The 235,702-nt window shown below is 38.5% G+C and overlaps 5 protein-coding genes and 1 long non-coding RNA gene across 10 annotated transcripts; 3 read left to right on the top strand and 3 right to left on the bottom strand.

The window, feature by feature from the left end:
- Positions 1–1,855: 1,855 nt before the first annotated feature.
- On the top strand, positions 1,856–91,634 carry CTDSPL2 (CTD small phosphatase like 2). The gene is made up of 13 exons (XM_069460689.1): positions 1,856–1,978; positions 27,930–28,139; positions 56,532–56,670; positions 59,806–59,955; positions 65,401–65,616; positions 68,997–69,075; positions 69,377–69,488; positions 71,899–71,985; positions 84,133–84,195; positions 84,300–84,379; positions 87,784–87,910; positions 89,178–89,273; positions 90,103–91,634. Exons 2-13 carry the CDS (start codon positions 27,954–27,956, stop codon positions 90,166–90,168), a joined length of 1,401 nt encoding a protein of 466 aa, XP_069316790.1. The 5' UTR covers positions 1,856–1,978; positions 27,930–27,953; the 3' UTR covers positions 90,169–91,634.
- A 1,726-nt stretch (positions 91,635–93,360) lies between these two features.
- LOC138376404 (uncharacterized) lies at positions 93,361–102,960 on the bottom strand. The gene is made up of 3 exons (XR_011231663.1): positions 102,616–102,960; positions 98,831–99,006; positions 93,361–93,538 (listed from the first exon to the last, which is right to left on the bottom strand). It is a non-coding gene; the product is annotated as an uncharacterized lncRNA (long non-coding RNA).
- Positions 102,961–103,641: 681 nt separating this feature from the next.
- Positions 103,642–127,149, top strand: EIF3J (eukaryotic translation initiation factor 3 subunit J). Of its 3 annotated transcripts, XM_069484007.1 has the most exons (8): positions 103,642–103,761; positions 103,848–103,951; positions 114,142–114,196; positions 114,785–114,876; positions 120,380–120,494; positions 123,546–123,707; positions 125,495–125,568; positions 126,229–127,149. In XM_069484007.1, exons 1-8 carry the CDS (start codon positions 103,719–103,721, stop codon positions 126,358–126,360), a joined length of 777 nt encoding a protein of 258 aa, XP_069340108.1. In that variant the 5' UTR covers positions 103,642–103,718; the 3' UTR covers positions 126,361–127,149. The 3 variants fall into 3 exon arrangements, with proteins under 3 accessions (XP_069340108.1, XP_069340122.1, XP_069340113.1); XM_069484021.1 differs by lacking the exon at positions 123,546–123,707; XM_069484012.1 differs by lacking the exons at positions 114,142–114,196; positions 114,785–114,876.
- Positions 127,150–127,224: 75 nt separating this feature from the next.
- SPG11 (SPG11 vesicle trafficking associated, spatacsin) lies at positions 127,225–204,163 on the bottom strand. Of its 3 annotated transcripts, none has more exons than XM_069483942.1 (40): positions 203,893–204,163; positions 202,166–202,350; positions 200,814–201,038; positions 199,280–199,481; positions 193,343–193,480; positions 192,718–193,166; positions 191,326–191,471; positions 182,258–182,390; positions 179,405–179,560; positions 178,821–178,996; positions 176,892–177,068; positions 174,615–174,686; positions 174,209–174,336; positions 173,751–173,926; positions 172,459–172,672; positions 168,892–169,095; positions 167,109–167,215; positions 165,154–165,299; positions 163,540–163,701; positions 161,482–161,548; positions 155,951–156,116; positions 154,753–154,958; positions 154,380–154,488; positions 153,071–153,230; positions 152,206–152,478; positions 151,370–151,570; positions 150,589–150,696; positions 147,791–147,953; positions 145,692–145,906; positions 144,506–145,253; positions 136,699–136,838; positions 135,625–135,823; positions 135,089–135,226; positions 133,207–133,340; positions 132,424–132,531; positions 130,781–130,949; positions 130,345–130,433; positions 129,973–130,128; positions 129,152–129,303; positions 127,225–128,505 (listed from the first exon to the last, which is right to left on the bottom strand). In XM_069483942.1, the coding sequence occupies exons 1-40, from the start codon at positions 204,147–204,149 to the stop codon at positions 128,325–128,327; spliced, it is 7,335 nt and encodes a 2,444-aa protein (XP_069340043.1). In that variant the 5' UTR covers positions 204,150–204,163; the 3' UTR covers positions 127,225–128,324. The 3 variants fall into 3 exon arrangements, with proteins under 3 accessions (XP_069340043.1, XP_069340053.1, XP_069340063.1); XM_069483952.1 differs by having other exon boundaries at positions 144,506–145,109; XM_069483962.1 differs by lacking the exons at positions 135,625–135,823; positions 136,699–136,838.
- A 1,203-nt stretch (positions 204,164–205,366) lies between these two features.
- PATL2 (PAT1 homolog 2) lies at positions 205,367–214,342 on the bottom strand. Its single transcript, XM_069460674.1, has 15 exons — positions 214,327–214,342; positions 213,553–213,743; positions 212,357–212,437; positions 211,458–211,600; positions 210,913–210,981; positions 210,543–210,684; positions 209,111–209,231; positions 208,918–209,015; positions 208,645–208,698; positions 208,419–208,552; positions 208,119–208,278; positions 207,477–207,617; positions 206,546–206,643; positions 205,863–206,012; positions 205,367–205,404 (listed from the first exon to the last, which is right to left on the bottom strand). The coding sequence occupies exons 1-15, from the start codon at positions 214,340–214,342 to the stop codon at positions 205,386–205,388; spliced, it is 1,617 nt and encodes a 538-aa protein (XP_069316775.1). The 3' UTR covers positions 205,367–205,385.
- A 12,393-nt stretch (positions 214,343–226,735) lies between these two features.
- B2M (beta-2-microglobulin) lies at positions 226,736–233,636 on the top strand. Its single transcript, XM_069483929.1, has 4 exons — positions 226,736–226,878; positions 230,549–230,827; positions 231,401–231,428; positions 233,112–233,636. Exons 1-3 carry the CDS (start codon positions 226,809–226,811, stop codon positions 231,412–231,414), a joined length of 363 nt encoding a protein of 120 aa, XP_069340030.1. The 5' UTR covers positions 226,736–226,808; the 3' UTR covers positions 231,415–231,428; positions 233,112–233,636.
- The last annotated feature ends 2,066 nt before the right edge of the window (positions 233,637–235,702 follow it).

The raw sequence follows: 235,702 nt of genomic DNA, 5'->3' as shown, positions 1-235,702 counted from the left end.
GTGAACAAATACTACCTATTCTACCTACCTGACAAGGTTGTTGGGAGAATCAAAATGCATATAAAAGTATTTTGTAAATGGCATATTTTAGTTAAGTTTTAGAAGCATGAAGGTTTGTAATAACTACTTCTTGAAACTTTTTCCTAGAAATATTTTTAATTTTATCTCATTTAAAATAACTTTAGTAATAATGGGGGTAATTATTTAGCTTACTGCTTTCCCTGATACACATTGGATAATCAGTAATTATCTTTTGATTTCCATTTAGCTTTTCAGGAATGTATTATTTTGTGGACCATAACTAGTTATGTGCTGTGTATACCACCATCTCTCAATAAATGTCACATTCAAAGCATTTTTGTACCATGAAGATTTAGGGTGCAAATGAACTCTGAGCTCCGACAGGATCTGTTGTATATAAGGTTTTCAGAAGACAACCCACTTAGGTGCTCCATGCTTTGAAACAATCAGATTCACAAGGGTATGTTATTTGTGCTTACCTCTCAGCCTCATATCTTGCCATCTTCCCCCTTTATCCCCCAAATCCTCTTTCCCTGGTGCACAGAACTACTTCTCCAACGGCTCAACACAATCTCATCTTTGGACTTTTTCGTTTGTTGTTTCCTTTATCAAGACACTCTTGCCTTATGTTTGACTTTGATGTCATCCATCTTATGAAAGCCATCCTAGACACCCTCACCAGCACCCTCGTGTCCTCCAATGCCTATCATTCCACCCCTTGTAGTCACTTTATCACATCGTATTTAAATTGTTTACTTGTGTGAGCACTTCAATAGACTGCGAAGTTTGGGAGACAGTGTCCAAATCTGCCTCGTTCACCGTTGTATCCCTCGCACCTAATATTTTTTCAATGAGTATGTCTTGATTTAATAGTGAAAGTTGTTTAGAATTTTAGTTAAAAGATAATGCTCTGCCAACCACTAGGCTTGGTTTTCTGATATTCCACTAGGACTGGCTACTCTGGATTGATACATTTTCATTTTGTGGAGCTGACTGTCTTTTGAACTAAGCTTGCAAGTGGGAGCCCATTTGTCTGAAAGATCCGAGTTCTCAACCTGCAGAACTACCTCCGACCCTGCGTGGAATCGAAGGGTGTGAATTTGTATGACTGATCCAAGAGCGACAGCTATGCCCTCTGGGCAGTGAGCTGGAAAGACGACTTTCAGGAGCCACTGAAATCCCAGGAAAGGCTTGCATGATGCCCCTGGCCTCGGCCAGCCTTCTCCACAAACTACCTCCTCCAGCGCGCCAAGCCGTTAGTCCCACCCCGTCCCCTCGGCTCCACCCATCTGGCTCGCCCACATTACTAAACCCTGGCAGCCAGGAAGTGCGATGCGTTCCTAAGCCCCGCCTCCGGGGCGAGGGCGCGCTCCCCCTCCCAGCTCGGCCTAAGCAGTTCCGTTAGCAGCGGGAGGAAAAACCGTCCTTCGGGTCCCCGCCTCTCCACTCCTAACGCTTTACTCCCTACTCCCCCTGCGACCACTACACAGCCGGCTACGGAGGCCCCTAAAGTACAAATATCCCCCCCAGGCCCTTGCGTATCCTGTTAGGTTTTGTCCTTTCTTACTTCATGTGGTCCTACGGCCCTGTGTTCTATTTCTGTCAGGAATTCAAACTCGGGAGTTTCTTCCGGCGTAAGGAACTTCAACGCTGTTCACGGAAGTAAAAGTGTTTTTTTTGTTGTTGTTGTTGCCTCTGTGACTGCCCGCATTCCTTCCCTCCCACCTCGCGGAATTGTGGTGGGAGGGGGAGGAGAAAGGCAGGGCGCCTGCGCGGAGAGGCCGCTTTCCATCCGGGTCCCTGCCCGTGCGGTGCAGCAGGTCGGTAGGCGGGAAATGGCGACTGGCTGAAGGAGCTGGTTCTGTTGCTGCTGCGGGCAAAGCGGGAAAGACACCACACATTACGCAGTCGGGACCATCGCCGGAGCCTGAGGACACTTCTCTGTCGTCACAGTTAGGTAATCCTCTTCGTCCAGACGTTGCTGCTGCTCCCAATTTTAGTCCTCCTCCTCTTCCAGGGCCGTCTGCCGGGATCTCCTCCCCTTCTCAACCCGGTCCTCCAGCGGCTCCAGCGCCTTGGTAGGCATGTACTATTGGCGCCTCGTACGTCCACTGTGTGGAGCCACTCTTCTCTGGACTTTCTCCTAGGAACCAAAGGGGAGCTCACTTCCCGCCAGCTTCAGCTCTTAGGCTGCGGCCTGCGTTGTGATTTCTGGGGTTAGATTTCACTTTGCTGCCCACCCCCACTCTGATCTCACGTTCCTAGTCCCCAACCCTCTGGTCCCTCTGGGTACTTAAGTTAGAAGATCAGCTTTTCTAACCTTCTTGGCTCACTTGATGTGTTTGGTATTTCATTCTTTCTAGTAGGGTGCTTTCAGGGGGGCGTTGCTCTATCTCAGTTCTTATAAACACCTTTTGGGAATCTGGGAGAAGGGATTTCAGTAAGTTCTGCTTATCTTTTGTACCGTTAAAATGTCGAGTTGACATTTTTACTTTTTCAAATCAAGAGTGGCAGTGAAGAACAACCCATGTGGAAGGCCTCTGGTTTCCATAGTGGTTAATGAAGAGTGAATCTTACTATCCTTAATATTCTCTGCTTTCTTTGGATATTAAGTGCCTGTACAGGTGTTTACTTTTTCATTCTTGACCAGAATTATGTGATAAATAATTGGATAAGTAAGTTGTATTTATTTACTTCTCACCCTAGTGGTGGCTGGATGTGTGAATGATGTTAAGTATTTTAGAGTACCTCAGGGAAGCCTAAAGAGATACTGCTCGTAAAATTCCCTGAGATCCTGAAATGAAAAGTACTTGGTAGATGTTCCTCGGAGGCAGGGATTTATCTTTCTAATGCTGGTAAAGCAGTACCAAGATTACTGTCTAACGTGGATATACAAATTAGTGACTTGAAATGATAGATTTATCTGTGTAATTTTCAGATTGTAGATTGCTTTATATTTCGTCTCCCCAATCTTTGCCAAGTTGTAAATTTTCGTTGGTGATACAGCTGTTACCCTTATAAAAGCAGGATTATGGCAAGTTAAAGCTAGTTCTGTTCTTTTCTTTTCTTTCTTTCTTTCTTTTTTTTTTTTTTTTTTTTAACATGAAGAGCAATTGTCCATAAAGAGAATTAATAAGGTTGTTGGTATATTTCAAATTTGTTTTTCAATTGTGTTGAACTTGGGGCCTTTGTAGTTGTCTTTTTTTCACTAACCAAATTAAAATGTTAAAAAGTGGTGCATATCGGTTGATATTTATAACTCAAAAGCTTTCAGCTTCGTAGGTCCAACTTAGAAAATTTCACTGCTGTTAGTACGATATTAGGATTAAATTTCAGAAGTAAACAGGAACAAACAAGCATCACTCTAATAGTCCTCATTTGGTAGACTTTGCCCAAGGTCATAAAGAAAGTCAAGGCAAAATGTAGCTCTTATGTGAAGCAGTCTTTTAGGATTGAGTTGAACTTCATATTTCTTTTCTAGGACCAATAGAGGTGGGAAGTATAGGTACAGGTATGTTAACTAGTTGCTTAGTCAATTTGTTTAAAAAATGGGGCCAAATATATGGCTTAAAGGGATCTAAAATGTTGATCTGGTGTAGGCTTTGTATTTTAATGACATTTTCAGATATTTTATAGCATTAATTTGGTTTGCAGTTAGCTGAATGAGCATTGTAGACTATGTTTTCAAGCGTTCTCCCAAATTTTCTGATACTACATTCATTCAGTACCTGCACTTTTTTAAATTTTTATTTTTTTCTCAGATCTTGCAGGGAAGACTCAAAACTTGAAAGCTTTTGGTGGTATAGCCTTTAACCCTTGTAGATGTGTAGCTATATAGAAAATCTAAATAGGGTTGCATAGGAATACCAAATAGGATTGGTATGTTTTACAATATTCCGTTCTACATAGTGTCTCTTCGGCATTTCATTTGAGCTAGTAAAGTTATTCTTTTTCCATTGTTAAGACGTTAAAAATTGGGGAGGTTTTATTTTTCCCAAACACATTTAGCTGATTTCAAGTTTGTGATTTCTGGTCAAGTGGTTTCTTCATGAGATTATTATGTAACAGAATCCATCTAATGCTGGTTAAACTTGGTCCTGTTGTTCAGAAAGAAAGTACTAGATTCGTAACTATAGAATTAATTGTCAATTGAGTAAAATGGTATTAATTTATCTCAGTCATAGGAGACTATGTTTTGGATTAAGGAGATAAATAAAGTGGGTTGGCAGAATTTGAAAAAAGCAATATCTAATTATATTTGTAATTTATCAAGTTGTTGTGAAAGCATAAAGTAGAAAAAACACTTTAAGTCACAAATATCAAGTGTGCTGAGAGGACTTCACGTATGGTGTGCTCTAAGTAATTTTTCTTGGTAGGTTAAGAAGTACGTGACCATTTAAACTGGATTGGCTACAGGGAGTTATTTGCTCTACTTCGAGGATGAGGAGATTTAACAGACATGAAACTGTACAATTAGAGCTTTAGTTTCCACTTACTTGACATTTGCCATGAGGCATGTATCTAAGCCAGCCATATATTCACTAGTGGTTATATGAGTACATTAATTTTTAATTTAAACTGTACTAAATTGTAATTGGCCCTACATTACAAATATGTAGACTAGGTAGTTGACTGTATGGTATAATTTGAGAATTGCCAATGCCTAACTTTACTTGTATCTCTCCAGTGTTTTATGCAATTCTTTCTAAAATATCCTGTTTTAAATCATAAATTCTCTGGAAGAGAAACTTTAAACTGTTGTCTTTTATTGGCAATATTAGCACAGATTAGCTATCAAATAGACTTACTGATACCATACAGAGGTAAGTGTTTAGAGAAAAGGGAATATAGAGTTAAATTTCTCTGTACTGACTATCATCAGGAGAGGTGTGGAATATAAGATCGTTGTCTAGGGAAGACTGGCATGGTGAGAGTAGAATAATAGTGAGAAGCTTGGGCCTTTTGGGGTCCTTTGGGAACCTGGCAGTAAGGAATGATGAGATTAAGTGTGGCCCCAAGAAGAACTGTAAGACCTTAAGGACAATTATTTTAACATAAGGTCATAATAGGCCATTTGACTATATTAGGGACCCCATATTTTATTGTATCCATGGCCTCCTGCATTAGATTGAAGAAAAGGGACTATGTCGGCTGGGCGTGGTGGCTCACGCCTGTAATCCTACCAGTCTGGAAGGCCGAGGCAGGTGGATCGCTCGAGGTCAGGAGTTTGAGACCATCCTGAGCAAGAGCGAGACCCCGTCTCTACTAAAAATAGAAAGAAATTATCTGGCCAACTAAAAATGTATATAGAAAAAATTAGCCGGGCATGGTGGTGCATGCCTGTAGTCCCAGCTACTCGGGAGGCTGAGACAGTAGGATTGCTTAAACCCAGGAGTTTGAGGTTGCTGTGAGCTAGGCTGATGCCATGGCACTCACTCTAGTCTGGGCAACAAAGCGAGACTCTGTCTCAAAAAAAAAAAAAAAAAGAAAAGAGAATATGTCTAGGTTTTCTTTTCTTTTTGAGACAGTCTTGTTCTGTCATTCTGGCTAGAGTGCAGTGGTGTCATCATAGCTCATTGCAACCTCAAACCCCTGGGCCCAAGCAATCCTCCTGCCTCAGCCTCTTGAGGTAGTGGGGACTACAGGCATGCACCACGACACCTGGCTAATTTTTCTATTTTTTGTGGAGTCGGGGACTCACTCTTGCTCAGGCTGGTCTCAAACTCCTGACCTCAAGAAATCCTCCTGTCCCAGCCTCCCAGAGTGCTAGATTTACAGGTGTGAGCCACTGCACCCAGCCTTTTTTGGGGGGGATGGGAGGAGTCTCTGTCTCTTGGGCTAGAGTGTAGCGGTGTCATCATAGCTCACTGCAACTTCAAACTCCTTGGCTCAAGTGATCCTCCTGCTTCAGCCTCCTGAGTAGTTGGGATTACAGGCTCACTCCACCACACCCATATAATTTTTCTAGTTTTTTCTAGACACTGGGGTCTCACTGTGTAGCTCTGGCTGGTCCTGAATTCCTGGCCTCAAGTGATCCTTCCTCATTGGCTTCCCAGAGTGCTAGGATTTCAGGTGTGAGCCACAGTGCCCGGCCTAGATTAAACACAAATCATGAATTGGCAGCATCCTGGGGGTTCTAGCAATCAGGCTTTCTTATCTTCCTTTCTTCCTTTCCTTTCTTTCTTTGAGGCAGGTTCTTGTCTGTTGCCTGGGCTAGAGTGCAGTGGCATTATTATAGCTCACTGCAACCTCAAACTCCCAGGCTCAAGCCATCCTCCTGCCTCAGTCTCTCCAGTAGCTGAGACTACAGGTATATGCCACCACACCTGGCTGATTTTTCTATTTTTATACAAAACGGGGTCTTGGCTATGTTGCTCAGGCTGGTCTTGAACTCCTGGCCTCAAGCAATCCTCGCGCCTTGGCCTCCTCACAAACTGCTGGGATTATAGGGGTGAGCCACCATGCCTGGCTGCAGACAGGCTTTCATAATAGATACATTAATTTTTTGGACAAGGAAATGTGTTTACTGCTTTGGTTAAAGAAACCTAAAACTACTAGTAGAAGGCACTTGAATACTTCAGAAACAATTTCGATTAAGATTTAGTAATAGCAATTTGTATAGTTTAGGAAGACTATTGTCTTCCTTTGGATGAAAACTTATATATTGAGAAATTGGGAACAAAAAAAGCAGAGAAGTTGCTAAAAATAAATAAGAGCATAAATAACTTGCTATTTTAAGTTTCTCATGTTGACCAGTTAAAGTAATCTCTAACTAGGAATTTTCAAAGTATGCTTTATTAAAAGAAGTGTATATTTGTTAAGGAAAAATATCCAGAACACATAAAGATCTTTTTAGTTGAGAGAAAACTAATTATTTGCTTTAGTTTCATCTTGGTATTCCCCAAATATGTATGAGTTGGAAATGATTAACCTCTTACTGATCTTGCAAGTACCTGCTTTAGTGTATTTTGTTAAATTAATTACATAATCCTTTAATTTTCTAATGTACAGATAAAAATTATTTGAAAAATATTCACAATCACATTGCAAACCATCATGCATTCCCCCTATTGGGAATATGCCTTTTAATTAATTTTTTTTAGTAGTGGCAAACGAGGACATTTCTGTTAGAGAATTATGATTATACCTGATCTTTGTCCAGCAGTTTAAGTAAAAATTCACTCTTCGTAAACTTTGTCTTCTATGTCCCATATTTATCTCAATCATAATGATTAGTTTTTCCTTGGTAGGTAGTGGTAAGAATGGTGGAAAATTATGTGAGACACTTAATGTGAATTTATTTTGGACAAAGGCCATGGTGTTTTACTTTATTATTTTAAAGATTTTTAGTTACTATTTTTCTTCATTGTCAACATCTCATTGATTCTTTTCTTACTATCCAATTAATGTGTTCTGAGGGTTTTAGATTTCTTCAGGCCTGAGAGTAAGTTTAATGTAAAACTAATTTACTTTAAATAGAAGTTTGGTTTTTTTTTTTTAAATCAAAAGGGTATAAATAAGTATAGTAATTGCATCTCTCCCCTTGCCCATTTTTGGGGGGAGCTATTTAATCTTTACAATTTCTTTGTTGATGCATCCAGTAGGTACACTGAAACTTGTATGTATGTAGGTGAGCCCCACAAATTAAAACAAAATATGTTGGCACATTCCACAGATAGGATAGTAATATGGTGAGAAATGGTAGCCTGGAAGTGTCAGGTTTCCCATGAGCTTGTTGAGAAAAAGGATGAACTATGGTACTCACTTCTTATGAATTCATAACCTATATTCTTGCTAAAATAACATTTTGTTTTTAAAGTTTTATTGGTATGAATTTTCTTACATGTAATAGAATTCTCTTTTTATAAGATGAACAATCTGCAAATTGTTCTATTAAAGCTTGGGTTAAAGAAATACAAATATCTTATCCTGTCTATAACAAGTATGAGTTTTGCCCTAATATTTGTGCTAAGGACATATAAGGTTTTAAATTGGGGTGCTAGTAGTAACATTTAAAAGCATATATCTGGACTGGATGTGGTAGCTCATGCCTGTAATCCTAGCACTCTGGGAGGCCGAGGTGGGAGGATCCCTTGAGCTGAGGAGTTGGAGACCAGCCTGAGCAAGAGCGAGACCACATTTCTACTAAAAATAGAAAAATTAGCTGGGCGTCATGGTGCGCCCCTGTAGTCCCAGCTATTCTAAAAAAAAAAAAAAAAAATAGAAAGAAATTAGCTGGGGAAAAAAAAAAAAAAATATATATATATATATATATATGGAATTAGCCGGGCATGGTGGCTCGCGCCTATAGTCCCAGCTGTTTGGGAGGCTGAGGCAGGAGGATCGCTTGAGTCCAAGAGTTTGAGGTTGCTGTGAGCTAGGCTAACGACATGGCACTCTACTCAGGGCAACAGAGTGAGACCATGTCTCAAAAAATAAAAATAAATATAAAAACATATATCTGAATGATCTCCCTGTCTTAGAGTTGATGCTTCATATAATGCTCCTCTACTTACTCCTTCTGCCCTAGTTGACTTTTGTTTTTTGTTTTTTTTTTTTTTAGGTGACAGAAATCTCTTCCTGAAGTAATTCATTGAAGGTTTAGGAAAGTAGTGGAGAGTAAAAGTGGACAGTTGAAATACCTGAAGGTGTTGATTTGAGATTAGGTGGGCTAGAAATATAGGCTAAGTAGAAGTAGATGCTGCCTTTTTTTTTTTTTTTTGAAACATAGAGTCTCATTCTGTTGCCCGGGCTAGAGTGCCATGGTGTCAGCCTAGCGCACAGCAACCTCAAACTCCTGAGCTCAAGCGATCCTACTGTGTCAGCCTCCTGAGCAGCTGGGATTACAGGCATGTGCCACCATGCCTGGCTAATTTTATATGTATATATTTTTTTAGTTGTCCATATAATTTCTTTCTATTTTTAGTAGAGATGGGGTCTTGCTCTTGCTCAGGCTGGTCTGGAACTCCTGAGCTCAAATGATCCGCCCACCTCGGCCTCCAAGAGTGCTAGGATTACAGGCGTGAGCCACCGCGCCCAGCCTAGATGCTGCCATTTTTGATAATGTCATTTGGTGTCAACTGAGGCAATGACTTTTAGCTTTTTCTTTCATGGATATAAGTTAATATAAATTTAGTAATCACACCATTTGTAAGGTAGAGTATAAATTAACAGACGAGTAGAATTTTAGAGCTAGAGGAGACTAATGAGGTCACTAGTCCAATAACATTTGTGTTTTATTAATGATGAATCATTCTGAAGACTTTTTAACATGTAGTAAATGTCTTAATTAGGGTGCTACAGAATGAGTTGTATATAATAGAAACATGAAATAGCTGTGATTAATGACTCATTTCCCATTTTTGACAGCATATTTTAATTTTTTAAGGTAAAATTTACATGTAGTGAAATGCACAGATCTGATGTTCAATAACTTGCTTTTGAGTAAATGAAATGCTAGAATGATTGCATGACTTTACTTACTAATGATCGATTCAGGACTGGAATCTGGCTTCCTTCTCCTGGTCTGGAGGTAATTCCTCTAGTAACTCCTTTAGGAGCCTAGTCCAGAACCTTGCATGCATGTATTATTCTTTATATAGCCAATATAATTAATACATACCTAAAATTTTATGGCAAACCTTGACTTGACTTTGTTGCCTTTAAAGTTTGATTTGTGATCTTTTTACAGTTTTCATTATTTATGTTCATTATCCACTCTTTTTTCCTCTTAATGTGTGATACATCAGTACAGGTTGACTATCTCTTATCTGAAATGCTTGGGACCAGAAGTGTTTCAGATTTCAGATTTTTTAACATTTTGGAATATTTACATATATATAATGAGCTATCTTGGAGATAGGACCCAAGTCTGAACACGAAATTGATTTATATTTCGTATGTAACTTATATACATAGTTTTATACAATATTTTAAATAATTGTGTTCTTGAAACTTTATTTTTTTGTTTGTTTCTTTTAACTTGTTTTTATTTTTTAATTGATACATAATAGTTGTACATATTTATCGGGTACATATGATGTTTTGATACAAGCATATAGTGTATAATGATCAGATCAGTAATGGGGATATTCATTACCTGAAACATTTATCATTTCCTTGTGTTGGAACCATTTCACATCTTCTCTTCTAGCTATTTTGAAATATATTATAAATTATTGTTTAATATAGTCACCCTATTCTGCTGCCAAACACTAGAACTTATTCCTTTTATCTAAGTGTATTTTTGTACCCATTAACCAACCTTCTTCATCCCCTTCCCCCCCACCTCTCCACTACCCTTCTCAGCCTCTTCTTGAAACTGTTTTGACTGACCTGTCAAATGGAGTCAGATATGGAATTTTCCACTTGTGATTTCATGTTAGTGGTCAGAAAGTTTTGGATTTTGGGACATTTCGGATTTCAGATTTTCAGATTAGGGATGCCCAACCTATATGCCACTTCTCTCTTTCAGCAGACATACTTGTTTGCAAGAGGACACACTAGTTAGTTCTGGGTACTATAATTTCTTAAGGATTCTTCAAATATGCTATTTTTCTTCATGTGTTTAGGTAGAGATTTGTGCACTCAAGACCTCAATAGCAAATTTATTTTATTTATTTTCGATTTATATTTTGTAGAAATGGGGTCTCGCCATGTTGCTTAGGTTGATCTCAAACTCTTGGCCTCAAATGATCCTCTTTCCTCAGCCTCCTGTAGTGCTGGGATCACAGGGGTGAGCCACCATGCCCAACCGCTCAATAGCAAATTATCAGTCAAGTTTGTGCTTGTATTATTATTGTAATCTTACTGTTAACACAAGATAATTTGTAACCATAATTGTCTGTTTCAAAGATTGCTTGGTATTAGAGATTTTGTGAAGAGGAAGGAAATCTTTTATGAGGAAGGAACATTTTTAGTTTTATTTATAGGCCCCTTTTTTGTGAACAAGAATTGATTACTGTGGTGAGGATTGTTTATGTTTCAGTGATACAGTTTTTCCCTATGTAATCTGGTCTTTTTGAGAGAAATTGCAGTTCAGTTCAACAAAGATAGAGTTAACTTGTGTCCCAGGTTACTGGAGTTACAGATCAGGTTTCTCCCTTCAAGTCTCTTACAGTCAAGTGCGATTAAAGAGAAAGGTTATTTTACTATGATTTGTTAAGAGCTAAGGTAGAGATAATCACAAGGTTTACACAGATTTGGGTATGGAGTTGGTTACTTATTGGAGTACATGATACTTGGACTGAGTTTTAAACAATGAAAATACGAATTAGTTGAAAGAATGTTGGAGATAAAGGGAAGAGCAGAAGCATGTATAGAGCACAGAGTGGGCAGGAGACTATTACTACTGCAGTGCAAAGAATGAGGCAGCGAATAACAATGAAAAAAGACGGAGAGATCTTGTGAGTTTTATATATAATGCTGGAGAGTTTAGTCTTTATTTGAAGGCAGTTCATGGGAAACCTGGTGAGAATAGGCAGATTTGTGCAGTGTGGAGGATGGATTTAAAGAGGACAAGACCAAGAAATATTGTAGAGGTAAAAATTATTAGGATTTGGTGATTGGCTATAGGGGGTAAGGGAGAGGAATAATGACTAGGGTGTTTAGGATGGCTTCTAAGTTTTTGGCTTGGTTGATTAGGTGGTAGCATTGCCTGTGATGAAGAATGTAGTAGGAGAAATATAGTAGGAAGGGCAGGTTTTTGTATGGGGGTGGTATGGGAAAAATGAATTCAGTTTTGGGTAAGTTGAATTTGAGGTGCCAAGTAAAAGTGTTGGGATGGTGGTTGGATGTGAGTCTGAAATTTAGAGGTGGTGGTCTAGAGAAATTAGCAGAATTAATGTTGTAGTTTATAATGAACGTTGGAAGAGGCTCTTTCTCCATCTCCAAACATTCCCTTCCCCTAATTTTACCTGGGCTGCAGGTAAGTAGAAAGGAAACTTTGCCTAGTTTTGGATTGCTTGACAATCAGCTTTTTAAATTCCTGAAATGATACCTCATTCAAATGTTGAAAAAGTCATGAATTCTTACTCTTAAAATGTTTTTGCTGCCTTTGCTGTGTTTGTTTTGTGACATAATCTACTTCAATTGTATCATTTTCTTTTTTTTTAAATTTATTTTTATTTATTATTATTTCAGCCTGTTGTAGGGGTACAAAAGTTTGGGTCAATTGTATCATTTTCATTCATTAGTAGATTTAGTTCCTAAGTGTGCTTATTTCCCAATCTTTGTTTATTCTATTTTTTAGTGATACAAGTTGAGTGTCCCTTATCTGAAATGCTTGGGATGAGAGGTGGATTTGGGATTTTTTTAGATTTGGGAATATTTGCATTATGCTGGTTGAGCATTTCCTTTGAATGTCATGTCCTTGCTCAAAAAATTTCTGGATTATTGCATTTCCAATTTCAAATTTTCAGATGAGGGATACTCAACCTGTAATAGAAAGGAATTTCTCTAGTAGCGGAGTTCTAAAGAACTGAGAGGATGGGTTAAGTTTTATAATAACATAAATAGTAGGATTAACTAAGGTGAGGTTGTATAAGTATGTTTAAACTCTTTGCTTTGTATTTTAAATTTAGGTAATAAAATCAGGTTGTTGCTGATGTTATGTAGGCAACCTCTAACCTGTACTAGGCCCAATTAATGTGTTTTGTCTGTTTGGTTTTATTTTCAGAGTAATGTTGGCCTTATAAAATGAATTGGGAAGTATTTCCCTCTCTGCTCTTTACTGGAAGAGTTTATATAGATTTGGTATTGTGTCTTTTTAGATGTTTGATAGGATTCTCCAGCGAAGCCATCTGGGCCTAGAGTTTTCTGTGTTAGAGATTTTTACTACAGTTTAAATTTTTAAAATAGATACGGGCTAATCAGGTTATCTATTATTGTGTGAGCTTTGGTGGTTCATATTTTTTGAGAAATTTGACCATTTTGTCAGAATTGTTTAGTGTATGGGTACAAAGTTGTTTGTAATATTCCATAATCTATAGAATGTGTAGTGATATCCACTTTTCTTTGCCAATACTGGTAATTTGTGTCTTTCTTTGTTCTCAGTTCTGCTAGAGGTTTACCAATTTACTGATCTTTGTGAAAAATTCAACTTGTGGTTTCATTGATGTTTTTGTTTTTAACTTCATTGATTTCTGTTTCTATTGAATGTTTTATCTTTTCACAGTGATTTGTAACTTCTTTTTTTTGTGTGTGTCTTGCAATATTTTATTGAATGCTGGATATTGTGAATAGTATGGTAAAGACTGAGTCAATAGTATTTATACCTGGCAAATTGCATCCCTGGACTTTTTAGTATAAGGGATTGAGTCAGTCTATCAGGAGGTAAGCTGAATTTCTGTTTTGCTGTTGCAAAGGGTACTTTAAATGCACTATTGGCTTTAAATTTCTTTTGTGTTACTTTGTGCTTAGGCTGGGAGTTAGGAAGATGTTTCTCAATTTTCCTGATCAGCTCTTAGCTTCTGGCTTTCCCTGTGCTCTTCTCCCTCTCCAAGAGGTAGACTATTTTTATGTTAATTGGTACTTGTTAGCCTGGTGGTGGAGTCGGGAATGTTTTGTCTTGGTCCAGTCTCAATCTTGGATAGGCCCTGTGTGCCTGGGCATCACAAGTAGGACTCTCAGTGATCTTGCTCCTCTAGCGCAAACTGCATCTTGTATCTTTGCAGGTCTTGTTTGGAAAAAGAGTTTCTCTGCTCCTGCCTCAGTGGTAGATCTCTAATGTACAACGTCCTGGTCCAAGACTGTTTCCTACCCCTCCCCTCTTGGTGGAGGGTTATTTCTTTCACCCTTCCCCCATCCTTAATTACATCTTCACTTGTGCCCTGACTGGGTACTGGCCTTGCTGTTCCTCCCCTAGTGCCTTCAAACTTTTGTTCCTCAGGGGAAAAGGATCTGGTTGGGGCTTTGTATTTTTCCCATTGCAGAGGCTACTTCCTTCCTCCAGCCCTGCAGTACCGAGGAAAGCTCTCTCTAGTTTGATGTTCCCATATTGTGTGAACCTGGTGGAGATCTGGCAAAAATCTTGCAAATAGGTTTGAATTTCAGTTGAGTTTGTGACTCCCAGGGATAATACAGGCTCATGCTGATCCACACACTTTGCCTTTAGCTATTTATTAACAATTTTAGATAAATTCTTTTTACCTGCTTTTATGGAATCATTGTTTTTCCCTTGTTCTACCACAGGTGAGCCAGTGCTTGCAGCCCCTTTCTCCTAGGAAGGGCTTATCTTTTCTTGAATTTGAGACTTGTTGCCTTGAGTCTTCAGCTCTCTGATGGTTCAAGAAAGGTTTAATTTCGTAGTTTATCCAGTTTTTTTCTTGTTGTTAGGCTGGTGGTGGCATTCTTCCCAGCTCTTTAGCCTGGACAGACCCCAATTAACTTATGAGAATGGATCTCTAGGCAAAACTCCAGTGTGCCATGGAAGTGCTCTTCTCTTTTCTGGGACTGTAGTTTGTAATTCCTTGACTTCCTTGCCCTCAGGTTGCCTTTTCCTTGGTTTAGACCAAAAGAGAGGGTTCAAATTGGCTAGATTGATAGTGGAGAGAGAATAATTCTCCAACTGGCCCTAGGTTGCCTTTCTTCCCTAAACACTGTGGTTCCTCCAAAACTGTCTTGTGGTCACCTCCTCCACTACAATTTTTGTCATCTTTATTCCAGTCTCTTTCTCCCAACCCTGCTTATCCTCCCATTCTATTTCCTGTTATGAAGTGCCCAGAAAAACTAGATATATTGTGGATTTTTAAATGCAGAATTAAGACTGAATATTTCAGTATTGTGTGTACCTGACATTTGCTTTTTTTTTTTTTTTTTTGGCCTACAGATATTTTATCATTTTTTAAAAAGAAGTAATTATTAAAAGGGTGGGGTAGAAGGGCAAATTTTACGTGCCTCCTTTTCCTGTCCTTTTATTTTGTTCCCATTATATTCTACCCCTTGTTCACAGTAGTTTGTTAGAAAAAAATAGAAGAGATTTTGTTTTCCCATTCCAGACTCGTCCTCTTTTACTGTATTAGAAACCTTTGGGGCCGGGCGCGGTGGCTCACGCCTGTAATCCTAGCTCTCTGGGAGGCCGAGGTGGGCGGATTGTTTGAGCTCAGGAGTTCGAGACCAGCCTGAGCAAGAGCGAGACCCCATCTCTACTAAAAATAGAAAGAAATTATATGGACAGCTAAAAATATATATAGAAAAAATTAGCCGGGCATGGTGGTACATGCCTGTAGTCCCAGCTACTCGGGAGGCTGAGACAGGAGGATTGCTTGAGCCCAGGAGTTTGAGGTTGCTGTGAGCTAGGCTGACGCCACGGCACTCACTCTAGCCTGGGCAACAGAGTGAGACTCTGTCTCAAAAAAAAAAAAAAAAAAAAAAAAAAAAAAAAAAAGAGCACTGAAAATAGAAACCTTTGGGTTAAATGAAGATCTTTAGTTTTTTTTAATGTGGTAAAATACACATAACATAAAATTTGACATTTTAACCATCTTTAAGTATACAGTTCCGGGGCATTAAGTACATTCACCTTGTTTTGTAACTATCACTGCCATCCATTTTCAGAACTTTTTTCGTCTTCTCAGACTGAAACTCCATATTCGTTAGTCTTCAAGGTTCATCCATATTATATGTCAGAATTTCCTCCCTTTTTAAGGCTGAATACTATTTAATTGTATGTGTGTACCAAATTATTTTATTCATTCATCCACTGATAGATACTTAGGTTGCTTCCATCTTTTAGCTATTGTGAATAATGCTGCTGTGAATGTAGGTGTACTGTTTGAGTTTCTGCTTTCTTTCTTTTGGGTGTTTACCTAGAAGTAGAATTACTGGATCGTATGGTAATTCTGCATTAATTTTTTAGGAACTGTCATACCATTTTCCACAATAGCTATACTATTATACATTCTCACCAGCAGTGCCCAAGGATTCTAATTTCTCCACATTCTCGCCAGCACTTCTTTATTTTGTTCTTCCTTTTTTTGTTTTTATAATAGTCATCCTAATGAGTATGAAGTTGTATCTCATTGTGGTTTTAATTTGCATTTCCCTAATGATTAGTGATGTGTCAAGTGTGTTTTCATGTGATTATTGTCTATTTGTATATCCTCTTTGGAGAAATGCTGTTCAAGTCCTTTGTCCATGTATGAATCGGGTTTTTTATTTCTGATTGTAGAAGTTCTTTATATATTCTGGATATCAACTCCTTATGAAATGTATGATTTGCAAATACTTTCTCCCATTCCGTGGGTCCCCTTATTCCTCTGTTGATAGAGTCCTTTGATATATAAAAATTTTTAATTTTGATGTCCTTTTTATCCATTTTTTCTTTTGTCTTGTTGTCTGTGCTTTTGGTGTCATATCCAAGAATCTATTGCCAAATTTCATGAGCTTTTCCTCTATATTTTCTTCTAAGAGTTTTATAGTTTTTAGCTCTTGCATTTAGGTCTTTGTTCCATTTTGAGTTAATTTTGTATATAATATAAGGTAAGTGTCCCACTTCATTTTGTTTTTGCGTTTAGATATCCATTTTTCCCAGCACCAAATATCTATAGCTTTAATAGGAGTACAGATAGGCCTGGTGTTGAGATATGGAATGTAGTTTTTTATATTATTTGTATAATGGGTTCAGTTGTAGATTTTTAAATTCAGTTATATTATGGGTTAGCTGTCATAGAAACCGCCCTGGAACGCCTGCCCTTATTTGTAACATTGTTTCTATAAGTAGTTTAATTTTGAGTTCCTAGAAGCCAATTAGTAAACACAGCTTTTACAATTTAATCTTGTTTTGAGGTTTTTGCACAACTTGAGATTCTGCAGAAAAATCATCCATTCCAATGGACTATTTAGGCAAAAAGCAGAAGTAAAAAACGTTAGAGAGTAATGGGAAATTGGAATTTTTGCTAACTTTTTAATTAGTTAAAGTGTTTTGTTGGTGATAAATATACTATTTTCACATTGTAGCTTATTTTTGAAATTATCCAGAAATTGTTACTTAAAACACTTCTGCCATCTTCTCTACCTCCATTTTCTCTTTTGTAAAATGGAAATAATAGTCTACTTTTTGTGGTTCAACTACTTTATATAGTTTAAAAGATTTTGGCACTTAAAACAGTGCTTTGGGGCCCGGCGAGGTGGCTCATGCCTGTAATCCTGGCACTCTGGGAGGCCAAGGCGGAAGGATCACTCGAGGTCAGGAGTTTGAGACCAGCCTGAGCAAGAGTGAGACCCTGTCTCTACTAAAAATAGAAAGAAATGATTTGGACAGCTGAAAATATATATAGAAAAAAAAAATTATCTGGGCGTGGTGGCACATGCTTGTAGTGCCAGCTACTTGGGAGGCTGAGGCAGAAGGATTGCTTAAGCCCAGGAGTTTGAGGTTGCTGTGAGCTAGGCTGATGCTACAGCACTTTAGCCTGGGCAACAGAGTGAGACTCTGTCTCAAAAGAAAAAACAATAACAACAAAAAAACAGTGCTTTGCACATAACAATAAATGACATCTGGTTGTTAAAATGACTTTAACCTATAAATGACATCTGGTTGTTAAAATGAGTTTAACCTTTTTTGTGTTTGGATAAATGTAATTAAAATAGATACTTGATTTTAGAGGGGTTTTTTTGTTTGTTTTTTTTAAAGAATAAGTTGAGGGTTGGTTTTCTGAAGTCAGGTGTGATGGCCTTCGCCTGTAGTGCAGCTGCTCAGGAGGCTGAGGTGGAAGGATTGCTTGAACCCAGGAATTTGCGGCTGCAGTGAGCTGTGATTGTAGTACTTCATTCTGGGCAACAGAACGAGACTCTATCACCCCACCCCCAAAAAAGAAAACCAACATAATACTTTTAATACAATGCTTTTGTGGTTGGGTTATGTTTCTGTATTCAGGTAAGCATAGACATTTAAGCCTTTATTTTTTATGATTTCTTTTTAGTAATTTGCAAGAAATATCAAAAGATTAAATTTAGCAAATATTTATTGAGATGTTTCTGTCACATCAGTATAGTATGCTAGGCTCTCTGGAAATACAAATGATTTTTGAAATATTAAATATAGTCCCATTATTTTGGGGAGTTAAGGCAGAAGGTAATGCAAACATTTAAACTCTTACATTGAGCCATAATTAGCAAACTAAAAAAGTTGTGTAAATATCTGTTTTTAAAGTATTAAAGTTAAATAAAAAAAAAAATCCCAAAACTTTGAATTGCTTAACCAAGTTGCCAGTGTTAAATTTCTTCTTAAAAACTCTTCCTTATTAAGGGAATTGACAGTACATGTTTGCAGATTTTTTTTTTTTTTTTTTTTTTTGAGACAGTATCTCACTCTGCTGCTCGGATAGAGTGCAGTGGCATGATCATAGCTCACTGCAAGTCCAGAGTCTAGGCTCAAGTAATCCTCTTGCCTTAGCCTCCTGAGTAGCTGGAACTACAGGTGTGCACCTCCGTGCCAGGTTAATTTTTTTTTTTTTTTTTTTTTTTATTGTAGAGATGGGGGTCTCATGTTTCCCAGGCTGGTCTCTAACTCTTGGCGTGAAGTGATCTTCTTGCTTTGACCTCCCAAAGTGCTAGGATTACACTGTGAGCTGTGCTGTGAGCCACCTGCCCAGCCTATTTGCAGATTTTTTTATTTTTTTTTGGAGTCAGAGTCTCACTGTTGCCCGGGCTAGAGTGCCGTGGCGTCAGCCTAGCTCACAGCAACCTCAAACTCCTGGGCTTAAGCGATCCTTCTGCCTCAGCCTCCCAAGTAGCTGGGACTACAGGCATGTGCCACCATGGCCGGCTAATTTTTTCTGTATATATTTTTAGTTGTCCAAATAATTTCCTTCTATTTTTAATAGAGACGGGTCTCGCTCTTGCTCAGGCTAGTCTCAAAACTCCTGAGCTCAAACGATCCACCGGCCTCAGCCTCCCAGAGTGCTAGGATTACAGGCGTGAGCCACGGTGCCCGGCCATATTTGTAGATTTTATTCAGTTCAGTTTAAGAAAATTTTTTAGTTAGAACTCATTTAATATTTTTTAATGTTTGCATTATGAAGTAATGAGCTTCATGTCTCACTAAATAATCAGACATTCTCAGTTATCTTTCCTTGGGATTGCTATATGAGGTGTTTCTGCTTTAGTTGGGGAAATTGAATTCAGACCATTTTTCACCATTAAAATGGAAACTGGAGATGGCCTTTAAATATAATTAAATTGTGTAGTTTTACTGTTTTTTTTAATCTTACAATTAGCAAGCATTTTAGAAATTAAAAATACAGATGTGGAAAACTCAGTCATATAAGCACTCTTTATATACTGCTGTTTGAAACCACTTCTCCAGAAACCATACTACCAAATGTCAGCCATTTTTGACCTAATAAATTCACTTCTAAGAAACTATCTTAAAGGAAAGAATCAGAAATATAAACTGAAATTTATGTAGTTATTCCATTTGAGGTAATGTTAGTGAGTAATTATGAAAAATTTAATTTTCCAACAAGTCAGTGATCACATAAATTATGGAACATTTATCTGTGGGTGGAAATATCATATGGCCATTAAAAATTCTTAAATTTTTAAAAGAATATTGGTAAAGTGTTTATAGTATGAAAGAGGAAAAAGCAGGTAATATACGTAGTATAATTCTAAACATTGATTAAAATATTTATACATATTAAAATAAGCAGAATAATGTACCCAGTTTCATTCATCTCTGAGTTAAGGAATTATGGGAGTTTTTTTCATGTTTTTCTGTCCTTTTAAAGCTTTAAAACAACATATGTTTTGTAATCAGAGAAAAGGCTCAGTATGTTCACCTGAAATAAGAATTTTTCCAACTCTTAAGGGATCAAGAGTGAATTTTGTCTTATGTAGACTAAATATTAATAATTACATATACCCCTCACTGGATTGTTGGAAGCCTGGCACATAATTAATATGTATTCACTGCATTTTCCCCCCTCTGAGTTTGGGTCATACTTTCCTGTTTCTGTCATGTCTCTTAATTTTTTGTTTGAAAACTGGTCATTTTACATAACTCCCCCCTCAAAGGTTGTTGTTTGTTTAGTAACTTCCATAGGCAAAGTTTATGAAATCTATCTTTCTGCAGTATGTGACCACTAATTTCTCTGCTTAGTTATTTTTATTTGTTTTTAAAATTTCTTGCTTGCATTTTTAAGCCTAGCTTACTGGGGCATACCCACTGTATCTGCATAGCCTAGTGGTCAGCTAATAATTCAACAGATGTTGAGCTTAAACATCTTGAGCACAGATCTCAGCTGTAAAATTTTGGCAAATAGGTCCAATACTCCTATCAGATTAGAGGACATTTCCTTTCCCCAAGGCAACTTCTTTTCTGATTTTTTTCTCCTTAGATTATTTTTGTCTCTAATAAAATTTCTTGTTAATGGTATCATCAAACATGTATTCTTTTGTGTGTGCAGTTGTTCAGCATGTCTGTGGGATTCTTTCCGTTGATGGTATCAGTAATTAACAGTTACTTTCTGATGCTGATTAGCATTCTGTTGTATGAAAATACCACAGTAGTCAACTTTCTGTTGTTGGGCATTTTTGTTGTTTCCACTTGGGAACTAGAAACAGCCTTATTGTGAATAAGGCCGCCAGAAACATTTTTGTAAAACTATATTGTGAACGTGTTTTACATTTCTCTTGGATAAGAACTTAGAAGTGAAATTACTGGGTCAAAGAGTTAGGTGTACATTGGAAATTGCACAACTTTACCAAAAAACTTACATTTGTACCAGTAGAGTATGAAAATTAAGTCTTTTTGCCATTTTAGTAGATGTAAATTGGTATGCCTTTGTGATTTTAATTTATGCTTTTGAGATGGGGTCTGGCTCTTGCCTGGGCTAGAGAACAGTGACATCATTATAGCTCACTGCAACCTTAAACTCCTGGGCTCAAGGGATCTTCCTGCCTCAGCCTCCCAAGTAGTTGGGACTACAGACATGTGCCACCATGCCTCTAATTTTTCTATTTTTTCTAGAGGCAGAGTCTTGCTATGTTGCTCAGCTGGTCTCCAACTCCTGGCTTCAAGTGATCCTCCCTCCTCACCTTGGCCTCCCAAAGTGCTAGGATTTATAGGTATGAGCCCCACTGGGTGTAGCCCATAAAGGATATTGACACTGACTTGTGGTTTTCTTTTCTTGTAGTGTCTTTATCTGACTTTGGTATCATGGTAAGGCTGGCTTCATAAAATGAGTTGGGAGATGTTCTTCAATTTTTTTTTGAGGAACTGGAGAAGGATTGCTGTTAATTCTTTTAAAATGAGTTGGGAGATGTTCTTCAATTTTTTTTTGAGGAACTGGAGAAGGATTGCTGTTAATTCTTTAAATATTTAGTACAGACTGGGTAAAGTGGCTCATGCCTGTAATCCTAGCACTCTGGGAGGCAAGGCGGGAGGATTGTTTGAGAGCAGCCTGAGCAAGAGCAAGATCCTGTTTTTACTAAAAATTGGAAAAATTAGCCGGGCATTGTGGCAGGTGCCTGTAGTTCCCAGCTACTTGGGAGGCTAATGCAAGAGAATCATTTGAGCCCAAGAGTTTGAGGTTGCAATGAGCTACCATGACACCACTGCACTCTACACAGGGCGACAGAAACTCTGTCTCAAGAAGAAAACAAAACAAAATAAATAATTAGTATAATTCACTAGTGAAGTCATCTGGTCCTGGCCTTTTCTTTGTGGGATTTTTGATTACTAATTCAGTCTGTTATCTGTTTATCAGTGTTCAGATTTTATGTTTTTTTAGTCCATTTTGGTTATGTCTTTCTAGAAATTTGTCCATTTTATCTAGGTTATCTAATTTATTGGCATAAAGCTGTTCATAGTATCCCCTCAGAATCATTTTTATTTCTGTAAGGTTGGTATTAATGTCCTCTTTTTTTCTGACTTTAGTAAGTTGAATGTCTTTTTTCTTGGCTAGCCGAGTCAAAACTTCATCAATTTGGTTGCCCTTTTCAAAGAACCAACTTTGGTTTCATTGATTCTCACTGTTTTTCTGTTACCTATTTCATTTATTTCTCCTCTTTTCTTATATTTCCAACTCAATCCCATTGTGGTTCGAGACCATATATAGGCGTACCTCAGAGATACTGTGTGTTTGGTTCCACTGCACTAAAATGAATATTGCAATAAAGTGAGTCACATGAATGTTTTGGTTTCTCAGTGCATATAAAAGCTGTTTCTACTATACTGTGTTGAAGTGTGCAACAACAACAAAAAAAAGCATTATGTCTGAAAGAACAATGTACACATCTTAATTTAAAAAATACGTTATTGTGGCCAGGCACAGTGGCTCACCACTATCCCAGTGCTCTGGCAGACCAAGATGGGAGGATTGTTTGAGGCTATGAGTTTGAAACCAGCCTGGGAAACATAGCAAGACCCTGTCTCTACAAAAAAAATTAAAAATTAGCCAGGCACGTACTTGTAGTCATAGTTACTCGGGAGGCTGAGGTGAGAGAGGATCACTTGAGCCCAGGAATTGGAGGTTATAGTGTGCCACTACACTCTTGCCTGGGTGACAGAGAGAGACCCTGTTTCTAAATAAATAAATACTTTATTGCTAAAATTGCTAAAAATCATCTGAGCTTTCAACAAGTCAAAATTTTTTTATTTGCTGGTGGAGGGTCTTGCCTTGATACTGATAGCTGCTGACTGATCAGGGTGGTGGTTGCTAAAGATTGGGGATGGCTGTTGCAGTTTCTTTAAATAAGACAAGTTTGCCACATCAATTGACTCTTCCTTTCATGAAAAATTTCTCTGTAGCATGTGATGCTGTTTGATAGCATTTACCCACAGTAGAACTTCTTTCAGAATTGGAGTCATTTCTCTCCAACACTTCTACTGCTTTATCAACTAAATTTATGTAATATTCTAAATCTTTTGTTGTCATTTCAACAGTGTTCACAGCATCTTCACCAGGAAATGAAGAAACCATGCTCTTTGCTCATCCATAAGAAGCAACTCTTCATTTGTTCAAGTTTTATGAGATTGCAGCAATTTAGTCTTATCTTCAGCCTCCACTTCTAATTTTAGTTCTCTTGTTGATTGTACCACATCTGCAGTGACTTCCTCTGCTGAAGTCTTTCTTGAACCCCTCAAAATCATCCATGAGAGTTGGAATCAACTTCTTCCAAACTCCTGTTAATGTTGATATTTTGATGTCCTCCCATGAATCATGAATGTTCTTAATGGCATCTGGAATGGTGAATCCTTTCCAGAAGGTTTTCAATTTATTTTGCCCAGATCCATCAGAGAAATCACTGTCTGTGGCAGCTATAGCCTTACTAAATATGTTTCCTAAATATTAATAATAAGACTTGAAAGTTAAAATGACTCCTTGATCAGGCATGAAAACAACATTAATCTCTTGTACATCTCAATCAGAGCTCTTGGGTGACAAGGTGCATTGATAACGAACAGTAATATTTTGAAAGCAATCTTTTTTTCTGTACAATAGGTCTCAGTAGTGGACTTAAAATGTCAGTAAACCATGCTGTCAACAGACGTGCTGTCATTCAGACTTTGTTGTTCCATTTATAGAGCAAAGGCAAATTTAGCATTACTGTTAAGGGCCCTAGGATGTTAGGAATGGTAAATGAACGTTGGCTTCAACTTAAAGTTAACAGCTGCATTAGCCCTTAACAAGAGAGTCAGCCTGTTCTTTGAAGCTTTGAAGCTGGGCATTGACTTTTCCTCTCTAACTATGAAAGTCCCCCGTGATATCTTCTTCCAATAGGAGGCTGTTTTGTCTACGTTGAAAATCTGTTGTTTAGTGTAGCCACCTTCATCAATGGTCTTAGCTGGATCATCTGGATAACTTGCTGCAGCTTCTCCATTAGCACTTGCTGCTTAAAGCACTTTTATGTTAATGGAGATGGCTTCTTTTCTTAAACCTGATGAACCAACCTGTGCTAGCTTCAGACTTTTCTTCTGCAGCTTCTTCAACTCTCTTAGCCTTCATTAGGCTTTGGCTTAAGGGAATGCTGTGACTGGTTTGATCTTCTCTTCAGCCCACTAAAACTTTTCCGTATCAAAAAGAATGCTATTTTGCTTCCTTATCTTGTGTTTACTGGACTAACACTTTGAATTTCATTCAAGAACTTTTCCTTTGCATTCACATCTTGGCTGTTTGGCCCAAGAGGCCTAACTTTTGACCTGTGTTGGCTTTTGATATGCCTCCCTACTAAGCTTAATCATTTCTAGTTTTTGATTTATTAATAAAGTGAGAGATGTTTGACTCTTCCTTGAACACTTAGGGGCTATTGTAGGGTTATGAATTGGCCTCATTTCAATATCCTTGTGTTTCAGGGAATAGGGAAGCCCAAGGAGAGGGAGAGAGATGAGGAATGGATGGTCAGTGAAGCAGTCAAGAACACACTTGGCATTTATTGTTTGCTATCTTATATGGATGTGGTTCGTATAGCCCCAAAACAATTTAAACAGTATCATCAAAGATCACAGATCACAAATCATTATTATAGATAATAATGCAAAAGCTTGAAATATTGTAAGAATCACCAAAATGTGATGCAGAGACATAAATGAGCATATGCTGTTTTAAAAATAGTGGTGAAAGACTTGCTTAACACAGAGTTGCTTCAATTTATAAAAAACAACCCCTCTTAAAAGAAAAAAACCAACATGGTATATGCAAAGCACAACAAGATGAGGTATGCCTATACTTACTTGTTTTCAATCCTTTTAAATTTATTAAGGCTTGTTTTGTGTCTTAACAGGTGTACCATCCTGGAGAATGTTTCATGTATAAGTTAAGGAGAGTTTTCTGTTGCTGTTGTAGTGTTTTATATATGTTAGGTCTAAAGAGTTGTTCACGTCTTCTATTTCCTTGTTAATCTTTTGTCTAGTTGTTTTATCCATTACTGAAAGTGGGGTATTGAAGTCTCTAACTATTAATTGTCTTTTTCACTCAGTTGTGACAGTTTTTCCTTTATATATTTTGGGGTTCTGTTTTTGGGTGCATATATATTTATAATTTTCCACTAAGCGCTGCTTAGTACATCTCAGAAATTTTTATGTATTCTATTTTTGTTATCTTTCAGTTCAAAATATTTTTAATTTCCCTTGTGATTTCTTTTGTGGCTCCTGATTTATTTATAAATATATTTTAAAATTTCCAAGTATTTGGTACTTTTAACGTTTTCGGTTATTGATGTATAATTTGATTTATAATTCGGGTCAGAGTACATACTTCATGCAGGTTTAGTCTTAAAATTTATTGAGACTTGTTTTATGGCTCAGCATATGGTCTATCTTGGTGAGCACTGCATGCGTGATTGAAAAGTATGTGTTTTCTTCATCCATTGTGTGAGTGGTCAAAAGTTCATTAGGGCTTGACTGCTTCAGTCCTTTTGGACCTATTAAGTACATCTTTTACAACCTACTTATAAAAAGGGCAAAATCTCTATACATCAGCTTCCTTCTTCAGATGTTCATCTTTCTTTCCAGTGAAATACCCCCTCGTTATTTTTGAGTTCAAAGGGCCTTCTTCTAAGCTTTCCCAAAGCCCTCTTCACTTTCTCCATGCAGAGTGATTTAGCATTTTATATATATAATATGATAATTAAATATGCCTACCTGCTAGGTTTTTTGCTTTTCATGGGCAGAGATTATCATTTTCAATGTTTTATTTCCATTCTGGCAGCAGGTCACCAATGAGCGTTTTATTTGAATGAGCTTAACTTCTTAAGACTGGGCTACTTTATATGTATCTTTAAGTCTTTTAAGACCTACTTTACAGCAATATATTTTTTCACAATTTTTTTTGACTTCCATTTGATGATTGTGGGTTTAAGGTAGGTTCATGCATAGGTATTTTTGAAAAGGCTCTTATAAAAATTTTTACAGAATTTGATTAAAAACAACTTTTAGAAAAAATTTCCCCATGCTTTGCTATATAGAAATATTCCTATTCTAAGGGAGTTCTGTTTTGAAGAACAAAGGAATTCAGAGAAAATTTATGGATTGTAAATAGGATTATTAAATAAGTAATACATGCCTTGAATGATAAATCCCTTTGTACTTTAACATTAACTCTTTAGGAGAAAAAGCAGTATTTGTTTTACTTGGAGATGGCAACTTAAAACCGAACACCATTTGGTTGTGGAAAAAAGTAGTCTATTGGAAAAATACTTTCGGACTCCTCTGGTGAATTCTTTGAGTTTGTAGGGGGTGTCTTAGGTCAGTTCAAGTTGCTATAACAAGAATGTCATAAATTGGGTGAGTGGCTTACAGGCAACAGAAATTTCTTTCTCATACTACTGGATGTCAAGGCGCAGACAGATTTGATATGTGATAAAGGCCTGCTTTCTCATACACCACCAGGCTCTTTATATAACCTTATTGGGACACTAATCCAATTCATGCCCTCATGGCTTAATCACCTCACAAAGGGCCCACCTCTAGATACCATCACATTGGGGATTAAGTTTCAACATGTGAATTGAGGTGAGGGGTGCAAACATTCAGTCTATAACAGGGTTTTTGTTTTTTTAAGTAGGCACTATAAATGTGTGTAGTTTCTACATTTCAAAAAAAGTTTCTTTATTTTCTGTAACTGTTGTGTTTAATTAATAAGAACACAATTTCTGAGACTTCCTAATTGGTCATTGAAGACTTTAATCTTTGCCAGGAATTTCTATACCTTTGGGAGTTTAGTATGCTTAACTGGAGTTAGACTTTTCTGTGAAAGCATTCACTGTTGTGAACAGCTTTATCATCCTCTGCACATTATAGCCTTTTCTTTCTTTCTTTCTTTTTTTTTTTTTGGAGACAGAGTCTCGCTCTTTTGCCCTGGCTGGAGTACCATGGTGTCAGCCTGGCTCACAGCAACCTCAAAGTCCTGGGCTCAAGCAATCCTTCTGCCTCAGTCTCCCAAGTCACTGGGACTACGGGCATGCGCCACTATGCCCGGCTAATTTTTTCTATATATTTTTAGTTGTCCAGGTAATTTCTTCCTATTTCTTAGTAGAGACGGGATCTCGCTCTTGCTCCTGACCTCGAGCCATCCTCCTGCCTCAGCCTCCCAGAGTGCTAGGATTACAGGCGTGAGCCACCACACCTGGCCTGTAGCCTTTTCTAATACATTTTTCATTTTGAGCCTCAAGATGGCAAGGTGAATATATTTTTTTAGACAAGTGAAAAAACACAGGTAAGTGACTATAGTTTAGCTATGACTGAAGTAGGATTGGAATTCACATCTCTTAATTCTTAGTTTAGTAGTCTTTGTATTCTGTCTCACAAATTCTAACTCAGGGTGTGTCCTTAACTCCATAGAAGTGTTGGGAGAATTTTGCCATCCATTAATTTTCCTATCTATAAAATGAGAGAGTTTAATTAGATAGCCTCATAGTTTCTTTCTGATGTGAATTCAGTTTTAAAAGTATCTTCTGTGGTAAGATTGGAATTTCTCAAAATGATTGAACCATTGCTGTTACACTAATAGGATTGTTGATTATTGCAGTTATGCTCATGGAATTCATGCATTGACTGACAGTTTTTTTCCACTACATTGTGACTTCCAGAAGGGTAAAACCCTGTCATATCTTGTTGACTATTTATGCTCAGTGCTTACCTATCCCAGTAGTTAAATGATCAATAAATAATTGTTGAATGATTAAACACATGATAATGTGGGCATGGGTGGAGGCAGCATAGTATTGTGGAAAGAGCAGGCACAACACACTCTTTGATGTTACCTTTACTTTTTTTTCAGAGGTTGTTGGAAAGGTTACAATATTAAGTATAAAATACAGTACCTTTTACTTAAAATGTTAGTTTTCTTATTTCAGTCTCCTAGAGATTTAGGCTTCTTTTTAAACCAAGAGATTTTTATTATATAAGCTGGGCACATTTGGGTACGCTAGGTTGAATTTTAATAACCTTTGTTATTTTTCTCCTGTAGTTTTACATGTGGCACCCATAAAAGATGAGGCTGAGAACACGGAAAGCTTCTCAGCAATCAAATCAAATCCAGACACAACGCACTGCCAGAGCAAAGAGGAAATACTCAGAGGTTGATGATAGCCTGCCTTCAGGAGGAGAAAAACCACCGAAGAATGAAACCGGCTTATTGTCTTCAATTAAAAAATTCATTAAAGGAAGCACACCCAAGGTAATGGTTTTACCTTATACTTATGTGTCATTTAAAGTGAAACTTAGGATGTTTTCTCTACGCAAGTACAGATGAGAAAGCTGACATTTCTAGAGTCCATTTTCAGGAGATGTCTATATTTTAGTGTTATTATACTTTAAGCATTTTACATGCAAGATGCTTAATGGCAATTCAAGAAGAACATTATTTATCCCATAGAACTAATCCACTTAGCCTCTGCTTTTTCAGCATAGTAATAATTATAGGTGGCAACATCAATTTTTCCTTATTCTTTTACTTGAGTTTCTTTTACTTCCATTTTCTTTCATTTCAAAGAGAGTTAAAGTTTCTTGTTAATATCATTCACTATCTAGGATAGTGATTTCTTTTATGTGAATTCCAACATTTGTACAAATGAAAACGTATTACTTCAATAAAGAGGAAACAAGATTGCTAAAAAAAGAATTGTCGCTGACCAGGAGTCATATGCACCAGATTCATACTCTGGACCCACTCGAGTGACCTAAGGAGAGTCATTTACCCCTTTAAGCTGTAGGAAGATAGTAAAATGGGACTAATACTAACTGCTATGTTTGTCTCAAGAGTTGTTTTCACATTAGGTGGCACAACAGGTAGAAAAGCAGTTTGAGAAATGTTAAGGCATTGTATAAATGTATAGTGTTTTTCATTGTAGATTTTGTTATGACTGTTTACTACTTTTGTGTTCTTTCTTGGATAATTATTTATATGATAATTTTTTTCATTATAATGTAAGGTTATTACTTTGACAAGGAGAAAAATAAATCACTGTGTTGACTTGTTCATGGGGGTGGATTTTCTTGTAATAGTATTCACAAAGTTTAATTACTGTGAATCACTGGGCAAGATTTATAAGTTTTTTTTTGTGTGTGTGTGTATAGGGTTTTTATTTTTGCTTTGGTGGCTTTATTTTTTTATGTTGCTAATACTGTAGCTATAATTTCTTTGTTAATTTTAAGTAATTAGAATTTTTTAAAAGTTTGAGTTATATAAACCTACAAGTATCCTAGTATTATCACATAACAAAGATCAAATTTTTTCTAGATACATGAATACCCATTTCTATAAATTCCTAATGGGTTGTCATCAGCCTGTGTTGATGGGAAGCTTACTATATGTCAGTTCATTCTCGTAAACAGCTGTAATTGTTGCAAAGTGCTTTCTCATCTTGTAGAAAATATATCTACTCTTTACTTTCTCACATGTTCCTTTTTTGCAGTCTTTCACTTGAAAACAGATACTATGTTCCCTTACATGTGTAAGGGCAAACATTCAGTCATTATCTATTTTTAGTATTTCTAGTTTTCATTGCATGGCATTATATGATATATATCACCATCTTGGTCACCTTTTCCTATTATTCATAACAACCAGAAGTGAGGATAGGTTTTTGTTATATTTTTTAACTTTTGTTCATATTCACAGTTGACCCATGAACAATGTGAGGGTAGGAGTTCGAGACCAGCCTGAGAAAGAGCGAGACCCCGTCTCTACTAAAAATAGAAAGAAATGATCTGGACAGCTAAAAATATATAGAAAAAATTAGCCGGGCATGGTGGCACATGCCTGTAGTCCCAGCTACTTGGGAGGCTGAGACAGAAGGATTTCTTGAGCCCAGGAGTTTGAGGTTGCTGTGAGCTAGGCTAACGCCACGGCACTCTAGCCTGGGCAAGAGAGTGAGACTCTGTCTCAAAAAAAAAAAAAAAATTTTACATATAACTTTTTTTAATTTCAAAATATTAAGGGGGTACAAATGTTTTTGTTACATGGATACCTCGTATAATGCTTAAGTTGGGGGTTTTGGTGTGCCTGTCAACAGAATAGTGTTCATTTTATTCAATAGGTAAATTTTTATCCCTCCCTTTCCCCTCTCACCCCACTCCCTTCTTGGTTTTCAGTGTCCTTTGTATCTCTTTGTGCCTGTGTGTACCCATTGTTTAGCTCCTGCTTATTAGTGAGAACATACGGTGTTTGGTTTTCCATTCATGATATACTTCATTTAGGATAATGGTCTCCAGTTCCATCCAAGGTGCTGTAAGTGACATTGTTTCATTCCTTTTTATGGCTGAGTAGTAGTATTCCATGGGGGGGAATACACACACACACACACATGCATTTTCTTTATCCACTCATCAGTTGATGGTCACTTAGATTGAGTCCACATCTTTACAATTGTGAATTGTGCTGCAGTCAACATTTGAGTGCAGTTGTCTTTTTGATAAAATAACTTCTTTTCCTTTGGTAGATACCCAGCAGTGGGATTGCTGGATCGAATGGTAGGTCTACATTTATTTCTTTGAGGAATCTCCATACTGTTTTCCATAGATATTGTACTAATTTGCAGTCCCACCAACAGTTTATAAGCATTCCTTTCTCTCTGCATCCATGCCAGCATGTATTGATTTTTTTTTTTTTTTTTTTTTTTTTTTTTTTGTTGAGACAGAGTCTCACTTTGTTGCCCAGGCTAGAGTGAGTGCCGTGGCGTCAGCTTAGCTCACAGCAACCTCAAACTCCTGGGCTTAAGCGATCCTACTGCCTCAGCCTCCCGAGTAGCTGGGACTACAGGCATGCGCCACTATGCCCGGCTAATTTTTTCTATATAGATTTTTAGGTGTCCATATAATGTCTTTCTATTTTTAGTAGAGACGGGGTCTCGCTCAGGCTGGTCTCGAACTCTTGACCTTGAGCAATCCACCCGCCTCGGCCTCCCAGAGTGCTAGGATTACAGGCGTGAGCCACCGCGCCCGGCCATGTATTGATTTTTGACTTTTTAATAATGGCCATTCTGATAAGGGTAAAATGGTATTTCCTTGTTGTTTTAATTTGCATTTCCCTGATTAGTGATGTTGAGCATTTTTCCCATATGTTTGTTGGCCATGTGTCTATCTTCTTTTGAAAAACTTCTGTTCATATCTTTTGCCCACTCTTTGATGGAGTTGGTTTTTTCTTGCTGATTTATTTGAGTACTTTGTAGATTCTGGATGTATAGTTTGTGAATACTTTATCCCATTTTATAGGTTGTCTGTTCACTCTGTTGAGTATTTGCTTTGTTGTGCAGAAGCTTTTAAATTTAATTAAGTCCCATTTATTTATTTATTTCTACTGTTGCTGTGTTTGCCTTTGGGGTCTTAGTCATGAATTCTTTGCCTAGGCCAATGTCTGGAAGAGTTTTTCCCATGTTTCCTTCTAGAATTTTTATGGTTTCATGCCATATGCTTAAGTCTTTTATCCATGTTGAATTAATTTTTGTATATTACAAGAGATAGGGATCTTGTTTCATTCTTTTGCATGTGGCTATCCAATTTTCTGAGCACTGTTTATTGAATAGAGCTTCCTTTCCCCAGTGTATGTTGTCTGCTTTGTTGAAGGTCAGTTGGTCATGGCTATATGGTTTTATTTCTGGGTTCTCTGTTCTATTCCATTTGTCTGTGTCTCTGTGTTTGTACCGGTACCATTGCTTGTGTAATTTGAAGTCAGGTAATGTGATGCCTCCAGATTTGTTCTTTTTGCTTAAGATTGCTTTGGCTATTCAGGCTCTTTTTTGGTTCCAAATGAAGCTTACGATTATGTTTTGTAGGTCTGTGAAATACAATGTTGGTATCTCGATGGGAATTGCATTGAATCTGTAAATCACTTTGGACAGCATGGACATTTTAATGATGTTGATTCTGCCAATCCATGAGCAAGGGATGTTTTTTCCTTTTTGTCCTCTGCGATTTCTTTCATCAGTGTTTTGTAGTTCTCCTTGTAGAGATCTTTCACCTCCTTGGTTAATTATATTCCTAGGTATTTTATTTTCTTTGTAGCTATTGTGAATGGTATTGAGTCCTTGATTGCACTTTCAGCTTGACTGTTACTAATATATAGAAATGCTACTGATTTGTGTACATTGATTTTCTAACCTGAGACTTTGCTGGATTTATTTATCAATTCTAGGAGTCTTTTGGTTGAGTCTTTAGGGTTTTCTAGATTCAAGATCATATCTTGAGCAAACAGGGATAGTTTGACCTTCTCTTTCCTGATTGGGATGTTCTTTATTTCTTTCTCTTGCCTGATTGCTCTGGCTAGGACTTCCAACACTATGTTGAATAGAAGTGATGACAGTGGGCACCTTTGTCTTGTTCCAGTTCTTAGAGGGAATGCTTTCAACTCTTCCCCATTCAGTATGATGTTGGCTGTGAGTTTGGCATATATGGCTTTTACAATTTTGAGGTATGTTCCTCCTATGCCTAGTTTGTTGAGGGTTTTTATTATGAAAGGGAGGGTGCTGGTTTTTATCAAATGCTTTTTCTGTGTTTGTTGTGATGATCTTTGTTTTTAATTCTGTTTATGTGGTGAATCACGTTTATTGATTTGTGTGTGTTGAAACAGCCCTGTATCCCTGGGATGAAACTTACTTGATCATGGTGAATTTTCTTTTTCTTTCTTTCTTTTCTTTTTCTTCTTTTTTTTTGAGATAGAGTCTTGCTCTGTTGCCTGGGGTAGAGTGCCACGGCATCAGCCTAACTCATAGCAACCTCAAACTCCTGGACTCAAGCAATCCTTCTGCCTTCAGCCTCCTGAGTAGTTGGGACTACAGGCGTGGGCCCTCATGCCCAGCTAATTTTTTTCTGTTTTTATTAGAGACCAGGGTCTTGCTCTTGCTTAGGGCTCCGGCTGGTCTTGAACTCCTGAGCTCAAGCAATTCTCCTGCCTTGGCCTCCCAGAGTGCTAGAATTACAGGCGTGAGCCACCATACCTAGTGTGAATTATCTTTTTGATGATAATTGAATTTGAATTCAGTTTCCTAGTATATTGTTGATGATTTTTGCATCTATATTCATAAGGGATATTAGTCTGTAGTTTGCTTTTTTTGTTGTGTCTTTTTCTGGCTTTGGTATCAAGGTGATTCTGGCTTTACAGAATGAGCTAGAGAGGATTTCTTCCTTCTCAGTGTTAGGAATAATTTCTGTAGGATGGGTACCAGTTCTTCTTTACAGGTCTCGTAGAATTCGACTGTGAATCTCTCTGGTCTGGGGCTTTTTTTTTTCTTGGGACGTTTTTTATTACTGCTTCAATCTTGCTGCTTGTTATTGGTCTGTTCAGGATTTCTATTTCTTCTTGATACAGGCTTGGGAGGTTGTGTGTTTCCAGGAATTTATCCATTTCCCCTAGGTTTTCTAGTTTCTTTTTATAGAGGTTTTCATAGTATTCATGAATGATACTTTATATTTCTGTGTACATCAGTTGTAATGTCTCCTTTTTCATTTCTGATCGAATTTATTTGAGTCCTTTCTCTTCTACTTCTGGTTAATCTGGCTATCTGTTGATTTTGTGTATATTTTCAAAGAACCAACTTTTTGGTTCATTGATCATTTGTAATTTTTTTTTCCATTTCATTTAACTATGCTCTAAGCTTTGTTATTTCTTTTCTTCAGCTGGCTATGGGTTTGCTTTGTTTTTCTTTTGCGAGTTCCTTGAGATGTGACATTAGGTTGTTAATTTGTGATCTTTCTGTCTTTTTGATGTAAGCATTTAAGGCTGTGAACTTTCCTCTTAGGACTGCTTTTGCTGTATGTATCCCATAGATTTTGAAAGCTTGTGTCACCTTTTTTATTCATTTTGAGGAATCTTTTGATGTCCATCTCAATTTCATTATTGACCTAAGGATTGTTCAGCAGCAGGTTGTTTAATTCCCATGACTTTGTGTAGATTTGAGAGTTTCTCTTGGAATTGATTTCTAGTTTTATTCCACTGAGATCTGAGAAAAGATATATGGTATGATTTTGATTTTTTTGAATTTGCTAAGACTTGTTTTGTGGCCTAAGATAGTGATCAATTTTGGAAAATGTCCCATGTGCTGATGAGAAGAATGTATATTCAGTAGTTTTGGGGTAGAATATTCTATAAATACCTGTTAGGTCCATTTGTTCTAGAGTCCCATTCAAGTCTAGTGTAGTGTTCTTTTATTCATTTTTTGCTTCCATGAGCTGTCCAGTTCTGTCAGTGGGATTTTGAAGGCAATTAAGATGCTAATGTTATTTCTTTGCTTAGATCTAGTATAATTTGCTTTATGAATCTGGGAGTATCTCTGTTAGGTGCATATATATAATATATTTAGGATTGTTGTGTCTTGTTTAATTGGCCCTTTTACATATAACAACCATCTTTGTCTTTTTTTTTTTTTTTAATCTATTGTTGATTTCAAGTCTGTTTTATCTGTTAAGAGAATGGCTACACTTGCTCACTTTTGGTTTCCATTTGTGTGGAATATTTTTTTCCATCTCTTTACCTTGAGTCTGTGTCAGTCCTTGTGGTTTAGATTTGTTTCTTGGAGATAGCAAATAGCTGGGTTGTGATTCTTCATCCAGTCAGTCTGTGTCTTTTAAGTGGGCCATTCAGACTGTTCACATTGAGTTTTCATATTGATATGTGGGCTCATGTTCTGTTTATCATTTTGGATGATACCTTATTTTGTTTTGCCTCTTGTGCTATTATTATTTATAAGAGCTGTGAGCTTTAACTTGTGGGTATTTTTAGACTGGTAGATATCTATCATGCTGTTCCATGTGTAATGCACTTTTCAGTATTTCCTGTAGGGCAGATCTAGTACTGACAAATTCCCTTAGTATTTGCTTGTCTGGAAAAGTCTTTATTTCTCCATCATTTATGAAACTTAGTTTTTTTGGAGGATACAGAAATCCTGGCTGATATTTCTGTTTAAGAAGACTAAATATCGGTCCCTAATCCCTTGTACCTTGTAGGATTTCCGCTGAGAATTCTGCTGTTAGCCCAGATGGGTTTTCCTTTACAGGTTAGTTGTTGCTTTTGTCTTGCAGTTTGTAGAATTTTCTCCTTCATTTTGACTTTGGTTAGGTTGATGGCTATGTGTCTTGGGGATGTCCTGTTTGCTATGAATCTCCCTGGAGTTTGAAGACCATCTTGTATCTGGGTATCTAAATCTCTGGTGATACCAGGGAAGTTTTCCTCAATAATTCCCTTGAATAGGTTGTCCATGCTTTCTGTTTTTTCTTCTTCTCCCTCTGGGATACCTATAATTTGTATATTGGCTCGTTTCGCATAGTCCCATATTTTCTGAGTGATGATTCATTCTTTATTTTTTCTGCATGTTTTACTGACTGGGTTAGCTCAAAAGCCTTGTTTTCAAGCTCTGAGATTTTTTTTCTTTTAGGCAGGGGTGGGAAACCTGTGGCCATCTGATTTCAAGATTGTTCTTTTTTAGCCGCCAAAGGAGACAAGAAAAGCTTCACCTTTCTCTGCTGCACTCCTTTTACTAGGTCATTATATGAAATGTCCGATTTCGAATCAGAAGTGTAGTCTATTATATCTCAAACAAGAAGCAGTACAGTTAGTTAATCAAAGTATGTGCCTAACTTATTGACACAGTTTTGCCATCTTCAAGATAGCTTGTTTATGCCAGCAGTGAAGAAGCCTAGAGGGCAAGTGGCGATGAAATCGCGAAAGGCGTTTTCCACGGCTTGTTGAGAATTGATTATTTTTCCTTGTGAGAGGTGGTCCAAAGCCTGGAATAAGTGGTAGTCAGTTATTGCAAGGTCTGGTGAATACGGTGGATGACAGAGAATTTCCAAGCCCAGCCTCTTTAATTGGAGCAGCGTTGTTTGTGTGACATGTGGGTCCAACATTGTCTTGCAAGAGGATTGCCCTGTCTCTGTTGACCAGTCTCGGCCGCTTAATCTCAAGCATCCTCATTATTTTATCCAATTGGTTGCAGTAGACACCCATTGTAATCGACTTACCAGGTTTCATGAAGCTGTAGTGGATAATACCAGTGCTAGACCACCAAACAGACACCATTAGCTTTTTTTGATGAATATTCGGTTTTGGACTGTGTTTCTGCACTTCATCTTTATCCAACCATTGTGCCGAACGCTTGCAATTGTCAAAAAGAATCCCTTTTTCATCACATGGAACAATATGGTGTAGAAATGGTTTGCCTTTATGTTGTGACAGCAAAGAAAGGCAAGCTTTGAGACGATTTCTCTTGTGGTGCTCGTTTAATACATGCACTCGTTTAACACATGCGGAACCCATCTATCTAGCTCCTTTACCTTGCTAATTTGTTTCAAATGGTCCACTATTGTTGGAATAGTAATGTCAAACCTTGCTGCTAGGCCGGGCGTAGTGGCTGATACCTGTAATCCTAGCACTCTGGGAGGCCGAGGTGGGCGGATCGTTTGAGCTCAGGAGTTCAAGACGAGCCTGAGCAAGAGTGAGACCCCGTCTCTACTAAAAATAGAAAGAAATTATATGGACAACTAAAAAACAAGTATATATATATAAGATTAGCTAGGCATGGTGGCGCATGCCTATAGTCCCAGCCACTCGGGAGGCTGAGGCAGTAGGATCGCTTGAACTCAGGAGTTTGAGGTTGTTGTGAGCTAGACTGACGCCACAGCACTCTAGCATGGGCAACAGAGTAAGACTGTGTCTCAAAAAGAAAAAATAATTAAAAAAAAAGAAGTATAGTTTGAAAAAAAACAAAAACAATTAAAAAACAAACAAACAAATAAACGTGTAGGTTGAGATGGATTTACTTCCACTACAGCTTTCAGCTCATCATTATCCACCTTGGTCTCAGATCACCTATGGGACTCATTTTCAAGATTAAAATCACCAGAACAGAACTTCTCAAACCATCAACATACTGTGCGTTCATTAGCCATACTCTTCCCAAGCACTTCGTTATTTCCAGCTGTCTGTGCAGCATTGGTTGCATGATGGAACTTGTATTTGAAAATAACTCAAATTTTTGACTTATCCATTGTTTCACAAAAAATGCTCTAAAAAAAATTTATTTATTTATTTATTTATTGAGACAGAGTCTCGCTCTGTAGTCTGGGCTAGAGTGCCATGGCGTCAGCCTAGCTCACAGCAACCTCAAATTCCTGGGCTCAAGCAATCTTTCTGCCTCAGCCTCCCAAGTAGCTGGGACTACAGACATGTGCCACCATGCTCAGCTAATTTTTTTTCTATATATATTTTTAGCTGTCCAGATCATTTCTTTCTATATTTTAGTAGAGACAGGGTCTCACTCTTGCTCAGGCTGGTCTTGAACTCCTGACCTCAAGCAGTCCTCCCGCCTCGGCCTCCTAGAGTGCTAGGATTACAGGCGTGAACCATCACACCTGGCCTAAAAATATTTTTGAAAGATAATGACAAGGTGAACTGTACATTTGAAAGACTGAGGATGTACCTTCACAATAAAAATAAAAGAAGGAATGTCAATATGAAATGTTAGAGATACCAACTGTCAATCTTAGTACTTTAGGACATTGGACTTTCATACTTAATAACCTAATACTAAAAGGATTTGTTCTGTAAAATTTAAATTTAGTCAAAAGGCCGCACTTAAGGACCTAGAGAGCCACATGTGGCCTTAAGCCTACAGGTTCTCCACCTGCTGTACTTTGTAATTTCCTAAATGACTCTTTAACTAGCCTGTTGTTTTGTTTTTATGTCATCAGAATTCTTTTGCTGGTTTCTTCTTGTATGAAACCTCTCCTCTCAGTGCTGGGCTGATAGGTTTGTGGTGTACCGTTCTCCTGGAAACTCACCTACCTAGTGAGAAGGATCAGAGGTCCCTACATAGTGCTTTTGTGTCCTACTCCAGAGAATTGACTCAGTTGGAGAGGGATGCACTGAGAGCCTGTGTCGCAGCTCTTGAACGCCATTTTCCCATTCCCCTGTGGTTGTCAAAGTCCAACCTACTGCTGAGGCATACTCATTTGGATTGATGGGTTGGTCCCCAGGCTGCTTTTGGAAGCTCTTCCTGCAGGCTGGACAAGTCCCTCTCCATGGAGATGGGTATGGGTAGTGTGACTGTGTCAGGAGCCTAGATACATCATCGGAGTGCAGCCAATGACAGAGTGGGTCTCAGGACCTTGGTTGGGTGCCTGGGCATGTCACAGCAGTACAGCCAGCAGCAGGACGAGTTGTAGGATCTTGGCAGATGTCTGGGTGGATCACAGGACCATGGTTGGTGGTGGGGTTGCATGTCAGGCTACAGCAGTTGGGCCACCTGCAATTTGTGGGGCTGGAGAGATGTGTGGTGCCATGCCAGAGAGGTATGGTCTCTCCCTCTGCACACGGTCTGACTGGTAGCTGCTATGGTGCTACTCAGGTGGTAGTGGCGGCACTGTTGAGATGGTGCTGGCAGATGATGAGAGCTAGTGGGTGTCTTCTTTGCTTGAATGCCTGGGAGCCAGCTTGTGGAGGGGGTTAAGAGGGTGCACAGCACCCAGTCACAGTGTGCCTAAGAGCATCCATCCTCCCCACTCTGTCTCTGGACTGGCAGGGGTAATAGGGAGGTGGCTGCAGTGGGGCCAGTGTCTCTGTACACTGGGTGCTCTGGGCTGAGACTACAGTTATGTCTGTTGAAGCGACCTGAGATCAGAAGCTGTCGGGACCCTACTGTGCCTGCTCTCCAGGGCAGTGCTGCTGCACAGTCTCCAGGCAGCTAGCTCCCTGATCAGTTTGGAGGCCTGCTGTGGTGGGGGAGCCCCTTCACTGCTTGGGTTGCAGTGTCTACTGGGGCAGTGTGGAGCTCTGGGGATCTCTCCCCTACCCCTTCCCCATGTGTAGATGCTTCCCCCAAGTACCTTTCGATCTTGCCCAGTGAATCACCCTACCTGTCCCTCCCTTGGTTTGTGTGTCCCTAGTTGCTTCTTTGATGCTTCACAATGCTGTCTTTGAGATGAGTCATTTGTGATTGAACCCTCTACCTGCATCCTTTGATCCTCTCCTTGAGAGTGGCAAGTGCAGGCTGAGTCTACTCTACCACCTTGGTCCTCTTCCCACATATAACTTTTCACTCCCCAGCAACTTTATTAATAACCTACTGTTGACTGGAGCCTTACTGATAACATAATCAGTCAATTAATGCATATTTTGCATACTGTGTGTATTACATACTATATTCTTACAATAAAGTAAGCTAGTAAAAAGAATATGTTCTTAAGAAAATCATAAGGAAGAGAAAATATATTTACAATTTATTAAGTGAAGGTGGATCATTATAAAGGTGTTCATTCTCATTATCTTCACATTGAGTAGGATAAGGAGGAGAAAGAGTAGGCGGAAGGGTTGGTCTTGTCTGGGGTGGCAGAGGGTGAAAGACAATTTGTGTATATGTGGACCTTTACAACTCAAACCCGTGTTTAAGGGTCACCTGTACTTTCTTTCACCGGAACTTTTTTCTGTCAGTGTGATTATATATTATACTTTTTTTCCCCTCTTTTGGTAATTGGCTCAGTCTTTGCTGGTCAGGAAATTTTTACTCCTCTTAACTAAAACATTCAAGATTTTTCTGTGGAAATTTGTCAGGTTTCTTTTTTTTTCCTAACCAAAATCTGAGAGTTTTCATTAAAGCCTGTTGATGCAAAAATGTTGCATAGGAAAGGGCCATGAAAAACCTGTTTGTAAACTAATGTCTTATTCATTAATCAATATTTTAGAATAAGATTTTTCCTACAGTTACAAATTCACTTAATTATACTGTTACTCAACTGAGATTTTTAAAATCATATTCTATAAGATTGTTAAAGAAATTAGTATTTGAATGCTTTGCTGAATGAAGGTACACTGTGTCTTTTCCCCAACTAATGACCCAAAGTAAAATGATTACTTTGTCATGTATTAATTTTAATGAGCTCATACTGGCTTTTAATTATTGTTGGTTTCTTATCTCCATTGTCCCAAAGTATCATTTTGATGATGTATTCTAAAGTTGTGTTGAGCATCTAGATAGTGCTTGCTTATGTATCTATCTTAAATACAACGTCATTTGTCTTTTTCAAAATTTGGGTGGAGATTCACATCTACAATATGTTGAATGTCCATTAAGTGCTTTATATCCAGCATGTCCTCTTAATCCTTATCTTTTGATATTTTATAGAAGAGAAAAACTGAGGCTTACTAAACTTAGGTAACTTGCACAGTGTCGGTAATAATAATAACAACAATAATTATAATAGTAACTTTCCCAAGATAAAAATGTCATAAAAAATAACATGCTGGGCATGGTGGCATGCACCTGTAGTTCCCACCTCCTCAGGAGGCTGAGGCAGGAGGATCGCTTGAGCCCAGGGATTTGAGGTTACCATTAACTATGATTGGGCCATTACATTGCAGCCTGTGCGAGACCGTCTCTAAAAAAATATTTAAAAAAGCACAACAGCACTTACTAACTGTTATTGAGCAGTTACTATTTGCCAACCAGTGTTCTCAGTGTTTTAGGTGTACTTATTTAAGCCTCACAAACTGTGTGAGGTAGGCATTATCATCTCTTTATTACAGATGAGGAAACTGATATACAAGGAGGTTAAATAACTTGTTCAAGTTTACTTAGTTTTTTTTTTTTTTTTTTTTTTTTTGAGACAGAGTCTCACTCTGTTGCCCAGGCTAGAGTGAGTGCCGTGGCGTCAGTCTAGCTCACAGCAACCTCAAACTCCTGAGCTCAAGCGATCCTCCTGTCTCAGCCTCCCGAGTAGCTGGGACTACAGGCATGCACCACCAAGCCCGGCTAATTTTTTCTATATATATATTTTTAGCTGTCCATATAATTTCTTTCTATTTTTAGTAGAGATGGGGTCTCGCTCTTGCTCAGGCTGGTCTCGAACTCCTGAGCTCAAACGATCCGCCCACCTCGGCCTCCCAGAGTGCTAGGATTACAGGCGTGAGCCACCGCGCCCGGCCAAGTTTACTTAGTTTTAAGAGGCAACACTGGAAACCAATTATCCTGGTTCCAGAGTGACTCTTACCTCCTGTATACTACTGCATCTCCAAGAAATGACAGTGCTGGAATTTAAACCCAGGTCAGTATCTGACTGATACTTATGCTCTTTCTCTTTTACCATTCTGTCTTAAAGTAGCTAGAAACTGTCTAGAAGTTCAAGATCAAGGTGTTGGCAGATTTGGTATCTTCTGAGACCTCCCTCCTTGACTTGCAGATGGCTGCCTTCTCACTGTGTCCTTAAATGGTCACCCTTTGGTCTGTGTATTGAATATATCCTAATCTTCTCTTCTTGTAAGGATACCAGTGATATTGGCATTAGGGGTTCACCCTAATAAACCTCTTTTAACTTTATTACCCTTTTTTTTTTTTTTTTGGGAGATAGACTCTTGCTCTGTTGGCCTGGTTAGAGTGCATTGGCGTCATCATAGCTCACTGCAACCTCAAACTCCTGGGCTCAAGCAATCCTCCTGCCTTAGGTACCTGAGTAGCTGGGACTACAGGTGTGTGCCATTATGCCTGGTTAATTCTTCTATTTTTAGTAGAGACAGGGTCTCACTCTTGCTCAGGTTGGTCTCGAAATCCTAAGCTCGAGCAATCCTCCTGCCTCAGCCTCCCAGAGTACTAGGATTATAGGCATGAGCCACTGCACTGGCTTAATTCCCTTTTTAAAGGTCCATCTTCAAATGTAGTCACATTGTCTGGTACTCAGGGTTACAGCTTGAACATATGAATTTGAGGAGGCTACAGTTCAGCCTATAACAGTTGAATGAAACCTTCAGTCTCGTTTTTAGAGACAGGCTCTCCATCTGTCACCCAGGCTGGAGTGCAGTGGTATGATCATAGCTCACTGCAGCCTTGAACTCCTGGGCTCGAGAGATCCTCCTGCCTCATCCTCCAGTGTAGCTGGGAGTACAGGCGTGTGCTACCATACCCTGCTAATTTTTCTTATTTATTTATTTTTTTTGGTATGGCTGGGGTTTCATATGTTGCCCAGCATTTTCTCAAACTCCCCAGTTCAAGCAGTCCTCCCACATCTGCCTCCCAAAGTGCCAGGATTATAGGTGTGAGTCACCACGACCAGCCTTTTGTCTCTTTTAAATCCAGATTTTATGATTTAGTGACTTACACTTCTCTGACTTCAGAATTCGGAAATAGTAAGATTGTTCACACGGAGGCTTTCTGCTTTTAGCACCGTAAAGTTTCTAATATATATTTGAAATGAAGGGCTCAAACTAAATATATTTGCTTTGTACCAGGAATCTCTCTACATCTTTCTAAATAGGTGGTTTGTAGAATTTTCCCTATAACAAAACAGCCTTTTCCTCTGTTCTTACCTAAATACTGTTCTATGATAGTTGCAGATCATCAATTTCCATATGGATATCATTTTAATGAAATACTAATATATTCTTATCACTTGTATTAAGTCAGTGGTTTTAAATCTTTTTTTTTTTTTTTTTTTTTTTTTTGAGACAGAGTCTCACTTTGTTGCCCAGGCTAGAGTGAGTGCCGTGGCGTCAGCCTAGCTCACAGCAACCTCAAACTCCTGAGCTCAAGGGATCCTCCTGTCTCAGCCTCCCGAGTAGTTGGGACTACAGGCATGCACCACCATGCCCGGCTAATTTTTTCTATATATATTTTTAGCTGTCTATATAATTTCTTTCTATTTTTTTTTTTTAATAGAGATGGGGTCTCGCTCTTGCTCAGGCTGGTCTTGAACTCCTGAGCTCAAACGATCCGCCCACCTCGGCCTCCCAGAGTGCTAGGATTACAGGCGTGAGCCACCGCGCCCGGCCGGTTTTAAATCTTTTAACTGTGATCCACAGAAAGGAACACATCTTATACTATGTTTATACTCACCTTAACATATGTGATATACTTGAATTTTCTTTTCTGTCCTACTGTTTCTTCTTTTAAAGATGATCGTAATACTTTAAATTGATTTTATGATTTCCTTGATAGGTTGCATGCATCCCTTAGCTTGAAAAACATGATTAGATGAAAAATTTCTTTGAAACTCTTTAATGCCATATTTCGTATTTTTATTTGGGAATTTTATTTCTCCCTACCAAAGTTAAATCCCACTTGTCATGTAAGCAAGTCTCTCTAGATGTGTTCTTTAATAATTGGATAAGTGGCCGACCGCGGTGGCTCACGCCTGTAATCCTAGCACTCTGGGAGGCCGAGGCGGGCGGATTGTTTGAGCTCAGGAGTTCGAGACCAGCCTGAGCAAGAGCGAGACCCCGTCTCTACTAAAAATAGAAATTAGCTGGGCATGGTGGCACATGCCTGCAGTCCCAGCTACTCGGGAGACTGAGGGATGAGGATTGCTCGAGCCCAGGAGTTTGAAGTTGCTGTGAGCTAAGCTGATGCTACGGCACTCTAGCCCAGGCAACAGGGTGAGACTCTGTCTCAAAAAAAAAAAAAAATAAATAATAATAATAATTGGATAAGTGTAGTAATTTATCATTTATTGTAGAATGAAAAAAAATAAGAAGGTGAGTTACACTGGTTGAATTTATGGAGGAAATGACAGTTTATTTTAAGAGTCATTCATATTGATTAATTTTTTCTCTCTGTCTTTCTCTATACACCCCCCCCTTACATGCATATATTTATATAAAGTCATGTGTTTAATAATGGGGGTATGTTCTGAGAAATGTATGTTCTGAGAAGTATTTTGTTTGACAATGTCATCATCGTGTGAACATTGTAGATTGTACTTACACAAATGTAGATGATATAGTCTACTACACACCTAGGCTATGTGGTGTAGCCTGTTGCTCCTAGGCTACAAACATATAGTGTACTACTGTACTGAATACTGTAGGCAGTTGTGACAGAATGGTAAGTATCTATATATCTAAACACATTTAAACGTAGAAAAGATATGGCAGACAGGAGGATTGCTTGAGGCCAGGAGTTTGAAACCAGCCTAAGTAAGAGTGAGGTCTTGTCTTTAGAAAAAAATAGAAGCAGTTAGCCAGGCGTAGTGGCACAGGCCTATAGTCCCAGCTACTCAGGAGGCTGAGGCAGAATCACTTGAGCCTAGGAGTTTGAGGTTGCACTGACCTGTGATGATGCCATTATACTCTAGCTGGGGTGACAGAGCGCGTCCCATAATCTTATGGGACCACTGTCGTATATGTAGTCTGTCATTTAGAGAAACTTCATGTAGCATATGTGGTACGTGAATGTATTTCCTTGCTCTCTCTGCTGAACTATGTGCACCTAGCACCCAGATCTTGGTTTCTCAGTACTATTCTCCAGTAAAAGGAGCTAGGGTTCTGTTTTAGTTCATTTTATGTTGTAACAGAATAACTGAGATGGAGTAACTTATCAAGAAGGAGGTTTATTTCGTTCATAGTTTTGGATGTTGGAAATTTCAAAATCATGCAGCTGTATCTGGTGAGGGCCTTATTCTGCATCATAACATTGTAGATGGCATTACGTGGTGGGAACACATGCAAAAGAGGCAAAACATGAGGTGTGACTTTGCTTCATAATAACCCATGCTTGTGGTAACTAATCCAGTTCTATAAGAGTGAGAACTCACTCCTGTGAGATGACATTAATCCCTTCAAGAGGGTGCATCTCTCATGACCCAAATGCCTCTTAAAGATCCCACCATCTCTCAACACTGTTATTTGCATTGGGGACATGCCTCAATGTGAGTTTTGGTGAAGGTAAACCATATTCAAAACTTAGCAGGTTCCTTGAAGAAATGTCTCATTCTATGGCTCGTGTAGTAACAGATTATAACTTCTAGAATGAAATAACCCATGAGACTATGATAAATACATAGATAAATTAATAAGTGGAGAAGAAGGAAAACTTTTTGCCTCTCTTCCTCCTAACTTCCATGAAGATACCAGTTTAGCAAGCAACATTTCTTGGTGCTGGTGGAGATCAAGAAACCCCCTGGGAGTTAGAGGTCCCTCCTAAAGCTTGGGATATGCAAGTACTCTACCTGGGAATCAGAGTCTACCAGGGACCCAAAAGAACATCTCGGCAGCTGGCTCTATCACAAAAACACCAACAAATGACAAAGAGAACAGCGATATAGCACATTATAGCTTCTTCCAACTCAAGCAAACAGGGTGTGGCTGATACACACTCACAGGTACTACCCACCATCACTAAAAGTAGGTTGGAGGACCTAACTCACTACACATTGTTGGGAAGAGGTGAAGACAGCAGGTCAGAAGTATCCCAAGAGGTATACCAAACCTGCTAGAACACCCCGTAATCAACTTATGACCAGCACTCCTCTCCCTGGCACACTCAGGACTCGATCCTTGGGGACCTAGAGACAGGCCCATAGGCCAGGCTTACCACCCCCAGGTCTCGACTGAGAGGCCAGATGAGAAGGAATTAGCAAAAGAATTCTGGAAATGTGAAAAGTCAGAGCAAAAGGACACCCCCAAAAGAAAACAGTAACTCCCTACCAGTGGATACCAACCAAAAAGGAAAAATTGAAATGACAGGTGAAGAATTTTGAATATGGATTGTAAGGAAGCTCAATGAAAGACAAGAGACTATAGAAACCCAACACAAAGAAACCACAAAAATAATGCAGGAAATGAATGAAAAATTTACTAAGGAAATCGAATTATGTTAAAGAAAAAAAGTCTAACCAAAACATCTAGAAATGAAAATTTCATTTAAGGAAATACAAAACACAGGGGAAGGCCTTAAGTATAAACTAGATCAGGCAGAAGAAGGACTCTCAGAGCTTGAAAACAACATCTTCGAGTTAAGTCAGTCAAAGAGAAAGACCTGAGAAGCAAGAGGAACTAACGAAACTACAAGAAATATGAGCCTGTGTAAAGAGACCCAGCATAAGAATCATAGGCATCCCAGAGGGCAAAGAAGAAAATACACAAGGTTTGGAAAACCTATTTGAGGGAATAACAGAGGAAAATGTCCCTAGCCTTGCTAGAAATATTAGAGTGGCCAAAGTAAACATGAAAGAGGCACTCCTACTTAACGAGCCCAGCTGTAAGGAGAAAGCAGCAGGTAACTTATGAAGGAAAATCTATCACAGTAACTGCACACTTCTCAACTGAGACCTTATAAGCCAGAAGGGATTCAGGCCCCATTCTCAGTCTTCTCAAACAGAATACTGCCCAGCCTAGAATTTTATATCTTGTAAAACTAAGGTTCTCATATGAGGGAGAAATAAAGCCTTTCTCAGACAAGCAAACACTGAGGGAATTTGTCAAGACCAGACCTGCCCTGCAGAAAGTACTCAGAACTGTATTGTACATGGATTAGGAGAATAGATACCCACCAGTGTAAAAGCACCCAAAAGCTATAGGTCAAAGCCTGGATACCAAAATGGCTCAAGAGGTAAAACAAAGGAATAAAGTTCTACTCAACAGGATTGAACAGAAATACACCCCATGGATCAATTCTTTCAATAAATGTGAATGGCGTGAACTCCCCACTCAAGAGACATAGGCTGGCTGAATGGACAAAAAAATATAAGCCAAGTATCTGTTGTCTCCAGGAAACACATCTAATCCACAAGGATTCATTCAGACTCAAGGTCAAGTGATGGAAAACACTATTCCATTCAAGTGGAAACCGAAAGAAAGCTGGTATAGCCATTCTCATGTTAGATAACATAGACTTCAAATCAACAACAGTAAAGAAAGACAAAAATGGTCATTATATAATGGTGAAGGGAACCATTCAACAAAAAGACATAACAATCCTAAATATTTATGTACCTAACACAGGTTTACCCAGATTCATAAAGCAAACCCTACTTGATCTAAACAAAATGATAAACGGTAGCACTGTAATAGCTGGGGACTTCCAACACCCTACTGACAAAGCGGGACAGATCCTCCAGGTGGAAAATAAGCAAAGAAATGATGGACTTAAACAGAATTCTAGAACAAATGGGCCTAACAGACATTTACAGAACATTCTGCCCCAAAACCACTGAATATATGTTCTTTTCATCAGCTCATGGATCATTCTTTAAGATCGATCACATCCTAGGCCACAAAACATGCCTCAACGAATTTACAAAAATAGAAATTATACTATGTATCTTTTCAGACCACAGTGCAATAAAATTAGAAATTAGTCCCAATAGAAACACTGAACTGTACACAAAGTCATGGAAATTAAACAACCTACTACTGGATAGGTATTGGTTCAAGGAGGAAATTAAGATGGAAATCAAAAGATTCTTCAAACTAAATGACAATGGGGATACAAGTTACCAAAAAATCTGTGGGTTTCAGCAAAAATAGTCATAAGAGGAAAATTCACAGCCATAAATGTCTGCATCTAAAAACCAGAAAAATCACAAATTATTAATCTAATGAATGATCTCAAGGAATTGGAGAAGTAAGAGCAAACCAATCCCAAACCGAGCAGAAGAAAAATAACTAAGGTCCGAGTAGAGTTAAATGAAATTGATAGCAAAGGAATTATACAGAAGATTAATGAAACAAAAAGTTGACTCTTTGAAAAGATGAACAAAATTGACAGGCTTCTCACTATATTAAACAGAAACAGAAAAGAAAGTTCCCTGATCTCAATCAGAAATGAAAAAGGAGATATTACCACTGATACTATAGAAATACAAAATATTATCTGTGAATACTATAAAAATCTCTATGCACATAAACTTGAAAACATGGAGGAAATGATCAAATTCTTGGCAACACACAACCTTCTTAGGCTTAATCAGGAAGAAATAGAACTCATGACCAAATCAATATCAAGTAACAAAATTGAAGCAGCAATAAAAAATCTCCCAAGAAAAAAAAGTCATGTTCCAGATGATTTCACAGCTGAATTTTACCAGACTTTCAAAGAAGAACTGGTACCTAGACTGTGGAAATTATTTCATAACATAGAGAAGAAGGGAATCCTGCCTAGCCCATTCTACAGGAAGCTGGTGTCACCCTGATACCAATGCCAGGAAAGGACACAATAAAAAAAGAAAACAAACCAATATCCCTTATGAATATAGATGTAAAAGTTCTCAATAAAATCCTAGGAAACTGAATTCAGCTGCACATCAAAAAAATAATCCACTACAATCAAGTGGGCTTCATCCCAGAGATGCAAGGATAGTTCAATATACGCAAATCTATAAATGTGATTCACCACTTAAATAGAAGCAAAAACAAAGACCATCTGATCCTCTCAGTAGATGCAGAAAAAGCATTTGACAAAATTCAGCACCCTTTTATGGTAAGAAACTCTTAAGCGAATAGGCATACCTCAATATTATAAAAGCCATATACAGCAAACCCATAGCCAACATCATACTGAGCGGGGAAAAACTGAAAGCATTCTTGCTTAGAACTGGAACTAAACAAGGTTGCCCACTATTACCATTTCTGTTTAACATAATGCTAGAAGTTCTAGCCAGAGCAAGCAGGCAAGAGAAGGAAATTAAGACTATCAAAATGGGGAAAGAAGAGGTCAAACTATCGCTCTTTGCTGACAATATGATCTTGTATCTAGAAAACCCCAAAGATTCTGCCATGAGACTCCTGGAATTGATAAACAAGTTCAGCAAAGTCTCAGGCTACAAAATCAATGTACACAAATCAGCATTCTTATTCCAGCAACAACAGTCAAGCTGAGAATGAAATCAAAGATTCAGTACCTTTCACAATAGCAACAAAGAGAATAAAATCCCTAGGAATCTTTTTAACCAAGGAGGTAAAAGAACTCTACAGGGAGAACTGTGAAACACTGAGGAAGGAAATCGCAGAGGATGTAAACAAATGGAAAATCATATCATGCTCATGCTTCGGCAGAATCAACATTGTTACGATGTCTATAGTATCCAAAGTGATTTACAGATCGAATGCAATCCCCATTAAAGTATCAATGTCATTTTTTTTTTTTTTTTTTTTTGCATATCTGGGAAAAATACTTCTTCGCTTTGTATGGAACTAGAAAAGACCTGAAATAGCCAAAGCAACTTTAAGCAGTAAGAACAAATCAGGAGACATCACCTTACCAGACTTTAAGCTATACTACAAGGCTATAGTTAACCAAAACAGCATGGTACTGGCACAAAAACAGACCTAGACCAATGCCTCAGAAGAGAGAACCCAGATATAAAACCATCCTCATATTGCCATCTGATCTTTCACAAAGCAGATTTAAACATACACTAGGGGCCGGGCGTGGTGGCTCATGCCTGTAATCCTAGCACTCTGGGAGGCCGAGGTGGGCGGATCGTTTGAGCTCAGGAGTTCGAGACCAGCCTGAGCAACAGCGAGACCCCATCTCTACTAAAAATAGAAAGAAATTATATGGACAGCTAAAAATATATATAGAAAAAATTAGCCGGGCATGGTGGTGCATGCCTGTAGTCCCAGCTACTCGGGAGGCTGAGACAGGAGGATCTCTTGAGCTCAGGAGTTTGAGGTTGCTGTGAGCTAGGCTGACGCCACGGCACTCACTCTAGCCTGGGCAACAAAGTGAGACTCTGTCTCAAAAAAAAAAAAAAAAAAAAAAACCAAAAACATACACTAGGGAAGAGAATCCCTACTCAATAAATAGTGCTGGGAAAATTGGATAGCTACATGTAGAAGACTGAAACAGGACCCGCACCTCTCACCACTCACAAAAATTAATTCATCATGGATAACAGACTTAAGCCTAAGGCATGAAACTATAAGAATTCTACAAGAAGAGTTCGGAAAAACTCTTACAGATATTGGCCTAGGCAAAGAATTTATGAGGAAGACCCCAAAGGCAGTCACAGCAACAACAAAAATAAATAAATGGGACCTGCTAAATTAAAAAGCTTCGGTACAGCCAAGGAAACAACCCACAGAGCGAATAGACAGCCTACAGAATGGGAGAAAATATTTGCATGTTGTACATGTGATAAAGGGCTAATAACCAGAATCTATGAAGAACTCAGGTGAATCAGCAAGAAAACATAAAAAAAAACCCATTAAAAATTAGGCAAAAGGCATGAACAGAAGCTTTTCAAAAGAACGTAGACTAATGGCCAATAAACAGATGAAAGAATGCTCAATGTCTCTAATCATCAGGGATCAAAACCACAATGAGATATCACCTAACTCCAGTGAGACTGGCTTTTATCAAAAAGTCCCAAAAGAACAGATGCTGGCCTGGATGCAGAGAGAAAGGGACACTTATACACTTGTTTTAGTACAGCCTCTATGGAAAGTAGTATGGAGGTACCTCAAAGAATTAAGAGTAGACCTACCACTTGATCCAGGAATCCCACTACTGGGTATTTACCCAAAGGAAAAAAAGACATTTTATAAAAAAGACACCTGTACCCGAATGTTTAATGCAGCACAATTCACAATCGGAAGGATGTGGAATCAACCTAAGTGCCCATCAACACATGAATGGATCAATAAAATATGGTGTTACGTATACCATGGAGTATTACTCAGTCATAAAAAAATGGTGAACTAATACCTTTTGTAACAACCTAGATGGAACTGGAGACCATGCTTTTAAGTGCACTATCACAAGAGTGGAAGAACAAAAACCATATGTACTCACTACTAAATTGAAACTTACAGATCCGTACACGTGCATGTATGGTAGTAAAATTCAGTGGAAATCAAGCAGGTGCAAGGGGGGAGGAGGGGACGGGTAAATTCACACGTAACAGGTACAGTGCGCACTATATGGGTGAGGGACACACTTACAACTTTGACTCAAACTGCACAAAACCAATTCATGTAACTAAAATGTTTGTATCCCTGTAACATTCTGAAATTATTAAAAAAAGCAACATTTGTTAAAGAGACTTTTATGTCCACATTAGATTTATACCTTCCTTGAAAGTCAAACGGCCACACATGTGTGGATGTCTTTCTCATATGTGTTTTGTTCCATTGAACTGTATATCTATCTTTATACCAGTACTACACTGTCTTTATTAATGTGGTTTTATAGTGAGTCTTAAAATGAAATAGTATAAGTCCTCCAACTTTGTTCTTTTTCAAGTTTGTTTTATTGTTTTAGATTCTTTATATATTCATATAAATTTTAGAATTAGCTTGTCTAGGCTGGATGCGGTGGTCTCACGTGTAATCCTAGCACTCTGGGAGTTCCAGGCAGGATGATTGCTTTTCACTCAGGAGTTCAAGACCAGCCTGAGCAAGAGTGAGACCCCATCTCTACAATTAATAGAAAAATTAGCCAGGCATGGTGGCGCATGTCTGTAGTCCCAGCTACTTGGGAGGCTGAGGCAGGAGGATTGCTTGAGCCCAGGAGTTTGAGGTTACAGTGAGCTACCATGACGCCAGTGCACTATTTAGCTGGGGTAACAGAGTGAGACTCTAGTCTTGGGGGAGGGGGGGAAGAGAAAGAATTAGCTTATCTATTTCTTCTATTAAAGCCACTGGAATTACAATAGAAATTATATTGAATGTGTAGATCGTTTAGTGAGAATGGGCATCTTAACAGTATTGATTCTGAGTCTGCGAATTCATGATCATGATATACCCCTTCTTTAATAGATATTCTTAATTTTTCTGAGTAATGTAGAGGTCTTGTACAACTTTCAGTAGTTTTATTCTTACATATTTGATGTTTTGTGATAGTGTTTTAAATGGTATACACTTAACATTTTTATTTTCTATTTGTTGCTAATATATAGAAATATTTTTCTGTATTGACCAGGTACTGTATGAAATTGCTAAATCACTAAATAGTTCTAGTCTTTGGAAGAGTTCATAGATTTCATACATCTATAATCATGTCATATGCCAAAGAATGAGAGTTTTACTTACTCTTTTTTGATCACTGAGCCTTTTATTTCTTTTTCTTCACTTAATACACTGTTTAGGACCGGTAGTATGATGTTTTATAGGAGTGGTAAATGCAAACACCCTTGCCTTGTTCTCAGGGAAAAAGAGTTTGTTTCACCATTAGGTGCGATGTTAGCTAGATGTTTTTCATAGTTATCTTTTATCAGTTTGGGGAAGTTCCCTTTTATTAATACTTCTAGTTTGTGAAGAGTTTTTATCATGTTGTTGAGTTTTGTCAGGCTTTTCTGCTTTTGAGATGTTCTTCAGATTTCCTGTTTTATTCTTTTAACGTGGAATAGTACATAAATTATTTTTGAATGGAAAACCATAACTTGTATGTTGAAGTTGATTTGGTGGAGGGTTCTGTTTGTTTTTTAAGGATTTTTTTTGTTTGTTTGTTTTTGTGTTGATGAGGGATTTTGGTCTATAGTTTTGTATTTTTTTTTTTTTTTTAAGACAGAGTCTCAACTCTGTTGCCCGGGCTAGAGTGCTGTGGCATCAGCCTAGCTCACAGCAACCTCAAACTCCTGGGCTCAAGCAATCCTTCTGCCTCAGCCTCCCTAGTAGCTGGGACTACAGGCATGCACCACCATGCCCAGCTAATTTTTTCTATGTATATTTTTAGTTGTCCAGCCAGTTTCTTTTTATTTTTAATAGAGACGGGGTCTTGCTCTTGCTCGGGCTGGTCTCGAACTCCTGAGCTCAAACGATCCACCTGCCTTGGCCTCCCAGAGTGCTAGGATCACAGGCATGAGCCACCGCGCCCGGCCATGTAGTTTTGTACTGATGTGAAATGCTTTTAGATTTGGGATCAAGAGTATGTTGGTGAGGGAAAGGGGAGGGGAGGGGGGAAAAAAAAAAAAAAAAGAATATGTTGGTGTTACTGTTCCTCCTGCTTCTCTTTTCTGAAAGAACTGTGTTGGATTGGTATTATTTTATCCTTAAATTTTTGACAGAATCCCCTCACTGGTGAATTCTGGAGTAGGATTTCGGAAATGTGACTGGAATTTTCTTTGTGTGATCCTTTTATTATAATTTAACTTTTCTAATATATATGGGATTACTTAGCTTTGCTGTTTCTTGTTTCAGTTTTAATCATATATATCTTCACAGAATTTGTCCATTCATCTAAGTTATTGATTTATTTGGTGTAAAGTTTTCATAGTATTTCTTTATTAACATAATGATGTCTGTGGGATCTGTAATGATGTCTCTCCATTCCTGATGTAGATAATTCTTGATTTATCTTTATTTTGATCTGTCTTGTTAAGGCTTATCAGAGTCATTATTTTTTTAAAAAGATTTTTTCTATTTTCTGTCACTTTCTATTTAACTGATTTCTGCCCTTTGTTTTTAATAATTTTCTGTTTCCAGTTTGATTTACTTTTAGTTTTCTAGCTTCTAGAAGTGGTAGCTTAGGTTAGGGATCAGTGAACTTTTTCTTAAATATTTCAGATAACAAATATTTTAGGTTTTGCAGGCTATATTGTCTCTGTTGCAACTACTACTCAACTCTACCATTGTAGACAATATATAAATGAATCAGCATGACTTTGGACATTGGTACAGTACTTCGCCCTTATCTGTGGTTTTACCTGCCATGATTTCAGTTACCTGCAGTCAACCATAGTCTGAAAATATTATGTGAAAAATTCCAGAAATAAACAATTCATGAGTTTTAAATTGTCTCCTGTTTTGAGTAGTGTGATTAAAATCTCACTCTGTTCTACTTCACCCACACTGGATACCCTACCTACCTGCTAGTCAGTTAGCCTTCTCGGTTATCATATTGTAGTGCTTGTATTCACATAATACTTATTTTACTTAATAATGGCCCCAAACTGTAAGAGTAATAATGCTGATAATTATTCTATTTTATTGTTCTTATTAATCTCATACTGTATTTAATTTATAAATTAAGCTTTATCATAGCAATGTATGTATAGGAGAAAACGTAGTGTATATAGGGTTCTATACTATCTAGTTTCAGGCATCTGCTGGGGGGTCTTGAAATGTATCCCCTTTGCAGAAGGAGGAAGTACTGTATTTCAATTTCATATAGTTTTCATTTGCTATGAAATATTATTCTTTTGATTTTGTTTTTTTTCCTCTAACCATTTAAAAATATAAAAACCGTTCTTAGTTTCCTGGCCATACTATGCCTATGACTGTAGTTTGCAATGTAAGTATTTAATGGTAAGAATTTCAACATCCTGCTTTTCTTATATCCCACACATCTTGATAAGTTATGTTAATATTTTGGTTTCCTTATTTTCTTTGTGATTTATTCCTTGACCCATGGATTACTTAGAAATGTGTTACTTAACTTCCAGATATTTGGACACTTCTTAGATATCTTATAATTATTGATTTCTAACTTAATATCATTGTGATCCAAGAATATGCTCTGTATGATTTGATATCTTTGGTATTTTTTGGTACTTTCTAACATGTAGTTTGTTTTGTAAAAGAAGCGTTCAGGCCTGGCATGGTGGCTTATGCTTTGGGAGTGCTGAGACAAGAAGAGTGCTTGAGGACAGAATTTTAAGACCAGCCTGGGCAGAATAGTGAGACCCCATCTCTACAAAAATTTAAAAATTAACCAGGTGTTGTGGCATGTGCCTGTAGCCCCAGCTACTTGGGAGGGATTGCTCGAGCCCAGGAATTTGAGCTATGATGGGGCCACTGTATTCTAACCAGGTAACAGTAAAACCCTGTCTTTTAAAAATGAAGTAAAATAAATAAATTAGCCAGGCATGGTGGCATGCACCTGCAATCCCAACTACTCTGGAGGCTGAGGCAGGAGGATTGATTGAGCCCAGGAACTGGAGGCTGCAGGGAGCTATGATTGCACCACGGTACTCCAGCCTGGGTGACAGAATGACCCTATCTCTTAAAAAAAAGAAAGGAAGGAAGGAGGGAGGGAGGGAAGGAAGGAAGGAAAATAAAGAAAGCAAGGAAAGAAAATAAATAAAGCTTTAAGTTCAACTGCTTGGGCAAAAGCCCTTTCACCTGTTTGTTTGTTTGTTTGTTTTGTTTTTTGCTCTTTGTTTTTGTTTTTGCTTTTTCATTAAAGTTGATAACCTACAACAGAGGCTCACTCCCCAGAAAGGTCCACCCTGGTCTAGCAGAGAGTCTTTCCATGTGGTAATTCGCATTTGCTTTTGTGCTCATCTTAAGGCACAGCAGCTCCACTGGCTCGAGGCTCCACTTCTCAGGTCCCATAGGCTTGTTTCTACTTCTTGTTTTTAGTAACTTTTATGTTCTGAGGTTGCATTCCAGCTACTCTTTGCCTGACTGGGGTGTCCAAGTTAGCTCTGGAGGTCCGGATGTGTTTTTGTTTGTGCCTTGGTTACAAAGTTACAGTCACATTGTGCTATGGTTACAAAGTTACAGTTGCATGAAGTAATCTGTCCCAACATACCCCTCTCCCTTCTCCCGGACACATTTTTCCTTAAGCATTGTTACTTCAGTGTTGCAGAATGCAGGGTTTTCTGGAATGTATGTATTTATGTTATGGCAGCTGTACTAAGAAATTTCTAAAGGGGAGGCTAGAGCTTAGTGTATGTAGTTGACGCTTTGCTGTATTATTTCTGTTCTAGATGGATTTTATAAAGAGCACTTATATTTTCTGATAATGGAGATCCCATGTTAGAGATAAGAGACTTCCTCTTCATCATTTTAAAATATAGAGGAATAATAGTGAAAATTTGAAGAATTTTGTTGTGGATCACTGAGGCATTATTGTGTGCTATAATGCTGTATTGGTTTTATAGAGCTACCTAAAATTATGAGTAAAAGTAAAATTCTGTATTACAGTAATATCTTTTTTCTATTTTGATCCAAATGGGAAATTGTAGTTTTCACCATTTACAATACCAAGGTTTTTTCCAGAAATAATAGAATAGTCAGCTTTTTAAAAAGGCATATTAGTATACTTTATTACTTTCTGTGGGATAAAGGCATTGAATACAACAAAGGATAGATAAGCATGTCAAATTTATGTATAAATTAAATGTAGTGTGTAGATTTGAAAATCTAATCTTTATCAAAAGATTTCAGGTACTAATTAAAACAGCAAGGAACTATAGGGCAATATTATAATGTAAGAAAATTGTTCATGGTAGATTACTCAGAAAATTTTTACAAACGAGAAGAAAACATATATATAAAAGGAGAAAAATCAGGCTAATGTTGGAATTATATACTATTTTAGTCAGTAATTCTGTAAGAATAGTCTAAAGTGGTCATGTGGACTTGTCCCACGTAAGGCAGTAAATGAAGAGGTTTTTAAGGGGTAGACTCTATGATGTCAGTTTGGGCATTTAAATAATTGAGGTTGGCAGTGAGGGGTATGGCAAAGGCAGGCCTTTTCCTTTTTTGCTGGGGGTGGTGGGGAGGATATGTGACTTGCCAGCAAGTTCATTGAGGCTTTCTCTCCTACTGTGAGTTGCTTAAGGAAATGATCTTTGGTTCTTTAGGACATTTCTAAAAATAAGGAAGAATTGTGGAAAATTCAGGGTGCACTGTACAATTCAATGCTTTGATAGCCTGGAAAATTTAATGAACTGTGGGAAAAGGATCTGAATTGTGGGGATGTTGTAGTTATATTTGTATATTACAATTGTATTAATATCCTTACAACACTATCAAATTTTTCTTGTGTTCCCTAACACTCTTTGATATAACCTGTAATTGCATTTTGTTTTTCCTGGATATGAAAAACAGGGGAAAGTATATTATACCATATTTTATCATTTTAAAAGTATAACCCATAAGGCAGAATGACTGTGCTCAGTGCATGTTTTTTTCCTCTTATATCTTAAGGAAGAGAGAGAAAATCCTTCAAAACGGAGTAGAATTGAACGTGATATAGATAATAATTTGATCACATCAACACCAAGAGCAGGAGAAAAGCCTAACAAACAGATCTCTCGAGTAAGACGGAAAAGTCAAGTAAATGGAGGTTTGTTAATATTTAGATATTGTTTTATTTAGGTGTAAGCACAGATTGCACTTGACTCATTTCCTATCTCTTTTTAAAAATCTACTTTGAGCAATTTCTACCTGATTTTATAGTCTTTGTATCAAATATGAGTAGCATGAAGTGAAATAAAAATTTACCTTCCTAAAAAAATTTTACTGTGATGAGTTAAAATAAGTAAAGGCAGAATAACTAGCTTTATGCTGTTTACCATAAAAATATATATGGATCAACATTTTTGGCCTCTGATTTCTTAAAGCAGTAATACTTATGACATAATTCATTTGAAATATGTACAAAAGCTTTTTCCTGGATTACACTCTTTAAGAGCTCAGAGAGGACTTGGATCACTTAGGCCAGTAGTTTTCAACTGGGGGTAGTTTTGTCCCCCAAGAGACATTTGTCAGTACCTGGAGAACTTTTTGGTTGTCATAACCTGTGGAGAAGCTGCTACTGGCATCTATCAGGTATATGTCAGAGATGCTGCTAAACATCCTACAATACACAGGACAGCCCCCTGCAATAAAGAATTGTCAGGCCCAAATGTCAGTTGTGTAGCTGTTGATAAACTTTGTCAATACCTTATCATATAGCTGAGAAGCTCCTCAAAGTCAAAAGGGAGAAAAACAGAGGACATGAAGAGAAAGCTATAAAGAACAACACTTTAGAGCATGGAGTGTTCTTTTAACCAATGCTGTCTTAGCAACAGCAATAACAATTTCTCTCCTCTTTCTGGCCAGTGCAATAATATATCTTTATTGTTAGAAGTAACTAATGAGGAGATAAAGGAGACTTAAAAAGGGGACTGAGACTGGACAAAGGGAAAGAGGAGAGAGAGAGAGATAGAAACAAGTTAAAAGAGCCATAGCAAAGAAGGAAAGAATTGCGGTTGATACCAAGTAAAGTGGAGGGTCAGAGGATAATTATTCAAAACTTTTGATTGATTTTATTTGTATTTTCTATTTTCTAAAATTTGTGGAAAATTTTTATTTACAAGAAACTTTAAAACAAACTGATTATTCTTCCTAACCATTGCCTAAATATCCATAGGTAATTTTTGACACTACTGTATATATATAGTCTTGTGCTTCAGTAGAGCTGTATTGCCCCTATTCATTTAGCTGTTATTCACGAAGTAAATATGAGGGAAGGTTTTATGAAGTTAACAACATCTCAGAATGCAAACAAAAACAAAATCTTACATTTATGTTTTAGATACTGGTAACTTGTTTCCTTATTTATAAAGTATGTCCTTCATTTTCTGTTATACTGTGTTGATTTGAAGCCTTTCAATCTATATAATTCTTGATGTAAATCTACTTTGAAAAAACTCAGTATGTTACCATTTGAATAACGTCAATATTAGGTCATTAAATATGAAATGTCTGATTTCGAATCAAAAGTGTAGTCTATTATATCTCAAACAAGAAGCAGTATAGTTAATTAAAGTATGCGCCTAAACTGTTGACACAGTTTTGCCATCTTCAAGGTTGCTTGTTTATGCCAGCAGCAAAGAAGCCTAGAGGGCAAGTGGCGATGAAATCGCGAAAGGCGTTTTCCACGGCTTGTTGAAAATTGATTATTTTTCCTTGTTAGAGGTGGTCCAAAGCCTGGAATAAGTGGTAGTCAGTTATTGCAAGGTCTGGTGAATACGGTGGATGACAGAGAATTTCCAAGCCCAGCCTCTTTAGTTTGAGCAGCGTTATTTGTGTGACATGTGAGTCCAACATTGTCTTGCAAGAGGATTGGCCTGTCTCTGTTGACCAGTCTCGGCTGCTTAATCTCAAGCATCCTCATCATTTTATCCAGTTGGTTGCAGTAGACACCCACTTACAGACTTACCAGGTTTCTGAAGCTATAGTGGATAAAACCAGTGCTAGACCACCAAACAGACACCATTAGCTTTTTTTGATGAATATTCGGTTTTGGACTGTGTTTCTGCACTTCATCTTTATCCAACCATTGTGCCGAATGCTTGCAATTTGTCAAAAAGAATCCCTTTTTCATCACATGGAACAATATGGTGTAGAAATGGTTTGCCTTTATGTTGTGACAGCAAAGAAAGGCAAGCTTTGAGACGATTTCTCTTGTGGTGCTCGTTTAATACATGCACTCGTTTAACACATGCGGAACCCATCTATCTAGCTCCTTTACCTTGCCAGTTTGTTTCAAATGGTCCATTATTGTTGGAATAGTAACGTCAAACCTTGCTGCTAATTCATGTATAGGTTGAGATGAATTTACCTCCACTATAGCTTTCAGCTCATCATTATCCATTTTGGTCTCAGGTGGCCCACGTGGCTCATTTTCAGGATTAACACGTTGACTGTCCCCCTAGGAAACAAAAATTTTTCGTTGGGGCCATGGTGTTTTATTATGAAAATAAAATAAAAACTTCGAAAACAAAATGATCCTTTCTAATGAAAAATTTGTTTATTTTTATTGTTTTCTGTGCATGAGTTTTATGCAACTTGAAAAATAGTTCTCATAGTTCCCAAGGTGAATAGATGTGTGAGTTACATATGCTTCATAAGGCCCCAGGCTCAAAACTAGTGTGAGTTAAATACAACTCACATGTCAGTTAATGTGTTAAAATCACCAGAATGAAACTTCTCAAATCATCAGTGTAGTGTGCATTCATTAGCCACACCGTTCCCAAACACTTGGTTGATATTTCAGGTTGTCATTGCTACACTGGTTCCATGACAGAACTCATATTTGAAAATAACACTAATTTTTGACTTATTCATGGTTTCACAGCAATTACTGTAAAAAAAATTTGAAAGATAATCACAAGCCAAACCGTGGATTTGAAAGACTGAGGATGTACCTTCATAATAAAAATAAAACAAGAAGTATCGAAGTGAAAAGTCAGAGACATCAACTGTCAAACCCAGTACTTAAGGAAATTGGACATTTCATACTTAATAAGCTAATATATTTATGCATAAAGAGCATTTGATTTTTCTCAGGATTTCTTTAATAAGTTCTCCTGCTATTCAGTTTTCATGAAATATTTTCAGGGAGGAGGAAGTTATTTTGTAATGAGGGATTTAAAACACATTTCTGAAAGTCAGTGTTTTCTAGATCATGACTTTTTTCTTGTTTTTTTGTTAGAAGCTGGTAGTTATGAAATGACAAATCAGCATGTAAAACAAAATGGAAAATTAGAAGATAATCCTTCCACTGGCAGTCCTCCAAGAACTACATTGTTGGGGACCATATTTTCACCTGTCTTCAACTTTTTTTCACCAGCAAATAAAAATGGTAAGTATTAATCATAATTTGGGTTAAAAAATTCATAGTTTTTTTAAAGATCTTTTTAACTTTACTGGCCTATTTTGTCAATGTCTTGTGTTTGTTTTGGCCTCATTAAAAATATACAGTTTCTTAAAAGCTTTTTCTTTTAAAGTGACTGAAATAAAATTTAGTGCTGTTGTAGTGAACTCTGCTTTCATTATCTGCAAAGCTAGATAAACTTTGGGCTGGAGGGAAAGTTTTTTGTTTTTACTGTGTTAAGATGACTTTTTTTTTTTTGAGACAGAGTCTCAGTCTGTTGCCCGGGCTAGAGTGCCGTGGCGTCAGCCTAGTTCACAGCAACCTCAAACTCCTGGGCTAAACCAATCCTCCTGCCTCAGCCTCCCGAGTAGCTGGGACTACAGGCTTGCGCCACCATGCCCGCCTAATTTTTTCTATATATATTTTTAGCTGTCCATATAATTTCTTTCTATTTTTAGTAGAAACAGGGTCTTGCTCTTGCTCAGGCTGGTCTCGAATTCCTGAACTCAAACAATCTGCCTGCCTTGGCCTCCCAGAGTGCTGGGATTACAGGCGTGAGCCACCATGCCCAGCCAAAATGACTTCTTTAATCTTTAGAGAATGTACAGGAAAGAATGCAGAAACATTTTCAAGATCATTAAAATGGAATTTATTGAATATTTTTTTAAGTGAGCTGAAACCAGCTTTTTTTGGTAACACCGTTTATTTTTATTATCATTTGCTTGATTTTTATCCCCCAGGGATTTTCAATCTAGATAAATGGTAATTCAATTTATTTGAATTAGGGTAGTTTCAGATAATTTGTAAAACTTATCTGTGTTTTCCAAAAGAATAAACATTGGTTTCTTTCACTTTGTATTTTTTTAATGGCCTAGTTTCTGTCCTGTCTTTTCTTACAATTAATACCTTATTTCACGCATGATAATTTAGTCTGTAAGTTATTTCAGGGCAAGAGACCATGTCTTTATTTTTGCATCTGTCATGCTGTTTGATACAGTGTTAGGTCCATGGAAGATAATCATTAAATGCTTGTTGCCTGATGATTTAAATTCTAATATTATATTTCTGGATGATAGTACAATTTCTAAAAGGCAGATTGGTGTAATATAAAATCAAGATGTTCTCAGGGAGAAAATAATGCATATTAGCACATTAAAGGATTGTAAAGTCCTATAAGAGAAACAAAAGAAAACCAAAAACTTCCTTCAACTTCGTTTAACCTGGTATTTCATAGACATATGTGACCACAGAACCTTTTTCTGTGTAATATCTATTAACATCTTATCGAACTAGATGCTGATATAATGGAAAAGCTGGTATGGTAGAAAGAGAATAGGCTTTGGAGTTAGACACGCTTGTTTTAAAAGTTTATCTTTGCCACTCTTTAGCTGCATTATCTTGGAACAATTCTTTAAATTCTTGTGCCTGTTAATCCACGTATTGGGATAATTAATTTATACTTAACTGTTAGGGGTGTTTTAAAGATTTCAATTCATTCAGTAAATATTTATTGAGCATCTACAGTGTTCCAGTCATTGTGTAAGTCATTGGATATTTAAAGATGTTTAACAAATGATCATTGCCCTCAAGGAGCTTACTTTTTTTATTTTAAGAGACAGGGTCTCACTCTGTTATCTGGGCCAGAATGCAGTGGCATTATAATAGCTCACTGCAAGCTCAAACTGCTGGGTTCAAGTGATCCTTCTGCCTCAGTTTCCCAAGTTGCTGGGACTCTAGTCATGTGCCACCATGCCTGGCTAATTTTTTTAATTTTTTGTAGAGATGGGGTCTTGCTATGTGGTGTTCAACCCCTGGCCTCAAGTGATGCTCCCACCTTGGCCTCCGAAAGTACTAGGATTAGAGGTGTAAGCCACTGTGCCTGACCAGGAACTTACTTTTTACCAGAGGAAAAAGTGTAGGTAAATAGGTATAATAAATTTTATAGGTGCATTGATTAGAGGTATGGGATAGTGGGGTATTCACAGAATAGAGTGGTCCTGTCTTCTGGGCAGTGGCGGTGGTGGCTCACAAAAGGCTTGATAGAAAAGCTGAATCCAGGTAGAAGCAGCAGCATGAGCAAAGGCCCTACAATAGGAAGCAACCTAGCATATTTGAGAAACTAGTTTGTAACTGATGGAGCATTGAATTTGAGAAGGGATAAGGTAGAAGAGTTATGAAGAAGTCAGATTATAGAGCTAGCATGGTAAGATGTTTAAGCTTTAATTAGTGGGGAATGATTGAAAGGTTTAAACTGGTGAATAATATGATCAGATTTGTGTTTTATAAAGAACACTTTGGCAATAGTTTATTGGCTCGATTCTCAAGAGGCTGCAATCACGGAGAACAATTAGTAGACTTGTAGTCTATGTGAGACTCGATGAGATATTAATTGTGGTATTAGAGAAGAGAGGAAGGATCAAAGGATATAAAATATGCAAATTTTGGGTATAGACTGGAGGTGAAAGAAAAGAGAATTAAGATGACACAAGGTAGAGGTTTCAAGAAGGAGAAGAAAGTTCTTGGGAGATAGATAATTGAGGTTAATATGTGCCATCCTGATTTTCAGATGCCATGAAACAACCAAATATGTCTAGTAGCAATTTGTTACTCTGGTGTAGACCTCAGAATTCTCAGTTTAAGCAGTAGATCATGGTATCATCAGTTTGTAGGTATTAGTTGAAACCAGTGGAATAAATGGTTTACTTGGTTCAGCAGACCAAGACCAGAATTTGGGGGGAAAACATCGAAGGACTGGACAGAGTAGGAGGAGCCATAAAAGAAGACATGGAGGAAGCCAGGAAAGACATTGTGTTATAGAGGCCAAAGGAAGAGAAACTATCAAAACCCAGGGTCAAATAGTTGTAAAGACAGAAGAAAAGGAAATGATCATTCAAAAGACACACCTAAACGTGACAATTAGAAAGTCATTGGTGTCTTTTGTCAGAACAGTTTCAGAGGAGCAGTTAAATTTGGAAGTCTAATATTTTTGAGTTAGAAGAGTAAAGTGAAGAGTAAGAAGGGAGCAGCAAGTGTAGATTACTGTTATGAGCTTGAATTTAAAGAAAGAAATTAGGGAGGTTACATAGTCTCAGGGAATAGTTTGTATTTGCAAGAGGCAAGCATGAAAATTGAGAGGAGAAAATAATGGAGAAAGTTTCTGGAAACTGTTGACAGGGATGGAATCAAAAGAACAGGTAAAATAATTAAAATTGAAAGTGGGAAGAGACATTTTCCCTTTATGATGGAGGAAAGAAGCAGTGAAGGTATGTACAGAAATAGATGTTTGAGGAAAAAGTTGATGTTTGAGAGTTACTTTTTTTTTGCGGGGGAGACAGGGTCTCATTCTGTTGGCCAGGTTGGAGTGCAGTGGCACAGTTCTAGCTCACTCCATCCTCAAACTCCTGAGCTTGAGTGATCCTCCTGGCTAGTTAAAATTTTTTTTTTTTTTTTTTTTGTAGAGACAAGATCTTGCTATGTTATGTAGGCAGGTCTTAAACTCTAGGCCTGAAGAGATCCTTCTGCCTCAGCCCCCAAAGTGCTAGAATTACAGGTGTGAGCCATCATGCCTGGGCAGTTACAATTTTTTTCTTTGAAAGAGGAGATGATGTCATTTACTGAGATACTCCTGGTAGCAGGGACTTGAAGAAAGAGAATGGTGAAAGTTTAGAATGTTAACCAGTGGCAGGGGTGGGAAACCTGCAGCCTCAAGGCCACATGTGGCCCTCCAGACCCCCAAGTGCAGCCCCTCAACCAAATCCAAACTTCACAGAACAAATCCCTTTATTAAAAGGAATTTGTTCTGTAAAATTTGGATTCAGTCAAAAGGTCACATGTGGCCCTGAGGCTACAGGTTCCCCATCCCTGCCTGGGAAATAAGAAAAAGGAACCGAGAGAGGGACACACACAGAAGTACCGAATAGCATGCTATGGACCTGGCTAAGATTAGAGGGTTTTATTTGTAGTATAGCCAGTCTTTATATTGTTTCCTTCAGTACCCTGGGACTGGGGCCTACGAATCCTGTTTGTTAGATTGATTCAAGAGGGATTTCTTGACAGATGACAATGAAGGACAAGGGATCAAGGACACTGAGTTTGCCATCTTGAGAGTGAGTTGAGTCATATACCATGAAGTCTTAACTAGATTAGAAGGGAAGAAGAAGCCATTGAGGGATATGTTTGGAGTAAATGATACTGGCCTTTATCAAGCTTGGAGATCACATATAATGGGAATATGAGATAGATTATTGGAAGGTTAGAAGGCTGTACTAACGGATTAATATATAGGATTAGAATTTTAGATTTCAGAGGTGAATAGTTTCTTAGTGTTAATTTCCAGGTTATGGCCATGGTAATAACTACTAAAGAGCAGTGTGAGTGAAGATAGTTGGAGCCGAAGAGGGCAGGAACTTTGAGGATTAGTCGTTGAATGAATCATTGACATCACCTGTAATAACTGGACAAAATACCACATTAAATAAAGCAGTAAAGTAGTAGCTAGGTGTTAAAGTCCTCCGTGATCGAGAGGATTCAGGCAGTAAGTGGTAAGTGACAACAGTGAGGATAAGTGAAGAATTATATAGCCATGCAACATCAGTCTCAAAAGAGCAGACATTTTTTTGCACACACAGTGGAAACCAATGATTTGGTGACAGCAATGGAGATAAATGACCTGATTCAATTAGAACATGGGGTGTGGAAGAAAAAAGAGTGTTGAGGGAAAAGGTATCAGGAAAAGTGATATTTTTAGGAAAGAGGTTAAATTTAAAGCAGTGAGGGAGAAAGTATTTGCAAGGAAGTTGATAGTGTTGGACTTTGATTTTGTTATTTTTGTTGTTTAAAATGACATTTGGAGGATTTTGAAAATAAATGGAAAGAGTTGGGATCATGTCATAGCAGAAGAATCGGGCAGGTACAGCTTCAATCTTTATTTGGTAATGAGATGGAATTTTGTTGAGAAATTATTCTGTCTTAAAAAGGTTCTCATGGTTAGAGGAACAGTCAGCTCTTTCTTGGATACCTATGGTTGAAAAATTACAGTTGCCTACATGGAGGGGATGCTTAGTATTCAAATTGGAAAGATTGGTAGCTGTTTAAGGATAATGAACATACATAAAATGCCCAGCACATAGTACATACTTAATAAATGATATTTGCCTTAATGAAAAATTCCATTGTGGCTTTCGTTTGACTGTAAATGGATGTTTGCAAACTTTTTGAAAACTTAAGAAAAACTCACAAATATTACTCTAGCCTGTAATAATCTTTATTCCTCATTGTTTGAATTGTCTAGAAAAGATTAACAAATGATGTTCTCAGCTTTGTTCCCGTATGAATTACCAGTTTAAATAAATTGTAGAGTGATACTGCATTTAGTTTTTCTAAATACTTGCATTTTTAAGTGATGATAGTGAGTGTACTGAATTATGATTTCAGGAACATCAGGATCAGATTCTCCAGGGCAGGCTGTGGAAGCTGAAGAAATAGTAAAACAACTTGATATGGAACAGGTAGATGAGATCACTACCAGTACTACCACATCAACTAATGGAGCAGCTTACTCAAATCAAGCAGTTCAAGTGAGGCCGTCAATAAATAATAGTTTAGAAGAAGCAGAAGAAACAGTTAATCGTGATATCCCACCCCTTACAGGTGAAGAAAATTCCTTTTCTTATTCATTGTCATGAGTAGTTTATAAAAATATAGTATTTCATATTTTTCTTAAGTGGGCAGATTAAATACATAAGTTTTTCTTCCTTAAAGTTAAAAAAAAATTAAAGTTGGAAACAAAACTTTGTCCCAAAAATCCACAGTCATTTTGAAACTGAAATTTTTTGAAAGGTTGTTTTGACTAAGTATTAGTCATTTCACAGTTGAATTATTTCCACCAATCTTACTGCTTGGAGAAATTTAATATAGCTAGCAAAATATATGCTTATGTTTATGAACATATTTGTTATTGTTGCACCAGTCTTTGGACCCTTAGGTCTGAGGTCCCTAACTAGAGACAGTCTCATACATTCAGATTTGTTTCATACATAGATCACATCCCCCAAAAGGGCCTTCTGTTTCCAGATCTCTCTCTATACCCAAACTTTGCAGCCTAGCTCTTGATCCTTACAAAGTCCTAACATAATTGTGGGGTTCCTCAGCTAGTTGTCATTGAAATGTGGAAACACATGAGATCAGGGATTTATTACCTCTGAGGACTGTGGTAGATAGACATATAAGGTACAAGATGAAATTGAGTTTCACCATTCTTAAAGCAGAAATAAAACTGAGGATGGCCATTTTCTCATTTGGGGACAGAGATCTTAGATTTGCTTTTTTATTTTGGGGGTAACAGGTATTTAAGAGAGCCCAGTAAATATGTATTGTTTAGGAAACATACCTTGGCATAAGGAAGTGGAATAATGTACAGATGTTCTCTGACTTACAATTTTTTGACCTTATGATGGGTTTATACAGGTATTAAATGCATTTTGACTTACAATATTTTTGGCTTATGATAGGTTTATCAGGGTGTAGCCTAGTCGTAGATCATCAGGAGCATCTGTACTCCTCTTGAATAGAAAGAAGAAATTTTAAATCACTGAAACAGGAGGAAACATTTAAAGAAAATATGGACACAATTATGAAACTTCTATATAGTTCATCCCAGTAGTACCAATATGGAGGGAAAACAGCAAAATAGGAAAGATTTATTTTAAATTCCTCAAGTAACAGACTTATATCTATGATGTTAAACCCAGAATTTAAGAATAATACTGAATCTAACAAGCAAATTGACACCATTATGAACAGTTAGTTTATTCTTTAGTGCATAAGAATTGCATGTTAACCTATCTTTGACCTCCTATTTTATGCTGATTACTTTTCCCGGTGAGATAAGACTAATGAATAGTAAAATATAAAGTCCAGGGCTTTGGTTTCCTGTTTGATGCTTATTCTGTATTTTTATGCTGCTGTATAAGCCTTTGTATTTATTTTTTTTGACAACTGTGAAGATGGAAGACAGATTTCTGTAACTTTAGGGTTTCTAGAGGGGAAAAGTAAGATTTACTACAGTTGTCACATTCATTCATTTATTACCCTAACATTTGCGAGCACCTATTTTTGTGAGGAGGAATTGTTGATAACAATGATTAAGATATGCTCCCTGACCCTGAGGAGTTCATGATCTAATTGAAGAGCCTAGTACACAGAAAAATTACAGTGGGGTGAGTGTTATTACAGTTAAATGAGCAAAATGAGGTGGTGACACACTGCAGTTACTCTGGGATGCTCATGGGAAGACTTTAGAGGTAACATTTATGCTGATCTTAAAAGATGAATATGAGTGACAAAAGTACTACTTTTCCTTAACTTTGAGAATGTAGCCAAAGAGAACGAGGTAGGAGGTTGGCTCTACTGTTTACTTAATTGTGTGACTTTGGACAACTTATGTAAGCTCTTGAGAGGACTGTGGTAGATAGACATAAGAAACTCCATTTTCTTAGCTTTAACATGGTAATGATTAAAGGTTTTGAAGGTTAAATGAGATGAAATATGAAAATACTTAGCACATAGGAACTCCATAATTTCAGATGCTAAATAATTTTATATGTGCTGAAGTATAGATGTTCATTTCTCTGAGGATAATAGGAATTTGAAACAGTAAAGTGATTGGCAGATACATTTTCCATTATTCTCTGTGGTAATGAATCATGATAAGCATAAAGTTGTTACAGCGGAACAAAAATTCTGCTTTACATCTGATGTCATTCATTGAACATAGATACCATGATGACATTTTTCAGAAGATGTTAATACGTGATTAATTGCAAAAAAGGTTAGTTTTTGTCCCGGAAGACTATTATTCACCAACATTCCATTTCTATAGGAAGATTGATCTTTTAAATTTTTTTTTTTTTTTTTTTTTTTAAAGAAACAAGGTCTCACTGTCTCGCCAAGGCTGGAGTGCAGTGGTGTGATCATAGCTCACTGTAGCCTTGAACTCCTGGGCTCAAGTGATCCTCTCACCTCAGCCTCCCAAGTAGCTGGGACTGCAGGAACACACCACCATACCAGGCTAATTTTTTCTATTTTTTGTAGAGACTGAGGTCTTGCTGTGTTGCCCAGGCTGGTCTCAAGTGAGCCTCCCGCCTTGGCCTCCAAAAGTGCTGGGATAATAGGCGTGAGCCAATGCACCCGGCCAGATTACAGCAATTTTTTTATTGGTTTCTACCTTAAACTTTTGTGTCTGAGATATTACCTGTTTGGCTTTTAAGTTACCTTTGTCTTCTCCTTCAATTTAAGTTGTAATGATTGTCTTATAAAATTCCTAGCATAATTTCTAAAGCTCCATCAATTGATATAATCATTGCTCAGAGAGTGAACTATGTGGTATGGAATATAGAAATTAAGTTGGTTATAAATTAGAAGTAAAATAATAGATCTCTAAAGCAATGATTTCCACATAGAGCAGCATTTCTTAACTTTTTAAGATCATATATAGCCCTGAGATTCCTGGAAAAATGTACATATAATACTTTTTTGTAATTCTTCAAGAGGTTCACAGATCTCTTAAAGACTATTCGTGGATCTCAGATTTAAAAACTACATTTGGGTCTACTGTCAGCATATATTTATTGACTGCCTTTATGTACAAGTCACTTTATGAAGTATTACTTCTACAAGAGCATCATGAAATTTTTATGGTTATTGCATATAAACACCATCCAGCTAGAAATTAAATTTTTATGGAGTGTATTTTTCTAGTAATAATAGTAAATTTTCTCTAAGCTGATAAGGATCTTAATTCTACTAGCCATGATCTAGTTTGCCATTTTGTCTTGTAGCGATTATTTTTCCCTTTGATCTAGAGTTAGAACTATGTTAATAAATTTATTTCTCATGTTGTTTATAAATTATTTCTATCTTTAACCTAAAATACACAGGGCTTCAGGAAGATCTTATGTAGAAGCAATAAAATGTGTATTTCATGAATCATTAAGTAATAATAACATTTTGTTTTTCTCTTTATTAAATAGCACCAGTAACTCCAGATAGTGGTTATTCATCAGCCCACGCAGAGGCCACCTATGAAGAAGACTGGGAAGTATTTGACCCGTGAGTTGGGGTGTTTTTTTTTCCCCTTTCTTTCCTTTTTGGAGCATGATGAAAGTGTGTTATCTGTGTGGAGGGGTGGCTAAATGCTACATTACCAAGAACATGTGACCTGTAGGTATTAAAACCTTTACTCTGAGTTACAGCAATACTAATTTGTATATTTTCACTTTTATTTACATGTTTTATAAATTTGACTTACTGGGTTAATTATGCTTTATTTACTTAAATGGGCTGAATTTAGTAATATCTTTTATATTTATAAAGTGGGAATGTTGAAATTTTCTTAAAATTTGGTTTACAGCTATTATTTCATCAAACATGTTCCACCACTGACAGAAGAACAATTAAATAGGAAACCTGCTCTTCCATTGAAAACAAGAAGCACACCAGAATTCTCCCTAGTTTTAGACCTGGTAAGTATATTATCTGCAGGTAGAGAGAATAAAGGGGTTAAATTCTTTTTAAAAATAATAGCCCAAAATACCTAAAAGAATACAAATGAATGAGTAGCCATCACACTTACTATAAATATATCCTAGGTGTTCTGAAATGATTTTATTTAAACAGTCTAATGTTAAACAGTTTGGTTAGTATCAGGTACTCTTTAAAAATAAATTAGACTTTTTAAAGTTTTTTCCTTCATATTCCTGAAACCCCTGTGATTTGTTTTTTAATCTCTTAAAAAATTCTAATTTCATTTTATTAGAATCATGCCTGTTTTAGATTTTCCCCCTTTTTGTTGGGATCATGTGTCCCTGAAGGACCAAATATAATTTGGGTCTCAGTGAGTGAACCATATGCAAGACCATAATCCCTTTCTTATTCTTACTTTGACATACTGTCTAACACAATAAACATTTACTTGATAATCTATACAGCATAATCTCTTAATGCTGACTAATAAAGCCTTTAATATGCTCTCTTGATGTGATTTAAAATTGATATTTTAGGGTACCAGAGGACCTTTGAAACCTGAATATCTCGTATCTTTTGCTAACCAAATTTAATATATAGTCAACACATTTACCATCTACCTCCAATTTCTTGATACTAGCAAAAATAGTATCATATCATATTGGAAAATATTTCATTATTTAGCATTTTTTACTGGTACCCTATGATTAGAGATATGGTTTAGTTCTTATAGAAAATTTATTTTGATGAAAAAGCCTATTCTTAGCCTGGCGTGGTGGCATGTACCTGTAGTCCCAACTACTTGGGAGGCTGAGGCAGATCGATTGCTTGAGCCCAGGAGTTTCAGGTTGCTGTGAGCTAGGTCGATGCCATGGCACTCTAACCCGGGTGACAGAGTGAGACTCTATCTCCAAAAAAATGAAAAGAAAAGAGTTGATGTAGTCATGATATCAAGTTTGGCCATATTATTTTGAATCCAAAGATCAATAGAGAAGGAAAGATAAGAATTGGCTGAGCATAATTTTATAGAAGTAGATTAAGAATGATCAGAATTAAATAGGCTGTAGATGAAGTAGTAGGATTAGTTATGATTCAGTTGTAAGAAAGAGGGCACCTTGAAATGTTTAGTGTGATGTGCTATTAGAAGAAAGTGAGGCACATCTAGAGTATTTTTTGCTGTTTGTCTCAGCAGAGTTTAACATTAGGTTAAAAGAAACACGCCAGCTAGTAAAATGTGGAATCACAAGGTATGAACATTTCTGTTTTATTTTAATTGATCTTAAATGTATTAAAAATTTTGGGGGGAATTATTAGCAGCTTTATTTTAAAAAATGCTGTCACTTATACTAATGGAAACGAAGGTTTTTTCAACCATTCAGGATTTGGGAAATATACTAAATATTTGTACCTATCTTAGACTGAACTTTCTTTACTTTCTTATCCTTTTAATGAGAAAACAGGATGTGGTAATTAAAGATGACAAGTTTTCACTGACTGCTATTTAGTCAAATGATGTATATGAAATGTATTTGTGAGATACTAAAATAATCTTTTCCTAAACTACAATGCTTTATAAAAAGTTGGAGGGTAAGGAGTTATACAAGGCTAGGTACAGTAGCTCACGCCTGTAATTCTAGAACTCGGGGCAGCTGAGGTGGGAGTAGGAGACTTGCCTGAGCAAGAGCAAGACCTTGTCTCTACTAAAAATAGAAAAATTAGCCGGGCATGGTGGCGCATGCCTGTAGTCCCAGCTACTCAGGGAGGCTGAGGCAGGAGGATTGCTTTAGCCCAGGAATTTGAGGTTGATGTGAACTACGATGACGCCACTATACTCTACCTAGGGCAATAGAATGAGACTCTGTCTCAAAGAAAAAAAAGGAATTATACAAATAAATATATATACATATATTTTAATAGATTCTAAACTTGCATTTGCTAATTGTAAAAAAAAAAATCTAGTATGCATGTGGTTTTAACTGAAAGTAGGCAACTACAGAATTCAGAGCAATGGTTCTTGAACTTAAGCATGCATCAGCATCACCTGAAGGAGCTTATACAAACATAGATTGCTGAGGTCACCCTCTACTACTTCCTCAGTGACCCCCCCCTACATTGCTCCTCCCCCCTAGTTTCTCAGTCATCAGAAGTGGAGCTAGAGAATTTACATTTGCATTTCTAACTAGTTCTGAGATGATGCTGATGATGCTTGCTGTTCCAGGAGCTATACTCAAGAACCAATGACTTTAGAAAATTCTGTACCATATTGCTAGGACGCATATAGTAATGTGTTATGAGTGTATAATTCCACATATGAATGGGTGTTTTAATAAGTGTTTTTGGTGATCATGAATACATTATTTGAAATTTCTTTTAATATCTTGTTTCATTCAATGTGTTTTTTATTTTAAGGATGAAACACTAGTGCACTGTAGTCTAAATGAGCTAGAAGATGCAGCACTTACTTTTCCAGTCCTTTTCCAAGATGTCATTTATCAGGTAATTTAAAAATTTTTTAAAAATAATTTTTGGCCTGTTAGGTAACAATCTGAACTGAGAAATGTTTTGTAATTTGTGTGTGTGTGTGAAATTAAATGTGTTTTTCTGTAGAACTCTTAATGGATTTCATCAATATTTTAATGATTTATTAACAAAAATAGCGTCATACTAGATACTGCATAAAATGCCATTAATTTATTACCCCCCAAATGCTAATTTTTCTTACCTAGTGATCTCTGTTAGTATCATAATCTGTTTGCCAGCAGGTGGAGGCAGGAGCACTGACATCATACATAGATCCCAAAGAGGAACTTGCCAGGTTAACACCTGGTGTTTTTTTCAAAAATCCAATTAATATATAAAGAAACGTCATTCCTTGTTGGTCATATATTTTCTGTGGTAGTAATGTGGTCTGTAAAATTGCAGTTTGGTAGATCTATTTTATATTAATACAGAATTCCAGAACACTCTTCTAGTTATTGCTTTACTTAAAGAATTTGAGTATGTGCATTTCTCCCTCTTCTGTGCCAATGGACAGGTAACAGTACAAAATACACATATCGTTAACATTTCACTGTGGATTATGTGTGTTGGCCATAGTTTTTACTTTGTTTCAGATTTTCCTGTCATAAGATTGAATTAATGTGAGTGAACACACTTTGAAAACTGCAAAGTGCCTTTCTGTGTTGGCGGTTTGTTATTTAATTAGCAATTCCTTCATACCTAACAGTTGTTGAAAATTTTTGGAAAGGTCAAAAAGTTTGTTGTCTGTCAAGAGGACGCCAATCCAAGGATTAACTAAATAAAGCCACAGATCATTTACCATGTGGATTATGAAAAGGTGTTTCAGTTGTTTATGTGCTCTTAATAGGCAGTTAGAATGTGGTTATAGTTTTCTTGGCAGATAATAGTTGCTATTTCACAGGAATCATAAAATTTCAGAGTTAAATAGAAGTTTGTGGTTCACGGCTACTTTATCTAGTAATGAGTCATAAGGGGATTTATTTTAGTAGTTATTGTCAGTTCTGTTTTAACCTAGGTAGGTATTATAGCTGTGGTAATATCTGAATACTATATTCATCTCCCTTTTATATAAACTGATTTTAGTCATGATATATAATCAGAGATTGAGCAAAATACATAAAAACAGGATTTTTATGATTTTTCTTTTCCTTTTTAACTGGTTATTATTTGGTTTAAAGCAAATCTTTTTCTTAAGACATTTTCTGCCAAATAGGTTGTTCTTGTTTAGTGTATTTCAAGAACAGGAGTCTTATTGCCAATATAAGTAGTGTAGCAATATCTTAGTTTTTCTCTTTTTAGCTTGATAAGCTTGTTGAGTTTTTCTTTTCTTTTTTTTTCTTTTTTTTTTTTTTTTTGGTATTTTCGCAAGATTACATTTGAAAACAATAGCTTTAGGGCTTTGAATTTGGAAAGGAAAGTTGTTATTTGAAAAATACAGATAAATAATGATTTTGAGATGACTTCTTAAGCTTCCAGGTTTGAAATTTATTTCTTACATGTGGTTTTTGCTCTGTTTATATAATTTTTAATAGTGAAATAAGAAACTTGGAAAGTAGATAAAATTTGATTCTTCCCCTTCATGAGTGTTTCTTTTCAGTATGACCATAAAATTGAATTTTTTTCTTATTGCTTCTACCATTTCTACTTTAACTCACTTTTAAAAGTTCTTATTATTTCATGTGGATCTGGTTGTGTTATTTTGAATAAAATCTTCTAGCAGTGCATATGACTAATTTTAAAAACTATGTACTGCATCTACCTCTGGAATTCAAGGAACTCTTTTGTCTTAGATATTCTGAGTTATACTTTCTGAAACTGAAAATAAATGATCTAGCCTAAACAGGAGCAATGAGCAGGCAGTTTGAATCTTACAAGCTATAGAGATGACTGCATTTTAATATGATTTAGTTACTATATCATAGAGTGTAGTTCCTCTTTAGTAAATTTTTGAGGATATCCATAGTTAATATTGGGTACATTCCCTTGGATTTCTGGTTTTGGCTTAGCCATTCTGTCTACCTTTTAAAAAATAACTGAAGAAATCTTTGGGTTAGGGTTCCCCCAGTTTTCAGACCAGCAAGCTCCCTTTAAACAGGGAATGATGTCTTTTAAACTTTCAGTGGTGTTGTCTCCATCTACTGGCAAAGAAGAAATATACACAAGGGTCTGAGATGATCTAAGAGATTTTGGAGAAACCACATTATTAGGTAAGATGTAACTTACATATTTAACAACTATACTATGATGTGGCCCACTTAAAGGTAGAAACTTGTAAAATACTGTATATACTCTTATTTTAAAAATAATTTATTAAGGTGAAATTCACATGACATAAAATTAACCATTTTTAAGTGAACAGTTCCATGGCATTTATGTACATACTCTTGACTATATCAGTTCCACAACATTAATATATATATTCTATATGTTACAATAGGATGAAATTCTTCATCTGAATCAAAGCCAGATAAAATGTCTTCTTGGGATTTACTTTACTATTGTTTTCTTTTTATGATAAATTTGTTATGGTTGATGTATAATTTTAATTCTACATGTATTTCTCTTTCATTTCCAAACAAATTTAAAGTATAATTTGTATTACATACATTTTAATAATTGTTTATGTCAGAGGTCGGAAATCTTTTTCTATAAAGGGCCAGTTGTAAATATTTTAGGCTTTGTGGTCTCTGTTGCAACTACTTTTTCTGTCATTGCATGATGAGAGCAGCCGTGGACATTACATAAAGGAGAAAGCATGTCTGTGTCCCAGTAAAACTTTATTTTCAAAAATAAGTGGTGGGCTGAATTTGACCAAGAGGCCATAGTTTCCTGACCCCTGCTGTAATAATTCTGAGAGTATATACAGTAACTTTACATATTCAAATTCTAAGTGGAAGTAATCACATGTTCATCAAAATTCTTGTATATACATAGAAAATTTAAATTAGATCCACAGTAATTCGGATGTGGGCTTTTAAAATTTTTTTTCAAATCAAAGTTTGAGGGAAATTTGAGGTGCCCACTACTCACGTTTAAAAATTGCCTGACTTGGCCAGGCGCAGTGACTCACGCCTGTAATTCTAGCACTCTGGGAGGCTGAGGTGGGAGGATCGCTTTAGGCCAGCTTGAGCAAGAACAAGACCCTGTTTCTACTAAAAATAGAAAAAATTAGCCAGGCATAGTGGTGCACGGCTATATAGTCCCAGCTATTTGGGAGGCTAAGGCAGGAGGATCGCTTGAGTCCAGGAGTTTGAGGTTGCTGTGAGCATGGCTGATGCCACAGCACTCTAGCCTGGGTGACAAAGTGAGACTCTGTCTCAAAATAAATAAATAAATAAATAAAAATTGCCCAACTTGATACATAACTCTTCTTTTGATTGATAAGTAGGAATAAACTTGGTTAATGCAAGTCTTAGTATTTATAAGCAGGTAGATTATTCTAAATTTAATACCTTGAGTGTATTTGAATTCCATTTCTCTAGGGGATGAAAAAACCTAAAAGATCCATCTCAGATTAAAATTTGATGTATGTCACTACTGACACTATTATGGAGTAGACAGATTATAGTTTGTGTATATGCAGAAAAAGTCATTTGAAAGAACTGACTTTTTAAAGTGAGGATATGGGACTCATGAAAGCAAAGTATATAGGTTTTTGTTTGAGTGGGTCTGTTTTCTTTCCTTAAACTGGTACTTTTTTCTGTAAATTGTTTTATAATTAGTTATTGAGAAAACATTTATTCATAAAATGGTACAAATGCATTTGGTATCTGGAAAAACAAGTGCATGATCACTTACAGTGCACATGCTTAATTTTTATATTTAGCTTATATTGGCACATTGTCAGGAAATCCATCTCGTGGCGTTACTCAGTTAAGAGGTCTCCACTGTATTTAGTTTCTGTTCCTGCAGATCCACCAATTCAAGACTCTAGGTCATCTCACTCCCTCTTCCATCCAGAAGATGACTTCTATCCACAAGCAGGACTGAATCAAAAGACATTTTTCACTTAGCTCTTGAGCTGAACCACCTCCTCAATGACCTTCCTCTGTCTCCATCAAGAACTGGAGCTCAGTTTTTTGAAGATGTAATAGAGCTACCCAGCCCAAAGGTGGCTGATTGAAGACAAAAAGAAGATACCTCATATGTTTCACCACAGTGCAGCCAAACGTAACTGTGTTGTCCAACTCCTCATTCTGTAAAGTATGGCAGGGGCATCTGATTTTTGACTCTGTTCACCAATAAGACTTTAGCCAGTCAGTGGCTTTCTGAAGATCAGTAAAATCAACAAACTTTGGGTCAGCTGTCCAGAAATCAGATTGTGGTAAGCACTCAAGGAGAGATAGGATCCTTTAGGGAGCTACTTGTAAAGGATGCTTTATTAGTAGAAATTGTTTTTTATGGGAAAAGTTGTGGGGAGAGGTGGGTGGGGAAGCCCATGGTAACCAAAGCTTAGCTTCTTCCCCATCACTATAGTTTGTTTTCTTGGGAATCTTACAGCTTAGGATAATTTTCATACCACAGATCAAGAGACGTAGAGGGTCATTCACTTCTGTCTCCTCTCTACAGTCTTTCCTAGAAAACTCAGCTTAGATTTTTGCTTCATGAAGAAAAAAAGCAGTCATTTAAAGGAATTTTGTAAAAATACTTGATTTTTCTCTTTCCTCAAGTTTTATCTTAAAGTGATACTAAAGGCATTTTGTTGTTGAGTTTCATAAAGCATTATTTTGTTGCACAAAAGTACTATGTGTATTTGTGCCTTAAAAACATTAGGGGTTGTAGACACTTAGTGTGGAGGAAAAAAGTAATATTTTAGATGGTACAGAACAATATTTCTCAATAGATAAATGTCAAAAATACTAATTTAGAGTAATTTTTTTTTTTTTTTTTTTTTTGAGACAGAGTCTTACTCTTTTCCTGTGTTAGAGTGCAGTGGCGTCATCATAGCTCACTGCAACCTTAAACTCCTGGGATCAAGCAATCCTCCTGCCTCAGCCTCCCGAGTAGCTGGGACTACAGGAGCGCACCACCACACCTCACTAATTTTTACTATTTTTAGTAGATACGCAGTCTCACTCTTGCTCAGGCTGGTCTCGAACTCATGAGCTCAAGTGATTCTCCCGCCTTGGCCTCCCAGAGTGCTAGGATTGCAGGCGTGAGCAACCTTGCCTGGCAGTTTAGAGTAATTTTAAAGTAACTTTCCCATCCTTATTAGTAAGTATAGGTAGTCATCGGTATTAATTTTTTCATCATAATTATTCACTATTAATTTTTAGGCTAAAAAATGCAGATGAAACCTATAGTAGTACTCTGTTTCTCAAAAATAAGAAAATTTATTTCATGGGGAATTCTTTGTCTAAAATGTGTCTTTTAAAGTTAGGAGTAATTCACTAAAAAAATACACTACATGGAAAGTTCTTGTTTAACAGCTGAAAACATTATATAAATTTAGAAGATGTGACAGTTGATTACTGAACATGTTAAATTGGAGGCTTCATTCCCTTTGAAGTTTAGAGTTTGAATTTAAATTTAACATATTTGTTTTACTAAAATGGCCATTGTTTTGCTTTTAAAATGACTAAACTTTATATTAATATAAACACATCAAAAGTTTTCTGTATATACAAATATATGTACATACATATTTAAATATATCTATAATGGCCAATTTTTACTTCATGAAAATTATGCTTCATTTCTAACTTTTAATATATCATCTGTGTGAATACATCAAGCTTCACTTTATCCCACATGGACTCTTTAAACAATTCCTTTTCAAATTGATTTCCATTTAATAGAGTAAGGTTTTATGAAAGCTTTTAGTTTGAGGATTTTTGTTGTTATTTTATTTTGTTTTTATTTTCATTGGTTCTGATGTTTTAGTACTTATCTGTTTATCCCCAGATTCATGGGTAGGCATGGAACTTACACATCCTACCCTCAGCATCCATTTACCTCTTATTGGAACTTAGCAAATCAAAAGATAACTATAAAGTCACTCAGTGGGTTATGAAATTGAGGTCACCACAGGGCCTACCTGAGCAACTTACTTTCCTTGGAGATTTGGGTTTTGTCTCTGCTCATGTATGAATGCTAAGAAAATGTTAACTAAGCTAAATAGTTAAACTGTTAACTGACACAGTTATTACTGTCCTTCCAAAAGTATAGATTGTAGCTGTAGAACTTTCTCTTGGGAATTGAGGTTACCCAGTTCTGCCCTATGGGATCATACTCATTCCAGCTATTATGACTCATTATTCTTAAATAATGAGGTAGATAATAATAATCATAGCTAACAGCTGTTGATACATTAAATGTACAAAGCACCGTTCTAGGTGCTTTACATATTTTAACTTCTTTAATCCTTATGACAACCTGTGAGTAGGTACTGTTATTACATCCATTTTATAGATGGGGAAACTGAGGTGTACGAAAGGGTGAGAAAAATTGGCAGAGCTGCTTGTATTCATGTGGTGGTGAGATTTTTCAGTTAATTGTAACATCTCATTCTTTGTATTCCCCCCAACATTGTTGTTTTCTACTGCTGTAATTCTTACTGCTAATTAAATTTAATAGTCACCATTTTGTTTAAAGGAAAACATGCCATGATCTTAAGTGGATGAATCCCACTGAATTTATCATTTTTTGGCCTATTGCTATAATGTAGCAATAAGGCTAGGTGCGGTGGCTCATAACTATTAAATAATCCCAGCACTTTGGGAGGCTTAAGGTGAGAGGATCACTTTGCTTGAGGCCAGGAGTTCAAGACCAGCCTAGGCAATATAGCAAGACTCCATCTCTACAAAAAATGAAAAAATTAGCTGGGTGTGGTGGTGCGTGCCTGTAGTACCAGCTGCTACTGGAGAGGCTGAGGCAGGAGGATAACTTGAGCCCAGGAGTTCAAGGCTATAGTTTCAGGCTGCAGTGAGCTATGATTGCACCACTACACTCCAGCCTGGGCAGCAAGACACTGTCTCTTAAACACACACACACACACACACACACACACCCCTGTGGGTGTGTTTTTCCTAAAAAGACTCACATGTAAGATAATTTTTTCTTAGCCACTTGACCACAAATTAAAACTACTTATCTTTGGATGGGGTTTTGTTTTTTACTTTTTTTCGTACTGTTAAAATTATCTGTGATATTAGATTAAGGCTTTAATCTATGGCATTAAATTAAGGGTTAATAAACTAATAGAAATTAGTGCATAACTTGAAATTGCATAATTAGATAGAAATTTCAATTTAGACTTTACCACACAATATTTATAATCAATTTATAAGTAGATGCTATTTTAATGACTACTTTTATTAAATCCAGTTCTGTTAACCATCAATGGCCTATGTGTACTATCTATATACAACTATAGGAAATTCTCCTTAATACCAAAGAAAATGCAGGCTGTCAGGTATTATTCATAAGTGGTGTTAATATAGTGGGGTTCTTAATTTTCTATATAAAATTTAAATTTTGGTAAAATCAGTCCACAACACATTGTATAAGATTAGCTTTGTTATCAGTTTTGCAGATATCATTCCTAATAAAGTTTTATTTTAAAGATTTTATATAAAACATTCATAAATCCCTATCTCCAGTAGAGAAGTAGTCCATCTTGTATAGTATTTTTATATAATTGTTTTTCATTATCACATCAGGCATCATTTTTAAACTTATGACTTATTTTTTGGTTTATTGAGGAGGATTAAAACTATTTATAGCATAGATAGAATAATTACTGTAGATTTGGAAGAACATATGTATACAGCAGGGTGTCCCACAAGTTGCCATACCTAAAGAAAATTTTGTAAAATGTTGTAACGAATATTTTGTAAATAAAGGTACATTTAGCTACATTCACTCTGTAGACTGAAATGAAGGTTTTGGTGTTTGCGAGACTACATAGTTTTGAAGAGTTGCAAGTTGAAGAAGGATGGTTGTTAAAATAGTAAGTAGAGAAAGGAAATGAAGAAAATGGGAAGTAGGCAGCTAAGGAAAGGAATTTTCGTATGAGAGTAAAGGTAGAAGAAAAATGGAGCTAATGGCATCTATGGAATAGATTTTGAAGTATTTGGAGGCATGTCTTTGTGTGCATCTGTATGTCTGTATTTCTGTGACCTAATAGAAATGACACAATAAGTAATGGCAGTCTCAAGAATTAAACTCATTAATATGTACCTGATAAATGTTCTTTGTTTCTACTGGGCAATACTTAGTGCTTCTTGATTTGTATATATTTCTGTTCACACTTACCATTAATATATCCAAATGCCGACACTGCTGGCCTTATATCTGTGTCTACTTCTGCTTCTGAGATTTTGCCTTTGTATCTATCACCTGATAGTACCTCATGTGGCCCTAACCCTAGACTGCTCATTGTTACTTTGTACCTTTCTACATTATTTTTTTCACTAACTTCCTCAGTCTCTATCTGTTTTTTAATCCTGAAACACCTTCCTGTTCAAATGGTCAATCTGTTCTGAGAATAGGAATTATTACGGTCAACAATTCTTTCTGTTCTCATGGTAAGGAAACACTCTAGCAAGGTATCCCTCCATGTTAAGTGCCACCTTTTATCCCTGGTAAACAAACACATTTTAAAAGCACTGTCAAATTTTAAGATGTATATTTAAATATAGTCAAAGTAGTAGAATGTATGACGAAGTTATAGTTTTGACCTAATCTGGAAGTCACTGTATAAGGGGTTGGAAAATGTTACCCGTGAACAGTGTTCCACTTATTATGCTTGGAAAGTATGGTTTAAATAGAAGTATTCCTGTGCAGTGTTGTGTTAGAAGAAATGAATCTCAAGAGGTCCTGTTTATCTTAGTTTACTATAGGTTGAGTATCCCTAATCCAATCATCTGAAATCCAAAATGCTCCGAAATCTGAAACTTCTTCAGTGCTAACATGATGCTCCAGGGAAATGCTCAATTGGAGCATTTTGGATTTTGGATCTTTGGATTAGGGATGCTCAACTAGTATAGTGCAGATATTCCAAAATCTGGAAAAAAATCCAAAATCCGAAACACTTCTGGTCCCAAGCATTTAGGATAAGGGATAGTCAACTTGTATATGAAGAAGGTGATAACAGGGATATTGAAAATAAATGAAAAATACATATGCAAAAATGAAATATTTTTGGTTATGAAATGCATTCAAGTGCTGAACATTGACAACAAAAGGCTCTTGATGGTTCATAGTTTATCATCCATGTTGAAATAAGATAATTCGTAAAAAGTATTGGTTTTTCTTAACTATCACAAATCTGTTCTGAAAAGACCCATAGTTAATAAAAATGATTTTACCAGTAAAATAGTAATATTAATACATCAAAAGTCTATCATTGGGCCGGGCGCGGTGGCTCACGCCTGTAATCCTAGCACTCTGGGAGGCCGAGGTGGGCGGATCGTTTGAGCTCAGGAGTTCGAGACCAGCCTGAGCAAGAGCGAGACCCCACCTCTACTAAAAATAGAAAGAAATTATATGGACAGCTAAAAATATATATAGAAAAAATTAGCCGGGCATGGTGGCGCCTGCCTGTAGTCCCAGCTACTCGGGAGGCTGAGACAGGAGGATCGCTTGAGCTCAGGAGTTTGAGGTTGCTGTGAGCTAGGCTGACGCCACGGCACTCTAGCCCAGGCAACAGAGTGAGACTCTGTCTCAAAAAAAAAAAAAAAAAAAAAAAAAGTCTATCATTGGCTGGGCATGGTGGCTCATGCCTGTAATCCTAGCACTCTGGGAGGCCGAGGCGGGCGGATTGTTTGAGCTCAGGAGTTCGAGACCAGCCTGAGCAAGAGCGAGACCCCGTCTCTACTAAAAATAGAAGGAAATTATATGGACAGCTAAAAAAAAAAAAAATATATATATATATATATATATACATATATATATATATATATAGAAATTAGCCGGGCATGGTGGCACATGCCTGTAGTCCCAGCTACTCGGGAGGCTGAGGCAGGAGGATTGCTCGAGCCCAGGAGTTTGAGGTTGCTGTGAGCTAGGCTGACGCCACGGCACTCTAGCCCAGGCAACAGAGTGAGACTCTGTCTCAAAAAAACAAAACAAAACAAAAATCTATCATTATTTGGTTTACCACACAAATAAGATGTGTGTGGTTTTCAACCAAGGCTATAAACTATACTAAATGTCAGGATGAAAATGTTTTTTTTTTTTTTTTTTTTTTTTTTTTTTTTGAGACAGAGTCTCACTCTGTTGCCCAGGCTAGAGTGAGTGCCGTGGCGTCAGCCTAGCTCACAGCAACCTCAAACTCCTGAACTCAAGCGATCCTCCTGTCTCAGCCTCCCGAGTAGCTGGGACTATAGGCATGCGCCACCATGCCCGGCTAATTTTTTCTATATATATTTTTAGCTGTCCATATAATTTCTTTCTATTTTTAGTAGAGATGGGGTCTCGCTCTTGCTCAGGCTGGTCTCGAACTCCTGAGCTCAAACGATCCGCCCACCTCGGCCTCCCAGAGTGCTAGGATTACAGGCGTGAGCCACCGCGCCCGGCCTAGGATGAAAATGTTAAAATTGATTAGAAGAGTAATTATAATTTTTTATACCTCATCCTAAATGATGGTGATTGGATATAAGGATTTGGTTATTTTTGTTTGCTAGGAGGGGTATATAGCTTACTTTGTTTCTTACTAGCCAAGATTAATAGGATTAAAAAAACCCAAACCTTTATCCAGCCCAGAGATGGGGACAGAATGATATTAGCAAAGTAATAATCATTCAGTATTTGTCTTCTTTAAGCAGTCAGTTCTTAAGGAAGTTCAGTAGTTATACTTGTGTAGTCATGTAGGCTTGCTTCTCTTTATTTATCTCTGTTGCCTAACTTTAGGCAATTCTACTTCATTTACTGAACAGATTTTTATCAGGTACCTACTATATATTTGTCTTATATATTTTGGACTTTGGAAATTATAATGATTGGTAAAACATAGTCCCTATCTCCAAGAATCCTTTGCATGCTATCTCCATTTTGCCCTAAAACATTCCCAGAACTAGATTTTTGTTATAGGGGCATTTTCCTGTGCCATGTAGATGGATGCCAGAATTAAACTCCACTAAGCCTGGATTTGAATTTGTTGCTACCACAGAGGGTATGTTTTTTGGGGGGTTTTCATGTGTTTTTTGGGGGGGAAGGAGGGTATGTTTTTAAAAAATCTGAATCCAGTGAATCTGGTTCAATAAATATTTGTTATTCATGATATCTGAAGCTAATAGTCACCTTTGAGTGGAGTATAAAATTTTAAAATTTTTTATTTCTCTATAATTTCCTGAAGACATCTTTTTAAATATAATTTTAGTGGATAGTCATGGATCATGTTTCTGCTTTTTGAATATTAAGTATATTATAAGAGCTACATTAAATACAGGCGAGAAGACAGACACAGAAATAAGAAAATAATGTATATAAGGCAGCTCTTTGGGTACACATTGGCCAGCTTTTGAGAACTGGTGTGTTTGTTATATGTTTAATCTTAAGTAGCCCAATAATGCTAAATTAGATGCCACATCTGAATCATTAAATGTAGAACAGCAAGATTGATTTCTGAAAAATTGCGGTTATTTAAACCCACCAATCCATACATCTCCTTCTTGAATATTATTTACCTTAATAGAAACAAACTTACAGAAAATTTTAGCAGGTGATTGTTGAGAAGAAATTCTGAGTAATTATTGAGGAAGGTCATTGAGACAGGTCAGCTAGAGGTGGACACACAGCCTGCCTAATAATTGGATGGATGCTACCTGGCTGGAAGATGGAGTTGATTGGTGGATCAAAATCTCAGAGGGACACCTTCCATTCATTTTTAGTTTAAATGTTTATTAAAATTATATTCCAATGAAGTACTGTTACCTTGTATGCTGGTATTTAACTATTAAAAGTGAAATGATCAGCAATGATTATCACCCTATCAAAAGATTGTTGTAAGTGATCTCTTGTATGTGAAATATGTTTGGTTTGAGTGGTACTTAGTAAACATTTCTATTTTAAAAAATGAACTTTTAATTATATGTCCAAAGTTAGATCACAAGATATCTTTAAAATAAGTGGTTTTCATTTTATGTTTATTTGCTGAAACCTATCTTTGTATTTCTTTAGGTTTATGTGAGATTAAGACCATTCTTCAGGGAATTCCTGGAACGAATGTCTCAGATGTATGAGGTACACAGGCTTAAGCTGATTACATATGTATTTTTATTTTATTTAGTATAGTACCCATATTTAGACCATGTATAATGATTACTTCTTTTCCCCTGAATTTATAGATCATTCTTTTTACTGCTTCTAAGAAGGTGTATGCAGACAAGTTACTGAACATACTAGACCCTAAAAAGCAACTGGTCAGGTAAATTTAATTAAGAAATAGTGGAAATGTCTGTCACACTGATCTATGAAGTTACTGATTCTATTTAATTTTAATGGCCATTTTCATTTGGCTGCATATGTAGAGATTTAAATTGTCTTGAATGGTGAAAATAAATGAATTTTTTTAAAGCCCCAAAACTGTTTAAGAGTTCCTAATGATTTGCCTCCAGACAGACGTTCTTTAAAGGATACAAAAATCAAACGTGTTTTATTCAATGTGACATCTATATCCTCATTTCTTTTGGGACTGGGGGGAGACGGAGGGTGGAGGATTGTGTGGAATTTTTCCACTATGTGCATGATGTTTCACCTTCTTATGTGTCAAAGATAATGCATGTTATATTACCTTTTTAATGGCATAGAGAAATAAAAGTTAATTTTTCACAGAAAGGATCAAATTAAACTCTTTTGCTTTTTTTCAAGAGCAAATTTATTTTCCATGGAAACGAAATGTTACATGAATCTAATGGGAAATTACAGTTGGTTTAGTCAGGACTCTGTTCCTTGTGTGTGCCTGGAGTGAGCAGATGCACTGTGTTCCTAGTTAGGTGGGAGTTCTCTGGGTGATTTTAAAACGTTTTGAAAATTAGTTCCATTATTTCTGTCAACTGAAGTGACATATTCAGACTGCAGCAGACTTGCTGTATCCTTTAAGAGGGAGGAGTTAGTTAGTTTTTTTGAGTTTTTGACCAAAAGCTGAGAGAGATGATGACACAAAAAGGCCCATAAAAGCTTTAATAGCTAGGTGTTAATTTCCTTGAATACTTTTCCCCATATTGTCTTAGTGGGAAATCCTAGACTTAATTTTCTGCTGTTAATGATACCTTTATTATTGAGTGGTTGCAATTACACTGAAAGGCTTTTCCTAATGTCCATATTTTAGAGGTGTTTTTCCTTCTAAATAGAATTGTAACATCTTTTATTTTTTAATCTAAAGGATCAAAATGAGTAAGCTACAGATACACAAATAAGAAATGGTATTTTCTATTCACAAAAGTCTATTGTAATTTGTGCTCATTTTACCTAAGTTTAATAAAAGTATACAAATGATTTTGCTTTGATGACTCCACTGTTCTAGGGAACAGTGGTGAGCAACAAGCCCTTCCCTCTTGTAGCTTTCATTTTATGGGGGAACAAATAATGGTCATTTTATTCTAATGTGTTATAAATTAATACCTCTCTTTTAAACTAGATTTATAAAATCTACATATTTGGGAGTTTCCTTTTGTTTTATCTAGTTATATTTTGAAAGACTTGAAATACGAAGAGCTTTTTGAACAGTACATTGAATTTGTTAGAATGCTAGGGAATTAACTATGTTTGTGACAAGGTAGATTCTGAAAAATTCTGTAATCTCTGAATCCTTTGAGTTTCAAATGCAAATTTGTTGACATGGAGGATCTGCTATTGGATGACTGACATCTCTTTTTTTTCTAACACTGCAAATACATGCAGATGGACCCTCAGATTCCTGAATGGCTAGAGGGTTTTTAGTGTAATTTAATTAAAATAACCATAGTATCCACATACATATTCAATTGTCTCTCTCTCTTTTTTTTTTTTGAGACAGAGTCTTGCTCTGTTGCCTTGGCTAGAGTGCTGTGGCGTCAGCCTCACTCACAGCAACCTCAAACTCCTAGGCTTGAGCAATCCTCCTGCCTCAGCCTCCCGAGTAGCTGGGACTACAGGCATGCACCACCATGCCCGGCTAATTTTTTTATATATATATATATATATTTTTTTTTTAGCTGTCCATATAATTTCTTTCTATTTTTAGTAGAGACAGGATCTCGCTCTTGCTCAGGCTGGTCTCGAACTCCTGAGCTCAAACAATCCGCCCGCCTCGGCCTCCCAGAGTGCTAGGATTACAGGCATGAGCCACTGCATCCGGCCTTCAATTGTCTCTTGTCTCAGCAAGTTTGCTACTGTTGGCGAAGAGGCATCAACAGTGACTTTTGCATTATGTGCTGTACCTGCCTCTCCAATTTCCTCATATTCTAAATGTTTATGGAAATAAAATATGGAATCTTACTTAGGCCCAACCAGGACTTGAATTATTTTATCTTGTCTTTGTTTTTTTTTAAAATAGGATTGTCTTAAATCTTCCAGAGGCAGATGACCATTTGACTATTATTATTAAAATATTCCTATATTACAATAAGAGGGGAAAGAACTATTTGTAAAATTCTTCCTCCTTGCCATCACCACTGGCACTGATATTTTTAAGGTTGAGATTGTACTTGTGTGTATGTGTGAGTTTTATTTATTTATTTATTTAATTTTGGTAGAAATGTGACAGATTTTGTGGGTAGAAAATATCCCTTTCTTGAAAGTATGTAATTAAAAATACAAGTATAAGTAGGCCCTAGCTCCTGAAAAGTTGTTTAGTGGGAAAAGACAAATTACCAACTAATTAATGTGTACAGAATGGAATATTTCAAAGTGAAAAACATCAATATATCTGTATCAATTATAATATTCAGAGACTAATATTTTGAGTATAAATTGAGACTACATAATTACTGTAGTATATAACTATTATTGTAAAACCATTAATAGCTTTCTAAAATGATTTAGCATTTTTCTATTTAGTATCTAAAATTGATGAAATATCCGTTTACATTTATAATATTTAAATCTGAATTTATCATTTCATTCAATCACTCTTTTCAAATGATCATACACATACACTAAATTAAAAGAAACTGGGGTGTTTAGGAAAAGTTGAAATGATGGAATGTTTTGGCCTTAGCACCTTTTTTCTCAAATTATAAGAAAAACTAAAAAACACTTAAAAAAAATGCCAACACAAAAACATTCCTTCTTATATTTTCTATTCTGGCATGTACAGGGATAGGGAGGCTGTGTGGTCTACTGGTTAGAGCAAAGGACTGGGAACCAGGAGGATCCTGGGTTCCAATGCGGGGCTAACTACTGACTTACTGTGTGACCTTGGGCAAGTCACTTGACCTCCTTGTGCCTCAGTCAACCATCTGGAAAACTGGTTAAAAAGCAGGACCTCACTGACAACCAGATGCTGCATCTGAGCTGAGCTTTTCTGGGTAAATAAACTACAAAAACAATTTAGAGTTTTTAATCCCCCTTTATAATTTAGTATTATAACATTTTGGGATAAACCAAAGTTCTTTAAGGCATAGTAATATTTGGTTCTAAGGTTTCAATAAGTCCTAAGAATTTTTATAGTAAAATGGTAGCCCAAAGCTTAGGCCCACATTTATATTTGAATTTCCTTTGAGAGAGAGAGAGAATAATAAGGCTTAACCTATAAAGCCTATGGTAAATGTATGTGTTATATATTTCAGTATATGTTGTACTTTTTAGAGATCTTTTTTTTTTAGAGATTGTTTTTATTTTTATGTTTAGGCACCGGCTTTTCCGTGAACATTGTGTGTGTGTGCAAGGAAACTATATAAAAGACTTAAATATCCTTGGAAGAGATCTTTCAAAAACTATAATAATTGACAACTCACCACAAGCCTTTGCATATCAGGTAGGAAGAAGTTGTTAAACTCAGATTGGAAAAAATACAATGAAGACAAATACTGGCAAACAGAAAATGATGAGAGAAGAACAAGAGAATTTTCACTGGTGGAATTTCCATTTAGTGTGTCATTTTTTAGAATTAGAAATGCCAAAGCCTATATTCCTGGCGGAAATTTTTCTTTTAAATGAAATGCAACATAAATGAAGAAAAATCTGAGTAGTGAATCTGATTAAGAAGGAACTATAAGATATATGTCATTTAATAGCATTCTTAACAGTTATTAAATCAGTAATTTTAATCATATAATTAGCTTAACTGTGTTCTTCTGGTCTATTTGGTTTCACATTCTGAATTATTTTCTTAGACTATTCTGTCAATCTATTTGTACCCTTAGTTAACATTCCTTTGAAATATAACTAAAGAGCCATCCTTGCAAGATATATTTTCCTTTACAAATATGTTCATGTGATAGATTTCTGAGATTTTGCTTTACAGTAAATCGGTGCAGAATAGGGACGATGGAAAGTGGATTGAGTATAAATAAAAACAAGATTAGCCCTTAACTTTTGAGTGTCAAAATATCCATAATAAAAAGCCAAAAAGGAAACTGCATATGATACTGAAACGCGTTCACTTTAGGTCCCTACTTTTATTTGCTTGCCTTTTAAAATATGTTTTTAAGAATTTCATCTTGGTTCCTAGATAAAATCATTTCAGTTATCCTCTGTTTCATATATAACACTCTTTTTAGACTCTTCTTCAGTGAAATACCACTGAGTCAGTTTGTTAATGTTTCTGCTATGTTTCAGGTTATCATGCTGCTTTTTGGGAAAAGAATAATGAATGGGACAATGGTCCCTGTGTTTAAAAAAAAAAAGTATATGTGTTCTGCTCTTGTTCTCTGTTTAGATTGGCAATATCCCTTCATTCACAATGCTTAGCATTGTACTAATTGTCATTACTTCTTGAATGAATAAAGGAATGTTTTAAATTATGTTAATAACCCGTGTAAAACTTGCTTTAATGGAACTTTCTTGTTTAGTTTTATATACACTGAGAAGAAATGACACTGAAAAACCAAGAGGCTTCAAGTTATTCTTTAACATCTTCTCTTGTACTATTGAGTTGTCAATGAAAACTCTGGTGGTATTCCTTTTGAAAGGAACTTTTAGAGCAGTGTTTACTTAAATCTGTTGTTTTCTTTTTTTAAGCTTTTCCAAACTAGGCAAAATATAAGTAAAAAGAGGATTTAATTACTTATTTATCGTTTTAGCTTTCTAATGGAATCCCTATAGAAAGCTGGTTTATGGATAAAAATGACAATGAACTCCTAAAATTGATTCCATTTCTGGAGAAGCTTGTAGAACTGGTAAGTATATATTATAATTTATCTTTTCATATTGTGTTTCTGTTTGCTCAACTATATTGAAATAAATCTCCTTTTTAATTTCTTCATCTTATGTACTGACATTTAAAGTCAATTATGAGCCGGGTGTGGTTGTATACACCTGTAGTCCCAGCTACTCGGGAGGCTGAGGGGAGGATCACAAGCCCAGGAGTTCGAGGCTAGCCTAGGCAACACAGCCAGACTCCATCTCTCTAAAAAATAAATAAATAAATAAAGTCAACTGTGGTGGGAGATTGGGGCAAAGGTTAAAAAGCATTATGTGCATTTTTTGAACTTTATATATTAAAATTATGCTTATCAGTATTAAATTTATAGGTTGAATGTTTACTATTTCAGTAGACTTCCTCTTATAAATCACTAACCCATTGTGTTTGAAATAACATTAAGTTGATTTCATTTTGCTTTCATAATTCACAACTAGAATTAATGCTATGTCACTGAAACTTTATTCTCAGAATTATTTTCCTATATCCATGGATCAGTCAACTTTAAAGACTAATGTAGAAAGTAGAGTTCAGTGGCTTAACCCCTTTAGCTATCTTTTTGTTTGGCCTCTTATTGCTTCATTGTTCTTATGAAATTAAAACTTTAATGAAAGTTTTCTTTAATGTAAATTTAATTCTGAGTTAATTATGTCTGTGTAGTGTATCTATATTTGACAAACAATAATAAAATTTTAATTGTAAAATAAAATAGTATATTTTCTCTGCAAAGTAAAAATGTTTCTACTGTTAGGATCATATCTTTGAAATTATGTGGCTTTCAAAAAATTGTCTCTTTTTCTACACAGAATGAAGATGTTCGACCTCACATCAGAGACAGATTTCGCTTGCATGATTTGCTGCCCCCAGATTAAGTACAAAGACTTGTCAAATCACTGAAGGGGGAGAGGACCCTTTTGGACTAAGACAAAAACATCGCCATTACTGTTGAAATTTTGCATTTTTGTACCCTGTCTTGCTTTTCTTATCTTTGGTGCCCAATAATAATCAAGGGTTACAGAAAGAGACTTTATCTATCTCAGATTGAATACATACAGTAGGTAGGCTAAAACAGAAGAGTCTTTAGAACTAGTGCAATTTCCAGTGAAATTTTTTTATGTACAGGACATCTGCAGTTTATAAAGAATTCTGTTTCTGCCACCAGCAGTTTGACCTGTAGTCACACAGGATTTTATGATAATAACAGAGATGAAAATGGACTTTTATTTTCTCTCTGTTTGGTGCTCTAAGTGGGTTTGTAGCCACTTTTCTGTTACTTTACGATTCTCATTTCAACAGGAATGGCCAGTAAAAGTTGTTTTATTTTTCCTGTTAAGGTTTATAACCTTTTTACATTTTTGACCTATATTAGATTAGAATTTCATTATGCATTCCTTTTAGTTGAGGCGCTTCATAGTTTTCTGGAAATAGTCAATTTTTAGTTTTTTATTATACATTTGAATGGCCGTTTTCCTGCTTTGTCTGCCTGCATATTGTATATTTGTTTAAAAATATTCTCTATTTTAGTCCATGTAAGTTTCATTTAGAAGACATGCATTTATATTTTGTTTCTGTAATATTCTACTGTAGGTGAAATCTTTACAAAAATCAAGAGACTGGGTAGATAAGAATATATGAATGACTAATATTCAAAAGATTTAAACCATTGTGATGGCGTGTATTTCCAAATGGTAATATCTTGCAAATGGCACACAGATTTAATGGATAAAGGTATACCTCAGACTTCACTGTGCTCACCAATCTTTGAGGAGAATGGGTTTGGTCACCTGTTGGGCTTGATTTAGTTACTGCTGCCTTTGGTTTTCTCCAGGAATGAAGTATTCAGCACAGTGACTCAGTATTTTTTAGTTATTTTGCATGGGCTGGTAGTACCTCTGTTATGCTGTCAGTTACAATCAATTTAAAACTCTGTGTAACAGTCTTGGTACCTAACAGTAGCTATGCATAATCCTGTGGCACAGTACACTCCCAAGCCACCAATGCAGTTAATATGCTCTCATAGTGGTTTTTCTATGCTATATGAAAATAGTCTTCAAGCCTTGGTTCTCTAATGCAGCTACCACAAGAGGTTGATATTTTTATAGTGGCGTGTAATCTCCTTTTCGAGAGGCTTTTTATGGAAGGTAGAATTTGTAAAAGTTAGTATGCTTTGCCTCTCAACTGCATTAACATGCCACAGGCTCAGACTGTTTTTATGTAAAGGATGTCAAAGAACAGCACTTTTTCTAAAGAGAAGTTTGATATTTTGTATGCTTGTTAAGAAAGTACAGTATTGGAAATTAAAGGTGGACAACTGATAATTGAGGAGTATGTCAGTTAATTTTTTATGTATATTACCTGTTTACTTGTACAACTTACTGTACAAATTACATGCAGCTTCATTTTCAAATGAATCCTTAAAATAAGGAAATCTTTTTAGGAAAACATTTAATTTTTGTATTTTTGATTTTAAAGGCATGAGTTATGTCAATTTTCAGTGTATTAATGAAGATTTTAACTTTTCATCAGGTTGAGTGTTTTCTTACTATATTATCTGTTGTGTATGTAGTTAGCATATTGTGTCACTGAAATGTTTAAAAATCTAGCATGTAGAGCAAGCCTGTTTTGTGGAAAATCCTTATTCATTAAAAAATCATGGCAGATTTTCTGCAAAAAAAGCAAAAGCATTTGCAATTCAGAATACTGATTTTTTTTTTTAATTTAAAGAAAGGTATTTTGCTTGCAGGAAAAAATACTACAGATTCATTTTAATGAGAATCTTTGAAATGTATTTATCTTTAGGGCATATGGGCATCTTTACGCTGTTTGTCTTCTGTCTTTCTTGAAATAAAATGTACATACGTTACCTTTACATATGCTCTTGCTCAAAATTGTGAACCTAGTTACATTGCTCCCTGCTCCCCTCCTTTTTATGCTCAAACAGCAAAACCCAAACCCTGTACAAGATCTGAACTTTCAGCACACATTATAATTGCTGAAAGTTTTCCTGAATAAGTAAATACAGTTTCAAAGGGCTTTCCCATAATTTAAAGGGAGATGTAAGCACCTATACCATTGTGCCGGTGGGCACTTTAATAATAAACATCATTTTTTCAATTGTCTTTTATTAATGGTAAGAGTTGTTTTCGGTCCCATGCTAGGAGAGAGCCTTTAAGTCAGCTGATAAATGAATCAAGCATAAGAAGCTTCCGTAAAGACATAAACTAAGGGAAATTTTATATGGCCTGAGAAAATTTCTTGAGACCAAATTAATATATTTTTTCTTCATTACTTTACTTGGGTCATTTTAAATTTAATAAAAAATTAAAATAATTTATAAAGAGACAATTTAGCTTCCTTCAATCTTAATATAATGTTTTATCTTCCCATTACTCACCCCTGTCTTGTCTTTCTCTGTTGGTAAATGTTAAACACTTCCATTTGGTTAACTGGAGGTGTATATTTTTTTAATTGAGATGTGCCCAGCCCCTTCCGCTCACACAGGAAATGTGAACTCCTAAAAAACTGACTGTAGTAAATGCAGGAGAGATTGGTACCTGATGAGACACAGCAAAAGTGACCTGTATACACATTAAAACTCTGAAGTACATATTAAAATTGTGCTATTTCCAGTAATAAATGTCTGACTTTTAAGACATTCTTTTAAATATTTATATCATTGTTAGAGAGGATGTTTTAATCAGTTGTGTTTTTTAATTCCATGTAATATATGTAGCCATAATCAGATTTATATCACCATATTTCTCCTTGGGTCCTAAAAAAATTGATGACAATTCGTAACCATAAATTGTTTTATATTAGCTAGTATGTATATTTATTTACCTGATGGCTTTATCTGTTTCCCCAAAATTGTTGGGGATTTGTTGAAAGCATTATGTAACTTCTATAAACGGCTATTTTCTTGTAACTGTCAGTGAAATGGATGTGTACATTGTTTTTTTTTATATTTCTCTCTCTCTTTTTTTTTTTAAGGGTTAACATAGAATGGCTTTTTAAAAAAAGTATCTTTGGCCAATGACTTTTTCAGCTAGATATATTATTTTCATTCAACCTTCTAAAGAAGTTTGTTTCTCATTGTTCTGTTCAGTCAACTTGCCTGAAAAACAGAGAGACTTCATCTCATCAGTGAAGAAAACATTTCATTATACCTACAAATCTTGCCAGCGAGCACAGAATTCTTCATAAGGACCAGATCTCTTCCACGTCTGTGTCAATCACACAAATCTGAAATGTAAAGGACACTGAAGCCTTCATATAATTGTACTAATATGATGGTGTTATATACTACATTATTAGCTAGTTAAGGTTTTCTGACCTGACTTCTCTTTGTCTTCCTAGGTATTTATTTGTTATCTCTCTTAAATCTTGTGTATCTAAATTAACTTAGTTAATAGTTACCCACTGAATAACTATGCCAAGCAACTAGGAAAGAATGTTTATTTTATTTCCCCTTATAGGGGAAGAGTGGACTGGGAACAAAAATGTATGGGCCAAAAGGCCTTTGATTGTCATTCATTCACTTTTTTATTCCTCTCATGAGCTATATTTGAGTATAGTATTTTTTTAGTGCTGATGTGCTTATGTCATTACTTTTCATGTCTTCCCCTAAATTGAAAGCCTACAAGGAACCTATATTACATACATTTAAGATTTTCAGAATAGGAACCACAAAACTCAGTATCTCATCTTTAAATGCTACTTAAATTATTACTGGAATCCAAGTCTCACTAACTACGATACATCTTTATAAAATGTTTCTCTGTATCTTGAATTGAAATTACTTGTTCAGAGGCAAGAGTTCTGGGGATATTACACATTTTGAGATCTTTTAAAAAAGGGGATATGAAAGCAACAAATTTATTCTAGTTAGTTTATGGTTTTGATAGTAGTAAGATAAATCAGTGGTTCCCAACCCTGACTGCATTAGAATTACACCAAGGAGCTTTTAAAATACAGATTCCTGGGGCCTACCTCTGGAAAATTGTCTCACTGGCTCTAGCGTGGATCTCTGTATATTTTCTAAAGCTTTCCCAGTGATTCTCAATAGCCAGGTTTGGGAAATCACTGTTTTAAGTAATGTGACAGTGTTTTGAGACTAGGCAACAAAATAAAAGTTTACAAGACATATCTTTGTAGTAGGGTTTCTTTTTTAAACGTGGGACCAGATTTCACAGAACTTTTTCAAGATACATGGAGGAATAATAAAGAAGATTGAGGCTACTGCTCATTATCATTTTTGTTTTTCATACTTTTTTAAGACTTTGCATTTCTAGGACTTGGAATAGTTGATCATATACACAGCTGAAGGACATGTCCCTGAATGAGACCATTATATATATTACCTGTAAAATATTTCACTATTTTTTTATTTTATAAATCTTTTTAGAAATAAGCAATGAAATACTACTTTCATCTTTTGAAATGGGATTTTTCAAGGCAGTGTCCTTTTGGCATTAAGGTAGGGGGGAGTTAATATTCTCTCTACCTCTTTCCACGTGAATCAATATAGTCATGGACATTTAAAGATTTCAATTTAATTTCTACTTATTTACTATGCAGTATAGCCGTGAACAAGTAATGTAGATTTAGTTTTCTCATCTTCAAATGCCCTTATCACCCTACCTCACAGGGTTGTTGTGGGGATAAATAAAACTTTTATGGAAGCACTTTTCTTTGATTATATTTTATCAGCCACCAGAAACAATATAATTTCTAACAACTTATATTTGTATAGGGCTGGTTTTGTTTACAAGTATACAATTTTCTCACATTCCTTTCCATATTGATGTTAATCTTCAGGACAAATCTGTAAGGACCTTAGAGTGGGTTACAGATAAGGAAAAACAGATAAGGAAATTGGGGCTCAGAAAGCTGTGACCCAAGACACATTCTGGGAGACTTAAATTTAGTTATCACTATAATATGCTATTCCCAATGCCTTGGCTTTCTTGTATGATAAAGTTGGTACGTGAATACAAAGCTTTCTCAAATTTACCAATTAAGCCAATAAAATATATATACAGTGGTATCAAGTAGACCTGTAGATAACAGTACAATTTTTAAACTAGAAGGAAATTCCAACTTCTAAGTGTACCTCTTTATTTTACAGATAAGAAATGAGTTTAGAAGAGTGTCTTCCCAAGATCACAGAGCTGGAACTAGAATCAAGGTCTCTTTATTTACCATTACTCAATGATTTTGGAAGGGCATTTTTAATTTCTGGAACTACTGTGAACAGAGGTGAAATAGAACACTTGAGGATACCAACCTGAATAAAGAAAGGGTTGGTTTTGAAAAGTAGAGATAAGATGGCAAGAAGAAACCAGATTATAGTGATCTAAGATGAAAAATTTATACTTCATGTACGGGCTAAAATAACTTGGGCCAATATAACTATAGAATAGTACTCTGGTCCCACCTCAGTCTCTGTGATGAGACTTTTGATAACTATTTTCCCTAAGCTCTAAAGGAATTTGGTGTTCACAGGTTTGAGTCACTGTAGCAATCCTTTAGAAATAAAAGAGCACTTAAAGCAGTCAGGCGAATAGTTCACTTGGGAGTGTGGTTAATGCATGAAATTCAGGGTCAAAAGACCTGAATTCAAGTTCCTGAAAACTCAACCACTTACTAAGTAGGGCAGTTATCTCAACTTCATTTCGTTCATCTGTAAAATGGGTGCACTAAGACCTTCCTTTCAGAATTAAAAGGTTCAAATGAAACATTAAAGCGTATTATAAACTATAAAGTAATATGCAAATAAGATACCAGAATAGAGCTGTTAAAGCAGCTAGTTAAAGCAGGTAGTTCTCTGAAGAAGGGTATACAAGAGGGATGAGAACTACACACAAGTTTTGGGAGATGAAGCAAGAAGAAAGGAGTGAACAGCAGGATCAGGGTATTGTAATATATAATCACAGATATTAGAATTTTTAAGAAAGATGTGAACAGTGGGGTGCATTTAAACAAATGAAGACTAGATAAGTGATAATGGAGAGGTTAGCCGTGTTGAGAACATGTTTGATGAAAATTTTGAGTGTTAAGAAATGGTGATGAGGAAATTTAAGAGTGATTCTTGAATGGCTTAAGTGAGTAGTCAGAATAGCAAGCTCACATAAAGGATCTGCCAAGTTAGGAAAAATCCCCTTAGTAATGGATGAACCAAATGAACTGGTACATTTAGTGGCTACCAATATAAGCAGTAATGTTCTTCATGTGTAACAAGTGGCTATGAGTAGCCTTCCTAATGACAGTAAAAAGTCATTTAAAAAATCACACTACCTTACTATGTTACATTGTTGGCTCTGAATGACAAAAGAAAGCAAAACTGAAGCTGCACTCAAGCTTACAATCTAGCAGTGAAGACTGACATTAATTATAGTTGGGAAAAGGGTCATAAAGGAGAAGGATGGCTGTGAGGGTGCTAATAACTATTTTACATCAAGATCCTCAGAAAATTTATTCAAGGGCTACAGCTAGGCTTGGTTGCGGGGAGGGAACGTTCAAACAGGGGAGTGAATGATTGGGTTAGTCTTAAAAAGAGCACTTTAGAAATAAGAATGGGTGGGTGGGAGACCAGTTAGAAGTTTTGAAGTTCTTCATGCAAAGTATTCCCTTTCTCCAAGACAAATGGTTAATGCATTGGGTGACAGTGTCATAGTGGACAATCGGAGTTCAAGAGGTGGTTATGGTTCTAGAGAGAGTATGGCTCGTCTGGTTTACTGAGACTTACTAACCATGTGGATTTTGGGGACTTCCTGAAGAAAGGTTTGTTTTTCCCACTGTCCAGACAGGAATGAGAAGGTACTATAGGATTTTACGATGCCCTATAAAAGTATGGAACAATGTATGGGAGTTGAATGGAGACAGATACTATCAACTATCATTTAATATCTTACAAGATTCTTGGGTAGGTTTTTGTTGTTTGGTTTAAAATGAAAAAAATTTCATTTAGCTGTTTCTGTATCAAGTTACATAAATCAAATCTTTACAAAATGTAATCTTTTCCCAAGAAATCATTGGAAAAAATAATAACTCTGATTTTGGAATTTATACATAGGAGTTTTTAACCTAGCCCTGTTTGCCCTTTATCCTCAAGCTAGTTCATCTTTATGAGATTTTGAGACGGGTGCATAAGGTACTTCTTAAATAAAACCCATGAGCAGCTCTGCTTCACTTCTGCTGTCATTTACTCTCCTTTAATAATAACTTCTTGAGGACAGAGGTTTTAATGTTACTTTGTTCAACATTTATTGATTACCTATTCTGTTCGTCTGTAAAATGGGAATTCTGTTACTGTATTTGTGATTACAGGATTCCCCTAGAGACTTAGCATGTGAATCGCAGGTTAGTTTTAAGGACTAAGTGGAGTCCCTAACATGTAGTTGTAAACATGTGTTTCCCTGCTTCCTCATTTGAAAAAGTATGTACAATATTGTGAATGAATTCTCAATTTGTTTCAAAAACTTATTAATGCTACATACACATAGCCCGTGTATTTTTCCATAGTACCTTCAACCCCCACATCCTATTTTCAATTTTATATGGGTTAACACTTTGAAGTTAATATCCCCAGAACCTAGAAGAGTACTTTGGTACAGTGTAGGCACTCAATAATTGTTTGATAAATGAAGGAAAAAATGAGCCCACATTTCAGAGTTTGGACTTCTGAGTCCAGAAAATTGATTCATTCAGTGCATACAAAATTGATGAGACTCAGAGAAACTGGTTCACACTAATCACAGTCACAAGAGACTAATTTTTACACCAGATTTCAATTTTATTCATTTACTGTCAGGTTTCCTCCTTAAGAAACTAAATTAGATGCCTGCTTGGTAAGAGAAGAACCAGAGAGGGAGTCTACTGAAAGAGAACCTTAATGGCTAATATCAAGTCAAGAGGATCCCCTCATCTCCACTAGATATATACTTGCTAAAAGACTGCAGGTCAGCTTACCTTTTTCTCTAGAGACTCAAAATGTTCTTTGGCTTCCCCTTCCCTATATTTCACTTTTTCTGTCAACATTTTTTAAAGACACATTGTCTTAAAACCTCTTCAACCAATACAAATAACTAACTACATTACCACTTCAGATATATATATATAGCCTTGCTTTCCTGAGACTCCACCTTGAGGTAGTTAATTTGGATGTGGCATCTTCTTAGCCACTTGTTTACTATTTCCTGGTTCAGTTACTGCTACAATGCAGAGTGCTTACTAGTAATAAACACTTGCTTTTTTGGGACCCAACTCTAGTAATTTTCCTTTGAGACTACCGTTCATGAAAAGAAACAATGGCCTGGTGGGCAGGTTTTTCTTGGAAAAGAACCCAGTTCTTCAAGTAAATATATCGATGCAGTCATTCAGTTATTAAGTGCCTACTATGTGCCAAACACAGACTTAGGTATACCAGAGAATTAGCCTCTCAAGATTTCTTAACTGCAATTAGACTGTACTAGGATGTATTTAAGATTTTTAGCTGAGGCCAAAAATGAATTTACTGGAAAGATATTGTGGTACCTCATGGCAATTAAGGAAGAGCTGGAGAACTGGACCTCAGGGAAGGCAGGAGGAAGTAAAGGTGGCTTGGGAAATCATCACCTCAGCAGGAGTTTGTGGCCCTCCCTTCAGGATGCTGTTCACCACCACCACCAACTCCCAGGCTCTAGGAGTCTCGAGTTCCAAATTCTAAAGTCCTGGGAAAGAGAATCTTTTAGTTATCTATTAAATTCATAACAATTCACCCCAAAACTCAGACACCTAAAATAACTTATCTGTCACAGATCAGGGGGTTGACTGGGCTCAGTTGGGCAACTCTCCCTTAGGGTCTTCTGTGGTTGCATTCATATGGTGAGTGGGGATGGAATAACCTGAAGGCTCAACTACAATGGATGTCCATGATGGCTTCTTCATGCTCATGTGTGGCATCTCAGCTGGGCTAGCTGCAACAGCCAGGTGTTGGTTGAGTATTTCTCTCTATACGGCCTCTCCATGTGTTTAACTTGAACTTATTAACAGCATGGTGGTCTTGGGGTAGTAAGACTTCTTAAATGATAGCTGGCTTCCACCAGAGTGAGCATTCCGAAAGTACAGATGGAAGCTGCAAGGTACGTTATGTATGGCGTAGGCACTTCTGCCCTATTCTGTTGGTCAAAAATGAATCATAGGGGCAGGCCAGATTCAAAGGGAGGAGACTTCATAAGGGTTTGAATACTGTTCATTGGGGAGGCCACTGTTGGAGACTAGCTACCACAAAATGTGATGGTTCCACTGGGTTACTTATACCCACTGAGGAGCAAATCCAGATTTTATTTGGCTTGAAGCACATACAATTTAGGAGGCTTTCTTGAAGAATGGAAGGGGCTATACAGTGAGGGGCCCTGAAGCTCAAGTTTCATCACCCTCACAGTTAATCGGCTTCTGACTAGCCCCCTTCCCCCATCAGCTATGATAAGGCAGCAAACATGGCTTTAGGAGCCTACCTACTCTTGTGTACTAGGACAATCACCAGAAAAGGAGGAATCTTGTGAGCTCTTCCCCCTTCACCAAAAGTGTCCAGTGTTCAGCTCAATATAATCTAATCATCTGAATTACTGGAACCAGGTCTTCCGACCTCCAAGAAGTAAATTGAATATACCATATTGTACAGTATTTTTTAAAAAATTATTAGTGTTTTTTACAAAAAAGAAACCCACACATATGGTAGAATTGGAAGGATACAAAATTTTTTAAAAACTTAACTATCCTCCCTGTATCTTTTTCCTCTGGCTGCTGCTTAATTGTTGACATCCTTCAAGGTTGTCTCTCATTCTGTGCCATCGTCACATAGCCTCTACTTACACATGATTTCATCCACCACCATAATCAGATGATTCCTATTTCTCTATCTATAGTCCAGACTCTCTAGTTCAATTATGTATTAAATATTTCCATTTGGATGTCCCACAGGAATGTCAAGATCTGTGTGGCCAAATTTAATTTATTCTGTATTCCTTATTATGATGAGAGGCACCATTCAGTCATTTTCAAAAACATTTATGGAGTATTTACTATATGCCAGGCACTGGGAATACAGTAGTAAAGAACACAGACAAGATTCCTATGCTCCAAAAAGACATTAAACAAACAAGATCATTCCAGATTGTGAAAAATGCTATGACAAAAACAGTGATGAAAGAGTAACTGGAGAGGTTTCTTGCAGGAGGGAGATCAGGGAAGGACTTTCTGCAAAGGTAACATTTGAACTTTTGTGAAGGAAGAAGAGAAGATACCATGCAAAGTGTGGAAAGAACACTGAAGGTAGAACAGTTAAGTACAAAGCCACTAAACAGGAAAAAGCTTAGTAGCTTTAGAGGGCCAGTAGCAATAAAGTTAATGAGAGAGAATAGCACGAGGGGATTGGTGGGAGGTAGGAGTCAGTAAGGAGTTAGGCCTTATTCTAAAAATAAGAAGCCACTAAAGGGATTTCAACTGAAGGGAAGTGGTGTCATGATCTGATTTACTTTTTTTTTTTTTTTTTGAGACAGGCTCCCTCTGTTGCCCCTGGTAGAGTGCCTTGGCATCTTTGTAGCTCACAGCAACCTCAAACTTCTGGTCTCAAGTGATCTTCCTGCCTCAGCCTCCTGAGTAGCTGGGACTACAGGTGTGCGCTTGACACCTGGCCAATTTTTCTATTTTTAGTAGAGACAGGGTCTCCCTTTTGCTCAGGCTGGTCTAGAATTAAGCTCAAGCAATCCTGCTGCCTTGGTCTTCCAAAGTGCTAGCATTAGTGGCGTGAGCCACCACACCCAGCCCTGATTTACCTTTTTAAATAAGAAAACTGCCTGGTGTGTAGTAAATGGATTGTAAAGGGGAAAGAGTGGAAGAATGAAGACCAACTAGGAGGCTGTTAAAGTATAACAGTCTAGAGCTGTGGTCCCCAACCCCGTGGCCCGCGGACCCCTACTGGTCGGTGGCCTGTCAGGAACCCAGCAGCACAGCAGGTGAGCGGTGGGCAAGCGAGAGAAGCATCATTTGTATTTACACCCATGCCCCATCGCTCACATCACTATCTGAACTCTGCCTTCCCCAGTCCCATCCGTGAAAAAACTGTCTTCCATGAAACCAGTCCCTGGTGCCAAAACGGTTGGGGACCGCTGGTCTAGAAACGGCCTGGATTAAGGTGGTAGCAAGAGACTTGAGGGTAATTAAATGGCTTCAAGATTAATGTTGAAGGTAAGACCACAGAACTTGGTGATGGTTTGAATTTAGGGAGTAAGAGAGAAGAAATCAACAATAGCTCTAAAGTTTTTGACTTGAGCAATTAGATGGGTGTCACTCAATCTCCAAAGGCCAGAGAAACAGAATAAAATATATATTTTATATATATATATATTTTGTACATATATAAATAGAGATTTATTTTAAGGAATTGGCTCACATGATTATGGGAGCTGGTAAGTAGGAAACCTACAGGGCAGGCAAGCAGGCTGGAGATCCAAGAAAGATTTGATACAGAAGGTGGAGGCAGAATTGCTTCTTCCTAAGGGTCTTGTCTTAATTTGGACTGATTGGATGAAGCTCATTGTCATTACGGAGGGTAATCTGCTTTACTCAAAGTCTACTGATTTAAATGTTAATCACATCTAACAAATATATTCATAGCAACAACTAGACTGGTGTTTGACCAAAAACTGAGTAATATGGATACCATGGCCTAGTCAAGTTGATACGTAAAACAACCATTATAGTCACTAAGTTCTATTGACTCTGACCTTTAAATATTTCTCAGATTGCTTCCTTCCTCTCCATTGCCATTTCCTTAATGTAGGCATGTATTCTTCTCATTTAATTATTTATAAAATACTTATGTATTAGGTACTAGGCCAAATGTTGGCAATACAATTGTGAATAAGATAGACTGTGCCCTTAGGGACTCAAAGTCTAGCCTTTCCCTGCCTATGTCTTGCCTCCGTCCAATCCACCTTTATAAACGGATGTTTGTAGATCATTGCCTCTCGCACTTTGAGCTGTAGAATAGCTCTTGAAAGACCTTGTTTATAAAATATTTGTAGACTCTCTGAAAAAGATACACAAGAAACAAAGCACAATGATTTTCACTAGAAAGAACAGAGTAGCTGACTGTTGTATCCACGCTTTTATAACATGAATGTTGTACCAAGTACATGTATTATATATACAAAAATAAAACAACAAAAACAAAAATCAAAATACATGAAACGGTTTGCCCCTCAAAACCCTGCAGTGGAGCCCAGTGGCCCAAGGAGAGAGGATAGCCCGTTTTAAGCCCTTTATAATCAGTTTACCTGCTCAGTTTATCTCCGATTGCTCCAGTAAGTTAAGGGACCACGCGAGTTCCTTCTACCGGAAATGCGCTTGATCAAATTTCACTCGGTCTCTCAAACTCCAGTTTCACCAGCGCCTACTTCAGGAAGCCTTTCCTACATCCTCCGGCCCTCCGCCACCGTTAATGTTACCTTTTTACATTTAACCTCATAATGCTTCTTTTTGTTGCAGTCATCACACTGTGTCGAAATTTGTTTACACGTCTATCTTTGCTAGTTGATTGAGGACAAAGCTACAGCTTATGCCTAGCACAGACTGAGGAGTTTCGAAATTGTTCTGTGAAAGAAAAAAATCAATGTGCTGGCCTCAAGGGGCTCACAGGAAGGGAAAGCCTCAAAGACTGGGACTCTCTTCGATCCCTTCGTGACTAACTCGAGACAAACGTCCCCCAAGCTGGCTGGGAAGGCTGCCAGGAACGCGGCCTTCTCCATTCGCTTCTTCACCAGCGCCCAGAGCACGCGGGCTTCGAGTGGTCCCGTCCCCGCCAGCGCGCGACTGCACCCTCGGCGGGTCTGGGAGGCCCGTCCACCGCCCCCACAGGCGGGCATGGCGTTCAGAGCCCTCTTCTGAGCGCAGCGTGGAGAGGATGGGGTGCGGGGTCTCCTGGGTATCAGCCAGCGGCCAAGGATGGTGATCACAGTGACCAAAGGGAGGGTGCACCCTCGGGTCGTAGCGGGGATGGGGTTAGCAGGGGAGGGTTGGCGAGGACTGAGGAGAGCCAAGCGCCAGGCAAGGGACCTTCCTATTAACTTCCCTGCACTTACGTTTCCTCTTGGGGCCCAAGCCGGGGCAGCGGTCTCCCCAACCCACAAGCTCCAGGACTATTTCGCGTCCTGGGAAACTGGACACACTGCCCCGCCATCCTCGAGTCCACGCCCCCTTCCTCCCCGCTCGCGTCGCCGTCGCGGCCGCCAGAAGGGGCGGGGCTTCGGCCCTGGCGCACAGTCAGCCACGGTCCCAGCCTGCCCCGCGCCGGCCAACGAGAGCAAGCCCAGTGACTCACCTCCGCCGCGCTTACTCCTCGCTAGCTCTTCCTCTCACACACGTTCACACCCGGTTCGAGATGGCGGCGGCAGCGGCAGCGGCGGGGGACTCCGACTCCTGGGGTGAGGAGAAGTTCCGGGGCCAGGGCCCGGGCCGGCGCCGGCCCCACGCCGAGTCAGGCACTAATGCGGCTCGCTCTCTTCCGTAGACGCGGACACGTTCTCCGTGGAAGATCCCGTGCGAAAGGTGGGGGGCGGCGGCACTGCCGGCGGGGACCGATGGGAAGGCGAGGACGAGGACGAGGACGTCAAGGTGGGTGCGGGATGGGGCGCCGGGCAGCGCGGAAGCGGACTGGCGCTATGGCTGGCAGGGCTGTCCGCGGGCGAGCGGGCAGGCGGACTCTGGGCCCAGGGGCGTCGCCCGGGCCTGCGGGCCGTGGGTCCAGGCGCGAGCGTAGGGCCCGGCAGTGCCCTCTTTTCCTCCGCTTGCCGGCCATGTGGGCCGGAGACGGCCACCGTGGCCCCCCGGACTCCCTCGCCAAGGGCGGTGGCCTGGGCCCCAGCCCTTTGAGGGTCCGCGCTCGGGCCTGGATCCCACCCGCCAACTGGCGACGAGAGGTGACAGCAGTGGCTGGGCTGGCCCACGTGCAAGCTTCGTGATCCGGAGTCTCTGGCCGGAATGAGACTAGAAAGTTGGGAATTGAGCCCCATGGCATATCCCATATGGAAAGTCTCAAAATTTGCTTGCCGTTTTGATCTCAGGTCTGCCCAGGGCTCGTAACCCATTTATGAAGGCCCACTTACAGAGTTCGAGCGGTTAGATGAGTAAAATATTGTGGCTTAATTTCAACCTTTTTTTTCCACACGAGAAAAATAAAAACAGTAAAGTGGAGTAACTTTTAGCTCTCCCTTCCCCCACCCTCTGGTAAAAAAGATGAGCTGAGCACGGAGGTAGTTTACTGTCAATGGACAGAAACGTGGGTAGACGATGCAGCGACCAGAAAAATGGAGAGTTGACACAGTTATTCGTCTACGTACGAACGACATCTAAGGAAATATTGAAGATTTGGTGGTTGTAGTAGACAACGAGTCAGTGTTTATTTTTTTCCTATGCCTGTAGATTTGAATCATTTTTACGTTCGTCCTTTGTTTTTGAAAACTCTCAAGGGCTCATCATACCGCTTTAGATGACATTTACTTTTGTGGGGTTTTTTTCCGCTGGCTAGAAACGTCTTAAGTCTAGAATGTTAAGTCTTTCATTAACAAAATTGTCTGAAGCTTAAGCTTGTTATTTTTGTGCAGATAAAGTTTTATGTGAAATGGAAGATGGTTTTTCATGGTTTTGATTGAATGTTTTACTTTTCTGACTACTCTTCAGCCCAAACTGAGATCTCTACAAATCCTGCTTGGGATGAAAATTTTAAGCTAGATAATTACTGTGAACTTAATAGTACTATTTGGGTTTTTCCCTTTTCTCCTGAGTCTGATGAGGTGGATGTTCGATTTACCGAACAGCTTGAGGTTCAGGAATGATTTAAGCTTTGCACACATTGGAGTTAATAAATGAGCAGTAATATTGATTGAAAGTACCTAGATGCCTCATTTACATGTTACATAAACGTGGAAATGGATTGTGTTACTGGCCTCGTTACAAGGTATTAGTTCTACATTGTAGCAGATTTGCAGTTTTGAGCCTTGGGTTAACAGATACAAATAAAAGATTAGAGATATCAGGAAAGAAGTCCCAGAAAATGTAGTTTGAATGGAGTAGTCTGGACTGAGTATCAAAGAAACAGCCTGCCTGGGATCCAAGAGTTGGCAATCCTGATGTATGTAATACTGAGCACTTGGATCTAATTTTGGAGATTTACAAGTTCTAAGGGATCATAAAGATCATCTTGTGCAGTCATTCAGTGCAGAATTTCTTTTATATAAACAACCTATTTCTTTTACATAAACTTTGAAGTAGACCTTGTAGCTCTGAAGCTGAACTTACCCATTATATTCCCATGTTTTGCTGGTTTATTTCTGATGAGTTTCTTCTAGATTCCCAAGATACAGTATCCATGGAATAGTTTGATTCCTGGATTTTGGAATCAGACAGACCTGGGTTTATATTGTTGCCTTGACGTTTTCTAGATTTGTGATCATAAGCAAGTTATAGTTTCCCAGTCTGTAAATGGTCATTATAAGGCCCACATCACAGGGTTATTTTGCATTTTAAATGAAGTAATATGTCAAACTCTAAGCAGAGTTGCCTGGGACTTGTTAGGTATTCAATAAGTGTTAATTCTCTCCCACTTCATGTCTTGATTTTTTTTTGACTAATGGAAAATATGTTTAGGCTATGTAGATGTAGTATCTGGGGTTTATTTTGTGCCACATTTTATGATTTCTTAAGACCAGAAGGAGTAAGTGCCCTTCACAGTGTCTATTTACTGTGAATTTTGTATTTTGAGTGGAATAATGATAATTACCAGCAAGTTTTTGCTTGCTCAGAGGTTACCTATCTAGAGTTGAATTTTGCCACCTTGGATGGTAGTGAATCATCACCAGATTTCTGAATTCTAATGTTTTATTCCTTAATCTTTTTCTGAGGAGATGCAAACAAGGCTTCGTTTCCATAAGGTCTGATAATCATAGTCCTTAAATATTATAATACATGAATTTTTTAAAAGTCCTCAAAAGCAAAGTATATATAAACAGTGTAAGTTCTTCAGTTTATATCAGCATTTTAAAGGTGCTTAACCTTTAAGAATATAGGTTTAATGTAATTTGTAGTATCCTGGGAAATCAAAGGAAAACTGATGTTTTTGTTTTAGTAATGTGCTCTAGCACTTTCATTTAGTAGACCTACTATTTTGCTACCGTTGACTTTTCAAAAAGTTATCTGCAGTGGCAGAAGTGGACTTAGGTCAAACTGTAGAACTGTTAATATTCATGGGCAGAACAGCCTCTGCCTTTTTCTAGTTACAAAGGTGAGAACTCTGCAGCATACTTTCCTGTCATCCTAGCTTTATTTACCATTCTTACTATCCTGATGTTATGCAGAACTTGTTGGGGGAATTGTTCACTTGGCATATATATTAGAACTCCCTCCTCATTGCTGCAATGATGTGTAGGATGTGTTGACTGAGAAGGCACTGAGTACCTACTGGAAGGGACAACAACTTTTACTCCATTTTACTGGTCTCCCAGCATTTTAGTAGAACAGCTTATAAGTTAAATTTATTCAAAGAGTTTGTGTTGAGGAAACTTCTGCTGTGTTCAACCATCTCAGGCATTTGCTTCTATAACTGTATTATAGAATTCCTTAAAAAGAAATCCTAAAGAACTGATTTAGTTGAAAACTGCCTGTCTCACCCTACTTGTTCATCCCCTATTAGGATCCTATCCCAATTAACAGTTAAATCTAGGCCGGGCAGAGTGACTCCCACCTGTAATCCTGGCACTCTGGGAGGCCGAGGCGGGAGGATCGCTCAAGGTCAGGAGTTTGAGACCAGCCTGAGCAACAGTGAGACCCCTGTCTCTACTAAAAAAAAAAAAAAAAAGAAAGAAAGAAAGAAATTATCTGGCCACCTAAAAATACATAGAGAAAAAAAATTAGCCGGGCATGGTGGTGCACGCCTGTAGTCCCAGTTACTCAGGAGGCTGAGGCAGTAGGATCGCTTAAGCCCAGGAGTTTGAGGTTGCTGCGATCGAGGCTGATGCCATGGCACTCTAGCCTGGGCAACAGAGCGAGACTCTGTCTCAAAAAAAAAGAAAAAAAAAAATAGTTAAATCTACCAGAGTAAGGACATTTTTCAAGCATTGGAAACAGAACTTCTGAAGAACAGAATCTATATTGATTCTGTGAGATTACTGGGAAATACTCAGGTGGGCATTTTGCCAGAAAATGGATATCTTGAAAAGAGAGAGAGAGAGTGTGTGTGTGTGTGTGTGTGTGTGTATGTGAAAGAGTGTATATGTGTGTGTGTATGTATGTATGTGTAACTTGAGGAAAACTCCAAACATATACATAAGTGGAAACAATAAACCAGTGACTAGTCTTATTCCCTCTGTATCCCCACTTTTTCTCCTCCAGCCAGATTATTTTGAAGAAAATCCCAATCATATATAATTTCAACACCCTAACAATTTTTATAAACTAGCAAGTTTTGAATTAGGAAGCATGTTTGTTATTGAAAAATATTTTAGTGTATTTGTTGTGCTGTACCATTGAAAATAAATATGCCACTTGTTTAGTGTTCATTGTCTTGATCTTGAGCCAAGAATTTAAAAGTAGAATTGGTTGAAAACTGGGTTTTTGTTTGTTTGTTTTTTGAGACAGAGTTTTGCTCTTTCGCCTAGGTTGGAGTGCCAAGGCTGCAGTGGCCCAGTCATTAGCTCACTGCAGCCTTGGCTCAAGCAAGCAATCCTCCCACCTCAGCCCCCCCAAGTTGCTGGGGTTATAGATGTAAGCCACTGCCCTTGGCTGATAACCATTCTGAATATGAGATAGGTAGGCATTGAGATGGAACTGAGTGCTGAGCCATTGCAGTATATTAAAAACTTAATGAGTTGAATGAAACGAAGTAGAATTTACTAAGACAGGTGCCTTGGCCTCCAAAGACCAGCATGGTCCTGAGATGAAGGAAGAGCATTTGGGCTTCTTTGAAAAACTGAACTTTGCTGAAGTGTAGCCTTGCCAGGATCTCATAGCAGAGTTCTGTGGCCTCTCAGAGCAGAACCACACAACTTACAAACACCAGTAAAAGGTTTTTTTCCAGCAAGAGATTATTTAAAGAAAAAAGGAAAGGGAGTATATGTTAGTTCCTAGGCTATTGCTATGGGGCAAGAGTTTTCGTGTTCTTTTGAAGCTACTTCTATTTGATGATCTATAAATATATCTTGCTTAAGTTGGAAAGCATTTTCAGCCCTAAATGTGTTCTTGTTGCATGTGATATTCTATAGTTGTATGTCATAAAAAATGACAGAACTAGCCAACCACTGGTCATATCGTTAGAAGTAAAAAGAAAGCAGGGTTTAAAGTTTTTCTGTTTTAATACTTAGTTGTGTTCAGTTAGAAAGCAAGTTTAAACTTGAAAAGCAGCCATCTCTTTCAGAGAAATGGCTCAAATGATGGGTATCTGCAGGGCAAGAGTATAGATAAGCAAGTAGTTCATAAACAGTCTCTATTTTAAAGAAGCTGGCCATTTTCAGAGAGCAGCCTGGGTGATTCTTTGGAGATAAATTGGATATTATACTTGGAAGGTTTATTGGCTACCAAAAGTAATTGGGTAAGGGATTTAATTGGATGTTGATAGGTAGTCTCTTGAACCAAATAACAATTTAGGGCTCTTTGAAGTCAGTTATGGACTTGCTCCCTATTTTAAGTTAATTGCAGGTGTTTCTCTAGGAACTCTTTTTGCATTTTATCTGAATTTGTTGCCAGCATTTACAGAGTTCTAGGTTTACAGAAAATTGGGCAGATTTTTCTGAAGTAGTATGGTAAACGTTCTACCTTACATTTACTTTTCTGGTACCTGCTAACTTTATAACTAAGGAAACAAAGCTACCTGGCCTTCTTCTGCTTTTGTAATTACATCTGTTTGGAGATGTGACCAGTCTCTTTTTCCTGACATTACTATGTTCTTTTCTTTAAAGACTTAGTGCTAGTTTGGTAGTAACTTCAGGGCAGACTTGTTGCAAGCACTTTGGGGAGAGGGTGACAGGCAAGGCTTGCCTTTCATGGTCCTTTTATGAATTGAGGAGCAGATGTTGTGGCTTCTCCCAGGACTTGATAGGAACCATTCCTTTTGTTACTAAAGTCTGTTCTGTGATGGATTGGGGAATTTCTAGGTAGCCTCATTATGCCTGCACTGATAGGTGTCTAGGATAAGGTTTATACTTTGAAGAGGAAACCAGGGGCAGGGATAGAGGTGGGACATAGAGTTGGTGTGAGTAAGATACTGTACTGAGGGAGCAGTGATGTGGGTTGGGTGGGGGTGTTTTACTGGGAAAGGTAACTGGGGGGCATCAACGTTGAATGAAATTGCTCCTCTGTTGCATTTGTTTCTCTGTGTTGGGAGTACTGGGATGGAACTGCTTATTTTCAGCCATACTTCCTTGGCCTCTTAGTACCAAAGACTTGTGGACCAGTTTCTTAACATTAGCAGAAAACCACCACAGGCAATTAGAGGTGTGAGGACAGGTAACCAATGTAGCTGTAGCTGGGCATACTGTCTTAGTTTGAGCCATAACCGTTCTCTTTGATGAGCTTCCCTATGATTCCAGGGGAGCTTGTTCCAGAACTAATTTAAAGAACAAATTTTGTTGAGGAGGGACTTATTCCCTGATAGTTATTTTATACTTCAGGACTCAGGGACGAAGTCATTTACTAAGAACTTTTTTTTTTTTTTTTTTTGGCATTATGAGCTGCTTTATTGCAGTGACTTGAACTGTTTACCAAACTGTGAACTTTGCAAACAAGTATTTAAGACATGCTTTTTAAAGACCTTCCTTACCATTATGTTTAAAGACTTAAAAGGAGCAGTTTATATGTACATTCTTAAAGGATAAATCTTAGTATCAAGGAGTAAGACTGAGGAAAAAAAAGATGAATCTTAGCATGTTTCTTCAAAGATGTGTTCTTAGTTGGTTTATTACAGTGAATTAAACTTTACCAAACTATGCACTTTGTAAGCAGGTATTTAAAATGTGCTTTTTTTAAAGTAACAAATCATTTCTTTTATTTTTCCTGAAACGGTCGCAATCAAATGCTTATTTTTTCAAATTATTTAATTTTTAATTTATAATTGACATAGTAACTACATATTTACAGGGTACAGTGTTATGTTTCGATGCATGTGTACAGTGTATAGTGATCAAATCAGGGTAATTACAGCATCCATCACTTTAAACATTTATCATTTCTTTGTGGTGACAGCATTCAAAATTTTCTCTTTTAGTTATCTTAAAATAATACACTACATTGTTACTAGCTGTAGTCACCTTACTGTGTAATAGAACACCAGAACTTATTCTTCCTGTCTAACTGTAACTTTAAAGGAACTTTAATCCATTCAGAACAGGTCTCTTCACTGTTTTTCACTGATTGTGGGAAGGCTGTGTCTGGGCCTGGATTTCCTTATCTGTAAAATGGGGTAACACTACCTTACTTACAGAATTGTTGTGAGGATTAACCTTCTTACTACATATAAAGCTCTTCGCACAGTGCCTGATGCAAAGTAAGCACTCAGTAAATGCTGTCTATTATTATTCTCATCATCAGTATTATCAGAGGGTGTTAAATATGCACCCCTTTGTAGTAAGAAAATGGTCCTTCTATCAGAAGCACTGTGTAAGCGTATCACTTACAGACCCAGCCTTCCTATGTTCTGTGAAGATTAAAACAACAAAAAAATGCGTGGTAGTTAACTCTTATTTTTAGTCTCTGGTTCCTTTTTTACTGTGATGTATTGCTATAAGCACTCAAGCAAACCAACGAGGTAATACAAACATTTGATCTCTAATTTCTACCTGTAGTGTCTTAGTTATCCAAATGGTAACTAGCTGGTTTACTTTCCATCTGTTAAAATTGTAAACTGTGGATTAAATTGCCAAGGCAATTTGATTATAAAAGGCAAGATGATTACAAAAATACATTTACTTTTATAGAAAGTTCCTCTCACTCTGCTTGCAGATCCCCTGGCAGACTTAATTGGGGTGTTGGATTTTTAATTTCTTTGATAGACTTAACAGATTTTTATTAAGAGTCAAGGCTTGCTTAGTTTATATACCTAGACTGATCTACATTTATGATCTGTCTTGTTATGAAACCAGAAGCTTGGTGTCATAGTTGTGGCACATTAGTCAGCCTCTGCCTCTCAGTAGCGTCAGGGCTTCCTGCTGTGCATCTGTCATCATTCTGTGGCCCAGCTTCAGATGGCATGCCATCGTGTGCTGCTAAGACAATGGCCAGGCTACCCTGGATTTAAATACAGGGCTGTGTCTTTCCCTGTTAAACATGAGCCTTCTAAATTCTGTGGCGCCTTTAGAAAATTGTTTGATAATTGGCTCATATTTAGCTCAGTGATTGAGTTAAACATAGAGAAAACAGAGTATAGATCTATTATCACAACGTGCCTTGTCCAAGTTAGAGAGTCAGATCCGTGAAGGTGTTAATCAGCTCTTGGCTCTTCTTTAATAATGGGCTTTCAGTATTATGTAGATTTAATTCATTAACCAGTATTGTGTTGTATGGGATAGTCCTTGAAATAAATGAGCTATGGGCTAGAGTGTGGGATGCTTTTACCATTTGGGAAAGTAAGAAGTATAAAGTTCTCTCAATTTATAATTTTTATTATTTTTTCTAGACACATGGTCTTGCTCTGTCGCCTAGGCTGGAGTGCAGCGGGGTGATCATAGCTCACTGCAGCCTCAAACTCCTGGGCTCAAGTGATCCTCCTGCCTCAGCCTCCTGAGTAGCTGGGATTACAGGCATGAGCCACCACACCCAGCTCAATTCTTTATTTAAAATAACTCTGAATCACTTTAAGAGAGGCTATTAATTTTGGCTTGGTTGTCTTGCATTTTAATTGCTAATGGAGAAGCTTTTTGTTGAGTTCGATAAGTTGATGTAAGGTTCATATGGAAAAACAAACACGGGGCCAGGCGTGCTGGCTCACGCTTGTAATCCAAGCACTCTGGGAGGCCAAGGCAGAAGGATTGCGTCAGCTCGGGAGTTCTGAGACCAACCTGAGCAAGAGTCAGACCCTGTCTCTACTGAAAAAAAGAAAAAGAAAAAAATTAGCTGGTATACTGGCGCACACCTGTAGTCCCACCTACTCAGGAGACTGAGGCAGGAGGATCGCTTGAGGCCAGGAGTTTGAGGTTGTAGTAAGCTATGATGATGCCACTGGACTCTACCCAGGGCAACAGAATGAAACCCCGTCTCAAAAAAGAAAAAGAAAAAAAACAAACATGCAAGAAAGGCCAGGAAAATACTAAAAAACCTGAAAGCCAGCCTACAAATGGGGACTCTAATTAAATTAAACAGTATGGCACTGGTGTATGAAGAGACAGTAGACCAGTAGGCTAGGATAGAAAGCCCAGAGGTAGACCAAGTACATAGAAAATTTACTATGTGGTAAATCACGGGGTATTTTAATCTGTTTTGTGCTGCTATAACAGAATATAATAGATTGAGTAATTTATAAACAACAGATTTATTTCTCATGGTTTTGGAGCCTGGGAAGGCCACTATCAAAGTGCTGGCATCTGGTGAGGGCCTTGCTGCATCATCCCAAGGTGGAAGATGGAAGGACAAAACAGCACAAGGAGTTGGGGGCAGGAGTCAGAACTCATCCTTCTATCAGGAACCCACCCACTCCTGCTATAACTAACCCACTCTTGTGATAATGGCATTAAGCCATTCGTGAGGGCAGAGCCTTCGTGACCTAATCACCTCTTAAAGGTTCTACCTCTCTTAATAATGTTGCATTGAGGATTAAGTTCGAAACACATGAACTTTGGAGGACACTTTAATACCATAGCACAGGGCAAAGATGGACTTTTTAGTAAATGATGCTGTGACAACTGGCTAGCCATTTGGAAAAAAAAAAAGTAGAGCCATGCCTCACACTATACACAAGAAAATACTCCAGATGGATCAGGGATCTAAATGAAAAAACAAGGAAACCCTACATATTCTAGAAGACAATGTGGGTGGATTCTTTGGTGTAAGAAAAGACTTTCTAACTGACTCAAAATCCAGAGGCATGGAAAACAAGGTTTGATAAATTTTACTGCATAAATTGGGTGGGATGCATAGCACTTCATGGGATAACACTAGAGGCATTTCCATTAAGAGAAAAACAAAGAAAGGGTGCCCATTATTTCTGCTGCTATTCAACATTGTACTAGAGGTTTAGACAGTGCAGTTAGGTAAGAGAAATCAATCGCGGAGCATAAGAATTGGTAAAGAAGTAATGCTATCTTTTGTTTGCAGATTATATGGTAGTATACCTGGAAAGCCCTAGAGAATAGAATCAATGATAAAACTAACTTAAGTAATACATGAATTCACTAAGGTAATAGGATATAAAATTAATATATAAAACCCAATAGCTCTTCTGTACACACATAGTTTATATTTGTGTATAGAATGTAATAGTAGCCAGTTATAGGACATAATAGAAAAAAACCTATTTATAATGGCAAGATAGAAGATGAAATACTTAGGAATAAACTTTAAAAAATGTGCAAACCTCTAAAGGAAACTTTGAAACACTCCTGAAAGATAGAGAAGTAGACTTGAACAAATGGAAAGATAACCCTTGTTCTTAGCTAGAGTAGCTCAGCATATAAAGATGTCAGTTCTCCCTACATTAATTTATAAATTTAATGTGGTACCAGAAAAATACCAACCAGCTTGTTTCTGTGAAGTTAGGTAAGTTGATAATAAGGTTCACATGAAAAAGGAAACATGTAAGAATTATTAACAGGGGTCTTTTTCTTTAGGATAACTGGGATGACGATGATGATGAAAAAAAAGAGGAAGCAGAAGTAAAACCAGGTGAGCCACTGGGGCACCTCCGTTTTGGTTTTATATCTTGGTGAGCATTTGGTACTTATGTTAAGACAAATGAAAAGATGCTCACAAAGTTGAAAATTTTGTTATTTAGAAACCAAGCATCCTTCTATTCCCACGTTATTCTCTTCTCTCTCTGTCTCTTCTCCTTAAAAACACCCCTAAAACATAATTAGATTAGATACCAGCTGTATTTCTGTGTGAGTGCTTGGTATTGTTAGGAGGAGAGTATGTATGGGGGTGTGGCTTTATACTTGAATGATATAAGTTGTGCCTAAAGGATGGTGCAGAAATATGAAGGGAGATGTTTGGATCTTAAGGGTCAGATTAGAGAGGAGGAGGGGGCATGGTGAGGTGCTGCAGATGGCTGGCTTACTCTCTCAGCAAAAAAAGAAGAAAAAAAAAATAGAAGAGAGAGTCTCAGAATTTCCCCATTATTTGTGAGGAAATCATCATTTGAAACTGAAGCTGGGAAAAGTTTGGTCTATTAAGTATATAAGTATCATGTCTGTCTCATCCATAAATTGGAAAATATTCAGTATAACTGTGAATAAAACATGTCTTTACTTTCAGAAGTAAAAATTTCAGACAAGAAAAAAATAGCAGAGAAGATAAAAGAGAAAGAACGGCAACAGAAGAAAAGGCAAGAAGAAATTAAAAAAAGGGTAAGTACTATTCATTTTCTTAAAAAAAAAAAAAAAAAATTCCCCCATCAGTAGTGGTACATTGTCTTAACAGGCTGCAAATAATTACCTAGCAATTTGAAGGGCTCTGTAAGGACTATAAATGGATACCATATGATAGGTGAAATCCAAAAGAAATTGATTGGTGGTTTTTGCAAAAAACAGAACTGAAGGCCAGGCGCGGTGGCTCACACCTATAATCCTAGCACTCTGGGAGGCTGAGGCGGGCAGATTGTTTGAGCTCAGGAGTTCGAGACCAGCCTGAGCAAGAGTGAGACCCCCCTCTCTACTAAAAAAATAGAAAGAAATTAGCTGGACAACTAAAAATATATAGAAAAAATTAGCCAGGCATGGTGGCACATGCCTGTAGTTCTAGCTACTTGGGAGGCTGAGGCAGAAGGATTGCGTGACCCCAGGAGTTTGAGGTTGCTGTGAGCTAGGCTGACGCCATGGCACTCTAGCCAGGGCAACAGAGTGAGACTCTGCCTCAAAAAAAAAAAAAAAAAACCAGAACTGAAGCTTTATGCATTAGAGTGCCTTTTAACTTTTCAACAAACTTTGAGGAACAATCATGATTTTGCAGTAACCACAGTCAGTTATTTTTGCCAATGCTTACAGTTCTTTCTAGTCATGATTAGTCTTTATCTACAGTGTACATATTGAATGAAATACAAAAAGTGTTTGTTTCTGTACCACATACTATGTAAATGTTTTCTTGATTATTTGGAGTAGGATCAGGAATATTGTATTAATTTATTTGCTTTCAACATAAAAGTAAAGAAAATAGCATAATGAATAATACATATCATTTAAATTTAAGTTGTTAATGTTTTGCCATATTTGCTTCATCTGTTCTTGTTTCACTATAATCATGTAAATAAAAAACATATGCATTTTACCTTGAAATACTTTAGTATACATCTCTGAAAAAGTGAGGATGTTTCTCACATGATTACGATAGTATTATCACACCTAATAAATGAGCAGTACTTTTTTTTAACATAACCTGTTTATATGCAGTTTTTGGTTGTCACAAAATGTCTTTTCCATGTGGATTGTTCAAACAAGGACCATGTATTGCATTTGGTTGTTATTAATAGTATATCCTAAGTCTTTCAGAGTGAGCATCTGTCTCTCCACCACCCACATCCCTGCCCCCAATTACATTACTTGTTAAAGAGACCAAGTTAGTTATCTTGTAGAACATCCCACCTTCTAGATTTGTCTGATTGTTTCCTCATAATTGCAATTTCCTGTAACTTAACAATTAAATCTAAAAGTTTGAGTAGATTCAGGTTAAATATTTTTGACTGGAATACATTAATGCTGTGTTCCATATCATATCACATCAGGAGTTGTGTAATGTCAGTCCTAGTTAGTAATGCTGAAATTGATCACTAGGTTAAAGTGGTAACAGCCTGATCCTTCCATTATAAAATCACATTTTTCCTTTTACAAGTAATCCAGTTTCTCATTAACTTCTTACCCAGTAGTTTTAATATCATTGATGATCATTGCCTAATTATTATTATTATTATTGTTATTTTTTGAGACAGAGTGTCATTCTGTTGCCTGGGCTAGAGTGCCGTGGCGTCAGCCTAGCTCACAGCAACCTCAAACTCCTGGGCTCAAGCAATCCTTCTGCCTCAGCCTCCCAAGTAGCTGGGACTACAGGCATGCGCCACCATGCCCGACTAATTTTTCTATATATATTTTAGCTGTCCATATAATTTCTTTCTATTTTCAGTAAAGACGGGGTCTCGCTCTCTTGCTCAGGTTGGCCTCGAACTCCTGAGCTCAAATAATCCGCCCGCCTCGGCCTCCCAGAGTGCTAGGATTACAGGCGTGAGCCACCGCGCCTGGCCTGCCTAATTATTTTATTAGAGATTGCAGAATGGGTGATGTTTCACATTTTCTGACTTATTTTCTATTTATCGGCTGGCTTTTTCTTTTTGCTATTTGGTTACTTTGAATATGGTTTGTACTGGAAAGCAGAGTAAAAGCTTAATTTTTTAATTACCAATTTTCATGCTAAGGAGAGGATATAACAGCATCAAGTGGTAAAAAATGAGGGGTATTTTTGGTTTTACTTTTTTCTTTCTTGAGTAAATTTATGGTCTTATAGCATTTATTGTTTGTTTTGAGACAGGGTCTTGCTCTGTTGCCTAGGCTAGAGTGCAGTGGTGTCATCATAGCTTACTGCAATCTCCAACACCTGGGCTCAAGAAATATTCCTGCTTCAGTAGTTGCCTAGGACTACAGGCACACACCACCACACCCAGCTAATTTTTTTTATTTTTTGTGGAGTCAATGTCTTGCTATGTTGCCCAGGCTAGTCTTGAACTCCTGGCCCCATCGATCCTCCTACCTTGGCCTCCCAATGTGCTAGAATTATGGGCATGAGGCACTGGGACTGTCCAACTTACAGATTTTTATAAATTTATTGTTTTACTCAGGTATAGTGATTATTTTTTTGATGCTTAAATAGTCCCAACTTCTGCCAGTAGGAGTCCCTTTAAACTGGTTCCTGTGTTAATCTTTTTGATAGACCCCCGCCCCCACCATTAGTCTTGAGAGCTTCCTTGTTTCTGGCACAGTAAGAAGTTCCAGACTTTCTTGGTAAGCTCTCTTCCTCACATCTGGAACCGCTACTTCTCTAAGGTTCTTTTTAGTGGGAAATGATATTTAAAGACCATACCTAGGTGCTTGGAGTACTCAGTATCATTAGGGTGGCCTTGCTTTCCAGACCCCTTTTCATGGACAAAGCTAAGAAATAAATAAACCTGTTTGTTTATTTATTAATTTATTTATTGTAATCAATAGTTCGTATCAGTATTTTCTCTTATACTGAAAATCCTGGTTTCAAATCATAACATAATTGTTTGCTTTTTTCTACATTACCACTATTACTAATAACAACATAAAACTACTGAATGAGATTTAGGATTTCTTTACAGTTCTTTTTGGCTTAAAATGTATCCTGCCAAGGATGTATGATTAAGTCCTAGGTTCATAGGACTTGACTGCTGGGTGCAGTAGCTCACGCTTGGAGTCTCAGCAGTTTGGGAGGCCGCAGCAGGAGGATTGCTTGAGCCCAGGAGATCTAGACCAGCCTGGGCAACATAGTGAGACCCGATCTCTACAGAAAAATAAAAGAAAATCAGCAGGGCAGGATAGTGTGTGCCTATAGTCCCAGCTGCTTAGGAGGTTGAGGCAGGAGGATCACTTGAGCCCAGGAGTTTGAGGTTGTAGTGAGCTATGATGATGTCACTGTACTCTACCCCAGGCAACAGTGCAAGATCCTGTCTCAAAAAATGAATGAATGAATAAATAAATAAATTTTTACTATTTTCCCTGTATCACTTTATGTCTTGTTTTATGTATGCTTTGGAGTCATTTATTACATTTGAGTTCTTCTCTTTTGTATTTGTTTTTTGAACATAAAACATGTTCAGAAATCAAAACTAGACAAAAATGGTATGCTCAGAAAAGTCTCAAATTGTCAAGAGAGTAGGTCTTAAATATCTCACCACAAAAAAATGGTATATGAGGTGATGGACATGTTAATAAGCTTAATTTAATCATTTTAGGATATGTGCGTATTATCACACATGTTGTACACTGTAAATATATATGGTTTTTATTTGTCAGTTATACCTTAATAAAGCTGGGGGAGGGGAAAGTTTCAAATATCCATTCCTATCCTCTTCCCTGTTGCTTATCACCCCCTGTAAGAAACCATTTTCATTAGTTTCTGGTTTATTCCTTATTCTTTTTTTTTTTAAGCTATGCAGTATAATATTCCATTGCCTATATGTACCATAATTTATGTCATCAGTGCCCTACTGGTGGGACAGTTGGATTTTTCTCCTCAGTCCTTTCCTTGATAGACAATACTTCAGTGAATAACCATACATGTATGTCATTTCTAATGAGTGTATGCATACTTGTAGGATAAATTCCCAAACATAGGATTGCTGGGTAAATCACTTTTATAGTCTTGATAAATGTTCCCAAATCGCCTTCCATGGGGGGGTTGCGCTAATTTGCATTTGCCACCAATGAAAGTACCTGTTTCCCTCAGTCCAGAACATTTTATATGCTTTTAAATAATTTGCATATCTAAAAATAGCTGCGTGTGTTTCTATGATCAGAGCAAGCAATAGAGTCTTATAACTCAGTCTAAGGAGTTGTATTGATTGGATCTTCCACGTCATTGAGGTTAGAATTATACATATCTTGTTATATCTTGATATATTAGTCTCCAGTATGAAGAAGCCTTAATTTCAGTGTATATAGTTTATCCTAGGCCAAGCACTGAGTTCAGATATTTTCAGTTTTGAGGCAGGAAATACATAATGATGTCCAGGTCTACTAAAACAGTTAAGTCAAAATATTTCCCTTTTTCTTTATAGAAAGTGTTCTGAGATTTCCTAACTTGTCATAATGTCTTCTTTACTTTCTCATTTCGTATTCTCCATGAGAAATAAAATAATCTATTTTAGAAGCAGATTTCCAAATCAGAATCTTCAAAGTGCCGAACCATGGATAACCTTGAGGAACACAAAGTCCCTTCACTTTTTCTCCAGTAAATATTGTCAGGATTTTGCCTCATAGTAAACACAATACATTTTGTTGTGGAAAATTGAATCACGGTATATGGAAAAGATATACACTAAGCTGTTAACTATCATCTCAGAGGAGTGAGATTGGGAAATAAGTGATAACTACTATTCTGTATTTTAAAATTTGTTACAATGATAATTTTATAATCATACGATAAGGGGAAATATTTTTGTGATTCTTTGAAAAAAGAATGAAAATGAAGAATGAAAAAGAATGAACAGAATGAAAAAACATGTTTTTAAATATGTACATAGTGTTGTCATGCATGTGCCACATTTTAGCCATTCTGTTTTTAGACATTCAGATTATCTGTAAATTTACTTGAAATTTTAAATACTATTTCAGTAGACATTCTTGTGCTTAAATATTTGTGTGCATCTTAGGTTTTTTAAGATAAATACCTGGAAGTGGAATTACTTGATTAAAGCATATAAAAATATTTTAAGACTTGACACGTATTACTAAGTTGTCCTAGAAAAGCTGTTCCAACATAGTCTCAGTAACAGCGTATGAAAGTGACAGTTTCACCTTGTCTGTAATCTTCTTTATTTTTAAAAAAAGCTATAGAAATACCCCATCTTCCTCCGTTCAAATCTCAGCTCTGTTACATTACAGCTGTGTTACATTCTGTTACTGTGGGCAGGTTATTTAACCTCTCTGTGTCATTTTTAATCTGTAAAATTGGAATAAGAATATCTAAAGTGTTTAGAAGAATGCTTTTTGAAATACAGTAATCACTTTGTGTTTGCTATTATTTATAATTATATATACCTATTGAAAATTTATATAATAAAGAAATGTACTGGGTCCATCATAATCCCAGTCCTTTTTTAAAAACTTCTTTTGTGTCTCGTTTCAGTTAGAAGAACCTGAAGAACCTAAAGTGCTAACACCAGAAGAACAATTAGCAGATAAACTGCGGCTAAAGAAATTACAGGAAGAGTCAGACCTTGAATTAGCTAAGGAAACTTTTGGTAAGATAGTAGTACAATCACAGTGCAATATTGAACTGTTCCAGGTGAAAACTCCGTAAGTTTTACTAGTTATGAAAGTTCAGGAAGCATCTCCTTTTTTTAAAAGAAACATTATACTAGCTAATTTAGATATTAGAGAACAGTTTTAAATCTTTGTGTACATTTGAGATTTCATCACTTGAGAAGGTAGAATGAGATACATGTTTAGATTTTTGAATTGTTTTGAGTATCAAATAAAAGATTATTAAGGTAAAAGTCATTGGACCCAAATAAAGTATGCTGTTGCCTAGAACATATCAGTTAGATGAAATTTGGATGAAATGTGAGGTGTATAGCTTTGAAATCTAAATATTGAACTGACTGTCGGTCTGTCCTATTGTCTTAAGTCTAGATAAGACTTAGATAGTGGATGCTGGCCCAGATGGGGTGTTCAGCTGTGGTTGTGCCTTCTTGTGCTTAGGGTTGTTTCTTTCTGTGGCCTTTCTTGGCCTTCACCATGCCCTATCTGTAGAGGGCCTCCATTTCTGTGTGCCACGCCTGCAGCCATGGTTAGTGCATGAGATAAAAGAAATTTGTAAGATCTGTAAATTGATAATATTCACAGTGGTCCAGGGGGAGAGTTGCATGGCATAGAGGGTGGAGTAGGAGACATAGCCAGAGAAATACTTAAAACTCTCACTTCATTTAACCAAGTCAGTTGTTGTCCTTACCTATTAGATACTTCTCAGAGTAGCAGATCATGTTGAAATAGTTAAATAACTTTCAAATCTATAGCCAAGAAGGAAGGATCGGATCTAGTTATTTTGAGAACACCCACCCACCCCCCTACCCCCCAGCTTCTTCTCTGAAACAGATTGAGCAGGCTGACTCGAGTGATCCTTTCCCTTTCCATGGGGCATGGGGGAAGGCCTCTAGCAGTCTCAAGAGTTGCTGTGTATGTTCTGTGAACCAGTGTGTGCTTGGCAGGTTTTAACTGCATTCATCTGATTATAGAGGGCACTCGGCCATTATCATGTATCTCCATAGATGGTAAAAGCTGCCCATGTGTTTAGTAAAGAGGCAGGTTTATGGAGCTTGCATAAAGCCTTGTATGGGACACCAGTTACAGTCTAAAAGGTAAAGCATTATGCACCATACACTCAGCGTTTAATAGGATTTTACTGTTGTGTTTCTCATACTAAAGTACTGAGTCCATGATGTTATTTACAGCTAATTAACTTGACATTGAGAAGGATACAGAAACATACCTGTCTCTTAACCTAGAACTCTTTTAGGCCAGATTTTGTCTGTTTGAATTTAACACACTCTTTACTCTTGCTTAGCTTCTGGAGTTAGATGAATACTTTCACAGGATCCATCTTATGTTTCTTTTTTTTTTTTTTTTTTCCCCCATCTCTCCCCACTGTACTGTGGGCTGTTCTTTGACAAACCCTTTAAGATCATTCCTTTTGTGCCACGGGCCCCTTTGGCTGCTGAAGCCTCTGGGTCCCTTCTTAACATAATTTTTTTTTTTTTTTTTTTTTTAGAGGGTCTCACTCTGTTGCCCAGGCTGGAGTGCAGTGTCCCCATTATAGGTCACTGTAACCTGGAATTCCTGGGCTCATCTGATCCTTCTGCCTCAGCCTCCTGAGTAGCTAGGACTGCAGGTGCCCACCACCACGCTCAGCTAATTTTTTAATTTTTTGTGGAGATGGAGTCTGCTGTGTTGCCCAGGCTGGTCTTGAACTCTCAGCCTCAAGCAGTCCTCCTGCTTCAACCTCCCAAAGTACTGGGATTATAGGCATGAGCCACTGCGCCCAGCCAATATGTTTTTTTTTAATTATTTATGGGTATACAATTGTTATATATCTTTATAGGGTCCATGTGATGGTTTGATACAGACATGCAGTGTGAATTAATTAAATCAAGGTGATTGGGGTGTCCATCACCTCAGGCATTTACATTAGGAACAATCCAATTCTATTCTTTTAGTTATTTTAAAGCATACCCTAACTTATTGTTGATTATAGTCATTGTTGTGCCATCAAATACTGTTCATTCTGACTACATTTTTGCACCCATTAACCATACCCACTTTATCCTCCCCCCCCATATCCTTTTCAGCCTCTTGTAACCATCATTCTACTCTGTCTCCATGAGATCAATTGTTTTTAATATTTAGCTCCCACATATGAGCAAGAACATGTGAGATTCTGTGGTTGGCTTATTTCACTTAACATAATGTTCTCCAGTTCCATCCATGTTGATGCAAATGGCAGTATTTCATTCTTTTTTTAGTGGCTATATATATTATTCCAGTGTGTATGTGTACCACAATTTCTTTGTTCATTCATCCAGTGATGGACACTTAGGTTGATTCCATATCTTGGCTATTGTGAATAGTGCTGCAGTAAACATGGGAGTGTGGATATCTTTTCAATATATTGAATTTCTATCCTTTGGGTATATACCCAGCAGTGGGATTGCTGGGTCATGTGGTAGTTCTATTTTTACCGTTTTTTAGGAGCCTCCATACTGTTTTCCATAGAATATGCTTTTAAATGAATAAAATACATAGGATTTTATTTACAAAGGAAACCTGTTATATTGAAATAGATATCAAAATACCAAAATAACAAACTTGTGATGCATAATTATATGCTTCTTTATTAATGTATTAAATAAGATCTAGTGGCAGGTCTAATAATTTGACAGCAATGATGACTGTATAATATTGCAAGATTTCTGTAACATCTGTAATGTCATGAAAGTGTGAGCTCTCTTGGTAAGTCAGGTTTTGCTAGTACCATTGTGATTTATTGCCTATAATCAAAACTGATGGCATAACTAAATTCTAGGTTAGTAAAAATATAAAGATGTAATTTTTTTCTAATTCAAATTCAGACCTCTCTCCTAAATTCTGTCCAATGACTCCAGTGGCCCCAAGTTAAGAACCCCTGCTTTAGAATGAAATAATAAGGTTATTCAGATAGCTAATTGGTTTATAAACTTTAAAAAAAAAAAAAAATCCTAACTTCCTGATGTTTTTTCAGTGCTTCTTCTCTTTTATAGGTGTTAATAATACAGTTTATGGAATAGATGCTATGAACCCATCTTCAAGAGATGACTTCACAGAATTTGGAAAGTTACTAAAAGATAAAATTACACAATATGAAAAGTCACTATATTATGCCAGTTTTTTGGAAGTTTTAGTTCGAGATGTGTGTATTTCATGTAAGTAAATCTAATCTCTAGTGCCTGAGGGTAGATTTTAGTAGGACATCATACTGAAGAGAGTGGAGGGGTTTTCTTTGTTGTTGTTTTAGATGCTATAACATAGACTCAGGATTTACTCTTTCGCAGTTACCTTGGGAATGTTGTTCTGCAAATATACAGTGAATTTAAGTGTTGGGATTTATTTGAGGCATGGTGGGAGGCTGCCTTCTTGTTTTACAGTGGCTTCCCAAAGGGGCATCTAGGCTTCTTGGCAAAGCAGCTAATAAAACTCTGGCCTACTCTTTTTATCTGATTATCTCTTGAAAGGGGCTATGATCATTTTGGGGGAAATGGATCTCTGGGCATATAGGATTTTAGAGATGGGTGAGATTTCAGCAATTTGTCTATTTATTTTATAAATGAGAAAGCCTCAGACAAGGTACCAGTTGCTCAGCAGAGCTGGCACCCATTCTCTGAGCCCATGGGTATGGTGCCACGCCCTGAGAGGGTCATGCATTTCAGGGCAGGGCGAATGGGAGTGACAACCATAGGGAGGGGGAGGTGCAGCACTCATATAGAAGGCACTGGTTTTGCTAGTATTTGCTGTTTTTAAGTGTGAGAAAAAAGAATCCCCCGCATGAATTTTAAGTTGGGTTTTCTTTGAGAAGGTATCACTAAGCTGGGGGTTCTGAATTTGATCAGTGATATACCCGGAGTTGGTATTTTATTCTACATGTACTATTTTGCTAGTTTTGGAGATGTTCTCTAACCAAAACTGAATACTTTCTGGTAGCTAAAAATGGGTGCCTCTTTCCAGCTTCATATTTTTATAAGGATGGTAGGCTATATTGTCCACTAAACAGGCCTGTCTCTTGGTAGGACACTGAGATAATCATTATTTTTGTTCCTGTGTTACAGTGTTGTCAACTGTAGATTTAAGAATTGTCATTCCACGTTCATTCAGCTGTTCCTCACTGAGCATTGAGGCTATATTATGAAAGGGCATGTTATCTTCCCCTGTTAGTTTAGACTGAGTAAGAAAGAATGGTTGGGAGCACTTTGAGCTATAAAGGCATAGTTTCTCTTTGGTTGAACCAATAGTATGTTGGTGACTATCAGTCATGAAGCTAAATTTGTGTTACTGAGTTTACTGCTTTTTTTTTGAGACAGGGTCTCTGTTGCCCAGGCTACTATCATCCATCATAGCTCACTGCTACCTCAAACTCCTGGACACAAGCAACTTCCTGCCTCAGCTTCCTGAGTAGCTGGGACTATAGGCGTGAGCCACCACGCCCATCCCTGCCATTTTACTTTAACACATTAACTGCCATGTGAGTTGTATTTAACTCATGCTAGTTTTGAGCCTGGGGCCTCATGAAGTATATATAACTCACAGGTCTCTTCACCTTAGGAGCCATGTGAACCGTTTTTCAAGTTGCATATAACTCATGCACAGAAAACAATAAAAAATAACAAATTTTTCATTACATTAGAAAGGATCATTTTGTTTTCAGAGTTTTTCTATTTTCATAATAAAACACCATGGCCCCAAGGAAAAAATTTTTCTAGTATAGCAGTCAGTGCATTAAATAGCGAGTTCTGATTTGTGAGCCTAGCCATAGGCTGAATGATTCTTTATGGCCTTATGTTTAAAAGGAGAAATTCAGAGCCCTTTTAAGTTGCTGAAGTTTAATGGTGAACAAATTGGATTTCTCGTAACACTTGTGGAATGTATATTTTGCTTTTACTTGTTTTTCAGAATGCTTAAAAGTTAAAGTTTAATGGTATGCTTTTTTTTTTTTAAGTGGAAATTGATGACTTGAAAAAGATTACCAATTCATTGACTGTGCTTTGCAGTGAAAAACAGAAGCAAGAAAAGGTAAGAGCAGGCTGTGTAGGGAAATGTATATTACATTAGGATGGGGTCATAGGCAGAATGTTGAACAAATATAGTGAGATAGCCCTGTCCTAAAAAATTTAAAAGTCAAGCAATTCACTAATACCATTTAAGTTGAAATAGAACAAGAATATGGGTGCAATTACTGTCCCTTTATTTATAGACATATTTTTATGTTCCTCTTTTCTAAGTTAATAGAAATTGCTGAAATCACACAGATTGGGTTCAATCAACTTCTCTGAGCCCCAGATGTCTCTCTTCTAAAATGGGGACAGGAATACCCACTTTGCAGGGTAATATAAGAGTAAAATAAGTATGCCAAGTGATTAAAGGTCACTCTTTTGTGTGGTTTTACATTAGGGGTACTTATCCACACTTTCTAAATTTTTTTCTACCAAGAACTTAAACCCACGCTGGCGGGCTAGGTATCTAGAGCAGGAACAAGGACTCAAGTTTTAGAGAGAGTGACTCTGGAGACCTTTTGCAGACCTATTTAGGTATATGACCATGTAGGCTTGGATCTCCCTTAGAGCACTAAAGTTTTTCTAGGACCAGAGGTTTTAGTATCTCTATGAGAGTTGCTATACCAGATAAGATGCCCGTAGCCGATAGTCTCATGAATTAACTGTCTTTCATCTTTAGCAAAGCAAAGCCAAAAAGAAGAAGAAAGGTGTGGTTCCTGGAGGGGGATTAAAGGCCACCATGAAAGACGATCTGGCAGATTATGGTGGTTACGATGGAGGATATGTACAAGATTATGAAGACTTCATGTGACATTTTACCTTCTGGTGTCTTCTTTTATGTTGCTCACAATCCCTTCAACATGTAGCACAATTTCCTTTCCTTTCAGTTCTGCCAAATGCTACAATCCAGAAGTGCAGTATCTTTTGTGCTGGTTATTTAACCCCTTGACACTTAGGTGCTAATGTGCGAATGAGGGAACTTGGATCTTGCTGCCAAGGGGTTAAAATTGGGAACCTCAGTTGGTACTAAATCATAGTTCAAAACAAAACAAACCTAATAATGTTGTCATTGTTGCTATCTGATTCCATATCCATAGCAGCAGTCGCTAAATTGGAAACAAAAGGTTGTGACATGATAAAAAATTGTGTAGTATTTACCAGCACCATTCAGTAATACAGCCTTAACCATACCTCCTTGAACTACTTCATAACTTATCAAGAAAAGCAGTTTGCAGCAAGGGCATGTGGTGTGCACCTAGTATTAAAATTGCTTTGTCTTAAAATTGAGCGTGAGGATATTAAAAATACATTGTGAAGAGGACTGCTTATCTCAGAGTGAAGATACTGCGGCTGAAAAGCACTAGTTTGATAAAAATTAAAATGACCAAAACCCTCCAACTTTGAAGCTGAAGAAGGTAAACCTCTCCATTATTGCATTACAAGTTGTGGAATCTCTGAGTGCATAGACTGTCTAGTTTTTATTTATCAGACTATTTCTACTGATGGAGTGCTTCAGGTGGGGGAGGGAAACTCTTCACCTGTTTTTATTTTGCCTGGTCTAAGTGTCTGAGAAACAGATCTCCTTTGTTCTCCTAGGCTACAATGGAACAACTTTAACAGGGTTTTGGCATTTCCTTTCCTTTATAAAACATGCTCAGCAAACTGCACCAGTTAACTACAGTTTGGCAAATTGTTATGTTAACAATTATGACATCTGCAATGTTTTATAAAGCAACTAATTTAATAAAATCACTATTGTGAGGACTTAAATTTTGTGTTACCTCCCAAGAGATATTTTTGAAGCGTATAGATAGAACACAGCTCTTGGGACTAGAGTTCTCTATATACTAAAGCTTAATAAATGCTTGACATAGTTAACCGCTTTAAAACAAGAATGATTTGCCAGGTCCTTAATAATGTCACTGCAGAGCAACAAAGGCTGCCTCCTCTTCTTATTTATTTGGGGAAATTATTTTGTTGTTTAGCTATACTAAGGCCTAAATAAGTACTTAGAAGAATTATTTATTTGGAGTAATTGAGCCTATAACTCAGGTTACGGCGGTAAGCATAGATTGGGGATTCTTCTTTATATCTTCTGCTAAGCAATTTAAATTTGTGGTTAGAGTCTTTTTCTAATTGTCAAAAGCAGAACTAGGGACAGAGCAGAAAATGTTTTGGATTTCTTTTATTTAGGAAACAGGAACGTCAAACGAAGCTCTATAGACTTCTAAGTGGAAAACAGAACCATCTAAGTGATTTGAGGAATTAACAGAACACAGCAATAACTTAAATAAGATTGTTTTAAGGCAGAAAAGGGCTAAGATTTCCTTAGCAGTAATAATGACATATAATGAATTTAAAATCTATTTTATTACAGAAAGATCAGTTTCTAACAAATGTATCACCTGTTCCTTAACTGTGTAAATAATATTAAATTTCTTTGAAACTGGAATCTGCAGGCACAGGTATTCTTTAATCATTACTGTATCATGTCCTAAAGTAGAAGCCATCCTGAGGAAGAGAAAGCTTTTGATCTTAATATTGATCTTATTATAGATGAACAGTTACTTTTAAATAGGAATTTCCTTGTGAAGAGTTTCTTATTCTTTATGCACTACTCCCTCAAAGGAATGATATGGTACAGTCCTGGGCTTTTTTCACCTTGGACAACAAAGAAAGATTCCCCAGTGCATTATTCTACTTTGTAGAATCACAGGCATGTATTTGCCAGAGAATTTCATATCAGTACAAGAAAACAGGCACCTATGAAATCATCTAAGCTGCTAGCATGTCCTTCAGACAGCAAGCTGTCTGAGGGTCCTTCAGAAGCACACTTACAATTTCATGAAATTCGTGTTCATATGCCAACTTGTAATACAGGTAGACGTCTTCACAGTATGTCAGTAGCTTCTTCAGGTTTTCCATGACCATGTCAGTAGGCTGATGTTGCCTATATCTAGATAAAGAAATACAATGCACAGGTTAAGATGCTGTATTAGTTTTGAGAGACAGGGTCTCCTGTTGCCCAGGCTGGAGTACAGTGACTATTCACAGATAGGATCATAGCTCATTACAGCTTCGAGCTCCTGCCTGGGCTCAAGCAATCCTCCTGCCTCAGCCTCCCAAGTAGCTGGGACTACAGATACATGCCACCATACCCAGGCTCAAGACACTGTATTTTGAGTGAGGGCTATCAGCTCTGAAAACACTGACCACTACCTAGAGAGAAGAGGGTGTGGAGTCTAGGAGATTATTTCAGAGTATTGAGGATGCTTGATAAACACAAACTATTTCATTAAAAATGAGTATTAATGCTAATTACAATAAGTTTAGCAATCTAAAAGGCACCTCTGATGATTAGTGTTGTAGGCATTGAGTAGCTATCCTCCCATTTTTAAGTACAAAGCACCATAAGCAAACTGTCATCTTTCATCTGTTTGCATAAATCTGTTAAGAGATCTTTCTGGGAATTCTTGACATCTCTTTGCTGTTTTAAGCTGAGGGGCTAAAGGCATATTGTACTTAGCCATAAAATTCTTATACCTATCTCACCTCAAAGCAGAGGCAAGGAGAAATGCTTACAGTCAACTTCTAATACTTACTTTTTTGAAATCTCTTCAAATATACTGGGCCTTAATAATCTTTGCTGCTTAAATTCTTCCAAGTAATTGAAGTCTCCTTTAAGAACCACATGTTGGTACAGAATTTCAGCCCAGTCTGGCACAAAATCATAGGCCTCAGCCACAATAGATGCCTTAAAAGAATGGAAGTGAAGGACACCATCAGAGCTCATTTGATGTAAAATTGAAGGCAAATTGTTCTAGAAAACAATACTGTGCATTCATACAGTGAATATGGTCATAAACAATTATGTTAAAAGGCTCTATGTATCAGAGCTGGTGAAAAGTCTGGTGTGTATTTGGCATTTCCTCCCATAAACCCCCAAATGTCTTCAGCATTTTTAATCTTCCTCACAATGGATTGATAGAACTGCTCAGAAAGAATATATTATTCCCACCAACTCAACTGCGTAAGAAATAGTAAAAGGGCTGATTCCCTGATAATTCCTCTTCATTAAAGGGCTAGAATCAATCTCCCGGCATCCCTGACTCCCTATACTGACCTGGGTACACCACTCTGTAAACACTATGGCTAAAAGATTCTTGCAGGGGTGCAAGAATGTCTGTCTAAGGGGTGCCAAAGTCTGTCTCTGTTAGTCTAACAGCATGAGAGAAGGAAACAGTACTCCCGGTTCACTAGGCTCTGCCCAAAGAATGTGTTAGTGAGAGATACACCAAATTGCCTCTTTTCATAGTAGTATCAAGACAGCTAAGTAAGCAGAACTGGACTGGCCTAGTTCTGTCACTAGCCCTGAGCCCTTAGGATGCTGGCAGTGCTGGCTCGGGTTTTCTTTCTTGCTCACCTGATAGAACCGAGGTAGGGCCACAATACAGTCCATCAGCCTGTGGCAGCCCAAGTTGATGAGCATTGTGTTCTGGCCAGTGTTCAGAAAGTGAATCTGTAGAGTTATCAACTTGGTGAGCCGGTGACAGTGCAGGGCCTGTCGCACACAGGAATCCTGAGAGACGGGTAGAGGGAGACACAGGTAGAGAGACTTAGGGGGCACCATCTCCTGTGTGAACTCTGCAAGAACTGTACTCAGCTCTTCTGCTCTTGGTTGGCTCATGACAGCTTCCCCCTTTACTGGGAGGCACCCAGGGACAAAAGAAAATTCTCTACTGCAGACACCAAGTCCTAAGCCCAATGTGGAGTAAATAAAACTCTCTGTGGTTACCTTGGCATAACTCTCTGCTGCATCGAGCATCAGAGTCAGGGCCTTCAGCAGCAGCTGCTTCAGCTGGTGTACATCCTTGAGGTTGTCCTCTGCCAGGAAATAAAGGCGGCTTGCTGAGTCTCACTACCAAGGTAGGCTGTTCTCACCCCACTGGTGGTGATAGTGGGCTTAGTTAGAAATCCCAGCCACGTTCATTCACAGGGAGGCAGGTATGTCTTCAGGTAAAGGCTACTGGGGCCAGAAATGCACGCACTCTTACTATAACTTCACCTAAGTCCCCCTTCCATCTCTTACCTGCCCAGCTAGGACCCCTGCTGAGTGACAACCTGACCTCAGCTTCTAATAGCCAATCTCATGCGCTCTTGCCCTTCTTAGCCCTAAGAACTTTCCTAGGCTAACAGCATGGCTGTGGTGTTGCTGCTGTGACCTCACTCACCCCAGGGCTGAGACTCAATCAGTTTCAGTTGTATGCAGGCAGCTGCCTCGTGGTTCTCGCCAATCTCTCGGCACATGCTAAAGCACAGGGCAATCATATTGTGTTTCTCACTGTCCCCAGGGTGGCAGCGTTTGATGTAGTCCAGCAGGGCTGTCTTCAGGGTACCACTCTGCCCAGGAAAAAAGGGAATACCAAGGTCTCAATCAGGGACTGAAGGCAGGCAGGATTGGCTGAGTACTCTGGTTGTAAAAATTTCTTAAAAACTCTCAAGAAAAAGGAATAGATGAGCAAAAATGAAAATGAATACAGAAGTTTTATGCTATCCTGAATATAAGGAAACAAGCATGTCCACTTCGCTGTTGGGAGTTCAGTGAATGGTAAAACCTTGTAGAAGGGAGAAGCCTTAAAAATAGTTGATCTGACAATCCCATTTCTAGGACTCTATCCCTAAAGTGATAAGCAGAGAAAAGTGCTAAAATGAAGGTAACAAGGATATTTAACAAACAATTAGAAACAATCCAGATGTCCAAGGCAAGGGCCAAGAGAATACCCCGTAACCATTAAAATGGATGTAGAAGACTATCTGTTGATTTGGGAAATAATCATGATACACTTTTCAGTGGTAAACACAGGCTATTTCATGTCTTCACGGTGTAAGTTTTGTTAAAATATGTGAATATGTGTATGTTTTGGGTACATGTGCAAAGAAGGGGCCTGTGCCAAATTGTTAGTAGCGGCTGTCTCCAGATGGTGGGTAGACACCAAAGGCTTTTTTCTGTGTTATTTTCCAAGTGTCTTACATAGAATATGTATTACTTTTGTAATCAGAAAAGTTATTAAAAGAATATTTAAATGCAGAAACAAAACTGCCTCAAAAACAACAATTTAAAAAACCCTTCAGGGGATCTTGAACATGTACCTATGTCCAGGACTCGCTCCTCTCCTGATGACTAGACTGGTCTGTCCTGAAACTGGCCCAACATTAAAGAGATTGTTCTACTTTGTCTCTTTATCCTGCTTGGCTGTGCCCATGTTCCCAGAAGCCAAAGGTGAAATGAGTTAGAAGCAATGAATCAGCCAAACAAATGATCTGGAAACAGGCTCTGTGAATGACATACCCTCGTGTCACAGAGCCTGCTGAGGACAGACAGGCTCCCAGAGCCCAAGACCTGAGTAAGTCAGGCCTTTGCTTCCAAGCCTCCTTCCTGGTCATCGTCATAAATGGCTCCACAGCTTTTCTGGCTCAGGCCTCTGCATTCACTTCCTAACTTGGCTCTCAGCAACACACTTTTCGTGGTCCCCTGAAAACACTTTACAAGCCCTCAGCCTCAGAGGTGGACAATCCACTTTCAGCATGGCTCTTAGGAAGGGTTTTTGCATCTCCAGAACAGGCATTTAAAACAGCAGAAGCAGGCAACAGAGGTTGAAGTGGAGAAGGATAAACTCATTTTCTTTGATATTTAGCATCAGTACAGTCACTACCTAGTTTGAACTCTAATCTTAAACTGCTGGTTACAGGAGGTCCCTAATTCCCTCCCCTCCATATCCCAGGTCCACCATGATTGGGATTATTCCTGAGAAAAGCCTAGGTTCCTGAATGTCAGTAGTACTTGTCATTCTGGAGCTCATTACATTATACCTACCGGGTCCAACTTCTTCCTCATCAGCACTTCGAAGTAGTGTTTTTTATGTAGCAAATCAAATATGTATGTCATCTCGTTGTACCTGCCAATGCCAGTGAGGAGACGTACCTGTGGAGGGGGAGGACAGCTCATATCAGCATCACCTGGAGTTGTCTGAGTTGGATCACTACCATCAGTTTGGTTACTTTCAGACACCAAGCTCCAGTGGGGGCAGGGCTAGTGTCCAAGCTGCCATGCTTAGCTCCCTCCCATGTACCCAACAGGAATCCTCTGGATGATTCAGAAATGCTAGTCATTGGGACACCACAGGCTGTTCCCCTTCTCTGCTGTCCCAAAATGTACATTATCAAGTGCTGCAAGTGCCATCTCCTGGGCAGGCACGCTTCCTCTTCCTACCGCGTCCTCAATACAGTGGCCAATGGCCTGCTCAGCTACTCAGGTCAGTTTCAAGCCCAGAGAATTTGGGAAGGCATGCAAGGCTTGACTTGTCAACTCATTTCAATTCAGAGTTAAGAGGAAGGTCTGGAACCTTGTTTTGGGGAGGAATGCAGCTGTCTTAACACTCTAGAAAAACTGCCCTGGCAACCTGGCAGGGATCCTCTCACTTTCGCACCTTTGGAGGAATCTTTGATTCTGACAGAAATCATAACTTGGAACAGAGGTAGTGGTATCCAGATGGGCAGAATTCCCTAAGACCATATCAGCTGAGCTGGCCCCAGCCTGTCTGTTCCGCTCAAAGGTTTCCTCAGGATGGAGAGTAGGGTTGGTGGGGGAGCTACTCACCACCAGTCCATACTCCTCATTGGGGGCCAAGTGGTTATCCGTGAGCATCCGGGCAGCCTGTAGGACTCGGATGATGCCCTCCATGTGGCATGTCAGGGTGAAGCAGTGATGGGCCAGGATCAGGAGCTCTGTGGCTGCATGAGTAGGACACTGGGTAAGACAGGATTGTGAGCCCTGGCCACCTACTGTCAACCTGGCCACCCAACTTCACCCTCAGGAGGCTAAAGGGGCCTGATGGAGAAGGGACTAATCTGGAGAGGGCTCCCCCACCAATCCTCTGAGGTCCCTGACCTCAGCATCTAGCTCTGGGACAGCCCCTTGCTGGCATCTAAATTTGCCTCTCAGTGATGACAGCACAGGGAATAACTATATCCTCAAAGACAGTTGTGTAGTGACTATATATCCAAAAGGCCCAGCCAACACAAATCCTAGGGCATTCTCTGCTTGTATCCCAGTGAAAGGTCTTAGGGCCTAATCAAATGCCATTTGGTGTTCTGGCTTCATAGATTAGTGAAAGAGTTTTCTACATATAGACTTGAAAATACTGTACACAATCACAATAAGGAAAATTAAAAGGCAAACTGTGAAAAATATTTGTAATGATGAGGATTGAAATCGGGTTCCCCATCTTTAATACATGCTGTGCCCTCTGGGGCTTTTGCAGGGCCCTCCCCAAACCTACTGACTGCTGAGCACCCCTGACAAATAATCCCTGTTCAGGCCTTAGTTCGGACATTTCCTCCAGAAACCTATCTTGATCCCATCAGTCTGGCTGTTACTGTGTATTAAAACCCTCGTCTATGAGCTTCAGGGATTGCCATTTAACTTATTCACCATATCTCAGGTGCTCAGGGTTCCTGGCACACAGCTGGTACTCAGTGAATATTGTTGAACTGGACTGACAAAAAATATAGAAGGCCATTTTAAAAATGAAACTGTTTAACTTTTTAAAAATCTCTATTTATTTGTTCATTAAACATCAGTAAAATGCCTTTTTTGGGCCTATCAAATTTGCAAAGTAGAATGGGTTCCAGGAAATAATCTCACACTGCTTAAGTGAGAGTCAGAAGTGATTTTTTTCTGAAGTGAAATTTGGCTGGCCGCAGCCTCTATGTGTGTGCACATATATGTCAGAAGCCTTAAAATGGGCATACACCCTTGAATTGTGCATTTATCTTAGGGAAATAATCATGGATGTACACAGAAATTTGCGTAAAGGATATTCATCAGTGTGTTTAAAATAGCAAAAATTGAAAGCAACCTAAAGGTCCCACAATAGTATAAAATTCTTAATTATATATAAGAGAAATCCTGTGTAGCCATTAAAAACGACATAAAGAATATTCAGTATCATGAAAAATGTTAATGACAGCATATTCATAAAGTTAAAAAATTATGATTATACACAGTGTAATGTCATTTTTGAAAAAAGAAGACCTACCACAAATACCACTGAATGCCTATAATGAGCTGGACATTAAGGACAATGAGCAAGCTTTGAAATCATACAGACCGGGTTCAAATACCAGCTCTGCCACTTAATAGCTATAAATTAACCAACTTCTCTAAGCTTCAGTTTTCTCTCTTCTAAAATGGGGATAATAATACCCACTTTGCAGTATAATATAAGAGTAAAATAAGTATGTCAAGTGATTTTTAAAGGTTACCTTTTTGTGTGGTTTTACATTTGGGGGTACTTATCCACACTTTCTAAATTTTCTTCAGTGAACTTAAGGCTTCCTACCAAGAACTTATAACCCATGCTGAAGGGCTAGGTATCCAGAGCAGGAACAAGGACTCAAGTTTTAGAAAGACTGACTCTGGAGACCTTTCGGAACCCTGTTTAGGCCCAAAACATGTAAGAAAAAGGCTAAGAACTTACTGCAAGACAATTCTCCATGGGGAACAGAGGAAATCTTATCCAACAACTTCATGCCTACTAATGTGCGGTCTTGACACAGAGTGGTCAGCTGAAGAAACGTCTGGCTTTCCTCTGCTGGGCTGAACATCTGCTTATGTCCTATACAAAAGATGTAGAGACAGGTGATGGTTTTACCAAGAAAGGGTTGGGAGACGGACAAAGCCCTGTACCAGGAGGCCCACTCTGCCCAGGCTTGGGCACCAGGAGGTAATGTTAATGGAGTGCTGTTTGCAGCTCTCCCTTTGTTGAGCTCAAAAACCTTGGCCTATTGGTTATCTTACAGGACAGAGGAGTTCTTTAGCTCAGAACAAGACATAGCTACTACTAATTATCATAAAACAGTAAAAAACAACAAGATCAATGCAATGTATTCTCTTACAAGTGTAATCTGGAAACTTGAGAGGACAACATACAGGATATATAACATCCAAATCCTTAACACAGGGAACCAGAGAATGACCTCTGAGAGGCTGGGGAGGCCTGAAGGGGCAGGGCACCTGTTCCCTCTGATGGGGCCAGCAGCTCCCGTGTCACCTCTTCAGCTACAAGTTCAGCCACAGTGTCTGGCTTGAGGCCTTGGGTGCTGATGAAGGCCTGGGCTCGTCTGCATCGGTCAGGCTGCTGAGAGGCCAAGATTGCCCGGAGCATGGTTTCGCCATCCTGGGCAGCAACATCTGTGTAGCAACAGCCCAACTCCTGAGAGGAAGGCAAAGCCAGTCAAAGCCATTTTCAGAAGCCAAGAAAAGCAAAAGATAGCCCTTTCTGAAATCTTATGTGGATAGGCTCTGTTAGTTTTCTCAGCTTAAAGATCCCTCACCCCTGAGCAAAACCTTAGAAAAAGCAAGTACTATTTTCTAATGCTTTCTATCATGTCACTAAAGCCAAACCAAAGTAAAAGGCAGGCTTGTCTTCAGAAAGCATCAGGTGACTCTCTTGTTGAACAATGGTCTTTTCAAACGTGAAATGTAAGAAAACTGAATAAAACTCAAGAACCCCTTCCTTATCGTTCCCACAGCAGCAACAAAACCCTCAATTTCCAAAGAAGTCTCTAAGTCTTCTCCAAGGCAAGGGCTTTAATGCTTGGCTTTATTTCTCTCATGCTCTTCTACTTCTGATCTGCTATTTTTCTCCCTCAACCAGCACAAAGCCACAGACAATTTCTGGCTGCTCTGGCTCCTCTCTTTATAGTCACTGTATTACATATGGAATGCTCCAAACACTCACAAAGCAACACCTAAGATTTTAGGTCTAGAAGGGACCCTTATGGTCAAATCATCATTAGATGAACAGTCAGGGGCCCACAGAAATGAAATGTCCTGCCCTAGTTTTCTGCTTGCAGAAAGCTGCAGCTAGGAGTCAAATTATCCTGGCATCTAGCCTGGTGTCCCCTCTCCCACACTATTCCCCAGAGAGGGACTTATGGGGGCCCATATCCTGATAAGAGTTCTCGTCCCAGGTCTCAATTATCCCCTGAAGGGCTGACTTACAATGTCCAAAATCAACCTCTAACTTCCTGCTTCCCTCACTCTCAGAAGGAACGTCCTGTGGGAGCCCCACCCTTTGGCACATACCTTGGCAAGTTCATACAGACAGAGGACCTGCCGGCAGTAGTTCTTCCCATGGAGGCATTTGCTTGTCAGAGTTTCCAGATTAGTCACCACTTCATCACTGGAGGGTACCATCACAAACGACTGACTATCCAGACTTGAAGCTGGAAGTAAATACAGGTCTGAGGGGGCCTCTAACCTAGCAGGTTAAAGCCCCACCACCACCACCTCCCTATGACTCTACCTCTCTGCTTGCAGCCCCCTGCACTGCACCCCCATGACTGACTGCCTCTGGTTTTAGGGCCACTTCTGACAGGTCCCCACTTAAACTTCTGTCATTGCCTTCCTCCACAAAATTCCAGCCCATGATACTTCAAAGACTTCATATGCTACAGGAGACTCAAAGCCACCTAATGAGAGATCCAAAGATGCCTACTAGACCCTCTTCACGTACTCACTCCCAATCTTCCCTCGTATCAAGTAAGTCAGCAGGCATAGCTGACTATCTCCAAAACATCTCTCCAGTTGCAGTCACTCTGCATCTGAGAGGCTGTTGCCTGTCTCCTGCTGCCACCCCTCACCCCGGCACCAAATCAGTCTCCCACACACTCATTTTTAACATGCAAATATACTTTAATGGTATGGTAAAATTAAAATCCATTCCTGATTTTATTTTATTTTATTTTATTTATTTTTTTATTTTTTTGAGACAGAGTCTCACTCTGTTGCCCAGGCTAGAGTGAGTGCCGTGGCGTCAGCCTAGCTCACAGCAACCTCAAACTCCTGAGCTCAAGCGATCCTCCTGTCTCAGCCTCCCGAGTAGCTGGGACTACAGGCATGCGCCACCATGCCCGGCTAATTTTTTCTGTATATATTTTTAGCTGTCCATATAATTTCTTTCTATTTTTAGTAGAGGTGGGGTCTCGCTCTTGCTCAGGCTGGTCTCGAACTCCTGAGCTCAAACGATCCGCCCACCTCAGCCTCCCAGAGTGCTAGGATTACAGGCGTGAGCCACCGCGCCCGGCCTATTCCTGATTTTAAAAAGAAAAAACTCAGCCTGAAATAGAAGAAAATTTTCTTAATTTGATAAAGGGTTTCTATTAGTGAGAAAAATTAAAAAGAATATATAACACTTTGTAATGGTAAAACAAAATAGAAAAATTTAAGTGTGTATCAATAAAGCATTGTTAAATCATGGTACATCCATACAGTAGAATACAGGCATTAGAAAGAAAGGGGCCGATCTATACATACTGACAGGAAGAAATGTAGATCAATATGATGTAATCTCATTTTTGTAAAAAATAAATATATGTATACATGCCATGCCTGCATGTAGAAAATAATGCATACCAGGCCGGGCGCGGTGGCTCACGCCTGTAATCCTAGCACTCTGGGAGGCCGAGGCGGGTGGATCGCTCGAGGTCAGGAGTTCGAGACCAGCCTGAGCAAGAGTGAGACCCCGTCTCTACTAAAAATAGAAAGAAATTATATGGACAACTAAAATATATATATATATAAAAAAAAATTAGCCGGGCATGGTGGCGCATGTCTGTAGTCCCAGCTACTCGGGAGGCTGAGGCAGTAGGATCGCTTAAGCCCAGGAGTTTGAGGTTGCTGTGAGCTAGGCTGACGCCACGGCACTCACTCTAGTCCGGGCAACAGAGTGAGACTCTGTCTCAAAAAAAAAAAAAAAAAGAAAAGAAAATAATGCATACCAAGCAAGTAAAAGATAGTTATTCTGGGGACTCTGGTGGGGATGGTGCTGAATTCACTTTTTACTTTATGCACTTCTGTATTATGTAATTTGTTACACTAAGCACATAATAATTGCGAATTTAAAATAAGCATTAAGAAAAGCCTTAAAGTAAAAAAAAATTTATAATGCAACTTAGGCCATGTTATTCCCCAGGTTAAAATCCTTTACTGACAGTTCCAGTTCCAGGTAAGATGGAATAAATGCACTCCACCTTGTCTCTCCCACTGAATTCAATACAAGACATGAACACAATACATGTAGCAGCTATATGAGGACTCTGAAAAGTAAAAAGTAACAGGCAAATTGCAGAGGACCTGAATTACCATTTTCCCCCTCTAGCAACCTCCAGCCTGAATGCAGTACTGCCTGAAACCTAAGAACTAAGCACTGAGGCAGGGAGGCAGAGAGAGAGAAACGTGCACAAGAGAGCAAGAGAGCGAGTGCAAAAGCAAATTCCAGGAGAAGCCCTCTGGTACAAATTCAAGGAGTGAGAAAGGGAACTCCTAATTCCTGTTCTTCCTTGCCCTGGCTCCCAAGCAACCCCTTGGCAATGGTGGCAGAGGCTGCAGTGGCAGGTGGCAAGAGCCAAAACTCTGAAAGAGGGGAGCCTTCTTTTCTGAGCACAAGTGCTCTGGTCTCAAGAGGGTACAGTAAACCCCTGTTGCATTTTGTATTATCCTCCTATCACTTGGCCCTGGATATGGGTATGGACACAATGGGATAACTAAACCTTCAGCTTTTGGCTAGAGGACTAAAAAAGGAAGTCTCAGGGAACCAGAAACTACCTGGGAGAGGCTCAGGAAAGTAACTCAATAAAGTTTTTAATGAACTACAGGGCTTACTCCTGGGCTGCTCATGTATGGCTCTGATCCTAATTTGCATACCAAAGTCTATGAGAACCAAATTAACAGACAGACCACCACCCGGGTCACTAACCACTGAGTGGCATGAATACACAGGATAGATCTGAATAGCACTGCAAAGGCAACAACTGATGTTGAAATCACAGCCCAGAGGCAGTAGTTTGGAACTTCAGCCTGAACCTAACCAGGTCAACTGTCTGCTAAAAAATCATCAACATTCTTCATAGGATCCTTTATAGGATCTCAAAGATCCAGAATCTCAAATAGTGTATTTGAGTATTATACTATTCAAAGTGTCTAGGATGCAATCCAAAATCACTCATCATAGGAAGAAGCAAGAAAATCTCAACTCACATGAGAAAAGCCAATCAAGAGATGCCAGCTAGCAATAAAACATCAGGAATGTTAAAATTATCTGACAAAGATTTTAAAGCAGCTATTATGCAAATGTTCCAACACGCAATTGTGTATGCTCCTGAGACAAACAGAAAAAAAGAAAGTTTCATCAAGAAATAGAAGATACAAAGAACAAAATAGAAATTTTAAAACTGAAAAATACAGTCACATGCTGCACAATGACATTTCCATCAATGAGGAACCGTATATACGATGATGATCCCATAAGATTATAATGGAGCTGAAAAATTCCTATTACCTGGAGACCTCATTGCCATGACGATGTAATACAATTACTTAATTTTTTAATAAATTTAATGTAGCATAAGTGTACAGTGTTTATAAAGTCCACAGTGAGTATACAGTAATGTTCTAGGCCTTCACATTCACTCATTCACTGATTCACCCAGAGCAACTTCCACTCCTGCAGACTTCATTCATGGTAAATGCCCTATATATGTGAACCATTTTAAAAAATCTTTTGTATTTTTACTGTACCTTTTCTATGTTTAGATATAAAAATGCTTACCATTGTGTTATAACTGCCTACAGTATTCAGTACAGGAACATGCTGTACAGGTTTGTATACTAGAAGCAATAAGCTATACCATATAGCATGGCTATGTAGCAGGCTATACTACCTAGGTTTGTATAAGTATACTCTATGATGTTTGCATAATGATGAAATCAACTAATGACACATTTCTCAGAATATATCCCTGTCTTTAAATGACATGACTGTAACTGAAATTTTAAAATCATAGAGATAAAGAAAATTCAATAGCAGAATAGAAACAACAGGAAAGAATCAGTGAAACTGAAGAGAGACCTGTAGCAAAATGCTGTTAAAAAAATAAATAAATAAATAAATAAAATAAAAATGAAGAGAGACCAACAGAAATTATCCAATCTGGACAAGAGAGAGGAAAAGGAAAGTTAAAAAAAATTGAATCTCAGCACTTTGGGAGGCCAACGCAGCAGGATTGCTTGAGGCCAGGAGTTCAAGACCAGCCTGGGCAACATAGTGAGGCACTGTCTCTACAAAAAAATAAAAAATTAGCCAGGTGTGCACGTGCCTGTAGTCCTAAATATTTGGGAGGCTCAGGCAGGAGGATCAGTTGAGCCCAGGAATTCAAGGTTACAGGGCACTATGACTGTGTCACTGCACTCCAGTTTGGGCAACAGAGCGAGACCCTATCTTGAAAAAAAAAATGAACAAAACCTCAAGGACTTGTGAGATGATAATAAAAGTTCAAAATTCATGTCACTGAAGTTTCAGAAGGAGAGGACAAAGAGTATGGTACTGAAAAAATATTTGAAAAACTTATGACTGACAACTACCAAGTTTAGTGAAACACATATACATAAACCTATATATTCAAGAAGCTCAGTGAACCCCAAATAAACCCAAAGAAGGATATATCCAGCCATGTTATAATCAAACTGCTAAAGACTAAAGACAGACCAAATCTTGAAAGCAACCACACAAATATGCACTATCTGTAGGTGAACAACAGTTCAAATGACTGCAGATTTTTTATCAGATACTATAAAGGCCAAAAGGAAATGGTACAACATTTTCAACTGCTGAAAGAAAAGAACTAATTTTCCACATCCAGTAAAAACATTCTTCAGGAATGAAGGTGAAATAGGCATTCTCAGATGATGAATAACTGATTGAAAAAACAAAAACTAAGATTATCTGTTGCTGGCAGACAGTTTTAAAAGAATTACTAAAGGAAGTCCTTCAGACAGAAGGAAAAAGAAACCAGAAGGAAACCTGGGACATTAGGAATGAAGGAAAAACAATAAAAATTGTAGATATCTTTGTCAATAAAATAGATTATTCTCCTCTTGAGTTTTTTAACACATATTTTTAAGTTAGAAGCAAATACTATAGCATTGTTTGATGAGAGTTTTTAATGCATGTAGATGTAATATAAGACAACTAGGGAACAGGTGCAGTGACTCACACTTGTAATCCCAGCATTTTGGGAGGCTAAGGAGGGTTAGCCAGAAGTTTGAGACCAGCCTGGGAGCAAGACCCCCATCTCTACAAAACATTGAAAGATTAGCCAGGCATGGTGGCACACACCTGTAGTCCCAGCTGCTTGGGAGGCTGAAGCAGGAGGATTGCTTGAGCCTAGAAGTTGGAGGTTACAGTGAACTATGACCACCCACTACACTCTATCCCAGGCAACAGAGATCTTATCTCAAAAAATACATTTAAAAAAAAGGATAACGCAGATGTAAACAGAGAACAGTAAAGTGACCTATATAGTGGTAAAGTTCCTACATTCCAGCTGAGGTGGTAAAATATTGACTCTAGACTGGAAAGTTAAAAATGTATATTGTAATCTCTAAAGAAACCAAATTAAATTATGCAAAGATACATAGTCAAAACTCATAAAAATTAAAATGGAAACTAAAAAATGTTCAAATAACACAAAGGCAGGAAAAATTTTTAAGTTTCCTTAAAAATTACAAACTACCAAAACTCACTCAAGATGAAAAAGACAACCTGAATAGTCTTGTAGTTATGAAAAAATTGAATTTGTAGTTTAAAATCTTCCAAAAAAAAAATCTGTAGGTTCAGATGGTTTTACTGGTAAATTCTACTAAACATTTAAAGAAATAACACCAATTCTACACAATGTTTTCCAGAAAATAAAAGAGAAGGGAATACTTTCCAACTCATGAAACCAGCATTATCCTGATACAAAAACAGTTCAAAAAAAATTATAAGGCTGGGCGCAGTGGCTCAAGCCTGTAATCCTAGCACTCTGGGAGGCCGAGGTGGGAGGATCACTTGAACTCAGGAGGTCAAGACCAGCCTGAGCAAGAGTGAGACCCTGTCTCTACTAAAAATAGAAAAAATTAACCAGGCATGGTGGTACGTGCCTGCAGTCCCAGCTACTCAGGAGGCTGAAGCAGGAGGATCACTTGAGCCCAGGAGCTTGAGGGTGCTGTGAGCTAGGCTGATACCACTGCACTCTAACCCGGGCAACACAGCTAGAGTGTCTCAAAAAAAAAAAAAAAAAATTATAGATCAGTATTCCTGATAAAAATAAATGCAAAAATCCTCAACAAAATAGCAAATTGATTCTAGCAATGTATCAAAAAGAATAATGCACCAAAACCAAGTAGAGTTATCTAAGTGGGGAGTGCAAGGCTGGTTCAATATTTAAAAGTCAATTAATATAATACATTATATTAATAGTCTAAAGAGGAAAAAAAAAAACACATGATGAGATCAACAGATGTAGAAAAAACATGACAAAATACAATATTGATGCATCACAAAAACTCATAGCAAACTAGGAAGAGAAGACAACTTCTTTAACATGATTAAAGTATATCTTCAGGCCGGGCGCGGTGGCTCACGCCTGTAATCCTAGCACTCTGGGAGGCCGAGGTGGGCGGATCGTTTGAGCTCAGGAGTTCGAGACCAGCCTGAGCAAGAGCGAGACCCCACCTCTACTAAAAATAGAAAGAAATTATATGGACAGCTAAAAATATATATAGAAAAAATTAGCCGGGCATGGTGGCGCATGCCTGTAGTCCCAGCTACTCGGGAGGCTGAGACAGGAGGATCGCTTGAGCTCAGGAGTTTGAGGTTGCTGTGAGCTAGGCTGACGCCACGGCACTCACTCTAGCCTGGGCAACAGGGTGAGACTCTGTCTCAAAAAAAAAAAAAAAAAAAAAAGTATATCTTCAAAAAGCCGACAGTCGGCTAGGTGCAGTGGCTAACACCTGTAATCTTAGCACTCTGGGAGGCCCAGGCAGGAGGACTGCTTGAGGTCAGGAGTTCAAGACCAGCCTGAGCAAGAGCAAGACCCTGTCTCTACTAAAAATAGAAAAATTAGCCAGGCAAGAAAAAAACGTTTAAAGAAAACACACACACACACACACACACACACACAACAAAAGCTTACAGTTAATATCATACTTAATGATGAAAGAAAGACTGAATGCTTTCCCTCTAAGAGGGATAAAAAGGGAACACTGTCCACTCTTAACCACTCCTATCTAATGTAGTACTGTAAAGCCCAGCCAGTGCAATAAAGCAAGAAATAAAAGGCATATAGATTGGAAAAGAAGTAAAATTGTCTCTATATGCATTGACATGATTGTCTATGTAGAAAATCTCAGGAATCTACAAGAGGAAAAAATTTAAAAAATATTTTTGTAGATAAAGGGTCTTGCTGTGTTGCTCAGGCTAGTCTTTAACTCCTGGGCTCAAATGATACTCCCATCTCAGCCTCCCAAGTAGCTGGGACTAAAGGTGTGCACCACCATGCCTGGCTAATTTTAAAAAAATTTTTATAAGAGACGAGGTCTCACTACCAGGCTGGTCTCCAACTCCTGGCCTCAAGGAATCCTCCCACCTCAACCTCCCAAAGTGCTGGGCTTATAGGCATGAACTACCACACCCACCCAAGAAAACTTAAAATAAGCGAGTTTAACAAAGTCATAGAATAAAAGGTTAACATAAAAATAACCATATTTCTATGTACTATTAATGTATAACTGGAATCATTAAATTTATAGATGTACAAAATAAACTGTATAGAATAAATTTCAGTGAACTAACTACAAGTCAAATGGATTCCCTCTGTGAAACACAGCTAGTTAAAAGACATAGGTGTTTCTACTTTATTAACTAGTGTATTACGTAGTTTACAGATTACCTAGAAAAAAGCTGCTGTCCCTTTAACTTCTATGTAACTATAATGGAAGAGACCCTTCCTTTTTGAAGACAGTGCCAACAGCTTCATTTAGGACACAGGGCAGTTTGATCTTCTTTACTTACTGCTTTGGACTTTCCTTAGGGGAATGCTGGGCTCCTCTTCTTCCTCAGGCAGCTCAGCACTTTGTAGGAGAGCACGGATCTCTGGGTGGAGGTCATCCACACTAGCTTCCCCTGAGGCCAGTGCTCTGCAGTGTAACACCAAGGCAACATCTCGGTTATAAAAATGAAAATACCGGCATACTCTACTGGCTTCATGCACACAGCCATCATCCAACAGGCGCCCAATCAAAAAGTTTAGTGACTCCTGCTCCTTCCAATCCAGTCTATTCTCACATGCCTCTTTGGATGGAAGGCTATTAAGTTCAAAACATTTTGATGTGTTCAGAGCAGCCAACTTGGAGAAGGAAAACTCACTGGCTAAACTATCAAAGGAAAGTTCGCCACTAGTTGAGATCTGTCGAGAAAACCTGGGCTCTATTTCCTCCTGGTTTCCTCCAAGGGTGTGCTGGGTGATGCGGCAGAGCCAGATCTGCTTCTCCAGCTCCTCCAGCTTATCCAAGGGCACCAGGTCCTCCTGGGCAAGCCAGTGCCCTGCCAGTGTGAGCAGGAGATGGCGCTCCTCAATGCTGCTCCCTCCAGGTGGGTGCTCACATGCCACAAGGGCCTGGGTTGAGAAAAAGGAAGAAGCTGCTTTGCTTGAAATGGAATTTTTCTTAAAATTCTCATGGCATTTTTTCCAGAAGTCAATTCTTGCTTGTTTCAGGGACCACTGCTCAATGTGTTTTAGAGTCTGCATTTCCTGTGTTACCTGTGAAATTTAACAAAGCAAATTTTAGCCTTTCCTGGATAAAGAAGTATCATAAATGCTAATGTTCCCTAAGTATACCATACTTGTTAAAACTAAATCAAATCAGAGAACATGGGACTTGGCTACAGATGACTCTGGATATTTTATCTGCAAAGTTAAGGTATGAAAAACAATTCTAAATTTATCTCATTGAATGGGGTTCAAGAGGAAGCCACCTAATTCTATTCAAAAGAAAATAGTTGTAGCATATCCTGCAGGCTAAACTTACATTTCAAACACACATTCTTCAGTAATGGGGATCCTAGCCTCATCCATTTCTGAAAGTAATGTGTGAAAGTAAAAAAGCCTCCTCTCCTATAAATTATGTACTTCATTTGATTCTGTTTAACACTGGTTTAAAAAGCTAAGATTTTCAGTAACTTAAAAGACTAATGATACCTCTTCAATAACCAAGCTGTCCACAGGTAATTCAGCTAATTCTGCTACCCTCCTGGCTAAAGCAAATTGTCCATCTGTCTGCAGTCTTTCCAAAATAGATCTACATTCATGCTGAAAATTTTCAATGCTATAGCTGATAATAATCACATGATTAATGGCTATGGATGTATCCTTCAAAATTTCGCTAAGGAGAGACAGCTTCTTCACATCTGGACCTGTGCCAAAGAGAAGAGGATATAAATATTTAATCAATAAAATGCTGCTATGGCATTTCAAGAGTAACTAAATAGTAGGGGAAAATATACATGTTTGTTATAAAAATGTGGTTAAAGGAAAACAAAAACCTATTTTTCTACGCTGGTTGACTAGTACAGGAAGCCATAAGGTAGCTCCTATACACCAAAGATGCCAAAAAAATGGCCCTCGAAAATCCTTAGTGGTAAAGTCTGGTTGAACTTGTCTGCCCCATAGTAGGAACTGTTAGAGATTAGCACAGGAACTCAATCTACACATCTGGCTTTATATACAGGGCAGAGGTTGGCAGCCTTCTATATAGCAGAAACATAGTAACCTTGGGAGAATTTTAGTTATTCACTCAGGCTAGTCTCATCTCTTTCTGGATTTTTCTCATACCTTGGTCAAATTTATTTGATTGACTGATTGGTCACTTGTTCATTCAATGCTGGTATCACGTGGATCAAGACATGGAACTCGTAGGACAGTTGAAACTGCAGCTGGCCGATAGCCTAAGCTCTAACATGGCACATCATATTCAGAAGGGAGCGTCACTCGCACCTCCTGACATCTACCTACTTAACCCACAGAGACCCAGCTGAGTTCTTCCTGATATCCCTGGCCAATTATTATCCTTAGTAACATTAAGAATTCTCTGCCAATATGGGCATGCTGGGGTTTTTTTTTTTTTTTTTTTTTTTGCTGGCATCATATAAACCACAGGTTTTAAAAAAAACACTCCTGTTGCCTACACACATACATGTTATACACATATACACGCAAGGCAAATCTTCTACAAAAATATAAATAATTTACTTATATGAGTAAAGTATTATAGTAGTGGTTAACAATGTAGTCAATCCTTGTAATTATTCAAAGATAGATTAACTACGGCAAACAACAGGAAATTCATTTCTGAAAAACATTAAAATTACTACAGATCAATAAAAACACCTACATGTTAAAAGAAACTATCATTTGGTCTGCATAGTAACTGACAAGTACCATCTTATATCCACTGTGTTTTGGAAACACCCCTCCTTTCTTTCTGTCATCAGGCTCACAGCCTACAATATTTGGCACTGAGCCCAACATTTTGTCAGTGTTCTGTGCAAATCTGAGCTTTCCAGTTGAACATCTGTGAGTTTATTAATATGTTTATTTATTTTTAAATCAGAGACATGGTTTCACTATGTTGCCCAGGCTGGTCTCAATCTCCTGGGCTCAAGCTATCCTCCCACCTGAGCCTCTGAAAGTGCTGGGATTATTGGCTTAAGCCACCATGCCCGCCATGAACATCTATGAGTTTAAATGTGAGAAAATAACCCTAGTAGTGAAAATGTCAGAATCTAATGTAAAGGAACAACATTATCATTCAACAAAAACGTGAAATTATCAAACATTCTAGACAATATTGGTTTGATTCAATCAGCAACAAGCTTAGAGACTGCCAATATCTGGAGGAATCTCCCAAAAATAAGCACAATTTGTCTCTGAAACTTTCAAAATGAATTATGAAACAGAGTTTGTGACCCTGAGCAATGATGACATGTTATTACTTGCCAGAGAGAAGAATGATAGGGACAGGGTAATGTACAGGCTAGCCAGGAGGAAATGTGGCTATTTGACAACTGCTTAGAATGAGAGAATTGGCTGTATTATTTATGTTTTATGCTGTTGTACTATGCTCTGAATATTTTAACCACAATTTGAAGTTACCTGTAACTTCTTCACACCCACTTATGGACTGTAAATACAATGTTGTATATCATATGCATTTTACTTTCCTAACTACCTTTCTAAAACAGTTTCAAGATAAGAAAGCTAACTTTTTGACAGCAACTTAACCGTAAGGACTGTCTTACCTTCAGAGAAGAGATGCTCTATTCCAACAAACAGTTGTAAAAGCTTCCCCAACTCATACTGGGTCTTACACTGCTGTAGCATAAATTTCAAAAGGAAACACACCTGATCCTTCAGCCATGTGGCAGGGATGACAGGGTGGGCCCTTGTGCTAGCTGTGTCAAGCTATGAAAAAAAGAGAGAGGCTCAGACAAAGTGGTTTCACAGGAATAGTAAATCAAAACCTCCAAATCTGGGAAACTCTAAGAAAGCCAGAATTCCCTCAAAAGTCATCTCCTGTCACAATGCTTCCTCAGGTCTTTTCCAAATAGCAGGAATTGGTAACCGGGCTCAGAGAACCAGTAAAAACAAGCCCTCTTCAGCAGCTTTGCACTTTGTCTCTTTATGGAAAGTCCCAGTGCAGAGAGCTGTGTGGGTGAAAGCCAGAGATGGCAAGAGTCCCAAAGACTGAAAGCTAACTATGGAGATAACTAATGTAAATACCCCCAGTTAGCGACTGCCAATTTAAGAGCCCTGTGAGTGCTATGAAATTAACTAGACATATTTCACTTAGCTTCTTTAGAGAGCTATCTAGGCCTCCCTTTTAGTCCGGAAGATTTTAAATTCAAATTATAAAGACTGCTTAGAAGGAGTTGCTTAACATTACTGAGCTGGTTCTACTACTTTGCTTATAGTTTACATTCTTGCTAGAGAAGGGTCTGAATTAAGAAGCCTGGATTTATGTCGTTTCAGTCAAATGCTAAAAATATTAATAGGAAGATGACTCCAAGTAGCAGGCTGCATTTCTACAAGTAGGTATGACAAAGGTATCTAAGACACTACAGGAAAAGGCCAATTTTAGAGACCAAGAGGAGTAGTGGTTTCCAACATAATGCTTCTTTTGTGCCTTCATTCTTGATTTTTACTTTGGCCCCTTCCTTTATATTATTTTTGGAAGACAATATTTAGTTCTTAATCACTATAATCTCATAGTTCACTTTAGACTTCACACAACACAATCATAGAAAATACCGGGTCTTTTGGTGAAATAAAAACTTAAGCTGCTGGTTTAAAAAAAATATGTATGTTGATAGGTATCCAGAAACTTATAATCATTAGCTCTGTGCCTAGTGCTGGGTTAGGCCCTAGTTTTGGCTGGATATTTCCTGCATACTTCCAATCACACTTATAAAAGTCCCTCTAAAGGTAAGTCTAATATATGCAAAGAGGCCTTTTGGTTGTGATGTAGATTTTAGAAGTGCAATACTCCCTTCAATAAAATGCCCAAGACTGCCAAGATCTTAAATCATAAGGAATGGCTTATCAAACCCTGTGTCACATTACTGCTATCTCCTTACCCCTACTTGGAATTTCATTCTCTACTCTCCTATGCCCTATGTGGTCCTCCCTGACCATTTCTCCGCCTCCTCTCTTAAATTTCAGTAGGGCTTACACATTATCTTAAAGGAAGATCATTTATGCTTTTGGAGCCTTTCCCTCACTGCAAAGTATTTAAGGGAATTAATATGGGAAAGATCGAACGTTGCAAGTGAGCTCATTATTAGCTACTATTCCTGCTTAGACACTGTTACTGAATGTTTTCTATCACCACTTGGACTGGACTTTGAGTTTTAGAAGAAGAAAATTTATAATACTTCTATTCTTCTTCTTTTTTAAAATACTTCTCTTCTTGGTTCTTTATTCTCCTGAATGTCCTTATTAAAATTAGCTGGGATTAGGACATTAGTTTTTGGTTTTTATTTACTCATTTACCTAACTCTATTGCTCTAAAAGGAGGGACTACCACAAGCAGATGATAGAACTGATTGAAGGAAAAAATGTACAGAAGTAAAGGGCTGAGGCAAGGATGGGAGCAGCTACACTGGCTCCGCTGTAGGAGGCTGGAGCAGGGGCAGTCAGGCAAGAAGAAGAAGACACCTGGGAGGTCTCCAGCCATAGAGGGTAACAGGCAGAAGAAATTCACATGCCTATTTTTTGTGATTTAGGAACCCTAGGCATATTCAAATAACTAATTTGGTATTTTCAAATATATAACTTTTAAATATTCATCACAGTTAAAACCAATGTGATTGAGAGCAAAAGCCTGTACTGAGGCTTCACTGTGATATATTTGTTGAGTAGAAATGGTATATACTTTTGTCTCATTTATTATAGAGTGCTTTTGGGGTAGAAAAGGCAAAAGTGCTAAAAAGCCCAAGCAAGACTAAAGCATATTTCCTCTCTCTCAATTTCCTCTTTTGTTTTCATAGGGCTATAAAGCTCAACATGATAAACAGGCCTTAAATGAGCATCTGAGTAGGTACAGCCTAAAATTGGCCACATAGCTCAGCATCACTTGGACAGGGACCACCAGGAGTGTTGATGAAAAAAAAAACATTATATTTTGTCAGTAAATAAAGCAGTGAGTAAAGCAGCATTAAACTCCCTTTACACCCAACACCGCTAGAGCCATTCTGGATTGGCAAAATGCAACCCATATACCACCACTTTCCTCTCTGGTGTCCACAGCAGATACCATGACTCCCTTTCCCAGTGAGCTTGGCTGCAGCACCAGGATACTGATCATAGCTGGCACATTCCATGAAACCTATCTGTTCATGGCAACTGATAAGCTACTGGAAGTGAGGCCACTGCAACTCCTGCCCTGGCTCCCCCATCTCTGGAATGGTACAAATGATTTAGTTTGAATTATGCCACATAACCACTATTCTCCTGCTGCCCTAACCCAACTACTGGCAGGCAACAGGCCATGTCAACCAATTTCAGATCAGCGAGAAAGAGAATTGTAATTCCAACTTACAGATTCAAGGCTCCTCTGGAACTCCAGAAGTTTAGCTTTGGCTTCCTTATAATTCTTGAAGAACATACACAGTTCATACATCTCCATCATTAATAGTAATGGGGAATCCTTTGAGGAAGAGTTCAAATAAAATTACAAAACCCTGAACTTAATATTTTCTCAATGAATAATGCCAAATAAGAGAATGTTAAAATGCTATTAATAACAGCTGCATCAAATTAAATCACATATGTTCAAAATAAATTTAAATTTATATTTTTTTTCTTTTGGAAAAATGATACTCAGGTGAAGTACACCTGCTCAATAATCCATTTTCTCTCTATTCTATACTTGGTTCACCACACATGGGCAGGAGACATTCCACTAGGTGGCGCTATGACATCTGTAACATACACTCCTGGATCATTGGCTCCACCGACCTACCTCACCTTCTTGCCTGTGGCATTGATCCATACATTTTATTGCTTTCCATGGGAGTTGTTCCATCAGAGAACAGGAGTTATCTGAACTATAAGTATACTACTTAAAGTACTTTGACACCTTGTGTGAGCCTTGGTTTATTAGTTTATAAAATGAGGATAAATACCCTCTTCATATGAGATTATTGTGAAAACTGACCAAAATAATGTATCAAAAGCAGTTTGCTGAATAAATGGTAGTTCTATTACCATAATCTGTTGTTGGCTAAAAAAATCCAGGGTGGGAATGAGAAAAAGTTAATGGCGGATATACTAAAAGAATACTTTTAAGCTCTGGAAAGAAATGAAGTGACTATCAATACCTTAAAGAAAAGCTGGAAACCTCTGATAAGAGTTTTGCTCTTCTGCCTTGATAACAATGTTCTCCAGATGACTGAAAGGTCCTCCAGGTCCCAGGTGTGGCCCTCTACTGAGCCCTGAATGTGTTCCATTGCTTCAGCTGCAACACTGTCCTCCACAGAAGTAATGATCCAAACACAGAGACATGGAATAGCCCCGGCATCCTGCCACCGGACAAGAAAGTTTCAGAATAAAATAACAACTGAGCCTGGATTATCTGACAAATGTACAAATGTTACAGATGGATATTTCCTGTTTAGAATAAGTCTTGTCCCTTAATTAGTCAAAAATGGCTTGAAAAGCCTTCAGACATGAAACAAACTCAAACATGAGTAAACAAGGGACTATTTCAAATTGTTCTGCAGAGTGTGGTATATCAAAAGGCCAAGAACACAGGGGGATATATGTGGAGGTCAGGGAAGTACTAAGCATAAGATAGTAGGATTGCCCTCCAACTGCTCTGCTAATTAAGGGACTGTCCAGAACGTCCCTCTTCCCTGCTAAAGGCGCCACTAAAGAAGCAGTGGTCATCTGTCCACCAAAGCATCCCTCTCTGGGACTTCCACCAAGGAATCAAGGCTCTGACCACTTAAGTTAACTGATGTCAAAGTACAAAGAAATACACTAAATGGCCCAGAACCTATCCAGAGATGCAAAAAAGTTGTAGTGACCTTGGAAACACATGCTGGAGCCTCACTATCATTGTCACCCTACTTCTGATTATCAGTCTTTTCTGTTCTTCACCACTTTTTCCATTGTTCTCTGGGTCCTTAATTTAGAGGCTTCCCATGATCCTCACCTGGAGACATGAGGCCAGGACACTGAGGATAGGGGCCTGTTGCCTCACTGCCTCAACCAGGAGCCAGTGCCAGGTGTCTGGCTCCTCTGAGCACTTGAGTAGAATTTCAAAGAAATCAGTCATCTCTTCATTGTTTCTCTGGGGTTCCTGGGAGGACTTATTGCAGACTTGATCACTGTCCATTCTGGAGGTAGACACTGAAGGCAAGTTCTCAAAAGCCAGCCTTAAGTGGTCTTGAAGGTCTGGGCTGAAGTATTTGATAAGGGATCTCACCTAAAAAGCATATAATTAAAATAGACACTCAACTTTCAGTTTCAGCTGGAACTGAACATGTTAGAGAAAAGTACAGGCAAAAAATTATTCTTTCTCACAAAGGAGGAATCTTCCTATGAGGGCTGTGACCACCGAACTACAGCTTTGGCAGAGGCAGAGGCCTGGGACAGTCTGGCTGCCAGTGGAACAGGCTCAGTGACTACTGGGGGTGTACAGGGATTTCTTCTCTCAGTATGGGGTCTTCCTGGTTGCACACCATCACATCTGTTGTTAAAGATGTTAATGTAAAACTGTGGGGAGAAGTCACAGTATCCAAAATATCCCTAAACCAACTGAAGTACACTTGCTGGGGACAGAAGCAAGTTTGTTTGTTGCCTTTGAGTGAATCTCTATATTCAATCTGGAGTCAAAAAACTTTTGAGCTCTTCAGTACCAATGACTAGTCCCTTGTCTGATGCCAACCCACTGAAATCTGAGTAAAAATAACAGTATCATATCAAACAAAAGCTATGTTTACACAACAGAAACAACACTATCTTCTGAGAAGTGTTCCAATTTCCCCTTGAATAACTGCTAACAATCAGTGGCTTACCTCTTCTGGGTGGTAGTTATGGAGTTGGCTGTGAATAATGAACTGCAGCCAATCATTTGCTTTGGCACATTCTCTAAGGTAAGACATGCTCAGTTTCATATTGTGGAGCCTGCAGAACTGTACCACTAATGCCCACTGGCTGCTAGATTCACTGGATAACCTATAATTAGAATTAGGGGTGAGAGTGGTAGAGAAAAAAACTTATTTAAAATATAGCTTTTGTGGCTGGTCCAAAAGTAGTTATCCTCAATTGATTGTTCACAGTCAGTTACAGATCAAACTCCTTGTTCTACTGTTTCCCCCTTCTCACTACTGCACTTGGCTAGTTTAAAAAAATGTAAAAAATTATACATTTATTAAAAAATTTTTAAAAACAAAAAATAGCTTTAGTTCAAACTGAAAAAACTAGTAAAAATTAAATAAATTTAACCATATTCTCTAAAAAGGCTTTCAATAAATACCAAATTTATTTATTAGATTACTTTGGAAAAAATGGACTCTTTCACCCCTACGGCAGAATAGCTTACTGGCACAATTCATTCCTTCTCCAAATCATCAACCAAGTATCTATTTATACTAGCTATGTACAGCCTTAGGAGAACTGAGAAAGCCATCACTCAAGAAATTTTTGGAGCGCTTACTTCTCACATGATTCACTTTAGAGTACTCAGAGCCTTGGCAGGTGCCTGGGCCTCCTCACTAGGGGGAGGGTACGTGTTCCTGCTGCAAGCAGGATACTGTTGCAAATGGAGTCAGTGATAGGAGGGAGAATCATGTTTCTTTTGCAGGGTCTGGGGTGGCTGTGTCAGCCCTAGTGGGATAGCATAGAGAAAACATGACATGAATGTGTAAGGAGAGGTGATTTTGAGGATAGATAGTCACCTCAGCTTCCATTATCAATTGACATATAATAAAAAGAAAAAAATTAAGGACATTGCTTAAAGTCAAATTTTGTGAGACCCATGCCACATCTTCTGGTATCATTTCAACATGTAACACTTAAAAGACTTCTCTGACCAGCAGGGGCAGGGGAGGAGACAAACCTCCTCTCCGTCTTTTGGTAAGTCCATCTCTAAAGAGGAATCCCTATTTTCCCCCTCCTTCCTCCTTTCACTGATGGTAAGATGCAATTTAAATCATTATACATTTACTGAAAACAGAGTCAGTAAATCCTGCTTTATGCTTGATGAATAAGAAGATACGGTCTAGGGGAATTTGATGAAAACACTAGAGGTGTTGAAAGACTAGGCAAACACAGGTTGGCACAGTAAGCTTGCTAAAAAAGAGGTTGGGACTGCAACTCACAAACCTCTTTATTTCCTGCTGCTGGATGCTGTTCCATGTGCCCTCTTCTAAGAGAACAAGCAATTCCTCTATGGTTGCCTTTTCACCGTCAGCCAGTTTAGGCAGTTTTTCAGCTATAAGAAACATATACAACAAAATATGGTCAAGAGAATAAGTCAGGGCGTGGGCTTTTCTATTTGATTAGTATGGCCCTGACCCATTTCAGAACCCAATTAAAGTACCCAAGAAAGTGAGATAAAGAACATACACTCTGCAGGAAAAGGATAAAAACAGGAAGATAATTGTTTCCTCCCTAGCTGCTCACTATTCAATGCCTTAGACCTATTCACCCCTTCTTATCTAAATAAAACAAGTCACACAAAGAAAAGGTGCCATACCTAGAGATTCTCTGACAAAGCTGTATTGTGCATCTTCATTTCTACACTGGTAGCTTAAAATTATATTGGCCACTTTCATATCAACTCTGAGCTTGAGGCTGTCAAGGCCAAGCAATTCTAAGAAACAAACACAGGCAGCTCCTACTGAAGGTATGTGGAAGGAGGAGAGCCCTAAAACATAGGCTTCATTGCCTACTTGCTGGATCCTGAAAAAGAAAGGAATGAAAATCACATCAGCACATGACCATTGTTTCTCACCAGGAAAAGCAATGGAATTACATCAGTGATACACAGAATGCCAGCCAGACATGCGATTTTTGGCTTCCTCCCCCTTCCCTTTTTGCCCCTTGCACACATCCATTTAGGTTCCTGGTAGCTTTTCAGTTGTCTTCTGGCTCCATGGCCCCCCATTCCCCTAGATTTACCTTTTCCTAAAACACCTAGTCATAGTCCAAATTATTCTTGCTTCTCCACCTTCATCCAGAAGACATGAAGAATTTCTGAAAGACTGCCAACTTGAGATCTGATCAACTACGAGTATGTACACAAACTACCAAGAATATCAATGCCACTTAAAATTTAAGTTTGACATCACAAAGCACATTTTAAAGGACTCATACATGCCTCTTACATACATAGAAAAATTTCTGGAAAGATGCACAAGAAATTGCATTTACTATGTGGAATGAGAATGGGAGACTGAGGGACTTTCATCTTTCATTTTCACCTTTCTGAACTATTTCAATACATTTTTACAGTACAATATGCCGTTGTTATTATAAAACAAACCAGTAAAGTAAATCTATACTTAGCTGTTTATTATAGCAAATACTCTTCCCAATTCTGCGCTTTATAAGAATGAGTTATAAAAGGATGATCTTAAATACAAAATTCACATCTCCTTATAGAATTCTTAGAGTAACTGCTAACAGCTGATAAGATCCCCTATAATTTTAAAATATTAATCTTTTTTTCCTATTGTCAAAAAATCACACACACTAAATGCCATAGAAAAGCACAAATGAAAAAAGAAAAAAAAAATCATTCAAATGTAATCACTGTTAACTGTGGTATATGTTTCCAGTACATTTTTAATGTATGTGTAAATACTACACAGATACGCTTTTTTTTCTCTACTAGAAATATAAAAAACAGATATGCCTTTTTTAAGAGTAAAAATTATATTTTAAATACTCACAGCTGCTTGGGAGTCTTGCTCTTGGTTAATTCCTGGACCAGAAAAGTACCAAATGCAAATGATGGCCTTCCATGATGTAAATAATAAGCAAAATTCAGACGTTCCACTATAGCATATTTATTAACCAGGTCAGGGCTAGAGAAATGTGGGAGATGACTCGATGCATCTGGGAGGGAAGTAGAGCAGTATTAATCCTCTGCACTTCACCACAGTTAATTTCAGATTTTGCACATGGAAAACTTAACTCTCCAATGGTAAAACAAAACAGGGTCGGGGGGGATAGCTCATGCCTGTAATCCCAGCATTTCGGGAGGCTTAGGCGAGAAGACTGCTTGAGGTCAGGAGTGCGAGACCAGCCTGACCAAGAGCAAGACACCATCTACACAAAAAACAGAAAAATTAGGTGCGGTGGTGTGCCTGTAGTCGCAGCTACTCAGGAGGCTGAGGCAGGAGGATTGTTTGAGCCCACAAGTTTGAGGTAGCAGTGAACTATGATGAGGCCACTGAACTCCAGCCTAGGCGACAGAGCAAGACCCTGTCAGAGGAGAGGAGAGAGGAGAGGGGAGGGGAGGGAAGGGGAGAAGAGAAGAGAAGAGAAAAAAGAGTTGCTACAATCATTTTGTATCACTATATCACTCTGAACCCATCAAAATCTAATAGTTTTATTTTACTTCAACGTATAAAGGTAACCCTCATTTTATACAAGGATGTGTACTTGAGAAGCTACATAAAAACTCTTGCAATAAATAATGCTTTTTACTCCCACTAAACTTGTAATTTTAGTTGCTTTTTTCTTTTCTTGGAGACTGTCTTAGGAGAGTACTAATGCACTGTAGAGCTGTCTCTGTGTATAACCTGCTGAGTGCTTTGGATGAGTCTTTTCTCTGGGCTTCTGTATCCTTGTAAATAAAATGAGCACATTAGGCTAGATGATTTCAGAGGACTGGGCCAGGTGGAGTGCTCCATGATATTTTGTTAAAGGAAGCTTCCTCCTATGAGGGCTGTGGCCACTGAACTACAGCTTTGGCAGAGGCAGAGGCCTGGGACGGTCTGGCTGCCAGTGGAACAGGCTCAGTGACTACTGGGGGTGTACAGGGATTTCTTCTCTCAGTATGGGGTCTTCCTGGTTGCACACCATCACATCTGTTGTTAAAGATGTTAATGTAAAACTGTGGGGAGAAGTCACAGTATCCAGAACATCCCTGAACCAACTGAAGTACACTTGCTGGGAACAGAAGAAAGCGGACTCAGGACTGACCTCTTAGAGGGCAATGTGAGTGCAAAAGAAAAAAAAATTTATCTTTTTAGAGAAATTCAAAGTCAGATGATATATTGGATGCAAGTACAATCATCCCTCAGTATATCCACAGAGGACTGGCTCCAGGATACTCAAAAGCTGTGGGCTGGTCAAATATGGCCTTTATTACGTTGATGTACATTCCTTCTATATCTAATTGATTGAGAGTTTCTATTATGAAAGTATGTTGAATTTTGCCAAATGCTTTTTTCCGCCTCTATTGATATGATTATATGGTTTTTGTCCTTCATTCTGTTAATGTGGAATATTATATTTACTGATTTACATATGTTGAACCATCCTTATAGTTGTTTTCATTCTATATTTGAGGATCTTTTAAGTTCACAACGGCAATAATCAATAACCCTTTAGCTGTAAAATCTCTATAAATCTGCAAAGGGAGCTTTTTAATTCATTCACAAAGCTCATTATACAATGAAATCCCTTCTGACATATTTGTGTGAGTCTTCTATTCACCAAAGCCAACTCACCTTTCTCCAACAGATAATCTGAAAAGAACATATTTTTCTCCTTATTAATAACCTCCCACACTCTCATTTTGTTATCACTAACTTTCTGATGCCATATTTACAAGGCACCTAATTATCCAAATGATGGTACCATCTTTCTAAGACCGGCAGAATAGCTAAATTTATTTATTTATTTATTTTTTATTTATTTTTTTTTTTTGAGACAGAGTCTTGCTCTGTTGCCCGGGCTAGAGTGAGTGCCGTGGCGTCAGCCTAGCTCACAGCAACCTCAAACTCCTGGGCTTAAGCAATCCTACTGCCTCAGCCTCCCGAGTAGCTGGGACTACAGGCATGCGCCACCATGCCCGGCTAATTTTTTTTTCTATATATATTTTTAGTTGGCCAGATCATTTCTTTCTATTTTTAGTAGAGACGGGGTCTCGCTCTTGCTCAGGCTGGTCTCGAACTCCTGACCTCGAGCAATCCACCCGCCTCGGCCTCCCAGAGTGCTAGGATTACAGGCGTGAGCCACCGCGCCCGGCCTAGCTAAATTTAAAGTTCCTCTGTGCTCCAGAAAACAGCAGGAAAAAATATTTTCTCTTTTTAGAGAAATTTGAAGTCAGAAGATATTTGGCTATGAGTACAGTCGTCCTTCAGCATCCACAGGGGATTGGTTCCAGGATACCCCTAGATACCAAAATCCATGGACATTCATGTCCCTTTAAAATAGCATAGTATTTGCACATAACCTATGTACATCTTCTTATATACTTTAAATTATCTCTAGATTGTTTATAATACCTAATACAATGTAAATGCTATGTAAATAGTTGTTATACTATACTGTTTTATTTGTATGTTTTTTGTGTTATTATTTTTTATTTTTTTTCCCAATATTTTCGATTTGAGGTTGGTTGAATCCTCAGATGCAGAACCTATGGATATGAAGGGCCAACTGTAGTTAGAATGAAATAGCCACTCCTGTCAAGCCCTGCTCTTTAAATGCCTCTTAACCACTTACTACCTATTAAAAAAAAAAAAAGAGAGAGAGGGAGATAAAATAACATTTTGAACTGGTTCCAGGAACCAGTTCTAGAAAACGATGTATATGTTCTTATTTTCAAATGTCAAAGCTTATTTCTGAAATAAAGTTTTATCTTCCCATGGAATTCCAGGGACTTTCACATTGTGACTTCGCTCCCCCCACAAAAAAGACTTGAAGACCTGACAGGTACCTGTCATCTTACAAAGCTATTACTTAACGTAAACTCAACCTTTGAGGTTAAAAACTTGTCATATGATCCTATCTGTATTCTTTGTGAGATCAGAGTGACTCTGGTAACTTATAATTACATATAAAGCTAATCATCTGGCCTGGTGCGGTGGCTCACGCCTGTAATCCTAGCACTCTGGGAGGCCGAGGTGGGCGGATCGTTTGAGCTCAGGAGTTCGAGACCAGCCTGAGCAAAAGCGAGACCCCATCTCTACTAAAAATAGAAAGAAATTATATGGACAGCTAAAAATATATATAGAAAAAATTAGCCGGGCATAGTGGCGCATGCCTGTAGTCCCAGCTACTCGGGAGGCTGAGACAGGAGGATCGCTTGAGCTCAGGAGTTTGAGGTTGCTGTGAGCTAGGCTGACGCCACGGCACTCACTCTAGCCTGGGAAACAGAGAGAGACTCTGTCTCAAAAAAAAAAAAAATAAAGCTAATCATCCATTCATTAAATATTTGCTGAGTACATGTAAGGCATACAGCACTAACGTGTAAATGTGCAAACTTGAGTTTTTTATTCAAATAAGACCATAAGTTTTTTTATAGCAGGTTGGGGCCTAGTGTGGAGACTATATAAGAGAAAACTCCACCTGAAGGGAAATTTTACTCTGGCCTGCAGCAGAAGCCAAGTCACCAGTCTTCTTATATCCCTATTCAGTGGTAAAACCATATGGAAAAAGAAATAAACATTCTAGTTAAATACAACTTTCCAATTTTATAAGTATGTATTATGTTGTCATGATAACTATTTCATTTACTTTGTGCTTTATTTCCTCAAGCTTGTTTTAAAACTTCTAAAAACCAGGGCCGGGCACGGTGGTTCACACGTGTAATCCTAGCACTTTGGGAGGCCGAGTTGGGAGGATCGCTTGAGGTCAGGAGTTCGAGACCAGCCTGAGCAAAAGTTAGACCCCATTTCTACAAAAAATAGAAAAATCAGCTGAACATGGCACCACATGCCTGTAGCCCCAGCTGCTCGGGAGGCTGAGGCAGAAGGATCACTTGAGCTTAGGAGTTTAAGGTTGCTGTGAGTTTATGATGACACCACTGCACTATAGCCCTGATGACAGAGTGAGACCCTGTCTCAAACAAACAAACAAAAACTTCTAAAACCCAGGCAGGGAACATACCTTCAACTTCTCTGTTCCCCTACCATACATGGCAGAGTGCTCAATCTCCAAGGGGAGGTCAAGATGCTGGCTACGTGATGAAGCTGGAGCTATCACAACAGGACAGAGGATTCTGTCTACTCTCTAGTAACTTCATTGAGATTAGAAAGGTATTTTCGGCCGAGCGTGGTGGCTCACGCCTGTAATCCTAGCACTCTGGGAGGCCGAGGTGGGCGGATCGTTTGAGCTCAGGAGTTCGAGACCAGCCTGAGCAAGAGCGAGACCCCATCTCTACTAAAAAATAGAAAGAAATTATATGAACAGCTAAAAATATATATAGAAAAAATTAGCCGGGCATGGTGGTGCATGCCTGTAGTCCCAGCTACTCGGGAGGCTGAGACAGGAGGATCCCTTGAGCTCAGGAGTTTGAGGTTGCTGTGAGCTAGGCTGACGCCACGGCACTCACTCTAGCCTGGGCAACAGAGTGAGACTCTGTCTCAAAAAAAAAAAAAAAAAAAAAAAAAAGAAAGAAAGGTATTTTCTTTGACAGTGCAATAAACGTTACGTTTTTGGTACTCAGCAAATATTTACTGAACATCTATTACAGGCCTGGCACTGCACTGGACTCTAGACACTAAGTGAATTCAACATATCAAAATTTGAACTTATAAAGTGGATATACTAAAAATTCATTTTTATGTATGTTAATAAATATTTATGGGGTAATACTAAGTACAAAATACTAATGCAAAGCCTAATTTAGAGTAATATAGACAGAGCCACCACAGGTAACATGATATTAAAGGTTAACTCTAAGCACAGAGGTAAAAGAAAAATAGAAAAAACAGAGTTTAAGAAGAGCACAAGAATCAGAGAAATTCTTGTGGTCTACAGAGAATAGCAATGTGTGTGCATCTGGTACTTAATATGTGAGAGCTTTTTAAGTGCCTTGCCTCCTTTCATTCTCACAGTACTGTGTGAGGTGGTCACTGTTATTAACCTTAATATATTGGGAATTGAAGAGAGGTTATATGGCAATTATATGGCACAGCCAGGATTTGTTTAATGCTGACATCTATGCTTTTATGCCACTATATTGAAAATGAAGAGGGATTTTTGGAAAGGGAGAAATATAAGCAAATAGGTACACATTGCATTTCCCAGCAAGAACAGCACTAGTAACCTAATACATTAACTTTTAACTCACAATATGTTTTCAATTCAGTCTCCTGAGAAGTGTTATCTACTGGAAAGCACCTTTATTTTTAAAATAAAAAGCAGTAAAAAAAAAAAAACTGGATTGGCTTTACATACATTAACTTCTACAACTGACATTGCTAAAATGCTTCTAAAGCAAGAAGTAACCCCGATGACTTACCTCCTATAGCTAGTGTGTTGGCAGACTGCCAGCCAAACAATCTGCTAGGATCAAAGGGCGATAATGACTGTAAAAGGAGAAAAGTCAAACAGAGAAGTTCAGTGATTCTAAAATAAGTAAAGAAAATATATAAAAGGACTTCAGAGGTAGTCTGCTTCCCTTCTCCAAGACAATTTAAGACCTTATCAGTCTGGACATAAATTTTTTGAACACAGCTAAAAACAAAATAGAATATGACATATCTTTCTATCTTAATAAAAATAGAACCGGCTATGTTCCTTTTAAAGACTCTGTTTATGTCAAACTATGTCTACAAAGTCTATTCTCTTTTGGTAGAAGCAGCATAAATTATAATGTCAAACAGGCTTCAGAAATGCTATGGAATCAAAAGTTAAGAGGGCTGAAGACTAGCAAATTATCATATAAACATGAGAAGATGAGCTAAGGGCAGGGCAGGAAAGGAAAGGAAAGGAAAGAGAAAGACAGCTAGAGCAGTGGTTGAAGGCATGTGATGAACAACATCAGTGATGTCAAAGAAGAAATCTTGGACTAAGGTCAAGCCAGTCAGAAAAAGTTTGGCAGCAGGGAGTAGTGGCTGTTTGGAATTTGCTCAGGTCAAAAGTTTAGCAAAGTCTATAAACAGATGGTGGGAGGGTTACAGGAAAAAGCAGAACTATTAAGTCAGAATTTGGATGGCCAAGGAAAGAGCAGCTTTGATTTAAAATTAAGGGAGAATTTGTGGTATATTAAAGAAGGAATACTTTTCCTAAAATAACTACTAAAAAATTAGATCAGTCAACTTGAAAACAGAACAAGCAACAACCTGAAACCACTATATTTCAAGGTGATCCAAACCATTTTAGGTAGTGAAACTATGTTTTTATATAATCCACTTATAGTTTATACCAGTGCTACTCAAAGTGCTGGTTTGTGATAAGACACTTGCATGAGTATAAATTCACCATACTGCTTCCTTCTTCAACAAAGTATTACAAAAAAAAAAAACAAAACAACCCTGCTGAACTAAACTAAACCCTGTGACATAGTAGATTTACATTCTGGCACAAGGTCCTAATCTCACTGCATTCCAGCAACAAATAGTTTTCAGGGACTGGCACCCATCTGCTGACCACACTTTTGAGTGGTACCAGTCTACCCCTAAGAATTCTTCCATTAAAGTAAGAGAGATTTTGTCTTTCTAAAAGAATTATAGAGTTTATGCTGAATTGAAGACACTACGAGAATATGTGTACCCCGGGAAAAAAAGGAAAAATCTTTTGAAATAAGCAATGAGCAAAAGAAGGTGTTCTTAACTGAGGATCCCTGAATCCCTTTAAAATATAAGCAAAATTATATGCATATGTGTAATTTTTTCAGGTAGAAGGTTCACAGTTCTTTCACATTCTTAAGAAGTCCTTCCCTGAACAGATTAAGAAGCATTGATTTAAACAGCCCCGATTCACTCAAAAGAGACGGACACAAATTATCAGTGGCAGAATGGAGCAGCTTTTGATGAAAGCAGTGGACAAGTATGTTGGTCAACTGTCTGTCTGCTCTCTGATCCACTTCCACCCTTTCCACTCTGCTCTGCATTGCAGGGGACTGCATTTCCCAACCTCCCTTGCTCTTTGGCTATCATATAAATACAGACACAAGAGACACTATGGAAGGTTAAAGGTGGGAAAAGAGAAGAAGCCAAGATATTTTTCCCCTTCTTTGTTTTCCTGGGGTATATCCTCCAAGTTCCTAGCCGTACACTCTATGTTCCCAGTTCCCACTAGGCGGCCTAGTTGCAAAGTTTAGCTACCAGACAGAGATGGCTCCAGCTTCTGGGTTCTGATAACACCACTTTCTCGCACTGTTCTTGCAGCCTTAGGGGTGCTGACGACTTCCTGTTTTGCTGATTTTTGGGTTTTCTCACCATCACGTTTGATTTCTCCATTCTATTATGCTGTATAATTCCCTATGTTAAATGCCCTCCTAGACCTAGAGTGGTTTCTGTTTTTCTGGCTGAACTTTGACTGATACACCTAAATACTGGCTACCTAAATACTGTACCTGAATAAGGTGGTAGAGTGTAATATCAGGTGGAAGGACAGTAGGAGCAGTGCACTGTGGGAAGAGAGCAGTTTTTAGCTTAGGGTAAGGAGTTAATGCCATCTTCAGTAGCTGGGGATCCACTTTCTTCACACAGTTCTCATTTTCTTCATTCTGAACAACCTAAGTAAAAAGACAGATAACAGGATGGAAAGAAATGTTTTTCCCCTTCTCAAATTTAAACCTTTGTGAAACAAGATTGGCTTGACAGAGTATGCGGTAGTGAAAACAGCATTGTACATATAGTCATAAGTTAACAGTTCTAGTTCTGGTTCTAAGACAAACTAGCTGTGTGACCTTGGACTAGATATTTAATATTAGGCCTCAGTTTCCTCATATGCAAAGTTAGGAAGCTGAGCTGAATCAGTGGTTTTCAAGCTGGATATGGAGAAACTTTGAAAAAAGGCTCTGCTACTACAATGTTTAAAATATTTAAATATTAAATATGAAATTAAATATTAAATAGTAAATATTTCTAAAGATTTTAAAATGGCTAGACTAGATGACTTCCCTCTGAACTTTGAAGTTATTCTCCGATTCTTAATTTCTAACAGATGATTAAAAATAAAGGAAGAAATAACCATGTAAGTTAAGGTATATTACAACAATCTACAAAAGGTGGCATTAAGTTAAGCTAGCATCAGTAATAAACTTTTGAAGATTAGATATTAAATGGCATTCTTAAGTTCCCTCTAAACAGGCACACTAAACTTTCAAAAAGGAAAGATGGGCAAATTTCCACTATATCACTAGATCCCTCAATAGAGGTCGGGTTTTTTGGTTTGTTTTTGTTTTTTAAAGATGGAGTCTTGCTTTGTCATCCACGCTGGCTGGAGTGCAGTGGCATGATTATAGCTCACTACAACCTTGAAGTTCCTGGGCTCAAGTCATCTTCCTGTCTCAGCCTCACTTCTCATCCCAGTGAATAGCTGGGACTACAGGCATAGATAGCCACCATGCCCACCTAATTTCTTTCTTTCTTTTTTTTCTCTTTTTTAAGAGACTGGGTCTCCCTCTGCTGGTCTTGAACTCCTGGCCTCAAGCAATCCTCCCACATAGGCCTCCCAAAGCACTGGGATTACAGGTGTGAGCCACCAAATCCAGCCCACAATAGAGTTTATATTGGTAGCTAAAGATTATGGTTTCCTTTTGACCTCTCTAAGAGGGCAAATAGTAGAGAACTACGCTCAAGCCACAGATCTGAAGTATGTTTACTCCCAGAAGCAATCAGACCCTAATTCTATCCTGAAAACAAACCTGGAATATTATAAAACAAACTAAAGGGAAAAAAGAATCTCTGTATAACTTGTCTACTCCCTTTCAACTTAAGATGTGATAGAAAATTTTTAAATTCACCCTTGTTTTATGCTCTTTAATGAAATACTTGAAAGTGGTTATATTTTAATATCAATGGAGATCTAGACAGTCCACAGTTATTTCTGCTAAATTTAAAATCAGTCCAATTTTTTTTTTTTTTTAAGGCCAGGTGAGGCCAGGACACTGCACATGCCCGTCATCCACCCCGGCAGGCCCCCACAAAATCAGTCCAATGTTGCCATAAAATTCTGTCCGTACCTGGCTGACACCCCCAGGAGCATACATGGTAGTAGCTAGGGCCAGGAGGGTATGTCCTTCCAATAGCATACTGCTTACACTGGCCTGATTGGTGGGAATCAAAATCTTAGCATTTGCAAGGCTAGCCTGAAAGATCAGTTTGGGATCTGGAAAAGAAAAGAGTATGTTTTTCTCATTGAGAGGGATAAATACTAATTAGGAATTACAATATTCTGAGAAAGAAAAGTAATTTTTAACTCTATCCACAGTAAGAAGGACTGAGTTTAAAAGCAATGGGAAGACATCACAAAGGGAAAAAATGAAAGATCTGTCTACATAAAAACTTCTGTCCAAATAAAAAGAATTGAAAGGTAACAATGAACTAGGGGGGACAAAGAATCACACCAAATGACAACCTAATGATTAACATCCTCGACAAAGAGCTCATACAAATCAATGCCAAACACACAAATGGACAAACTGACTCCAACAGATAAATGGGCAAAAGAAATAATCAATTTACAAAGAAAGAAATATAAATGCCTGACACATAAGAATACATAATTCACAACAAAGAGATGCAAATTAAATAATTAGATGCCATATATCATCTATCAAATCAGTAATAATTTTTAAAAAATCATCATCATCAAGCACTGGAGCTAGTCAGAGTGAGTAGAGACTGAGACTTATGGATAAGATGGTACAAATCCCTTGGCAAGCAATCTGGCCTTACAGCAAGAACCTTCAAAACATGTACAACCGTTGACCCAATAATTTTATATCCAGAAAACTATCTGTATTAAGGAATAATCTGAAACAAGGACAAAAATTTTACATTCAAATATATTCAAGACTATTAATTATAATAGGAAAAAACTGAAAAGTCTTATTGCCAAAATATGAGAGCACAGTAAATTAAATAAAGGCATATCCATATAATAAAATATTATGTAGAAATTTAAAATTGTCATTGTCTCTAAGAATGCAGGAAAATTCTTATGTTCTAATATCACACACAAAAAAACAGTATTACAAAAACATAGATGCTCTTGTATCCCTAGCACTTATAATAGTCTATCATACGGTAGAGACTCAATAGATACCTGTTGGATGAATGAAATACAATACAGACTAGGTTAAAAAAAAAAAAAGGCACAGGGAAGATAACTGGATAAAAATACATTAAAATATTATTAACAATTATCTGTGGGTGCTTATCTTCCTAGGTACCTAGGCTATCTACCTATGGCAGTGTTACCTTCTTGGTGGTTGTCTATGGCTTCTAATTTTTTTTTTCACAACAAATATATATTACTTTATAATCAGCACCCAAAAACTAGAAACAAAAACCCACATTATGAAAAAATTCTGCATATGGAGAAAAACTGGGCATTACATGTAATTGAAAGACTGGATGCTGACATCCTTTGCCTTGTTTAGTCATTCAGCTTGTCCCCTTCCCCGTGTCTCTCGGATAATACCAGTTGAGTCCTCAGGAGTAACAGGGCTTTTCTGATTATAACCAGAGCAAGGCTCTACATCAGCAGCTCCATTACAGAGGACACGCCACACATACTGTGGATTTTCTTTCACTCCATTTGGAGATCCTCACTAAAAGATTCAAAGCAGCCATCTGGAATACAGAGTACTTCTTCACAGAAAAGGGGTGTCAATCTATCAGAGAGCAAGAATTCAGTCCATGATAAACTGGCAGGGTGAGAGAAACACAAACAGAACGGAGCACAAGGCCAAGGAGGGGGAAGAGGATACAACCACACAAGCTCTCTACTCCAGGTCTAGCTTTTCTCGGCTGAAAAGAGGCTAACCATTTTGGTCTTCTTTAAGTAAAGCATGAGCCTAGATTATAGTCAGATATTTGACTACAGCCAAATAATTTATTTAAAGAGTTCACAAGTTTAATACCATTCAACAGACCAGTTATTTACCCAAAGCAAGTTTTTGTGTTAAATTACCTGTTAAATTACCAGAAACTTGTCGACATTGAACTAAAAATTCAAACCAAGGGTACACTTCATGTAACTCCTTTTTTTCCAAAAAGGGACAATTTTCAGGACTAAGTCTGTATACAAAACAAAATAAAAAAAGCCCTCTCTGATTAACGTGTAAGACAAACAGTTGCAACCATATTTGCTCAGGTGATAACTAGCATTTAAAAAAAGAATCTTGTTCAGCTGTCAATGGCACAAAAAATATATATGTATATATAAATTTAAAAAATAAAAAAAGGATCTTGGAGTTAAAAGTAAATATAACACAAAATACTCCCATTCTTGTGTTGTATTTTACATATTCCTTATTATCTGGAAACAAAATTTTAGAGACATCATGTATGTTCACTACCATGATGAAATTTTACCAACTCTGTATAAGATTAACAAATACCTTGAACTTTAAGATACTTTATATTTTATTGGTTTTTACAACAAAAACTTTTTAGCATTTTCAAACTTAATAAGGGGTTTTTTAAACTTTTACAAAACTATAGGGAGGCCAGGACTGAGGAATTAAGGCTCAGAATAGGTACTTAGAAAATATGGCTCTTAAATTTGTTCTCTCGCCAGTAGCTTTGGAGAAAACATTTTTGTGTCTAAGTAAGCCTCAATGCTATGAACCAAAAATACATCTTTGAACTCCTAGTTTTTACAACACACACACACATATCTTCTCTATTAGCGTACAAATGTGGCTTCCAGAATCAAACGTAAGTAGAATTAAATCTGGCTCTGCCACTTATTAGCTGTGTGCCTTAAGCAAGGTACTTAGTCTCTCCTCAAAGTCTCAGTTTCCTTACTGGTGAAATGGAGATAGGAGTTTTTGTGAAGATTAAATGAGATAATGCTTATATAGCACTTAGCTTAGTGCCAACAGCATTATAAGCATTCATATTTTAGAGACTACTTCTATTATTGTTGTTAATACTGATTTAATAGCAATTAACACTGGCCACAGATGTGATTCTGCAGGTTGACCGTAGATAGATACATACTGATGTATCTTTCTCTGTGTCTATATAACTATAAATATTAGAGCATATCTAATACACCTTGCAGTGGCTATGAAATCAAAGTTGTTTAGTATTCTCCTGGTAATGAAAGTATCAAAGAATTCCAAGTGAATCTTTAGAATCTTCCTCTCAAAGTTTTTTTATTTTTTTTTTAGAGATAGGGTCTCACTCTGTGGCCCAGGCTGTAGTGCAGTGGCCCAATCATATCTCACTGGCCCACTGCAGCCTCCAACTTCTGGGCTCAAGTGATCCTCCCACTTCAGCCTCCCAAGTAGCTGGGGCTACAGGCACGTGCCATCATGCTCAGCTAATTTTTAAAAAAATTTTTTGTACAAATGGGGTCTCTCCATTGCCCAGGCTGGTCTTAAACTCTTGGCCTTAAGCCATCTTCCCGCCTAGGCCTCCCAAAGTGTTAGGATCACAGGTGTGAGCCACCAGGCACTCAGCCCCTCTCAAACATTTTAAAGCATTTCTTCCGTTATTATTCTAATGTCAAGTTACTTAAATGGTTAAGAGAGATATCACAAAATACCACCAAAAAAACACATAAGCATTTAGTTGAATGTAGCATTTAACTTAAAGATGTACTATTTGTTGGAGTGGGGGAAACTACTTCAAAAAGATCAGTATTCCTCATATGAATGCTTAACATTTCCTAAAGTCACTCAGCGGTAATATGGAAAAGGAAACTTGAGAACCAGCTCAAAGACAAATCAATTCTCAGTACTCACTTGTAACAGTCGAGATAGACATAAAGAAGATGCTGCAGACTGTGTTCCAAACAATAGAGAATGAAGTGAGAATGGAAATCCCAACCTTCTTTGGTCTTGTAGTTTTGAACAGGGAGGGTATCTTGTATCACACCCCCGATACGGCTCATTCTTAGGAGGAAGCATTCAAAGTCTTCTAATTCAGATGCAAGAAAAATCTCACTCCTATTGGGTAGGTTTAAGGGATGGCAAGTTAAAAAGTTACTAGGTTCAGAGCAGACGAAATCATTTCCATTGTTTCAATCTCAATTACCTAAAAATCAGTATTTATAAATTAAGGCTGTATATTTAATATGTTACTCTATAAATATGTTCTAAGATACATATTTTGCTAGTTTCCAATAAAGGTTTCTGCTCCATTACAGTATTTAAAAGTAGTAATGACAGTCTCAAATTATCTTCACTATTTCAAAAACCTAAACCAAGCTATTGATATTTTTTGGTTTTTGACCAGAACTGTACAACCCCATACAGCAACAGTAGTTAGCTCTTGAAGCTTGATGCTCTGAGCACATCTGAGAAATTCACCAAACTACCCAAACAAAATGAAGAAGCTGGAGCAGAATAACTTAAACAAACTACTCAATAAGAATAGAGGTTGGCATGTATATATTACTTCTTTAAAATTTACTGTTAAATACATCATATATACCATGAAAAGGAATAGTACAGAATATATATGCCTGCAAATGGGAGTTTAAAAAAACACCAGGTAACCACCACCCAGATTATAAAACATTATACCTTTGAGGCCCTTGGTGTATTCCTCCCCCACTGCATGTCCTTTGCTACCCCCAGAGGTAATCACTATCCTGACTTTTGTGATAACCATTCCCTTACATTTATTCATGGTTTATCCCCCATATATGTAGCCCCAAATAACATATGGTTTGATTTTTGCCTGTTTTGAACTTTATATATAAATGGAACATTCTGGCTGTATTGTTCTCTACCTTGTTTCTTCTACTCAACATTGTATGATTTATCTGTGTTGATACCTGTGGCTATAGTCTGTTAGTTTTCATTGTTATATAGTGTTCCATTGTATGAATATACTACCTTTTATTTATTCACTCTACCTTTGAAGGTCATTTTAGTTATTTCTAGATTTTGGGTAAAATAAATTTGCATTTTCATAAGTACACATGAGAAAGAACATCTTTTCATACGTTTATTGGCCATTTATGCTTCTTTTTTTGTGAAATGCCTATGTGCTGGTATCTTTCCCCTCAGAACCAAGCTTTACTCTTCTCTAGCCTGCTCTGTGTTCCCAAAGGCTTACCCATGTGGGCTACACCACAAGATTATAGTGCCCTCAGACTTGTGTTTTGGTTCATCCTATGGGAGGGTCCAATCAGAAGATAAGAGTCAGAAAGAAGGGGCTGGGCACTGTGGCTCATGCCTGTAAATCCTAGCACTCTGGGAGGCCAAGGCAGGAGGATCACTTTAGCTCAGGAGTTTGAGACGAGCCTGAGCAAGGATGAGACCCCGTCTGTACTAAAACCAGAAAAAATTAGCCAGGAGTGGTGGTGCTCACCTGTAGTTCCAGCTATTAGAGAGACTGAGGCAGGAGGATCAGTTGAGCCCAGGAGTTTGAGGTTGCAGTGAGCTGATGACACCACTGCACTCTAGCAAGGGTGACAGAGCAAGACTCTGTCTCAAAAACAAAGAAAAGTCAGAAAGAAAGGAGGATACTCTGCCTCTCTGTGCTGGGTGACTGCAGGTTGGCTGACAACTTCCACTAAGGGCCACAATTCCTGCCAGGCAGCTCCCTTGGTCTCAGTAACTGTTCTTCCTTTGCCCCTTCAAGCCTTTTAGAAACCATACCCTAGGATTCCCAAGGTCATGAAGATGCTCTCCTATAGCATCTTCCAAAGCTTTACAGTTTCACATTTGACATTTAGGTGTTAAAAATCTACCTGGAATTTATTTAATGTATGCTATGAGGTAGTGGGTCCAATTCCATTTTCCCCCAAATCTAGCTATTCAGTTACCCCAGGTCCTAGTGTCAAAAAGATAATTCCTTCCCCACTGTTCCACAGTACCACCTTTGTCATATAGAAAAGGATCATGTATAGGTCTCTTTCCATGCTCACCCTTCTCTTCTGGTCTATTTGTATGTCGCTGAACCAATACTTCCACTGTCTTAATTGCTATAACTTTAGAATAAGATTTGGTATCTGGTAGGACAACTTTTCAGGGTTCATCTTGATCCTCTACATTTCCATATAAATATTTACAATCAGCTTGTCATAATCTACAGAAAAGACTTGCTGGGGCTTTTATTGAGATTGCACTATATCTAAAGGTCAAGAAGACCTTTGGGAAGAACTGATATCAGGCTTGTCTTGATCCAAATCTAAGGAGAATGATCACAATGTTTTATCATCAAGTATGGTAAAACAGCTTCCAGCTGTTGGCTGGTAGGATTTTTTTAGATGCCTCTTTTAAGTGAAGGGAGTTTGTATCTATTCTTAGTTTGCCTAATAGTTTTTATCATAAATAGATGTTGAATTTTATCAAATGCATTTCTGGATCTAACAGGGTGGTATGATATTTTACTTTTAATCTATTAGTGTAGTATATTTCATTAATTCACTAACTTCATAATTCATAAACTATGCATATATTAGCTTTTTAAACCCAATACTAAACAAAATATCTGATAAAACATACAAATTCTATAACATTTTACTTTTAGTAAACAAGAGCATTTAGTGCAACGGAAAGAAGAGTGAATAGAAAGTCAGTGGGGTTAAAGGACTCAAGTCTGTAACTAATTGGCTTGGGCAAAGCTCTTAAGTTCTCTGGATCTGACTCTCCGTATCTTTAAGTTGGGTAGAACAACACAGCTATAAGTATACCCACAATAAGCAGAAAATAACACATATGAAATAGGTTTAAGAAACTTAAAAAATTAACATACATGTTATTAACTTTCCTTAAAATATTTCAATAGCTTAGGAAGATAGATTAGATTCAGCCATATGAAATTATTGATATTCAACCATTTCTGACCCACACAAATGTCAAGTTCATATGGTTCAATCTAACAGATTTTTAGAAATGAACTAAGGTTTAAAATTTGCACTTACTACTTCAAGAGCTTCTTCTTACTATTTTTTAACTCAGCAGTCCTCCTTAGTTCAAGGCCATACATGGCACATGGGTGCAGTGATAACATGGAGACGAGTGTGAGACAATTACAGGATACTAAAGTATACTCATTTCAGCTCTTGCCACTTGTTCCTTATAGCACTATTGACAAGGGCAGTACACCAAAGCACATAGAATGTTTTGGGAAGAATCTATATCCAGAATTTGAGAGCCTATCCACTACCACATGTTAAATGTATATGACTTTAAAACCTCAGTATAAGATAATGCCCTTTAAATTTTATAATAATATGAAACAACACTGTATTAGATTTATGGCATTTCAAAGGAAAACCAATACCATTATTTTTTATTGCTCTTCTCTTTTATTCTTATTCTTCCCACTGGGGATTAGTTCAACAGTTACAATACCTGGCCAGCTTATCTAAAATTTCATTCCTCATGTAGCTGTTGCAGCAAGTATTCTGATTAATAACATCAACAGTCAGAGGGGGCCACTTGTTCTGTTGAAGTGAAGCATAATTATCCTGGGTCTGAAATTCTCCAATCCACGAGATAATGCTTAACCAATCATGGCGAGCTGTGAGGTACCTCCAGAGGGCTTCAGGGGAATATGACTTGTATGCTACATGAAGAATAAAACACATTTTAAAACAGTAATGAATTATGTTTATTGACATGAGACTCAACACTGAATTAACTACTGAGTAAATATAACAATCTGGACATAAATATTGATATATGAATTATTCAGGTCCTCTGCTTCTTTTACTATTTTACTCTTTTGTGTTGTTCATTTTATAATCAATACCATAGCCCAAAGAAGAGCTAAATGTTGTTTCTCATTACTATGGTGGTTAAAATTAAACTTGGGGCCGGGCGCGGTGGCTCACGCCTGTAATCCTAGCACTCTGGGAGGCCGAGGTGGGCGGATTGTTTGAGCTCAGGAGTTCGAGACCAGCTTGAGCAAGAACGAGACCCCATCTCTACTAAAAATAGAAAGAAATTATATGGACAGCTAAAAATATATATAGAAAAAAATTAGCCGGGCATGGTGGTGCATGCCTGTAGTCCTAGCTACTCGGGAGGCTGAGACAGGAGGATCCCTTGAGCTCCGGAGTTTGAGGTTGCTGTGAGCTAGGCTGATGCCATGGCACTTACTCTAGCCTGGGCAACAGAGTGAGACTCTGTCTCAAAAAAAAAAAAAAAATTAAACTTGGGTATTGGCTGTGCATTTCATTTATCTGTTCAACCCTTTTCTTCCTTTCTCTTTCCCTTAATATAGATAAAGAAAAACCTTCGGTTGTAATAATAAACATGAATTTGACTCTCTGAATTGCCACTGCGGACTATTCTTGGTTATTCCCCAGCGTGCCAAGGTGATACAGATCCCCAATTTACATAAGAAGAAACTCAAAGACTATTTGAGAAAAACAAAGAATGTTGCTTTGAAGCTGGGATGAAAACTCAGCCTTGAAATCACAATTCATTAAGCCATATGACTTTTTTCTTTCATTATCATATTATAAATCCCTCACAAAAACCTTAAGAGGTTATAATGCAATGACTTAACATTTTTAAAAATCTTCATATTTTCCCCCCAAAAGGAATTCTAAAATAGAGACACATCAAAATATTCAAATACCAATACCTATATTAAACCTCATTCAGTATGTTCATATTTCAGGCTCTCTCACACTTGCCTTCTGGACTTATCTTGGGGAGAAGGATGCATTCTTGCGTTAGTTGATCCCACCACAGAGCCCAATTTAACACAATTCTATGGTCCTGTTTGCTAAATTCATCTTTACAATCATATTTCAGGAATGAATCCAAAACAGATTTGTGCTTGAAAAAATCTTGTTCCTTAATCCAACACCTAAAAACAGTGACATAAATTTTTTTTAATTTTGGAGGAAAAGGCATCATTCCTTTTTATCTGCTCAAGAACTTCCACTTTTTGGGGAACACATAATTCTAATTATGCAAATATTAAAATGACAGGAAATTCTTGAGTCCCTTCTGTCTGATACGAGCTTTATCCTCATGGAGAATGCAGGCATGGCTTCAACATAAGAAACTGGGGCTCACTAACAATTACAAACTAAATACTACTTACAATATTCTTCCAATATTATCAAAAGGGGACTAATGAGACTACCTGGGCAAGGCCTGGATCTGCATATTTTCTTGGAAATGTTCCAGATAAAACTTCTCAACTTGATGCACGAAGTCTATAGTTCTTTTTTCTTTTTCAGAAAAATAACTTTTTTCTTTTAAAATTTCAACCTTGAATAAAAATTAAAGCAGTGACCTCACAAAATTCAAGCACATTTGGAAAAAACATGTCATGAGAGTAAATGCCATTTAAGAATTATATTTTGAAATTTTGAGTTTATATATATTCACACAGATTTTCCTTTGCCACAGATCCTTTAAAAAAGATGAAGGAGTCATCATACTTTACTTACTAAATACTATTAAAATCATTTTAAAGTTTTTCTTCCAAGGTTTTTTCCTACTTTTTCATTAAGGCTTTCTAGAAAATGTAAACTATCTATACCTACCAAAAAGTCCCGTATATTTTTATCAGTTGTATAGAAGCATATCTTGAGCAACTCGTCTTTTACATCAAAGCCCTATAATAAACACAAAAAACAAACAAAAAAAAACTTGCATTTTGTAATGGAAGCATTTTGAACATAAATATACGTAAGATACAGAAATACTCTATTATAGACATGTATCCTGTTAGAACTCCACAGCTTTTCTGCTCTTGTGAAAATTCGTTTTTCTACATTTCTTATAATATTTACTGCCTATCCATAAAGTCCTTAAGCATTTTATCAGAGCAAAGGCAACACACAGAACAATTTAAGGTAACACCAGGCTACCACAGTACCAAAACTATAGCAATGTGCTATGATGATTCACTTGAAAACAAAGGTCAACATAAACAACCACCTATTACATACATAGCTCAATGCCTCTGCACTTCCACATGGGCAAGACTCCAACCATGCAGATTAGGGGCAGATCTCAGCTTAGTCTGGGAGTCCTACTTCTAGGACTCCCCTTTCTCACATGAAGTAAAACCATGGAGCAGAAAGCCCCAACAAAGGCATAATCTACTGGAAAGTTCAAATGGAGATGTAAGGGGTCACATGAACAATATAGAATGCCCTCCAATAAATAATGAGGTTCTACGCATGCTTTGACATGTGTGAAATCTTCTATGAGAAACACTGTCTCCTAATCAAAGTGCCAGGTCTAAAAGAGAGCAGATGATGGACACTCCACTTAAAAATCTCTTCAAGAGATATGGAAACAACTTGTGCTCCCCGATAGATAAATGGATAAAGAAAATGTGGTATATATTTACAATGGAATATAATTCAGCCTTAAAAAAGAAGGAAATCCTGGCCAGGCATGGTGGCTCACACCTACAATCCTAGCACTTTGGGAGGCCAAGGCAGAGGGATTGCTTGAGGTCAGGAGTCCAAGACCAGCCTAAGCAAGAGCAAGACTCCATCTCTACAAAATTAAAAAAAATTAGCCGGGTGTGGTGGTACACACTTGTCCCAGCTATTTGGGAGGCTGAGGCAGGAGAATTGCTTGAGCCCAGGAGTTTGAGGTTGCAGTGAGCTATGATGACACCATTGCATGCTAGCCCAGGCAACAGAGTGAGACCCTGTCTCAAAAAAAAAAAGAAGGAATCCTGCCATTTTCAACAACATGGATGAATTTGGAGGACATTAAGCTAAGTGAAATAAGCCAGATACAGAAAGACAAATATTGCATGATCTCACTTACATGCAGAATCTAAAAAAAAAAAAAGTTGAACTCACAGTAACAGAGAGTAGAATGATACTTACCAGGGGTTGGGGGATAGGGGAAAGTAGGAGATACTGGTCAAGAGTGCATACTTTTAGTTATAAGATGAATAAGTTCTGCAGAACTATGTATAGCATAGTGACTAAAGTTAATATCATAACAATACATTGTATACTTGAAATTTTCTAAGAGAGTAGATCTCAAGTGTTCTCCCCACATATACATACATGTAACTACATGAGGTAATAGATAAATCAATTAGCTTGATTGTGGTTATCTTTTCACAATGTACACATATATCAAAACATCATGTTGTATATTTTAAATGTATACAATTTTTGTCAATCATATCTCAATAAACCTGGGGGGGGGATCTCTTCAAGAAAGTTCTCAGAGACCAGGTGCGGTAGCTCACGCCTGTAATCCCAGCCCTTTGGGAGATCAACGCAGGAGGATCACTTGAGGCCAGAAGGTTGAGACCGGCCTGAGTAATGCAGTGAGACCTTGTCTCTACAAAAAATAGAAAAATTAGCCAAGTGTGGTGGTGCACACCTGTAATCTCAGCTACCTGGAAGGCTGAGGCAGGAGGATTGGTTGAGCCCAGGAGTTAGAGGTTGCAGTGAGCTATGATTATGCCACTGTACTCTGGCCCAAGCAACAGAGTGAGACCCTGTCTACAAAAAAGAAAAATTAGCTGGGGGTAGTCGTGAGCACCTGTAGTCCTAGCTACTCAGGAGGCTGAGGCAGAAAGATTGCTTGAGCCCAGGAGTTTCAGGTTGCAGTGAGCTATGATCACACCATGGCACTCTAGCCCAGGCAACAGAGCGAAACCCTGTCTCTAAAAAAAGGGGGGAAAAAAAAGTTCTCAGCACCAAAATATTTTTCAGTATTGTTAATTTCATTCTTAGTTTGTGACACAACTATGACTACAAATTTGTATAGTACCTAGAAATTTTATAGTACCTAGAAATACATATTAAGACTAAGACCAAACAGATCACACCACTCACCATATTCTTCAAAAGTTCAGAGGCTTCCTTTATATTTTTCTTTTTTAAATTGTCAAAGACCAAACCTAGGCCTATTCTGATCAGCTCCTCAAGTCTTTGAGCAGAATGACCATTAATCCTGAAGAAAGTCTGTGCCTCTGGTATTTTGTTGTTTAAAATGGCATTGGCAATAACTTCCTAGGAAAAGGAAGAAAGACATTGTCTTTTAAGTTCCTTTTTATTTCCTTATTACATTATCAACATGGGACTTACACATTTATTGAGCACCTAACTAAGGGACTTTTACTGAAAATCTACTACCAGATGTGGAACTAGGCCCAGGGGATATAAAGCTGACCAAAACACAGACCCTGCTCTCTAGGAGTTCACAGTTTGGTGGAAGACACACAAATAATGCATTGATTATAGTACTATATTATAAGGACTATGATAAAGGTTTCCCATGAGGAACACCTAAAAGGAATGACCAAAAAAACAAAAAAAAGAAAAGAAAAGAAAGAAAGGTTTCCTAGTAGAGGTAATGGATGAGGCAAAAAAATTAAAAACCAGTAAGTGTTCCACATATATATTGAGAAAAGAGGACAGGAGTTCAAAAGAGAGGGAATATCACGTGCAAAGACAAAAAGGAAAGAAACTATTTTAAGTGTTCAGGGAACTCCAAATTACTCAATATAACTGGAGAAAAATCTGGAGAGAGCAGCAGATGAGACTTGAAAGAAAAGCAGAGGTTTCATCATGAAGGGCTTTGCACGTGAGATGGATTTTATCCTGAAATTTACGTGGAGCCACTGAAAGGCCTTAAAAGCAAGAGGTGATATATATAATCAGATATATATTTTAAAAAAAATATCCAGGCAGCAATGTGGAGAATTGACTGAAAGCAATTTAAGCTCAAGATAGTGTGGCATTAGGTTACTGCAATAATCCAAATGAAAAGAAATAATGACATAAACTGAAGATTTAAACCCCCGAGAGAACAGAAAGGAGGCATTCTTAACCTGGGGCTATAAAGGGGTCTATGAACGCCATTAAGCCACGTACAAAATTGTGTGTACACACAAATGCACACATTCACATTCATGTAGCTGGAGACAGGGTCTCCAGAGAAAGCTGTGAAGGAGACAAGAAACAGCAGTCAAAAAAATAGAAGGAAAAGTAAGTACTTCCTGGGTAGAGAATGAATAAGAGGGACAAAAAAATGCAGTCACACCAGTTACTTTCCCAATCCCTCCATCCCAAGAACAGCCGTCTTGAGAACCTGACAGCATCTCAACCTTATCACTTTCACTCCTTATTGATAATGATCATCTGTGTTAAGCTATTTTTGCTTTTGTTTTTCTAATACCACTACTCTCCATGTGGGTGAAGGAATTCTTCCAGTCCATAAGTCACACAGAGAGCAGCATATTTTGGTTGTATTAACTTCTACTGAGAAAAGAAAGCCAAAAAGATGGACATAGAAAATTTAACCGGCAAAATGTCTTATTTAGAATTTCAGATAGGACTCAAATTGAGTATACTTCTAAATAATAATGTCATAAAATAAAAATTCCCAAAGATCTTATCGCCAGCAGCAATTCAATTTATTCATAGGTCAGGCAGAATGCATGAGTCCATACAAGGCCCTAGCCAGTGAAGGAATATTCCTAAGACAGTGCCACTTCACATGGTTTTGGGGTTGGGTGTCTATTACTGGATCCAAGTGGGCAGATATGGCATTAAAAGGGGACCTGTGTTCCAAATTAGACAAATGGAGCTTGTAGAAGACATTTAAAGTCATGCCCAGAGACCCCAAAACCTATAAAACTCAAAACCCTTGCCAAAGATTCTAATCACAAGTGTACAAAATCTAAATTTCTATTTTTTCTATTGTTTTCTCAGATCCTTTGAATCTGGCAAATAAAAGAAGTGATAATTACTTGCATTTACCTCCAAGCTGAGTTTCTCCCATGTATCGCTATCCTTTCCTTTGGGGATATTTTCATTTGCATCATATTCATCTATAACATCTGTTAACTTCCAAGGAAACTTCATCATGAAAGTTCGAAGTTCATTAATGTAGCTGGTCAATATGTTCACTCCTTTCTGCAGATGTTCATCTAGCTCTGTGGAAAATACAAATGTGTCCATTCACGTGTGTTTGTGGGTATATGGGTGACCGTGTACATATGTGTGTATGTATATATACATATGGAGAGAGAACATACATATCATGAATTGTCATAAAGAATTCTAGAGAATGCCAAAATTCAAAATTCATATTTTCAAATTTCAAACAGTATGTTTGAGGTTTTTACTATTTACAAGTAGCTCTGTGTTTTAATATAACCCTTTCCTTTGCATGTTCTTCACAATGATTAATCCTCGGTCTTTCTGCCAACTTTTCTAGTATTAAAACCCATTTCGCTCACTCAGTTACACACTGACTTTACTCAAATTTAGCAAATGGTACTCCACTGGCTATGCTCTCTCATGCAACAGCAGCACTTGTACTTCTGTCCTGCTATTCTTACCTTCAGTGTGAATAAAAAGCTCCTTTATTTGTTTGTTAAGGAAAGAAAGTGTAAGATTAAGCAATTGTTCTGAAAAGTGCTTGCTTTGGGTTTCAGAATCACTCTCTTTAATTGCTGAGCAAAGTAAATCCAATGCTGGGGTCAGCTCTTCTACATCTGAGAAAGAACCAAAGAAATTAACATGAAGACCACCAGGATATTACCAATAAAATTAACATATCCAAAAACATTAGGATGCAGTATTTTTAACACAAAACAAGGACCAATGTCTTATTTTCAAAAATCTTTCAAAACTTTTATGAAGGCTTATTACCTGTAAACTTTAATGATTCTAATTACTAATAGTTATTATTTACTGGTATTACCATTAACTACCATTTTGCTGAACACCTACATCTTTCAAGTGTTGTACTTGGTGTTTTATAAATGCTATCTCATTTATTTCTTTCAGTGACCTAAGGGCAGTTTATTTCTCCATCAGCCAGGAAAGACATGTTGAGGTTGGCATACCCATCAAGGACAGTTACTAATACAGCATCCAGTGCTTTAATGAAACCTCATTAAAGCCTGGCCACACGTCTGAGGTTTCATATTGTTGGAGCATTCATTGTATCCCTGAGGGTTGCAGCTTTGTATAAGTTTGGTGTGGCAGAACCAAGAAAGAAGGCATATGCAGATTTCTACAGAAATTATGAGTCTATGAAAGATTTTGAGGAGATGAGGAAGTCTGGCATCTTTCAGAGTGCAGTGATTCTGGAATATAGAAGAATTTCTTTGGGTTGATTTACATAGAAGTTTGTCACTGATCTGTGTTCCTGAGCTATGAATATGAGGGCTAAGGAATAGTTTCTCTTGATAGACAATTAACAAATAAAAGAAAACCCTAAGAGGTAGGTATTATATTCTTCTTTCCATAGATGAGGAAACTAAGGTTCAGAGAGGGTAAGTAACTTGCCCCAGCTAATTTAGAAAGTGACAGAGCCAAAACTTCAACTTAAACCTAATTCCAAAGCCATTCTCTTAAACATGCAGGTGAAACCAAGAAGTATGCACCCCTGTATCCTCTATTTGCAACGAAAGGTCCTAATGGAGTGATTCCTATTAATCTCAGCATCAGCCCCAGCTTTAGGATTATATCTATGTGAGTGAGAATTATGGGAAACATGAGTTTTCCCCTAGAAGAGGAGGTAAAGCTATTTCCATGCTTCTCATTCCAGACCCATCTCCACCTTTTAGAACAAAGCAGTGTAGGTAAGAGCAGAATGAGGAGAAATCACTGCCCACCAAGCAGAAGTGAATAACGAACATACAATCACTGATGGAGCCCTGCTCAATACCATAAAACCAGGTCTTTTTTATAAATTCAAGCAGATTTAAAAAAAATTGGAGCATACAAAAAGCTGGCAATTCAAGGAGACCAAATCCTGTACTCAAAACAAATTTTTTTTAAAAAGAAAATATCTAATTCATAGTCTCAGTGAGAACACTACACCAGTAGAAAAAGAGCAGGTGGTCATTTTCTATATGTAACTAGAGTACTAAGTGATAAAACTTTTTTCTAGGACAATTTATCAAGTCATTTAAGAATATAAACTGTATATACTCTTAGACCTGAAAATTCCAGGTCTAGAATTTATACCAAGTGAATAATTATACATATGTGAAATTACACACACACACACACACACACACACCCATTTATAGCACATTGCCAATAGTTAAAAACTGGAATCAATCTAAATGTCCAATAAGAGTATGGCTGGATAAATTATGATACAGCCCATATAGGAAAGATACTATATTATCAAGTGGGGAAAAAAAGGAGATTATAAAACTGTACATGCAGGGTGTCAAAAGACAAAATTACAACAAATTTAAAGACCTCAGCTGGCTTTACTACATTTATAGAATGGGATAACACTTCATTCCATATAATAGAAAAAGTGTTCCAATGAGCTGAGAAAAGAGGTTGACATTATAGACAGAGAAGAAGTAAAGGAATCGTATTTGTTGTTTCAAAGCTACTTTTGTTGTATGGTTAGGACACGGAGACAGAACAGTAGAAGAAACTGATCATCAGGCTACTTCTTTTGCATAAGGACTACAGCAAAAGGAACTTCATCATGCCGATTGAAGACTGAAACTTGCCTGTTTGGGAAATTGGCTGTTAACTCTCCTGACTTCTCAGAGGATCAGATAACAACTTAGGTTTGGTGAAGTGGAACCTTAGGATGGGTGAATCCATTTTGATTTTTGGATGGGGCCTAGTATAGGAGCTTAGTCCAAAACAATGGTCTCCTATAATTTTTAATTAACAAGGGGAAAACACATTTCATTACCCTATTCCTCTAAGAACAGGATTTGCATGGCTACCAGGTCCAAGAATAAAAGTTAGGCTTCCTATTTGTTAAAAAGGAAAGCCAAAAATCTTGAAAAGAAGCGTTGGCGATATATCAAAAAAGCAGAAGAATCAGGGTGAAAATCCTTATGAGAAGTCCCAATTCACAACTCAGAAAGCCAGACTGTCAATACACATCTCAGATGGTTGCAAGCACAGGCAATTTTCCAAATGAATTTTATTCTCTCTTGTATAAAATTATCTGGAATTTGAAAGATCATCTTTTCCCTGCATACTAAAAATACAAAGCACAGTACAGGATATAAACAATAAATAGCCCACTCAGAATGAGAACATTTACAGATTCTGATAACTCTCTCAGGTTTCCACAAAGAATATAAAATCCCATACTGAGTTTCGGCAAGTAAAATAAACCATCAGAAAACAGTAATTTGAAAGTGATTAAAAAAAGATTAAATGATAAATGCAAATGTAGAAGCCTTTATTCTACTTACTTCTTAAATATAAATGGGATGAAAAGTGATCAAACCTATCAGGTACAGAAGATTTTGAGGATGGATTAAAAAGATTTTCCTTGCTCTTCAAAAAGAAATCTACTGTGTCCAGCTGACGATTTTCTATCCCAGCCTGAAATGAGGGGGAGGGTAGAGAAATCAGAAAAAAAAAATCACAATAGGAAAAAAAAATCAGGATACAAATTTTTTATTAGAAAAACTTTAGAACTTAATTTGCTAAGACTACAGGAGACACAAGACAGCATGAGTATCTGGGTTCTAGTTAGGATTCTGACAATGACTTAATATGTGATCTGGGGCAAGTCTCTGTAACCTTTCTGAACATCACTTTCCACTGCAGTAAAAACAGGAGGTTATAAGACTAGAAAACCTTTCCAGCTCTACCATTTTATAATTCTAAAACTATTCCATACTAAGTACTAGGGATTATCCTTATAGTTAAATCATATTCCATTTGAATTAAAATGTTATAATGGTATGATATAAAGTTAACTGAAAAAGCAGGCTAAAAACAGACTCCCAGTTCTGACTAGGCATCTTGAGGAACTTTCCTATACAGAACACTTACAAATCACAAATTAAACATACATCTTTAAATGCTCAATTGAACTGGAAAGTAAGTCAGGGAAATCCATAAAAACAAGGAGAAAGACATTTCAAAAAAGTAACTGAGCTCTAAAGGCAACAGCTTCCAAAAGGCTTCTACAGATCTCTGACAGCCTAAAGCAGGGGGTGGAAAACTAAGGCCCACCAACCAAATGCAGCCCTTGCCTGTTTTCTAAATAAAGTATATGGGGAACAAAGCCACACTCATTCACTTACATATTGTCAATGGCTACAATGGCACAGCTAAGCAGGTGCAAAAGAGAACACAGGCTAAAATATTTACTATCTGGTCCTTCAGAGAAAAAGTTTGCCACCGCTAGCATAAAGCACTGTTCCTCAGAATCACCCAGAGAGATGGTCAAAATGTGCATTGCTAAGCCCTTCCCCCAGACTTTCTCATTCAGTAGGTATGGGGTGGAGCCTGAGAATTTGCATTTCTAATAAATCCCTAGGTGGTGGCAATGCTGCTGGTCTGGGGACCGGATTTTGAAAGCCAATGGGCCAAAGTTCTGGGTGTTAATATACTAGGGAGATTAAGGTGAGAGATACTGGTGGAAATTATATAAAAGAGGAAAAGACATGACAAACCTAAGATCCATGCAAGGTGACACCCACCAAAAAAGGATGAACTAGAAATTTACTGGTCCTAGAGGGAGACCATAAACACACTATGCCTTTGTTCCAAGTGGTGGAAGGAAAAACTGAATTATCTATGAATAAATAAGAATATTGTTGTTCTTAGGAGATATATGCTAAAGTACTTAGAGTAAAGGGTTATGAAGTTTGCAACTTTCAAATGGTTCAGCAAGACAAAACAAAGAGGTATACCAAGTTAAAACAAATGTGGTAAAACGTTAACAATTGGTGAATTTAGGTGAAGGGTAACTAAATGGTAAATTACTAAAAGGTAAACTACTAAAAAGTAAACTACTATTTTTCAAAAATTTTCTGTAGATTTTTGAAATTTCAAAATAATACATTTAAAAACAATGACCAAATAGTAATTCTGAAATAAAAAACATAAAAATTGAAATTAGAAACACAATAGATGTATTTGATAGCATATTAGACACAGCTGAAGAGAGAATTAGTGGACTGGCAGATATGAAGAAATTATCCACCATGAAACAAAGACTCATAGAGGTTAAGAGAAATTGAATAAAGTATCAAAAGTCTACTTCTCAGGTATAATGTATACTATTCTAGTGACAGGCACTCGAAAAGCCTTGACTTCAGCATTCCACAGTTCGTCCATGTAACAGAAAACATTTATACCCCCTAAATTTATTGAAATTAAAAAAAAATAAAAATTTGGCTTTAACAAAGTAAAAAAAAAAAAAAAAAAAAGCCTACTTCTGATTGATATACCAGTGTGAAAATTGGAAAATACATTTTCAAGCACATGGAACTTTTATGAAAGTGAGTAATGTGCCACATAACCATATTTCAGTGGTCACATGAAATTATAATGAAGCTGAAAAATTCCTATTGCCTTTTACTATAACATACTTTTTATTGTTATTTTAGAGTGTATTCCTTCTACTTATAAAAAAAAGTTACCTATAAAACCAGCCTCAGGCAAGTCCTTCAGGAGGTATTCTAGAGAAGGCATTGTTATCATTAGGAGATGACAGCTCCATGCTTGTTACTGCCTCTGAAGACTGTTCAGTGGGATAAGATGTGGTGGTGGAAGACAATCATGACCCTAACCCTGTGTAGGCCTAAGCTAATATTTGTATTTGTTTTTAAACAAAAGTTTAAAAAGTAAAAAAAAAAGAAAAAATTTTAAAAATAGAAGCAAGCTTACAGAGTAAGGACGCAAAGAAAAATATCTTTGTACAGCTATATAATGTGTTTGTGTTTTAAGCTAAGTGTTATTACAAAAGAGTCAAAAAGTGTAAACAATTTAAAAGTTTATAAAGTAAAAAAGTTACAGTAAGCTAATTTATAATTGAAGAAAATCTTATTCTATAAATTTAGTGTAGCCTAAGTGTATAGTATTTATGAATTCTACACTAGTGTACAGTAAAGTCTGAGGCTTTCACATTCACTATCAATCACTCACTAAATCATCCAGAGCAACTTCCAGTCCTGCAAGCTCCATTCATGGTAAATGCCCTATGCAAGTGTACATTTTTAAAAATATTTTTTACCATATTTTTACTGTACCTTTTTTATGTTTAGATACACAGATACTCACCATTGTGTTACAACTGCCTACAGCTTTCAGTATACGAACATGCTGTACAGGTTTGTGGTTGAAGAGCAATAGGCTATACCATATAGCATAGTGCATAGGCACACTGTATGATGTTTGCATGAAAAAAATCACCTAGCAATGTACTGCTCAGATGATGCATGACTATACTTACGAAGCTATAAACTAAGGCTCAACAAATTTTAAAGAACTAGTAAAGGCCGGGCGCGGTGGCTCACGCCTGTAATCCTAGCACTCTGGGAGGCCGAGGCGGGTGGATTGCTCAAGGTCAGGAGTTCGAGACCAGCCTGAGCGAGACCCCGTCTCTACTAAAAAAAATAGAAAGACATTATATGGACAACTAAAAATCTATATAGAAAAAATTAGCCGGGCATAGTGGCGCATGCCTGTAGTCCCAGCTACTCGGGAGGCTGAGGCAGTAGGATCGCTTAAGCCCAGGAGTCTGAGGTTGCTGTGAGCTAAGCTGACGCCACGGCACTCACTCTAGCCTGGGCAACAAAGTGAGACTCTGTCTCAACAAAAAAAAAAAAAAGAACTAGTATGATACAGACCAACATTTTTCAATTGAGGGCCCTTAGTGTGACATAAATCACAGTGAAACTGCAGAACACCAAAAACAAAAAGATCAGCAAAAAAAGCCTGAGGGGAGGAAAAAAAAAGAAATAATATTTGACATATCAGTGAAAATGGGATCTAGAAGATAGTAGAAATATGTTGAAAGGAAATAACAAGCTACCTAAAATTCTAAACCCAACAAAAACATCTTTCAAGAATTATAGCAAAATCTTGGACAACATGGTGTACTGTAAAAAAAGAACCCCCCCCCAACAAAACAACAAAAAAACCCAAAAAGAATTATAGCAAAATAGACATCATTACTTAGATTTAAAACTAAGTTTAGCACCAGTCAAATTCTTACCAACGGAGACTCTAAATGATACACTTCAGGCAAATGAAGGGATAAAATAACAGAGAAATGAAGAGCAAAAAAATGTATGATATCTAGGTAAAAGGAAATTAATCTAAATACATAATAATAATGTCTAATGTAATTTAAAAAATTAAACAACATAAATAGGGTAAGGCTAAATGAAGTTAAAGTAATCAATAGATTTGCATTATCCAAAACAAAAAGTTATTAACTTTAGATTTAATAATTTAAATATCTACATTATAATTCTAAGGATAGTCTCTAAAACAACAGAAACTGAATATTTAATTTCTAAACTCGTAGAGGGCACAAGGGAGCTTCTGGAGTGCTTATAATGTTTTATATCTTGACCTGGGTGGTAGTTACAAGAGTTTTTGCTTAATAATTATTTGTTAAACTGTATTCTGCCATATGTTATATTTCACAATAAAGATGTAAAAATCAATTAATGTGTTTCATTATAATAACAGATTAAAGTAAATAATTCATATGATTGTCTCAGTAGATACAGAATAAGCATACAATAAAATTCAATACCCATTCGTGATAAAACCTCATAGCTGGGAAAAGGGGAACTTATTTAACCTTATAAAGGGTATCCTAAAACATACACATACACACATTCACACACACACACACACACACACACACACAGAGCAACCATACTTAATACTGAGACATTACAGGTATTCTTTTTTAAAATCAGGACTAAGAAAAAGATTATTTCTGGGTGATATTATACTAGAGGTCCTATCAGTACAATAAGAAAAAGAAGGAAGGGGTATAGGAATTTAAAGAGAAGAAACAAAACTATACTATTTTGATGTTCTATGTACATTAACGATATAGAAAGTTCAGTAAAATCTAACATATGATTCAAAGATAGGCTTTGTCTAAAAAAATTCTAACAGATGAATTATTAAGATTGATTTAATGAATTTGCTGGATACAAGAATCAATGCATAAGTTAATTTTATTTCCTTATACTGGAAAAAATGTTATTTTAAAATACACTATTTATAATACATAATATATAGTACTTAAATGTACACATACAATACACACACACATATACACGATGAACACATACACCAAGAATGAAGCTAACAAATGATGTCAAGCTTTTAATGGAAAAATTGTAATGTTTTATTGAAAGACATTGATGAAGACCTAAAAAAAATGGAGACAGGACTATATTTATGGATTGGAAGATTCAATATCCTAAAGATGAGATGTCATTCCTTTCCAACTTGATATATAGGCTTAATGTAATTCTAATCAAAATCCTAACAATTTTTCATGAAATTTGACAAGCTGATCCTAAAATATCAGGATTAAAAGAAAGAGAACAGGCTCTCCAAAAGAGAACAAGGTGAGGGAATTTGCCCTTATTTAAATTCTGTATAATTAAGATAGGATGGAACTGGCCCAAGGATAGACAAAGACCTATGGTATAGAGAATTGAGAGCCTAGAAACAAAACTCATGCATATACGGAAATTTGATGTGACACACAGACATTTTAAATCAGTGGTAAAAGGGAGAACTTTTCAAAAAATGGTGCTGAGGCCAGGCAGGGTGGCTCACACCTGTAATCCTAGCACTCTGGGAGGCCAAGGCAGGAGGATCACTCAAGGTCAGGAGTTCAAGACGAGCCTGAGCAAGAGCGAGACTCTGTCTCTACTAAAAATAGAAAGAAATTATCTGAACAACTAAAAATATATATAGCAAAAATTAGCTGGGCATGGTGGCACATGCTACTCGGGAGGCTGAGGCAGGACTGCTTGAGCCCAGGAGTTTGAGGTTGCTGTGAGCTAGGCTGATGCCACGGCTCTCTAGCCTGGGCAACAGAGTGAGACTCTGTCTCAAAAAAAAACAAAACAACAACAACAACAAAAAAAAAAAAAACAGTGCTGAGACAAATGGTTCTCAATACGGGAAAAAAGGACTTAAATGTGAAAATCACAATTTAAAAACCTTTAAGAAAAAATATAAAAACATCTTTACGACCTCATGATAGAAGTCACAAATACCATTAGTCATAATGAAAAAGACTGATTATTAAACTATATTAAAATTAAGAACTATATTAAAGACCCCATGAAGAAAGTATTTAATAAAAAGACAAGCCATAGCCTATAACATATCTACTACACACACAACACGATTGGTATCTAGAATGTATCAAACATTGGAGACCAATAAGGAAAAGACAAACACCACCCCCTCCAAAAAATGAGCAAAAAACTTTTCAAAAGAAATCCAAATATCATATACATATACACACAAAGATGTTCAACCTTAATCATCAGGAAAATGCAAAGTGAAACCCATAATACTATCAGATTGGAAAAAAATTTTCAAATCTGAACATATTAGTGTTGGCAAAGACATGCAACAGTGAGAACTCACATACATTGCTGGAGAGAACATAAACTGATAAAATAATTTTGGAAAACTAGAGCATTATCTGGTAACATTAAAGATGTGCATGCCCTATGATCCAGCAATTCTATGACCACTCTAGAGAAACTCTTGCACATGTGCCACAAAGTAGGTATGTAAAAAACTTTACAGCAATACTGCTTATAATAGCAAAAAACTGGAAACAACTTAAAGTTGTATAAAGATGTATTTATACAATGGGATACTACACAGGGGTGAAACTGAGTGAACTGTAGTTATACACATGAACATGGATGAATCGCTCATTCTCAGTGAGGGGAAAAAAAGCAAGTCTCAAAAGAATATATATGATTCCATTTTATACAAAATTCAACAATAGCCAAAACTAAATAGCATTATTTGAGGGCACATTTACATGGAGTAAAACAAAGAAAATCATGGGAATGGTTGAAAATTTCAGAATGGTGGTTAACTGTATTGGCTGGGCAAGGTAAAGGAATAGGTCAGGGAAAGGCACACATTTAAAGATACTCACGATATTCTATTTCTTGCTTTGATGGTGGGTATAAGAATATTTGTTTCATTATTATTGCTATTGTTACCACTTAAAATATACAATATTCACTCATTTTTATGTGAGGAAAGAGTAAGGCCAAAACAATGTTTATACAATATGCAATACTAATTAAACTCACATACAGACACACACACTGTATAAGGAAGGGGTGAGGCTCTGGAGTTATACTGTCTGAGTTAAAATCCTGATGTTACCATTCAGTTTCCTCATCTATAAAATGGGGATAACAGTATTTACCTATAGAGTTAATATGAAGATTAATAACACTTACTTATTAATATTAATACATAGGAAAAACAATTATAAGGAAATAACCCCCAAATAGTGAACATGATTATTTCTGGATGGTAGATTTATAGGCAACTTAAATTTTTTTTTTATAATGATACCTTGAAATATATAAGTTTTTCAACAAATAGTGCTGGAACAACTGAATACACGCAAAGGAATGAAGTTGGATCCCTTCCTCATACCATACAAAAAATTAACTCAAAATGCATGTAAACCTAATTGTAAGAGCTAAACCCATGAAACTCATAAGAGTAAATCTTTATGACCTCAGATTTGGCAATGGTTTCTTAGATATGACACCAAAAGCACAAATGACAAAAATAAATAGACTTCATCAGAATTAAAAACTTTTGTGTTTCAAAGGACACTATCAAGAGGGTGAAAAGACAACACAAAGAATGGGAGAAAATATTTGTAAATCATTATCCAATAAGGGTCTCGCATCTAGACTATATAAAGAACTTTTAAAACTCTATAAAATAACCCAATTTCAAAAGGAACAAAGTAATTGAATAGACATTTCTCCAAAGAAGGTATACAAATAGCCAATATGCACATGAAAACATATATATAAATATGCTTATATTTATATTTATATATATATTTAAACATAAATATACAAATAGCCAATATGCACATGATCTGTAGTCACTGGGAAAATGCAAATCAAAACCACAATGAGACACCATTTCATTTTGATTTCACATCCACTAGGATGGCTATAATCAAAAAAGTAGACAATAATAAATGTTAGCAAAGATGTGGAGCTAGTAGAACCCTCATATATTGCTGGTGGGAATGTAAAATGGTACAGCCATTGTGGAAAAGAGTTTGAAGGTTCCTCAAAAAGGTTAAATGACTCACCAATTCCACAGCTAGGTGTATACCCAAGAAAAATGAAGACATATGTCAACACAAAAACTTGTATAAATGTTCATAATGGCCAAAAAGTGGAAACAACCCAAATGTCCAACAACTGACAAATGGATAAACAAAATGTAGCATATATCTAACAATGGATTATTCAGCCATAAAAAGGAATGATGCACTAGTGACACATACTACAACATGGATGAACCTGAAAACATGTTACGTGAAAGAGGCCAGTCACAAAAGGTCACATATTTCATAATTCCATTTATATGAAATGTCCACAATAGGAAAATCCAGAGTCAGAAAGATTAGTGTTTGGGACTTGGGGATACCAAGGAATAAGGAGGACTGCTAATGGGTATAGGATTTCTTTTTGGGGCGATAAAAATGTTCTAGAATTAGATAGTAGTGACTGGTTGCACAATTCTGAATATACTAAAAGCCACTGTATTGTACACTTTAACAGAGTAAATTCTATGGTATGTGATGTATATTTCAATGAAGCTGTCATTAAAAAAAAAACCAAACTGGCACATAACATCATCAACTTCAGGGACAATGTGGTATAGCAGAAAGTGTCCCAACTTTGATTCTACCTTCTGTCTTTATTAGTATGGCTCTGAGCCACTCACTCAACCACTATGAGCCTAAGTTTCTTCATCTGTAAAATGAAAAAAATAAAAATTAACCAATCTATCTCATGTGGTTGTTTTAGGACCAAATTAGATACTGCATATAAAAGAGTTTTGTGAACTATAAAATGCTATGTAAATTCAGGTTATTTCTCCTTGAAAGCTGGATTAGAAGAGTAGGGAGCATGAGGTAGGAATAAAAGATCATTCCTGTTCAAGCTTTCCACCGCTTGTTTCCACTTCATTTGGTCTCATTAGCTTATTGTTGCCTCCATTTCCTGTATCTTTTTCTTTCTTAAATGATATTTATTATAATCTCATATCTTTCAAAGCCAAAAAGGATAAACTTCTAACCAGAATTAGAGCAATGAAATACCCAGATATGAGCAAATGGATGGGAAAAAAACTGTAATTCTTTTCACTGCTGGGTTAAATGAATTCTCCCCAATCTTTAGTCAAGAGTACATGACAGAAAATGATCAAGTAAAGTTCCAAAGACATTTAATTCTGTTACCTCTAATGCATGTATGGGAATTGAGCACCTCCCCCAACCATTGAGATGACAAAGAGAGTCCACAATGCTGGCACTTCCATGGATCATTAGTCTGTTTAAAAACTCCTCTTGAGTCAAACCAAACAAAATCAGAGAGATTCCATTTTCTACAGGAAATAATTAAATTAGCTTTAATAAATTATTAGGACTTAAGATTTTAGGATTATGATTTAGGAATTAATTTCTAATTACCTAATACCTTAATATTATAATTACAAATATATTTACTGGACACTATGTACTATTATGGTATCTAATAAATATTATTGTATATTATTTACTTTAATTAACTCATCCTGGTTTTTCAATGTTTTTAAAGAAAAGTTTTGTTTTTGAAACATTGACAAGGCAAATTCTCATAAGAACAATGCATCTTATGAAACAGCACTAAATCTCACACTTCTACTTAATATTACCTTGCACAATCAATACTTGGAACTTTTAATTATTTGTAGAGATGTCAGATTTCTGGTTTACTAAAATAAAACAACTAACAGCATATTCCTGACACACAGAAATACATGATTACCAAAATTTGGATACTGAAGAAGAAACATATGGTTAGTTCAATCACAACATTCAATACCTCTGTAGGAGATTATGGAATAAATGCTGACTAAATGCATTGGTGATGTATCAAAATGCCCCATTCCTACAGGGGCCAAGCAGGTGGTGAGAAAAGTGCAAGAAAAACAACCAGAAATAAAATGGCCCATCTAGGAGAACAACTGAAACTCAGCTCCAACCCATCAGCTACTACGCAGGAATGCAGGCTCATGTTGTAGGAGCATAATCTTTTTTTCAGTAACAGCTGGAAATTCAGATTCTGTGTGAAATCCTCTAATTCTGCATGTTTTTAATAAATAAAATCTATTTTAAAAGCCTAGTACAAGCCAAACAAAATAAATATTCAGTTCATACATGACCGATGAGCAGCCTGTAACCTGTGCTTTGAAGTCAAATGAAGATTATCTGGGTTAAAAATCAACCTTCCTTTCTCTTAAACTTTCTCTTAGTATCTCAGCATTTAGCTGGGCAGAAATGACTTTAATTAAAAACCAAACATATGAGACACTGTTACTAAGAATAACACCAAACTTCCTCCATGCATAATTATTACTTAGAGGTGAGAGAGTGGGCATGAGCAGGCACCAGGGCAACAGAAGTAAAATACAGGGTGTCCCAAAAGTCTCCATACAAAGGAAACATTTTGTAATAAATATTTTGTAAGTAAAGGTACATTTAGCTACAATTTCCCATTTTGCCTATGTATGGAGACTTTTGGGACACCTGGTACATTAAGACAGCATACGTTTCAGCAATGGATTTCAATCTGATACAAGACATTCTCACCTGTCAAAATGAGGCACAGTTGTTGGTCTTCACTACTATCTACAGGAATACACTTTTTGCCAAGGGAAAAACACTGCATGCCCTGGGTCTCCAAATCCCAGAGGACAATGTTGCAGCCCGTCTTTTCCACTGTCCAAGTAAACAGTACCGTGAATCCTGTCACAGACACACATTTCAACTCGATGGGTTCCTCTTGTTCACTGATGTGCATTATCTTCCATGATCTTCCTGGATCACTGGTCTTGGCATGATCTTTCTGTGGAAAATTGTATTGCCCATGCATTATGTCCTGTGGAATGAAAGCCCAGCTTGGCACACTGGTACTGTGGTTATCAGATTCAGGGGACTCCAAATGCAAAATATCCCGGAACCATGGAGCACAACAGGAAACCTCCAGTTTGGAGCTCTTTATTGTTTCATTTAACGATGATAGCTGTGCTTTCCAAGATCTGGAAGATAGGGTAGCACTTAACATTTATTACAGTGAAAGGCATTATGTAAAACACTAAACCAGAGCATGCACACACACACAAAAAGACCCACCAAGTAAAGATCTTTAAAAGGTCTAGTGTCAGCGTGATAAAAAATGATAATAACAAACTAAATCAAAAGGAGGTTTCTGTACCTATCAACCTGGAAAGAAAACTTGGTCAATTTCATGTTGTAGTCAGAGTTAATAGGATCATCTTCATCTATCCCCTTCGGTCCTTGAATTGGAAGGTCTTCTAGCAGTCTTTCACACAGTAGGTGTCCTGGGTATTGCCTACATTTAAAAATAACGATAGCCATAGTGAAAAATGATGATTAAACCCAGATTTGTGTTACTATTGCTATGAAAAATAAGGGCACAGAGAAGGAACAATATAGATAACAAATTCCCCTGAATAGAACTCCTTATCTCCCTTGCTTACACCACAGTGACAAAGTCAATCTCAAGAATTTAACTTTATAAAAGTGGTTAACTTAAAGAGCACTTATTGTCTACTATATTCCAGGTGTTGTGCTAAACACTTCACACACTCTTTTTTTTTTTTTTTTTTTTTTTTGAGACAGAGTCTCACTCTGTTGCCCGGGCTAGAGTGAGTGCCGTGGCGTCAGCCTAGCTCACAGCAACCTCAAACTCCTGGGCTCAAGCGATCCTCCTGTCTCAGCCTCCCGAGTAGCTGGGACTACAGGCATGCACCACCATGCCCGGCTAATTTTTTCTATATATATTTTTAGCTGTCCATATAATTCTTTCTATTTTTAGTAGAGATGGGGTCTCGCTCTTGCTCAGGCTGGTCTCGAACTCCTGAGCTCAAACGATCCGCCCACCTCAGCCTCCCAGAGAGCTAGGATTACAGGCGTGAGCCACCGCGCCCGGCCTAACACACTCTTATTTAAGCCTCTAAACAACCCTCTGAGGTAAATATACTCATAGACACATTTTATAGATATGGAAACTAAGGCTCAGAGAAACTTTGAACAAGATCATTGTGACCATAAAGCCCAGATTTTTAATCACTTACTATATTGCCACCACAAAGTAAGACTTAGGCTGAGAGCGAAGGAATGCATAAGAACTAGAAGGCAAAGTATGCGTGTGGGTTAACGTGGGGAAGCATATGTAGAAGGAGGGCTGTGGCATTTGAGAAACAACGGCGGCCAGAGTGGCTAAAACATAGTGAATGAGAAGTAAGGTAGAATGAGATACGACTGGAAAGATGGTTCAGGCCTTCCGGGCTAAAGAAATGATAAATGCCTGAGATGACGGATACCCCAATTACCCCGATTTGATTAATACACATTGTAAACCTGTACCAAAACATCACATGTACCCTATTATGTACCCACGATAATTAATATTTTTTTTAAAAAAAAGAATGTTTAACTTTTGGCCAGGTGCAGTGGCTTATAATCCTAGCACTTTGACAGGCTGAGGCAGGAGGATTGCTGGAGCCCAGGAGCTCAGAGACCAGCCTGGGCAACACAGCAAGACCCTGTCCCTACAAAATAAAACAAAATTAGCTGGGTGAGGTGGGGGGCCTGTAGTTTCATCTACTTGGGAGGCTGGGACAGGAGAATCACTTGAGCCCAGGAGTTTGAGGTTACAAGTGAGCTGTGATTGTGCCACTGCACTCTAGCCTGGGCAACAGATCTTGAGGGGAAAAAGGAATCTAAGGAAGGGTTTTGAGCAGAAAAGCAATATGATCATATGCAGAAAAGTAGCTAGTGGGGAGAAGGGGAAGCATTTAATCTTCTTCAATGAAATTATTAAATATTAATCTTTTAACAATTTGAAAGTAATGTGTTGACATAACATGCATGAGAGCGATGACAAAAAGAAGTTAGAGAAGGCAGGGTGAGAATGAGAAGAGAGGCTGCATGAGAAGGTAGTTCCCCCACCAAAAAATGTAGATACCCTGCCCTAGATGTTAATGCCGGGCTACACCTCGGATAATATATGCATTTTAACAACATTACTTTGGCTACTATATGGAGGATGGATTTGAGGGAATAAGAACAGACCTGGGGAGATTAATTTGGAGGCTGTTAAAGTAGTTTAGGTAAGACATGATGGTGGCATAGATTAATGACAGAGGAGTTGAGTAAAGTAGACAGATTCAAGAAACATTTAGGCAGTAGAATAGCTAGGACCTAGTGCTTAACTGGATGTGGATCTAATACCAAAAAGAGGCTGGAGATACAGTAGTCCCCCCTTATCCTTGGGGGATATATTTTAAGACCTCTAGTGGGTGCCTGAAACCTCAGATAATACTGAACCCTCTATATACAGTTCATCCTTAAACAACACACGTGTGGACATTGCAGGTCCATTTATATGCAGATTTTTTTCAATAAATATATTGGAAAATTTTTGGAGATTTGCAACAATTTGTAAACTCAAATGAATTGTGTAGCTTAGAAATATCAAAAAACTTAAGAAAAAACTATGTCAAGAATGCATAAAATAGTCTGGGCACGGTGGCTCACCCCTGTAAGCCTAGCACTCTGGGAGGCCGAGGCGGGAGGATTGCTCTAGGTCAGGAGTTTGAGACCAGCCTGAGCAAGAGCGAGACCCCATCTCTACTAAAAAATAGAAAGAAATGATTTGGACAGCTAAAAATATACATAGAAAAAATTAGCAGGGCATGGTGGCACATGTCTATAGTCCTAGCTACTCAGGAGGCTGAGGCAGGAGGATTGCTTGAGCCCAGGAGTTTGAGGTTGCTGTGAGCTAGGCTGACACCATGGCACTCTAGCCCAGGCAACAGTGCAAAACTCTATCTCAAAAAAAAAAAATAAATAAATAAATAATAAAAATAAAAAAATAATGCATAAAATATATGTAATATTAGTCTATTTTTATCATTTACTACCATAAAATATGCTCAAATCTATTATAGAAAGTTAAAGTTTATCAAAACTTACACAACACAGACCATATTTGGTACCATTCACAGTCAAAAGAAATGTAAATAAACGTAAAGATGCATATTATATCATAACTGCATAAATTAACTGTAACACATATTGTACTGCTGTAATAATTTCATAGCCACCTCCTGTTGCTATAGCAGTGAGATCAAGTGTTTGAAGTTACCACTTAAAACGCTATGTGACACTAATCATTTCCATGTCCTCTCTCCAGTAAATTGCGTATTGCAGTAAAAAGTGAACTCTCACAGTTCTCAAGTATTTGTCATCATGTTTAGTGCCCTACTGTAAAACCCTGAATACCACTATGGGACCCATACAAAATGCCACTAGAGATGCTGGAAGTGCTCCCAAAAAGCAGAGAAAAGTCATGACATTACAAGAAAAGGTTGAATTGCTGGATATGTACTATAGATTGAGGTTTGCAACTGCAATTGCCTCCCATTTCAGACAGATGATTGATTCATCTTGTTAACAGATGACATAAACTTACGGTATCAATAAACACAGTACAGCAATGTAAATGTGTTTTCTCTTCCTTATGATTTTATTAATAACATTTTCTTTTCTCTAACTTACTTTATTGTAAGAATAGAGTACGTAATATATATAACATACAGAATATGTGTTGACTGTTTATGTTATTGTTAAGGCTTCCAGTCAACAGTAGGCTATTAGTAGTTGTTTTGGGGAAGTTAAGTTACATGCAGATTTTCAATTGTGCAGGGGTTGGCACCCTGAGCCCTCAAGTTATTAAAGGGTCAACTGTGCCATGTTTTTTCCTGTGCATACATACCTATGAAAAGTTTAATTTAAAAATCTGGTACAAGATTAACAATTAATAATAAAACAACTATAACAATATACTGTAATAAAAGTTATGCAAATGCAGTCTCCCTCTAAATATCTTAGCGTATGTAATATTTCTGGACAGCAGTTGACTGTGAGAAACTGAAACTGGAAAGCAAAACCACAGGTAAAGGGAGACTACTGTATAGAAAAGAGAAGAAATAGAGAAAGGTCCCTGAGAAGAGAAGGAATGGGATCTAGTGCACACACAGAGCTATGGGCCTTCATAGGAAGAGGGAAACTGAGAAACCAACGAAGACCCCATTAGATGGGTTCTACTTCCTTTATAAAGTAGAAGGAAAGGTCATCTAAGAAAAGTTGGGAATAAAGAAATGAATGGAGGTTTGAAGAAAATAAAGAAGGTTTAAAAACACTGTTGTAAAGAATAGACTCATGAAAAATCATTGTCCAATTTCTGTGGAATATTGAGAGACCAATTGAAGATGGTGAATGTAAAACAGTGGTATCAATTTTCCTTTGTAGTTTTCTCACAAGTGCTCAGTTCCTTGACAGTAGGCACTGAGAATGCAGAATAAAGGTTTCATTCAGGGTTGAGATTTTGCCAAAACAAATGGGAAAGAGAATGGAAGGTCAATGGATTGGAAATTCCAGTGAGGTCAGATGACAAGTGAAGTGCGGTATTTGAGTAAGCTGGAAAGTTTAGGAAGTTGTGATCAGAGAGTGAGATGTGTAGAGTAGCAATTTGGGGGGGAGGAGCAATTTCAAATACTGATAAAGCCCAGGGTATGACTATGGGAGTGGACAGCTAAGGTAAATTGAAAAAAAAGTCACTGACAATGAAATGAAACAATAAACCACAAATTTTTGTTCTCAAGGAGCTTATAAACTCTATGGGAAACATGAAAAAAGTTGGGAAATAATATAAGACTATATGACTCAGTGCTAAACTGTGGTTCAAAGCAGAAGCGCTACAAAAGTTCAAAGAAGAGAAAAATTATGAAAAGAGTATAAAATTACAGATGGAAAGAGTAGCTGAATAGGCTTTCCTCCTCCCTCCTTAGCAAATTGTTTTCCAACTGATGATCAAGAGATAACTCTACACATACAGGGTATGTTCCATCAGTAAAAATGGTCTACTGATAAACAAGAACACAATCTGAGAATGGGCTAATCATCCCTGTCAAAACGTTTTTTAAAAAATTAAAAGGTCTTTTAAAACAAATGAAAACATCACAGCTGTAAAGAGTTCTGGTGGATAAAGATGAATTTATCCTTTCTTGTACTACAAATAATAAGCAATAAAACTCATCAAAAAGCATTCCTAGCTATTTGAGGATTTAGAACCAAAAATCCTAAGGGTTTTCAATGGAAGTCATAAATGTGACTGGCCTTCTTTCTTTCCTTCCTATTTCTCTCTTTCAACAGAATCTCACTCCGTCATGGCCCAGGATAGAGTGCAATGGCATCTGCAACCTCAAACTTCTGGGCTCAAGCAATCTGTCTCCCTCAGCCTCCTCAGTAGCTAGGACTCCAGGCACACACGACCTCACCCACCTAATTTTTTTTCTATTTTTGGTACAGACAGGGTCTCACTCTTGCTCAGGTTGGTCTTGAACTCCTGACCTCAAGCAGTTCTCCCACCTCAGCCTCCCAATGTGCTAGGATTACAGGCGTGATGCACTGCACCCGGCCTAGCCTACTTTTAGATAAGCAAGTTGCAATGAATAGGCTGCTGAGCCACACACCCCTCTCAAACATTATAAAATTAGAAGCAACCAGAATACCCAAATCAAAAAGTAACACAAACACGCACTCAGTGATTACTAATGCATTTAGACAACCACAAGTTCAGGCCTCCAAGGGAAATCCTCAGCTGGAGAAAGCTAGCTGAATACATCTTGTCAAGGTCCTTTAAGAGAAGAGTGATCCCCAAGGCAGCCAGGACCACAAGCCACAAAAGCAGCAATTCTAACACAGAGTAAATCTCATTTCTCTCCTATTCTAATATGGAGCACAAGGTGTGTGAATTTAAAAGCCAAAGGCTTTTAAAATTGTGTGATCTTTATTGCTTCTATTTATATGATATAATCCACATATCACATATTATGTAAATCAAAATCAAAACTTTGATGTACATGCAGAAATACATAGGAGGCCAGTGGTAATTTGTATGCATTGTTATACAGTAACTACCTCACTATGTAATAGCTAGAACATGATCTAACTAAATAGAAAACTGGTTAAAAATTAAAAAACTAATAAGTACATTTTTAACTTCTGGTGGCTCTAATTATTAATATTTACCTCAAATTAGAAACTGCAGTAATCTACGTACCTGAAATACAAATTTAAGTTAAGAGCAACTGCAGAGTTGGAGGAGCTGACAATCACCACAACATCCAGGTCTTGAGACACTTTCAGTGAAGTAAAAGAAGAAATCTTGGCTGGTTCCTGTTGCTGCTCATTACACATATCTTCCTGATGAAGTACTAAATCCACATGAGCTACATGTGTACCATTCACAATGTCAAAAATGTCTTTGAGTTAGAGTTAAAGAAAATGTCAGTTTCATAAGTATGCCTAACCATTTAAAACACAGGACAGGACAGAGCTATAGACTTTATTGCTCCAACCTTGTACGTATAATTAGAAATTGAGGCAACCCCCATCATAATAACCAGATGACTATGAAGTTGGTGGCACAATAAACAACCCGATACAGAGTTCATTCAACAATACTTGCTGAAGATCCATCCTGTGCCAGGCCCTGACACACTGCTATTTTCCAATAGTACCATCTAAGAGATTAGGTGAAACTAATTTTAATATATTTTATATAACCAATACCATATATGCAAAATATTATCATTTCAACACATAATGAATATAAAAATTGGCATATTCTTTTTCTCATATAAGTATTCAAAATATGGTATTTTACACTTACAGCACGTCTTATTAATTTGGATACTAAATTTTCACTGGAATTACCTGATCTGCATTTAGACTTTGTAAAATTTATAGCTGAAAGTCAGAAATAAAATTGTTCCAAATATACTTAAAAGTTCTCCAATAACTGAATTGAATATCAGCTTTTAAATACAAAGTAATTAAAGAAAATTAAACATTCAGTTTCCAAGTCATGCTAGCTAATTTCAGGTGCTCAACAGCCATATACACCTATTGCCTACTATGTTGGAAAGCACAGTTCTATAACCTGGCAACAAAAATTAAGTTAATCTAGTATTTACAATATTTTTGCAAAACTGATACACCTAAAATATAAAAACCATTCTTTTAACTCAGAAATAAAAGTCCCAAAATCATATAAGGAGTCATTTTTCAAATCTTCAAAATAATTTTGCTGATGACCTATAGATCTGATAGACACAAAGGACCCACAATATTTTCCAAAAACAAATTAACAATGGTTAAGCAAATCATTTGTTAACATGATGGAATCACCATTAGAGATAAGAGGTGTATTATATTCATATATAAAAAAATATGAATCACATCATAAGCAGTCATTTCAATCCTTCCTGGAACAAGCACCATAGCAGATATTCAACAAGTACATTTTGAATAAAGAGGTAATGCAGGGCACATACAATTTTAAAAGAACATGAATATATATGGATAAGATAATGACTATGAAAATTATGTATATACTAGAAATTATTCAAACAGAATACACAGTAATATAGTTGAGTATTTTAAGTTTATAAGGATCTTTTTCCCTGAAAACTTTTACAGAATTTTACAGAAAAACTAATCCCAGCCTCCAAATCTAAAAATCTAAAAAGGCTCATCTTTCTAGGTATTCTCTTCCCCTACAGTACAATAAACATCTTTACTGCCAAGGATACAGATCCAACCTAAGCTACTCAAAACAAAAAGAATTTCTCTGCAGAGCTGTGCATCAACAATCATGTCCACTGCGTGTGCAGGCAAGGGTAATGTGAAACAGTTGAGTACTCTAATTTCAGCATCTCTTTCAGGAAAAATAATGCTTAGGACAATACATTTGTTGATCAACAATAATGATGTGTTATTGTGAAATGACAGAATTCTCAAAGACAATAAGGAAATACCTACAAAACAAAAGGATGTTATTTCAAATACCTGTTCAAAATTTTACAACTGGTAAATTTGACTTTATAAACATAACACATATAGGTAAAACAAAAAAGAAATTGCACTTAGTCCAACTCTAAGCAGTTTCTATTCAGATCCACCTAAGTAAATGGTTATTGGGAGGTGAGTAAAAGGATGAATAAAAATGGCCCACTGTGATTCCTTCTGTTTATGGCCAAAGTCTCACAGCACACCAGAAGTAAGATTCAAAAAAGCCAGCTTATCCATGTGACCCCACAAGAACAATCAGAATTTTTTTTTTTTTTTTTTTGAGACAGAGTCTTGCTCTGTCACCCTGGGTAGAGTGCAGTGGCATCATCATAGCTCACTGGAACTTCAAACTCCTGCACTCAAGTGATCCTCTTGCCTCAGCCTCTCCAGTAGGTGGAACTACAGGCATGGCTAGTTTGTTCTATTTTTAGTAGAGATGGGGTCCTGCTCTTGCTCAGGCTGGTCTCCTGACCTAAAACAATCCTCCCACACTGGTCTCCCAGAGTGCTAGGATTACAGGTGTGAGCCACAGCACCTGGCCAAATTTTTTTTTTTTTTTAAAGAAAAAGAAGGAACCTTATAATCAAGGATGGAGAGTATGTTACTGCCTTAAAAATAGAAGCCCGGGTGCTCTCATTTCTCTCCCTGCAGACATCAGGACAGGACACAGTCAACAACTCTGTAACCAGTCTATATCAGCACTGTCCAATAGAAATATAATGTGAGCCACATATGTAATTTTAGGTTTTCTAGTAGCCACTGAAAAGAAACAGGCAAAATTCATTCTAATATATAATTTAGCTCATATCTGAAATATTTCAACATGTAATTAATAAAAAAAGTTAAAATATTTTACTTTATTAGTAATAAGTCTTCAAAATCTGATATGTATGTGATACTTAAAGTACATCTTATTTCATATTAACCACATTTCAGGTGCTCAACAGCCCCATGTGACTAGGGACTACTATACTGGGCAATGTAGATCTCTCTCCCTGATTTCACATCTATGAGAACTTGTCCTGAAATATATAAAATTACATGACAATGTCACAAATTTAAACATGCTGAAAGACCACCTGTAGATACTTACTGATACCTTGATCTTCAATGAGCTTTTGCAATGTCTCCCTACCGTAGCTATACAAAATGGTTGCATCACATCGTCCATCTTTTAAATTAAACTCATAGATGAGCAGTTCATAATTTTCACTAAGAACAAGCAGTTTGGGCTTGTCAGTTGGTGTACTGCTGTTATGAGAATCCTCCCATACAAACCTAAAAAAAAGATTAGATTAGATTCCATATCCACAATAACATTTACCCACAATGGTGGGGCAGAAGGGCACAATGAGTAGAGAACAGTTTAGCTATCCTGGTAGCATTAATTCTACACTCCAACCTAAGAGAACGTAAACTGCTCTAGGACTTCCCTCTTCTTCCCCACTGCTTTCACTTCTGCCCCTTCACACCAACACAAAAATGTAGCACTGAGTGGTAAAAAGGGGGCTCAGAGCAAGAAATGATGGTTCCTTTTATTCATCTTTTTAATTTTTTTTTTTTTTTTTTGGTAGAGATGAGGGTCTATGCTGCCCAGGTTGGTCTCCGACTCCCGAGCTCCAATGATCTTCCCACCTGGGCCTCCCAAAGTGCTGGGATTACAGGAGTGAACCCCTGCACTCGGTTATTCCTTCATCTTAAATCCTGATTGGTATGTTTAAAGGAACTGTCATGATCAAGGATAAGTATTAAAAATCAAATATGTATTATTTATGAGGTGGTGCTCACAATTAACAAAATAGGCTTTTGCTAACTTAAATGTTTTCAAAGCCTTTAAAAAAAAATTATTTGCATTTACAGACTTTGAAGACTCAAATGGTATACTATAGAGCACATCTGTCTAATGGAATTGTCTGTGATGATAGAAATGTTCCACATCAGTGCTGTTATCCCACCAGGAGATTCCAAAGTAAGACACCCTTTGGCTACTCAAAGTCTTAAAGAGGAGATAATTTCTGAAATATTTTCTGTTATTTGCAGTGAGCTATGATGACACTACTGCACTGTAGCCGGGCAAGAGAGAGAGGCCCTGTCTCAGAATAGAAAAAATATATATATACATACATATATATATAAAATTCAAAAGAACGCAAATACTCAGAGGGCACTCCCAAACTTGATGATGTAAAACTGTAAGTCTTGGACGGAGAATTACAGAAGCACAAAGTAACCCATTATTGTAATTGTCTTCCCAAATCATGCGCGTCTCACATATAAGAATTTTGTCTCTCTCAACTTTTTTGGCACTGCTCCTAGGTAACAGTAGGCACGTAATATTTGTTGAATGAATAAGTAAACGGACAAACGGAGCTCTGTCCTTGAAGAAAGCCTGTATGTGAAGGAAAACGCTATTCGTTTCAAGGACAAGAAAAAGGTTATCAGAATGATTCAAAGTTTAGGTGTCAGCTGGGGATCATCTATAACTGATTCAATTGAAAGAAGAAAATGGGTGTGACACTCGGCACCGTATCATCCTACGTTTAATGAAAGAGTCAGCGACTAAGCTTGGATCCATTCCGGGTTCACGGCAGCTGGCAGAGAAGCGAGATACCGCGTCTCCGCCCACCCAGAACCGGGACGCAGGGGTGTGGGGATGCAACAAGGCGAGCGCTCCACGTCCGGCTAGAGAAAAAGTTCTGAGAAGGAACCGGGCTTGCCCCTGAGGCATCTCCCGCGGCTGTCACCCCTCTCGCGCCACCCATAGACCTGGAAGGAGCGCCAAACTCCCCTCACACTGCCCTGGTCTCCCTCAGCACTTACTGCTGGAAAGGGCCTTCGAGGCAACAGCCACCCCCGCCCCGGCCACCAGGCGTTAAGGAAAGCACTTGGAGGCTGCCCGCAGCCGTCAGGCTCCCTAGAGCCTCCTGCTCTCTGTGCAGCTGCGCCCGAGATCCCAGCTGCCCCATCGCCTTGGCGGGGACCGACACCAACAACATGGGTAGAATCCGCTCCATGGCCGCGGGGCGGCCGCTACTGCCAGCAGCAGGAGCGCCCCGAGCCCCCTCCTCCGCAGCCATCTTGGCCAGGCCGTCCCTTCCGGTCACCTGCGACCCAGGCGCTCGGAACCTGATGCGTCGTGGGCATGCGCAGTGTGCCGCGCCGCTCTCATGCTGTCTCGTGACTCGCGGGGGCTGAGAGGCGGGCTCTGCCCTGTTCCGTTCCTTGCCGGTGGGGGGCGGTACCAACCGCTCCACAAAGCCACACGACCCAAGCTTGCCCCAGGCCTCGAATAGTTGAAAGCGTGGTGCTGTGGCACTATCCCTTGCCTTAGCCTAGCTGCCTCCTGCTCCCTTGGAGCTAAGTCCTTACCTCTCTTCTTTTTGCGCTATTATTTGTTTACAGACTCTGGGGTGGTACAATTTCCTTGGTAGCATGGACCAAGGTTTATTACAGTCTGGATCCATCATGAGTGTGGATCTGAATGAAGTCAAATAATACCCATTGTAACAGGCAGAGAGATGGAGTAAATAAGGGGTGGAGATTTTCCTCAGAAGTATAAGCAGAGGAGAAGAGGAGCAAAGGGGTTGAGGTGAGAGAAGGTGTTGAGTAGGCATTTTGGAAAGGTAGTACCTTCTTAACACATTGTTCTCAAAGTTGGGAACAGTTCGACCTCAGCGTAACTTCTATTTACAGGCCTTCCTGTACCATTCCATCTGCAGCTCCCTCCACTCTAGTCTTTCATTACCCAGTTTTGTTGTTTTCACCACAGTATTTATCACTACTTGATATTTTGTGTCAGTTCCTGTCCAAGCAGAATGTAAGCTTCAAAACAGCAGGAACATTGGCGTTGCTCACCACTGTAACTTTTGTACCTAAAACACTGCTTGGTGCGTAAGAGGCGCTCCAGTATTTGTTGATAAATGCATGACCTTTTTTGTCAAAATGGAACCAAGCACTTCCTATCACAAGGGAGATATTTATATCCAACCCTCTAAGCTCAGCTAAGGCTGTTTTCTCTCTGTAAAAAGTTAAAACAGTGAAGCAATTTCTAAGGTTATACTTTTGTTAGGTACAACAAGGCCTTGTCCCAACACATCATTCTGTTATCTCTTTAATTATACATTATGCAATGCCTTATTTTTAGGCACATCATTTAGATTTTTGAAGGATATGAAAATGTTAGGGGTAGGGTCCTCCAATGTATCAAGGGATAAGAAGTGTCTTCAGACTCTCTGGCTCCCAGTAGACATAGCTCATACAGCTAGTGCCTGATGATTAAACTTCACCCATATACATATTCCAGAACAAACAGATCAATAGATCCAGGCAAGCCTACAGAGAGAACAAGTGTTAACTGCAAACACAATTCCATTTTACAAGTATTTGTATGACTTGGTTAGTAACTGGCTCTTTGTAGCAGTTGATAATTTCTGAGGACAGAGATGACCTCCTTGTTATTCATGCATCTTTCCTGGAATAATTGTCTCAAATATTTTTTGAATGAATGAATAATTCAGTTTCTCTGATTAATTCTTGCCCTCAAATTGCTTAGCACTATAAATTACCAAAGTACCTGGGAATAAATCAAAAGGTTTGGCTGAAGAAATGGTCCATTGGGCCCTAAATTGGGCAAGACTTTTTACTCAGTAATAAATGCCAGAGTGTCTAGAACTACTTCTAAAAGCATGTGATCCTCCGTGCTCATAGTTTGAAAAAAGTAGGGAGGGCAGTAGCAGAACCTAGATTGGGCTTGAACAAGGGGCTATGACCTTGTTTCTGCCATCACTTACTCCATCTTGGCCTCTAGCTGCTGAACCAATTGTTTGTCCACATGGTGACAGAACAGGGGAAGTAAGTTGCTGGGGAAGTTTAGGGGTTCTGCCAGAGAGGCTGTGGGCATTTGGGCTATCTCCCAGGCAATCAAAACCACCGTATTTGTCCTGGAGGGCATAAACATAAATAAGCATATTTGTATTTATGCAGGAAAGTAACACTTGGAGCCAACCTTTCTTATTATCCTTCCACTGCCACTACTATATTTCCCTAACCCTAGGTAGCAATTAAGAGGGAACATTTGCATGTTTGGTATGTGCCAGGCAATGCCTAGGTGCTTTATACATTTTCCTTCCTGTTTAATTATAAGAACTCTAAAGGCATTAGTTCCATCATCCCTAGTTTATAGATAAACAGATTAAGTGGTAACATAAGTTGCCCCAAAGATATATTGCTAGCATGTGACAGAGCCAGAATTCAAATCTAGGTCTGTTTGACCCTAAAACTTGTCCCTTTAATTACTGTGTTGGCACTGTAGGAAAGAAAAAAAAAAAAAAGGAACAGCTGCAACCCTATTTCTCCTTTTTCTTTATAACCTCTTCCCCAGTACTTGAATATGCCACTCAGGGAATCTCATCTGGCTCAGCCTGCACATCTCACAGGTACTGACATAGTATTTACAAGGTCTTTATGATCTTACCAAGCTGTATGGTCACTGTTTGGTTCCTCTAGGGAAGAATCCAGGGATATCAGCTGCTCCCCATGACTCAGCAGGGCATAGAGCAAAGATATTCCAAACTGCAAGTGATATACATTCCAGTGCAAAATGAGTTCATCGTAGGCATTCAGTGCTACCCTGGCCCTGCTATCTTCCCAACTAAAGAGCAGGTTCACATTTACAGATAGAGTCCAGTACCCTCAAGAGCTGTCAGGTTTTACACTGGTTAGCCAAAGAACTCAGACCTTTCCAAAGGAATCACTGTTCTGAACTTCCCAAAAGATACTCTTGGAGAGCTGATAAAGTGCATGCTTCTAGGCTCCACCCTCAGGAATCAGTCTGTAGGTTAGAAATGGATCCAGGAATCTGAGGCAGGTAGTCTGTGGACTGTACTTTAAGAAGCACTACTTTAAGCAGAGGTCTTCAGAGTGGGTTACACAAGATAATCCTCTGAGATACTGGATGATGATATTAGAACTTTCACATCTAGAGTCTCATCCTTCAAAATATTTATTATGTACCTAATATTACATGTACTATATTACATTATGCATATATACTACATGTATGTGATTTATAAAAACTTGGGTGGTATGATTCAGAACTTACTAAAAGGGGCATGCAGTCAGAAGTTCAGAGACCTCTGCTCAGGAGGCTCACACCAGCAGCAGCAATCAGGGAGCTTGTTAGAAAGCAGGTGCATGGGCCCCACCCAGACCTACTGATGACTGTGGGTGGGACCAAGAAACCAGGTTTAATAAGCTCACCAGGTCATTCTGTGCTCACTAGAAGTTGAGAAGCACTGCAGAGGATAAGATTTGCGGAGAGAAAAAATATTCCCTCACTTATTCCTTACTGGTGATACCACCTGGAAGCCATATATGGAAAGAGAAAAGCCAACCAAATGTCTTACCTGATTTTGAAGCACAACAGTGACTGGCCGCTCTGAGGAGCCAGGTGGTAGCAGCAGTAGACCCTGAAGTCCTTGGAGGAGTTCATGGAAGGTCAAGTGACTGATGCATTTGCCCAGAGGTTTGAACAACATGTGTAGGGCCTGCAAGATGATCAGTAAGCGTCTCTCCCAAACTCCACTACAACTTTTCCTCCTACCTTGCCTCCAAGTCTCTTCCCTTGCTGACCTGCCTTTGGCACCTTCCTGATCAGGTTACTTACCAGGCTCATCACCACTCATGACACTCCATCCCTAACACTGAGCCCTTCCAGTATCCACTTGTTCTAAGGTGGCTTCTCTAAGAAAATTAGATGTGAGACTCAACACTTAGCAGGGGGGGTCCTTATCTTTTCTCAAACCTCCATAGCACACTCACCTGTGCAATCATACACCTGTTTTTTTCTTTTGTTCATCATACCTGAAGATAATCCACTGTTCCTATAATAGTTTGTTCTGTAACTTCCTCACCTGAGAGTGGCAGGGCCAGCACCCCTCATTACCCAGTACCTTCTCTGGCATCTCTGCGGGGTGGGGAGCGGGGAGGAGGAACCATCCCTAACCCATCCTGGAGACCATCCTCTTCTCTACTCAGTGCTGCAGTACCTGGTCAGCCACGTCCCTTCGGACCAAGAGGGGCAGGTGGTGTATGATAACGAGAAGGAGGCTAACAGCCTGATCCTGGGACAGGAAGGGGAGCAGCCGGGCCACCAGGGCCTTCCCCTTCCTCACAGAGAGTACCTGCAGGAAACCATCTGCTGCCTCCCTACAAGGGAGAAATGAGAGCATTTTCAGAGTTCTGCATAGACAAGAGGGCCACATGCCAGAAAAGAAAGGCAAAAGCAAGGCCAGTGTCTTTGCTGCTCTTTCCCTTCCCGGGTTGAGGCAGGACCTTCCCACACTCACTCCAGGTTGTTCTGCTCTTGGGTCTTTAAGGCCTGGAAAAGCTGCTCAACCTGGTTGCTCTGCAGCTTGGAGAAGCGGGGCTGTGGAGGCCCATCCTTCTGGCTCTCCTCTATTGCTAGTAACTGAAGGAACATCTGGGAATTTGAGGATGGAAAGAGTAAATTGGAGTGATATCCTGTTCTCAAAGGTAAGTTAGGAACTCATCCCCAAAGAACTGATACCTCACCTTCTCAATTCGATATAACACCCGAAGCCTCTGGCTACTTGCAGTTCCTGTATCCTAGGAGACAAGATCCCAGGCTATCAGCCCGCCACCACAGCAGCCTCCCAGGCCTCCGACTAGCTAGAAATTGAACTGGGAAGACTAGACATGAAGTCTGATCACACTTCTTCCTCACTCTTAGGTCACAGTCTCAATTCAAACATACGTGTTCCAAACCTTTCTCCCAAGCAGGGAAGGAAAAAAAAAAAAAAGGTTCTGGGAAGATCATGCTCCTACCTGCTCTTGAGTTCCATGGGGTACGGCATCAATAGCTCGGCGAGGGCTAAAACACGTCGATACAGCTACCTGGCCCAGGGAACCCTCAATTCGAACCACTGCATGAAAGGAGTTAGAAACATATTCCCCTCCTCTTTCCACCTTCTGTCCACCCAGATACCCAACCCAAGAAGCAGGTTGGCCCTGGCTCTACCTGACTCATAAGCCTCTGCCTTCTGAATGTAAGGTGTTACCAGCTTGAGGAATTCAACCTTGTTCTTTCGTCCAAGTAGCTCTTCATCTGCCTGCTTCTTCTCTAGCTTCTGATAATATTCCTGAGAGTCCATGGAATAGAAAAAAAGAAGAAAGAAACCTATACTCATCTTCTGAACTTAGCATTAAGGTTCTCAAGTGCAACCTCTTAACACACTCCTACAGCATTCATTCCAGAAATGATGCTAGCACCTTTGGCCCTCTTAGCAGTTATTCTAAAGTGTTTTAAGCACCCTGGGCCCCATGTCACCTGTCTTGGAATTCCTATATCACGTACTTGAAGACCAAGGTACCACCACCAGGTCTGATGACAGGGCAGAGAGCCAAGTGCAAGGCCAGGAAGTAAACCTCTTCTAGCATCTGCAACCTTCCTATATTCTGCACTTCCAAGTTCATACACACTTCATATTACCTATCCTTCTCCTCCCCATTTTAATCTTGTCATCCTACCTGGGCTTTCCAAAAATCAAAGTTATCTGATGGTGTGGAGGCCATTGGCAGCTTGCAGTATAGAACTAACACTATGGATATGTTTGTTAGTTGGCCTCTCGGCCAGTCTTATACTTCTGTGGATTTGCTTAGCTGATCAAACATCTTCTTAAAATCAAGATGAGAAATACCAAACTAGAATAAAGCCACTAACTGAGTCAAAGGGACTTGAATATGGCTCATTTGTTTAGAAGTAATGCCAAGAAGGCAAGAGTACAAAACTATTTCACTTTCAGTGATCCTAGCAGAAAGAGGAGGGTGTCTGAAACTTAGTGGAAAGAAAGGGGGAAAAACCCACTAATGTAAATAGGAAAAGGATAAAGGTGGGGACCTTGATAGGGGGCTCACGGATGTTGAGGAGAAAATGAAACAGCGTAGACAACCCAAAAACCTGTTAGATGAAGACTTTCCCCATAAATAAAGGGGAGTAGGAAGCAAGGGGAAATGAGTCAATGCCTGGAAGCATTTGTTCAATTTAGTTCAACAAATTGAATCTATTTATCAGATCCCTGTATTTTAGACCTAAAAAACTAAAAGGTAAGTAGATGCATATTTATAACAAGATATTTCTAAGACCCAGAAAAGTGTACAAAATTGGGAGATTCCACATTTCCAGGGTGAATAGGGAAATTTTTCAGCAAAGAATGGAAATAAAACCTGAATGTTTGGGGAACTGTAAATAATCCAATCTGCCTGGAGTGTAGGAGAATAGAAATGAGCTTGAGACATCAACTTTAGAAATACTGACCCTATCCTGTAGTGGTGGTCTCTCCCACCTGAACAGACATGCCCTCCATGAGCCAAAGAGAGGGTCAGAGGGCCTGGGAAGTCCAGGCCCATTTGACCCCAAGGTCAGAGGCTGGGATAAGCACCCCAGAGCTCACCTGGTAGTAGTAGTCATCCAGGTGAGGGTTCTCACTCTGCAGCTGAACCATCTGCACTTTTATCACCCAGTCCTTCTCTTTTTGGGTCATGACGTTAGCGTAGGGGTCTGGCTGCTGAGACCAAGGCTTCTTGGCTGGGGGACTTCAAACCAGGACAAGCAACCTTTTAGACCCCTGCCACAGAGAATTCCCCAGGAGTGGTGAACAGGGAGTGGAGCTCTCTGGGAAGGATGGGAATGGGCACAGAGGTGGGCAACAGTAGGAGAGTCTTAGCCGTGCAGGGGGTTTGGGGGAGGTGCCTGGTCACAAGGGAGCATCCAGTATGCAGACATGTGCCCCTCAACCCTGCTCCTCCTCATCTAGGCTTTACCTTCGTGTTCGACTATGCTGCTGTTGCTGCAGGATCCGTTGGTGCTCAGGGTGGAGCTGAGTCAGGTGACTAGGAAGACTTAAAAAGAAACTTGGCCTGGGTGGAGGGAAGCTCTCAGCTCCCCACCTGGCTCCATTCACTCAGCCCCTGGGTAAGCTCAGGTGGACATCTAAAGGAACCCTCTCTTTATGTGCCTTCCCAAAGTCAGTCTCCTAACACATCACAATCCCAGCCCAACAGGGCTCCCATTCTCCTCCAATATATTTTCCTGCAGGAAATCTTGGTATAGCAGAAAACCTTTTGGCCTGGTTGTCAGGAGTTCTGAGTCCTAGTCTGAGTTCTGTCATGCTAGCTGATCTCAAATAAATGTTTAATCTCCCTGGAGCTTCATTTTCTCATCTGTGAGGGAGAAAGGATGAAACTCAGTTCTGTCAATTTCTGTATTTTCCTGTGACATCTGATAGGAGTGGCCCCGACCCCTGAGACCTCTAGGGAGAAACTCAGCTTGTCCTGATGCTGGAGTTTCCAGCACCCCAAAACAGTACCTGAATCTAGAGGGCCATGAGTTGGGCAGGCTACAAAAGATTGATGGGTCTGGTGAGTGCAGTCGAGGTCCAAAGTGGCCTGCTGGAGAGCTGGCACTGGGAAACGTAGGCCAGAAAGGGATTGGCGACAAGTAGTCCAGGGTCTGTGAGAGGAATTGAGAGTCTGAGAGAGGCCATCTCCACCAAGAAAATGCTGCTCTTGCTTAGCAACTTTCCTGTTTTTATAGACTCAACTGCCTTTTCCTTCAAGAACTTCACCCAACATTTTGCTGTGTCAGAGGGGGTGGGGGTGTCTTCTCAAGCCAGCTGTGAGGGCACCAGACTGTGGTTCCCACCCTTGTTTCAGCTGGGTTTGTCACCTCCTCAGAAACAGCTCTTCGGGACTAGACAATGTGGGGAGCATGGGTTTTTCTCGCTATCTGGATAGTCAACACCTCTCACTCTCCTCTCTATAACAGTCTTCTCTCAGGCTCTTTGTCTTCAGCCACTCGGGCAGTACTCATCTTTCCTTTTCTGACTCACCTGAAGCCCTCCTCAGCTATAATCTAATTCTCCCTGCAGGAATTCCTGGTCCTTGAATTCCTCTACCCTAGGCCATTATGCAGTTAGTGGAAGGGCAGGTGCTCTTTCCAACCCTGAGCTCCGTGCTGCTCATCTGCTGAAACATTATGTAAGATAAAGAGTAGGGATCTAGTTTGTCCTTTTTTCTCATATGAAAAGCCAGTTGTCCATCCATGCTTCTGGTTGGGCCCACCACCCCTGCCATTTACCAAGTATGCCCCACCTCATTTTGGGCGTTTTATCTCCAGAGCAGGGTCAAGAGTAGATTGAACATAACGGATGGAATCTTCCTTAGTCCCCCGTCACCTCTCACAGGACGGAGACTGTAGCAGACTCACCTGCCACAGAAAATGCAAGGAGGCAGATGACATCCCCAGCACACCACGGTCCTTGACTCCAGGGGAGCCGAGCAGACCTCTCTGGAACAGGCAGGAGGAAAACACAGGCTTGAATGGGCCCCTGTGGCGTCTTCTACGTTTACCTGTATCCACAGGGAGGTGGGAGGAGGCAGCAAGACCAGCCATTCCAACACCCAGAACAGTGGCAGCTTGGCCCTTCATCAGATTCAAAGTCAACTGGGTGAGGATCCCTCTCCTTCCTCTGGGAGAAATAAGACTAGCACAGTAGTCCCCCATTATTCAGAGGGGATACGTTCCAAGACCCCCAGTAAAGGCCTGAAACTGTGGATAGTACTGAACCCTAAGTATACTATGTTTTTTCCTCTTCATACCTATTATGACGGTCTATAAATTGGGCACAGTAAAAGATTAACAATTAAAGTAGAACAATTGTAACAATATAGTGTAATGAAAGTTAATGTGAGTGCAGTCTCCCTCAAAATATCTTTTTGTACTGCATTCACCTATTTTCAGACCATAGTTAACCATGGGTAACTGAAACAGCGGGAAGTGAAACCATGGATAAGGAGGAACTACTGTATCTTAGAAGTAGGTTCAAGGAGGGTCTGAGTCACCTCATTTCTACATGGACATCCTTGTCTCTCCCCACTGGCTATGGAATCCAAGGGAACAAATACCAGGAATGGATTGCTGAGACAGAGGAGCCCAGGACCAGGCAAAGATGATTCACCTTTAGCACTAGCAGCAGGGCCACCACCTAATGGGTGACATACAGTCCTGCTAGGATCTGGTTTTAAGGTGAGGACAGCATCAAAAACTAAGGAGGAGGCTGGGCATGGTAGCTTTACACTTGTAATCCTAGCACTGCGGGAGGCAGAGTCGGGAGGATCACTTGAGGTCAGGAGTTTGAGACCAGACTGAGCAAGAGCAAGTCCCCATCTCTATTTTGTTTTTAAATACTTAAAAATAAATAAAAATATAAAGAAACTAAGAGGGAGACAGCAGGAAAGAGGGAAGGAGAGAGTCCCTAACTCAGGTTCAAGCCTAAAATAGAAAGTGTTAATCCAAAACCTGTCTTTGAAAGGGGTAGAGAAGAGAGGGATGTTTAGTGACAGCCTGTGAGCCTTAGCCAGCTCAGATGACAAACCCTCTCTCATCCCCTCCTGCCACAGTACCTGGATGTTATGGACAGTGCTGAATACATTTGGATCCCCAAGATCATTCTCTTCCTCCTCCTCCTCCGGGTCTTGATCCAGATCCTCCTCTTCATTCTCTTCCTCTTCCTCCAATTGGGAGGCAGACACCAGCTCCTCCTTGGGAGCCAAGGGGCGGCAGGTCTTGCCTGGCCTTTGGTTTAAGTGTGGGCCTGAAGAGGAAGTGATACAGAGGCTGAGGGCACACGAGTCTCGTCTGGAGAAGCTGCTGCTCAAAGGCATTTCTGTTCATGAACCACCTCCAGCACCACCTTTGAACAGGGTGCCTCCGGTTCTCTGAGTTCAGCTCAGCCTCCCTGCCCCAGGGTGCCCCAAACAACCCCCTCTAAACCAGACGGAGCCTGGCAGGTGCCAAACACCTTCACTTTCCACATCCCCTCTTCACCTGCTTTGTTCCGCCCAACACCCCTTTCCGTTGCCTCTTTAACTGAACAAGTGCCAGCTGCCCCGACTCATTGCAATTTAATCCTACTGAGTGCCAAGTACTTTACACGTGCATGTTCATTGAACAGTCGTAGGAGGCTGTCTCAGCTGTTACCGATAATTTTACTATGTAGGTGAGGAAAATAAGGTTTAGAAAAGCGATCTCAGTTGCCCAACATGATATAGCTAGTAAGTGAGAAATTTGGAGTACTACCAGTGACTCTGGACACCCAAGCCCATGTGTGAAACAGACCAGCAAGCCTCCACACCCCGGGGTTTTATATCTAGACACCATGGCCCGCTTGGTGATACCTTCAAGGCATTTCATCTTGACAGGCTGGCGGACTTCCTCCTTGGCTGCATCCTCCAGTAAGACAGCACTGTCAGCCTCTGGAAGGTAAACCTGGGACAAGGAAGAGACCCAGAGATACCCTCCTCCTTAGTCAGTAAGGATGGCATGGCACCCCAAAATAGCCCTGGTTTCCTCCCAGCAAGGTGGTAGGAGAATTATTGACCCAAGACCTCAGGGAGCAAGACCCTGGGCTCTCAGACTACTATAAATGCCCACCCGCCTTCCTCTCTCTCTTTCCCCCTCCGGCCTCCCCAGCACAGCTCTAGGGAGCTGTCCTGCAAGGGGACAGAATTGAGGGACAAGGCTAGGAGTCAGCAGAGAAGACTGCCCACACCGGACACTACCAGCCACCGTCTGTGCTTGGTGACGTGTCGTTGCTGACACCTACTGCCCGACTGTTGCCCTCCCTTCGGCTTAGGTTCGCCATGGCAGCCTGGGCCAGGCCCTGCTTGCTGCTCCTGGCTTTAAGACTCCCAGCTCCTCCCCTGCTCACTTGTTAAAGGACCAGCATCCCCCAACCACTGGGTCCTGGTAGAAGTATAAGAACATAATCTAATGACAAAGAAAACCCTTGAACAGAGAAGAGAAATAAGCTGCATTTTTAACCATCCAAGGTTGTGAGTATAGTTTATTGGGATTGATAAATACTTGGGGGTGTAAGGTTTCTTTGAAGTAGCCGGCGCCAGAGAAAGAAAGACGAGCAGAGTTGAAAGGGATAAGTAAAGAGGATTTATTGGGGTGCTCCCGGGTGGGGGTAACGAGCCCCTGAGAAAGGGACCCAGGCGAGCCTCACGGGACCCATGGTACCCAGAGAAGCTGCGCCGCCCAGAAGTCTGAGTGGGTTTATATAGGTTTTTAGGGCTGGGGGATGGGAGCTTCTTCGGCCAAGAGATGTCGGCACCAGGAGTAAGGAATTTCTTTAAGTTTTGGGGCGGGTACTGAGGGACAGGAGAGGCTTCTTTTTTCATTAGGGAAGGGAGGGGTACCTGCCACCAGCCTTACAGGGGGGAGGGCAGATCTTTAAAAAAAGGATCCCTGTTCTCCACACTCTTCATGGGAACTTTGTGAAGTTGCATTTCATTTAATCCCTAGGTTTTGCTCTAAGAAAACTGGGTAGGAAAGCCCTGGGTGGCCCCTGAGGAGGATGCTTAGCAACCAAGTTCTTGGTGCTTCAGGGCAGCACACTTGAGGCTCCCTCAAGTCCACCCGGTGATGCTGACCTTCACTGGGTCATGTGAGCTTAAGTCCACCACCTAGCTCCAACTGATGAGGGACTCCTGTGAATTTAGAAGTCAGATCTTCAAGGTAAAAACACTTTTGCATGAGATACACAATCTTATATCTTCTTGGCTGCTCTAATGGAAAACTGGTCCAGAAGCTCAGGAGTAAAAATAAATCAACAAAAACAAAAGCCAGGTATCACTACTACTGGCAAGTAAAACCCAAGACCCTCCTGAGCTTCATCTAACCCCCAAGCAATCCTGGGTTCTGCGCACACATCCTGTATTCAGCTGAAACACGCATGCCTTTGTAGAACTTCTGAATAAAAATAAAAACTAAGCTAATTTCTCTGCATCAAAATTTCAAGTTAGGGACCTACTGCCATGGTTATAACACCATGATTCTTGGTGCCTTTAAAAGAAAATATTTGTTTCAAAATTTTGCTGTAGGCCAGAACTGTGTGTTTAAGTAGCTTGAAAGTTACTGAAAAACTTTTCAAACATCTGAATTGGGTTCAGGTAATGTTATACAGCTGTGTCTCTCAAGAACTTCGTAATAACTTACTTTGGCATTATTAACAAAAGGACCAAATGGTGAACTTCAATGTTCCAGAAGTGATTCATTAGGCTGTCATAGAGACCAGGTCTTAATGAGAAACATTTGCTGCTTGTAGATTTTCATTCTGAAGGGACTTCCTGTATGGAAAACAGGTGGCCCAGGGTTCAGTCTTTAAGATCACAGCCCTGCCGTGGCTGTTTGAAGTTTCACTTGGGACCTAGTGGCTTTTGTGCACGTTTGTATACTTGCCTGAAGTCTCATATGTCTACTGATCCCCTAGATTTTCTAGCTTTCTTGCCATAGTTTAATTATGCTAAGTTTAACTAAGCTAAGACCGTTCTAGGCTTGGAGTACAGCCATGAATAAAACAGGTGCTTCCCCCAGCCTCTTAGAGCTTCCTATAGAATAAGAAGTATCGATAGGCAAATAGGATTGTTGGATTAGATAAAAGAATGCATTGGAAATGTTTATATTTGCTACATAAAACAGCTAAGAACTGTTCCTCTTTTATGGGGATTTTTTTTTTTTTTTTTGAGAGAGTCTCACACTGTCGCCTGGGCTAGAGTGCCGTGGCGTCAGCCTAGCTCACAGTAACCTCAAACTCCTGGGCTCAAGCCATCTTTCTGGCTCAGCCTCCCAAGTAGCTGGGAATATAGGCGGGCACCACAACCCCCCACCCCCTCTAAACCCGGCTAATTTTTTTCTACTTTTAGTAGAGATAAGGTCTCACTCTTGCTCAGGCTGGTCTTGAATTCCTGAGCTCAAGCAGTCCTCCAGCCTTGGCCTCCCAGAGTACAAGGATTACAGGCATGAGCCACCACGCCTGGCCTTATAGGGAAATTTAAAATCCATTGTTGGCTAGGCACGATGGCTCACGCCTGTAATCCTAGCACTCTGGAAGGCCGAGGTGGTGGATCGCTCGAGGTCAGGAGTTTGAGACCAGCCTGAGCAAGAGCAAGACCCTGTCTCTACTAAAAAATAGAAAGAAATGATTTGGACAGCTAAAAATATGTATAGAAAAAACTAGCCGGGCATGGTGGCACATGCCTGCAGTCCCAGCTACTCGGGAGGCTGAGGCAGTAGGATCGCTTAAGCCCAGGAGTTGGAAGTTGCTGTGAGCTAGGCTGACGCCACGGCACTCTAGTCCAGGCAACAGAGCGAGACTCTGTCTCAAAAAAAATTAATAAATAAAATAAAAAAGCAGTTTGCAGAGAAATATAATGCAGAATGATTACATCTTTATAAACATATTTATATCTATATATGAATAGACAAAGTCTGAGAAAAAACATAGTTGCATTAGTAGTGGTTATCTTTGGTTGGAAGAGTAGCAGGTGATTTAAATGTTTATCTTTATTTTTACCTATATTGTTTATTCTTACCTATATTGTCTGAACTTTTCATAATGGCCATGAATTTTATAGTTAGAAAAAAATAAAGCTATGTGGAAAAGCTTTTTAAAATATCAAACAAAGAAAATGCCCAAACAACAAACAAGGAAAAAAAAAAGATCCACCTCTGTTGGCACCTGCATCACAGTCTAAAGGATAAAGTTCGTGTTCTTTTCCTTGGCATCAAGGCCCTCTGCAGGCTCCTCCTTAATGTCTCCAGGTAGAGGCAGTTTCCTGGTATCATAATCTACTTCTTTTTTTGTTGTTGTTTGTTTGAGACAGGGTCTTGTTTGTCATCCAGGCTGGAGAGCAGTGATATGATTGTAGCTCATTGCAACCTCAAACTCCGGGCCTCAAGCGATCCTCTCACCTTGGCTTCCCAAAGTGCTGGGATTACAGGTGTGAGCCACTGTTCCTGGTCTATCCTAATCTATTTTCAGATCTATAAATCAGAATGTATGAGCTCCTCAGAGGAGGAACTTTCCCCAGTGCAAACCCAGTGCTGAGGAGCTACTGGTGTAACAGAGAGAATGGCCTAAAAAGGTATAAAAATGTTTTCTGTCTCTTCAAAACCCTCTCACCCTTTTTGAGAACTAAAACCTGCATCCCTGCCTCAGGCCAGTGGTTGGAAGAGGCAAGGGAATGTCCTTTGTTCTTTGTGCCACAGGAGATGGTTCAAGGGAATTGTCTGGGTGGAGGTCATCAGATTGTCTTAGCATTAACCAAGATGGGATGAATCAGAACCATCGACTATAATTGGACAGCAATAGCTTGCAGCTGAAAAGCTCCCCTTTAAAAGCTCTGTATTTCTGCTCAGAGGCAGGACATTGGTACTTTAAGACAGGAGTCTACCAACCTCCTCATTTCCCAGCAAATTAATACACTTCTCTTTCCTTCTCTTCAAACCATTTGTCCTCATTCTTCTGATGCAGCCTCGGGGACAAGTGCCAAAATCAATAACAGAAGGAAGCCAAAGCTTTGGGATATCTTTGTCTTGGGGGATAGAGATCCCTCTTGTTATTCTCATTCCCTTTTTAACACTGGCAACAGCAGGTAGAGCACGAATGGTCTGGCCCATTTGGAGTGTGGCATCTGGGAAATGGCCCAGAAATGGCAGTGCCAGTGGGGCTAAGACCTGTCATTCTCACATGGTGTGCTGAGCCCACCTCACTGGGGCTGACTGGGCCTTGTTGGGGGCAGTGATAGGAGGGGAGGCCCAGGGCTCCTGACCACTCCAGGCTTCAGCAAAACTCCTACCCCTCAGCTGTAGAGCTGATGATATCCTGCCTTCAACATGAGTGCACCCAAAATGTTCTCTGTGGCCACAGTCTGGTTAACCAAAATGTAAACTTGACTTTGAAAAGGCAAATATTTACACTGAACTCAGCTCTTGGCAACCAAGGCCCAAATGTGCATGATTCTGGGAAAGGGGGCTGAAATGGTTTTCTATTGCTGCTGTAACAAATTTCCATGAACTTGGTGGCTTAAAACAACACAATTTATCACGTTATAGTTCTGTAAGTCAGAAGTCCAACACAAGCCTCATGGAGCCAAACTCAAGGCATCAGCAATGTGACATTACTTTCTGGAGGCTCTAGGGGAGAATCCCTGTTTTTGCCTTTTCCAGCTTCTAAGGGCTGCCTGCATTCCTTGATTCACGACCTGTTCCTTCATCTTCCAAGCCAGCATGTTGCAGCTCTCCAACCATTCATCCGTAGTCACATCTCCCTCTGACCACAGTCAGGGACACGTCCTTTGCTTTTAAGGACCCATGTGATTACATTGGTCCTACCCAAACAATCCCTGAAAATCTCCTCACCTCAAGGTCCTTAACCTTAATCACATCTGCAAAATCCCTTATGCCATGTAAGGTAACATATTCACAGGTTCCAGGGATTAGGACATGGACATCTTTTGGGGGGGGGGGGCGGGCATTATTCTGCCTACCACAGATATAATACGGAGAAAAGTCTAAAAATGTTAATAACTAGAAGACAATTCTGTATATAATGTCATGGAAAATATCAATGGTATTTTATTAAGTGAAAATAAGCAAGTTCAGTAAATACATACGAAATGATCCCAATTTTGTGGAACCTCCCCTTCCTCTCATTAAACTGAGTAATATGGTCACTGAGCCACCTCCCACCTGTCCTGGCCTGGCTTCTGGGACAGATGGTGGGCCCGTCTCACCCACTCACAGCTGCAGGGCATCAGAAAGCAGAGGAGCAGTCCCACCTCAGGCCTTGCTATCATGGTTTGTTAGATAAATAGATTTTTGGCTAATGTGACATGCTAAATTGTCTTTTAGCAAACTCATTTGTGGCAAGTTGATGCACAGTTAAAACAATAATAGTGACAACAATGGTAATAAATAATGAAATAAAGAAGGATCACAAGCCCACCAAGCTGTCTACTGGCTCTCCCTTTGTACCCTGCCTGCTCCTCCTGTGCACATGAGGGGATCTTGTATACACATCCCTCACAATTTTGTACTATGTGTTTTGTTTTTAATTTCTGATTCTATAGTAAGTAATTCTTCCTGGTTTTGTCACAGTTCTCTTTTAGGAAAAGAATTTAGAAAGGTCCAAAATACCAGAGTAGAGAGCACCTGACTTGATGCAATTGGAACAGTACTAGGGGACAGCAAGAAAGGACCACATACACCAGCTGACCAGAGGCGAGTGCCAGCTCAGCAAGATGGAAAGTGGGAAGCACGGCTGAGGCGAATTTGCCGAAAGGGAAAACAACTATTTGGAGGACAATTTCGATTTTTAATAGTGCTGCATGGAATCCAAGGCAAGCTAGAAAATATCCCAGTTAGAATTCTGCAGTTTTAAGTAGAAACTAAGATGAAAAAGACCCAAGTATTATACCGAAAAGGGGGAAACACCCGGTAAAGGAGGGTGTGCCAGTAAGTTAGTAACTGGATTACAGTTTTCCCCAGGGGCCATGCCCAATTCTTGGCGTCTGGGGCTGTCCGATTGCCCCCACACAGTTAAAAGGGCTTCACTTCAACATTTACCTAATCCATTTCTCCACCTAGGTTGACAACTGATGCTACTTCTGATCCTTTTTTTATGCTTTCAGTGGGTGTTGTGTTCTAAACAAACTATAATAACAGTCTTTGTAACATACAATTTTAAAACTCCCACCTTCCAAACTATATACAATGTATCAATATATATCCATGAATAGATATGCACCAAAACTTAACAATGGTTTCTGAGGGGAGGAGAGCAAGATGGGAGGAGACAGATGAGGGCAACTTTCACTTTTACTTGATAGACCTCTAATTGTGTGCATTTTTACAATGGTCATACATTTATTTATTGGGCTTATAATTAAGGATGAAAAATACTTTAAAATTGTGGTTATTACTAAGAGAGGATATGGGAGAAATTAGCATTTTATGCTTCTGTACTGCTTGATTTTTTTTTACATCAAGTTTGTATAATTTTCCCAATAGAAAAAATTGGCAGTTGATGGAGTACAGTGGTTACACACAAGCTGTGAGGCAGACAGATTCCCTGCCAACCAGATAGTTCAACTTTCTCAACTTTTGTTTCCCATTTACTCTCACCCAAATAAGGGTAACAGTACTTACCTCATGTGGATCTTGTGAGTTTTTTTTTTTTTTCTTCAACGTACTTAGTAACTGCCAATAAAAAAAACTTCCTGTTTGTGTTCTATTTTCTTTGGGCCTGTTGCCCTTTATGGAACAGCTCTCGAGTCTGAATAATCAGCATGAACACCTTAGGTAGGAGCTCATGTATTAATTATTGGACTAATTTTAACTCCAGATTGGAATCTCCTGGTGGGCAGGGTCTGGTGTCTTCTTCCCTTTGGATTCCTTACAGTGCTTACATTTACCACAAAGCCTGCACTCAACCAACATTTGCTGAATTTAATAGAATTAACACACAAGACAGAGGATTTCCAGTCCTGGAACAGATCTAACCAGCAGGTACTTTTGAGAAGGCAACAATCTTCAAATTCCTTAAATTGTACCATTTAGTAATGGTTATCTCTGCCTTGTAGGATTACTGGTGGTTTTAATTTTCTTCTTTATAGCTTTTAGTATCTTCCGGTTTTCTATCATGTGCACATATACTTTTGTAGACAGAAAAAAATGTCAGTTAAAAAAAATGTTAAAAAAACAGGCCGGGCGCGGTGGCTCACGCCTGTAATCCTAGCACTCTGGGAGGCCGAGGTGGGCGGATCGTTTGAGCTCAGGAGTTCGAGACCAGCCTGAGCAAGAGCGAGACCCCACCTCTACTAAAAATAGAAAGAAATTATATGGACAGCTAAAAATATATATAGAAAAAAATTAGCCGGGCATGGTGGCGCATGCCTGTAGTCCCAGCTACTCGGGAGGCTGAGACAGGAGGATCGCTTGAGCTCAGGAGTTTGAGGTTGCTGTGAGCTAGGCTGATGCCACGGCACTCACTCTAGCCTGGGCAACAGAGTGAGACTCTGTCTCAAAAAAAAAAAAAAAAAAAAAAAAAAAAAAACAGTTAAAAAAAACATCTTGGTGCTGGTTCCTGTGTATCTACTTCCCCTCACCTTCTCATATGCCTCTATCCTTGCCCTGGTCTCCGCGCCTCCCAATTATTACACCTTTGTATGAACCCCTTCTCAGAAAGTGCCCAAAGTGAGCCAGTGTGGTGGTGCTTGCCTATAGTCCCAGCTACTCAGGAGGCTGAGGTGGGAGAATACCTTGAGCTCAGGAGTCCAGCATAAGCAACATAGCAAGGGAAGGAAAAAAAGTGCCCAAAGTGATTTTCTAGTGGAAAGAATGAGGCCTTTACAATTAGGTGGACCAGTGTTTAAATCCTAACTCATTGCAAATGTGGGAAATAGCTTACCTCTCTGAGTCACAGACTCCTTGTCTGTAAATGAAAATAACACTCACCTAGGTTGTCATGTAGTTTGGGTCAGCAGCTTCACACACTTTAGTATGCATATGAATCACTCGGATTCACAAACTTTAATATGTATATTAATCACCTGCAATGTTGTTAAAAGGAAGAGTCTGATTTAGTAGGTCTGGGATGGGCCCAAGACTCTGCATTTCTTATTTTATATTTTTGAAACAAGATCTTGCTCTGTCACCCATGCTGGAGTACAGTGGAGAGATCATAGCTCACTGCAGCCTCCAACTCCTGGGCTGAAGCAATCCTCCTGCCTCAGCCTCCCCAGTAGCTAGAACTACAGGTGCGTATTACCATGCCAAGCTATTTTTTAAAATTTTTTGTAGAGATGGGGTCTCACTATGTTACTTAGTTTGGTTTGATGCCTGGCTTCAAAGGATCCTCCCATCTCAGCCTCCTAAAGTGCTGAGATTACAGGCATGAGCCACTGTGCCTGGCCAAGACTCTGCATTTCTAAGAGCTTCTACATGTTGTTGATACTGGTGATGCATGAATCACATTTTGAACAGCAAGGGATTAATTACATAACATTTGACAGAGTCCAGCACAAACGACCTATCAATGCTTGTACCTCTCCTTGCTAATTGGCCTGGCTCTTCCAGCTGTTTGGATGAACCCATCTCAGAAAACTGCTGACTGAGATCCACTCAGGTGCAACCCAACTCATTTGAACTTTAACCTATTCCTATTTTCTCCCCACTTTAATATCCTTCTTTTCCTTTGTGGTCAAGTACTTCATTCTTTTTTTGTTTGACAATACAGGTTATCTGTGCGTTTAGGGTTTGTCCTTTTTTGTATCTGCTTGTGGAGGTTTATTTTGTTTTGTTTTTTAGAGATGATGGTCTTGCTATATTGCTCAGGCTGGATTCGAAATCCTAGGCTCAAGCAATCCTCTCGAGTAGCTGGGACTATAGGTGCAGGCCATGGCACCCAGTTTTGTCTTTTTAAATAGTTACAATTGACATACAATAAATTACACTTCGAGTATACAGTGAGTTCTAAAATATGTACACACCTGTGAAACCATCCTCAATCTGAAGATAATGAATATATCCATCACCTCATTCTCCTCATGCTTCCATGATCTTCTTACCCCCTGGAAGTCACTCATCTGCTTTATGTCCCTATAGACTAGTTTGCCTTTTCTAGAGTTTTCTATAAACAGAATCATGTAGTTTATACTCTATTTTGCCTGGCTTCTTTCATTCAGCATAATTGTTTTATCCATGTTGTTGTATGTATCAATAGTTATTCCTCATTTGTTGCTGATAGTATTCCACTGCATGGATACATACCACAATGTTTTTATCCATTCACCTGTTGACAGACGTTTGGATGGTTTCTAGTTTTCCACTATTACAAATAAAGCTGCTGTGAATATTTGCATACAAGTCTTTATGTAGACGTATGCTTTCATTTTCTCGTGGGCATGTACCTTCATGGAGCAGCTGAATCTTATGGCCAGTGTATGTTTAACTTTTTAAAAAACTGTTGAACTGTTTTCCAAATTGTTTTTTTTTTTTGAGACAGAGTCTCACTTTGTTGCCCAGGCTAGAGTGAGTGCCGTGGCGTCAGCCTAGCTCACAGCAACCTCAAACTCCTGGGCTCAAGCGATCCTCCTGCCTCAGCCTCCCGAGTAGCTGGGACTACAGGCATGCGCCACTATGCCCGGCTAATTTTTCTATATATATATTTTTAGTTGTCCATAATTTTTTTTTTCTATTTTTAGTAGAGACGGGGTCTCGCTCATTGCTCAGGCTGGTCTCGAACTCCTGACCTTGAGCGATCCACCCGCCTCGGCCTCCCAGAGTGCTAGGATTACAGGCGTGAGCCACCACACCCGGCCTCCAAATTGTTTATACCTTTTTATATTCCCACCAGAACTGTATGAGAGTTCCAGTTATTCCAAATTCTTGCCAACAGTTACAGTTTTGAACAAATGCTCATTGTAAAAAAAATGTTAGAGAAATTCATACAGGCAAGAAAAAAAAAAAAACCCTCCATCTGTTAATTGCACTATTGGGAGCTCACACTATAAATTGTCATGTTTATAGATTTCCAAAATTTGCCCTCTTCCGTAAATAGTGTTCTTGTTTTTTAAAAAAATAGTTTTATATTTCATTTTCACTTTCACTATTCAAAACATGTCCTCGATGGTAAATCCAAGAAAAATAATCCAGTAATTCCCCACACACAGAAAACTGAAAAATAGGCCAGGCCTGTGGCTCACACCTGTAATCCCAGTACTTTGGGGGGCTGAGGCAGGAGAATCATTTGAGGTCAGGAGTTCAAGACCAGCCTGAGAAATGTAGTGAGACCTCATCTCTAAAAAAAATAGAAAAACTAGTGGCGTGGTAGCACATACCTGTAGTCCCAGCTACTCTGGAGGCTGAGGCAGGAGGATCCCTTATGCCCAGGAGATGCAGTGAGCTATGATGACACCGCTGCTCTCTAGCCGTGGCAAAGGGCTAGACTCTGTCTCAAAACAACAAGAAAAACCAGAAATAGACTTTTCTCTGTTTTCACTGTGTTTTATTGCTTTTTAAATTGGTTTTCTAAGTGAATGAGTCAGAATCAATCTTCAATGGGTTTTAAATTTATTATTTTTCTTTCATGTAGTAAACAAGGAACAAGAGGCAAAAAATAGCCCTGTCTCTTCCTATAATCCTAAAGCACTCTTCTAGTTCAACTCAATATTAACATTTTCTAGTACAATTCAATACAAACATTTCAAACCTTAAATGAGCTTTAAAAAGTCATGAGTTGGGGTGGAGATGGGAGTGCCAACTCATAGCTTTATGAATAACAATTATTGTTATATTTCAGAGTTATAGAAAGGGCTGGTAGGAAAACTAGCTAAGTAACAATAATTATAGTGCTTATTAAACATTATAGAACATTTTTGCTGGGCACTGTGTGAGGCTTTCTCTGTGCGTTATCTCATTTCATTAAGTCTATGGAAAACATTCTATTTTCTCTAGTTTAGACAAGGCCTCCACAATAGGGATTATTAAAAGTAGAAACATATGTAAAAGAAACCCATAAAGTATTTGTTGTGCTCCTTGGGGATGCACAATGCAACTCCTTTCAACAGAAAACCCTGGTGATTTCCAAGATCTTTGCCCCTCCGCCTCCTGATGGTCCACTTCCTCTTCTCACCGTTCCAACTCAGAAAAGATCTGTGGATTTGGCGGCCACGAAATGGCAGCACCTTATTTATGATGTCTTTAGGGTGTAGGTTTTCTTAGTGAGTCTGCCTGTCATTGTCACACTCTTAGAGTCAGTGGGTTTAACTTTCTTTGCTGGGCCCACGGCTGATGCAATCCAAACTCTCACAGTCCAAACTTTCACTGAAATTGCGGAGCTCTTTGTCTTCTGGTGCCTAAAGCAGGAATGCCAGAGCAATCAGGACAGTGTCTGAATCCTACTCTCTTAGCTTTTGATTTCCCTATCCATAAAATGAATGGCATAATTTTTACCTCCTAGAGTTTATTTCTGTATTTACTCATTCAGCTGAGGAGTGCCTACTAGGCGCCAGGCGCTGTTCTAGGGTGGTAACTCTAAGGGAATTATGGACCTGAAGGGTTGTGGGAGCTTTAAAGCTCTAAGCAAACAGTTGCTGCTTTTACTGTGAGTGATCGTTTTCTTTTCCCCACAAATCAGTAGAACAAAGCAAATTACGTAAACAAAAGCTAGGATACAGGGAGGAACATTTTGGCACAGAACTTTCCAAAAAGAAACTTTTCCCTGAAGGAATTCAAGAAAGGTTCTAGTTCGCTCTAGACGGTTCTCTGAGCTGTGCTCCGGAGGCCTTGCGGTTCCTGGGACTAGTTTTCTTGCCCAGAGAATCGGGAAACCAGCGTATTCCCGGGTTGTAGTTAAAAACCGAAGTTCTAGTTCTGCCTGGAACTGTTCAACGCTCTTCATCTTTCTGGGCTTCCGTTTTCTCGAATGAAAACCGCAGGCCAGGCTGGGGCACCGTTCGCCCAGTCCCTTAGCAACTCTGGCGCCAATTTGCAAAGCGAGGGCGCTGGATGAAGGTGATTCAAGCCTTAAGTCCTAGGACAAATGCCGGTGTGCACCCCAGATCGGAGAGCGCGCATTTACAGACGGCAAATCCACCCAGTCCAGCCATGCCTTGCGGAGCATCACGGGACTTACAAAAAAAGGAAACTGAAAACGGGAAAGTCCCTCTCTCTAACCTAGCTCGGCATCGCGCACTAGGAGACGGGTGACGGTCCCAGCCCGTCGGGTCCTGATTGGCGGCGCATCAGCGACATAAAAGTGGGCACACCGGGCCGGGCGGACATTTCTGCAGTAGACGGTGTGCTGGTCACAATGTCTCGCTCCGTGGTGGCCTTGGCCCTGCTGGCGCTGCTCTCTCTGCCTGCCCTGGATGCCGTTCTGCGTGAGTCCCCCCCTCTCCCCCCGCCCTCGCCACCAGCCCCTGTTTGGTCCTCTGGATGTCTCTAACTCTGTGACCTCCTCCCCCAAGTTCTCCTTCCCGGCGGGGAACTAACCCAGGGCTCTAACCCTGGGGAAGCGGTGGGGTGGCCGGGGAGTGGGGAGGGGGTGCGAGCCCGGACTCACTCTCCTTGCTCCTTTCCGCGTGGAGTGGGGTAGGGGGCAAATCTGGCCTGCGGGGCAGGGCAAGTCAGGGCAAAGTTTGGGGTGTTGATAAGCTTCAGAGCGGCCGAGGTGGGGGAGGGTTTTTCTTCCGCTCTTTCGCGGGGCCTCTGGCTTCGGAGCGCAGCTGGAGGGGAGGGCGGGTAGACTGGTCCCAAAGGCGCGAGGTAGGGCTGTGAATGCGAGGAGACAGATGTCTGGGGTTTGGGGAGGCACCGCTCGCGTACGCCGGTCCGCGGCAGCTCTGCTTCCCTCGGACCCAGAGGGTGCGGGCTTCGCGTGGGTGCCCGCCAAGTTCGCCTGCCCCTCGGCACCTGGGATCTGTGTGGGACCAAACCATGGCGAGGAAACGGCGCGCGACGTTTGTAGAATGCTTTGCGGTATTACAGAGCGCTTTCGAAGCATGAACTCACTTGTTCCCATTACATATCTCTTTAATAATCATAAGAGCTACCCGTTTTTGACAGCCTACTGTGTGCCAAAGCACTTTACGTGCTTTATGTCACTTAATTTTGAAAATGCGCCTAGGATGTAAATAGTATAGTTATCATCCGCATCTCACAGATGAGGAAACCGAGGCACCCAGATTTTAAGAAACTTAATTGCACAAGAGCTAAATGGCAGCAGTTGGGATTGAAATGGAGCCTCATCAGGGCCTTTTGCGGAAGCGTGGGCTTTTGGGCTGTTACCTGTGCGTTTTTGCAGAAACACACCTCCCCACCTTTCCGTGGGGATTCTCCAGAGCCAGTGGGAGGCCGTGGGCCTGCTGCCTTTTCTTCACAGAGGGCTTCCTCTTTGGCGCCTTGCCTGGTTCTTTCCAAGATGTATGGAGCCTCTACTTTCAGTTTTGAAACTGAAGTTTCGTTCAAGTCAGGAAGTTGTAAAACCAGCTGTAAGGGTAATTCAAGATGGTTACCAAGACTATCTAGGACACCAAAGATCTTGAGCACTTACTAAATACTGGGCAATATACTGGTCCCTCTAATCTTTTCCCTTCATAAAACCTCCGTGATACAGAATGTTTTGATCATGAGAAAATTACATTTAGCGCAAATACATTTTCTTTTTCTTTTGAGACAAGATCTCACTCTGTTGCCCAGGCTAGAGTGCAGTGGCATCAAGCCTAGCTCACTGCAACCTCAAACTCCTGGGCTGAAGCAATTTTTCTGCCTCAGCCTCCCGAGTAGCTGGGATTACAGTCTCACCACCATGCCAAGCTAATTTTTCTATTTTTTTTGTAGAGACCATAGTCTCATTCTTGGTCAGACTGGTCTGGAACTTCTGGACTTAAGCAATTGTCCCCACTTGGCCTCCCAAAGTACTGGGATTACAAGGCCTGAGCCACCGCAGCTGGCATCAAATACAATTTATTTACAAAATAAAGAATAATACATATATCATCACCATTACTGGTATTTGCTGGTGACATTAGATGTCATTTTTTAAAATAACCTGACATTTTAAAAAAAAATTTATTTTGCAAATTTCCATAGTAATGCATGTTATGCATAGATGAGTTCTGGGAGAGACACAAGAAAACATGTAATGGTGATTTCCTCTGAAGGTCTATTTTCCCCTCTGTTCTGTGTATGAGTTTTGTTTTGTTTTACTGTTGGCATAAATTAATTTTTAAGTTAAGCTTCAGAAGCTTAAATAACTCTCTGAAAGTCACAGAGCCAGTAAGTAATTGAGCCCAGATTCAAACCCAGACTGTCTGATATTTGTCCTCCTCTTAGAAGAGATTACAGTGATGCTGCCTCCTTCCCTCAAAGAAAGAATTCCAGGCAAGATGAATCTGTGCTCTGACCTCTGTGGCACTTTTTAATATTTTTATTATCAGAAGCTCAAATGCAAAGAGCTCTCTGGTTTATCTTTGCTTTTAATTTTATGGAAAAAAAAAAAAAAAAAACTAGGGCTTCATTGGGATTCTCAATCCAGCAGGAGCTAGTGAGGCTGTTGATCTTTCCTTTGATGATAGGGTGTTTCTAGAAAGATACACCTGGTCAAGGTGGCCTGGTACTCTTCCTCCTCCCCCCACCTCCTAGACATGGAGGAATAGCTGCCCTTTAGTGATCATGTACCCTGAATATATGTGTATTTAGAAAGTAAACTATAGGCCAAGTGCAGTGGCTCATGCGTGTAATCCTAGCACTTTGGGAGGCTGAGGCAGTAGGATTGCTGGAGCGCAGGAGTTTAAGGCTGCAGTGAGCTATGAACACTCTACTGCCTTCATGCCCGAGCAACAAACTGAGACCCTATCTCTAAAAAAAGAAAACCAAAAAAGTATATGATATATATATATATATTAGTGTCTATATACTTAGTAGCAGTAACACTTCCTTTTGGATGAAAAATATAGAAATACAATTAATAATATTTTCTTTCTACTTCCCCTTGGATGATCTAGTCATGCATACCAATTTTGAAATCACTATTCCATAGCATTAGGCAATGTATTCCTAACCTGGTTAGTTACAGCAATCACCTGAGGGTGCTAATTAAAAATATAAATCCCACCCTCACATATATTACTCCATTTGGTCATAATGGAGAGTATGTTCTCTCCCATTTGCCATAGTTCTTACCTCTCCCTATTATATTTTATCAAGCCCAACTCAATCATTTAAGGTGTTTTCCAGCTCCTATAGGCATTTAGGTTTTGTTTCTTGGTTTTCTAGCTCATGAAATCAAGTACAAATTCAGATAGAGGTTTGGTGTATAAACTCTGGGCAGAAATAAAGAGGTTGTGTTGTTTGGTAAGAAGATACCAAGGGTTGATCTGCTTAGGAACCTGAGCAAGGAGATAATAATAATAATAACATTTGCCACTTACAGAACAATCGCTGTGTGCCAGACACTTTACTATACATTTAATACATATTAGGAAGTCAGATGTAGAAGTCAGGGTGTAGATTTAGACAGGAGCAGGAACCAAAAAGAAGGGAGTAAACATAAAAAAAATTGAAGGGGCTGAAACAGGATACACTAACATGAGCAATTTGATGCGGCTACTATGGAGGATGTGTGAAGTGAGAAGCAAAGTTTGAAAAGTAGATTGGGGCCAAATCATGTAGACTCTTAAGTGATGTGTTAAGGAATTCTATAGGTGCTGAGAAGCCATCAAAGGTTCTTGAAAGCCTCCAGAGAAAGGCTTTCAGCCTATCCAGCACAAGATATTGCTAGAAATCTGCTAGGAAAAACAAAACAAAACAAAACAAAACAAAACGGCATGTGTAGAAGAACTATGTGGGAAAGATACTAAGTCATGGTTTATTCCTCAAAATGGAGGTGACCTTTTGGGAACATGGAAGCCCGTTTGGCTAGAGTGGAAATGGAATTGGGAGAAATAGATGACCAAATTTAAACTCTTGGTGTCTGATGTAGCTTGAGACCAAGTTAGCCCTAAGTGAAATACTCTGACAACATTCATGTCTTTCCCTGATATTCCCCAGGTGCTCCAAAAGTGCAGGTGTACTCAAGGCACCCAGCAGAGGATGGAAAGCAAAATTTCCTGAACTGCTATGTGTCTGGATTTCATCCACCCCAGATTGTGATTGAATTGTTAAAGAATGGAAAGAAGATGGAAAATGTGGAGCAATCAGACTTGTCTTTCAGCAAGGACTGGTCTTTCAATACCCTGGCCCACACTGAATTCGTCCCCAATGAAAAGGATGAGCTTGCCTGCCGAGTGAATCACACCGCTTTCGGCGGGCCCAGGATCTTTCAGTGGGGTAAGTTTTAAGTTCTTTCCTTAGCTGCTGAAAGTTATATCTGAATAGAGCCATAGCATAAAGCTGCTTTGATCTAAAAAGTGCGCGTACTAGGGTTGTCAGGGAATGTTCTTAAAGCTCTGATTAGTGGTACCTGCTGAGAGACCTCTGCACAGCATGGTCTCTGAACCAGTAGTTTCCCTGCAGTGAGAGCAGGGAGCAGTAGCACTTGCATGAATGCACATGCACTTCCAACACTTCCTACCTGCTGGCTTCCTCTGGCTTTCCTGGCAGCCCCACAAATACTTAGCACCCCTGAGCATCTCAGGAGGGCATAAGCCTTTGTCTGTAAGTCCCACTATCATAGCACCCTGTAATCCTGGACTCTTCTAGTACTCTGGCTGGATTAGGATCTGAAGCTAGTAGGCAGGGTTGGGTCCTACTGGGTAGTTGTAAACAGGGTATTCTTGGTTAGAAATAGCTGCCTATTCTGCCAGCCTTATTTCTAACAGTTTTAGACATTTGTTAGTACATAGTATTTTAAAAATAAAACTTAATGTTTTCCTTTTTCTTTCTCCATTGTCTTTTTCATAGATCGAAACCTGTAACCAGCATGATGCAGGTGGGTTTTTGACCTTAAGAAAATGTTTTTTGTTTCACTATCCTGGGGACATAGACAGCTCTAACGTGATAACTCTCATTGTGTGGAGGACATTAATCAGGGTAGCATTTCAGCAGGCAAAGAAGAATCCTACAGAGTCACATTCCCTTCTCCTGTGGAGTGGCATGAAGAAGGTGTGTGGCCTCAGGTATGGCTCTGCCAGCATCATTGACCCTCTACAGGGAGGGCAGAGGAGTTGCCAGTAGTGTGGCAGGATAGAGGCAGCTGGTTACGCACACCACCTGCAAGGCTTTCATCTTCTGCCATTTCCATATTGGGCAGCTCTGCTGAGAAGACAGCCTTCAAAAGTGAACCACTCTCTTCCTTTGTATAGCAGTTGCTTTATTCTTCAGCCAGAAGGGAGGAGTGACACAGTTCTGCAGATGTCCTATTCCTTCAACCTCTTGTTCAGCCTCAGTGTATAGGCACTGTGTTTGCCTTTTAGAGGCTCCCAGTCCACTAGAGGAGAGAAATGGAAACATTGTTATAACTCGATATAAAGATACTATAATAGTTGTATCTACAAGGAACTCTAGAAGCATGAAATGGCTGGGTACAGTGGCCCACACCTGTAATCCCAACACTTTGGGAGGCCAGGCTGGGAAGATGGCTTGAGCCCAGTAGTTCAAGACCAGCCTGGGCAACATAGCAAGACCCCATCTCTAAAAAAAAAAAAAAAAAGGAAAAGAAAAGAAAAACTTAGCCAGGAGTGGTGGCACACACCTTTAGTCCCAGCTACTTGGGAGGCTGAGGCACTAAGGCAGGAGGATCACTTGAGCCCAGGAGTTCAAGGCTACAGTGGTCTATGAACAGGCCACTGCACTCCAGCCTGGGCAACACAGTGAGACCCTGTCTCTAAAAAAAAAGAAAAGAAAAAGAAGAAGCATGAAAGAGGGAGGAACTTGGGCTTCACTGCATCTTCAGTTTGAGTCCAGAAGTAGAAAATCTAGCTTTCTGACAAAATTCTACTACCCAGGGTACCTTGATGATGAAAACCCATTCCAATCTGCTGTTCTATTCTAGGACAGAGAAAGTGATTTGAGAGAGAACCAGAGAGGTTGAGTGATCTCTCCAGTCTCATAGTTACTAAATGTTAGAGCCAGGACCTGAATTCTAATATGGTCATGTGTTGCTTAATGAAGGGGACACGATCTGAGAAATTGTTAGGTGATTTTGTTGTTACATCATGGAGTACACTTACACGAACCTGGATGGTATAGCCTACTACACATCTAGGCTGTATGGTATACCCTATTGCTCCTAGACTACAAACCTGTATAACATATTACTGTACTGAATATTGTAGGCAGTTGTAACACAATGCTAAGTATTTGTGTATCTAAACATATCTAAGCATAGAAAAGGTACAGTAAACATATGGTATTATAATCTTAAGGGACCACTGTTGTATAGGTGGTCTGTCTTTGACTGAAATGTCATACCAGCATTTTTTCATCTAAGATTTTGGGTGCACCAATGAGACAAACTAATGGGATATACTCTTTGTAATGGGTTTCGAGAATTGTCTGCAGCTACTTTTAAAAAGGTGACCTATACAGCAGAAGTTAGACAAGTTTGGTGATCTATTACTTAAATGAAGTGAATGCATTTGCTAACCTTTTTCTTTCTTTTTTTTCCCCTCAGGTTTGAAGATGCCTCATTTGGACAAGATTAATTGCAATTTTTTTTTCTTTTTAATACTGATATACTTGTATACTTCTTGCATAAAATTTAGGACGTTATAATGCTAACACAGACATCATCTTCCTTATAATTCTATGTTGGGCACTGTCTCTATGTTTGGGGTATGTAGCACTATGAGGGCAACTTAGAGGTGGTACAGGTGAGGTACAGAAAAGGGAAGTAAGGAGAGAATTCTCATGTCCAACATCAACATCTTGGTCAAATCTGAACTCTGCAATCACATCTGCACACAAAGTAGGATAATAAGACAGTTAGGCATGTTTAAGTTAACTTCCAATTTGCTAACTCTGCTTAGAATTTTGGGAAAATTTTTAGAAATCTAATTGAAAGAATTATTGGAAATTGTTTATAATAGATGAAACATTTTCTCATATGAAATTCATATTTACTTCTGTTAAAGTGGGCAAGATGCCATTCTTTTGACTTCATTTTTATTTCACAAATTAAACCACTAATAAATCTTGATGTGTTCTATTTCTTATATGTCACTCCTCCTTTTACCCTTTTGTTTTCAAACAGGGAAACAGTCTTCAAGTGCCACTTAGTGAAGAGTATAAACCGTTGTATATAGGGTTTAGTTCACAGTGGAAAGGGCTTCAGTGATCTGCATTTTACAGATGAGAAATCTGATGCCCAGAGAAGTTAAATGACTTACAGTAACACAGCTATCTGCTGGACCAAGCTTCTATATTTTAGCCAGAGTTCTTTTTGTGGGCCAAGACGGAGGACTATGCAGACTTTTTAAGAGGGAGGAAAAGTATCTAGAGAATTTAATATTTTAGGAAGCAATACATACACAGTTGTCTCTGGGTATCCATGAGGGTATTGATCCCAGGATCTTCCCCCATGGCTACCAAAATCCACAAATGCTCAAGTCCCTTATATAACATGGTGTAGTATTTGCATGTAATCTACATACATCCTCCTGTATGCTTTAAATCATCTCTACATTACTTATAATACCTAATACAGTGTAAATGCTATGTAAATAGTTGTTATACTGTATTGTTTAGAGAATAGTAAGAAAAATATGTACATGTTCAGTACAGACACAACCATCTATTTTTTAAAAAAATATTTTTGATCCATAGTTCGTTGATTCCATGGATGTGGAACCCACGGATATGGAGGGCCAACTGTATTTGGAATGAAAAATACTAAACTTGAAAATTTCAAGACATAGTTTATACATGATGACAAGCTTCGTACATTTGTTTATTTAACCAAGAATTTGAGTTAGCTAGTGCTAGGTATTGATCAAGGTGAATAAAACACAACACTGCTCTCAATAGCTCAATTTAGTGAAGGGGCAGATATGCACTCAAACAATTAAAATATACCCTGGTAAGAATATAGCATAGGTATGCCCAAAGAACTTGGTAATAAGACATTTTGTTGTTCAAGGAACAACAAAAAACTTCAGGGAGGTGTTAGGGAAGACAGCTGCTTGAGCTGAGACTTGGTGGGTAATGGTTCTGATTGATGGGTGGGGCCTGGAGTTTCCAGGCGTGGGGGCCAGGTAGGATAGATGGATGACAGGTTCGGGTAATTCCAAATAGGAGCAAAGGTACCTGGAGGAAGCCCTGTAGGAACTCAGCTGAACAGATTGGAGGGTGACATTCTGAAGGAAAAAAACAAACTTTTTTCTTTGTACTCTTACTTTCAACACAGAACACTTCTGTGACCAGATGTGTAGGGGTTTTTTGCCACATACCGTTAAAAGAAAACTATAGACAAATTAAATGTAACAGAGTTTAATTGAGCAAAGAACAATTCCCAGAACCAGAATAGTTTCAGAGTGACTTAAGGGCTGCCATAGGGTCAGATAACATTTACGGACAGAAATGGGCAAGTAATATACAGAAAATGGAAGTGGGGTACAGAAACAGTTGGACTGGTTATAGCTCAGTGTTTGCCTTATTTAAACACGGTTTGAACATTTGGTTGCCTGTGATTGTCTGAAACTCTGTAAACAATCTGTTTACATGTTCAGTTAGGTTACCTAACTGGAGAAACCTCTAGGCCGAACTCAAAATATGTAAGGAGGCAGCTTTAGGCTTAATTTAACACCAAGCAATCTCCTGTGGACACCAACCTGGTATCCTATAATTCAATTCAGTTGGAGGGCTCAGTCCCACATTGACTGCCCCCTACTTCAAAGGCCACTTGCAAGTTGTAGGTTGTCACCTATACCTCTGACAGACTGGCTAGAAACCAGGGTTCGATTAATTTGTTAGGATGGCTCATAAAACTCGGGGAAACATTTATGTTTACTAGGTTGTTTGTTTTGTTTTTTTTAAGACAGAGCCTCACTCTGTGGCCCAGGTTAGAGTGCCGTGGCGTCAGCCTAGCTCACAGCAACCTCAAACTCCTGGGCTCGAGCAATCCTTCTGCCTCAGCCTCCCCAGTAGCTGGGACTACAGGCATGTGCCACCATGCCCGGCTAATTTTTTATATATATATATATATATATATATATATATTTTTTTTTTTTTTTTTTAGCTGTCCATATAATTTCTTTCTATTTTTAG

Source organism: Eulemur rufifrons, chromosome 2 (genome assembly GCF_041146395.1).
Source record: "Eulemur rufifrons isolate Redbay chromosome 2, OSU_ERuf_1, whole genome shotgun sequence".
NCBI classification, from domain to species: Eukaryota; Metazoa; Chordata; class Mammalia; order Primates; family Lemuridae; genus Eulemur; species Eulemur rufifrons.
This window is presented reverse-complemented; position numbering and strand designations above follow the sequence as displayed.

Excerpts from the sequence above, each read along its gene's own strand:
- PATL2 (XM_069460674.1), bottom strand. Across the intron at positions 208,699-208,917 it reads CCCATGGAACTCAAGAGCAG|GATACAGGAACTGCAAGTAG; the intron begins GTAGGAGCATGA and ends CTTGTCTCCTAG. Across the intron at positions 207,618-208,118 it reads GAAGGGACGTGGCTGACCAG|GCCCTACACATGTTGTTCAA; the intron begins GTACTGCAGCAC and ends ATCATCTTGCAG.
- B2M (XM_069483929.1), top strand. The coding sequence starts at position 226,809 with ATGTCTCGCTCCGTGGTGGCCTTGGCCCTGCTGGCGCTGCTCTCTCTG. Across the intron at positions 226,879-230,548 it reads TGCCCTGGATGCCGTTCTGC|GTGCTCCAAAAGTGCAGGTG; the intron begins GTGAGTCCCCCC and ends GATATTCCCCAG.
- CTDSPL2 (XM_069460689.1), top strand. The coding sequence starts at position 27,954 with ATGAGGCTGAGAACACGGAAAGCTTCTCAGCAATCAAATCAAATCCAG. Across the intron at positions 84,196-84,299 it reads GAATGTCTCAGATGTATGAG|ATCATTCTTTTTACTGCTTC; the intron begins GTACACAGGCTT and ends CTGAATTTATAG. Across the intron at positions 84,380-87,783 it reads CCTAAAAAGCAACTGGTCAG|GCACCGGCTTTTCCGTGAAC; the intron begins GTAAATTTAATT and ends TTTTATGTTTAG.
- EIF3J (XM_069484007.1), top strand. The coding sequence starts at position 103,719 with ATGGCGGCGGCAGCGGCAGCGGCGGGGGACTCCGACTCCTGGG. Across the intron at positions 114,197-114,784 it reads GGAAGCAGAAGTAAAACCAG|AAGTAAAAATTTCAGACAAG; the intron begins GTGAGCCACTGG and ends CTTTACTTTCAG. Across the intron at positions 114,877-120,379 it reads AAGAAGAAATTAAAAAAAGG|TTAGAAGAACCTGAAGAACC; the intron begins GTAAGTACTATT and ends GTCTCGTTTCAG.
- SPG11 (XM_069483942.1), bottom strand. The coding sequence starts at position 204,149 with ATGGCTGCGGAGGAGGGGGCTCGGGGCGCTCCTGCTGCTGGCAGTAGC. Across the intron at positions 153,231-154,379 it reads CAGCAGCAGGAAATAAAGAG|GTTATCCAGTGAATCTAGCA; the intron begins GTTTGTGAGTTG and ends TTCTAATTATAG. Across the intron at positions 147,954-150,588 it reads TCCAGAGGAGCCTTGAATCT|CTTGACACAGCTAGCACAAG; the intron begins GTAAGTTGGAAT and ends TTTTTTTCATAG.